The sequence below is a fragment of the Cyprinodon tularosa genome, unplaced genomic scaffold, assembly GCF_016077235.1.
Source record: "Cyprinodon tularosa strain WSP-4 unplaced genomic scaffold, ASM1607723v1 ctg253, whole genome shotgun sequence".
NCBI lineage: Eukaryota > Metazoa > Chordata > Actinopteri > Cyprinodontiformes > Cyprinodontidae > Cyprinodon > Cyprinodon tularosa.
The window spans coordinates 4874-293231 of NW_024038941.1; the positions used below are offsets into that span (position 1 = coordinate 4874).

Sequence of the window (288358 nt, forward strand, 5' to 3'; positions counted from 1 at the left end):
CCACAATTAAAGAGACTATACCAAACATACGGGAGGAGAGTGAAGAAAGACAAAAGCAGAGCTGGTAACCAGGCATGAGGGCAGTTAAAACAGACTGAACAAAAGGAAGCTGCGACAGCAGATTGATATCACTCAGTAGTTTGGGTTGATAGCCTGATAAGACAGAGCTGTGTTGAGAGGAAAAGAAAGCTATCTGTCGTACACATCTCAGGGCCACATGGGTGCCCAGGTAATACAACAGAGCAGGTTAAGGATGCATGTCTCGCTGCAGAGATGCGGCAGATACTGAAGGTCTGGAGATTACATAAGTAAAAGGCAACAGTCTCCCTGCGCTGGCGACATGGGCACAAAGGCACAACAATGGGAGATCTGATGGGCAGAGGGATTAGGAGCTGGATCTGAAAGGCGCCAGGCCAGTATATCAGCACCAAGACTCCTACTAGTCTCTGACGACACACACAGACACAGTCACACACACAAACCCAAACACAAAGGGAAATGCATCTAAAAACCTCAGAGGGACACAAAAAACACTAAATCTTAATCATGCACATGTACTATAAGCATTGTCTCGGAAATGCCTTGGAGCTGACTGGCATGCAGGATGGCGTCGTGAGGGCATTTTCAGGGATAAGAAAGAGGAGAGGAAATCTTTTGTTCTGTGAACAAATTTAGTTTAAACAAGGGTTTGGTCACAGATGCAGATTTACAGTCCTAAATATCAATATCAAGCTCATTAGTGACTGGGGCCAAAGGCGTAAAACCAGAGTGGTTCATTTAAGCAGAGGTGGTATTGGTCTGAGGGTGCATATGGAAAACTGATGCCAGGTTAAGCTAAGTTTGGTCACTAGGAACTTCTCTGATGAGATGGCTGCAAATTGACCATCACATTATTATTATTATTTTTTTTTTTTTTGGGGGGGGGGGTAAATTCCTGGAAACCTTCGAGTAGAATGGCTGGAATTGTATTCTTAAATTTCCATCACAAACAAGAGGTTGTGTCACATACTTATCAGATCTTGTTCAAACTTCCTCAGATCCCTGCTGAGGTCATCAAACTTGACCTGAGCTGCAATGAGGACGTCCTGAGGCTCAGGCAGAGGAAACACACTATTTTCTGTTTCAGCATTCTGCAGAAATACAAACAAACATTGGAAAAGATCACAGCAACCTGTTCAGTTAGTATTAGATAGCAGCATTAAAGCTAGTCGACTAGACGTAAAATCTTTATTCCCTTTAGTTTAAATCTACACAGTAGCTGTTAAATGTTTGGTAACTGGGATTTTTAAAAGTCTCAAATTACTCTTAAATCATTATCATCTCAAGGCTTATTCTCTTTTATATATTTTTACGAGCTCCCCCAGAAAAAAAATATATATATTTTTTCTTTTTACAGCAAATATACAAATAAATAAAGAAACAGTTTTTTTTTTAATACCTTATCCACATTGTGCAGGTAGTACGACACCACATAGTCGACAAGGCTGATACGGTTGTCCTGAGAAGAAATGTTGGAGTCAGGATATAAATGACTGTAAATTTAAACTAAAGTTTATGTTAATGCCAGGTACAAGCTCTAATTACATATTTTATTTTCCCTTTAATTGTTTAACATAAAAGATATATAAAAACGTATGTAAAAAAAACTATTCTGCTAAATGTGAAGTCCACTCGGACTGCCTTAATTTTTTTTTCTCAAGTAGAGGGTTAAATACAGTTTTACTTTGATTATAATTAACTAATATTCTGTCTTTAAGTACTCTCATCATGAATGTTTATAATTATGAACGAAAAATCATTTTTGTGCTTACTGTCAAATAGATTCTAAAGTAGATATTGTTTGTTTAAATGTACACTGTTAAGTGCATATGTAATATGCATAAGAGCTAAATTGGAAAGATTGTGTCAAACTGCTTTAAAGGTTTTAGATATAAATCAATTGGCATTAGATTAGAAAAGGAATCGGTGGTTAGCTTTTGCCAATTATTAACAAATCTTTCAGAATATCACTGGATTGTCAAGATTCCCTAGTAGAATCAAAAAGACTGGGAAGCTAGGAAAACAATCTGTATTTCCTTTTCCAAACACACACCCCGTCCCACCAGCCTTTTTTGTTGTACTTTAAAATTAAAAAAAAAACATAGACAAAAACTGTCTGATTGAAAAAAGTCAAAGTTAACTAAAATTATTTTGTCCAACAGGATTTCATGTAGAACACATTTATGCTTTAGAAAAGTCAACAGGATGTCAACCTTTTTGGCTTAGATGTCTTGTAAAAGACAAGGTCATCACTTCTTAAGCTGTACAGGTTTTTATTGATTAACATTTAAGGAAAGTGTAATGAAAATGGCGAATCTTTGTTTTTATTTTCTTTTTCTTTCTACCAATTGTCAGAAAATAAACATACTGTTAAAGCATAAGAAAAAAAATTATATAAAAAAATTCCATGGAAACACTGGATTAGGAAATGACTGGCTGGGAATGTTTTGAAGGTACATACCTTTAGAGTAGATACATTTTTAATTTCACGCTTTTGATTCTTTAAAAATATCATATGTTTTTTTTATTTCATGACAATTGACTAATTATGTAACACACTTTTAATGAACATGAATTGATATTTATCTAAAATAAACATTTGTGTAGTACAGTTGGTGTGAAACAGTAGCTTTAAAAGCAATTGTAGCTCTTCTGACTGCCCTGTTATGAATTATTATTTTATGTACCGGTATTTATTTTATTGTTATTATTATTATTGTTATACATCATTAGACTTAGCTTAGCAGTGAAAATGAACATTTCCATTTATAAAGTGCAGCAGTGATCAAAATGTAAATGGTGTAGAGAGAGCTGTACTAAGCTGCTGCCTGCAGGTGCTGGCAAGTTGACATAAGGATAAGGAAAAAAGTAAGTGGATGAATTATAAAATAAAAGCCATATATTTATTCTTTCCCTCAGTGTTAGCAGTTAAAGACATTTACAAACAATAATATTACTCCTTAAATAAATTCTACACACCAGTTTGTGTGTACAATGTGCTGTAAAATGTATTAACTGAGTTACAGCAAAGAGAAAAAAGTTATTGTTCATCTGGAGACAACAGCACTCACCCTGCTTTTTACATCTTTGAGCTTTGGAAGGATTTCGAGACCAAAACCGTCTGCCTGGCCTCTGATCCTGCTGCCTCCGTTCATGTGGTTCCCCAAAGCCAGCACCAGTCCCATAACCTCCCTGACGCCGCTGCTCTCCAGCAGAACCTTTAACCAAAACCATTAATGCGACAAGAGCCTTTTAGTTGAATTAATTTATTGTATTAAGAAATTTTCCTACCTTACAGACACAAGAGACAGAGCTTAGCTTGCGTTTTATTGATGCAATCCCATCAATGAAGGTCGACTGGAAGATCATACAGCAAGCTCGGCCAGTAAACTCTGGAATCTGAGACAGTTCATACAGGAACCTGGAAAATTTTACAGAATATATGATCTTCTAACTAATTTAATCTCAGGAAAGCTATTGTAACCCAAAACAAGGGACAAAAAAAATACAAACTGCTCAGGTTTGTCCAACAGTTTAACATCCTCCTCTTCAGACAGCTCATAATGTTTCCTGATCTTCTCCAGCTCATCTGCCTGAGCTCTCTGACACAACAAAATCATATAAAGAAAAAAACTTTTAACATTAGTTAACCTGTTTAAAACTCAGGGAGGTTTTTGTGTAAACATACATTTTCATAAAGTGCTTCAATGGCCTCCAGGTCCACCACAGAATGATCCACGGTCAGTACAGCTGAGGGTACAAGCACAGAAGAGAAAATAAAAACCCCTTCACTATGATAGCAAAGAGTTAAAAATCAAAATATAAATTAGTCAGACACATGATACACAATTAGCTTAAATTCCAAATTTGCCTAAAAAATAACTTTCTTTTATCAGCTTGTTGACTTAGGCTGGTTGAAAACTTGCTTAGCATTTAGTCCAACTGCCAATCTTCCTTTTAAACATTTTGGATCAATGGTGCCTTTGATTTTGCATTCCGCATATGTGCTACCTTTCACATTAAAAGTAAAAGTAAAGTAATCTAATTAAAGCTGGAAATAATTTATACCTCAAGATTATTTTTGTATAAAGTAATCTTTACAATTACCATTATTTTTCTTCTGTAAGTAGATTAGTAGCATAAGGGGTGGTTGAACTAAAGTCCTGACTTTAATCTGAAAGATATATCATTTAGTATGAAGGAATCTTTTCTGTGTGTCCTCTTTTGTCAATTAAGCTCTGGGAAGAGATGCGCCCGAGCTAATGCCATCAGGTTCCATTTGGTGCTTGAAACTTCATAAAAAATTATTTAGGCAGAAAAATCCTATACAACGGAGACTGAAAAAAAAGGGGTGATAAAGAAAGAGGGGATAAGAACTAACGGAGAGGGAAGGAGATAGAGACAGGAAAGTGCGCATGAAAAGAGGGACATTAAAACATAGCAGAAAAAAAAGCAAACACAGAAGATATAGTGTAACTACAGCAAATCGAGAACATAGCAGCAAAAAGAAGACAACAGACAACCAAATTAATAAAAATAAAAACTTGAAGAGCAGCAGGTATCCCTTAGTTATGTATAAAGGATTTCCAAATCTTCTTCAGAAGGAAAGTATGCCTAATAGCAGGTGTGGGTGGCCCCAGACTTGCCCTACATGTCCCAGGACCAATATAGAGGTGGTGCAAGCCCCAGAAATATTGTGAATTGATCTAAAATTCATGGTGATGGTACAGAGGCTGCAATGCAGATTATGTTTTTTTTTTTCCATTAATTGTTGAGAAAGAAATTAATAACTTTAGCATGCAACATGCTCCTTTAGAAAAGAAGGTATATAGAAGCTGACCATTTATTGGCTGAATTAAAATCTGTATTTTACAGTGTGTTAGATATTATTTGGTTAATCTATGTATAATTATTCAGCCTTTAATTAAACCTAATTTCTGTGTTTTAACTCATATGCTTTCATGTTTCCTGTTACACATCTAAATGTATAGAATTCACTCACCTTGCTGAATATCTTTCATTTCTAGGTGGAGGCTTGATATGAGGATTCCCACAGCCTGAGAGCGCTTGCTGTCAAGCAGCTTAATGATCTAAAGCAAACAGAGTTACCATGGCTACCTGACCATCAGAAACCATTAGTAAGGCATTAGGGAGGAGTGTACAGTGTGTACTGAGTGTTAAACAGAACAGAACAAACACACAGATCATATTTCACTTTTCTTTCTACTCTTGTTAATATACTTTTTTTTGCTATTTACCATATGAATTTAGCTTTTATTGCATTTTGAGTGAAAATAGTACTCTTTCAAACTTAAGAATTTTAAAGAGGACATGGGGGAGATCAAACAATCAGGAAACAACTGCACTTAAAGCTTAGATCATAAAAATTTTAAAAACCCTTTGAGGCAAAAGCATAACAAAATTACAATTATCATAGCATAGGATCACTAATTTGATTTTAATTGACTTAAGAAATGTGATTACAAAATTAGGTTAATCCAGAAACTGGTTCCAAGAAGTAGTGTCACTGTCTCCCTCTAGTGGACAAAAGACTCTCCGGAAACCAAACTATGTTGTGTAGATTAATAATGCTGCATACCTTTTTAGTTTTGGCTTTCTTCTCAAAAGTCTGAGACAGGGGCTTCTTTTTTTCCATAACAGTTGTTTTAGCGAAGAGTTCCTCAAACTCATTGGCATTTATTATGTGTGGTTCCTCTAAGTTGTTCCAAAGTAAGTAGTTGCTAATGGAGGAAAAAGTATATTAGTTGTTCATAATAACTCAATAAACATGCGTTCTAAATGCATTCTCTTTAAGTCTCTATCTGAATCAATATAGAAACATTTTTATTATGATTTTTATTAAACAATCCTGTTAAAGCAACTGTTTCTTAATATTCCTAGGTTTTTGCAGCTTTTCTTATTATCAAAGGACTAAAGTATAAAAAAACACTAAGATAATTTTATTAATTTAATCATAAAACTTGAAACATTCGGTTAGTGACTAAAATTGTGCTTGAACGAATTTGGAAACTATACTATATACATTACTTATAGTGTAATTGTCCATACATGCCTATCCTGTAAATTATTAAAAACTCTCTGTGTCAGTGTCCGAGAGCAGAAAATGTTTTGTACAAATTGCAAACAAAAATGGCTTTAATTAAAGTCATACCAGACTTTAGCAATCCACAGTTGTGTAAACCTACTTGTCATTTTCAATCTGGATTCTGGTCCAATAAAGAGGCTTCATGGCTCTGGAAGGTTCCACTACTGGCTTCCTAGGAGGTTTATCAACAAGACCCCCTACTGGTGGAGGAGGTGGTGGGTGAGAAACACCTAGTCCTGACTGAGGAGGTGGGGGCGGAGGTGGAGGTGGTGGAGGTAGTGACAAAGATGGCAAGGGTGGTGGCAAAGGAGGAGGAGGGGTTTGTGCAGCTGGTGGTGAATTCAGAGAACCAGTGCCTGGTATTGGTAAAGACTCTCCAGAAGGTAGAGTCTGAAGTAATGTTGAAGATGAAGAAGGGGAAGAAAATTCATCTCCTGTCTGACCAGACAGGTTGAGACTGATGGGAGACATGTCCAGCTTTTTAGGGATTCCCATTTGCTCCTGAAGATTTGAAGAAGCTGTCCTGGTAACCTCTCCATCTTCTGGAGTTTTGATGAAGCTCTCTCTGTCAGTCTGGATGCTGACAGTGCGGAATGACTTGTTTAAAAAGACATCTGTAGTAGAAATAGCCACATCTTTATGGCTCCCTGGATGGTGACTCGTAACCTGGGAAACTTTGACCTGTAGCTCAGCAACAACCAACTCCAAACGTTCCACGTTGTATCTGTGTTGCTCCCTCAGTTTGTAGAGTTGAATCTCATAATCCTCCTGAAAATTACGTAAATAAAAAAACTGCATCACACATTGCTGACAGTGACAGTATAATGATGACAATTTAAGAATAATCATCACCAAAATATTTTTTTCTGACTTCTTAAAGACTATAATTGCTTATTTCAGAAACTAACCCATTAATATTTTAGACTTAGAGTTGTAAATTAGATTTTTGTAGGATAACAAAAACTGAGAGAATTGAAGGTAAACTGAATATTCCCAAACCAATATCTAATTTACAGTATTTTTCTATGATTTTCTATTTACCTTTCTGAAAAACAAAATCTGATAACATCAATTGAGATCATTGCAGAGGTTAAAAAAAACTGTAAAAACTGACAATCATGTTGCATAAAGCTATTATTATTACTCCTAATGTTTGTAGTTTATGTTTACTTTATCATGCTATATTGTGGATGTTGTATTCTTAATACCAAGTCAGGGAACCTATCATAACCCGTTTTAGAATACTATAGTAAAAAAGAAACATATTTAAAACCACAAATCTCTATATATTTTGCTTATCTTAAGATTACACTATATTTTAAAATCAATTGACAAATCCATCATCCATTTTCTCCCACTTAGTCCTTGTCAGGGTCACAGTGGGGCCAGTGCCTATCTCTGGCAGTCTATTGGCTAGAGGTGGGGTTCACCCACCAATTGTCAGCAATTGACAAATGTTAAAACTAATTCCATATTAAACGCAACTTAAGCCATTAAAGTAATGGCTTTAAATAAGAATAGAATAGAATAGGATAAAAAAATCCCTTTTTTCCCACAATGGGGAAATTCTGGTGTTAAGCAGCAAATAGATTATAGAAAAATAGACACACAAATGTGGAACTTAGATAAATGTATAAAAATACCATAATAGTGAAGAGTTAAAAGACATAAATAAATAAAATACTATACCGTAAAGTGCTTTAACAATATAAATACTGTGCATCTAGAGAATAAATAAATAATATACAGCTTTGGACATTTGAACAGTGATGGATATTTGAAAATAGCAGCAACATCAGAGATGTGCAAAATGACAGCAGCATGTTATTTACCTGACTAATATAGAAACTGTGCAAAAATAATCATGAATGTAACAACTTACTGAGGTTATTGGGAATAGTGGTCGTTATAGAGTCTTACAGATGCTGGGAGGAAGGATCTGTGATAACGTGCCCTGATGCATTTAAGATGCAGCATTCTGTCACTGAAGGAGCTCTCCAGTTCAGCATAGGCTTCATGCATTGGGTATCTGCAACTATCTTAAGGGGTGGCCTGAATATAAACATTAATCCCAATAGCTGGCTTTACACAAAATATTCACAGAGCTACTATTAATGTTATCATACCCATGATCCCGTGGTACCTTTTGTCAAAGTGTGAACACATTACAATATTTCTTTGCTAAGATGTCTTGTTGTTGGCACTTAGAATCATCTGACACTACGGCTTAAAGGGGTCATAGAATGATTATATGCTGGTCCCTAAGGTCCCTGAATAGGGCGTTTAACATTGGTTGGGCTGAAGATTGCATATTTGCTGTTCTATGAGCCCTAATGCAAGCCTGGTTAAAAGCCCTAGAATGAAACGAAAGGATTTCTTCCCTTTATGGTATGCTAATGAATATTAAGATGAGCTGTGCGCTGATTGGTTGGTTTACAACGAGCAACGCCGCTGAGCTCAAGCGCATCATAGCAACAAGCACTCACTCACTGAAACACCAAATTGTTGATAGTAGGGTGACCAGACGTCCTCTTTTCCCGGACATGTCCTACTTTTTATACCTAAAGAAATGTCCAGGGGGAATTTCAAAATTGTCCTGGATTTTGATCGACTACAGTGCAGCTGAAACCGAGCCGTGAGCTCTAGGGCTGGTCCTGGAACTCCAGTGGACGGGGGAGGAAGCAAGCGGGGGACGGAGCGACTGAACCCGACCCAATGGCAGTAGCCGCGGCCCTTTGTTTCGCCTGCCTTACCGGGCAGGCAGGGGGAAGTACAGTTAGGCAGGCGGGTGGAAGCATACCGTCATCGGGTCGGGTTCGGTTGCTCTGTACCCAACTGATTTGGACCCAGCTGATTGCTTGATTCGAATGCCCAGTCCGGTCCAGTCAGCGGCACAGCAGCGAAAAAATAGTCCTTACAGCTTGCATTATGGCATGATGGTCGGAACAGTCCCTCGTTTTGGTAAAATAAATTTAGCAAATCCTACGTTTTCCCTAAAATGTCTTCGTTAAAATGCTTAGAGCAAATAAAGAGCTGAGCATCAAACTTTGCAGGGACAAAAATAATCCATGCCTGTCAAGTCTTCGGATCCTTGGGAAGACTGTCGAAATTTTCCCCTTGCTCCGTGCAGCCCTGAACACTGCATTTACGCCCCTCTTTCTGGCTCATTTTCAATAGAGAAACTGCCTATTTTGTAATTCTTGTAGAAGTAAACCCAACTGTAGGCTAAACAGCTGACCTAGTATCTTACATCTACCTCTATTTATGTTCCTGGGCCAGTGAACCAGTGGGCTGGTCTGTATGTCAATTTCGGGGCGTGAAAAAGTACAGGCCAGAACCAAATAAGGCATCATCCCCAAACTGACGTCATTTCGGTGCTTCGTTTGGATTCGCCCGTTTTATGGCTATTTTTCAAGAGCACCGTTTTCAAGACAGAGGACCCCAAAGTGCTTTTCACTACAATCAGTCATTTACCCACTCATGCTCATTCATACACTGATATTGGTTAGCTAAATCGTAGCCAAAGCTGCCTCTGTGGGTACTAAATATTAAGTTATTGCATAGAAATTTGCAACTGCATTTTAAATGTCTCTTCGTCTTGTAAAGTGCCTTGTGATAAAATTGGATATAGTTATGTGCGAGATATTTACATGTAAAATACCGTAATAGATTGATTCACTCGTCATACTGACCTGTAACTTCTCTAGCTCCTGTTTGCATTCTCTTTTCAGCTGCAGGAGAGCAGCCTGGTGCTCTAACAGAGCAAAAAAACAACAACATCAAAACAAAGGCAGTTTTAGATTCCTAGAGATAAAATAAAACTAATACTACTTTGAATTTTTAAAATTTAGTAAAGCTAGAACTGAGAGGATGTTTAAGATAACACTACCACACAAAAATAACCATATCATTTTTACAGATTCCCACACAGTCTAGAAAAATAACAATTCTCAGAGCAGAACAGCTCACAAAAGTAAACAGTTTAAGCAAACACTCAAATGTCAATGGATGACTGAGTTTCTGAAAAGTAAATTAGAAAGCGTATTTGCTGCCACCTTTCTGATGGTGTGTACAGGGATGGGTGTGTACAGTGAAGCTCAGCTATCATGGAATAATATTTCCCTGTCAGCACATATGAAAGAATTGTCTTTTATTTGCATTTTTGCATTTCTAGCTTGCATTTTGCATTTGCATATGAAATATTGAAGCAAATCCAATTTAGTTCAACAATGGTAAAAGTATTTTTTTTTTGTATATCAGAGATCTTTTTCTATTAGACAACAACTACAAGAAAAGCAGAACATCAGCTTTTAAAATCCTCATTAAGTGACAATTCAAAGCCTTTTGCGAGACCACAAGTTTTTTTTTTTTTGGTATGCTAAAATGTGACTTAGTTTGTCTATGATTCAGGCTGGCTCTGGAAATCATAGGTAAAAATGTCAGTACCTGCTTCAGTATACTTAAGGCCAACCTTTTCCTCCTTGAGAGGAGGCCACACGGCTTGCAGGCGACCAGGAGTTTTTTCGTCTCCTTCTCCTGTTGTCTGTGCTTCTGACTGGGGAGAGATCAATAAAAAATTTATTTTAAATGTGAAAATGCAGTTTCTTATTCCTCTAACAATCATCTAAAGACAATAAAATAATCTATTATAGCATCTCTCTAAGCTTCTGTTCTGCTTTCATCAGGAGTTTCTGTGATTTCACAGTAAAATATGCATAAAAAGCATAAACGTTGCATTTGATGCTTCCTTACTTTTTCATCACATGTGTCTTTCTTTTCTAGTGGCTTTTTGGAGGTTCTCTCAAAAAGCAATCTGAGCACATCTTTATCATTTCGTAACTTCTTCCTCACTGCTTCCAGGTCAGTCCTCTCTGATGAGTCTTTCTTCAGAGGTTTTGGGGTGAAAAGGGCTTTAAAGGCATCAAAAGCTGCTTCTGCGCTTGACACAGGCTTGGTTGGCTCGACTTGCACTGAATCCTTTAAATCATCTTCTACTTGAAGTTCTTTGCTCTTACTTTCTGGACATCCCTCATTTCCATCCATGCATGTTCCGATTTCACCCTTATGTGGTTTACTCTTGGTCAAATCGTTACCTTTCTCATCACCTGCACTCTTTTCTCGATTCAGAAACTGGGAAATCTGGTCCAGAAAGCCTCCCTGGGCCTTTGCATCACCCTGCTTTTCTTCGAGGAGTTGATTTCCAGAAGCCCCCTTCTTGAGAACTCTAAGGCCACCAAACAGAACCAGAAGTTGGGTTTCTTTGTCTGTTGGGGAGGCTGGAAAGAAGGTTGCTCTGGTAAGACTCGACCCTAGTGGACAATTAGCCGTTAGCTTATTAGTATCATGTGAATCATCACTTACACTGGTAAGGAAGTTTGAACAGACATTCTTTCCCTTTTCTCCTTCATTTCCAATAAATTTCCCTTCCTCACCATCCTCCAGTTCTGGTCCCTGCTCTTGAAAAGCATCAAGTGTATGTTTCAAAACTATTGCAGAATCTTTCCTTTTTGGTTGTAGGTCCACAATCTTCTCAGAATCCACACCAGAGTGAGAAATTGGGACACAATCTTCCTCAAAGCACAATTTTTGAGTGGCCTCTTTAACGCCATCATGCTTATTATTTACGTTTGAGAAACCACACTCTGCCTCCGTGCTGTTTGCAGAAACATCTTGACATTTTGGGGAAATAGATCCATTTCTTGCAAACATATCCACTGATAGATCTTCATTCTCGCATGTGTTAACTTTGTGTTGAGCTGTCGTGTTAATCTGGTCAGGATTTTTATTATCTAAGCCATTATCGATGTATTCATCCCGTGTTTTCTGTTCTTCCAACTGCATGATCATCTTCTCTGTTGTCTCTGTGTCAGTTTCTTCTATAAAAGACCCATTAACATCTTCAGAAGGCGTTGCAAAATAGGACAATGAACCAATACAAAGGTTAAATGCATCCACTGGGTTAATTTCCCTGTTAAGATTTAGATCATCAGCTTGCTCCTTTCTCAGTATGTCTTCACTTTGTTCCTTCATTAGGATGCTTAAAGATCTTAGCTCTTCCATTTGCATCAGACTTTTCAGTATTTGAAAATGCACTTTCAGAGGGTTTTATCGGTCATTGGAGGCATGCATTAAATTTACTCAAAGTTTCCAGCATGCAACTTTAAATTCCTATGATCTATGTAAAGAAATGCCTCCCGTAGTCTTATCCAACCGGTGGGTCGTCCAGTTTGGTGAAAACAAAGCAATAGGTCCGTACAGAGTTCGACAAGTTCTTTCTTTTCCTCATGCACCAAGCCTAAAAGAAGAAGCAGCTCTCAGTGGTTCAGACGAGCCAGCAGTGGGAAAGAAACCCACAGAAGAAATGGAACTTTTCCCAACTTCTTTTCCATTGCGCTGCTGGCTGGAGTGACTCAGCTTAGCCACATGCAGTTAAAATCCAAACCAAGTCCCCGCTCCAGCCTCTGATTCCTGGTTTGACCTTTTCGTGTGGCTTTTCTCTACCTGTTGTGATAGTTTAACTACTTTGACATCATCCTGCAGACTGGAGCACAGAAACATGAGACAGATGGTGTCTCCGGCTAAGGACGTCTCTTTTAACACCATAACTTCCTTAAAGAAGTCACGCAGAGCAGATGGAGGAGCACCACACCCACAGCAGAAGGAGAGTAAACAAGACTGGCATGGATCACTTGCTAAACATTTGGTCTGTAATTCCACTGCCAACAGTGTCTTTACTGCAGCTGGCATGAATCCACCTCCACAGGACAATTGGTTGACTTCCTGGGTGTTTAATGATCCACCTTATAAGTTTGCAACAAAGCAAACTATTTTTGATGCAGATATTTCATTTAAAATTAATTTCAGTAGATCAGTTTTTGTTTATCACATTTTAAAATAACTCTAAAAAACTATACTAATTAGATAACTTGTGTAAGATAAGAAAAGAGCACAGATTATTTTAATTGGAGCTGCAAATAATTAACTCAAAGCTAACTCTAAAAAACTTGAGTACATAGACCAAACAAAACAAGCTACAGTGTAAATACATTATATAAACATAATCATTTACTGAAAAAAAATATTTTATTACACTCTTACAGTACTGCAGCCAGTGTGATTCAAGATAACACAAAAGTAAAATAATATGTTAGAAACGGTATTTATAAAAAATCAAAACCATTAAATAAAAAATGTAATACATATTAATTTTAAAATATGCATGAAAAAAATGATTTATATAATCATGAATATACTCGAGATTTAAAAAAAATCCACAAACTTTGCAAGAAAAACAGGGGGAATAATCATACAGGAAAACATTTGTAATCTTACTAAAAATAAAATGACATTTTTTCCCTTATGGTATCAAAGCTCTGTATGGGCAGTGAAAGGATGCACAACTTCCTCAGAGTACAGATATCTAGCATTCAAATAATGTCTTTCCAGCTGAAACAAATGGTAGCAAACTGTTTTAATATTGTAAATTCAGGATATCATTGTCAGAATATAAACATCAATTTTGTTATCTAACTTTTGTTTGAGTTTTTTTTTCCACATTCAGGTTCCGCCCTTGTTTGCCTTTGTGTTATTACAGCCAGCAGGTTAGTGCCAGACTGCATAAATGATAACAGTTAGTAGATTTCATTACAACATTTACATTACTCTGCATGTACATATTGCTGTGAGGCTTTACTGAGCTGCACTTTAGATTAGCACTTAGGGGGGATTTATATTCTTTTAGGGATCTAAACTTTGAGCTTTACTGTATGACAATTTATACATTCATTTATTTATTTTTTCAATACTGTCTTTTTTTCAGGAAAGGAAAAACAGTATCAATACTGCATCCAGATTACCTTGTATAATATTCTGCATAAGAAAAAAACATCAATTTAGTGTTTAATTAGAATTTCTGCAATACTTATGATGAAAAGATGCGGGTTTATATTAGATGTATATCTTAGAATACAGTCCTTCCATGCAAATCATCAGATTAAGTTAACCGAACAGGTGAAAAAAAAAAAAGTCAATGGAAAAAAACTTTAGATGACTGAAAACAGAGTGCTGTGTAGACTAATTTCCACCGAGGTGTTGTTTTAAAGTAATTGTGCATAAAATGAAGCATTTTTAACAGAGATTCTGTAATTTTCTACATGATCTGCTTTCTAATTTGGTGCAGAAACCTATAGATGTTAATTATGACCCCTTGGTTAGAGCATTTTGATCTTGCACCTGGAGTGCTCTGGTAACTGAAACTATACATCATAAAATATTTGTATGGGAGGAGAAACAATGCACAATTTCCTTTTTGTTACGTACGTTCTTGTGCAATGATAACTTTCTGAGGCAGAGACTTGTTTTCAAAATAAAAAATGTAGCTATGGATGCCCTGGTGGCGTGAGGGTAAAATACAAAGCCCATTCTCAGAGGTTTTACTCCTTGGCTCCACTGTCCTGCATTTAAATCCTTTTACTATATGCAGGTCACAGTTTTTGTTGGTGTCTAAACCCCAAACTACAAACATTGAAGACATGCATCTCTACCAAGCATCTGTTAGGATGCAGTTTTTCCACATTAATGTTATTTTTCTTGAAGCCAGAAAGTTGTGTGTGTGATTTCATCTCACCCTTTCCTACATGTGCCAAACTGTGAAATGGTGTATGTGAACATTGCTAGGTGAGGTAATCGTTTTAGATGTCATTGGGACTAGAAAGGTACTTTATATATTTCATCAATTTACCAGTGTATTCTCAAAGATCTGGACTATTTGTGTGGAATAACTGCTGCCTGCTGCAAAGCTAGTGGTGATTTTGATGAATGACATGAAGTAGGGAAAACAGTAATGCTGCTGGTTTCCCAAAAAAATGTAAACAAAAACTAATGACCTGACTGCATTCATAATGTAACATGTTTTGATTCCAAAATAATCATTCTGAATTTAACAAGTATTACTTTACAGGCGTATGGTAGTAGAAAAATCCCTGAAATAATTTCCCTCTAAAGAACGTCCATTCCTATTGTGCAACAGGGCTGTGGCACACTGAGGAATCTCTGCTCAGTTATTGGGGACAGAGTGAAAGCAGGGAGGAGCAGGGAAGTTACGATTTAGCACACAGTCAGCAACCCATGATAGCAACTAAAGACACACAGTATACATATTTTGCATGTTCTGCTTGGTAAATGTTAAGCAAAAATTCAAGCATACCAGAAAAGCTGAGATATCTTTATTCAAAAATAGGTGTAGGATGAACAATTTTAAATAAAATCTATTTTGTTGAGTTTAATTAAGAAATTATACCAAGATAAATACAGTAAAGTATTTTACATTCAGCCATCTGCAATACACTGTTTTTAGAATATGTTCCCAAATCAGATTAGTTGCACCAATGTTGTTTTCTAACCAAAGTGGATAGTCTTATTTCTGTTATGTGCTTGATTTTGCACACATTTTCTTTAGGTCAATAGATTTCCCTTCATTCTTTTCATTGAATACATGTACTTCAGGTTTTATAATTTCCACATGTAGAAATGTTTTATTCCTCAAAAACATTACAAATGTCCCCATCCCTGCCTCAATTGTGAGAATATTATTTTTTTTAAGAAGAGCTCTGCTTTCCATAGGTAAAAAACATGCAGGGTTTTATTTGACTTACCGTTAGCTGGTGGAGAGGTTCGGCTAAGGGAAATTCAGTGACCTCATCATCAGGAGCAGTGATATGCAGGAAATCAACGTGTTTCGGTCTTGATGGATGAAAAAGAGACCTACAACGAGACAAAGACTCCTCCACCTCCTGCTGCCAGATCTCCTCCTGCCTCTGCAGAGCTTCATCTGGAGAGAACAAGATGCAAACCAGCAATAAGATAGACACCTTGGTGAATAAACATGTATTATTCCCAAGCTTAAAGACTTTTCATGCAGTTTTTCAGGAAAAATTATATATAGCAGAAAACCATTTTATTTTGGTAGTAGTTCCTTGATCGTCAGACACCAAGACAGACGTCTGCAGTGCAAGCTTTTATGTGCTGAGTTTAGGTACATGTCTTTACCAAAGGTCAAAAACAACAAACTTCAGCAAATATAAAACACCTTGCATTATTTTAAGCTGTGATACTGTATGAGCAAAAGAGGAACTATAGTTTGAAATTAAACTTGATTTAAAACTAGGTAATTTCAATTGGAGTGGCAAAATATAAGATAAAACTATATAATGAGAGCAAGAAAAACAGCTCCCCAGAAGTTCATTGATGATTTTCACCATGGATGTCCCATCTAATGTAAACATGCCTGATATCCATCAAAGTGTCTGAACCAATCATTCCTCCGAAACCAAAATGTCCTCTCTTTACAAATGTCTAACTGCCCCTTTCATAAAACATTTTTAAAACGTATACCCAACATTTTTAAGTTTGTCTATTCCAGGATACAGTAGATTCAGTCTACATGACGGAACACAAAACAGCAAGGGGTAATTACTGTCAGACTGCCAAACATCCTCCAACCTTTCAATTACCGCGAGGAGACTGCAGCACCAGACCGGAGCAGATAACCAGGCTGCCATCGGAGCATTACAAACACTGTTTTTAATCAATGTGTAAATCTGACAGTCAGGACTCAGCAGGGTGCCCCACTTCCCTCTGATGTTCACTGGGGTGAGCAACCATTAAAAGTCAGTCACGTTGTTTCACCCACACTTTTGATCCTGTAACCCTGGGAAAACTTTTCAAAGGAGTTCTCCCAAATTGCCTCTTTAGTGTACTATGTTCAGAATGACTAAAGAGCATGGGATTTTTCTAGCTGAAAGTGGAAAGACAGTACAATATGACCTTAAAAAAATAGATATTTTATCCTGTTTGATGTAGGACATCATTAATTAGCTACTTAATGCATTTATATCCTTGTTTCCTTTAAAATATTGGGATTTCTTCCCTCAACTTAAAGCCACAACCAAATAAAATTTGAGCATCAAGTACATGCTTTTCAGTATTTATATAATTATTCATCAAAAACAAACAAAACTGCACTTGTATCTTTCATGCAGTTATAAGCTTTAGTTTTATTGAGTTTAAACCTGCCAACAACTAAAATGATATATATTGAACCTAACTTGAATAAAGTTTTCCAGGCATTTACTTGTTTGCATCCCTAAACAAATGGGCTCCACAGTGCAGCAGTGGCTAGAGCAGCGGCCCGCTTTCTGCATGGAGTTTCTATGTTCTCCCTGCGCATGCGTGGGTTCACTCCGGGTACTCCGGCTTCCTTCTACAGTTCAAAAACTTTACTGTTCATTGGTTTCTCTAAATTTTCCATAGGAGTAAGGGTGTACGCGAATGGTTGTTTATCCTGTTTGTCAATAAGACATATTGGACAGAAAATGGATGGACGGCATCCTTAAACATAGTTTGCAGAGAGTTCAGAAAGGATCATTAAATATCTAATTTAACTCTGGTATCAATTAGGTCAAAAAGCCAGACAAAAACAGTTCTGTTTTTGTTCAGTCTTGAGACAGATTGGCAGCAACACAGAGGGAGCTGTCAGACTAAAGCGTTTGTGGCATGATTAATGATGGTGACGTATCTGTGAGTCTTACTCATAGTTAACATTTAATTTAAACAAAGCCAACACTGATTACCTGCAAAAGCAGATAACAGAAAAACACAGTAATGGCAGTGTCATGCTCTGGAGTGTTGTTCTTTGTAAAGATGGAGGAAATCAGGAAGGGATTCAAATAGAAATCTTGTAATCTGCAGGGTCACCTGATGAAATCTGTGGTCAAGTAACATCTGTTCTCATTGTGAGACAAATATATATAAACTTTCTCAGGTAGAGTGAAGTAAAGGGAAGGTCTTAATATATGGTTTTCTGATACAGTAAAAGGGGTTACACAAAGACAAAAATGTGACATTTTAACTTGGATTGTCTGACCTTGTGTTCATAGAGAATTACACCTTAAACAAATCTCTCCTAAGTAAATTTCCTTAAACTTGTTTAATTAAATGCTTCTCTCTTAAACAGATAAAGTATGGGAAGTACAGAAGTTTTTTTTTTTTTTTTTACCAGAAGACAGCAGATAATCTTCCTTCAGCTGTAGAGTTGACCGCATTAACTTCTCCTCTTCGGGCCCCAAATCCTTTTCAGCCCCCCAAGGGTTTGTGGTGACCTTTTTACAGCCTTGAGCCTCCAAGATGTCCCAAAGCTCTTTTTCTGAATCGGTCATTTCCTTTTTCCTCTTGGATACGTCTGCATTTTGCCAGTCTGTCATATTGGTCAAGCTTGACGTGAGAGGAGAAGACAGGATGGGGGACAAACTTTCCAAGCTGCTAGATGTCGAAAAGGTGGGGGACGGCGCAAGGGACCTATCCTCTCTACCCGACACACTGTAGGAATGGATATGCGATGTAAGGGGACAGTTGAAGTCATGGAAATTAGATGTTTTCCTCTTGGTCTGTCCTTTATCCTCTGATTTTCTTGCCTGTGTCCAGGTCATGTTCAGACTCTGAGCAGCATCATGAGCACAAAGCTTCCCGGCTTCTTCTGCTGATGCCCTATTTTGATCTTCTAACCAGCATGTAACTTGCTGTAAAACTTCTGAAGAAGCAAACATGAAGCTGTCATCCTCCTCATGACCATCTCTGATCCAGTTTGAGCTGGTAAGGCTGACCTGGCGTAAGATCTCCTCCACCTCCTTGATCTTTCCTATCACTCTCTGTGCTGCAGCCTCTTGACATGGCTTGGTGTGAGCCTCTTTAGTTTTCTCTTTCTCATGTTTCCAGCCTGCAATCTTACTGTTCTGTGTTTCGGTGTTCAGATTTAACACGGAGTACATCCCATTGTCGTACTCAGAAAGGTCAGTGTCAGAGTCAGTCAGACAGCTTTTTGCATTGGAAGATAAAATCTTCCTTGAGGAGGAGAAATGGCTTTTCATGCTGAGAGTTCTTTGTAAACTTTCAGAAGAATCTCCGGGTAGCTTCGCTTTCCAAACTGGCTTTAACAGCTCAGATGAAGCCCTTGCTTCCTCCCTTTCTCTACCTGTTCCTCTTTGACTTATCTTATCAGTTGCTTGAAGGTTCACTATTTGGCACTTTCTCCGTCGCCCTGAGCCTGGTGTCCCCCCTAGATTATTGGACGCCTCCTCCACTTTCCGCCTCCTCTTTCGAGAAATTTGAACTCCTGGTGATATTTGTAAGGCATCCCAGCCCTCCATATAATATTGTGGTTTCAGTTTTGTTGCCTGTTGGTTTCCCATCTCTATAAAGGTCTGACACTCTGAGGAAGACTTTAACCAGCAGTTCTCAGAGGACTCATCCAAAGCTTGAAGGGTATCTCTAAGGTCTGTGAGGCTGAATTTGTCTGCTTGCTCACGCTTCGTTGCTTCAGCTGGACCCTCCTCTTCATGCTGAGAGGATGGAGTTTGTTGGGTGTATGAATAAGCATCAGAGGGGGTAGATGGGCCCCAGGAGACAGATGAACTTTGACAGATTTTCTCTTTAAGAAGTTTATAAAGGCTTAAAGAAGAATATGTACTCTCCATGGTGTTTTATGCAGGTGATGATGGTTAGACCTGTAAAAAAAAAAAAAACTTAATGCACTTTATGTCATTAGTCAGTCTATGAATTACATTTCCTTGGGTTGGTAGAATTAGTTAATCTCCATGTAGCCTACCGACCAGCTTTTTATAATTAATAAAGGTTTTAATTGAACAGAGGTCAGAGCTATTAGAACATTCTCATAACCATAATGTAGGTCTACCTTTTCTAGTCAAAAACCGGTTTTGATGCATGCTTGGGATCACTGTCCTGTTAGAACACCCAACTGTGCAAACTTCATCTTAAAGTGTCAAAATGTATGTTTGGGAGAAAGTTGGAGGATATAGATGTTGTTTGCCATTGTCATTAACTCACATACTTTGCACAATGCACCTTTACCTCTTACAATAAAGTAGCCTCAAAGCATGATGGTTCCATCACCTTTTTTAGTCGGTAAGTCTCCTCTGTATTCTTTATCACAACAGTCAAATTGCTAGGTCTTCGTGGATGGTGTTTAGTGAGAGAAGTACTTGTTTTGCAAATTGAAAGTTGTTATGATTCATTGCGGAGCAGTTTCTGGCGTTTATCTTATCTTATCTTATCTTAAGAAGGTCCCAAGTTGGACTCCCAGCCTAGGGTCTTTTTACATAGACTTTGCGTGTCCTCCCTGTGCATGCATGGGTTCTCTGTAGAAACTCAGACACTGAGGTCGATTGGTGACTCTAAATTTTGCTTGTGTTTGCATGTTTGTGGGTCTTTGTGCAACCCTGCCAGGACGAGCTGCTGTCCAGAGTGTACCCCACCTTTGGAAAGCAGATTGTCACCCTGACAGAGAAGTGTTAGAAGATGAATGGATAGATAGGGTCCTGTAATGTGTGGATGAGCAACTGCTCAAGGCATGCAGCCCTAAGCCTACTACTCCGTACTGTATAGATATGTGGGTTAGTGATGTTCTGATCTGATATTAATATCAGATATCTGTCTAATATTTGCCAAAAACTAACATTGGATTTTATCGGCCGGCATCTAGAAACACTCTACTTTTGTTAAAAGTTTTTGTAACTCAAAGTTTTACAAGGGATAATTGTTTTTATACGTTTTGTTGTTGACTTTTGTTCCTTGTTTTAGTAATATTAATTGATCAAGCCTTTTCTAACATTCTACTGTATAAAATAAGATAAATAAGTAACAAAACAACTTTTTTCTTAAAGCTGCAATATCGGCATCCTTTCGGAAATGAAAAGTTGTAAGGACACCATTACAGTGATGTGTGTTTTTATGAGTGTGACTCAGTGTTGGGAAAGTTCTCTTTCTACGTGAACTAGTTCAAAGTTCAGTTCACACATTTTAAAATGAACTAGTTCAGTTCATAGTTCACAATTCCAAAAAACGAACTAGTTCATAGTTCTTTTTTTTTTTTTTTTTTTCATATATTGCTCAATTACACCATAGCCTACTGTAGAACCACAGACGGCAATTATTTTATCAGTTGTAACACTGAAACTGTGCGTCAGATTTCATCTTCATATCCAGTTTTGAATCCTTATCCAACCAGGGTTTCCATTAGCATTGAGGGGACAGCATTTCCCCATTGTTGCTTTAATGCTTTGTTGCTGTCCATTCACTTCACACTAGTAGCAGCTGCAGCTTTCACCCCTACAGTATATTCTCAAAAACATCAGGAAAAATGTGCTGCTTGAATGGTCTTTTTTATGAGTAATTATTAAAAGAAAAATAGGAAAGTAGTCTTTAAGGTGCAAATGTTTTTTTTATTTTAATAATTTTTTCCATTTGAAATTCCATTTCAATACATACTATAAAGGAATCCTGGCAAATTATACCAGGCAGGTTTAACAAACAAGTTACATGGATAGTAAAACCCTCAAGAACAGGGGTCTTCTATGTTTTCCAGACCAAGGACCCCCAAACTGATGGCGAGATGGAGCGGGGACCCCCTAACTATATATATTGTATGAAATTGTGTCCTATAGTCACTCTATTACAGATGGAGTAATGTAAAGAAATTAATTTCTCCCTGGGATTATTAAAGTTTTTCTGATTCTGATTCCTGGTTGATGGGACAGGTGTTGTGAAGGAAACGGTGCCCAGCTTGAAAGAGCTCCTGTGTGTCGCTGAATGTGAGCATTGATGACTGAAAGACATCTTCTGCCTCCATTTATCTGTTTACTACAGTGTGTTGATTTCATGTTAATGAGTATTTAAAGACATTTCAATTAGTGGGGGGGAAAAAATGCAGGGGGGGAATATAAAAATATCAACTAACCATGCAGACCCTCATGCAGTACCTCCGTAGACCCTCTAGGGGTCGCGGATCCCCTGTTGAAGACCTCCGCTCAAGAAGATTTTACTAACACAAACTGAGGGACCAGGCTGAGGTAGGAATTTAAGGTTACTGAAGTGCGGATTTTTTTACTGAAAGCCGGCGGGCAAACTTGTTGCCATCATCCTCACCGACCACCTGGTCATAAACCTGTTTTAAGTCGCCTCCATGCTGCTGTTGCTTCCACGCTGCATTTTGTTTTGATGACGCACGCGGCTGTAGGCTACGACGCTGGTAGCTGCTGTTGCCAGATTGGGTGTTTTTCCAGCTACATATTAAGGCCTGTTTACGGTGGGATTTAGCCGGGGTTTCGCCTGGAGGGCTTTATAGAAATCTGGCAACCTATTGAACGGAGTTGAACTGAGAGAGCGTGCCGTTCACAGACACCAGAATGAACGAGTTCACAATAACGTTCATCAGGCAATAATGCAGTACGTTCAGTTCACGTTCGCCCAAAATATGAACGAGTTCAAGAACTTTCGTTCAATGAACGCGTTCAGGCACAACACTGGTGTGACTGGTTCAGGGTGGCTGTAGTGTGAAGAAGTGTAAGTATCACTAGAAAAGTCTCTATGAAATCTTTCTATTTGTGTTTCCAGACCTTAAACTTTTTTCAGAGGTTATTTGTCTATTTGAGCAATTGCAAAGTCCAATAGAGCTCAAGGGTGTCTGTTTTTTAAGGATGCTTGTTTGTTAAAAAACTTTCTGATTTAAAGGAGAAGTAACTTTTCCTTTTCTTAGCACACTGACACTGATGTGCACCAGCCATTTCCCCTTTCATGGCAGATCTTGATACTGATGCCATCTGGTTATTTTTTCAAATAACCACAACTATTTATTTTAATCAGAGAGAATCCGTCAAATAGGTCAAACTTAACAGAACTATGATTAAAACTGGTTTTGGGATGAATAAAACAAGCTAACAAAAAAATTATGTATTGGAAATGTATTGATGTAGGGCCAGAATCAGCCTGTGTTTGGGAGTAAAATTAGCAAATAGACATTTAACCAAATATTATGTGGTTGTCTATAAAATCATCATGGTGCAAGCAGTCCTTGTTTTTTAACCATGTGAGTTGTTTGCTATTTTATAATTCAATCCAGAAATTATAATGGGTCAACTAATATATAGGAAGCAAACGATGCATAAGACCTTCAACTTATGGGAAAAAACATTAGCACCACATTACAAGAGCAAGTTATTAGGCAGATATTCTGAATAATCAGTTTATCAAAAAAGGTTCTTTTTGACGGTAATGTACAAGAAAAAAACATATGTTTAACATATAGATTCACTTACCTTTAGGAAATCAGTATCCTAACTCGCAGAGGCAGCTCATTGTTTTTCTGTAGACCAGCTGTGATGCTCAAGTGAGCAGAGGGATGTGTCTACCTCCTGCAGGGATACTTCCAGCTTCTAGCCAATCATCAACTCAGGATGTAAATGTATACATCTCCCATTGGTTTATCCTCCAAAGTTAGCAGGTACTAATCCCCCAGAGTGGAGAAACGAAACAGACGGAGGGGATTTGCTTCAATTAGTGAAGCAGTGTTATCTTCTGGACTTCAATCAGTGCTTTAATTATAAGTCGGTCAGTGTGTCGTTTGCTCATTTTTCAGAAATTTTATTTTCTCATAGTAAAATTAAAATAAACGATACCAGTGTGGCTGAAGTCACATCTGCTTGGCTGAAGTTTACTGATCATTGGCTCTTATGAGGTCAGATGAGCCCCATGCTGCTCAGCAAAGAAAGCTAATCTGACCGCAGACCACCTGCCGCCGTGGGATCATTGTCATTTAAGCCAGGCAAACAACAACTCATGTGTTTGATACAAGGAAAACTTCAAATACCTTTAAAATGGGAACTTTTAAAAGAGTATCTATTCCTCTAGAACAGTTATAAGTATCAAAGCAGCAGCTTTCACAATTCCTCTATGACTTAGTTAGGTTTGACCTTACGTTGCTTTAGATAAAAAGTTGTTTCTTCTTAATGGAGCATAAATGAAAAATTCAGCTTACAGAATATAAATTAATTCTGTTTTCACTTAAAAAAATAAAAGTGTCATAGAATACAAGATTAATCTTCATTTGAAGTACACCACACAACCACTAGATAGCACTCATGTAAAGACAGAAAGAATAATTTGAGCCTGATTTTGTCCTCCCCAGTTATGTATTTTCATATAAAAAGGAATGCAGTATCGCATTGTAACACATTTCTGGAGTAATAAACAAACAATAATGTGTACATTTTGCAAGGATATAATTTAATCTTATATACACTCCATAATACATTTCTGGCAGCAATGGCAGCCATTATTATACTATATATTTCCAATAAAATACATACTAAGTAAAATGTTTGTGCTTGCCAATAATAGAGTTACTTTTTTTGAACATTATTTTTCCATTTTTTTCCCTCTCTAAACAGAAATATTTTATCTTTAAATAGTTTAGATACTTAAAAAACAGCTCCTATAATAAAGATTAAGCAATAAATTTATCTGCAGGTATAAACTCAGAAATGTATTTATTTGTTTTGTATAATACTTAATGTGCATTCGTTTGTAAAATGTTATTAGGAAAAGCAGAATTTTTGTTTTCAAATTAAGACTTTAAGGTTGCTTAAAGGTTAGGTGATTTGTTCTAATGATACATTTTTTTTACATTGAAACACAGCTTATGATTATAATTTTTAGAATGAAAACTTGACTATTTCTTAATTGAAAGAAATTAGTTCTTAACTGAAAAAGGAAAAAAAGTATAATATTACTTTTAATTTCAAAATGTGGCCAAACAGACAAGAAAATCAGTATGAACAGGTCTGTAGAGCTTAATCCCTGATGTCTAAAATAGAATGAATCTGCAATGCAAACACAAATGGATTGTTCTAATGTAGTAACAGTAACAGATTTATATGATTGCTTTTGGATGTGACAGAAAATTGGCCTCAAACAAATAGATCCTGATGGCTGCCCTGGAAACCAGCACAGCAGCTTGATGTCTGACATTTTGTTAGCCTTAAAAAGACAATTTGTTCTTCTTAGATTCAGACCAGCGAGATAAAAAGATTGGAGCTCTTACCATGTATATTATTGAAGTATTTAACTCAGTGTGATGTGATCCATTTAGTGTAGTGTTCCCAGTAGCCTGCCTTCCTGCATCATGATGTCTCATCCAGCTTAGCAGCCACTGATATCACTTGAAATGTTTGCTATTGCAACACTCCTTTTGCATGCATTACTACATCAGTGCAGGGTGGCATGATGACATGCAACATGTGGCTGTGCTATCATGCTGAGAAAGAACAGATGCGAAGGCAAATTTTGACTCAGTTGTATAAAACTCCTTAACTGAAATTGAAATATATCCCTATTTTTATTTATGCAGATTTTATCTAAATTATCTTATTAAATGAATCACTCAAATAACCAAGCTTTTCAATGATACACTAAATAATTGGGTTGCACCAATATAATAAGACTTGCCTGCAAATACCTCTGGGTCTGTCTTAACAATCATTCACAATTGTATCCAATGTGGCGTCATTGTTTAATAAAAGGCATTGGAAACGCACAGCAAATTTCATCAGCACCAGAGGCATCACCCTCCCCTGTGCCCAGCTTCACCGGCTGCAGCGAGGAAGAGGAGGGTGTGTGGGTTTTGTGGATGAGTGTGGGGTTTGTAAAAGGAGAGGAGGGCTGCCCTATATGGCTCTGGATGAGCTCTATGCTAATATCAGCTTGTAAGGCTCAGTTTGCGTTTGTGCTGGCAGTCAGCGGTGGCTTCCAGAGTCTGAGGAGGCTCCTTCACAGCCATGGCTGAGGGCGGAGAAGGGGAGGATGAGATCCAGTTCTTGAGAACTGTAAGTAAAAAGAAATGCTTCATATTCAATCCTTTCCAACATGATGAGTCGTTTCCGCGCAGTCTCGTTTGCAGGGTCCCACAAACACTATAAAATCAAATAAAGTGTCTTTCTGCGGAAGTTATCGGATCGTAGGTGCCGCTTGTGCGTCTGCACAATTGATGAGAGTGGAAGTCGCCGCAGGTTGCACGCTGCGCCCCGCGGCAACGGCGCACCTGATGCAAGCTGCAGGGACGAAATAATTAACCTTATCGTGGGAGAATCCACGCACCTTCCCCTTAATTCAATCTCTCCGCAACCCCTGACTTATTTCATGAGTAGCGCTGAGGGATTTATTTGAGCCACATCAGGTGATCCCTGCTGTTTTGACTTTTTATGGGCGCATTCACCTCCTGGGGGAGAAGAGTTTCAAACCTAAGTTGCCCTTAACACGCAAACCGCCCTCCGCTGTGACTATTTTAGTTGTTTGACGCAGATTGATTACAGTGTCCCTCTCTGTGCGGTATTGTAAATGATATGACAGCTTGTGTGTTGGTGTGGTGGGAACAGATATAGTGGTGCCCTGACAGAGCACATCATGTTGTTCTCTTTTGCTTATGAAGCTTTATTCCCTATGTGTTGCTGGAAGAGTGATATTGTCTAGGATTTGTCTACAATCTGCAGATTTATGCTGAAATCCATATACACTATATTGCCAAAAGTATTTGCTCACCTGCCTTGACTCACATATGAGCTTAAGTGACATCCCGTTCCTAATCCATAGGGTTCAATATGACGTCGGTCCACCCTTTGCAGCTAGAACAGCTTCAACTCTTCTGGGAAGGCTGTCCACAAGGTTTAGGAGTGTGTTTATGGGAATTTTTGACCATTCTTCCAGAAGCGCATTTGTGAGGTCGCACACTGATGTTGGACGAGAAGGCCTGGCTCTCAGTCTCCGCTCTAATTCATCCCAAAGGTGTTCTATCGGGTTGAGGTCAGGACTCTGTGCAGGCCAGTCAAGTTCATCCACACCAGACTCTGTCATCCATGTCTTTATGGACCTTGCTTTGTGCACTGGTGCACAGTCATGTTGGAAGAGGAAGGGGCCAGCTCCAAACTGTTCCCACAAAGTTGGGAGCATGGAATTGTCCAAAATGTCTTGGTATGCTGAAGCATTCAGAGTTCCTTTCACTGGAACTAAGGGGCCAAGCCCAGCTCCTGAAAAACAACCCCACACCATAATCCCCCCTCCACCAAACTTTACACTTGGCACAATGCAGTCAGACAAGTACCGTTCTCCTGGCAACCGCCAAACCCAGACCCGTCCATCAGATTGCCAGATGGAGAAGCGCGATTCGTCACTCCAGAGAACGCGTCTCCACTGCTCTAGAGTCCAGTGGCGGCGTGCTTTACACCACCGCATCCGACGCTTTGCATTGCACTTGGTGATGTATGGCTTGGATGCAGCTGCTCGCCCATGGAAACCCATTCCATGAAGCTCTCTGCGCACTGTTCTTGAGCTACATGAAGTTTGGAGGTCTGTAGTGATTGACTCTGCAGAAAGTTGGCGACCTCTTCGCACTATGCGCGTCAGCATCCGCTGACCCCGCTCCGTCAGTTTACGTGGCCTACCACTTCGTGGCTGAGTTGCTGTCGTTCCCAAACACTTCCATTTTCTTATAATACAGCTGACAGTTGACTGTGGAATATTTAGGAGCGAGGAAATTTCACGACTGGATTTGTTGCACAGGTGGCATCCTATCACAGTTCCACGCTGGAATTCACTGAGCTCCTGAGAGCGACCCATTCTTTCACAAATGTTTGTAAAAACAGTCTGCATGCCTAGGTGCTTGAATTTATACACCTGTGGCCATGGAAGTGATTGGAACACCTGATTCCAATAATTTGGATGGGTGAGCAAATACTTTTGGCAATATAGTGTATATGTGCTTTTAGTCATGTCTTGATATCCCACTTTGGAAAAGATCTACATGTTATCTAATTGGATAGTTAAAATTATTTTGTAACATTTCAATAGTTTAATAGGTCATGTTATGCACATGGAAACTTTTCACTAATTTTGCACCTTTATATTTAACCTATCTAATACTGATTTTTAAAAAATGTATTAAAGTACAAGCATCTTACACAATAAATTTCTTCTATTTTTTTTTATTTAAACATTTTTTTTTGTTAATCGCTTTAAAAAAGGTTTTAATTAAATTAGTCTTTTATAGCTATAATTTTTTGTAATATTAAGAATGTTTTGACACACATTCTTCTTTTGACAGACTTGAATTATGGAGAGCTACATTTTGGAGTAATTAAGCTGTTTTATATGTATATATAGTGTTGTTTTTCCATTTGATTGAAAATAAAACTTAAAATGGAAAAATGGATGATGCAACCAAGATGTTTCCATGAAGTAAAAATAGATTTTTTTTCCACCTAACCACAGTACTTCAGATATATGGAAGGAGGCAGAATGGATGCAGCACTTTTTTGTGGAACATTCCCAATCCCCAATGTTAAATAGACATATGATAAGAGTAGAAACTGAAAATCCAATATAAATCATAAAAAAAAGGATTACTCTCAGATAAAGATTGTTCTGGTCTATCGAATTAAATGTAACAGCTTGTTACCCTTTGATGAAAGCATTCTTCTTTAATTGCATCAGCCAATATCACCTGGATTACACATCCTGCCACTAAACCAAAATGGTGGAAGAGTAACAGTTAGACAAGAAGAAAAGGCAGGTTTAAGGATTTCTAATTATTTAACTTCCAACAGGGATCACACGTAAAATGTGGCATTTTTGATCAAAGGAGACTCTGCTTTATTCTTATGGGACATAAAAAAAAAACTCCAGACCCATCTCAGCTTGGATGATGTTGCATAGTTAACAATTCCAGAAGTTTAACTTACATGCTCAACTCATATGTATAGTGCTCCTCTGTAATTTTGCCATCTTTGTGGTATTTTTATGAAATCTTTCTTCAAGCTGTTGTTTTAGAAAATTCTAGCTAATCATTACTGTTGTACCAGATGTGAGCCCTGTTACATAAAGCAGGTTTAACAAAATCAGACTTAAGTGATCAACTCTGAATTGATCTAGCCTAGGGTTGGAAACTGCATTTTTTGGTTTCACAAACTCTGTTGCAAGTGAGTTAGTTTAATCATTTCTGAGTAGGTCCACTCAGAGTTGCACATGTGCATAACAAGTATGAAAAGCCATTATAGTGGAGCACCAATTCGAGAAGTCAGCATAACAACTGGCAACAGGGAGTGTCTATTTCACACTACTGTAAATAAAGATTTCGATGCAGAACCCTGGATATCTGATTGGCCATTGGGAGTACACGTTGTCTATGAAGTCACCAGCCACCATACTGGTACTTCCTAGTTAGACTGATCAGAATGTAAACAATCCGTGCACTACAGCATTGAACAACAAAGATTTTTTAATTTTGAGGGGGGCTTAAGAAATTCATCACTTTGACACACACTTGCTGTTTCATAGCATCAGTAGATTACTGTAATTTATGGTAAAAAATAGTTACATCACATTGCATATTCAGTATGAAGTCTATAAATCATGGAATATAACGTATCATACAAATCCATTATAACAAAATTAACGTGTTAAAGGCAGGAAAGAGGATTCTGTGATGGAAGATATGTCCAACGGCTGTTTGTGTATTTTAGAATCGTGCGCATGTGTCAGTGCCCCCTCCTTTGCAAAAGTTCTATACACTGGAAACGCCTTTGCCGGTAATTTAGTATTTCAACTAGAGAGGCAGCAAACTGCGAGGATGTACCTAGTCAGCAGGAAATATCCATAAGAAGAAGAGTTCTCTGCTGGCATTATCACTACAAGTTACATTTACAATTATGTCTACCGATTTAGACAAATTAATGCAGAAGTTGGGACCAGTTAATTGGCTCTTCTCAAACTAGCCACATGTAGATACAGCTAGGCTGCCCACACGGAAGGCAGGCTGCATATCCTTTGCTGTCAGCTGTCCCTTTATGTATATTTTCTACTGTACATGTTTCATAATAATAAAAACAAAAATACAGTACTTACTACAGAATTAAACGTAATTTACCTGTCTAGTAGAAGATTTGCGACCAAGGCATCTGTTTTCAGACCCTTTCGCTCCTTCAGGGCCGGCCATGTCTGAAAATAATCTCCTACACACACAGTTGGCTCTGTACTACATCGACAAGGCTTTCTTTTCCAGTTACGTTTGTCAGGATTCTTTTTAGCCATAAATGCTTGATTTTACACAAAAGAATTAACAAACAGCTACAAAAATAAAAGCTGCAGCAGCAAACATGCGTAGGAGCACTTCTTCATGCTTTGGCGTAATGGCGGACCGCTTGGCAAACAGCAGCATGAGTTACACTTGGAGCCTAGGTAAATAACGTACGTAAAATGCTTGATTGACAAACAAGTAGCTAATCCACTTTTGACAGTAGGCAAAATAGATAAGCTAATGTTTTGTAGGCCCCACCATGGCCAGAGTTTATGGATTTTAATTCTTTTTTGGAGGGGGCGTGGACCGTAAGTGCAAGAATGCCAGCCATCAATTAAGTCATTTTAGATTAATCTTGACATTTAATTTCTGAGAAAAAAATCCTATTTCATATCTTTAATGGAGCATTATAATATTGTTCTAAGATATTAAGTAATTTTGTTTGAAATGTTGATTTTGAAATGGAAAATATAACGTAATAATTTATGATAGCAGAAATGCATATTCAGTCAAGCTAATACAGACTTTATTGTCCTTGCCATTGTCCTTTACAAGGACATTATGGGATAAATTAGTTTACTACTGGAATGTTGTGGGATCAAGGTATTATATTTAGCTGAAATCACCCAGCAGCAGATGAAAATTAAATCTAAAAATGTTGTTCAAACTGGCAGGACCTGTACCCCATCTCATGGGGTTCCTCCTCACTTTGATTCTGTGTTCGATCAAACAGTAATTACTTGTTGCCTGTCTGAGCCATTTCGGATGTTATCATCACATTAAACGGCTGTTATTAGTGGTTATCAGTCCCATGGTTTCAGTTTGTGCTGCAAACCTACCAGTAGGCTCAGAATGTTATTATATAATGAATCCTAATCCTAACCGTAAAGTAATTTGCTTTTCTTCTGCCAATTTAATTAATCTATTTATCGGTAATCTAAATATAATTTTAGTAGTTCTTTATGTATTGTAAAAAAAGATATTCTCATGTCACTCATATTAAAAAAAACAAAAACAAAATAATCTCATATCCTTTCACAGAGTCCTGCTGTCATGATTTTATCAAGAGCTCGGACCCACATGCAGAGAAAACAATTCAGAGAGACCAGGGGAAAGGTTTAACAGGTTTATTGAAGAGATAATGCTGAATCAAATGTTGCTCTGAAAACTGCTCAACCGGAACTGAAAAGTGAGGGGAAGTCACAGTGGTTAGTTCAGGCTCAGTAGGAAATTTGGTTCTTGAACTTGAAGAGGAGAATTTGGTTGCTGACTCACGTTTTCAGACAAGTTGTTGACTCTTTGACTCCAGTGTGTGTGCGGTAGTTCCAGTGTTTGTCTGATTTGGTGGAGGGCGGACAGGGTCTACCCAGAATTCGGTTGTTTGTAGGTGAACGGAGAAGCTGACTGCCACTCAGATTTACTGCGGTGCTTGAACGGGTCGTAGTGAAGATGAATCCCTTGCTCAGTGTGAAGCTCACACGATCTCTTGAGGGGAAGTGGATTCAAACCTCCAGTTTAAATCCTCAGCTCAGTTTGAAGCTCAGATGATCCTTACAGGGAGAGAAGGTCCGAAAACATCCAGTTTGCAGGATGACTTCCTGCCGAGAGGCAAAGACAAAAAAACAAGATTAAGACTCAGGTTGACAAAAACTCAGTTTGACTCAGCAAAACTCAGGCCTCTATTTCAGGGACTAGTTCAACAACATGCTCATGGGTCTCTTGTTGACACAAAGTGTGCACAGGGGTCGCTGGACGGAACAGAGTGGGCACAGGGGTCTCTGGACGGCACAGAGCATGGTCATGGGTCACTTGATGGCACAGAGCATGCTCAGGGGTCTCTGGACGGCACATAGCATGCTCAGGGGTCTTTGGAGAGTGAACAAGGGGGTCTTACCCTGGAGAGGGACAACTAAGGATATCTGAGCCTGGATAAAGGGAACACAAAAGAGATCTGACCATGGAGAGGGAACATTAAAGGGATCTGACCCTGGAGAGGGAACACTTAAAATGGTCGGACTGAAAAGCAAGAACACTAATGGGATCTGATTGAGAAGCTAGGGCACTAAGGGGTTCTGACTAAGAAGCAAGAACAATAATGGGGTCTGTGTGTGGAGAGGTAGGAGACCAAGAGGATCTGAGTGAGGAGCTAGGAGACCAAGAGGGTCTGGCTGAGGAGCTATGAAATCAAGAGGGTCTGACTGAGGAGAAATGCTAAGAGGATCTGACTGAAGATAAATACTAAGATAATATGACTGTGGAGAAAGGACAATAGGAGGAAATGACAGTGGAGAAAGGAACACTATGAGAATCTGACTGTGGAGAAATTTCACTAGGAGGGTCTGACTCTGGAGAAAGAGCACTAGGATTAACTGACTCTGGAGAAAGAGCTCTATCAGGGACTGAGTGAGAAACTACAGCAGGAGACAGGAAAAGGTCTTCCCTTCCCATAAACGAGAGTACTCAAGATGAGGAGCTCTGTCTGCTGTTGGTATGGATGTGTTGACAGATTTAAATTTTCTTGTGCTGTTGGTCCTGAAGATGACAGCTTTTACCACAGGGAAATACTGACTTGGCTTGGTGGAGGAGTATGGTTTGCAGCAGGATGACCCACTGGAGAGGCAGTGGCAGCATCAGACTGACTCGTTGGGAAAGAAGTGGCTGTCAGACTGACCAACTGGAGAGGAAAGGGCGTCAAACTGGTTCCAGAAAGGGCCATGTGAACTCACTAAAAACTCACCAAATAGAATGAATCATGATTACATTACTTTCTTAGAGTAGATTTAAAAATGGTCATTTATGGCCTGATAAACCAGACTAAATGTGAGATTAAATGTGTACTTTAGTCTGGCCCACAATCAATGAGACATCGGAAGATTGTTGATGAAAACAACCCGTTGTTGGCCAACACTCTGACCAATGAGCGTCCTTCTTAAAAATCAATGAGCGTAGAGCCTCTTCCTGCTCAAGTTTCAACGAAAACCCCAAGTCTAATCCTTCCAAAACTGATTCCAAAGCTGAGCCAAACGAGAACTGTTCAATAGTTGTTGCCATCTTCCTTGTTGTGCTTTCTCCAGCGTCGTGCAGCTTTGTCGTCACGCCCTCAAAAACCCCGCCCGCTTTGCATCCAGAAATCCAAAACACATCTCTGCGTTGTGATTGGACCGCCAGTTCTAGGGCCTGGGGCATTGATCGAGGCTAGACCATTCGCAGGCAAAAATGATTTTGGCCGCTGGCGGGTGGGGCTGGTTTACTAGGCCAAGTCATTTACAAAAATGAAAAAATTAATAAATACATAAAGATCATATGCATTGCTATTGTTTCATAGATATTTAAGATTCTTTTTTAGGTCACCCAGAGGTCAAGTCTCCCCCAAATAAGTTCCGAATTGAATCAAAATGATAGCATACTTATTCGGTGCTACTTCATTTGTGCAGGTAAAACTATTTTTGTGCTGATTTGTTTTTTAAGAATTATTTGTAATTACGGCCAATGAGGTCACCATCCCAGCAGACGTTAGTGCTGCGCTCGTTTCTGGAATGAAGTTATTGAATAACATCATATGTCAATCCTGTGCTGGTAATGAATATAACAGTCGGCATGTTTAGCTTATTTTGCTGGAATAATTGTTTAATATTTAGTAAATCACCTTCCTCTCAGACCATTTGCTTTGGACCAGGCGTTAACCCATGTCATTTCCTGTCAGTCTCTCTGTTTCACAATAAAATGATTTTTCCATATATGCTTCTATTGATCCCAAATATAAACTACCTTGGCATAATCTTTTAAAGCCATGACATTTAAGCCTTCACTAACTGTAATCTCATTCCATGTAAGCGGATATTTCTGATGAAGTTTCTCAGTATTAAAGCACAAATATTTACTGTAGGTAATTCTCAAGTTACTTGAAACCAGAAAAAGTTCAGTTTAATTTACTATGACGTACCTACAAAAATATAGTAAAATTATCATATTTTCACTTTAGTAAATAAAGTTTTATAAGTATTTATTTCAACTGTTTGTTATGGAGGTGCATCCTAAATGAAAATGCAGTATCAATCCACATGACAGGACCTAATGGCTGTACAATGTTAACAATTTTAGTTTTTTAATCAATTTAACATTTCCCTTATTTTAATTAATGTCAGTTTACCTGATAATTTTCTAGATGTTGACACACATCTTTTTATAAGGCATCTGTAGGCCTGGCCTGTTGTCAAAAGCAGAGGGGGACCTTGTTCTTAACAGCTTTTACTATTTGTACTGTCAGTGATATGCTGACCCATGCCTCTCAGATTCTACTGTCACACTGGCATCCTGGTCATCTGATGACAACAGCGATTTCAGAGTGGTGGAGTTGGTGGGTGGCGGGGCTTCCCCTGAGTTTCTTAGAGCTGAGAGATTTTTTTTTTTTCTTTTTACAAGAAACCCTAAAAGAAGAATGTTTATTGAACTATTTTAAAGGAGACCAATTCATTTGTTTTTTATAGTTGTGGTGGCCATTTCATGCAGTTTTTGTCTTGAAAAGAGGTAGTTACTGGAAAAAGTATGGTGTATTTGCAGCCTTTGACATTTCTAGACGGCTCTTAATAATAAATTTTGGATGCAGATACAGACTGAAAGCCAAACTCCTGAGTGGGGTCGAGCCACAGCTCATCTTGCATGTCAATCCATAGCCTTTGGGATAATCCTACCAACCACAAGAGGATCAAACAAACATACAAGCGGCATGGCTTTCACTACCATTAAAACCGTAAACAATATGAATACCAACTTGTCAAGCAGCTTATGTTGCTATTAATGAATATTCTGAGAATTAATATAGTCTAATTATTTGAGCTTTTAGTGTATTTTGTATCTAAAATAGGTTCAAATCTGAACAAGTTTAAATTGTTGGAAATAAAGTTTTCCTTTGTTTTGTATTCCCCATCATCTTTTTGTTTGCCCATGCCGTATGCCGGAGTATCTTAAGGTTTAAATTTTGTTTTAGAAAAAAATATTACTGTAGCTCAGCAGTGAATTGTTTTGCCTGTAGTTGAGCGGGTAAAGTGCAACTTTTTTTTCAAATCCAGGTGACAGATGTGTGTTTGCTAGCAGCAGCTCCTCTGAGCTTATTTGGAGTTTATGTTGTTCTGGAAGCCCCGTGCATACCAAGCCAAAGACTCTGGGGGTTTAAATTTAGCCTTTTTAAAGATGATGCTTCCTAAGCACATATAGCTCTGCTGGCCTGGCAATAAACCACACCAAGGGGAACTGCTTTAGCCATGACAGCACAAGATTTGAGACACTTAAACACCATTTTTATGAGGATAAAGTATCATTTTAAAAATAAATTATTTAAACCACTAAGTATTATACAACATTTTTAGAGTTTAGTGTGGCTGGTAACTGACAGGCTACACCTTGAAGGCAGCATAAATTACCCACTGTATGCCTTTAAACGTTTTACAATTCAGAAATTGGAAATCTGTAATAAAGAAAAAAGGAAAATAAACTTCCCTTCTAAGGATTGTGCAATGGCTTTAAGGGATTATTTTCAAGGTTGTTGCTTTTACTCTGCAGGAATTAGGTAATGAGCGATAAACAAATGGTAAAAATCCATGTATTAAAAATACATGGATTTTGATATTATATGTAAACCAAAATTATTATAAAGTGCAGCTTTTTTTTCTTAAAATAATGTTCCTACATTTCCATCAAGCCGCCAAAAATAAATTCATATATAATTTCTGCAGTGGGATTTCACATTTAAATCTGTTTAGAGAATCCAACTTATAAATTAGGGCTGCATCTACCAATTATTTAGCAAATTGATTAATCTGTTGATAATTTTTATGATTAATTGATTAATAATCAGATAGCAAAATGTTCCTTAAAGAAGACTTTTTGCAAAATTAAACAAAGTGAAAATAAAGCTTTTCCACTTGAGAAGTGCTGGATATAGCATGTTTTTGATCATTATCCAAGGAAAATATACTATAATAAGCCTTTCTTACCACTAAGAAACTTTAAAATGATAGGTGGTCCAATAGGTTTTACAGCAGCAAACCCACAGAATTATAGATCCTCCACTATGCTTATCAGTAAGAATTGGGTGTTTTTTACTGTGTAACCTTTGCTTCTTGCCACAACCACTTTGTTTGTCGTTTTTTCCTAGAAAGCCTGATTCAAAGTTAAGATTTCAGTAGTAGATAGTTGCATGTCAACTGGTTCAGATTGTTTGCACAATTTCAGAGTGAAAGTTGGCATATTTCCCTGACTGTAGATACAGATTAATTTAAGTAAGTATTGCTGTAGCCTTCATTGTTGTAGAGATATAAAGGTCAGGGAAAATGTGCCATACTTGAGGAGTTAGAAAAGAAAAAAGGAATCTGTGTCATATTATATTCATATTCTGTACCATGGAAAATGAAAGTTATAAATTATTTTAGATCCCTGTAAAAAAAAAAAGTAAAGTCGACTTCTTCTTTAATGGTAGAAGCATTTATTCCATAGAATATTGATGGATTATTTTATGTGGAAGTGGGAAGAGACATGCATAAATATAAGAAGAACTATAACAAAGTCAGTGGACTGGAGAGTTTTAGAAAGTGATAAAAAAAAAAAAGAAATGCATCCTATCTGAGCTTTGCCTCATTATTCAAATAGGTCACATATCCTTCATGGCACAAGCTGATGTACTTGCAAAGTTTGCCTTAGCTGTGGATGTGTCCTAAATCATCAGGTAGACCTCCATCAGCTCCCAAATTAAATGTGAAGGATTTCCCCCCATATTGATTTAGCAGGGCAGGATGGCAGCAGACCGGTCCGTTCTCTGGCTGCTCTGGATCTCTGCAGTCGTCTGTAATGAAGGACAAAGAGGCTGATGCTGTCGTCATCATTCAAAGAACCGTGATTTAACACTACCTGGGCTCAACACTGCTTTTTTTCCCCCACTATTTAAACTTGTAAATTAGATATCAGAGGCTTGGTGGGGGTGATCTTTCTAGATGAATAATAGACTAATTTAAATGATGCAGGATGTGATGGAGCTGCCTAACATTGCTCCACTATAAAAGGGTTCTCTGAGATACATGATTCTGGACCTAGATTTCAGCTTTTGTTTAACTTGTTACATAAATGCCTGCATATGAAACACGAGGGTTGTATGACAAAGTTTTCTTTTTTAAGATAAAAAAGGCATTTTATGTAAGCACTTCTTTAAAGGTCCATTAACATGTACTTAAGGAATTACAGTAGTCTACAAATGAGCTTGTCTGACATATTTAATTCTTCTAAAAGGATATTCCTTATATTAACGACTAGACTAGGGTTGAAACAATGAATTAATTAGATTAATCGTGATTGGTCAGTTATTGAAATAATGATTAACTAATTTAGGAATAATTAATTAATTGTTAACTGGATTATAGAGACTCTATAATCGACTTACAGCAGTACTTGCATGAAAGTTGTAAAAAAAATATATAGAAAAATGTTTTAGTTAAGATTAAAAAAATAATTTCCGTCTGTCAATATGCTCTATCCAGAATTCCTCAAGTTGAAAAGTTTTAGTTTCACTTGGTTTCATTTTGTAAAAAGTCTTCTTAAAGGAATCTTTGGCTATCTGATTATTAATCGAAAAAAATAGTCGACAGATTAATTGATTTGCAAAATAATGTTAGTTGCTTTATGTTATTGCAATTAGCACAGGGACAGGTAAGAAGAAAGAGTGAAAATAGGTGCAACCTTTGTATTCATTTGTATTTTATTAAATTACTTTTTTGGGGGGGAGTGAATAAAAACAAAAAATAGATAAAAAACATTTTTTTTTTAAATAGACTAAAAGAAAGAATAAATGCCAGCTTTGAAAAGGCTACTATACCTTTACCTTTTGGTTGCTTTGATTTATTTTCTTAGAATATTTTGTTTTATTGGTTTGAAGTGGGGTTGTGAGGGGTGGTTATAATCAGTCAGCATGTTACCTGCAATAAAAAGTGTTACAGATGTAATCCTGACTACTCAGAACAAATCCAATCAAGGCAGTTTAATGCATAATAATCTTCACTGTGTTTCCTCTAATAATGAAAAAACTACAGATAGGAATCCCCTGGTACATCTGCAGCTGTTTGATACTAAAAGATTTTGCTCTGCATTGGTAGAATACTACTTTTGAACATCTTTAGGGCGCACATTTTCCTTTTAAAGAGATTACTTTTAGTTCTGAATGTAATACAATAACAGTAGTACTATGTTGTGCCTTAATATTTGATAGATTTATTTCAGTATATGTTGGTTTAACAATATCCTAATCTGGCTTTTGCCTCCAATAATGATTTGATCAAGCAAACAATCATCTTTATTTGTTACCAAATCCATGGAACAATTCATTAACATTTCATAATGATCCAGATCATGTGCACATTTTAAAGGTTTAGTTATATGTGTAAGTCACAATATGGGTAAAAATTTGATGCTGGGCCCTCCAAGTGCTGTTTTAGTTGATGTTTTGACTTGTGTTTCACTGAAGTTCTGTATCAACAGAGTTCTTAAAAGAAAGCTGTTCTGCTTTTTCACAACTTGTGTTTCAGCTTTGCGCATCTATACTAGGATACTGCCTATTTATGATCTAAGTAAAGCAAGCAGAGCAGGTTACATGTCACAGGAAGTCAGGAAGCTATGGTTGTCTCACTGACTTACAGTTACAGCAATGTAAATTGTGAAAAAAGCACTTACTGTGAGGGAAAATCTAGATTTGCAAGATTGTGAAATGTAACAACTTGGCTCAGTGAAGTTTTGCAAGAAAGTTAATTTGTTTGCTTGCAGCTTTGCAAATTGATCTGAAATAGAATAGACCTTATGAAAGATTAATAACCATATCTCAGTTTTTCATATGCTCAGAATTCACTTTTGAAAAAACTTTCTGAAAACGCACTGCTGCCTTACAGAAAGAAGGTTCCCGGTTCGATTCCCAGCCTGTGGTCTTTCTACATGGATTTGCATGTTTTCCCTGAGCATACATGGGTTCTCTCCTGCGTGACAGAAAGTAGATGGATGGATGAAGCTGAAATAATTTTTGAAACTATCGTGGTATTTACAGAACTACAAATTTTCCCATTATGAAAAATTTGAGTGCTTATTTTAATAATTCAGTTTGGGCTTTTCAATAGGTGCAATGCCACTGGACATAGTACAGTACCTTGTGATAGATGTTTGTACATAGCCATGGGCAGCATAGTCTAGATGGGACATTTTGTACTGTAGCTTTTCCACTGAAGGCTTAATTGCTGATGGGTTAAATGTATTACACTTTTTCCAGTATCTCTTTTCTATTTACTAACTTTAAAGCAAAATACTTCTTGAGGAAATTGTGTTCGTCTAATTATGTAGCTGTCATCTACCACATTGCATTTGATTGACCAGCAGTTGTTGGCTCTTTCAGGAAATGAGATCTTGGAGGTAGAAAAGAAAATTTAAGTCAGAACTGGGCTTAGTTGATGTCTTAACTTCTCCTCATCTCTACACTTTTACATCTCTCAGACATAAATAACCTCTTTACTCAGCATCTCTGCCTGCCTGTGGAGTCTCTCTCATGTGGTGATACATCATAAAAATGTTTCCCCTCTAAAGTAGATATACCCTGAATTGTTTCTTTCTGGTCATGTAGATGACTTCTGCCTTCACGAATCCTAGCTTCCATTATTTAGAGCTGCTCTGAAGGCAATATGCATGCAAACTAAGCCAAGAAAATCTAATTAGTTTGGTAAACACCAGATCACTCTGTAATGTATTGCAGGAAGAGTGTGAGGCAGCCTGGGAAGCAAATATGTTTTGTGTTTGGTGTAGGACTACACCGGAATTATTCTGCATTTTTATTTTTTTATTATTAAACTGGAGTTATATACTGAGGGAGGAGTAGAGAATCACATTGAATGTTAATCAGGTGTGAAAGAGAGCAAACAGGCAGAATGAGGGATGGTGAATGATCATTACAAAGGAAACAGAACTAGACACAAACCCTGTAACTCAAGGTTTACCATCTTTGTTGTTTACAGCTCATACTTTTTGCATTTTTATAAATTTCATTGCTGCTTTAATGTTTATTTCTATATTCAGATTTAGGAAATATGTAAGAAAAAAGTTCTAAAGAATGAAATCCATCAAAAAGCTGAGCATGCAGACAAAAGTTACTGAAGAATAATGTGAACACCAAGAACAGGCACCTATACATTAAAGAAAATATTTAGCCAAGAAGATAGAGGTAGTATCAAAGTGACATTTTAAGAGCAACACCTAAAAAATCACCTCCATACTAGAGACTGACACGGGAGTGGATTTTCACTCCTGTCCTGTCCCACCACCACAGAAAAAAATTGTGTCCCGTCCTGATCACGGGCCAGAGTAGAAATCTAAATCCTGTCCCTTCCCACTCCTGGTGAAATTACTCCCACTCCCATCCCACTCCCATTCAGAATGACTCCCGCTCCTGCACCACTCCCATTCTTGTTGTTTTTGAGCGCGGGTGAAAAACTCAGAGCGGAAGCACTGTTGGTTTTTGGGTCGTGTAGTTTTTTTGACTCGCATTATAGCGTAGGCTTCAAGGAACAAAACTACAAAATGGCGGCGCCAGTACTGGATTTTTTTTCTTTCTACTTTATTTTATTTTTTGGCACCGATCCTAGTTTTTTTTTAGTTACTATTGGTTTGCTCCCGCTCCCGTTTATGTTTAATCCTGTACCGTCCCAATCACGTGATCGTTACTAATACTGACTCCCATCCCACGGGAATCCCACGAGAATCCCGTAACCCGTGGGATTCCCAAAAAAATTTCAGTCTCTACTCCATACCCAGAAAGTTCAAATCACTCGGTGGTAAGGGTAAACTGCCTCTGACAAATATTGTAATTCAGAAAACTAACATTCTGGTGTAATACAGATGGATATAGTTAATATTTTCTCTAATTCTGCGTTGTTTATGCCAAATTACTACAAAGAGGTAAAGGTCACAATATCTCTGTTAAGGGGTCTTTTATAACTTTCAGTCTTTAAATCTGTCTACAGATGATTTTAACCCTATTAACGCATTTTCAAATAAAACTATGTATGGTTGTTTCCATGAGAAAGTAATGATGTTCTAGCTGTTAATTGCCCTTCATTGGCCACCCTTACCAGGTGAGTTGTTGTTCCCATTGGAACATACTTTAGCACCTCGGGAAAAAGCAGTTTCCCTCTAAAACAAAGGGTTTCAGCAGTGATATTCTCAGGGGGAATGTCCCAACTAACCCAATGTTTTACTTGTTAGAATAATAACCATAAACTGTCAACAGAATTTCAGTCATTTGTTTATTATTCGAATCAATATACCAATGTTTAATTAGACAAAACAGAATTTATGCACTTTTCAGAACTAGGTTTTGTGTACTATGGGGGGAGAAGAGAAAGAGTCTGCAGTCATCAAGGAGTCTTCTTTGAAATTAGTCATAATAAACACCTGCTCAATCCAATCAATATGGATGTTATGCAGAACCATAAACAAATTAGATCACCCCCCACCAAGCCTCTGATTAGAAATAAATATGTTTGTAGATTTATTAGCAAAAGTTAAATTAAAATCTAGTCTACCCTTACTGATTTTTTTGGAGAATATGGATATTTTGTTTTTTTCAAGTCGGGACAGTGTGATTATTTTAAACTGACCATAAACTGCTTTTGGCACCTATTGTTTTTCAACCACCCCTCAGTGCTCATTGGAGTGCTTAGAACACAACAGGAGGTATTTGGTGAAAAAGGAGTCCTCCATCTCTTTGATCTATTTACTTTCATGAATGTTGCATATGTTTCTTGAGTTGTTGAATCTCTGGGGAAAGTAGTAATGTTCACTATTTTTTGTTGTGTCTAGGAAAATACTTTTTGTTGGCAAAATTTTCTGTGTTAAACCAATAACTGTTTTGCTGCATCATCATCCACATATGTGAGTTGAGATTAAAACCTAGATAAACTTGACTCCATTAAGGCAGTTTTTTGTGTCACAAGGTATAATTTAAAGTGACTTATCTGCTTTGTAAAACACTTGTGGGAATTTATTTGTTTCATGATGTTTTAGTTATTTTATTTATTTTTTGTTATTCTCTGTCTTACAGTAAATCAATACAGTGAAAGTTATGACCCAAGTATTAGCTTAACTTAAGATTAAAATTAAGGTCAATATGGAGCACTTAAAATTTGTAATTGCTCCTTGAAGGCTGCTCTACTAAAACACTCACCTATGTAACAGGAAAGAGTCAGATCCGTCACTGAATGAGTCATGTTACCATGAGCGCCACTTGGTGCTCCCCTTAAACAAAGACGCTTACCGAGCTAAAAGTTGTTGTTAGCCACTAAAAAAAACAAGAAAAACAGATAAAATTTGATCAGACATATTTTGGTCCTCGGATATTTAAATTATATACATTGTCTTACAATTACCTCTGACTTGTCTGCTATCTAAAACAAGGGCATCTGTTCATTTTTGTGAAAGTGCAATGCTTTTAGTACCTTTCAGGGGCCTAAACCTGGGAGTTAAAGGTCTAGCACCTTTATTGGCTAGAAGTTAGAGTGTTGCTTTGTGTAATGAATTTTGGTTAGTTAATTTCCTTACCTCCAAATAAGCTGTAATTGTGTTACTACTGTAATTTTTCAATAGCGGTAATGACAGCTACTGAAGATATGCAGGAGTGATATTCATGTCCCTGAACTTTTTCCCACCAGTAGGCACAATAGAGGATAGAAGAATTGTTGTCTTTTCTGTTACATGTTACACATTAAGTTAAAAAAATCACAAGGGGATTGTCTGTTTCTTTTCAGCTGGTTTAGAATTATATGATTTTTTTTTTTTTTTCAGATACCATAGGTTTGAATTTTAATCCTAACTCGGTTTAGGTGCTTATGTTTTTAGTCTTGTGAATCTATAATGTTTAAATGTCTGGCCATTTTTTCTCACCATCAGTTGTAGATTTGCAGTAAAAAACGTCCAGCTTTTATGTGTCCTGATTTTCTTAAAGTAATTTAATGTATGTCATTTACTAGTGCAGTGCACTGATGCATGCGACTGCTTAAAAGCTCTGCCTGTTCCAATCACAGAGCTCCAAAGTGATGCATAAGAGGTTGACATTCTTTCTGCCCAATTTTAGCACATTTGCTTAGATATAAATGATATGAAAACATAAATGATAGCGAATATATGCATGCTTGCCGAAAACATTCAGCAATTTAATAATTTCTTAAAGGGCAATACAGCGTTATTGGAACAAACAAAGGTGATTTTTCAAACATTTAAACATTGAAACATCAGGAGGGAAAAATTATTAATTGGTTCATTATTATCTGGGGTGATTCAGCAACTGTCCTTTGTACACTTTTTCAAATTGTGACCTCCAAATAGCCACATACTGCAACAATAAAGCTGATCTCCTCTCCTACTAGCATTTCATATATCCTAGACCCTGCCAAAGGTTAAAGAACAACGGCTGATTTAATTCATCCTTTTCCTGGTGTTTTCACATGGTTTTTGGTGATTTTGATATGGGCAATTAAAATGGTTTAAATATGTCAAAAGTATCCACGCACTTGCACTTAAAATCACTAAATGTAATGTTTTTAACTGGGATTTCATGTGATCAGCAAACACACAGAGTGCCACGTAATTGTGGGGTAGACATGAAAATTATTTCAAAGCAAAAATCAGAGAAATATTGCCTGAATTTGTACACAGAACCTCCTTTATTCCGACAACTACAGAAAGATCCCACTGTAGCCAGTTCCCTCAGGACGTACATTAAGAGATTCCAGTAGTATGTATTTTAACTTCAGTATCAAACAACTCTTTTAGGAAGACCTTAGAGAACTTTGTTTAGAGCACAGGATTGCAAATATTACCAACACAATAGCTATGGCAATCTTTTAAGCTGTAGGCAGCTTCGTTCCATCATCCAAAAAGGAAAACAATGTAACACAAGGACAAATCTATCAAGATATTGCTCTCTACCTAAAGGGAGAAGTTTTGTAAGGAGAGCGTTGATCAGAGAAACAGTAACTCTGGAGAAAGAGCATCAACAGCACAGATAGGAGACAGTTGTTAGCTGTGACCTCCACAACTTAGCTAAATGTAAGAGGGGAAAGAAGGAGGTCAGTCTTGTAAGAAAGCCATAAAAAGGCTTTTATATGGCTTATGCGGCTTTCTTACACACCAGAAATGTGGGAGAATGCAGATTCAACTTAAACCAAAACAACACTTTTTGCCATATTTGCACAAACCTCTTGCATCACCCTGACCATAAAACATTCATCTGAAACATACAAAAAATGTTCTAAACAGACAATGAATCTGATCAGAGATACAATAAATATGACCAATAAATACTGGGCAACCTGTAAGAGGTTGCAAAAGGGTGGAGCTACAAAGGAAAGATTAGACTAAAGTATATTTATGTTGGAGTAGTCTGGTCAAAGTCTAAACCTAAATACAACTGACAATCATTGGTAAGGATTTGATGGTCAAACATGCTCTCTGTCAAGACTTGTCTTAATCTCTAGATTTATAAATCTTGCAGAGATGTTCCTGTTTAATGAATTATTGATTAAGAGGTGTTGAATTTGTATCAAAGCTGCACTTTTTTTCTGAATTTTCTTCGTAAGAAATTACTTTTTCTCCTTCCAATTTAGTTTATTATTGTAATGTGGCAAAATGTTGATGATGATTATAATGATGAATTCAATCTGCATTAATTTTTTCGCAAGAATGAATGAAAGGCTACTCTATTCCCAGAATACCTTGTTTTATTTTTGATTCTCTGTTTTATTCTTGTGAATACTTTTTGAAGGATATTTCCAACAGAAGTTGACTTTTCTGTAGCTGAATTTTTTTTTGCAGCATTCTAGTTCTCATCCGGTTCACCAGGTTGTTGTTTTCACACATCTACACAGTATCTGCTTTACTCTAAATGCTGTTAGCAAAGCTTTGCTAAAAACACCAAGCTCAGGCTGTACTTAGCACCCCGCCTGACATTTATGAGAAACTTGACTCCTGTAAAGTCAGACCAGTTTAAACAGACTACACCAGGAGATGGTGTGAACAAGGAGACACGTTTTCTGTAATACTCCGAATTCATTTTATTTTCTAATCCACTTTTAATATCCCCTTCCCAAAATCAAGAAGTGTTGCTCTCTGTTGAATATATAGAGAAGCAAGTGTGTTAAAATAGAAGCACTGAGGGGCTGAACAGATTCAACTTTTCTCAAGTTCACATTGGTGGCAGCGGAGGGTGAATTGTAGGAGTTTATTTGGCACTCAGGAGCATCTGGAGAGATCTCAGGTTTCGGTCGGTGGATGCATCAGGTCTCGCACACACACACAATCATGCACACACCTGTTGCTGTCATACACACCCTGGTTGTTTTGCTCAAAGAAAAATTGGAGGATACACAGGGTGAGAAATACTAAGGGTCTTTTCAGGAGGGTCATGACACTCAAAAGTACCAGGAAAAAGGAGACAGTAACCAAAGAAACCAACACATTTTTCTGTTCTCGCTGTCCTGTGACACTAATATCAATGTGCAGACATTGTGGAGCTGTGTGATCCAGAAGACGGGTGGGAGAGGGTAGGGTCAAGTTCCCCCTCTGCACTTGGAAGCAGGCTAGAACACCGACCCAACCCTCACTCACCTCCTCCTACCACAGTCCCGGGGCCCTATACATAGGAATGAAGCTGCTTCTTATCTGTATAGCTGTCTAGCAGATGGTCACTCTGCTGTCGCAAAGATCCACTTGCCTCAGAGTCCCCAGATTCTCTGGCTTGGAGTCAAGTCAGGAGTGCAGAGACAGAAACTGTCTTAAAATGTCAGGCACATATGGCCCCTTCATCTGTGCTCTGGATCTTTTTTTATTGGTGATTAGATCCATATAAAACCTGTCAAATATGGCACCTCTTGAGTTTGTATTTATTAGGTATCGTGTCAGCCATTTCTACTTGCTCTTCCTACTTCCCTCGTCTTTCAAGATGGTGACTTGACTAGTCAACATTGGGATTATATTTCTTAAGTTGATTTCAATGTTTGATGAAGCTTATTATCAGTATTTTTTTCTTTAGTTTTACTTTTTATGTTAAAGATGGACATTATAGCTTCTGAGGTTAGCAACCTAAACTGGGATTTAAAGATAGAAAGCAATTAAAATAAAAAACTTGGAAGCTTAGACAGGAAGACTCAAGTCCCAAAAAAAGCCAGAAGCCTAGTTTGGGTCTATGTAAATGGTTGTGTTGCATTGGTTTCTCCATTGAAGCTGGTTCTCTGTGGCTTTGGTGCAATTCAAGTTTGAAAAGCAGAATTTAATTGACATTGTGCGAGTTCTCATTTGGCATGCAAGCAGGCAAGAATTTATTTTTTAAAGCAATTTATTCTTTGAAAAAGAAAAAAAGAACAACCTGACAAAGAGAGGATGCAAAGAAATTGGTTTACAGTATGCACAACATCAATTGTGTTCATAAAAAGTTAATTCCAGCAAATTTTACTGCTTTTGATGTGTTGTTGCTTTATGACATACTTATCTTAAATCCACAAGTATTTTCTATAAACCCTTGGTGCTGTTCCAGGTTTTAGAGACTAATGTAAACATCTGTTTTTGACTAAACTAGATACTTTAGCTATTCAATAATGAATCAGTTTTGGATACTGTATGCCCAAATGTTCAGCTTTCTGCGCAGTCTTTCAAAATCATTTTGCAATTTTGCTGGTTTAAAAAGGCTAACTCTCTTGCTAGGATTGCTCAATCGCTGTAGTAAAAGCGAAAGATAGCCTACAACCAGTTCTAGGGATTGGTCCGTTCTTTCAGTAAGAGATTAATAAGTAATTAGAACTATCAGCTCCAAATACTTTGTACCATAGAACAATAAAGTTATAGCATTACATGCTTTGTAAATTTAGACACTGAAATATTTGCCCATTTAATTTGTGAAACAGCACATGGCCATTAGGAGTTTAAGTAGTGTGTCTCTGAACATCAATCTTTAAGCCTTAAAATAGTCTGGATTTAGGTCTGGACTTTGATTAGAGCTCTAAGTCCAGACCTAAATCCAGACTAGTGATAGGGGAATTTTAAGGCGTAGATTTACTTTGACCTAAAACATGTTATTCTTCATTTCTCAATGGTAGGAGTCCTGCACCTTCTAGATGTATCAGTAGGGTTGTCAAAAGTATCGATACTCAAAGAAGTATCGATACTGAAATATTGTATCCGGATACAATACTCGTTTTTAAAAGTATCGATTCAGTGCCACCACCAGTGGCACCTAAGCAGTCATTCATCTAAAGTGCAGAAAAGAGGACAATGCACAGAACACTGTGTGATTGAATAATTCTGTGCACTTTTCAGTTTCATACTTTTTTTTGTAACAGGTGCAGCTGCTGAGAATTATTTTTTTTTCTTAACCGGTTTGGCTAGTGTCATTGTTATGTGTGTAAAGCATAGCCAAGGAAGGAACACTTAATTTTAATTTGAGAAGTTTTTTATCAAGCTAGCTTAATATTGTGCACATCAAACTACCTCAAAATATAGTTCTTATTGTTTATTGTGTTTATTTATTGTATTTGTTTATTTATGAAAATATTTCTGTTGAATTTTAGAGTCTTTGTTTTTATCCTTATGGTATTGAAAATGGTATCGAGTATCGAATATTTTCCTTAGTATCGGTATCGAGTTGAAAAGTTTAGTATCGTGACAACCATACAGGTGCTGGTCATAAAATTAGAATATCATGAAAAAGTAGATTGATTTCAGTAATTCCATTTAAAAAGTGAAACTTGTATATTATATTCATACATTACATACAAACTCATATATTTCAGATGTTTATTTTGTTTAATTTTGATGATTACAAATGACAACAAATGAAAATCTCAAATTCATCATATCAGAAAATTAGAATATTACTGAAGACCAATAAAAACAAAGGATTTATAGAAAAGTTGGCCAACTGAAAAGTATGAACATGAAAAGTATGAGCATGTACAGCACTCAGTATTTAGTTGGGCCTCCTTTGGCCTGTATTACTGCAGCAATGCGGCGTGGCATGGAGTCGATCAGTCTGTGGCACTGCTCAGGTGTTATGATAGCCCAGGTTGCTCTAATAGTGGCTTTTAGCTCTTCTGAATTGTTGGGTCTGGTGTATTGCATCTTCTTCTTCACAATACCCCATAGATTTTCTATGGGGTTAAGGTCAGGAGAGTTTGCTGGCCAATTAAGAACAGGGATACCATGGTCCTTCAACCAGGTACTGGTAGCTTTGGCACTGTGTGCAGGTGCCAAGTCCTGTTGGAAAATGAAATCTGCATCTCCAAAAAGTTGGTCAGCTGCAGGAAGCATGAAGTGCTCTAAAACTTCCTGGTATGTGGCTGCGTTGACCCTGGACCTCAGAAAACACAATGGACCAACACCAGCAGATGACATGGCACCCCAAACCATCACTGACTGTGGAAACTTTACACTGGACTTCAAGCAACGTGGATGAAGTGCCTCTCTTCTTTTCCTCCAGACTCTGGGACCTTGATTTCCAAAGGAAATGCAAAATTTACTTTCATCAGAGAACATGACTTTGGACCACTCACCAGCAGTCCAGTCCTGTTTCTCTTTAGCCCAGGCAAGACGCTTCTGACGCTGTCTGTGGTTCAAGAGTGGCTTGACACAAGGAATGCGACAGCAGAAACCCATGTCTTTCATACGTCTGTGTGTGGTGGTTCTTGAAGCACTCACTCCAGCTGCAGTCCACTCTTTGTGAATCTCCCCCACATTTTTGAATGGGTTTTGTTTCACAATCCTCTCCAGGGTGCGGTTATCTCTCTTGCTTGTACACTTTTTTCGACCACATCTTTTCCTTCCCTTCGCCTCTCTATTAATGTGCTTGGACACTGAGCTCTGTGAACAGCCAGCCTCTTTAGCGATGACCTTTTGTGTCTTGCCCTCCTTGTGCAAGGTGTCGATGGTCGTCTTTTGGACAACTGTCAACTCAGCAGTCTTCCCCATGATTGTGTAGCCTATAGAACTAGACTGAAAGACCATTTAAAGGCTTTTGCAGGTGGTTTGAGTTAATTAGCTGATTAGAGTGTGGCACCAGGGGCCAACAATTTTGAACCTTTTCACAATATTCTAATTTTCTGATATGATGAATTTGAGATTTTCATTTGTTGTCATTTGTAATCATCAAAATTAAACAAAATAAACATCTGAAATATATGAGTTAGTATGTAATGTATGAATATAATATACAAGTTTCACTTTTTAAATGGAATTACTGAAATCAATCTACTTTTTCATGATATTCTAATTTTATGACCAGCACCTGTATGTATCAGTGGTCCAACACAATCAAATCAAATCGCTAAAAAGCTTCCTCAGCATGCAAGCCCCCCCATATCTACTGAGGAAAAGCATTCCCACATCATAATGCAGCCAACACTAAGTAAAGTGTGGTAATTATAAACTATGGCACAGTTTTCCATATTTTCAGTTGAAAAAAAAAATTAAAAACCAAAAATAATTTACGTTCCACCTTAACAGTTCTGCACTGATGTGTGTTAGCCTATCCCTAAATGTTTTGGGAGGTTGTAATATGACATAATGGGAAAAGGTTTGGTACTTAATTTGGTACTAAATGGTTTCTTGCCAAATCAAAGTAAATGTATATTTGATTCAAAAACTCGTGTTAATCAATCTCTCTTAAATATTTAGCATCTGCTTGTCTTGCCAGATATATACCAAATAAAATATGTTGATGCTGAGCAAGTGAGATTTTTTTTGTCCTAATTTCACTCTTGCGAATCACATTTTTCTAAAATTGTTCACGCTAAATTGAAATTTGTAGTAAACCTGAATAATCAGTTTAAAGCATAATCAACAAAAGGGGATTATTCAAATGTAAAAACTTAAATAAGAGAGAAAACTGTAATTTAGTAGTCAGACTTTATTGAAATAACCAGATGGAGACTAAAGTAAGTCAAAGTCCTTGTTAATTCAGATCAGAAAATAGTCATTACATTCTTAGCTCTAAAGTTCTGCTTTGCTGTAGACTTTGCTATAAAGATTTAAATTAAAACACTTATGGTTTTACTGATGATTAAATAAAGTGAATGATGAGATATTAAGATATTCAGTCATGTACCCTCTGATTCTAAAGCTGCACAGAATAATAAAGGCTCTTCATTGAAACTGATACTCACTCTGTCGTATGTTTGTCTTTATATGTCAAAACACTGCGTGGTTCACATGTAGGTATAAAGATAGTTTAGGAATGATGCCAGACCGTGCTGGGTCACAAGGCCAATAGAATCCTAAACAGCCAAATAGAAAGAGATTTATTTACTCGGTTTTAATGAAGTGTCAAGCCTTTGGTCATCCTGCTGGTTGTATTAAGTTTCTGTTTTTATCTGTATCCTGAAACATTGAACTGGTGCTCCCATTTTTAACCTCACTCTGCCTCCCTTGATAGATTCATAATCTTTAAGTTTTCTGATGCAGAAATGTTCAAAATTGCATTCACTTGAAATATTCCACCTTTAGAACGGGTGAGGTGCTTTTTTTAAAAATCCTCAGGTCTGATTATTGCAGCTTCTGGAGCCTTGTAGGGTTTTCTGCTCAGCCTATGTCTAAATCTGATGAATTAATACCACAATAGAGAAGGTGGGAGCCAGAACCATGGCAACCCTTAACTAAGCCTAGTGTAGGATGAAAACTATCAGGAGACTTGGACGCCTCACACACACACAAGCAAAATCAATATCTGTGTGTGTAGCTTAGTAGAGCCTGACCTGCTGCAGCCTGACAGATGAATCCAGACCCCTTTCCTCCACTGTCTGTCAGGTTTTAGAAATCATATTTTTTTTCATTGATTAACATAGTTAAGCTTATTTAACCCTGATGCATTTGTTGTTCCACTAAATGTATGCTGCTTTAACTTTAATTCGATTTATGGTTACTGAACTGTGATTCAAAAGCTAAAGGGATTTTTATTCCAATCATTCTGTTTCTCATAAATCATCACTGCGGATCTCTAAATGCAACATGAACTAGCTGTCATCATTTTTTGAATTTCCAGCCAGGGAGGCACGTTGTTGATTTTAGATAGGTCACTGTCAGAGCATTTCTGGCATTAACACTCTTCTCTCTCCCCTCCCACCCTTGCAGGATGATGAGGTGGTGCTCCAGAGTGTGGCCACCATCCAGAAGGAGCATCGCAAGTTCTGCCTGGCCACAGAGGGACTTGGAAACCGTCTCTGTTACTTGGAACCCACCTCTGAAGCTAAGGTGAGGATGTGTTGTTTACACCTGAATGTTTGACTGGATCGGAGCTGACTGAGAATTCAGTGGAACCTACGATCTCGACTTTGCTCATGCAATCATGCTAAAAAAGATTTCAGTAACATATTATCACTTTAAATCATTTAGCAAAGAAATCTGAATCTGGGGACATCATTTTTATTTTCTTATGCAATTTCACAGGGTGGGACCATTAAATGAGAGCAATCTTTCTGATATTCTCAACCATTCAGCCCATTCCTCAGGTTTTCTAAAAGATCATAGAACTTCAACCATAATAAACGTTAGGCGCCTCCTACATATTCTACATATTATAAAGCCAACTGGGAGTTTTTGCTGTCAATGCAGTTGATTTTCTTTTAAACCAAGTATCAAACTCAACAGGTTGGCATTTGTGATGGTCAAAAAGAGAAGGCAAACCAACTGTTGTTAAGGCAGCGCAGTCACCTCTACAATACCACTTTGAAATAGTGCCTCTGTTTTAGACTTTTTCAATAAAAAAATTTGCCCCAGATATTTTCAACATAATTTTCCTGTAGCCTTTTTTCCAAAGTAATAGAGAGCGACACAGTTCTCTCTTATAAAAGTGCCATGTTTCCCTCTTTCCTATTTGTAAAAGTGGCGAAAAAGGAAATCAACATCAAGTCTAAAAAGACAGCTTTATGAACTGAAAACACAGAAGTATGAATTAAGAAATTACTTTGTAGTTTAATTCTACTTTACATGTTCTCTACTGAGAGATAATCTGATAAGAAGTTAAGCCTGAATAAGTTTTTTTAATAATTTATTTAAATCTGAAATTTTAATTTCGATCCAAGGAAGGACACCTATTAAAGGGCAATGGAGGATTATTCGGTTCAGCAGGTAGGGGTCTGTATCTGGACCTAATAGGTTTTGTAGAACCATTAAGGTATAAGACATCCAAACAGCTTGTCTTCTGCCTTCTGTGAGTTTATTGCATTCTGTTTTGTTTAGAGGCAAGCTACAAATTTGAAAGATGTCTTTATAATCAGGCAATATTTTTTGGAGGTCGCGCTCATTAATAACAACATCAAAAGTATCTGCAGGTTTCTTCAATCTTTCTCTGAATTCCTTTTTCTGCCACTTTTTAATGTTATTTCAACTTCTGAATAAAAGAACACTGCAGGAAAAAACTGACAGTAAACTACAAAGTTTGCTGATTGTTTAAAGCTGCTATGTTTGCTTAATGATTTTACTACCAGTCATGCTGTATCAAAACAGCAAAGATGCTACCATGAAGGAGCACATTCCACGGTTCCTCTATGTGACTAAAAGCTCAGGAGAATATACCTGTTTATGGTCAGGTAGGAAAATCTGTCTAGACATCCACGTTACATTTTAGTGATGAGGTGTTTACTGTCGAGAAGGAAATCACTGCACACAGTATTTAGATGTCAGGGTGATAATCTCGTGATCGTTAAACTTTCCTCTGCCAACTTTAGATGGTCTTTATGAGATGTCTGAACTCTGTCACGTTAGTCTGCAATAAAAGAAAGTATGAAGCAAAAGGATTTGTACTGAATTTGACTATTTATGCTCACTGTCATTTAAATGTTTTTAAACAATAGAACGAAGGTGTTTCAGGTGGATCTTAAATTGGATTGTGCACCTGGAAAAAAATTATAAATGTACCAAAGTGACAGTAACACTTTTAGGAGATACTTTTGATTTAATTTAAACATTTTCCAGACAAACATGATGTTGATGCTTAAAAAAACATAATGAACAATAATAAAGCTGCTGCTGTTGTGGACTGTTGTTTTTAATTAAAACACCTCTTCTATAAGAATGATTATTTCATTTGGCAATTAATATTACAAACTAATAACCCTCACATTTCCCTTGCAGTCTATATAAGCAAACTGTTAGCCAATCAATTGTATGCCCCTGTAAAACCGGATTCTGAATTCATGATACATCTTTAGTCTTTGGTCGTTCACTTTATGCTCAACCTGCATCCTTTAGGTATGGATGTACAGAAATCCAGAAAAAGTAGTATGTATATTACGGAAGAGGATTAGGGCCAGTGAAAAACATTTTTTTTTACTGATTTTAAATTTTTATTTCAGTTTAGTATGGGAAAAAGTCAGAGTTCTGACTTTTTTCTCAGAATTCTGGCTTTAATCTCAGAATTCTGACTGAATTCTGACAATAAAAAAGTCAGTATTCTGAGAAAAAAGTCAGAATTCTACACTGAATTCTGACAATAAGAAAAGTCAGAATTCTGAGATTACAGTCAGAATTCTGACTTTTTTCCCATGTTAAACTGAAATAAAATTTAAAAATCAGTTAATTTTTTTTTCTTTTTTTCTTTTTTGGGGGAAAAAAGGCATTTCAGTTTATAGTGATTAGAGTCATTATTGAAACACAAATAAGCAAAGATAGAAAACATAATTAATAAAAAAACGTTTAGTCTCAATTTTATTGCTTTAACTCCTTGTAAGTAATGATTTACTCAAAGGACTAGTTTTGTTTTTGTTAAATTTGACTGTTTTATTTTGAAGTTAATCTTTCTGTAAGTCACTTCCTGGTTAGTAGAGCTTGATTGTTCCCACCTGTGTCTCATTAGTCTGTAGTTTCTCTCATAATTTTTTTCCAGTTTTCAGCCTTCTTACCTGTTCTGTTTTTGATCCCTACTTCTAGTGAGTTTTTCTTAATTTGTCTTCTTTCCTTTATCAGAAATAATTTTTTTAATCATGCCTCTCACACTTATCTGTTTATACAGTAGGTTGCTACGTTTGCAGCTGAGGAATGTTTTAACCGGGAGGGGGGAGAATAGTTTTGAGTGTTGCTTTTTCACGAACTAGAGGGTGGACTCTTCCTGCTTCTGAATACTAAAAATTTTGGCTCCTACGTACAGTAATTGTATGTGCCTGATAAACACATGAATGATGCTTGTCATAATGGGCTTTTAGGAAAAGTACAAAAAAAAAAAGACTTGGTGTAGCTCTCCATTGTAAAACCCAGCATATACAAAGATCTGTAAATTTCTGTGTGTCACACAGAGTAAATATGAATAAATTATCAATTTTTGTTGAATTCTGTGAGATGGGCTATACCTATACATCCTGTCATGCAAAGGATTGTGGGTAACCGTGTAGCTCCCAGCAGTGAATAGAAATGTCAAAAGATCCTTATGCTGCTTTTCTACCTCCTTCCATGCTGCCGGCACCATTCTGATTACACTTTTTTTATGATGATCGCTGACACTATTCTGCCTTGGTTTAAGTATCCTTACCGATTTGATAAGCCGCTCTCTTGAGTGAGTTCTCTTTGCAGGTGTTTTTTTTAAATTCAATCTTTTCCATTAGGTATATAACCACTACATGCCAATTAAGTGTCTTTTTTTAAATCAATTTAAAATCAAGGGCAACACCAGAATTTGTATAGAAGGGTAATAATTAACTTGGTTGAAACTAAAAAAAAAATCCCACATGACAAGAGCATTGTGATTGTGTTTTTTGTAAGCACAGTTCATGCTTTAAAAATACCTTTTTATATAAAGGAAATTGGCTCTAGGTAGCCGTTTGGCCTAGGACAACCTAAAACTGCTAAAAGTTATTTAATAATGCTTTAACATTTTGAATCATTAAAAAGTGCACCTAAAAGCATGATTTTGATGGAAGAAAAGTTTGATTTATATTAAGAAAAAAAAAAAAAATGCTGTATTGAAAATTAATTGCCTTCAATTGCAGGTAATTCAGATTCTATTAAATCACAGGCTTCAAATTTGTTTTTTCCAGAACCAATCTGATTGCAGTGAAAATGTTCTCTTGCGTCCTACTTGTATATCATCCAAAACATATTCATCTATAGGTACTGCAGGGAAAATGTTTTGAATTGTTAATTAGAATATTTTTTTCATAACTGTCCAGGAATAAATTAAAAAAAAATGTACATGGAAGAATACTGACAAACACAAATGTTCATAAATTTTGTAGCTTTTAACAGGTTTTTTGTTTTAGTGGCGACAGAAAATGTCTTCTATCTGGGTCACTCTTGCATATCAGATACCACGGGCATAGATTTTGCATTTTAAACCATAAAGGTGTTTCTAAAATAGTTTCCTAGCAAAGTATTGAGTCTCAGGTTGGCCTCATGTTAAAAAAGTCTTTTCCATATCAGATAGAGCAAAAAGGTGAGGGGAGGGGGGGTGGCTGCTGTTTTCCTAATGAGGCTACGCAGGTAACGCAAGAAGAAACCCAAGAAGTGTAAAAGCCTATTACATTGATTTCTTCTTAACCCTGGAAGCCATAATGCTTTTTCTCCATTGCTTCTCAATGAATACTTCATTCCCTTGTCCTTATTTTGCCTTTCTGTCCCTCTTTCCTGCAGCATGTTCCTCCAGACATGTGTATTTGTAACTTTGTGCTGGAGCAGTCCCTGTCGGTTCGAGCCCTGCAGGAGATGCTGGCTAACACTGGGCAGAGCAGTGAGGGGGTGAGTACGCACAACCCTTTGATCTCTTTCACATACCTATGCTTTTATGTACTTACACATTTTTCACTTAAATCACTTGCAAAAGGTTTTATTGATGTTGAAACACGTTTCAACCTGCTCAGATACTGTGAAGTTATTTATTTTGTTTTTTTGGATTAAAAAAAATCTGTTAAGTGTGGTGTGCATTTTCCTTCACTCCACTTAGTCTCTTACTCTTAAGTTGGATTTAGTACAGCAAAAATGACCTAATTGGTAAGTATCGTAAGGTCCTTGTTCTAAATAGAGGACAACTGACCGCAAATCATTTCAGAAAAAACATTCCCATGATGGTGGCAGCAGCGTGATATGGAAATGTTTTTTATGTTGCAGGGATGGGAAATAGTTGGCAGAGAGATGGATAAAGTTAGGCTACGTTCACACTGCAGCCTGAAGCTATCCAAATCTGATTTTTTTGCTCATATGTGACCTGGATCTGATCTTTTCATGGCAGTCTGAACTACACTGTAATTCCCTCTAAAGTCGAAAATCAGGAAACCAACTCGTTCTTTAGTTATTGGCTTTAATCACAGAAGAAGCATGATAGTGTGCCATGAGAACTGTTAAAACATACAGAAAGAAAAGCAAACAAAACTAATTATTTCCCCGAAAAGACATCAAAGGAAAAAAGCGACCATACAATATATGACTCAACAGAAAATCTTCGCGTTACATCTTAACGGTCAAACAAAATAAACAGTAAATTAAACTAAAATGTACCTCATTGGCCGCTTTCCCTTGAAAGAAAATTAGAATCTTCAGTCCTTTATCCAGTGTCCTTATTAGACATTGGTGGCTTAGGCAGACGAATCAGCGAGGTGTCTGCCTGATAGTTTGTTCCAGAACCATGTTACAGATCCACAGGTACCGACCCTTAAAGGTAACATTCCGTCGACCGACGGCTGCAACCTTTTGGTTCCCCCCTTAATTAAGACTCGTTCCCCCGCATCGAACAAACAATATACAAGAAACACATGAAATTATGCTTTTAATATTTAACCTTTATTACTAGAAATGTATGTATTTATGAGCTCTATATTTTTTACTTAAATATTTATTAATCTATTATTTATTTATTTATTCTGACTTTGATGGCAGCTACAAACACAGATCCGATTTTTTCCCAATCCGATCCAGGCCTCTTGGCTATGTGGTCCTTAATCCGATACGAATCTGATCTTTTCAAATGCGACCTGTGTGTGAACGGCCAGGTCGGATTCATCCGACCTGAACACCATTAATACCCGACAAAGGTCTTGCTAAGCAGAAGCGGCAAGAAAAACGACCATGGTGGACGATGATGCAGAGAGCTGTATTTATGTTTAAACATATTGAAAAGATTGTGTTTTTATGGTTCGAAAAGACCGCTAGATGCGCGCCGGCACTACCATCCATGTTTACTTCCATAAACACAGAGCATGCTGGCCTGTGACGTCATTGTGTCCTCTACTGCATATGCAGAACACTTGCGTTGTATGACTACAGTTCACACAGGAGATCACATATAAGTCGCATACAGGTGCTGGTCATAAAATTAGAATATCATGAAAAAGTAGATTGATTTCAGTAATTCCATTTAAAAAGTGAAACTTGTATATTATATTCATACATTACATACAAACTCATATATTTCAGATGTTTATTTTGTTTAATTTTGATGATTACAAATGACAACAAATGAAAATCTCAAATTCATCATATCAGAAAATTAGAATATTACTGAAGACCAATAAAAACAAAGGATTTATAGAAATGTTGGCCAACTGAAAAGTATGAACATGAAAAGTATGAGCATGTACAGCACTCAGTATTTAGTTGGGCCTCCTTTGGCCTGTATTACTGCAGCAATGCGGCGTGGCATGGAGTCGATCAGTCTGTGGCACTGCTCAGGTGTTATGATAGCCCAGGTTGCTCTAATAGTGGCTTTTAGCTCTTCTGAATTGTTGGGTCTGGTGTATTGCATCTTCTTCTTCACAATACCCCATAGATTTTCTATGGGGTTAAGGTCAGGAGAGTTTGCTGGCCAATTAAGAACAGGGATACCATGGTCCTTCAACCAGGTACTGGTAGCTTTGGCACTGTGTGCAGGTGCCAAGTCCTGTTGGAAAATGAAATCTGCATCTCCAAAAAGTTGGTCAGCTGCAGGAAGCATGAAGTGCTCTAAAACTTCCTGGTATGTGGCTGCGTTGACCCTGGACCTCAGAAAACACAATGGACCAACACCAGCAGATGACATGGCACCCCAAACCATCACTGACTGTGGAAACTTTACACTGGACTTCAAGCAACGTGGATGAAGTGCCTCTCTTCTTTTCCTCCAGACTCTGGGACCTTGATTTCCAAAGGAAATGCAAAATTTACTTTCATCAGAGAACATGACTTTGGACCACTCACCAGCAGTCCAGTCCTGTTTCTCTTTAGCCCAGGCAAGACGCTTCTGACGCTGTCTGTGGTTCAAGAGTGGCTTGACACAAGGAATGCGACAGCAGAAACCCATGTCTTTCATACGTCTGTGTGTGGTGGTTCTTGAAGCACTCACTCCAGCTGCAGTCCACTCTTTGTGAATCTCCCCCACATTTTTGAATGGGTTTTGTTTCACAATCCTCTCCAGGGTGCGGTTATCTCTCTTGCTTGTACACTTTTTTCGACCACATCTTTTCCTTCCCTTCGCCTCTCTATTAATGTGCTTGGACACTGAGCTCTGTGAACAGCCAGCCTCTTTAGCGATGACCTTTTGTGTCTTGCCCTCCTTGTGCAAGGTGTCGATGGTCGTCTTTTGGACAACTGTCAAGTCAGCAGTCTTCCCCATGATTGTGTAGCCTATAGAACTAGACTGAAAGACCATTTAAAGGCTTTTGCAGGTGGTTTGAGTTAATTAGCTGATTAGAGTGTGGCACCAGGGGCCATCAATTTTGAACCTTTTCACAATATTCTAATTTTCTGATATGATGAATTTGAGATTTTCATTTGTTGTCATTTGTAATCATCAAAATTAAACAAAATAAACATCTGAAATATATGAGTTTGTATGTAATGTATGAATATAATATACAAGTTTCACTTTTTAAATGGAATTACTGAAATCAATCTACTTTTTCATGATATTCTAATTTTATGACCAGCACCTGTATATTTGGAAAATGTGAACGGCAACGAAAAAAAAATCAGATTTCACTATAAAAATTGGAATTAATAGATACAGGGAAATCTTGAACAAAAAGCAGGCTTCTGAGGTTGTTCTAGTGTTTTAATTCAGACCTTAGACCAAACAGTAAATTGTCTGCCTATCCAAACACAACAAGCTTTTTTCTAGAGATATAAAATTTAGATTATAGATGTAGAAAATATAATCCCAAAATATTTGCTTCTGTTAATTGCAGCAGAAGTTGATTCTGCACAGTGTTGGCTTATGGTGGGATCAAGCACCACACGGTGCAGCTGTGGTGCAGGCATGCTGCAGAAGATCACTCACACTGAATTCTGCGACCCGGCTGTCCCTGCTGAGTTCCTAGTTCCTGAGTTCCAGTTGAATAAATACAGTAGCATTTGGAAGATAAAAAGTCTATGTAGGTTCATGCTCTTTCAGGGAGTTGTTGAGCAAAACTCATTATCAGGGTACAAAAAAATCCTGTTTCATCGTCCAATAGCTGCTTTAGTTTTTGTTTTCACTTTCTGTTTGGAAGGTTAGTGGGTTGATTTTATTCTGAAATTATCTGAATTGTTTTCTGTCTGAAACCCTGCTTTTCCTGTTTGGGTTGTGACATTCACCAGTTTAATGCTGCAACCGCTGTGACATCAGTCAAACCTCCTTCCTGTGGAAAGACTTTGTTGATCCACACAAACTTGGTACATGGCTGATGTGAGTGTGCACACTGATTTTAATAAATCAGGATCCTTGCAGCTCCGATGTCACAGCTGCGCGGAAGCTACACCTCATTCACAGTGAGCCCGACACTATGATGTAACAATATTAAGATAAGTATAATGTTATTTTTATGCTCACTTTACTTTTCAGAAATAGAAAGAGATGTGGAAAAAAAGGTTAAAAAATGCTCCCACAAACATACCAAGGTGCATTTGTCTACATCCCTAAAAATAAATAAAAATTAGTAGTTGTAAAACATTTCCAAGGGGTGTGAATTCTTTTGCCAGCCAATGCAATAAATAAGTCAGTAAATAAAGTCATCAGTTAAAGTAAAGTTTTTTTTGTCATCTTCAAAGTATAAAGTGACACAAGATAAGTGGACATGCTAATGATCAGGGAACATTATTTACTAAATGCACCCAAATATAAACATTCAGAGAGTGCTGAAGGTTCTGGAAGTACAGCTACTGATTCTAAAAAAGAGACTTCTAAGTTTAAATGCTGGAGGTATGCCGAACAGGACAGAGATATTTTGAGCATTTTAATTCAGGGACTAGTCCTGCCTTGATTCCTATCCGTAAGCAATCTTAAAAATGCTGCTACATATCAAATAACAGGGGTTTATGTGTCTACATAGCAGATTAAATAAAGATTAAACCCAGTTTTTAAAAGTGACTTTATACCAAAAATGTGACTGACAAAGAAAATGATCAAGGTTTGGATTATATGAAGTCTTATTAATTATATTGCTAACTGATTAATCTGTAGACACTTTTTTGAATTTATCTTTAATCAAAAGCAAACTATCCTTCAAATGTGACTTTTATTTTTTTGCAGAATTTAAACCAAGTGGACTATCCCACTTGAGGAGTTCCCCGTCTTTAGTCCAGAAAGTATTTAATTTTGTACAATTTTGCCTTAAATGCTGCCCTTAGATGATTGTTCTGGCATGCTTTAGAGTCACTATATATTTCAGTTAATATTTATTCAATAACTGCATTAGTTGACAATTTTTATTTACTAATTAATCATGATAAATCAAAATAGTTGTTTCAGCCCTAGTTTGTGTATTTAGTGCTCAGTATTTAGTATCAAAATGTTTATCTAACATGTTCATTGGAGTGCAAGTTTATTCATGTAGCAAATTTCAGTAGAAAGACAAAAAGTCCTGTAAATGGAAAAAAACGCATATTAGGAAAACACAGAAACGAATACATTGCAGTGGCATAAAGATAATTATTAATAAACATGAATATTTAAAGTGAATACCAAACATTGTAGAAGCTAATGAATTACCTCACAATATGACTCTGAAAATAGATATGTAGTGTTTTGACATAAACTGATTTAAGGTACAAGACAGGACTGGAAATCAGGCCTTTTTCAATAGTTATTGTTATTGGGCACAGTGCAAAGGTTTTATATTACTCTTTTTTTTTTTTGGTTTCACTATAATCTCCCTTAATGCTAGGGTTACAGATCTATACTTTTCCATGTTTTTTTGAAGGTCCTGCTTTAACTTCGGTCACAATCTACTACTTTTTTGACAGAGTCTTTGTGTCTGGACATGACATTATGTTAAAATACACACAATACAATCAATTCAGATACAGTTTGCATATTTAATGCCTTTTAATAAAGTGATAAATATCTAAAGAAGCCCAGGCAGTTGCACTGGGTTTTGACTTGCAGCAATCCTTCAATTTTAAAAAAGCACGAGAAACAGTGGGAAAGAACCAGTCTGTTTTAACAGGGAAATAATGAGGAGCCAATCTAAACAGAAAACATTTTAGATCAATTCAAAAAGGCTGGAGACAAACTTAACAGAAATATTAAACTCATTGGATTGAAGCCTTTTGCTTTAATCCTCATTTATGAGATAAGGTGTGCATTACATTTAAAACATTGGGAATAATAGCTAAAGAAAAATCAGCATTTTCTTTCCTTTTTAGACGGCCTGCTTTTCTACAGTAATTTTACTTTAATATCTTTCCACACATTCCTGCTCAACAAATGATCAGGAGACTCAGATTGATTAAAGTTCAACAAGAGTGAGCAAACAAGAGACTTTGTATTCGGGTGCCCTGCTGTACCTACTTCACTTATACTCCAAACCCTTTGCATCCCTGATTTACACTGAAAAGTTCAAACCCCTTTCTCTTTAAAGAGTTACAATGAGTTAACTACTGTTAAATATGCAATGTGAAAGTCATTATGTAGAAACGTTTAGTAAGGCTCAGTAAAGGTTAGTTCCAATTGAGCAGAATATTAACATTTTTGTTTTTACCGTAACTTGGCAACTGTATAACAAATGGATATTGCCTGATTCATTAGTTGGGCTAGCTCTACAGCTAGCATGCCTGCAGTCTGGTGCTTTTGTTTAATTTTGAGAAGACGGTTGACACTCATAGCTTCAGAGAAACATTTATATAAAGTCTTTTGTGTTGATGAGTGAAAGGTGTGCACTACTTTCAAGGAATGCACATAAATAGGTGGGGGAGGGGCAGGCCTGTTTCTTCACACTGGAAAAGGATCTAAAAATAATTAGAAATGTCTTAAATTAAGTGTATTTACGCTTAATTTGAGTAGGTAAATGAGATAGTTTGCCAATGGAATGAATATTTTGCTCTTAAAATAAGAAATTTAGATAAAATGCACTTGAAATAAGACAGTGCAATTGTATTTTCTTATTGTAAGTGTAAATTGTCTTGTTCCATTGGCAAAATCTCTCTTTTACCTACTAAATCCAAGAACAAATACACTTTAAGAAAAAACAACTTATCTAGATTTCGATTTTTTTCCAGTGCATGCCACATTTAGTGGACGAAAACTGTTACACTAAGACTTAATCTTGAATCTTTTTACAGTGACTTTAAACAGAAAAGGTGTGATTCAAACTGTTTCTGGGTTTGATGTTTTAAACTTTATTAAAAACAATCCTATGCCTTTTTTCCCCACACGTTTTACTGTAAGTACGCACCTCGAAAATTCAGCTACACTTTTATGTGATGAAATAATGAGAAGAGAAGTTACTTTTTGGTGTCTTTACTTCAAATTTGTCCTGGGAAAACAAAGAGAAAACAATGCTTACCTCTTATACAAGCTGATAAGTTGCTTTTAATGCTTGTTTTTGTTTTGTTTTTAATGTTTTTTGGAGATGACACAAAACGCAATTCCTACTGGATACATGTGGTCCCATTAAATGATTAAAGGATTCCCATCAACTGAACCAAATTGTTATTGGATGCTTTAAAGAGACCACTGGTATTCTAGGAATAAATAAGCTGTGGTTGTTGTATAGTGACAGATGTGGAAAACACAGGAGCTTTAGAACTAATTTGGGTAAAAATAAACTTGAAATATTTTTTAATAAAAAGTTGTATGCTGTTCTGGGTTACTGTAACCACATTTGTCGCTTCATACACAACATTGCCCTTTGGCACCGACATTTCTTTAAGTATCTTATTGTGTACACTGTCTTGTCATCTCCACCGTGAAATCTGGCCTGCATTGTTATCAGCCTGGGTAGCAGATTTGTTTGTGCTCCGCAACATTATTGGCTGGCCTTGTTTGGCAAGACAACATGATGTTGGCTAGAATACAAACTCTCTGATAGCAAGGCTAATAAATCACCCCCCTTTTTCCCACTGTAAGGGTCCATTTCTCCCCTTTTGTTGCTCAGATGTATAATCGACCACCGTACGTCCCAGTAACTCATTCTTTTCACTTGTATTTGTTTGTTACTAGAAAGCTGACCATGAAAAATGGGTAGGTCCATCAGTTTGTTCATCCATCATGTTATCAGTGTGCATGACAGACGGCTAATTCAGGCACTTTCACTCAATGTAATGCCTATTTCTTGATTGTCATAGCTTCATTTATTAAATGTAAATCATTAAATCATTAGTTATACTGGTATCCTTTCACAATGTGATAAATCAACTACAGCAAGACATAGATAAATATTGTAAATAACTGACCTATAATTTTTTTCTTAGTTTTTTCTGGAAACTTTTAGTTAATTTATAATAAAGGCCAGTAAAATTCAACATATGGCAATCTTGAAATAAACGCATTTTTACCGTCTCCTTGTTTACATGAGTGAATGTTAAGCCTGACCCCATTAGCTCAATGTGCAAATATAACAGCTTTTAGAATTAAAGGTTTGCTTCTTTTTTTGTTTAAAAGAAGTGGATGTGCGTTATAAGACTTCTTATTCTCAGTCGCTTTATGTAGATTTAATCGAAAAACATTTACTAAAGTCATTAATGAAATTGAAAGGCTTGAAAACTGTTAGAGGTTGGTTTGCTTTTGGGAGTGTTGCTCTGTTTTCTCTGGGTTTGATCTCTAACCAAAAGTCTGAAGTATTGAAAAGAGGAAATGTTCTGAAATCAGTTTTGATTTCAGGTAGTTCACATAGGCAACAGGGTTTGTTGTTTTTATCCGACTACTAAAAATACTGTAATTTATAAACTTAATTTAAACTGTGATTCATTAATTATGCTCAAAACAATATAGCATTAAACATTTATTTTGCACAAATTTTCACTGTATTGCAATTCGCTGTTGATTAGTTTCTTGAACTTACTCTAGTTGATAAAAGTAAATGATAAGTAAAGATTTAAGTAATTGTGAGATATGAGTGAACTAAACTAAAAGCAGGAGAAAGGGAAGTACGTGAGAACTGTATGAATTGAGTAAGGAATTAAATAAAGATGAAAATAATGAATGAGGTATTATTAAACAAATTAGGATTGTTGCAAAAAATTGAAGGTCTAAATTTGCTTTGCATTGAAGGAGTTTGAGTTTAAGAAGGGGAATTGGTAAAGAGTTAAGGCAGGAAAAAGGTATTAATAAAAGGATAAGAATGAACAAGAAACTGGAAAAGAAGAAATTAAAAGGAATTGACAGAAGTAAAAAAAGGCGAAAGACATGAGTTAAAGATCATTGGATGAAGAAGTTCTTCGTATTCATGCTCTGCGTGTTCTGCAATGAGAAGTCCAACCCATCAAAGGTCACAGCAGTTTCTGGCAACCATTTTCCAACATGGCAGCAGGCCTGGATTACAGAATCGCCTGCTCCCTCCTCCTTTCCCTCTGAGCTGTTACATGATACCCTTCCTATCTTCTTTTGATCAAACCCTCCGTTTCCTTTTTTATCTGTCCCAAACAAGACAGGAGGAATGAAGAGACCAGAAAGGACTGACCATAAAACACTCTGGGGTTCCTTTTTCTTTTCTTTAAAAACAAACTTAGCTTCAAACAAATTGGGTGTAATAACTAAAAAAAAGAATAGATACCATTTTACAGTTTTTTTCCATAGAAAGAAACTAAATACTGTTTTCACCTAAAAAAAAAAAAATTATCATGTGACTGAGTTAAGATAGATATATACACTCACCGGCCACTTTATTAGGTACACCTGTCCAACTGCTCGTTAACACTTAATTTCTAAGCAGCCAATCACATGGCGGCAACTCAGTGCATTTAGGCATGTAGACATGGTCAAGACAATCTCCTGCAGTTCAAACCGAGCATCAGTATGGGGAAGAAAGGTGATTTGAGTGACTTTGAACGTGGCATGATTGTTTGTGCCAGAAGGGCTGGTCTGAGTATTTCAGAAACTGCTGATCTACTGGGATTTTCACGCACAACCATCTCTAGGGTTTACAGAGAATGGTCCGAAAAAGAAAAAACATCCAGTGAGCGGCAGTTCTGTGGGCGGAAATGCCTTGTTGATGCCAGAGGTCAGAGGAGAATGGCCAGACTGGTTCGAGCTGATAGAAGGGCAACAGTGACTCAAATAACCACCCGTTATAACCAAGGTGGGCAGAAGAGCATCTCTGAACGCACAGTACGTCGAACTTTGAGGCAGATGGGCTACAGCAGCAGAAGACCACACCGGGTGCCACTCCTTTCAGCTAAGAACAGGAAACTGAGGCTACAATTTGCACAAGCTCATCGAAATTGGACAATAGAAGATTGGAAAAACGTTGCCTGGTCTGATGAGTCTCGATTTCTGCTGCGACATTCGGATGGTAGGGTCAGAATTTGGCGTCTACAACATGAAAGCATGGATTCATCCTGCCTTGTATCAACGGTTCAGGCTGGTGGTGGTGGTGTCATGGTGGGGGGAATATTTTCTTGGCACTCTTTGGGCCCCTTGGTACCAATTGAGCATCGTTGCAACGCCACAGCCCACCTGAGTATTGTTGCTGACCATGTCCATCCCTTTATGACCACAATGTACCCAACTTCTGATGGCTACTTTCAGCAGGATAATGCGCCATGTCATAAAGCTGGAATCATCTCAGACTGGTTTCTTGAACATGACAATGAGTTCACTGTACTCAAATGGCCTCCACAGTCACCAGATCTCAATCCAATAGAGCATCTTTGGGATGTGGTGGAACGGGAGATTCGCATCATGGATGTGCAGCCGACAAATCTGCGGCAACTGTGTGATGCCATCATGTCAATATGGACCAAACTCCCTGAGGAATGCTTCCAGCACCTTGTTGAATCTATGCCACGAAGAATTGAGGCAGTTCTGAAGGCAAAAGGGGGTCCAACCCGTTACTAGCATGGGGTACCTAATAAAGTGGCCGGTGAGTGTATATGTATATATATATATATATATATATATATACAGGTGCTGGTCATAAAATTAGAATATCATGAAAAAGTAGATTGATTTCAGTAATTCCATTTAAAAAGTGAAACTTGTATATTATATTCATACATTACATACAAACTCATATATTTCAGATGTTTATTTTGTTTAATTTTGATGATTACAAATGACAACAAATGAAAATCTCAAATTCATCATATCAGAAAATTAGAATATTGTGAAAAGGTTCAAAATTGATGGCCCCTGGTGCCACACTCTAATCAGCTAATTAACTCAAACCACCTGCAAAAGCCTTTAAATGGTCTTTCAGTCTAGTTCTATAGGCTACACAATCATGGGGAAGACTGCTGAGTTGACAGTTGTCCAAAAGACGACCATCGACACCTTGCACAAGGAGGGCAAGACACAAAAGGTCATCGCTAAAGAGGCTGGCTGTTCACAGAGCTCAGTGTCCAAGCACATTAATAGAGAGGCGAAGGGAAGGAAAAGATGTGGTCGAAAAAAGTGTACAAGCAAGAGAGATAACCGCACCCTGGAGAGGATTGTGAAACAAAACCCATTCAAAAATGTGGGGGAGATTCACAAAGAGTGGACTGCAGCTGGAGTGAGTGCTTCAAGAACCACCACACACAGACGTATGAAAGACATGGGTTTCTGCTGTCGCATTCCTTGTGTCAAGCCACTCTTGAACCACAGACAGCGTCAGAAGCGTCTTGCCTGGGCTAAAGAGAAACAGGACTGGACTGCTGGTGAGTGGTCCAAAGTCATGTTCTCTGATGAAAGTAAATTTTGCATTTCCTTTGGAAATCAAGGTCCCAGAGTCTGGAGGAAAAGAAGAGAGGCACTTCATCCACGTTGCTTGAAGTCCAGTGTAAAGTTTCCACAGTCAGTGATGGTTTGGGGTGCCATGTCATCTGCTGGTGTTGGTCCATTGTGTTTTCTGAGGTCCAGGGTCAACGCAGCCACATACCAGGAAGTTTTAGAGCACTTCATGCTTCCTGCAGCTGACCAACTTTTTGGAGATGCAGATTTCATTTTCCAACAGGACTTGGCACCTGCACACAGTGCCAAAGCTACCAGTACCTGGTTGAAGGACCATGGTATCCCTGTTCTTAATTGGCCAGCAAACTCTCCTGACCTTAACCCCATAGAAAATCTATGGGGTATTGTGAAGAAGAAGATGCAATACACCAGACCCAACAATTCAGAAGAGCTAAAAGCCACTATTAGAGCAACCTGGGCTATCATAACACCTGAGCAGTGCCACAGACTGATCAACTCCATGCCACGCCGCATTGCTGCAGTAATACAGGCCAAAGGAGGCCCAACTAAATACTGAGTGCTGTACATGCTCATACTTTTCATGTTCATACTTTTCAGTTGGCCAACATTTCTATAAATCCTTTGTTTTTATTGGTCTTCAGTAATATTCTAATTTTCTGATATGATGAATTTGAGATTTTCATTTGTTGTCATTTGTAATCATCAAAATTAAACAAAATAAACATCTGAAATATATGAGTTTGTATGTAATGTATGAATATAATATACAAGTTTCACTTTTTAAATGGAATTACTGAAATCAATCTACTTTTTCATGATATTCTAATTTTATGACCAGCACCTGTATGTATATATATATATATATATATATATATATATATATATATATATATATATATATATATATTTAAATGTTATAAACTTCCCATTAACTTCACATATAGAGTTTATCCATTTCATTATGTGCCTTTTTTTAACCCTGCCGCTAGAGATTAATTAAAAAGGTAGGTGCTCATTTTGTTTGATGACAAAAATCCAACTTCATTTTTTTTTTTCATACCCTTCTTTTTTTTTCTATGTTCCCCCCACATTTCCTCCGGTGTTTGACTTGTGTATGTTGTATTTTTTCCTGTTTGTGATGAGAATGGACTTTGTAAAGGCCTACACACACTTGGCATGAGCAGAGAAATGTTCTCCCTACCAGCGTGCAAGACGTAAATTATATCAATTATTTTTTGTGCAACTTAATGTTAGAAATTACTTTAGTATTGAAGCAGATTCTATACAGAATGTTTGTATTTCTAGCGTCAGATAAATATGAAAACAAATGTTCCAAAGGGAGAGACCCATAGATTATTGCTTGGATTTCTACACTTGAGATCTCTTAACATATGACACGTCCAGGCCAGGTTCATGTAGCTTTTGGTAAAATAACACATTTCTCTGTACTTGAAAAGTATGTATTGGCATTAAGTGTGATATTTGTATTTGTTTGTTTTTATCGTTATTGTGAGTATAGTTTGTATGTATTCTTGTTCGTTTTGCTTTAACTTTGAATGAAACACCAAAAACACTTTACTCGGAAGACTTTGTCAACTTAGGATTAATTTCTCATACAAAGGTGAAGTGGAGGATATCAAGTTACATTGCACAGTGGGGAGAATAGGTATTTGATCCTGCTGATCTTGTAAGTTTGCTCACTTGCCAATAACATACATTTCTAATTCTTATGTTAACCCAATTTAATGTAAAAGCAGAATATCCACCATTTTGGCTTTACAGTTGAACAATTAGCATGTGGAAATATGCATTTGATTTCTTTAAAACCTGATGTAGAACTTGAAACTTTCTTTAGTTGCAGAGTTAAAGCTTTTTTATTTGGCGGTCAGCAGGATACACCTGAAGGAATTGGTTCACTTCTTTTTTTTTTTTTAAGAAATATATTTGGGTTTTTTAGATGTGGCTCCTCAATTTATTATCTCTATAGTTTGTGTAGGATTGAGGTAAGTCTACACCACTTTTTAAACTTAATGTGACATTGTCATAGTTTCTTGACAGTTTATCTTTGGGGTAGTTCCTTTATTGGAAGACCCAACCACAAACCTATAGTCTGAATAGGGAACATTAAAAAAGTTGTATTAAAGGTTGACTGTCAGGATGTTTTTGTGGCGACAGTTATATGAATCTTTCCTCTTGCTCCTGATGAATGCTTAGGAGCTTAAATTTGATGCTAATTGACCTCAGCAGTTTGTCCCAGACCTTTTATTATTGATTTAATGTAATAAGAAAGGCCTGTACCTGAGCTCTCTATAGCAGAATGCTTATAAATTTAATCCACAACAGCAGTCTTCTTCAATTTCAGTCTCAAGATCCGTTGTCCTGCACTTTCTTAGGTGGGAGTGGGCTTCAGTACACCTAATTCAAATGATCAGATCATTTGGAAGGACTCTGGAGAACTTGACTGCATGCAAATTTTGCAATTTTATTCAGGTGTGGACAGCAATCTAAAATGTGCAGGAAACCAGATCTCTGGGAGTGGAATGGAGAAAGCCAGCACTACAGGATGGCTTTCGTTTCTCTCCTTTCGATTTGTCTTACTCAACCAATTTGGAAATATTTTCGATGACACTGCAGACAGCGGTTACTTTATATTTCTAAAGTGTTCTAGGGGATCCATAATTCTGAATTAAGGTTCGTGGGTCAAATATTTATTTAACTCAGTGACATTTATTCTGCATTTTAAAGATGGGTTTAAGTCTTTGATTGCCTGGTTACGTCAGGAGCTGCATCAGGTATAAAAACCTGGCCAAATCTGTAAGCTACTCACAATATGTTGTTATGATAACCCCTGAATATTGGAGCAGTCAAAAGGACACAAACATTGAAAAAAAAAAAATTTACTTTCTTTTTTAATTCTGTCTCTCCACTTTAAAATGATATGACACAGAAATTTGAGACTGTTCTCCTTTTTTCGGTGAGCAAACTTATAAAATCAGAAGGGAATCAAGAAGGGCTGTGCAGTGAATTAATAGACTTTAATTTTATTACAATAGTAATGTAAAATATGTAGAACTGCAGGTGTACAATAAATACCAGCTACTTTACAGAGTCTACAATGCGTAAAGACTGTCTATTTAGAGACACATTTCCTAAAAGCTTTAAAGGGTCAAAGAACTGGGGAGGTAGCAATGTCGTTATGAACTAAAATACAGCTGAATTTGGCCAAAAGCAGCCTCATTTTAATAGGTCCTAATCTTTCAATTGGATTTTATTTTTTCCTGTTGGAAAATAGTCTATTTACTACAACAATATTAACCAAATCTTAAAGACATGAAGCAGTTTTAAAGTATATTCTTGTTTATATTGTTCTTTCAACCTTTATATTTCTTCTTTTTTTTTTTTTGAAGTGCTCAGCCCTAGAATCAAGTACCAATTTCCTCTCTAATCAGGATCTAGATTTTGGAATTTCAACTGTATGATATGTACCTGTTTGTTTTTTGCCCAGCCGGCTCAGGGAGGTGGACACCGGACCCTGCTCTATGGTCACGCCATCCTCCTACGTCACTCCTTCAGCGGCATGGTGAGCACCAATATTATACTCATTACAAAAAGGATCAATTGCATTTTATTTCTTCAGGCATCACTTTCTTTATAATTGGTTTCCAAGGAGACAGACTTTGTTATAACCTGTTAAAGTGGTCTCAAGTAAGTTTACTCTGCCAACCTTTCTTTCAATTTAGTCATGCATATTTATTTTTCAGCTAATTCTCTGATGTTTAGAAAGAATGACTTCTAGGCCTCTTGGCTTCTAACCATGAATAGTTTAATATCAAACAATGTTTCCTTTAATCTGATATACACAGAAAAACTTTAGGAGTATACCTTTCTCAGATCATCTGTCAGGTCTGCTTTCTTCATGAGATCTAATTTGGATCCTGCTCAATGCAATGGAAATTGTTGTTGTTTCCTATACTTCCATACTTACTTTTATAATTACTCATTGCACACATCAATAATTTGGTCTTATATGATAAATAAAGTAAATGGAGGAATTCAAAAACAACATCTTGAATGTCTGTTAAACTATTGATCTGGACCAGTGACGTGCGGTGAGGTTCATAGCTGGTGAGGCACTGACGTCATCAGAATCAGATTTGCAAATAGATGCATAGATTGACAGCAGTTTACAGGTTATGTTTCACTTCTGCATCCTTACACATACAAACTGTAGCTCACAAAACACACATTTCCTTAAAAAACAAAACAAAATAAATGTTATTACTGTCTTACCTTTACTTATAAATGAATAGAAGTCCTCCTTATCTTCCTTCAGTTTTAAAAGTCTCTCTGTCTCAATGGAGATCACTGCCAGGGAAGAAAGCCTTCCTTGATCCGTCCTGTTCCTGCCTTATGTTTTCAGTCTCTTGAGCACCCCCTGCCATGAGGCAAGAGAACTGCCTGCCTCACCTCGAACTTGTTCTCTGCCGTTTATAATCGCTCATTACACGAAACACGTTACACAAACACAGTTGGTGACAAAAAGCTCTGTACATTATATACATAAGCCAAATTATTAGAAATAAGTTCACATATTACATTTGTTTAAACCATTTTATTGACGCCGTACAGCAACATGCTCTCTCCGCTTTGCAGCCAGCGCAGAGCCAGGGGTTGCGCAATCCAAGGTGAGGCAGAGCTCGCTGCTGCCTCACCGGCATCGCTTCCAAGCATTTGAATGGGAAAATAAGAAAATTCAGCGATTTTGAACAAATAAAAATCGAAATTGGTGAAGCTACATGAAAAATGAATATTTTTTAGTACAAACCACCGGATGAATATAACAATTTAAATTACTTTATGATTATATATTTTCTTTCTTTCCATGATGGCTGGTGAGGCACTGCCTCACCTGCCTCCCCTGACCGCACGTCACTGATCTGGACCTCTTTAACAGTTTAAAAAGAAGTTTACACGTGAAACATACAGTATGCAATAGAAAGGAAAATCTGAGCTGTTTTAGTGCTATCAATGATAAGTTGACCAGTAGATGGATTGATATGACTAATTAATTAATACACTGATTATTCAGCACTAAAACTTTACATCCCACCTTCTAAACCAAAAATATTTTTGAATTTGCATCACACTTCATATTTTCATGAACTGAAAATCCCTCAGAGCTCCATTTCCTTTGAAACTACACTAATTCATTTTTCACTCACCAGTACTTGACCTGTTTGAAGACATCAAGGTCTCTGACAGACAAGCTGTCATTTGATGTCGGACTGCAAGAAGATTCAATAGGTACAGTATGACTAATGCACCGGATGGGTATGAATCAGCTTGAACTAACCTTGAGATGGAATAAATACCTAATATTGTTAAAATATAACAACTCCATTTGTGTTGTTTAGTTTTTCCATTTGAGCTAATTTATCAGACACAGAAAGTTCTGCATAATTACTTTCTCAAACAATAATTTAAATCATAGCAGAGCTGTTAAAAAATACCTTCACCTGACTGCATTATCAGAGCCTCTCAAACTTTCAGGTTGCACCTAATTAACAGCTTGAGTTTTCTTTTTATGCATTTGTGTCTTCAGGAGAATCCTGCTGGTGGACAATTCACCCTGCATCCAAGCAGAGATCCGAGGGAGAGAAAGTCCGCATCGGAGACGATCTGATTCTCGTCAGCGTGTCCACTGAGAGATATCTGGCAAGTCAGATTAAAAAAATCCTCTAAATGTTTTTAGGACATGTCAATTTTAGACGTACAGTTAATTTTAATTAGGGCTGCAACTAACGATTATTTTAAAAATCGATGAATCGGCCGATTATTTTTTCGATTAATCCATGAATCGGACAAAAAATATTTTTTATATTAACCTCTTTATTCCAAAATAAACATTTTAGACAGAACAAACAAGCACACAAGTACAGGTTGCTCATTAACTGTACTGGTGCAATATGAAAAATAAATGTTTGTGTTAAAACTACGCAAACTTACATGAGAAATGTAGCTGTACATCAACAAAATATAGGGTACTTTGTTTCATAAAGCGCAAAAAGAGACAGGCATTTTTGTTTTTAAAAGCCCCTAAGGGGCTCAAACAATGGGTCCCCCCATTTCAACAAATGAGTTTTTTTTAGACTAGAAGAGTTCTGCCTTTTAAGACAGGAAAGTATAGCAGTTAAAGTTGCTGCTTGAGAAAATACTTAACCATAGAGATAAAAATAGCCCTGTGATTCAAATTATAAATTGTATTTGGAAAATACAAAAAAAAATTAGAGAACTAGGGGTGCTAAAAAACACATCCTCCAAAGACAGATATTTACATGGGAATACGGCATATAATTAATTGACATATTACTGATCTTGCTGGATTTTATTCTGCTTTACTTCCATAAAATTGCAGGATCTTCTTTACTTTATCTTTGCCAGAACATTTAAACTTTAAAAGCCTTGCCCTCATAATTTGCAAGTTAATTTATTTATAAAGTAAATATAAACGCTGCTTAAGCTAATTCAAATGAAATTAAAAGTAAAATAAGTAGCCAACCTTATCACTGTCTGTAACCTACTAACAAGGTAAGGAAAGCATCAGATGAGCTACCTGAGAAAATAACATAACGTTTCCCCACTTTAAAACCAAACAAACATGGTTACTCATCCTGCTGATCAGCTCTCTTCACTGCCATTGAAGGCTCCAACGTGTTTTCTTTTCAGGTGCTGCGTCATAACAGTGGTGCTTCCGTGCTATGTTCATTTGTTTTTACAAAAGTTGCATGTTACGACTTTTTTCACTTTACAAAGCGCAGGCTATTTTAATTATTGTGATCAATTTGCGCCGTCAATCCCGGCGCATGCGCGCTTCATTTGCAGTCTGGACGCTGAGGGTAGACTCCTCACTAAAATCCTGCGACTCTGACTGCAGCGCTGAGAGGGATTCCTGTGGGAGAGGGAGAAAGGGGTTGGGATGGGGGAGGCGCCCCACGGCAGCGTAAAAAGTCGCCAGATTTGTCGCTAGTCGCTTTTTTGAAAAATAGTCGCTGGAGGGGTCTGAAAAGTCGCTGAGTTGGCAACACTGCAACTGCGGCGCTGACTCGCAACGCCATATTTTTTTTTCTTCCCCCGGATGACGGCGGCGCCGGATGACGCATTAATCGCGCGACACAACTAATCGATGATTAAATTCGTTGCCAACGCTTTTAAAAGTCGATTTTTATCGATTTTATCGATTCGTTGTTGCAGCCCTAATTTTAATATATTACTTTTAAAGTGTAACTTTGTTAGACAGCAAATATTCAAAATGGTTTTGTTTTCATTGAATAAACTTCGAAATATACATTACTTTTTACACAACAATAACTTTGTGAGCTGAGGTTACCATTTCTACTCAAACAGAAGTCTAATTTTAAGAAAAAAGTTTCACTCCTTTGCAATAATTTCCTACAAGTGTTTCGTCTTATTTTATTTATCTATTAGATTTTAAATGAACAGAACACAGTTTGTATGAAAGCCATGCTTTTCCATAATATCTTAAAAACTGAACGCTTACCGTTTCACACATTTCCGTGGCAATGTGCTGCAAACGAAAATAGATACTCAATAGATACTCAATAGAAATAGATCTCAACAAGCTCATATGAGAGATCTATTAATGTTGTGAAGGCCTGTCACCGACAACACTTAGTGTAATAGTTATGTAAGAATAAGTGGTGTCAGTAAAAGTCTATAAATATGATAGATTTGCCTTTTTTTTCTCAATATTTACTTATTTCATGCATTCTGCTTTATTTTCCTCTATAGTCATGATTTTTAGATAGCTTTCTTCTTTTTTTTCTTTCTATCTTTTTTCTCTGCCTTTTGTGCAAAAGCTTAGCAATACGATGAATGTGTAGGTCTTTTATTTAAAGATGACCCATGTATAAAGGGTAACCTGGTTTAGCTCACCATTTGTCTCCACAGCTGCTGTTGCTCTGATCACGATCACCTCCATCAGAGTGACAGGGCAATTTAAGATGAAAGTCGATTCCACTGCTACCTGTGATGAAAACCAGATCACCTGTAAAATATCTCTGTATAAATTGAAACATTTTGAATTGTACAGTACTCGCCCATCTGAATAAAAAGTTTAAAGTTGACGTGTCTCCCAAAGCTCGGCTCCACCTCCCAACCTCAATTAACTTGTCCTGCGTCAGGGGAGAGGGGAATTTCAAGAGGGCGAGTGAGAGGCAGAGACTGAAATGGCCTTAAGGGAGCCTCTCTGACGTGCCAAGCATATGAAACTTTGTGGTAATATTTTCTGCTGGGTTCTCCAACCCCCCTCCAGAAAGGGAGGTAATGAATTAAAGCTGAGCTGGCCAAAAGCCAGACATATATCTCCTCTGACAGGACATCATCAGTTAATTCAGGAACTTTAAAACAGAGTTTTATGTTTAAGAAAATATAATCATTTGAAGAGGTTCTCAGGGATCCACATAGTTTTACTCTGGTTATTTTTAACTGACTTGTAGCACAATAATCAATTATTCCACCAGTCTTTCACATTGTCTTTTTTTTTTTTTTTTTTTTTTAATCATCTCCATCAGTAACCAATCCACATGCATCAGTCCTCTGGTTCTGGATCCTCTAGTTAGGGAAAGGCTTATTTAAATTTGCTTGTTAAAAAAATCTGCACCTTTATAACTCCAGTTGTAATAGGGTTTGACTTCTTTGCTGCTGTTTTTTTTGTTTTTTGTTTTTTAAATATGTATCTAAATGATGACGAACCTTGGTTCACTAATTGGAAAAGTTTTTTCTTGTTTGTTTTAATAGCCACACCCAGGCCTTATTACTACTTGATGACTCTGACTAATTTTTTTCAATATCTTATTTTTTAAACACTACTGGATGTAATAGTTCTGTTTGCACATATGCTGCAGCTGTAATCGTCCTCTATTTGAAGTCCTGTGTAATCCGCTTCTCCCTTTCAGCATCTCTCAAACTCCAACGACAACATTCAGGTGGACGCCTCCTTCATGCAGACCCTGTGGAACGTCCAGCCGACCTGCTCATCAAGCAGCATGGCTGTAGGTGGGTCCTTCGTCCTCCATCAATGGCATTTTATTTCAGAATAATATTTACTTTCAAACAATATTTGAAATATTAAGATCCATATTAAACTAGCTCTAGCTCAATGGAAAGACTGGTGACTTTGCAATTTTAAAGATGTGGGTTTGATTCCAGCTTCCTGCTGCCCCATGTCCATTAGCTCCTATCTATCAGCTGGAATAGGAATGTGTGCATATTTGTCAGTGCAGTTTAGTGAATGGGTGCAAAGCTTTTTGAGTTGTCTCTACAACTAGAAAAGGGCGATATACATTGGGTACGCAAAGTATTCGGACCCCTTTCAATTTTTCACTCTGCGTTTCATTGCAGCCATTTCAGTTTTCCTTTTTTAATAAATCTGAAAAAAAAAAAAAATCTACATTGTTTTTTTTTATGTCAAGATGGGGTGCTGAGTGTGCATTCATGAGAAATTAAATGAACATTGATTTTAGCAAATGGGTGCAATGAAACAAAGAGTGATTTAAAGGGGTCTGAATACTTTCCGTACCTACTGTAAATTCAGTCAGTTTTTTCTTTAACTGCATGCTGTTCTGTCTTTGAAGGGTATTTGCTTGGTGGTCATGTGATGCGTCTCTGTCACGGTCATGATGAGAGTTTGACGATCCCTGGGGCAGATAAGAGTGAAGAGGAGCAGAGGTTTGTAATAAACTGCCAAAGAGATTTCAATCCAACAGGCAGGAGGACAAATATTTTACAGGTTTCATACGTTTGAGAAAGTGGTTAATAAAATATAACTTACAAAGTTGTAATGCTATGGAATGTTTTGCAGCTGGAGGGACTGAAGCACTTTACAATTTATCAACAGGAAGATAAAATAAGTCTTTATAATCATCAGTGACCCTAAGGATAAAGATAAAGTGGCTTAAGAGAAACATGATTATGTTTGGAGTAGCCATCACAAAGCTCTGATCCCAGTCGCATGGAAAAGAGGTCAAAAGGTGTTGGACAACTGGGCCACTTACAATCCTGACTGTTACACCAGCTCTATCAGGAGGAATGGGCCAAAATACAGCAAGTTATTCACAGAAACACCAGGGAGAATTTACGATTAGCCAATCTGCCAAATACTATGGAAATAGATGAGCTTTGATTTTTTACAAGTATAGAAAATCTATCATCCTGGTATTTTAGCAAGTATTAACGATTGTGTTAATCTCATCTGCCTCAAACAGCAGAGGTTTAATTTAATTCAATATGAGACACCGAGAAGAGAGACAGTCATTTCACTCATTGCTTGTGTAAAATTGAATTAACAGAAGCAGGAAGTTTAAGATTGGGAGCGCTCATTCATTCACAAATGAGCTGTTTGTAGAGAGAACATGAAGATCGCATCATAACACATACAGATATATAAGCAAACTATTTATGGTTCCATTTGTTTTCTTTTTATTTTACTTTTTGATCAAGTCAAACAAAAATCTTTTTTTATGATTGAATCTCTTTTAGCTTTTTATTTTGTGTGAATGCAGTAATTATATTGTTTTACTTATTTCATCCAACAAAAAGGATAGTAAACTATGAAGCCGGGAAGGGTGCATCAAGAGCCCGCTCCCTCTGGAGATTGGAGCCTCTCAGGATCAGGTAAGATGTTATAAAATGACAAAATCATCTAAACCCATCTCATAAAACGCTAAAGTACACACACTATTTCAAGCTTCATAAATTATAATGGTCGCCTTTCTTAAATGTCTTGAGCCCTGTAAACTATTTAATGCCCCCTTGCCACTCTCAGCTGTCATAGCCAATTAGCCGGCTACATCCTACCGACTGAAACCCTGTTTAACATTTCTCTGCGTTCCTTCTGTTGAAAAAATTGTTAGAATTAGACAGGGATACTTGATAAAAAAAAAAAAAAAACTTTGTTGGAATGGTTTGTAAAAATCTGATATTTTCACACCTAAATCTATGTTGTTTCTCACATAAATACCTTCAGTTTAACTCGGCACTACCTTCATAGTAAAGTTGCAGTAAAGCAGCTGACATTTAGCACTGACCGTGTGGGTGTTTATCTGCAGGAGTTGAACCAAATGAGAAACTGACACTGACCCCTTTGCTTTTCTGACATCACCTCTGTCATTCTGTGTGGTTAAACAGACAGGAGCTCAAATAACAAGGCAACAGAAAATTGCCTGAATAAATATGAAATGCGAAAGAAATGAAAGAATGCGTTTGTTCTTTAACAGAAACAAAAGTAAATATTGGGTCTTGTTCTTGATGCTTCTGCCAGTTAAAACTTTCTTACGGTTTCTGAATCCACAACAATTCAGTTTAATAAAACCAAGCCTAAACTGAGCTTTCGTTGAATATTTCCGACTGAAACAGTTAATATACAAGGGAAAATCATCACACCTTATATTGAAGTAAAATACTAACTCACTGGGTCATAAGTAATGTGATCATATGACCTAAAATAGAGTTTATAACTGAAATCTTACTGCACTTTATAATGTTTACATTTCATATCTTTTGACATCCGTTCTGTCTGTTTAGCTGGAGCGGCAGCCATATTCGATGGGGCCAGCCGTTCCGCCTTCGCCACCTCTCCACTGGACACTATCTGGCCTTGACTGAAGACCGTGGACTGGTCCTGGAGGACAGAGAGAATTCAAACACCAAAGCCACTGCTTTCTGCTTTAAGTCGTCTAAGGTTATTTTTCCCCATACTCCATAGAAATAGTTCTTAACTTAGACTTTAACTCTGGTCTGTTTTCACTCCTAATTTTGGCTTTTGAGCTACACCTATAATACTGCTGTGATAAAAGCACTTTTAGATTGAAATAAGCTTTTGACTTTTTGAGTTAGCTTCTAAAAGACTACTGTGGCACCATGATAAGCTGACCTTTTCCCCGCTGCTGAGCTCACTAGACTGTAAACATGTTAGAGCAAACATCCATCTCCATTGTAATTCAAGCCTCCTTTGCAGAAAATGTGATGGGAAATCTATAAACACTGCAGCAACATTATAATGCATCTTACTCTAGACCTATGTAGAATAAATGCCAATAATTTAGAAAAATGCCAATTAGTATAAGCATCAGAAAGTATAGGGCCTCTTTGTAAAGTAGTATAATTAGTAAAATGATACTAATATTAACTTAATAACATGTTTTGCTGAAGAGGGCTTCCCAGGAGATTAATATACAGTTTTTTTGTTCTTCCTGTTTAGCTGTACGTTTAATTCTGCCAGCAATGCAAGCTTTTAATCCTTGTAAATATTCCCAGAAATGAGCTACATGAGTCACCTTCAGAACCTTTTATCTTAAGCCTTATAAAAGAATAAAACTCCTGACAACAGAGAGTAATGACCCTTCCTTCAATAACCACTCCCCCAGAGGCCTTGAGTTATTACCGAGGACTCATACTTACATGGGAAAGTATAGTCTTTGTTTACTCTATTTTTAGCCAATCTCTTTATCTTCTAACCACATCAGTCTGTGCCCATCAGCTCCTTTATCGAGGAAGGTCAACTCCTCATCGAGCTGAACATTGAATTAATATGTTCCTCCTGCTTGCGTCTGACATTAATCAATTGAATCGCTCCATCTCTGTCTGAAAAGTAGCCAAGCTAATGATCCCTAGGCCGGCCCCCAATGAGATTCTTGTCCCCATCCTGTGATTACCATCTAATGTCTATTTGTCATCAAATTATGTCATACATTTTGTCATTCTTCCAACCCAGTTTCAATGAATGATAGTTATGTGCTTTTATTTGCTATTCCTTACATCATCCTTTTCATTCTGAATGAACCAGGAAAAGGGTGATCCTGGTATCAAGAGAGACATTGAGGGGATGGGAGTTCCAGAGATCAAATATGGCGACTCAGTCTGTTTTGTCATGCACGTGGCAACTGGATTGTGGCTCTCCTACTTGGCGCCTGATGCCAAATCATCTCGTCTCGGTCCCCTGAAAAGAAGGGTAAATATGCTAACCGACAGAAGTAAACATTTCAGTCATCTTACTCTTGGGAAAAGCTGTTAAATGAAGTACAGCATATTCCAGAGGTCTGCAATCCATGGCCCTGGGGCAAACTTGTGATATGCTGTGGCTACCTGCTAATTTAACCTTTATTGTTATTTAATCCATTAAAATAAAATTACTGTTATGATCTGTTGCTTAGCACTTCGTTTTCGCTTAAGGAAAACAACAATGATGTTGTGCTACGTTTACTTGAGTGCAGTTTTTGGGTATCACCCCCTGCGACATCTGATACAAATTTTAAAGTATTTCCTCATATTTTTATCAAGTTCTCATAAATCTTTTACGTGGTGCATTTAAAAGCCTTCATGCATGGAAACACACAAAATATCGAGGATGCTTGCCCTGATAAACTGGAGTTGCCCCCCGCCAGAGAGTAAATGTAACTTGGTGGGATTAATAGGGCAGTCCAAATCTATGCTATCAAATTACAGCTTCAATATCCATTAAAAAAAGCCTTACTTGGGCAATTATTAATTTTTGTTTATGACTTTAAAACTTTTTTTATGTAGCTGGTTTTTATTGATCATTCTTGAGGCAGCAATTTCATTTAAATCTGATAATTGCTCTTTATTGGGTGACTGGCTCTTTTATGTGAGATGAAAAATTAGTTTGGTCCCTTATAAGCTGCTCAATGTGGGGCCCTCCTGCAGATACAGTATGCTACCTTGTGATGATGCAAGGGGGTGACTGCAGCCTTGGCAGGAAGCCTAAACACCTGCCAAGGTGAAGTTGATTGTCAGTTTAATACCAAATCTCTCTTCCTGTTGTGACCCAAGCTGCATGATTCTCCATCTATATATATTTTTATATATATCTTTTCTCAAACATGAGTTGTTTTTTTTTGAGTGAATCTAAAGCAATGCTGAGATAAGTCAGCTGTCTTCAGATTACTTTTAAAGTGAAATCTTTTCACATATTTTACATTTTTACAATCAGAGAAATGTTTTTTTTTTTTTACATCATACACTTGTCTGTTTCTTCCTTACCAGGCCTGCCTGCACTCTGAAGGCCACATGGATGATGGTCTCATCCTTCAGCGCTGCCAGCATGAAGAATCTCGGGCTGCTCGCATCATCCGAAACACCACATTCCTCTTCAAAAACTTCATCAAGTAGGAGGCCCTGTTTACAAAAAGCTCCTCTGCAGATCTTAAAATAAAATAAAAAAGCAAAGTTTTAATGCAAAATAAAAATTGCAAATTTGACTCTTGACCTTCAGGGCACTGGACAGCGCTGCCGCAGGAGAGATGCATGCAGTGGCTGGATTTGTTGAAGAGGTTCTGCAGACACTGAACGATCTGATTGAATACTTCAAGCAGCCCGATGAAGAGCTGGAGCACGAGGAAAAACAGAACCTGCTTCGCTCACTCATCAAACGGCAAGATCTCTTCAGGGAGGAGGTGATTGGGCTGAATCTTCCCAATGGGGCATAATTCTATGTTTTCATTTGTAAATAGGTTTATATTTGGGGTATAAAAAAAGTTCTCAACATCTTACCTGTAATAGAAGCAATCAAATCAATTTTAGCTTGGAAAAATATCTTACCGTGGTTTAGCTTTAGCTGATTACTTTTAAAATAGGAAACAGAAAATGAATACATTTTATGATGTAAACCACTAGCTACGATTAGTGTTTTGTTTTTAAGTATAGTTGACTTTTTCCTGTTTTTTGTAGCTGATAAAATGTCCTTCAACTTTGTGAAAAACATTACATAAAAGTTGGGTTTTGGTTAATATCTGTTGGTCTAAATGTCTCTTTAATGAACTGTGTAACAGAAAACTGACCCCAAGGTAAAAGACACCTGTTGTAGCTTTAGTCATGGATATAACTTTAGTCACGAGGATAAAAGAATCAAATCATAAATGGCTGATTTATTTACATCAGAACATGTTAATTAAAAAATATTTAATAATCCTCAATTTTTTAGTGCCAGGCTGATCAATTTTCTTTTAACCTCACTCATTGTGGGTCAGAAATTGGCCATCACTTTTGTGGATTGGTTTGATGAACCTCATACCATTTGCATTTGTTTTTTCTTTTTTTTTAAGCAGTCATTTTCTTTGATTCTTATCAGAGGTTAATCAGTGGGGTACAGTTTATAGGTCTGACCTGACTCTAGGATGCCAATGACAGCATTTTCATGGACCTATTGAAGTCATTATATTAGGCAATCGGTTAGTTTTAATATATAGAATACATTGATGAAATAAAAACTTTTTTTATGCAGTGATATTTTTTTGTTAACTTTTTTAACTGTTTTAGAATTAAAATTAGATATCACAACATGGCATGCTTTAAAAACTTTAACAAAAAGGAAAATATTCCACTATAGCTATATCATTATGGTATTCAACTATAAAAAAATTTTCACAAATCTAATGCACAATTATGTTTCAATCAGGTATTTGATTCCAATACAATAATATATGGGATAGTGTTGTTTTCTGTATAATAAACATAAAACAATTCCATGTCCTTTTTTCCCATTTTTTGTTGTTTTTATTACAATTATGATTATCAATTGCAAGAATAATTATAAATGATGTATATATTTTCTCAGGGTATGCTGGCCCTCCTGTCCAAGTGCATCGATCGGATGAACATGTACGACAGTGCAGCCCACTTCGCAGAGATGGCTGGGGAGGAAGCAGGCGCAGCGTGGAAGGACATCCTCAACCTCCTCTATGAACTCCTGGGTGAGTGAGTGATGGATCATATCAAATGTCTTCTGTCAGCACCTGTTCACTCAGAGAGGACATACAGTATTTATCATCCCTCCTGAATCTCTATTTTCCCCTTTTGGATGCAATCACTCTCTTCCGTTCTTCATTTCATTCTTCACTTACATTTTGTTGAATACGCTTTAAAGATCATTGCTTTTTATAGGTCATTTATTGCAAAATAAGAGAAATACGCACAGTAAAAGAAAAAGGCTTGTCATCACATCTAGTAACCTCATCCCAATCTTTCAGGGCCCAGACCGTGTCATAAATTTTCCATCCTTCAGTCTGAGTTTTATTTTCAATGTTTAATGGGTGTTTTTTTTCTTCACTGGCATTCTTTCTAAACCTTCCCTCCTGAGTCAGCTCACCTTGACTACCCTTTATATTCATCATTGCCTCTCCTGCATACGGTATATGTGCACAATAACGGCCCAAAAACAACAAGCAAGCTCCAGCCGCCCCACCAAGGGCAGTCTAAGGGAGCATATTTGCAGATGGATTGTTTTTTACTAGCTTTGATTTTTATTTAATAGATAAATAAATGTATTACTCCAAAGTTTAGTAGTGTAGTTAATTCTTTAAACATTAAAACTACATTTTGTGGTCAGTAAGTCATGCATCCATAAAAGGCTTAGTTGAAGTTTTGTCTCTTAAGTTTGACATTCTTTTAAAGTTTCCATTTTTCTATATATGCATTTGTTCCATGTGTAATCTTTGTGTTTATGTGTCACCAGTTACTTTGTAATCTGCTGACATAATATTATACAGTATGAGTAGCATTTCGTTAAAAAACATTTTTTTTTCGATCAACCAAGAGAGTCTACCTGCCGACCTGCACTGTCAGGACTGGAAGTTTATTCAAGCCTTACAGAGTAAAAGCCAAGTAAAATTGGATAAGGTTAAGAAAAGCAAGAAAATATAAAGATAACAAAATGAACACAGAGAGAAAGAATAAAATGGATCCTGACAATTTCTATACCTAGAGCTGTTGGCTTCATCTCCTAACAGTTAATTGTCAGATGCTAAATGAATCATAACTTCTTCAATATCATATCAGATGTCGATAGATTTTGTTTCAAAGCATGTCTTATTTTTTATGCAAAGTCTTCAATCAACTTTAATCAACTTTGCTTTTTATTCAGCTTCACTGATCCGTGGGAACCGGACCAACTGTACTCAGTTCTCCAGGAATTTGGACTGGTTAGTCAGCAAACTGGAGAGAATGGAGTCATCGTCAGGTATAATAGATCTCTTTGTTTTGCTGCTAATTGACTAATTGAGTTTGGAAAGACGGATGTTCATGATTTTTTTTTTTCTTGAATCTTGTTTTGCAGGAATCCTTGAAGTCCTCCACTGTGTTTTAGTAGAAAGCCCGGAGGCCCTGAACATCATTCAGAAAGGACACATTAAATCCATCATCTCTCTGCTCTACAAGCATGGACGCAACCACAAGGTGGGCTGTGATCAACGTTTTTTGGTGCGATCAGGGTTCATGTTTATATAAGTTTACAGTTATTACTGTAACTATAAGCACAAATCTTACCTTTGTTATTCTTTGTGCTTGTCTACTTACTGGGCTTATTAATAGAGTTACTTCCAGTTAAATACATACCGTATTTACACGACTATAAGGCGCACTTAAACGTCTTTTTTTTCCCTCAAAATGTGCAGTGCGCCCTTTGGTGCGGTGCGCCCTATGTGTGTTGTAACTGCGACTTTTGAGACCACCTCATTGAGGAGATGATGAAAGAGTGGCTGAATGTAAGGAGACCAGGTTTTTTTTTTTTCCACTCATCACCATCGCTGTTAATATGTAACTCCATGCGTGCCCATCTCACAGCTGATGTGAAAAACATGGGGAAACAAATTAACGATGTGCTCGCTGTTCAACCGCTCGACATCGGTGTGAACCGGACCCAGCAGGTGCAGCAGAACCAGCGAGTTTACATGCAAAGTCAATGGTTGACGCGCGTAGAGGTGCAGCAAAAGGTCCTGCAGCGCGTTTTGAGCAGCAGGAGCGTTTAAGCATCTGCCAACGCGCTGCTGCTGCTCGAGATGGAAAAATTGAAGTTTTGCTGCTGGACGCGCCGCATCAACCAATTAGAGAAGCTGATCTGGGAGCTGACAGCGAGACAGACACAGCGCTCTGATGACATATGATATTAACGCAAATGGATAAGCCTGGATGGATGAGGAGATGATGAAAGCGTAGCTGAGGGAGGTGTAGCCTATGTGAGGAGACCAGGTGGTTTTTTCCACGCATCACCATCGCTGCGTGCCCATCTCACAGCCGATGTGAAAAAAAAGGTGAATCAAATGGATACTGTGCTCGCCGTTATCCCGGGGGGTCTGACAAAGGAGCTTCAACCGCTCGACATCAGTGTGAAGCGGCCGTTCAAAGTAAGGCTGCGAGCGGCGTGGGAGCGATGGATGGCCGACAGAGACCACAGTTTCAGGATAAGTGGAAGGCAGCGCCGGGCAAGTTACGCCACAGTTTGCGGATGGATTGTAGATGGACTAACGTGTCTGCTGGCTCTGTTGTTCAAGCTTTTGCAAAAGCCGGCATTATTTCTGAGGAGCTGCGCTGCACGGAAAGTGACTGACAGTGAAGAATGGGAAACTGGCATGTCTGATTTAGCGCAGCTGTTTATTTCAGAAACAGAGGATGATGACTTTGATGGGTTCGATTAATACTTTGTAATAAATACATTAATAAAGCACAAACATACTCAGTTTTGCTCCCGCTCTATTTTTCTACCTGAAAACTTAATTCAACAGCAGCCTCTGGGCGGGTCTCCTCCTCTTCACCGCGGTGGCTGGCAGGTGTTTTTTCATCTAAATAATCTAAATCTTGCAGCTATATTTGCTGTGATCAGTGGGAATAAAGTAGTTTTAATATGTTTTTAAGTGAGAAAGTCCACCTGAAAACTTAATAATTGCAGTCAGTTCATCCAGATTATCTATTTCTGTCGGAGCCGCTCAGACCCCCACATACCAGCGGTGCGCCGACAGGAGAAATCCTTTCATCAGCAGCCTCTAGGCTGGGCAGCCTCCAGGTTCACGCGGTGGATGGCAGGTGTTTTTCATCTAAATAATTTAAACTGCAAGCACCCATAAAAGCGAACATATTCCGTCGGCAGGTTTCAGGATTTTAAGTTAATTTAGGAGTGATCACAGCGCTGTGTCATCTGTGATGTGTCTGTCTCACGGCCAGCTGCCAGGTTTGATTAATACTTTGTAATAAATACATGAATAAAGCACAGTCATACTCAGTTTTGCCCCCGCTGTATTTTTAAATACGCAGTAGAGGTATTTAAAGGTAGTAGAGGACATGTAGGCTACCTGTATATAAAAAACGCGCCCTATAGTCCGGTGCGCCTTATGTGTGTGTTAAATACAGAAATGGGACACATAACTGAGACTGCGCCTTTTAGTACGGTGCGCCTTATGGTCGTGAAAATACGGTAGGTGGAAAGTGGAAATGTCTTCATAGTTACAGAGTAAAAAGCTCTCACAGGCAAAGGTTGCAGTGGAACTGTTAGAATTTTATTTTTATTATTTAATTTAACTTAATTTGAATATTAGGTTAGATTTATTAAAAAGCTGCACTTTCTAACTTTTAACTCAATTAGCTTATTTTCAGAAATATGAAATTATTCTTCAGGTCAAGATAAGGCATTGATGTTCTCTGTAGCTGCCCCCATAAACCTGGCTACATAACCTGAAAGGGTTTATTTCATCACTGAATGAGTCATGTGAACCAGACGCTGCTTCATGGCGGACAAAGCTTTCCTTAAATTAGAGAGCTAAGAAAAAACGTATTTGGCAACAAAATAGATATAAGACTAACCTGTCTGAAAATATCAGTTAACAGTCAAGCTCAGCTAAAACCTACTGGCTCCCTAAGCCTCCAGGGTTCACCAGTAGGCAATGGACCATTAACTAGTTCAAACGGATTGAATCGGCTTGGCTATAAATTATGTTTCAGCAGTATGCAGCCTGTATACAAAAACTGTCTTTAACAAATGTGCTCGGTTCTTTTCCTCCAGATTCTGGATGTCCTGTGCTCTCTCTGTGTGTGCAATGGGGTGGCAGTGAGAGCCAATCAGAATCTGATCTGTGACAACCTGCTGCCAAGAAGAGACCTGCTGCTCCAAACCCGACTGGTCAATGATGTCCAAAGGTAAAAAAGCTGAATGTTGAAATGTTTATTTAAATTTTTGTATTCAAGCTTTTAAGTTAAAAGACAAGTAATAGCATTTATTTTCAAAAATATTTATTAATACTATAATTCTGTTTACAGCCAAAAATATTGATTATTCCTTTAAAGATATGCTCGATATTTGAAACCATTGCTATTTCAATAATATTGGTGAACAATTCAATGATTAATGCATATTTCTACTCTCTTTCTAATCTGTAGTCCCATCAGTCAGGAAAATGTTACTTTGGCATAAAAAAATGCTTTTTCATAATTAGCCAACATTATTAATTTTTTATTTAATTATTTATGTATTTGTTTCTTCATAAAAGAGAAAAACATTTGTCCATTTATGCTCTCTACATTTTAAAATCAACACCTCCATGATACGAAAAGATTAATTATTGCAGTTCCCTGCCCCCTGTGTCAACAAATAAGAGATAGTCCAACATCACATACAGTTAAGTATTAGTGGCCTACACCAGTGCCCCCAACCTTTTTTGCACCACAGACCAGTTTATTTTAAGACAAAATTTTCACGTACCACTCTGTAACTGTAATACTCAACTTTTTAATATATGATATATGTGATTTCCACGGCAGATTTTCATCGAATATAACCCCCAAATATTAGAGCTGTACCGGTGCCGCCATGTGGTATTTTAACTATGGTAAATACCAAAAACTGACTTGAAAATTGCACATGAACACCCAATCATGTTGTAATTTACACTGGAAAGCTTGGAAATGATATCTGAGTTTCCGAGATGAGGTAAACTTTGACCTTTCAACATGGTGGACCGCAGTAAAACTATTCTGTATGGTGAATACTGCATTGTTAAGCATTCTCTCCTATTGTGTTTGTAGCCTACACAATGCTGTGACATCTGTATTTAAAAAAAAAAAATCACCATATAAATTGTGTCGTTTTTTGAATTACCGTTATTGTTTGATTTTATTAGATGCTCCTTAGCAGTCAGGTAGCAGTTGAATGAGAAAGTCTATTATTGTCTTGCCCAAGTAGCAGGTCAGGGTAATATTTAAATCACAGCGTTCGTCTTCTCTACCACAAAAAAAGCAAATGGACACAATGCAATGGTAATTTCCACTTGTTGTAAGGATCATCTTGACCAAACCACATGAAGGCAGCATGAATGACGCTTATTGATTAATATGAAGAAAAAAAAAAAGCTAAATTAAAAAAATAATAATGAGATTAAAAAATGTGAAGTTTTGCTGTGTTATATTGTGTTATATGTGTTATATTTTGGTTTTTGTACCAGGTGAAGCTAAAGTCTAGCTGTTTTTGGGGGTATTTCTAGTTTGGGCATATGCACAAACATGGAAGCTTTTTTAAATCTTAAATCTAAAATGTATTGATTTTTTTTTTTTTTTTTTTTACAGTTTTAGCTTTAACAATTTTATTTATTTTTTTCTGTAAATGCTATAGTTTTTATAGTTAGGTTGATGGTTATTTCATTACTAAATCAGATAACAATTATTTAAATTTAATGCGCCTAATAATTTCTTAAGCCCCAGCGCAGAATCATGGCACCCCAGAAATTTCTGGTATATAATTATTACACACACCATTATTGTGATGATGAAAGTTAATCTGGATATTCTGCTTTCTTATCTTTTTTTCTGACTGCAGTATGAGGCCCAACATTTTCCTGGGCATCGCAGAAGGTTCAGCTCAGTATAAGAAGTGGTACTATGAGTTGGTCATCGACCAGGTGGACCATTTTGTAACTGGAGAGCCGACCCACCTGAGAGTAGGCTGGGCCAACACTAAAGGCTACGCTCCGTATCCTGGTGGAGGAGAGGGCTGGGGTGGAAACGGTGTCGGTGATGATCTGTACTCCTACAGCTTTGATGGACTTCATCTGTGGTCAGGTGGGAACCCAGTTTAACTCTTTGGACTTTTTCAAGTCTGTAAGAAATCTCATATAGCCTCCCATCTCCTCTTCATTTTATATAACTCCTTGTAAAGTATTCATCACCCGTCTCGCCGCCCAGTCTCTTCTCCTCACTTATCATTCCCTTGTACATGTACAGTGACTTTGCTGCTATAACTGAGATCCACTCTGTCTCCCAGGTCGAATCCCCAGGGCCGTGGCCTCCATTAACCAGCACCTGTTGAACTCGGATGACGTGGTCAGCTGCTGCCTCGATTTGGGTGCTCCTAGTATGTCTTTCAGGATCAACGGGCAGCCTGTGCAGGGCATGTTTGAGGACTTCAACACAGATGGATTCTTCTTCCCCGTTGTCAGCTTCTCTGCAGGAGTCAAGTAAGGATTTTAAAACTGGAAAGCAAACATTAAAACCATTGCCTGCATAAAATACCTCCACTGGTGTCTTTTCTTAAAGGGTTAAACTTTTTGTAAAGAATATAATGCTGATTTCAAGCAAATGTAATACTGAGTGTGAGCACCTGCATTATTGTTTTGGGTTTGCTGAAGAATCATTACATATGACCTCATGAGAAAAGAGGTCTTCCTTCTGGCAAAACAATAAAAATGTTCTCCACTGCGGGAGCCAAAATTGACCAAAGCTGAAAGTTCTATAGGTACTGCTTTCATTTACATTTTTTATATTATATGAAGCATTTTTTATTTTGCCCAATAAGAGTGGAGGGGGCAGGTTTTATGGTATGTTGCGTAAGATGTAGTTTAGAGAAGCCAGAGTTTACATTCTAGCAGACATGCTACCAAAAACAGAGCAAAGATATCTGATACAATGGTTAATGCAGAATTGCTGACTGTAACGGATTTTAAGAAGCAGGACCAGTTGACCAGTACCTACACTTTGGGCTTGCTGGACCAATAAAAGTTTCCAATTCAGTTCTTTGGGTTCCCATCATTGGTTTCTATTAGAATCACCTTCTTACGTACATTGCTAAGTGCAATTTTAAAGAGGTTTCTATGTCAATCTTTCCAGATCCATCTCCAACTCTGGAGGATTTCTCCAACACATCCGGGCATCAAATCCTGCAATGGGTTAACTTGTGGTTGAACATTGGGTTTGAAAAGCATTATGGTGTAAATTGCTAAAGCTAAGGAGAAACTGTTTGAAAAACAATTTTATGTAATACAAATAATTTTTTCCCCTACTAAATGTGCTTAAATTCATATTCTGCATCGGTTTCTTATTTAAACATCACTTTAGTTTCCTAATATTCCCAGGGAGCGGGTTTGATATAATCATACATTTAACAAAATTACAATTCTTAGGAGCTTAAACAGGATAATAATTTATATTTTCCTACTAAGCAAAGGCACTGACATTAGGTTAAGTCAAATGATTTGGAACAAATAACGTATTCATAAGATATAATGGGTTAGTTGTATTTCAATTTCCAGTTTTATGCGGCATAAATGGACACCCCATGGCCCTATGTAGAAAAATGCCTTTATTTAGGTAAAAATATTTTAAAAAATTAACTTTTTGCTGTTAATTATAGTTTTTCCTAAATATAATGATTCTCTGTTCTCTTTCTATAAGGTCTTTGTATGTATAACATATAACATATTTTTATACCATTTATTTCGGAAAATAGAAATTACCTAACTAGAAAATAACAAGCATTTTTTATAAATTTGATTTATAAAATAAGAATTTGTTTAAAGGAAATTGATAATATAGAAATTAGGAACAATTACTGTAGGTGTAATATGCAGGCTGTTTTGTAGTGTGATCCAGTGTTGCGTAACCTTTCTCCTCAGAGTTCGTTTCCTACTCGGAGGACGCCACGGCGATTTTAAGTTCCTACCCCCCGCCGGTTACTCTCCGTGCTACGAAGCACTCCTGCCTAAGGAGAAGATGCGAGTGGAGCCTGTGAAGGAGTTTAAGAGGGACCATGATGGGGTTCGAGATCTGCTGGGAACAACCCAGTTCTTGTCTCAGGCCTCCTTTATTCCCACTCCTGTTGACACCAGCCAGGTGAGCTTATTTATGAATGTTTGCATAATTATGCTATTTAATGCATTAGTGGTTCCATATGTTTTTCTCCCTTTCTGCAGATTGTTCTTCCCCCTCATCTGGAGAACATCCGTGACAAGCTGGCAGAAAACATCCATGAACTTTGGGGAATGAACAAAATTGAACTGGGCTGGACCTACGGCAAGGTAAAAATGTTAATGAAAATTGAGATAAAAATGTTGCACCTTGTTGAAACCAGTATCTTGATGATGCAGAACTTCAGACATTAACCTATAAATATTTTACTACGGTATATCAATTCTCTGTAGAATGATTGATTCCATAAAGATGCAGAAAATGATTATGTTAAGAGATTAAATTTAAAGTAGAAGTTATCCATTTAGCTTAAGAGGAAAAAAAGACACTTGATTATGAGAAATGTAACAAATCAAACAAAAGCCTTTGTAAAATAAACATAGTTTGATTTTTTTTTTCCTGAGGTGCATGTAAAAAAAGTAGTGAACTTTGCTCTCTAAAGGAAATTTACATTTTATGCTTAAAGAAAATCCAAACTTCTGTACTATATTGTTATCTCAACTTATGTTAAAACTCATATCAAACATGTTTTGGCAAATAACTTTATATCTTTGCCTTTGAGATAGATTAATGGCCTCATCCTGCTAAAGTTAGAAAAGTATTAACTGGTCTGCTTCATTTGCTCTCTCCTTCGTTTGATTTAGAAATATCCTGTGGGATTCTCTGTCATCAACTCAGCATTAAAAAAAATCAGAACAAAGCTAGCTCTACTTTGAGATTTCCTGGTTCAAAGCTAGTAAGATATTTTCAGGCATATTATTTTTACTATGAAATAAAGCCTTTGAAAGGTGTTGGTTGTATTCCTAGATTACAATTGCCCTTTTGTATTAAAAGAAAAAAAAAAAAAAGAAAAAAACACTTTCCAAAATTTTCCTAACTCTCTAGACCTGCAGTTACTAATCGTCTCCAAAACACAGACTTATAGGAAAGATAAACCTGCAAAGCACAGCAAGTTAACAACGAGAAGATGTTATGTGTGGAGGCAGGGAAATCATGCAGGAAAGGGGGTCTTAAGAACCAAGATTGAAAACCACTCCTAAAGGTGAAAAGACCCTTCATTTTGTTTGTCATGATTGTTTTTAAACTCAAAGGGAGGATAGACAACAGTTTGGTTTGGTCATAAAAGCCTTCAAAAGCTTTAAAAAAAAAAAACAGAGAAAGCTTCAGGCGACATTCTTTATCATTTAAAAATAGCTTAAAAACACACTAACATGAATCAATTTGATCCTGTGATAAAATAATGCATTTTGATACTCTTGCCTCAGCCATTATCTTCCATCGTTTACCATCACTAGCAGTCCGTGTCTCTATCTATTTATCTCTCTCTCTTCCTTTCACCACTGCAGAAACACCCATCAGAAGTCTGATCACACAGTTGGACTCTTTTTATGCTGTTGTAGTTATCACAGGGTAATGCTGTTCTGAGGCTGCTACCGCAGAGGCCATTCAACCAATGTTAATGAGTCCCTGTTCCTCCAAGAATGTGACGTTCACATTTATGAAGACCGGCAGAAAGATCTAAGAAATTATTAAGGGCAACATTGAGGCTCAAGCTGCTGCATGTTATAAAATCGTGCTTTAATAAGCAAAATGAGGTCAAATTAAAATTACAAAATTTTCAAGTCAGATGCCTCTTAGCAGATATGTGGCAACCACAATGATCAAAAACACTGATTTAGCCAAAACTAATTTTAAATTGGATTTATATCCTTGATCTCAGAGAGATGCTGTTACCTTTAGAATTTCAGTGCATTTGTGGTATATTCAGTGGCAGTGTGCATTATTAGTGAGAGCCATTTACTGACTTTTAGTGAATGTCATAATGACACTAAATATACTGTACCTTAATCAGCTCTCCAAGGTAAAACAGTTAATTGAAAGGACATGCACTGCAAAACACCCGTTTTGCAGTGCATGTCTTGCAGATTGCGACTTACATTTCAGAACCTTGAATTAGACTAATGGCAAATAAATTATAAACAAATACACCTTGGAACAATTACCCTCAGATAAACTGGACTTCATTCTGGCTATGCAGATCCACTTTACATGATTTTAAAATGTGCTTGCAGCTGAAAGCAAGGCTTTTAGACAAGAGCAAAGAGTTGTTAGATGAAACATTTAACAGAGATTTCTGTTTTCTTCTTATTAAGGTCCGTGACGACAACAAGAGGCAGCATCCTTGCCTTGTGGATTTCAGCAAGCTGCCTGAAACTGAGAAGAACTACAATGTGCAGATGTCAAGCGAAACACTTAAGTATGGATTTGGTTCTTTGTTTGTTTTTTTATTATTATTTGGAATTTATTTACAAAAAAGCTAACCCAAGGGTTTCAAAATTATACATCTTGCCCAATATAAACAGGTCAAAAACCAAACTTAAGCTTAGGTAGTATTGAGCAGACTAACAATCACTAAATAAAAAAGTAAAAGCTATTTCACTTAAACTGCCCGTAATGAATAAACTAAAAAAAAACTTCAGACTTCCCATCCTTATGTACAATCAGTGAGTGGTATGACCTAATTGTTCAACAGTGCTAATGCATGTCGTACTCTTTTCTATGGAATAGCTCAGCAACCTCTAAATAACTAGTAACTCGAGTAAAAAAAGGAGAAAAAAAAAGACATTTTAAACTGTTGCAAATTAAAGACAAGGAAAACAGGCTAACAAAGTTAACTAAATGTGTTCAGTCCAAATACTTAACTAATTAGTCAGAATAACGAACTGTAAATACAAATCAAAACTTACTTTTACTGAAACATGAAGTTTCAGTTAAAGTAAGTTTCAGCAACTCTGATAAGTGGCAGCAGGGATGGCTTTCACTTATTGGGAAAAATAACCAAAACTATATTCAGTGCTGGAAGTTTACACTAGAAGTTAAAAAAAATCACCGGAAGTCGATTCCAACTGATGGGAAGTCAGTCCAGACTGGAAGTTATTGAAGCAATATTAAATCCACTGAGTTTAGGCTTAAGTTTGACATGCACCCATATTAATAATTGATCTTTATTGATCTCACACTTGAGAAATTGCCCTCTGCATTTAACCCATCCCCTTGGGGGGCAGTGGGCTGCCACTGTGCGAAATCAGTGTGGGGTTAAGGGTCTTGCTCAGTGACACAGACTGGCAGTTTGTGGGAGTTGAACTCAGAATTCCGGGACCCACACACAATGCTCTAACCACTAGGCCACCGCCCCCATTTTAGGGTGGGGATAAGCCCTCAGGGGATAAGATAAATGGGTATTGAATAATGTTTTGTTATTAAATCCAGTTAGCTTTGATTTAGGTTTACCTTTCTTTGTAAAAGAGTAATGGACCAACCTGTAAGACTGCTTGCATTACAATCGGTGTAAGGGGACTGCAGAATTGTTGCTTCACAAAATAGAAAAAGCAAAAAAATTATGCAGTTGGACAAGGCAAGCAACAGCAAACACAACACTGCCAGTTATACTAGGAGAGAGGAAAAAAACGCTGCCATCACCAGCTTAAACGGCTTGACATCACAAGCCGCAGAAAACTACACGGCCAGTACTACTGGGAGAAGGGGAAAAAAAGCTGCCATAACCAGGTAGAGAAAAACAGCTGCTCCATCCAGTAGGCAACAGGGAACTAACGAAAGCATGGTCCAAAATCTCAAACGGCAAGTAAGGAACAGAGCCCAGGATGATGCCAGCGTATATGGCTTCTGAGGGGTCATCCAGGGTGTCACAGGTGTGACTCTGTGGATATACACTCACTGGCCACAAATACTCAGACCAGCCCTTCTGGCACCAACAATCATGCCACGTTCAAAGTCACTCAAATCACCTTTCTTCCCCATACTGATGCTCGGTTTGAAATGCAGGAGATTGTCTTGACCATGTCTACATGCCTAAATGCACTGAGTTGCCGCCATGTGAAATTAAGAAATTAAGTGTTAACGAGCAGTTGGACAGGTGTACCTAATAAAGTGGCCGGTGAGTGTAATTACTTGAACTGTACATCTGCGAAAAGAGAACATTCAGTGCTTTCAGCACCACCCTCTGGCAGTCAGTAGGGGTGAAATAGAACTGTGACATCCTATCATCCTTCTGCCATTGCCTATACCTGCTTATTTTCAAAGGGTTTCAGGGTGACTGATGCTTATCTAAAGGGGCAACTGTGGAAAAGGCGAGGTACACCTTGAACAGGTTGTAGGTCTACAACGGCAAAACTGTGATAAAGTACAAAAAGCAAATAATAGTTGCTGTTGCAGTTATTTATTTATCTAAAGTCTGGACAGAGTCATTATTGTTTTACTTATTTTTGGGGGGGCAATAAACTGATTTCGTCCTTTGGTTGTAATGACAGAAGGGATTTTAAAATGAAAAAAGTAGAAACCATGATTAAACAGCACATTTTCCTATCCCATAAATTTCATGCATCCATTCAGTCAGTGTTTCCATTCATTGGCTGGGCTGCTAACTCACCACTCATGCTTTCTGTCTTGGCTCTGTAATGACCTTCTGGCATGTGCCTTATCCCTTAGAAGGGAGTTCATAAAGCAAGATTTTGCGCAAGGCTTCAGTGTGTTGTAGGAACATGTTTGAAACATAGATTGTTTCAGTTTGTGAAGAGAAGTGTGTCCTCATCATATTACCAAACATTGTCGATTTTATTCGATGAGATGGATTTATAAGGAAAGTACGAGTGCTCAATCCATTACCTACTACAGGGGTGTCAAACTCCAGTCCCGGAGTGTCGGTGTCCTGAAACTTTTGGATATGTCTATGATTGAAGGTACATCAAATGGATAGTTTCCTCTTCTGGATTCAGGCAAGCTCTTTAGAGTCCGGCTAATTGCTTCATTTCTTATTTATCTGTGTTGAATCAGAGACACGTCTAAAAGATTGAGAAAAGCAGCCCCTGAAAACTGGAGTTTAGTGCATGTGCTATATTGCAACAATGAATTCACATCCATTTGGTATGGTCCTATAGAACAGAATAGTGAGCTGTTGGAACCAAACAATACAGTTTGTGTAATTTACAATAAATTTGTTTGGGCATCCAAGATTATAGGGTATAAAAGGGTTGTAGGTCATTAAATATTCCAATTACTCCTTTCTACGACCAGTGCAGGAGTCTCCTCTGTATTGCTGAGCAGTATAAATTTAAGAATAAGATTTAAGCAGTGTTTGTCATGACATTAGTCCCCTGGTAGAGTTCCAGTATTGATTTATTGGGACATATTGCCTCCAAAGGCTTTTTAAGCTGACTACTGAATCCGACTACTGTAAAAAAACACTTAGTCCAGCTCATTAAAGGAACTTAACTTCCTCTTACAGTGAACTTCTATGTGCCATTTATTCAGACAGCCGAGGCTGTGAGGAGTCCAGTGTTGTCTTCATTAGGACCCAACAGTGTCTGAAACATACAGATTTCTTCTAATTGTTTTCTTTTTAGTTCAAAAAGTGGATTTTTTTTTATCTGAAAAAGTGTTTAACATCTTATCCTTCCATTTTTCTCATTTGCCACAGGACCTTGTTGGCATTAGGATGCCATGTTTCCCAGGTTAATGTTCATGCTGAAGAGGATCTGAAGAAAATCAAATTACCCAAAGAGTATGGTCACTATAGCTGTTTCTTTTCTGTTCTTTAGCTTTTTGATTTCTTTTTTCTTACAAAGTTCTACATTTTGTTATTTGATAAATTTTCTAGCTACATGATGTCTAACGGATACAAGCCTGCGCCACTGGAACTCTCTGATGTGAAACTTACGGCAGGTCAAGAGGTTCTAGTTGATAAACTGGCCGAAAACGCACATAATGTTTGGGCCAAAGACAGAATCAAACAAGGATGGACCTATGGCATCCAGCAGGTAAACTGTGACCTTTTACAAGTGCTTTGCAGAAAGTCTAAAATATTGATGAAAAATTCCTAAATCTGATTTTCCATTTCTTTCTGAAAGGATTTGAAGAGCAGACGTAATCCTCGCCTAGTGCCATATGCTTTACTGGATGAACGCACAAAGAAATCTAACAGAGACAGTCTGAGAGAAGCCATTAGGACTATGGTTGGATATGGATATGACATTGACCCTCCAGATCAGGAGGGTGAGATTCTGAGTTTATTAAATTAAATAGTTCAAAAAAGTAATCAAAAATGAATAAACTGCATTTAAACAAACATATTTGTATAAAAGCATGACCGAAGATGTTAGAGTTGTTGGTCAGTACCTCTAAAGGTGGTACTTGATTCAAACACCTTTATTGTGTAGACCTGTCAGGTGACTGGGTGGCATAAAGAGCCCACACAAATCACAGAACCAAACTTTGCAGTTATGCCTAATTCAAAGAAAGGATACAGTGACTGTGGGGAGGAAACACTGTTTTGACATATTATAGTTTCAGCTGAACGGCAGCACTAGGCCAGCAATACCCTTCATGCAAAAACAAAGAATCAACACAAAAGGCATAGTAAATCAATAGCCATATTTATACTTCCTGCAATATGGAGATGAGCAAAAGAAAATAGTGAAGCAATGGAAATTGAGCTAAAAGGAGTTTTAACCCAACAGCTGGATAACTAAGGATAACTTAAGATGACTTTAACTGTCAATGCAGTGCAGAAGTAGTTAGAAAGCAGTACTTACTAAGCATAAAATATAATTTTAACCATCTGTAGTTCATTTTAGGCTTAGCATATTTTTTTAAAGTATCTTTGTACATCTATTTTTGCATTTATAAATATCTTTGCTCTTCAACTGTATTTTTTTCTTTTTGTGTCTGGACCAAAGTTGTGCATACACTAGATAATCAGAGCGTAGAGACGATCCGCTTTTTCCGTGTGGAACAAACGTATGCTGTGAAGACGGGAAAGTGGTACTTTGAGTTCGAGGTCCTGAGTGGAGGTGATATGAGGGTCGGCTGGGCCAGGCCAGGATGTAGGCCTGATGTGGAGCTGGGAACAGATGACCAGGCCTATGTCTTTGATGGATATAGGGTAAACAGCATGAGGCTTTTCAGTAAACTCTGCACATGGTTTACGATTAAATTCAAAAGTTCTTACTTTTTAAGATTTCTTTTTCTCTCCCACGCTTTCATTTCTTAAGGGTCGACGAATGCATATTGGTAGCCGCTACTTTGGGCATCCTTGGAAGAAGGGAGATGTGGTTGGTTGCATGATAAACATGGAGGACAAATCAATGATTTTCACTCTGAATGGAGAACTGCTGATCACCAGTAAGGGTTCTGAGCTCTGCTTTGCCGACTTTGAAACAGAAGATGGTGAGGATTTCTCTGATTCATTTAAATAAATGTTTGTCACAGCATATTCACTAGTGTAAGAATAAAAAAAAATCAGAGTTTTATAACATGTTATTTATGAAATGAAACTAAATCTAGTTGGCCACTAATTCCTTATTTGTTTAGGTTTTATTCCGGTGTGCAGCCTCGGCATGTCTCAGATCGGCCGGATGAACCTCGGCAAGGATGCCAGCACTTTTAAGTACTACACCATGTGTGGTCTCCAGGAGGGTTTCGAGCCCTTTGCTGTCAACATGAAGAGGGAGATAACCATGTGGTTCAGCAAGCGTTTGCCCACCTTTTTCAATGTACCCCAGGACCACATGCATATTGAGGTAGAGAACACTTCCCTTGTTAATTTAAATCATTATTTAGGAAAATACCCACTTATGTGCACTTCATAATTTGACCTAATAGAATGCCGTTGGTCCCAATTCTTCTTTTTTCTGAACCGTTTTTTCTCAGGTTACGAGAATTGACGGAACAGTGGACAGCCCCCCGTGTCTTAAGGTTGCACATAAGACATTTGGTACCCAGAACAGCAACAATGACATGGTTTACTGCAGACTAAGCATGCCGGTGGAGTTCTACTCAGCAGATATGCTGCTGGACGAGTCCCTTAAACTCAGGTAAGGCACTTACTCATCCAAGATCCATTTTCATTTTGAATTTTTTTTAACCCTTATTTGTGCCTGTTGTATTATGTTTTAACGGATCATTAAGCAAGAAGTCCAAGTTCTAAGATCACTATAGTTCAGTTTTTCACCGATGGAAGTACCGAATGCTGCAACATGAGATTTTTTTTTTTTTTCCCCATCTTTCAACTGGGTTAAGTCCATTCACTCAAACCTTTTATTTAGCCTGCTTATTTATCTATTTCTATCTGTCTCTTTTGAGTTCTTTGTTTGCTTTCTATTTACCAATTTCTTCATATACCCATCATTCGTTCATCCATCTATCCATTTACCCCCTGATTGCTTAAACACCCCCATTTATTCACTAATACTGTATATGTTGGCAAGTTTATTCTTCCTTCCTTCCTTCCTTCCTTCCTTCCTTCCTTCCTTCCTTCCTTCCTTCCTTCCTTCCTTCCTTCCTTCCTTCCTTCCTTCCTTCCTTCCTTCCTTCCTTCCTTCCTTCCTTCCTTCCTTCCTTCCTTCCTTCCTTCCTTCCTTCTAATCAAATGTCTTATTTTGTTATATCTTTTTCAGCCATCCTCCAAGGGAAGATGGAAGCATCGATTATGGAAGCATTACAACAGTAAATTACCGTTAATTCTCAACTTAAAGACAAATTGACATTCAGTTCCCTGCTAGGGATACTAACCTCACCCTTTCATATATTTCATTTTCTTATCTGCAGTACTACTACTCGGTTAGAGTGTTTGCCGGACAGGACCCTGCATCTGTGTGGGTGGGCTGGGTCACACCAGACTATCACTACTACAGCAAGAACTTCAGCCTCAGCAAGACCCAAACCATCACTGTGACACTGGGAGATGAGAGGGGTCGGGTCCACGAGAGGCAAGTTGCTTCTGATGTTTAAATAGCTGCAGCTTGTGGTCACTGGATTCTTTTTTTTCTGAGAATATTCTTTCCAGTTATTTATCTTATTTGCTGTAGTCTGCTGATCAGGCTTTGAAATTGTCTTTTTGAAATTAAAGGAAGTCTGTTAGACGATGATAATGTACCATAGCATGTCTGAACTTTGAGAAAAAACTGCGATTTTATTTAAATTGCTCTTCTTAAAAGCTTAAATTATTATATTAAATTTCAACTAACTGTTTAATGTAAAAAAAAGAAATAAGTATATTTAAATAGATACGAAAACTTAAGCTTTATAATTTCTTTCGCTGCATTTTATTCAGCAGTATCACTTATAATCAAAAAGGAAAATACCTTTTAACTCTGTTTTTAATGGTATAACATTTTGCATAGCAAGTTCTTCTTTAACAGAGCCTTGAAAAGACAAAGCCTTAGTTTCAAAGTTACAGTTAAACATGAGCATCATTTAGCTTTAGAGTTAAAAAGATCAGTCAGTATAGCTCATTGTGTTATTATAAATACAGCTCAAAGTCCCTCTAAAAGTTGCTGCCTTATAGTCCTGTGATCTTAAGCACAACCAACAATGTAATTGTTTATCTGTGTAGAGAAGCATGAGAACCTACCTTTCATTGGCTGTTCTTTCTGAATTCTTTGTGCTTGCTTTTGCTGCAGTGTTCAGAGGAGCAACTGCTACATGGTGTGTGCAGCAGACGCTCTTGGCCAGTCCTCCAGCCGCTCCAACACAGACTTTGAAATCGGCTGCCTGGTTGATTTGGCCACTGGCCTTGTCTCCTTCACTGCCGGTGGAAAAGAACTGCCTACAGTGTATCAGGTTAATAAAACTCTATAGTCCTAAATGAAGGGGGAAGCCATAAGGCATAAGCTGTAATCTGTTTTTATGCTATTTAAGGAAATCCATAATAATTGTTTGTCATTATTTGTTTCACTAGATGTCTTATAAGGTCTTGTATTTTGGCTACAGGAAATTCAAAATACTTTCAAAGGTTGTTTTAAATAATGTTTTAAAAACCCAACATCATTAAGGAAAACTCACAGAAAGGTAGTTTCTTTAAAAGCATTGCTCATCTGTTCTTTTTCGAATCATTGGGCACCTTCTTGATTATTGTGTTCTTCCTCTGCTGATGTGTTTTATTGCTTCTGATTGATGATGGAACAATCGATAAGAAAGAGATTAAAAATCTGCTCAAAATATGTGACCAGCAGGTAAAATCAGTTCTAAAAAGGCAGCATTTTTCTCTCTGTTCTCTCTCACACAGAAGGAAAACCATGTGTGAGGCAAATTGGAAGAAAAACACCTCTAATGAGTTTTGCTTGAAACAGGACCATTCTTGGTTGATTTAAAATTTTGTGGGTTTTTAAACGAAAAAGAAAAAAGCGACACTGTGAAGATGGAGTATTATGCTTTATCTTTTTTTAAATAAGTCCTGGTGTCTTACAAAATCTCTTGGTGTGTTTCAATTTTTGCTTTCTCTGTAACATTTCCCAATAATCGCTTTATTTTGGCCTCCAGTTTATTGTCAGATGGTAGCTGTCCAAAGCCAGTTGAGATTCTACACATCCAAAAAATGTTTTTTAACAATGAATATTGGTAAAATATGGTGATAAATATATTCTAGCTGTTTAGTAATGTATTTAGATAATTCTGGTTTGTTTGTTTTTTAAGGTGGAGCCAAACACCAAGCTTTTCCCCGCCGTGTTTTGTCGCCCCACCAGTTCAAACCTCTTCCAATTTGAATTTGTAAAGATCAAGGTTTGTTTCAATTTGTTCAACTGGGACATTAACACGAATCCTCCCCAATGAGGTCATTTGGATGTTATAACTTCAGTAAAGGAGACTTTATTGTTTCTGCTTCCCTGCTCTATGATATCCATCCTCCCGGCCTTTCCCAGGATGCTATGCCGCTATCATCAGCCATGTTTAGAAGCGAGCATCGGAACCCTGTTCCGCAGTGTCCACCGCGTCTAGATGTGCAGACCATCGTAGCTGTGCTGTGGAGTCGGATGCCGAATACCTTCCTGAATGTTGAGACGGCTCGGGTCAGCGAGAGACACGGCTGGGTGGTGCAGTGTCTGGAGCCTCTGCAGATGTTGGCTGTGCACATCCCAGAGGAAAACAGGTAACATAAATAAAATATGCGTTTCTGATCTACAGGTGCTGGTCATAAAATTAGAATATCATGAAAAAGTAGATTGATTTCAGTAATTCCATTTAAAAAGTGAAACTTGTATATTATATTCATACATTACATACAAACTCATATATTTCAGATGTTTATTTTGTTTAATTTTGATGATTACAAATGACAACAAATGAAAATCTCAAATTCATCATATCAGAAAATTAGAATATTACTGAAGACCAATAAAAACAAAGGATTTATAGAAATGTTGGCCAACTGAAAAGTATGAACATGAAAAGTATGAGCATGTACAGCACTCAGTATTTAGTTGGGCCTCCTTTGGCCTGTATTACTGCAGCAATGCGGCGTGGCATGGAGTCGATCAGTCTGTGGCACTGCTCAGGTGTTATGATAGCCCAGGTTGCTCTAATAGTGGCTTTTAGCTCTTCTGAATTGTTGGGTCTGGTGTATTGCATCTTCTTCTTCACAATACCCCATAGATTTTCTATGGGGTTAAGGTCAGGAGAGTTTGCTGGCCAATTAAGAACAGGGATACCATGGTCCTTCAACCAGGTACTGGTAGCTTTGGCACTGTGTGCAGGTGCCAAGTCCTGTTGGAAAATGAAATCTGCATCTCCAAAAAGTTGGTCAGCTGCAGGAAGCATGAAGTGCTCTAAAACTTCCTGGTATGTGGCTGCGTTGACCCTGGACCTCAGAAAACACAATGGACCAACACCAGCAGATGACATGGCACCCCAAACCATCACTGACTGTGGAAACTTTACACTGGACTTCAAGCAACGTGGATGAAGTGCCTCTCTTCTTTTCCTCCAGACTCTGGGACCTTGATTTCCAAAGGAAATGCAAAATTTACTTTCATCAGAGAACATGACTTTGGACCACTCACCAGCAGTCCAGTCCTGTTTCTCTTTAGCCCAGGCAAGACGCTTCTGACGCTGTCTGTGGTTCAAGAGTGGCTTGACACAAGGAATGCGACAGCAGAAACCCATGTCTTTCATACGTCTGTGTGTGGTGGTTCTTGAAGCACTCACTCCAGCTGCAGTCCACTCTTTGTGAATCTCCCCCACATTTTTGAATGGGTTTTGTTTCACAATCCTCTCCAGGGTGCGGTTATCTCTCTTGCTTGTACACTTTTTTCGACCACATCTTTTCCTTCCCTTCGCCTCTCTATTAATGTGCTTGGACACTGAGCTCTGTGAACAGCCAGCCTCTTTAGCGATGACCTTTTGTGTCTTGCCCTCCTTGTGCAAGGTGTCGATGGTCGTCTTTTGGACAACTGTCAAGTCAGCAGTCTTCCCCATGATTGTGTAGCCTATAGAACTAGACTGAAAGACCATTTAAAGGCTTTTGCAGGTGGTTTGAGTTAATTAGCTGATTAGAGTGTGGCACCAGGGGCCATCAATTTTGAACCTTTTCACAATATTCTAATTTTCTGATATGATGAATTTGAGATTTTCATTTGTTGTCATTTGTAATCATCAAAATTAAACCAAATAAACATCTGAAATATATGAGTTTGTATGTAATGTATGAATATAATATACAAGTTTCACTTTTTAAATGGAATTACTGAAATCAATCTACTTTTTCATGATATTCTAATTTTATGACCAGCACCTGTATCTTAATAGACTTCCCAAGGTTTGGTCACTCAAACCTGGCCATTAAAACATGCTAACTCTACATTTTAGATTTATTGACACAGGCTAGGCTTTTAAGAATGATTCCTACTCTATTTCAATTTCATACAAAAGTCCTTCTAAACAAGTTAACGTATGATATTGAGATCGGTTTCCTGTGTAACACTAACCTGTGTTGAATATAGCCGTCTGAATCAAACTGTTCCTGTCAGATAACATAGAATAGGTAAATATGTTGATAAATGACCCAGGAACTATAGAGTCTTGAGCCTAACATGATGGAGCCGATATATCTCATTATATATGGATTGGAATTATATTGACAAAGACAGAAAGATATATTCCATAACCAGTGCCTCCAAGTCTAATTAAATGACTTTGGACAAATTGAAATCTGTTTCGGGAAACGTTTCCTGACTGAGAGGGTCCAAAAGTTATGATATGCAAGAAGCTTCCATACAATTAAGACTTTAAAATAAACGTATTAGGCCAATGTCACCATCAGAACTATCCGAGGGTTTGCACTGTTCAAATCAAACATAAGAATTTTATACTTATTTCTATTCAAGGTAATAGGCAAGGCAAGGCAAATGTATTTGTATAGCACAATTCAGTACAAAGACAATGCAAAGTGCTTTACATGATTAAAATACAGGAAAATAAAACAGAATCAAAGCAAGTAGGAAAAAATGAAAAAATAAAATGAAATAAAAAAATGCAGAAACAAAAAAGAATATTAAAAACAGCTGGACTAAAGAAAATAAAAAAGTTGAACTAATGTTTTAGTTGAACTGTTTAACTAGAACAGTCGAAGGCGATCCTAAACAAATGTGTTATTAGTCTTGATTTAAAGGAACTCAGGCTTTCTGCACTTTTACAGTTTTCTGGAAGTTTGATATATTAGTTGGATATATACCTGTAGAACACCAAAACAGTTCTTTCCAAAGATGGCCATAACTGGTGCACATACTGTAAATACTAAAGTGAAAGAAACAGCAGATTATTTTATTATTAGTAATGCTAAACAATTAAGGAATATGGAACCCCACAGGTCAAAGCAGATACAGATGGGTAGAACCTTTTTTAAATCAGAGGACAGTAAGCAGAATGATTGGACCAAACATCTGATCATGTCTTTTATAACTTTTTTTTAGGTGTTTGGACATCCTTGAGTTGTCAGAGCATGAGGACCTGAGGAAGTTCCACTTCCACACTCTGAAGTTATATTGTGCACTTTGTGCTCTGGGAAACACGCGTGTTGCTCACGCTCTCTGCAGCCATTTAGACCAGTCACAGCTTCTCACCACCATCGACAACCAGTACCTGTCAGGCATGCTGAGACAAGGCTTCTATGATGTCCTCATCAGGTTGGTTAACAGACTTTATGGATGAATGGAAAGATTTTTTTTTTCATTTTATATTTTGATGCCATTCAATAGATCTATTTATATCTTCCTTATATGCAAATATTTATTAAAATTATGTTGAAATATTGAATGAAGAGGAAAAACAAAAGCAGAGACTTACAACCAGTTTTGTAATTACAGCTCAGATGCAATTAAAAAAAATTCTGATTTAGGTTTATTCAATGTAAACTTTAGTGCATGATGTAGTGGTGAACATAATCAACAAGCACCAGTAAATCCTATTAATGGAACTATGTGTTGCCAGCTCATAACCTACTGCAATCAAGTTTCCTCAAAGATTATAAACATGAAAAAACCTATTAAATTTACATTACACTGCAATAACCTTGAGTCATTCCTAATTTCTGTTTTTGTTCCTAATGAGCTAAGCTAACCTGAAGCCTTTGAAGTGATCCTATGTCTCCTGTTTTTTCAGTCTATTTAAGAAGTTTTCATTTTGATGAAGGTATTTTTTTCACTAATTTTCTCTGCAGTATCAATCCTTTTTCAAATAAATGTTAGATGTTTAAACCACCAAAAGTTACGTATAACTATAATTTTTTTTTCATTCATTAAGATCTTAAACCAGTCTTGTGTTGGTATTTAATGAGAAACCTGTTTAATGGGTGCAATCTGAGTTTTATTTTACTTTTTTTTTTCCAATACAAATAAAAAACCTGCATTGCTCTTAAAGATGATAAATGCTGCTTTCAGTTAGTTTGAGTCTGATTTAATCACACACAGTTGCTACATTTACATGGACACATATAATCGGATTGAAGGCCGGATCAGATCAAAAATAATTTACGTAGGTGTCAGACTGAAAATTCTAATCTGATCCAATTCACATCGCAAAGAAATTTCGTTCTGTTAGAGATAGGTGGTTTTTGTCGTCCCCATTCCGATTGCCATGTATGTACACGTCCATTTGGATCTTGTGAGTAAAATCATCTCCACTGTATGTGTGCAAAGCCAGTGTGAACATTTTCTGCCATTTTTTTCCCTTTCCCTGAAAATTAGACATTTCTGCACATGCTTAAATGATTCCATCTGATCGAACGCTTGGTACATGTATGTACCATTTAGATCGGATCATTTAATTTAGTGTCAATGTAACAGAGTTTGAATTTCTGATCAACCAAGGTTTAGAATGGATCGGGGAAATTTTGCGCATGTAAACGTAGCTACTGATTAAAAATTGTGTGTGTATTTACACAGAAAAAACATTATCTGGTTTTAGCTGCATTTTAGTTTAAAGCTGCTTGTTTTATCTTGCAGGTTTATGCCACATTAGTGTTAAAAAAGTAACTATCCTGGCACTTTCATTAGATACTGTGGTGATTTTAAAGAACAGTCCATTTAATCCAGATATGTAAGACTGAAATAGATTATTTTTTTTCCAGCATTCATCTTGAGACGGCTAAAGAATCTCGCCTAATGATGAACAATGAATTCATCATCCCTGTGACAGATGAGACCCGTTCAATCAAGCTGTTCCCAGATGAATCCAAGAGGCACTCCCTTCCCGGAGTGGGCCTTAGCACCTCCCTCAAACCTCGAGTCAACTTTTCCCCAGTTGGCATCATCAACACTAAACGGCACCAGTTCCTCTACAGCCCCCAGATTCCCCTGGGCATCCTGAAGGAGAAAGCTATCAGTATGCTCACAGAGGCCGTGCAGGGAGGAGGCTCTCACATCAGAGATCCGGTAGGCGGGAGTTTAGAGTACCAGTTTGTCCCCATCCTGAAACTCATCGGAACGCTGCTGATTATGGGAGTCCTGACCAGTGAGGAGGTGAGGCTGATTCTCCTCCTGATTGAACCCAACGTGTTCGGAGAGGCCAAGGAGGGAGAAGAGGGGAGTGGGGGTGAGGTGGTTGTTGCAGGGGAGAAAGAGGAGGTGAGCAAGAATGAGGAGAAGGCTGTGGAGGCGGGAGAGGAGGAGATTAAGGAGAGTAAACCAACTGCTAAAGGTCTGCTGGAGAAGTCCCTGCCAGAGTCTGTCAAACGCCAGGTGATAAAAGTCATTGCAGATACAATTTTTATTTCAGTGGATAAAAAATATAACTGAAAACGATTCTATGTTGGTTTAGTTCAAAAAATGTTCTTTGACTTATTGCATAGACTCTAATCTAATTGTAATTTTATTATTTTTCTGAGATATTATTAAAGGAAACATGGACTGAATGTTGATGCACCCGTCAGCACCACAAATAAGCTTTGATACTTTTCACAGGTCAAATCCAACTGCAACTAACTGTTATTTTCCAGTTGTTGAGTTCTGGATAGAGCATATTGACAGACATTTAATCTTAAATGCATTTTTTTTTTACAATTTAGGTATAATTGCTGCTCTAATTGGGCTGCTCAATTAGCTGAAGGCATGTTTTAGAGTCTCTAGGTTTCAGTTAACGATTAATCCATTCGTAAATTAGTTGACGATTTTTTCAATAATCAGTTAACCACAATTAATCAGATATTGCATAACACTGAGATACTTTAAAACAAAAAATAAAAAGCAAGCCAAATAAGACTTTTATCTGATGAGCTGATTTCTATTGATTCCAGATGTGTGAGCTGCTGCACTACTTCTGCGACTGCGAGCTACAGCACCGCATTGAATCCATCGTCTCTTTCTCTGACCGCTTCGTTTCCAAACTGCAATACAACCAGAAGTTCCGCTATAACGAGCTCATGCAGGCTTTCAACATGTCTGCCGCCGTAACCGCCAAGAAAACCAAGGAGTTCCGCTCACCGCCACATGAGCAGGTACAGCCCTTCAGCAGCACTAGTCTATAAACAATGGTTTAGATTCAAATGAAATCAGAAATGAATTGATGAAAGTTTTATTTAGCTGATAAGGATTTTTTTTTTTAAGTGTTAAAAGCATAATGCTCACTTTATACTTGTTACATTTTTCTCTATTCTCCAACAAAAAAATGTTCCTTAGTTCAAAAACAACTAAACAACATGACTCCAAGTTTTTTTCAAATAGTTATTATATAAAATGTTTATTTCCATTTTAAACGCAAAAGATTCAGATTTTTTTAAAATCGGGTAGAAGATCTCCTTAAAATGCTGAAATTATGTCTTAAAAAAAAAAAAGTTAATCCCCATTCTTTAAAGTTAATGATACAACCTGCCTTTCCCCCCATCTTAAATATATTTTGATCATTAAATATATTTTGAAAACGTTTTACATATACTAGTATGAACAGCTCCTTGCGCTTATTTTAACCCTCTACAGATTTTTTTACATATGATTTTTTTTGGGCCTGATGCTGATTTACGATGGAAGAATTGGAAACATAGGTCAAATAATTTTTGTGAACACAGACCTGGTGTATATAGAGAGGTATGTGTGGTAGTGGACCTGCTTGCGAAGAGGAGGAGTCTTCTATGCAGTTTTCACTAAGCATCACTCACCCGTAGCTCTGTCAGGGTTTTTAAATGAGTTTCTACCAGTATGTATTTTATTATCAGAACTGGGGATTTTCATCATTATGAAACTGTGGTACACTGGGTGAATCTGTTATCATGATGCATGCAGTTGACCTGAAGTGTCAGCAACATAAGATCTATAGAGGAACAGATATGAGAAAAGTTGCAGGTTTAGTTAACTTTTTTCAGCTTCCTGATAAAGATGTCATGCTCAAAGAAATGGCCATGTTTTAATGCTGGGTCCCCAAAAGATGAAACTTAATAAATCTTGAGATGAAGCTGTTCTAAATGAAGCGGTTCTAAAACATCTTCAGAATTATATGAATGGCACTAAAAGAAGTCCAACATGTTGTCTTCTTTGCATTAATTGATGAAAAATAAGACTAAACATGTAAGTAGGTATAAAAAAACAGAAGAATTAATGAATGAATAAACAAGACTAAAAATCTAAATAGTTATTACACTCCCAAACCAAAATTCCTGCAAATGATCATACCATTTAACAGTAGATCAATATAAATCAGTGATAGGGTGAACATTATACCTAATTTCATTAGTTACATTTAATGAAATGCTTATCAATTATTCTCAAACAAAGCAAATTTTGTCAATTTGTTTAAACTGTTTCGTTTAATTACCTTTATTCAATATAAATACCTGCATTAACTTTGTAAAACATCTATCTCCCTAATTGTGTTTTGAAAAGGCTGAGCTTAGCCTTTGAAGCTGCATACTATTCTGTTTATAGTTCAACTTTATCTATTTGCTCTATTTTTCTCAAGTCAAAATAGCTTAATTGTCATTTCACAAATTGACAACAGAAAAAAACAAACAAATGGCCATAATATAAGTGATCAGAACTTCCTAATTAGTGCATGCAAATATTTGGCCCTTCTCTCTCACCGTGGATTTAGGTAGATCCTTGGACCCCTACACCTGCCAATCTTTACCGGACCTCCTGGGTTAATGGAAAAATGGCCGCTTGTCCATAAACAGCAATACTATTCTGCAGTAACCAAACCTCTGATAAAAGGGAGATCTCTCTTAAGACTAAGTCACATTTGACCTAAGAATTAGAAAGTTAAACACTGAATCGCCCCCTTCCACCTGATGCCTGTGGGGGGGTATTCTCAGGTGAAAAATCCTAATTACCTTTTATGTAACTGTCCCAACAGAAAGCAGCATAAGCTATTTATAAGAGGGTTAAGTTGACTTTGACTTTAATTCAGCAGCTATTTTAGTCCTAATGTTGTTGTTTTTTTAAATAATTCTTAATTTAAATCTGTTCAGTAGTTTTAGGTTTCACTGTCTTTTAAACAGACTTTTTTTTAATAAAATGATTTAAGGCTCTCTGGAAAAGAGGCCTCTAATTTTAAATCCTAAAGTTTGAATATTAATTTTGCAAAGTTACCAGTTGCCTGTCGCCTGTGTAACAACAGGACAGGTTTCTCCGTGTTATTTAGTGCTGTCAGTCTGTCAGCAAGCGTTTTCTTTATTGCGAGCTGCAGAAATTATTCCAAATAATACAGTTAAAGTCTATAGAAAAGAAAATATGAAATCTCTTTTCGATTTACTTAACCCTTACCCCAGGTGGGTCAACCTTGGACGCCACCCACTCCTAAGTCCATACGTGTTGGTCTCAAATAGTTTCCCACATCAGTTCTCAAGAAAATGTCATAAAAACAACAACAAAACTGACCGAATAAAAAAATAAAATAAAAAGAATTAAGTACTAGAATGAAGGAAAGCCTTATTATTGGGTTCACCTCCTTCCTTGTCAAAGTCCCATTGGAATGATTCACTATTTTATTCAGGTTATAGTTAAAATAAGGGAATAGCTAAAACTCAAAGGACAAGTATGTATGCTTTCTCAAAAATATACACTACACCGCAGCATTTGGTATTTTATGTTGGCAAAGAGCAGCAGTCTGTAAACATAGAAGCTAACAAGAGAAGTGGACTGAAAATAGCCTAAACAATACAACACTTAGGATCCTTCAAAAGTATCTGCACAAAAACATACATTGACTGAATTGTCTCCTCAGCCTCAGAAAGCCTCTCCTTGATTCTTCTAAACATATAAAATAAAGGAAACACCGAAGATTTCTCCACCACTTTCCCAGGCTCGCTGTCTTTTATCTACCATGGCTAAAAAGCACCAAGTGTATAAAAGTAACAGTGGGTACTTGTTTCCAATAGATTCCTGTTTATCCTGTTTCCTTATAGGATAAAATTAAGCTAGAAATTCAAACTTTTGCATCCAGGTTTTTATTTTTTGTAAAGTAAAGACTTTAACATAAGTTTGTGGAGTATAAACATGTAATTATTTAGTTTACTCTGACTCTAATGTAATCTCTACTCTTATACTTGGGTTAGGTGGGTGCCATTGTTTTTGATTTAGCCTCTAACCCAACCCTACATTAAAATGTATTTATTTTTATAACTTCCTCTCTCAAAACCACCTTGTTTCCCTCCTCTCATAGTTCATTTAACCTTTTGTGTCTTTGTTTCCTGCAGATCAATATTCTCCTTAACTTCAGTGCAGGCGAGGACTGCCCTTGTCCTGAGGAGATCCAGGATGAACTCAAGTCTTTCCATGAGGAATTGCAGCTGCATTGTGGTAGATTTCAGCTCCTGGCTCAGTAGAAGATTGCAGGCATTCATTTGGGCAATAACTGATTAAAAAGCATTGTTGTAAATTAAACTTTCCTGCCTGAGAAGTTCAGCAACCACATTTAAACTCAAAGAAAGGTATTTGCCCTGGCAGGAATTCCGGTAGAGGAGGAAGAAAAAGAGCAGGATACATCAATTAAAGGCCGGCTGCTGGCTTTGCTCTACAAGATCAAGGGGCCCCCACAGAAGACAGAAGATGAGCCTGCAGAGACAGAACAGGCTGCTCCAAGTAAGGGACTATTAACACGGCTGAGAAAAATGGTCTAATAAACACACATGACATTTCTGTGAGCTCTGCAAGTTATAGGATGACCCCCACCCCCAACATCCTCTGTCTTTCTTCACCCTTGAGAAAGAAAAGACATTATTTTTATTTATTTATTTTTTTAAGCATATACACTGCTGGCCAGAAAATTTAGAAAGCTTCAAGTTTTCCAGCTTTTTACAGAAAATTATTCTGTGAAGCAAAGTTAGGGTCATTGGGTTTTTCAATTCAGTTTATTTATATAGCGCCAATTCACAATACGTCATCTCAAGGCATTTTAAAATTTGCCTAGATCAGCGGTCCCCAACCTTTTTTGCACCACGGACCGCTATATGTCAGACAATATTTTCACGGACCGGCCGGGGGTGGGGGGATACGATCAACTAAAATTATACGACTGGCATAAAATCAAATACAAACAGCATAAAAATAAAACAAGCCGGTCCCATCTAGGGTTAATCAGAGAAAATGACAGACGAAGTGTGCTCCTGATGTCCAGTCTGTGGGATTTTCTGTAACCGCAGAAAATCCCGCTTCACAAAGATAGGATGTTATAGATAAGATGAGTCTTGAACTGAATTAACCTGTGTCAAGAGGCACAGATGCACCGACTGATGTAATTGGGAGAGAATACAGCAATTTTTTATATTTTTCAAAAAAAAACATCACCCAGACTCTGATCGTTGATAAATTATTTATATATATATATATATATATATATATATATATATATATATATATATATATATATATATATATATATATATATATATATATATATATATTATTAGCTTCATTTTTTGTTTCAAAATACTTTTTCATTTTAGTTTCAATTTATTTATTTTTTAGCTTTCGAAAATATTATGGACCCAATTTGCCTCCATATTTTTCAGTTTAATGTCTCATTGCACTCGAATTTCGAGATTAAAAAAGAAACCTTTGGCAGACATTACAACAAAATGCACTTCAGGCATTCTTTCTACAATATAAGTCAATAATTCCTTTTTTTCCCTGAATCAGTTGTAGAAATTCCCATAAACGTTCAGCACTTTAAGGTTGCTTTGCTCTAACCCTTCTATCCATTTCATCTCAAGCCAGCTCAATGGGTTTAAGCCTGCAGACTGCTGGCCACTCCATGTGTCGGCTGCAGACAAAACTTAGTCTAGTTTTATGTTTTGGTCATTATCTTTGGCCTTAAGAGGAAATACTAATCAAGGTTCATTTTTTGCCAACTTTTTCAAAGCATTCAGTCTATTAGCAGTAAATAATTTCCTTTACAGATTTAATATATATAATATCACTAAACATCTCTCTAACTTTGGCAAAGAAGAGACTTCTTTATCATGGATATTTTGCGCCTCCCAGTTTCTATCCAAGTAATCTTCAGTAGAGGCTAGGACCAGTGGTTTTTATCCCTCTTTCTGCTGCCTAGTGCAGAATTTGTGGCTTTGTTCAGGTTCAAATAATAGAAAGACTAAAGTGCAGAGTCTGTAAGACTCCAGGCTATGAATTTTAATGCTGAACTCATTCCTTGCCCAGCTAGCCTGCATTATTCAAAGCTTACATGAAGCTGACAAATGATTGCCGAGACGATTCTGAAAGAGACAATTTAAATGTCTGAGCTGCAGTTTTTGAAAACATTAAGGCTTTAAATGGCTTAGTAATATAGGTATGGTCTAAAAGTCAGACCTTTTAAAACCAAGTTTAAATAATGTTTTGACAATGGGTTTGTTGAACCTTACAACGTTATAAACAACAAATTAGGTTTAACATTGCATTATAGAACTGTGAGTTTTAAAAACTTGTGCAAAACAGTAAATGGATAAAGGATTTGCTATTGTTTGTTTAAACTATTTGTTAAAAGTTCTGTAGCCTGAGATGACAGAGAGCAGCTGTGAGGCTGTCAGAGTTTAACCTTCAGGGTAGCCCACTCCCTGGCGCCTTTCTCATTAGGATTCAGCTGGAATACTACCCTTTGTTTGCTACAGATGTCGTGTAATGCCACTGAAACACTCAAAGTTCAGCGAGGGCTTTAGTTTACCAACCTTATTGCAGAGACTTCTAATACGTTTACGCAAAGCTTGGCTACTTAGATTTTGACTCTGATTTTAGGGCAGGCTTTTAAAAACAAGCTGGACTTTCATCTTAAAAATTTCCCTATTTTTTTATTGTCAATTTAAGTATTAAGATGTTTTATAGAATACATATTGATTAGATTTTATTTATAAGTTTTATTGAGAACATATTTAAAATTAATTCAGTACCTTTGCAGTTTAATCTCAGTGGTCAAACAAATACTTCAGTTTCTATTGCAGTGTTATTGGAAATTACACTAGATTCTTTATAGATATCCTCTATGTATTTGTGTGATATTATATGTATGTGATCTGAAAATGGACAAAGCAGTTTTTAATTAATTATACCATTTATTAAAGAGAATTTAAGGCTATGCAAACCAGTCTAGATATAAATATTACTGCCTCTCTTGTTAAATCATGAATTAATTTTGATTAACATTTCTAGGGTTACCTTGCCTAGATTTGGTATCATTTGAACATTTCCGGCAACATGAAGGAAATTAATAGATTTAAAAACAGCACATGATATAAATTTATGGAAATTTAAGAACTGGTGGAAGACAAAGTCAATGACATGTATCTAACTGGACAAAGGGCGACCAAATTACTCCCAGAGATCATCAATGGCTTTTTCAGGAGATTGGAAAATGATCCAGATTACATCTAAAGCTCAGAAGGCTTCACTTTGGGGGGGGGGAAATAAATTAAGAATGGTGGTGTCGAGTCATGAGCTTAAACGGGTCATTCGTATTTGTGGGGATATTCGCCGTCCCTGCGCAGCAGTACTTGCGTTTTACTTATGGTAGACAGTGAAAAACTTTATCGACTAGCCTAGCATAAGAGAAACAACCGGACATATTCTCTGTTGGCTCGCACTCTTTAACGCTGCGGAGTCCGCCGTTTATTCAAACACATAAAAACATGGAGGTGGTGCGCATGGGCACCTGCATGGGCACTAACGTCATTACGTCACACAGTGGATGCTGATGCTTTGCATGGCTTTGCCCAAATAACAGTATTTGAAACTGTTTAGATTGGCTGATTTAGAAAGATTATGCAAGGTGATAGGCCAAAGTGTTATAAAAAGTCATTTTTATAAATGCTTAGCTGGATATTTTAGGAAGTAGCTTTTTCACACAGGGACAGGTTTATTTATGTTGTGTTTTTTCCATTAAGACTGAATTTTTTTATTGAGCTCATTTTTGTCATGTTGAAACTTTCTATAATTGGAAAGAAGTAAATGATATAAAACAGCAAACCCTACAAAATCTTAATCTAAATCATAATTTACAGTTAATTTACTGTTAACTATTAATTAGGTTAACAACTTTCATTACTAATGAAAATTCCCCCTGGAATTCACACAGTAGATCTCATGAGAGAGGATTTTTATCTTTGATTTATTTATTTTTATAACTTTCTTCCTTCATTAGCCAACCTGAAGGAGCTGATCTCTCAGACTATAACCAGCTGGGCTCAGGAGTCCCATATCCAGGACCCGGAGCTGGTCCGAGTCATGTTCAGCCTGCTGAGGAGGCAGTATGATGGCATCGGTGAACTGCTCCGAGCCATGAAGAAATCATATACCATCAGCGCCGCCTCTGTGCAGGATGCTATTAACCTGCTGGTCTCTCTGGGTCAAATAAGGTCTCTGCTTTCAGTGCGAATGGGAAAGGAAGAGGAGAAACTGATGACTGATGGGCTCGGGTAAGAGAACAGGTCATGAAATGCAGAAGTAGCAGCATGTTTATGTTTGGAGCTATAGATAGCAGTCTAAAGTGGGTTCATTTATTTTCTTGATGTAAAACAATTTTTATGTTTTTGCGTTAACAGGGACATAATGAACAATAAAGTTTTCTACCAGCATCCCAACCTGATGAGGGTTCTGGGAATGCATGAGACTGTGATGGAGGTCATGGTCAATGTCCTGGGAGGAGACAAGTCACAGGTAAAAACTGAAACTATCCATCAACACTCCTCTTGGGATATTTTCTTCCCCTGATCTTTGGGTGTTGTGCCAGTATGGAAGCGCTCTTGCTCATTCTGGTGTTGCCAGGAGGCCAGTAGGAATATATTTTCCAACCTTCCAGTTGGACACGCCAAAAAAACGTCCAAACTGACCAGAACCTAGACAAATAATGGTTATTGCTGTATCCACACGTTTTGCTTCACAGGATAAAACATTCACAAAAAAAGTATGCTTATACTATAACTGGACTTCACTACTGCTTCAACCTTGTGATCTAATTTTTTTCCATTTTAAAACCCATGTTGGAAACGGCTTGCTTTACATATCAGTAAGGAGCCCCTGTCAGTAGAGGTAGTGTCACAGGAGCAACCAGGACCAAAAAAACATCACATCATTTTTAGCTAGACTGTGTGTAAACCTTGTGCTAATGTGCCCTCTACAGTGCAAAAACAATCTAGAAATAAGTAAAGATTACTTAAATTAAGTGTATTTACCCTTAATTTGTGTAGGTAAGTTAGAGGATTTGCCAATGGAATGGGTATTATTACTCTTGAAATAAGATAATTAGATAAAATGCACTTGAAATAAGACAATGCAACAGTTTTCTCTTATGTAAAATGGAAATTGTCTTGTTCCATTGGCAAAGTGTCTCACTTACCTCCTCAATCCAAAAAAAAATGCACGTATTTTAAGAAAAAAAGACTTATAAAGATTCACATTTTTTGCAGTGAGGATGTGCTTTATGTGCCCTTTTTCTTTCCTTTCTGCCCCTGCCCTTAAAAAAGTCTGTGCACACCACTAGTCCACTGGTTGCTATTAAGAAATTAAATGTTAAACGCCAAGATGCCACTTTAACAAACATCCTGTAGTTATTTATTTAACTGTATGGTTTAGGATGTTCTTTTTTCGGGTGGATCATCAAAATAAGTGGCTCTTCTGTCAATCATTCTGGTGATATGTTGATGTAAGGCCATCCTACATGCTCATCCCCATTTTCACTTACCGGTGGTAAATTCAAATTGTCAGGAATAGCGTTGAGGTTTTACACAGTAGCTCAACAAAGCAATGTTTTTGTTTTGAAAACATTCAAGGGCTTTGCAGGCTAACAAAAGAAGCCAAAAGACCCCCATTCTAAAGGGGCGTACCCCTTCGTCCGCACTAGTTTGGATGTTTTTAAAACAAAAACAAGGCTTTGATGAGCTACTATTTAAAACCTCGAACTCAACGCAGTTTCTTACAATTTGAATTGAAAAAGCTTTCTTGATGGAAAGCAAAACGTCTTCAAACTTGGAAACAAAGTCCAGTGGATTGTTTTCAATTATCTTTTTTTGGAATCCATATGACATGGATGACTGAGAAGAACTTTCACCAGCTTTTTTTGGAAAGTAAGCTTGTATCAGCAACGCAAACAGCAACTTTTAAACACTTTTAAAAGTGGAGATAGTGGGTCGTCAAAAATTCACGAAAATGCTACACTATACCTTAAATAGTATTTGTGATTCTAATGTTGTGGGGGGGGGGGGATCTGGCCGGTAAAGCCTTTTCTGAAGAATAATAGTCAGCCAGTTTAAAGTTAATCCTGTTTAGGGCTTAATGTAACCGTCTGGTTGTCGTATCTTAAGTAGAATCAGGTGTGGTAGCTTCTGAAATATGAGCATAGGCTATATTTAAATACATATTAGGTTATACCTAAGACAAATGTTATTTTAAGATCAACAGCCTAATACCCTGAAAAACCACATGGCTAATGGAGATGCTATAAAAGTGGAAGGGGTTTGATGAGGACTCTGAAGGTTCGCTGACAAGAAGCTGGAGGAGCCAGCTGGGATTAAATGTCAGAATCAAACACAAATTCCTCTCAGCCTGGCAGTCAGACCTCAGGGCAGCTTTAAGACCCCGATGACTGATGCTGACAGTCTGATCAGTCATGTGCTTGTCTCCTACCATGGCCACATAAAGCTCCGTGGGTCGTAGTATGTCCTTTATGGCCATCTGTGTTGCATCATTTATTTGTCTGCTACAGATTTTAATTAACTTTTTGTGAATTGATAAAAGAAAAAAACATCATGAGTGAAAAAAAGGTTTGATGATGGATGAAAGTTTTACAAAAAACTGTTTACATGGAAATCCTTCTCCAGGAGTTGCTCATTCAGAAAAAAAAAAAACTGCTTCAGGCAGCAAGATCTGCTCTCAAAGCAGGAAGGATTTGTTGTGATTGATTGTTAAGCTCTTGCTTGATGAGATTTTCTGGAAGGGGCCGCTTTGCAAATCGAGTTTGCTAAAATAGGGAAAAAATGTTCTTTTCCACTAATGTTTGTTGATCTTTCCAGTAATTTTCTTTCATTTCTGGGGGAAACTTCAATCTGCTGATTAATGTTTAAACGGAATACTGGGTGGAGTCCATAAAGAAAGCAGATGTAACTTTATCAGGAAAGGTTTTTCTCTGCATCTTTAAGATGAAATGAAGTAAGGCTAAAACATTGTTTTGTCTGTTTTGTTGTTTTGTTGTTTGTTTTTTTTACAGGAAATTGCCTTTCCTAAGATGGTGGCCAGCTGCTGTCGCTTTTTGTGTTATTTCTGCCGTATTAGCCGTCAAAACCAGAAAGCCATGTTTGATCACCTTAGCTACCTGTTGGAGAACAGCAGCGTTGGACTAGGTAAGTCGTGCTTTAACCTGAGGGTCGATTCTCATAGCATCTACTGAAATATTCATGAAATATTCAAACTTCAACTTTAAATGGAAAGAATACTTCAGGCTTTCTCAAGCTTTATCGAAACTAAGAATTTTGTTTTTAACCTTTTAGTGTACAAAAATTTTGTTGGGTATGAAAAATGTCCTATAATGATATCCCTCTTTCTTTTTTTAGTTTACTAACAATTGAAAAATGACTAATAGAAAAAAATATTTTAAACATTAAAAGCAACAATTTCACTATTTTTATGGACTCTTGAAAATCTTAATATAAGCTTGATTTGTCTCTGGATAAAATTGGAAATGGATAATGGCTCAATCAGTAGGTGGTTCTGCTGGCACCAGACCACAAAGTTCTGGATCCACTGTCTGTACTCTGAGTTGTCCCAACCTGTGATGAGACCATGTAATAATAACATGCAATAATTGTTGTGAGAGATTAAGTCTTTTTAACCACTTTTTAAACCACTTGGTCAGAGGTCACGGATTAGAGGACTGCGGTCCGGATCGAGACCCACCTGCTGGCTAATCCAGACCCAACCTGATTTAACTTTTAGCCGCTTTTAGACACTGCAGGTATTCCTTTGGGAAGCATGGCGATGGAAAAGAAGGAAAAGAGAAAAAACAATGAGAAAAAGAAAGCAGAGAAAGTGTGGACTGCTGGAAGAACTGTGGTGAACTGGTGAAAGAAAAGTGAAATGGTGCTCAAAGATGACCCTGCACATTTTGAGCATGTTTGGCTCAACTTACTGCTGTGAAGCAGGATTCTCCACCATGAACAGAATCAAAAATAAATATGGATCCAGGCTCAAAATGAGCACCTTGATATGTGCTAGAGAATGGCTTTGTTGCCAATCAAACCTAGGTTAAAAAAGCCATGCAGGGCACCATGAAGCCCACTTCTCTCATTAAGCCATAAAAAAGAAAGAAAAAAAAATAACAAATGGTCAGCTCAGGTGTTTTATAAAAGATGTGAATCAGGAAATTGTCTATATAGCAAACTGAAAGATTGAAAACACACTTTAGATTTTAAAATGGAAAAATGTTCTCATTTCTTTTTAAATATTTTTTAATTAAAAAAATTCGATGTATAACATATATGCATAAAAACCTAATTTTATTTCAGTGTTCAATTCTTTTTCAAGTAACGGATTATAAATAAAAATGTCTCCGGACCTTTACTGGTTGTTGATCTTCTTTATTCGGACCCTGATGATTTTTAAATGGTTACACCTACACTAGGTATTACAGTAGCAGCCATTCAAAATTTCACCACTTTCCTTGAATGGGCCCTTGGCTGGTCCCCTAAAATTCCTTTTTAAACATCAGACATTGTACTAAAAATATCTTTTCGGCCATGATTTGTGGACATAAAGATCTAAAGAAAAGCGCCTTCCTCTGGTCAGACCCTGTAATTCAGTGAAAGGGTAGAGTCGGAGCGAAAAAAATATGCAAGAGGGGGTCACCCCAGTGGCTGGAAGTTGGAGGAGATTTGATGGAGTTGTAGGGAAGTGGGCTGCCATTCGGCTGGCGTTTGAATGGAAAGGGCCATTTTGAATGGCTGATACTGTAGAACAAGTTGACAACTGGCCAAACTGGAAAACTCATTTAATTTCCTGTATAACAGATTATTTCCTTTGCTCTCATGCAAACCCATTGGAAAAAGTCAGTATAACAGTTAGAAAACACTGTTATACTGTGTTTATGTTAGTGGTCTAAGTCCCATCTCAGTGTTATGTTACTGCTTAAACGGTTCTAAATGGTCATATAATGAGAAATTATGGCAGTCACAATGTTTCTGTTAATGAAAAAAACATGACAGACTTATTTATTGGCTATATACTGTACAGGTGACATGTACAACTTAGAACTGGATGATTTATTCTCTGGAATGGCTCATAACTCTAACGCCAGTGTTGCTAAGTGGGTGTGTGTGTTATCTTAGAGTATAAATATTTAATGCTCTCCTTGTTGCTGCCGTGGGTAATATCCTGTCCTGATCTGACAGCTGTATTAATATTAAAGTCAAGTCGTCTCAGTGTAGTAAAGTGATCAGCTTTGAAGTGGATTAGTTCCAATGCATTTTATTTAGAGATAAAACTGAAAAAGGGGAATCATTGGAATGTTTTCTAGAGCTTTGTAAATCATTTGGAAATCATTCCACTCACAATGTGGCCTAATTTTGTGTTGGTCTATCATATAGGATTGCAGGGAAATAATTGGAAGTTTGTAAAAGAAAAACAATGCAAGGCTCTGTACTTGAGCTACAATAAGAAAAAAGAAGATTTTATCCAATGTAATGATTCCTGCTACCATGTATTGCTTTATATAAGATTAATGTTGTGGTTTTTGTCTGTGTTTAGCCTCTGAAGCAATGCGAGGCTCCACTCCTCTGGATGTTGCAGCATCTTCAGTGATGGACAACAATGGTCTGGCTTTGGCTCTAGAGGAACCTGACCTGGAGAAGGTTTGATAGCTTTACTGGAAAAACACTGTTGAAACATCCATCCATCCATCATCCGTCACGCTTAATCCCAATTGGGGTTGCGAGGGGTGCTGGTGTCTATCGCCAGCTGACCATGGGCGAGAGGCAGGATACACCCTGGACAGGTCGCCAGTCCATCGCAGGGCAACACAGAGACAAACAGGACAAAGAGCCATGCACACACAAACACGCACCTAAGGACAATTTTAGAGAAGCCAGTTAACCTAACAGTCAAGTTTTTAGACTGTGGGATGAAGCTGGAGTACCCAGAGAGAACACACCCATGCTCAGGGAGAAAATGCGAACTCCATGCAGAAAGACCCCAGACTGGGAATCGAACCCAGAACCAGGGTTGCTGCAAGGCAGCAGTGCTACCCACTGCTCCATTGAGCAGTCCACTGTTGAAACAACAGACTTTAAATAACGCAAAACGTGACTGGGTGGCGCAACGTATGCATCTAAACTTTACCATAGGGTACCAGGCCATCCTTAACATAATTTACAAACAAATTAACTAAGAAGTGATGAACTCTAGTAAAACTGAACTCTTTCAGGTGCAACTCAATAAAATAATAGGAAAAAAAAGTAAGGAATGAAGTAGAATTAAATTGATGTTGCTAATCATAATAGATGTCCTTCTAAAGATAAGAAATCCTTACATAGATAAGAAACACTGAAGTTGAATATTTGTTAGCATATAAAATTATTGCATTGAATCAATAGTTATGTTATATTAACTTGTAATTATACAGTGTAAAAATGGGAATTGTTTTGACATAATTTCGTCCTTTACATTTTAGGTAATAAATTAACAAAACATGTTGGGATTTTTTTTAAAGGGATTCTGGCAGTGAAGCTTGAACATCCCTTCTTACTACCGTCTGTGCCGCTTTACAACATCCAGTAGTTATTTTTGGTAAAGCAAACAATGCAGCTAGTTACTCTTCTTCATGTTTGAATCCAAAAGCACCTCTAACTTTCAGTGAACGTTTAGTTTTCATTGCAACTTCCAAACAACTCTGATCTTTAACACTATGATTCAGTTTGCTCCAGCTGTAATTTTCCTTAACATACATAAATGTGGGTTAAAGCCCCTTTAAAATGCAGATTAAAATACTCCATGTTAATATATGTAAAATGAAAACACAGAGATCTATTCGTTTCATAAGACGAAGTATTAAGGCCAGGCTAGAGATTTTTTTTCTTCTATTTCGAGAATAAAATCATAAAATTATGAGAATAAAGTCGTAAAATTACGAGAATAAAGTCGTAAAATTACGAGAATAAAGTCGTAAAATTGCGAGAATAAAGTCGTAAAATTGCGAGAATAAAGTTGTAACATTCTGAGAATAAAATTGTAAAATTATAAGAATAAAGTAATATTACGAAAAAAAACTCACAGCGAGAATAGTCATAAAATTGCGAGAATAAAGTCGTAATATTAAGAGAATAAAGTCCTAAAAGTACGAGAAACAAGTTGTATTTTATGACAACTTTTACAAGAAGCCCTTTCTTCCCTAAAATGAGGAATGTCGAGCATTATGTGAAGGTATACTTTAGCATCGGTTTGACAAATACGGAAAATATTTTATCACACCAGTGTCAAATTGGGCAGAATATCAAAGTGGACTCAGGTTGCTGTTTGATGGAGCTGGTCGGCCATCATCTGCTGGTCGAAGCTTGAAGCTTTCTTTCTGAAACTGGTTGTGGTATGATGACTTTATTCTCGTAATACTACAACTTTAATATCGTAATGTTACGACTTTATTCTCGAAATAGAAGAAAAAAAAACATCTCTAGCCTGGCCCTAATACTCCGTCCAAGTTTTAAGACATTTGTTACCATTTCAGGAATATTTCTACCTTTGCATCTTATTCCAGGGTTTGGAAGACTCAAACTCATATTTTCACATGCCTGGGATAACAAAAACCAACCCTGAAGTCTTACATATATATCTGTGTTTAGGTGGTGATGTATCTGGCAGGGTGTGGTCTTCAGAGTTGTGCCATGCTGGTTGCAAAGGGTTACCCAGATCTGGGCTGGAACCCAATAGAGGGAGAGCGCTACCTCTCCTTCCTGAGATTTGTCGTCTTCTGTAATGGTATGTCTGACATCTTTTACACAGTTTCTTGCTGTAAACATTCACTCAGAGGTCAAAGTAATATTTCATTTCATCAGATAAATCACATGGTAGATGATTATCTTGAAATGGAAAGCTTTAAATTGGTTTACAAAATGTATAAGCACAGGTTCTTTAAATGATCATATAGGCTGAATTATCTAGGTAAATGTGAAGTTTGCATACAGATTCATTGTTAAATTGAGAAGGATATGCTTTAACTAAGCAAATCTACAAGGAAAGGCCTAAGAAGTAAGAATCCTAGTCAGCTTTTTTAACACTTCACTCTAGCTGACTCTGTCCATTCCTTTTGTGTGTAATAGAAATTGTTAATGTGTTAGTAAGATTAATGTGAAGGCCTTTCTGGCTGTAGGTGAGAGTGTGGAGGAAAATGCCAATGTGGTGGTGAAGCTGCTGATCAGGCGTCCCGAGTGTTTCGGCCCCGCCCTGAGGGGAGAGGGAGGACAGGGTCTGCTGGCTGCCATGAAGGAGGCCATTAAGATCTCTGAGGATCCCGCTCTGGACCTGCCGAAGACCCCGGCTGGAGCCACAGCAGGGTAGGAATGTGTCCAAAATTAATTTCTACACCAATTCTGGTCAACAATAAAACAAAAAAATCTAAATCATTCATTAGTGATTAAGCTATAAAAACCTCTGTAAAACTAAAAGTCTTGTGTTGAGTATTGTTGGTATTTTCATTGTTAAGAAATAGAGATGTGCTGTCATTTCATCCTGTTTAGATTGGTTTAAAAAGATCAGTGGAAATTAGCAACTCAGATGTGATTGAATGAGGGAATTAATGTCAATATAGAGCAAAATATAGAGCAGAAACTGGAATCAGGACCACCTGTCTTCTAAGATGTAATCAGGTTAATGACAGGACCCTCCATCCAGAGGTCTTAGTCTTGTCCAGAGGTCTTTAATGCCTCTTTTTTTAATCAAAATTGAAAAATAGTTATAAAAATGAGGCTGAACTGCTGTTATGTGACTAGATCACAGAAATATCCATCAGTGCAAACCGTTTTACATTCAACATTAAAGACAAAAAACACAAAACAGTTAATCAGTGGAAAATACTATAGAAATTATACATGGTTTACAAAAGTTGTTACAAAAAATGAAAACTGCAGCATGCATCTTTTACTGTTACCCCGAATTTGATGTAATCAATTGCGTTGAAATGTTGTTTAGTCTCAGAATAAATAGCCGTTCTGTGAAGGCCTCATAAGTTTTGTAGAAAATGTTTGTCATGGAGACGTGTCAGAGAGAAATCTAAAACAAGGTTAGATTATGAAACATTATTTTGACTTTCAGAAATCCCATGCAACACAGAATCTGAAAACATTTAAGGAGTATGACTAGAATATTTTTGATTGGTTTCATACCAACATTTTGCAAAAGTAATGACACTGTTGGATGACATTTATCCTGCTCTTATTATTATGCAAAAGCTTGAACACAGCAGCATTTAATGCTGAGCATAATTATTGCCTGAGGTGAAGAGGAGCATTTGGATGCTGGTCAGAATCGATGCATTTAATGTGGAGAGCAGAAAAGAGGTCAAAACACAGTTTTTCATCTAGAAATGTTCACAACCTCTGCCTCCTGCTGCTGACTTTGTTCTTATGTAGGAGGGATGTAAAGGTATGAGACAGGCACTTTTTGTGTGTCGCAGGTCTGGTGAAGAGGAAAAAGAAGTCATCCACATGGGCAATGCCATCATGTCCTTCTACTCGGCCCTGATCGACCTGCTGGGACGCTGCGCTCCTGAGATGCATGTGAGAGTCGGAGTGCAAAGTTTGGTGCAACGATGAAGGCCTGTTGCCTGCATGACATTTACACTTCAGTTTCTTTGTCTGTTAGAATTATGAGCCTGTAAATGGCTTTATGAATCAAATGGCGGGGTTATTATGGGATTCTTCATCGTCAATAACCAATAATGTATTACTGTTTCATATTTTCTGAACTGAACTGTACGGTAATATAAATTTATTTATTTATTTTTTTACTCAACAGTTTTTAAGTTTTGTGCGTTCAAACACCTTACATAGAAAGACTTAATGTGTTCTACTTAACAGCACTGCTAAATGTCCAGTGTATACAGGTGCTGGTCATAAAATTAGAATATCATGAAAAAGTAGATTGATTTCAGTAATTCCATTTAAAAAGTGAAACTTGCATATTATATTCATACATTACATACAAACTCATATATTTCAGATGTTTATTTTGTTTAATTTTGATGATTACAAATGACAACAAATGAAAATCTCAAATTCATCATATCAGAAAATTAGAATATTGTGAAAAGGTTCAAAATTGATGGCCCCTGGTGCCACACTCTAATCAGCTAATTAACTCAAACCACCTGCAAAAGCCTTTAAATGGTCTTTCAGTCTAGTTCTATAGGCTACACAATCATGGGGAAGACTGCTGACTTGACAGTTGTCCAAAAGACGACCATTGACACCTTGCACAAGGAGGGCAAGACACAAAAGGTCATCGCTAAAGAGGCTGGCTGTTCACAGAGCTCAGTGTCCAAGCACATTAATAGAGAGGCGAAGGGAAGGAAAAGATGTGGTCGAAAAAAGTGTACAAGCAAGAGAGATAACCGCACCCTGGAGAGGATTGTGAAACAAAACCCATTCAAAAATGTGGGGGAGATTCACAAAGAGTGGACTGCAGCTGGAGTGAGTGCTTCAAGAACCACCACAAACAGACGTATGAAAGACATGGGTTTCTGCTGTCGCATTCCTTGTGTCAAGCCACTCTTGAACCACAGACAGCGTCAGAAGCGTCTTGCCTGGGCTAAAGAGAAACAGGACTGGACTGCTGGTGAGTGGTCCAAAGTCATGTTCTCTGATGAAAGTAAATTTTGCATTTCCTTTGGAAATCAAGGTCCCAGAGTCTGGAGGAAAAGAAGAGAGGCACTTCATCCACGTTGCTTGAAGTCCAGTGTAAAGTTTCCACAGTCAGTGATGGTTTGGGGTGCCATGTCATCTGCTGGTGTTGGTCCATTGTGTTTTCTGAGGTCCAGGGTCAACGCAGCCACATACCAGGAAGTTTTAGAGCACTTCATGCTTCCTGCAGCTGACCAACTTTTTGGAGATGCAGATTTCATTTTCCAACAGGACTTGGCACCTGCACACAGTGCCAAAGCTACCAGTACCTGGTTGAAGGACCATGGTATCCCTGTTCTTAATTGGCCAGCAAACTCTCCTGACCTTAACCCCATAGAAAATCTATGGGGTATTGTGAAGAAGAAGATGCAATACACCAGACCCAACAATTCAGAAGAGCTAAAAGCCACTATTAGAGCAACCTGGGCTATCATAACACCTGAGCAGTGCCACAGACTGATCGACTCCATGCCACGCCGCATTGCTGCAGTAATACAGGCCAAAGGAGGCCCAACTAAATACTGAGTGCTGTACATGCTCATACTTTTCATGTTCATACTTTTCAGTTGGCCAACATTTCTATAAATCCTTTGTTTTTATTGGTCTTCAGTAATATTCTAATTTTCTGATATGATGAATTTGAGATTTTCATTTGTTGTCATTTGTAATCATCAAAATTAAACAAAATAAACATCTGAAATATATGAGTTTGTATGTAATGTATGAATATAATATACAAGTTTCACTTTTTAAATGGAATTACTGAAATCAATCTACTTTTTCATGATATTCTAATTTTATGACCAGCACCTGTATATATCATTTTCTTGCAGCTCATCAATGCAGGGAAAGGGGAAGCATTGCGCATCAGAGCCATCCTGCGCTCTCTGGTTCCCACTTCAGACCTGGTTGGCATCATTAGCATCCCCCTCAAGATGCCAGTGGTCAATAAAGGTATCCGTATTTTGACGGCTACTTGTTGCATGGACTAGAGGAGCTGCCACTGGTTAAAAAGCAATAGATAAAAACACTGATGGGAGTTATTTGGAAATGTGAATGCTCTCAGAAAATATTAATTTAATGCATAAGCATGAATATTAATTTCTTATTATTATTGGATTTCACAATCCCTTCTGCTGCTTTGTGATAGACTAAGATATTGGATCACTTACTCAGAAATGCAGTGTTAAAGATGAGACATTGTTTTTAATCTCCAACTTAAAGGCTACTGAAACAATTCATTACCTCCCAGAGTCTTAGACTTTTTTAAATAATGCTATCAAAACTGTGCTAATCTTTTTTGCCTTGTTTGTCTTTGCCTTTAAAGAAGCTCAATTTTCCTTCTTCTGCCCTTTATACTCCAAATATCTTATTTTACTCAAATATATGAAAATTTGGTTGCAGTATTGTATTCTGGAATACTTCTAGTATTTTTACTGTAGTTTTATTTTCCACTTTTTATAGTGAAATGTGAATCATTTGTGAAGTTTTAGTTTAATCTTTTGTACAGTTTGTATTCAGCTACTGTTACTGTCTAAAACATGTTGAAAATGCAGAAATATGAAATGCAGTGATTGCTCTGTGTTATTTAAACTGACCTGCAGATGGTACCGTGACAGAACCTGACATGTCAGCTTCCTTTTGTCCGGACCACAAGGCTCCCATGGTGCTCTTTCTGGACAGAGTTTACGGCATTGAGGACCAGAGCTTCCTGCTTCAGATGCTGGAAGTCGGCTTCCTTCCTGACCTCAAAGCCTCAGCATCTCTGGACACTGTGAGTCCAACAGAACTTTCTTCTTAGACATCAAACTAAAAATGGTCTATCTTAAAACTCGTCAGGAAAGCCCAGATTAATATATTAGCTCAATCCTATTCCTAAAGTACCACCATCCTGTTAGCTTTAGTTGATTCCTTGGTGCAACAGACTTGACCTACATGAAAGTTTTATTAGCAGGCTTCTGCAGCACTTGACGCCTGCTGAGGAGCCTATGCAATGATTTGAAGCAGGTGTTCAGCAAAAGAGATGTATCTAAAACATGCAGAGTAGTAGCACTTGAGGACCAGGCATCGTTTCACGAAGCAAGTTTAACAAACTCAGATTTAAATCCGTAACTCTAAATTGATCTAGCCTAGCGTTGGGAACTTGGGAGCTGCTATGAATTTGTTAAATCAGTTCAAAGTAGGTCAACTCAGAGGGTGTGCATGACAGGTTTAAAAAGCCATCCTCAGTGGAGCCCCGAATCGACGAGTCACCATGACAACGGGCAACAGGAAGTGCCTATTTCACCCCACTGGAATTGGAGATTTTAACGAACAAATAAAAGAAATGGACAATGTGTTTAAAAGACAAAGAAAAAACGCTACAGCTATAAGGGAAGAAGATTGTTCTGGAGTCAGTGCGTAAGTTTATATGAAGTGGGTTATGGCAGGCTGTTTTACATTTATTAAAAGAACTCTCCTCTCTGTTGTTCCATTTGTAGATCGCTAAAATAACATTTCTGATAAAAATCACATCCCTAGACTGAACTGTAATAATATATTCTCTAAATTACATTTTTGCCTCAAAAAACTGAATTTCTTCTTTTTTTATTATTATTATTTATTTATTTATTTTTTATTAAAAATATATTTTTTTTCATCAAAAAAAAAAAAACAGAATTTCTGAAAAAAAAATAAAAAATAAAAATTTATACTCGTAAGTTTTATATATATGGAAATGTTTACACATTGTAAGTGGCCGTTCTGACATTTATCAGCTTGGCTGAATATGTATTTATGATATCGGAAATATATTTCTTCATAGTCAAAATAGTACAAATGGTGATTACAAGCAATAGAAATATGGAGATCTGAAATTATTTCTAGACATGCAGAATGTTTATTCTAGATGGAAGAGTGTCATTTTGTTTGAAATGGTAATTTTGCCAAGGAATTTGTTTTTTTCAGATATCAGGAATACATGATCAGTAAAACTAATACATTTTGAAATGGCTTGCCATAGTCTGCGGTGACCACGATAACATTAAGGGGTTAATTCCTGAATAGTAGTGGTTCAATGTATCAATTTATGTGAAATCTTTTGGCAGTCGGTGAGGATGAAGAATAAAAACGTTGTTCTAATAGATATAACCTGTTCATCATGTCATGAGTTCTAAGTCTGATTCTGTCTACTTTTACACAGTAAATACTATCTGTTTGCAGCCGCTTTGGATGTTATCCCAATAATTGGTCATTATTAGCGGTTATCAGTTCCTTAGAGAATGGCTTCAGATCGTGTACGTTTTTAAAACCTAATGTGCCTAACGGCCCGAGTGAATGATTTTTTTTTATTGCAAAAAAACTGAAAAAATTAGACTAAATCAGGAAATAAAACAACATAATCGGCTGTAAGGAGAGCAGAGACAGAGGATATCCTAACATTACTGAAGAAAACCTGCTACTAACCAGGTTAGCTCTGGGGAGACCGTTTCTACAGTGACTGAAACAGAGGTTGAGGAAACTCTTTGTGAAACGGAATATTCAGTTTATCCTATTTCAGGTTTAGAAAACTTGGAGTTTTCAGTAAATCTGCTTAATGAAATGGACCCCAGGATTAAGAACTACTATATTAGTGGTTTTGAAAGCTTCTGGTATGAGATGAATGTAGAAAAACCTGTTGGTGTATTTTAGGATGCCACCTCAAACGGATGATTTCATGGTTTGGAATCATGGCGGGGGGGAAAATAAACTGCTCAGGCAAGATATCAGGAAGGAAAATCTTTCCCTGCACAATTTTATAGTTCAGGATGTCTAAAAATAACACATTAGGGTTCTTACAAATAATGAATAATTATATGAATTTGGCCAAAGTTGAAACTAGTGAATGACAGGTCCACTTAGAGTTAAGGGTGTGCATGACAGGTTTAAAAAGCTGTAATCAGTGGAGCCCTGAAATGACGAGTCACCATGACAACGGGCAACAGGGAGTGCCCATTTCACCCCACTGGAACTGGAGATTTTAACAAACAAATAAAAAAATGACAGTGTTTAAAAGACAAAGAAACAGCGCTACAGCTACAAGGGGAGAATCAGAAGGCAAGATATCAGGAAGGAAAATCTTTCCCTGCACAATTTTATAAATCAAGATGTCTAAAAATAACACATTTGTGTTCTTACAAATAATGAGTAACTATATGAATTTGGCCAAAGTTGAAACTAGTGAATGACAGATGTGAATAAGAAATATTAACAAATGTAAAATATTAACATTTTGATTGTTCTAAGTTATTGTCCATCATTAATCATCTTTCATGGGCAGATTCTAGATTTATTGGAATGTCACTTTCCTTTTTTTCCAAACATCATTAGACAAAATCTGCAGAAAATATCTTAACATAGTTAATAATACAGCTGCATCATCTATCCATAAAGAAGTGAATATTTTCTGGAAGGTAAAAGCACCTGTAAATACCAAACTGCTACTTTGATCAACTAAGGAGATTTTGGCTTTTGACCTTCTGTTTGCTATTTTAAGAAACTTCAGCAGGGAGTATGTTAAAGAAGAACCATTTTTGTTCTTCTTTGTGTACAAATTTCACCAAGTTTTGCTTCTCCGTGCCACAGGAGGTGCTGAGCACCACGGAAACCGCGTTGGCCATGAACCGCTACATCGGTTCAGCCCTGCTTCCTCTGCTGACCCGCTGTGCCACTCTGTTTGCCAACACGGAGCACTACGCACAACTGGTTGACTCCACCCTGGAAACCATCTACCGGCTGTCCAAAGGTCGCTCGCTCACCAAAGCCCAGCGGGACGCCATCGAGGAGTGTCTGCTGGCTATCTGCAAGTATGTATTTGTTTGGCCTCAGATAAAAACAGACTGACAGGGCTTTTACTGCAAGACTTTCAAGTAATTATCCAAAAGTACAGCTTCCTACAGCATGTAGAAACCAACATTTGCTGTAAAAGTATTAATCTTCTCTTTCACTGGCTGTAAAGAAGTCCCACTGAAGCTGTTGATGTTGTTGGAGCGTACCCAGACCTTTGTTTTTATGCGACACTAATTATCTGTGCTCCCTCTGCAGGCATCTACGTCCTTCCATGATGCAGCAGCTGCTCAGACGGCTTGTGTTTGATGTTCCTATGCTCACCGAATACTGCAAAATGCCTCTCCGGGTTAGGAAGCAGATCTATTTTCTTGTAGCATATATCTAACATTTCACGCCTAATTTACTTTACGCTCTTCCACAATATATCTAACACAAGCTTCTCTACATTTTTATTTTTATGCTACTGTCCTCTAATCTGTATCTATTTGTCTCTTCCTCCTCTGATGTGCAGCTGCTGACCAACCACTATGAGCAGAACTGGAAGTACTACTGCCTCCCATCTGGAATGGCTGGCTTCGGCATGGCCTCTGAGGAGGAACTTCTTCTCACAAAGAAACTCTTCTGGGGAATTTTTGACTCTCTATCACAGAAGGTTGTTACCACAGAATCTTAGCCTCATCTTTGCTATTCTAAAATATAAATTTATAATTCTTCAACTCTCTTTTGCTGCTGCTTCTTTAAAAATGTTGGCACAAGTCAATAATTCATAAGGTGTATATCTGAAAGATAAGACGCTTCCACCAATTAGCCTTTCCCTCGCTTTCTGAGTTTTCTTTTAATTCTGTTTTGTGCTAATTTTCCTTTTCACCACTCAAGCCTTGCTCTCCTGTGACAGACAATGTTGTACTGAATGCATAATGAAGGGATGTGAGCTGTGAGGCAAGCAAAGCCCAGATTGATCATTTATCAGACTGACAAGGGCTGTTTCAGCTCAGACCTTAACAGATTTCCCTTAATTCTGTCTGGGTTTGGCTCAATTTAAACTATCCACAAATCCTTTAAAAACTATTCCTAAACATCCATGTTATAAGATTTAATGAACATTTCCAATGCTGATTATTATACATCTAGAAAACCTGTGATTAAAAATGAAGTGATACATAAAGATCAATGGCTTGTAACTTATTTTTTAAACTTTGGCCTTGTATTCTAATTCTTTAAAGGGTTAAGTTATACATAGGGCTCTATGATTAAAACATCTTAATTAAACAGACATATTTGCCTTTTTTTCTTGAAAGGTGAATCTTTGTCCTGGTCTGAATTCCTCTGCAGTCTCTAAAGAGGTTTTCTTCCAGGACTGCCCAGTATTAACAGCCATCTATCCCCCCATTACCTCTGACTAGTTTCCTTGTGTTTTCTTAAAATGGAGGGAGCTGTAATGCATGCATGTTATGTGACCTCACAGGACAGCTGATGAATGCACTAATAATTAGTGCTTCTGCGAATCAGCCAATACAATGACTTTATAAAAAGCAACAATATTGGCCCAAAATATCATCCAGCTGATGGATCAGTCTATCTCTAGTTCAGTCATTGTTGTCTTCTAAATAGTATTTTGTTTAGTGGCCAAAAAGAATGCTCTCGTCTAAACAGATTAATTAATTGTATATAAAAATTAACAAATAAATAAAACGGTACAAATAATAAAAAAAAAAAAAAACGGCTAACGTGTAAAAATAACATTCACACAATTAAATCAAATTGGGTAAAAGATAAAAGGAATACAAGATAAACAGTTAAATAAAGCCTACTATCTTGCCAGTTGTTCAAAGACAAAGAGTAAAGGTGGGGTTTTAAAAGAGGTTTAAAAACACTTCTGAGAAGAGGCCTGTCTGATGTGCTGAGGCAGGTCATTTCAGAGCTTTGAGGCTGCAGCAGCCAAAGCATGGTCCCCTCTGAGCTTCAGGCTCTCTAAGGAAGCAGCTGACCACCTCACCCGAGAGAGCAAGTAGGTCTACAAGCATGTAGAAGCTCAGAGAGCTACAGATGGGCAAGACCATCCAGGGATTTAAAAGCAAATAAAATAATTCTAAAATGAATTCTAAAATGTATTGTCAGCCAGTGGAACGAGGCTAAAATGGGGGAGGCGTCCTCATACTTGTATGTGCCAATCAAAAGGTGTGGAGGAGGCACTATAAGCCCCACATAGGAGGCAAAACCGATACTGGTAGACGTCTGGAAATTAGAATATATGTATGGATTAGTTAAAATATGTTTTCAAAATAACTTTTAAAGAGGGTATTGAAGAACTAATGTTTTCTTTAAAAACCGCTGAGGTTTAAGCAGAACAGCTGTTATACTGAGCATTATAAAATTTACCCCCAACAGTGTTTGGCTGCATTGGTTTTCATTTGGTTTTCAGAGAGAAGGCAGACGAGTGCATTTGGTCACCGAGCTTTAAAAAACAATGCGTCGTTTTTTTTTTTTGAATTGACAGTTAAAGGATTCTGGTGAGGTTGTGACATTTTTGGTTGTAGATTAACATTGACATCATGCAGAGGGCAGGAAGACTTTTACAAGATTCCACATGCATTCTTCAGGAGGTCCAAAAAAAATGCTTAATCTACTTTCTCCTCTGTTTTCTCCCTGTGTAGAAATATGACTCTGAGCTTTTTAAAATGGCCAACTCGTGCCTGTGTGCCATCGCTGGAGCCATTCCTCCAGACTTTGTGGATACCAGCTTAGGGGCGACGCTGGAGAAACAAGAGTCTGTGGACGCACAGGGAAACTTTGAACCCAAACCCGTCAGCACTGCCAAGTATGTGATTTTTTGTTTGTGCATCGCTGACAAGATATTGTGTATTAGTTAATAAAATAAACATGTAAAATTTGGCGTAAGCTACAACGTGTCTTTTATAACTGTGACTTTGCTTTAATGCTAAACCTTTATATTTATTGACCTTTCTCAGTATCTCCCTTCCTGAAAAACTTGATTACGTTGCCAACAAGTATGCAGAGCATTCCCATGACAAGTGGGCTTCAGAAAAGGTAAACCCCGTTGTTTCATTACTTTTCTTTACATATTTCATCCATAGTTGGAGTTAATTTTTATCTTGCAGCATGTTGTGTTCAGTGGTTCTATACTAATTATTAAGACCTGCCTCTTTAGATGTCGGCTGGTTGGAAACATGGCGACAGTTTGGATGAGCAAGCCAAAACCCATCCACTGCTGAAGCCCTACAAAGCTTTAAGTGAGAAGGTATGAAACTGGGTTATACTGTAGGAGGGAAGCAAATTCTCCAAAACAGTGAATCACTATTCTCCCTTTTTTTATACTCCTTTTCCATTTGTGAGTAAAATAATTCATTTAAATAATTAAATGTACTTTAGTAACTGCCAACAAGGCAACATTTATTATATTTTCGTTCTGATGAGATTCCTCTTATTGCCCTTCTGGTTCTACTTCTAACTTACTTATGTTTTGTTTTTGTATTTTTTTTTTTTTTTTATTACATTGATATCTACCTAAAAACTACATTCAAAATCACAGCAAAAAGGTAATTCTGTGTAATGTTCTGAAAGAGGGAAATAAGCAATAGCAAAATAGCGAGTCAGTATCAGTATTTAAAAAATTTTAAAATGACATGCATATTTAGTAAATTTTTTGTTTTGTTTCCTTATATTGGGGTTTACAGGTCCTTCCCAAAATATTAGCATATTGTGATAAAGCTCATTATTTTCCATAATGTAATAATAAAACTTGAACATTCATATATTTTAGATTCATTACACACTAACTGAAATATTTCAGGTCTTTTATCGTCTTAATACGGATGGTTTTGGCATGCATTATTGGCAGTAGTATAATTATAAAACAATCCTCAGTGTCTGCAACATTTCACACACTTAAATTGCAATTTAAATTCATTGTGATGTTGATCAAAAGGTACATCTTTTTATAGATTTTAAGCAATGTTAAAGTCAAATGGTCAAGTGTCCATTTGTTTGGATTTGTAGGAGAGAGAAACCTACCGCTGGCCTGTGAAAGAGTCCTTAAAGAGCATGCTGGCTATGGGCTGGAACATTGAACGGACCAAGGAGGGAGAAGCCATGTTCCAACAGCGCGAGACTGAAAAACAGAGAAAGCTCTCAGAATCTCAGGTAACTCCTTTATTTACCGACTAAGTTTATTAAAATAACTTTTTGTGACCAATTCTATGACCTCATCGTGTTTGTCTTTTTCAATTTAAGAATATTTAATTGATTTCAGTGGGGTTTTTATGATGCTCTAATTCACAAACTCATTTTTCACAATTCTGTATCCAGTAATTCATTTACCGTACTGTATTTTGTGGGTAATCAATATTTTTTGTTTAATACTAGATATCCCAGAGATACGAGAATTTTCATATACTTGTCCAACAAAAATATTTTTTTCAACGGTTTGTGTCTAAAACAATATAAAATTTTCTATGTAGCTAATTTAATAAAGAGAATTCAGATAGATGCAGTCAAACTTGGTTTTTGCCCTGAAAATCACACAGTTTCTGACTGAAAACAGGTAACCTGATAACTCTACCTGAAAAACGATGCTTTTTATTCTACCACCTTATTTGTATTTCCTCTGTCTAATTTGTGCAGTCAAATGGATTCAGTCCAGCTCCAATGGACCTGCACAATGTGACTTTGTCCCGAGAGTTACAGGTATGCTTCAATGTTAGTTTACTGAAAAGAAATAAGCCCCACAATCCAGGTTTTGATCTTTTCTTTTTTTTTTCTTTTTTTTTCTTTTTTTTAACAGAGCATGGTGGAAGTGGTTGCAGAAAATTACCACAACATCTGGGCCAAGAAGAAGAAGACAGAGCTTCTTAGCAAAGGTGTCCAAACTTAAAAGCTCTTCTAAAAATAAGCATTATTCTTTTATTTTCTGGTGCAATAAAGTAGAAATAACTGTTTGTTTGAGCAGAAGGAGGGTTCGCTCACCCACTGTTGGTTCCCTATGATACCTTGACTGCTAAAGAGAAGTACAGAGACAAAGAAAAGGCTCAAGAGCTCTTCAGGTTCCTGCAGATAAGTGGCTATGCTATCACAAGGTGAGCCACTTTCAAATCCTTAATTTATTAGAAATAGCATCTCTTTGTTTTGTTATACTACTAAATTCAACCTGTCATTTCTGAATGTGTGAACTCTAAACTTATTTTGTGATTGAATTGAATTGTTTATTTCTTTTACTTTTACAAAATTGTGATTGAAAAGGACAGGGGTAATAGTACAAAAAATATTAAATTCATTCATAAAATAAAACACATACAGGTGCTAGTCATAAAATTAGAATATCATGAAAAAGTAGATTGATTTCAGTAATTCCATTTAAAAAGTGAAACTTGTATATTATATTCATACATTACATACAAACTCATATATTTCAGATGTTTATTTTGTTTAATTTTGATGATTACAAATGACAACAAATGAAAATCTCAAATTCATCATATCAGAAAATTAGAATATTACTGAAGACCAATAAAAACAAAGGATTTATAGAAATGTTGGCCAACTGAAAAGTATGAACATGAAAAGTATGAGCATGTACAGCACTCAGTATTTAGTTGGGCCTCCTTTGGCCTGTATTACTGCAGCAATGCGGCGTGGCATGGAGTCGATCAGTCTGTGGCACTGCTCAGGTGTTATGATAGCCCAGGTTGCTCTAATAGTGGCTTTTAGCTCTTCTGAATTGTTGGGTCTGGTGTATTGCATCTTCTTCTTCACAATACCCCATAGATTTTCTATGGGGTTAAGGTCAGGAGAGTTTGCTGGCCAATTAAGAACAGGGATACCATGGTCCTTCAACCAGGTACTGGTAGCTTTGGCACTGTGTGCAGGTGCCAAGTCCTGTTGGAAAATGAAATCTGCATCTCCAAAAAGTTGGTCAGCTGCAGGAAGCATGAAGTGCTCTAAAACTTCCTGGTATGTGGCTGCGTTGACCCTGGACCTCAGAAAACACAATGGACCAACACCAGCAGATGACATGGCACCCCAAACCATCACTGACTGTGGAAACTTTACACTGGACTTCAAGCAACGTGGATGAAGTGCCTCTCTTCTTTTCCTCCAGACTCTGGGACCTTGATTTCCAAAGGAAATGCAAAATTTACTTTCATCAGAGAACATGACTTTGGACCACTCACCAGCAGTCCAGTCCTGTTTCTCTTTAGACGCTTCTGACGCTGTCTGTGGTTCAAGAGTGGCTTGACACAAGGAATGCGACAGCAGAAACCCATGTCTTTCATACGTCTGTGTGTGGTGGTTCTTGAAGCACTCACTCCAGCTGCAGTCCACTCTTTGTGAATCTCCCCCACATTTTTGAAGGGGTTTTGTTTCACAATCCTCTCCAGGGTGCGGTTATCTCTCTTGCTTGTACACTTTTTTCGACCACATCTTTTCCTTCCCTTCGCCTCTCTATTAATGTGCTTGGACACTGAGCTCTGTGAACAGCCAGCCTCTTTAGCGATGACCTTTTGTGTCTTGCCCTCCTTGTGCAAGGTGTCGATGGTCGTCTTTTGGACAACTGTCAAGTCAGCAGTCTTCCCCATGATTGTGTAGCCTATAGAACTAGACTGAAAGACCATTTAAAGGCTTTTGCAGGTGGTTTGAGTTAATTAGCTGATTAGAGTGTGGCACCAGGGGCCATCAATTTTGAACCTTTTCACAATATTCTAATTTTCTGATATGATGAATTTGAGATTTTCATTTGTTGTCATATGTAATCATCAAAATTAAACAAAATAAACATCTGAAATATAAGAGTTTGTATGTAATGTATGAATATAATATACAAGTTTCACTTTTTAAATGGAATTACTGAAATCAATCTACTTTTTCATGATATTCTAATTTTATGACCAGCACCTGTAGTTGCATTCACAAAATGATTTACTACTATTAACAATAGACATTAAGCAATAAATACTAAACCTTCCTTTGCGATTACAGTCAGAAGCCTTTGTGACGTTATATGAAATATGTATATAAAGCTTAAAAAAATTATGAGATGAGCTGAGCCTTCGAGTAGTGGATTGGCTTGCTTCATTTAGGGGAGGGGCCAAAGTTGATGACCACCCACAAACTTCCACAGGCATTTAAACAGCTTCAGTATTCAGTCAAGATGTGAGTTTTTAGGAGAGTTGTGTTCAGTCGAATAGAGTTTTGATATATTCTAAGAATAGATTGGTTGGAAAAACAACCAGTCTAGTTGGTCAAAACCATTTTGGTCAGAATTACCCAATATCCCAATATAATGATCAGAATCTGAGCAAGCCACTGGTTTCAGTTTTGTTTTCTGTATTTAGTAGTATTGCTTTCTGAGGGCCAGTTACTATTGCCTGTGGTGTCAGCTGTAAGACTGTGCTTTTCATTCCAATGGCTGTTGGTTCAAGACCTGGTTTAGGCTTTTGAAAGTTGCGTTAATACTTAACCAGTAGTTAAGTATTGATTTGCGCTTTTACCAATATAGATTGGGTAAAAATATTGCCAAATTATATTCGTTGGTTTAAAACATAACTTTTAACCACATTAAAACCAAAATCCATGTCAAAACAGCTTTTTGTTTTTTTTTAAATAATGACTAACACCTTTCATTTTGCACAAACACTTTCGTCTGCTTGAACCCATTTCCCTAAAATGGCGGAAAAACAGTGTACCATAAAATATTCTTTTACAGAGAAAAAAAAAAAGATTTATTTTTCACCAATCATTTGGCAATGATCCATTGGACATTGATGCAAGACATATAGGATAGTCAGACAGTGGTGAGTAATGAGAGAGGAGTGGTATTTAGAGCCAATCAGGTATTGGATACTGTTGGGGAGCTCATACTGAGGTCTGTGGTGGATGATGACTATGTTTGCAGATGACACTGTGATCTGTACTGATATTGTAACAATGAAAAGCAGAAGTGCTTAAGTACCTGTAATCCTTGATTAATAAGTGATGAGCTGTGCCAAAAAGGACTGGAATGCTGGAGTGCGGGGAGGAAAATATCTGACAGAAAACAAGCTGATGGTGTTAAAGGGAAGGTTTGAAGGATTTTAGAGTGACATGCTTTAGATTTACATTTAAGAGGGATCAGAAAATATTGTATAAGAAATTAATTTATCCTCGTTAATTATCTGAAGAGGTATGTGAATTTCATGATGGACTGAAGTTGCATCAGGTCTCTCTCGTCTTTCAGAGGTCTGAAGGACATGGAGCAGGACTCGTCATCCATGGAAAAGCGATTTTCCTACAAGTTCCTGAAGAGGGTGTTAAAGAACGTCGACTCTGCCCAGGAGTTTATTGCCCACCTTGGTAAATCTTCAGCATCGATGCTAATATCATCCATTACTAAAATGTTAAAATGTGTAACTAAACTTTAACCATGTACAGAGGCCATGGCTACCAGTGGAAAAACTGACAAATCTCCTCATGATCAGGAAATCAAGTTCTTTGCAAAGGTCGGGATGAGTATTTGGCGCTATACGTCTTATATGTTTTATGTTTAGAGTTTTTTTCCTGAGGTGTTGTTTTTCTTCCTTTCAGATTTTGCTCCCACTGATTGATCAGACCTTTAAGAATCACTGCCTCTACTTTCTGTCTACGCCTAGCAAGAACCTGAGCAGCTGTGGCTGTGCCTCCAACAAAGAGAAGGAAATGGTCACCAGGTATCACCCAAAAATAAAACGGGGTTTATTTTTTATCATTTCTTTCTTATTAGCAAATTCTTTCCTTCATTTTTCTCCCTTTACTGTCAGCTTTTCTTCAGTTCTGTCTTTTAACACCTTTCACTGTTTCAGTCTGTTCTGTAAGATGGCAGCTCTTGTCAGACACAGGATTTCTCTCTTTGGTAAGGCTGGAACTGTTTCTGCTTGTCACCTGTCTGGGATTTTAATATGTTCCAGCAGATGCAATAAAAAAATCTGTTTCTCTTTCAGGAAGTGATTCTGCAATAATGGTGAGCTGTCTCCACATTCTGTCCCACTCACTCGACACAAGGTACGCAACCTTTATTTACCTGGCATCAACACAGCTCTGGAAATGGTCTTCACACGACTAACAAGTATCAAAACGTCGATCTTTCAGAACAGTGATGAAATCTGGGGCAGAGCTGGTCAAAGTCGGGTTCAAGGGCTTCTTTGAGAACGCGGCAGAGGATTTGGAGAAGTTGGTGGAGATGCTGAAGCTGGGGAAGTTCATGCAGTCACGTGCCCAGATGAAGAGCGTCACTCAAAGCCTCAACTATGTGACCGTAGCCCTGCTGCCAATCCTCACCGCCCTTTTTGAACATATTAGGACCCATGAATTTGATGTGGACCTGCTTCGTAAGTTCACCTACATACTGACGTTTATTTTCTTTAACATTATAGAATACCTTTTCCTTTGATTTTAAATAAAAAAAATGAGGTTCATGATAGTAAGCTGGAATAATTTGGGCCAGCAAAGAAAAAGTCCACTGACTCCATGATAATTAAAACGTCTTTCTGCTCAAAATATACCTACCAGAAGCACTTCTATTTAGTTTGAGGCAAAGACTATTTATATAATGAAGTAAAAGTCCCTTCTTACCCTGATTTTGAATACACTATTCAGTAGATTTTTGAAAATATGAGCCAGTGTCAGGGAAAACGACCTCCAGTAACCTGTGTTTAAATTAATCACAACTAAATACTCGATTTCTAAAAAGGTTAGAGTTTAGTTTGCACGAAAATGGAGTCAAACGAAACCCCAAAAACTGCTGCCCCTACCATCACCCGGCAGAGATCCTATTTTTATTCAACCATTGTTTAATCATTTCTGTTTTCTTTGAAAGTGGATGATGTGCAGCTATCCTGCTACCGAATCCTGATGTGTTTCTACAGCCTGGGGACCGGAAAGAATGTGTTTGTGGAAAGGTAAGAGGTCAGAGTGTTTAACTACCTGTTTATTGGTGGCAATGCAATGACTTTCCTCACCTTCCTAGTAGGATTATGCTCATTTTTGATTATACTGTGATGCAATGCAATGTTAAACCCTTCTTTTCCAAGTAGTTTGATCATTTAGCAGAAAATAGAGGTTTATAGAAGCCAGAGTTTCATATCGAACAAAAAATGTGGGATTTCTAGATTTTACTCAATTCATACTGATTTTTACTCAGTATGAAACAAAATTGTATCCGAGCACATTTTGTGTTTTGCTGGTCTTACATTTCCACTGGTATTTTAAGATTTGAATGCATTCAGAAAAACTCTTGGTGCTGAATATCCTTATCCTTAGTGTGATATCAAATCCCTCTTTGTGTCAGTATTTGCTGATGAAAGATTAATATTTGCATCTGACACAGTGGAATATTTACATCAATCTTTGTGAAATGCTTTGGGACATCAGTTTAGCATTTTCATGCATGTAACATAAACTGCATGTATTTTGGTTTGTTTTTACTCAGACATCTGCCAGCGATTGGGGAGAGTCTGGCGACCCTGGTGGGAGCTATGCCTGTAGCTTTCCTGGAGCCTGATCTAAACGCCCACAACCCGCTTTCAGTCTTTAACACCAAGACCCCCAGAGAGAGAGCCAGTGGGTTTCCAGCTGATTCTCGTCTCATCTTTGACATTTATCGACCCTGGTTTGATTGCAGCATTAGCTCAGTGACTGATGTTTTTCCGTTACAGTCCTGAGCATGCCCGACACGGTTGAGGAGATGTGTCCAGAAATGCCTCGCCTTGACAAACTGCTTAGGGACGTCAACGACGTCTCGGAGTCTGGCGCGCGCTACAGTGACATGCCGCAGGTCTGAAGGAGTTTTAAGATAAACACGTGGAATTTTTTTTTTTTTTTTTTTTATACATCAGTAGGATTTAAATTAAATATCCTTTGACCTCATTGGAAAAAAAAATTGCACAAATTGTTACCAAAACATTAGCTTTTCTTATGAATGAGTTTGCTAAATTAATTATACTTTGATGTCAAATTGATCAGATCTTTGTTTTAAAATGTAACTTTCAGCAACCTTTTCCCTGCAGGTTATTGAGGTTGTCCTCCCCATGCTGTGCAACTATTTGTCTTACTGGTGGGAGAAAGGCCCGGAGAACTCGCCCCCAGATACCGAGTGCTGCACAACGGTGACCTCTGAACACCTCAGCATTATTCTGGGAAACATCCTGAAAATCCTTAACAACAACCTTGGCATTGATGATGCTCCTTGGATGAAAAGGATTGCAGGTAAATCCATTAAATTTCAGTTTTAAGCTCCTAGAAAAACACCTTGCTGGACCTAAAATGCCACTAGATACCAGTCAAGCTGCATTTTTCATACAATTCCATCAACCTAATGGAAAATATATGTTAAATTGGAACAAATAGTGTTTTCTTTTGGATAATAGAGTGTCTTAAGATCCAATACAGGGCTGATTCTTTCTTTGCCAAGTTGCCTGTCAGTTTAATCACAACATTAGTCCTTTGGGTTTTAAAGCCTGGAAGAACTGCTACTCCTAAATGAAAGCTGAACTGACACACAACACCCTATTTATCTTCAAAAACAATGAGTCACCCTCGTATCTCCATTAATTCATCTAAACCAGCTCATTTTAATAAAGCTGTGTTTTTAGTTTGGGAGCGAAATGGAAAAATCTGCAGATTCTTTTTGCTTCCAGTTGCATTTCTTTAACCACCAGCGTCTCTCTGCTCCAATATGTAATATTCCCAATTTTGATCTCCAGTTTACTCTCAGCCAATCATCTGCAAAGCCGGAGCAGATTTGTTGAGATCCCACTTCCTGCCAACGATGGAAAAACTGAAGAAAAAGACAGTAAAGGTAACAGATACCCTGAAAGTTGTATTTTAATTGCAAGGTGAGCCTGTCACCTCCTTTAAAAATGTGTTTTTCACTCATTTCAGTGACAGCTTTTGCACAGCTGTGTAAATTGACAAAGCGGTTGCAAATAACACCCGTATAAATGTACTCCATTGTAATTAGAGAAGGCTGCAAAATGAATCACCTGCATTAAAAAATGTTCATAAATAAACATATTTTTATTGAGTTGCACTTTGATGGCAGGTTGTATCTGAGGAGGAGCTGCTGAAGGCTGACAGTAAAGGTGACAACCAGGAAGCAGAGCTGCTCATTCTAGATGAGTTTGGAGTGCTCTGCAGGGACCTCTATGCTTTCTACCCCATGCTTATTCGCTATGTGGACAACAACAGGTACAATATATGTATAGACTTCCCCTCTTAGCCTTGTTATCATTTTATGATGCAGTTCATGTAAATATGGTAGATTGGAAGATGTACTTTTTTATCTCTGCTGAAAGTGTCTCCTCCTCCCCTTCCAGGTCCAGGTGGCTGAAGGAGCCAGTTGCAGATTCCACTGAGCTCTTTAGGATGGTGGCTGAAATCTTCATCCTCTGGTGCAAATCCAATGTACGTCCTTCAACTTAGTCTGCCATGTTATTTCCTGTTATATCAGCTCAACAGTGATCAGTAGATTTCTGTTTTTCCTCTGCTGGTGTAGAACTTCAAGCGTGAAGAGCAGAACTTTGTGATTCAGAACGAGATCAACAACCTGGGTTTCCTGACCGGGGAGGGCAAGTCCAAGATGTCCAAGGTAAAGACTTGGACTTAAAATATAGAACTTTTTAGGCATAACATTCAAACTATTTAGCACTCATTTCTGTTCAGTTCATCATGCAATTCTAATGTATTTGTTGGATTTTCTCCATTTTGCATTAAGCTGAACTTTTTTATTTTTTAAATGCTATTTTGTGTTTTGTGCTATTTTCATACATACTGTAATATTCTATTTAATACCATTCTATTGTTTTCTATTTAGATTTTAAGTCTGTTCTATTCTCTACCACTCTATTATGTTTAATTATTTTTTTCCCCAGCTTTCATTGTCATTACACTATCACAAGTACAGAGCAATTAAATGAACTCTCTGCATTTAATCCAAAAAAATAAAAGCTTTCAAATGTGGACGTCCTGTATATACTGTATTTATCCCATGCACCTTCTTCTTCTCCATTGACTATCTGAGCTGATGTAATGAGTAAAAGTATCCACTGTGAGATCAATAAAGTCTATCAATGAATCGATCAATCCCCTTGGGAGGCAGTGAGCTGCCATTGTGCGGCACCTGTGAGCAGTGAGGGGTTAAGTATCTTTTTGCTCAGGGACCCAGAGTGGCGTCTGTGCTAATGGGGCTCAGGATTCAAAGATCTATGCCCTAACCACTACACCACTCCCCTAATATGTTTAATTGTATTATACTCTTCTAATAGTTGATGATTTATTTAATCCTGTTCTTCCCTTGACCAGTGTTTATCCATTTTTTTATTGTCTTTTTCTGTAATCAACACACCTCTCCTCTGTTTGTTGGTTGTTTTTTATCTGCTCCATTCTAATTCATTGATGCAGTTAAGGATTTTGTCTTGTTATTTCATCACTGAATCCAGTTAAAAACCAGAAGCCACAAAACACCATAATAATCAGGTGTATAAACATTTATTATTAGGAAATTCATTTGATTCACTTTAATGAACAATCTTATTCCCTAAAGAACCAGGATTTTATTTTCTTAATGTATTGCAAAATCAGAAATAATTTCAAATACATAAAAATGGTTGGATTTATTAATTTACCCCTCAGTTGTTTGGTTGCTTTAAGAAAGGATACAGCCTTAGTCTCTTCATAAAAAACAGTGCGCAGTTATTTAATCATGCTGGTATGCAAAATATGCATAAAACTAGACTAAGACATTAAGTATCATTGTTAAAGCACTGAAGACTTGTTAAAATAAGATTACCCTAAAATTTGCTATTTGCTTCAACCTTTTTGCTCTGGTTTCCCTCTGTAGTCTGGTGGCGATCAAGAGAGGAAGCACAAACGTCGTCGGGGCGAATACTACTCCATTCAAACATCTCTGATCATAGCTGCACTCAAGAAGCTGCTGCCCATTGGCTTGAACATGTGCACCCCAGGAGACCAGGAGCTTATCTCTTTGGCCAAAATACGCTACAGTCTGGTAAGCCCAAAACTGGACCAGTTGCAAAGATTTTGAACCATTTCCCTGCAAGTCCACATATCTATACATTTTAAGCAGTAATTAGTCACTTTATCTAGTAATTAATCAAATCTATATTTACACTGCCTGATTGAAAGCTATTAAGAGCTCTTTAATTTGAATGATGATAGTAATTAAGGTAGTGAGTTGAGCCTCAGAGAAAGTTAAATGTTAGAAATCTCCAGAGTTCAGCAGCCCTGAATCAAAGATGCATATCGTACTGTAGTTACCCTGCAGTAGATTAAAGAGCAAAGAGTTCTTCTGTTGCAGCATTTTTTGTTTTAGATTCACAGATTGCTAAAGCAAAAATCTAATGAGAGGAAGGGGAAAAAATCTCACTCATTGTTAAATAATCTCCCAATTATTTAACAATGTTTTTCTAAAAATAATTATTTACAATGATAAAGTTGTGAAATGTCTGCCTTCTATTAGAAAGACACAGATGATGAAGTGAAGGAGCACTTGCGACAAAACCTTCATCTTCAGGAAAAGGTAAAACACTGTACAGCATTTCAAGCAGTAAGTGTGGATCAGAGCACAACTTCATTGACCATAATTTCGCTTGATTGATCACTTTTGTAATTCTAGTCCGATGACCCAGCAGTTTACTGGCAGCTGAACCTTTATAAAGACGTTGTAGTGAAGTCTGAAGAACCATCAAATTCAGAGCACACAGTGGAGAGAATCCAGAGCATCTCTGCTACGGTCTTCCACTTGGAGCAGGTAAAAAAAAATGTTTTATGTTTTCTAAAGAAGAAATAAACATAAATAGGAGGCAATAAAAAACATAAAAAATACACCTTTGCCCTTCAAACCAATATTAACATGCTGGGCATTCACTCTCCCACAAAAAGTGGCATTTACTTATTTTCTGTGCACCTTAGGTCGATGCTTTGACAATTTAGTTTTGTGTATCCATCGGCTTCACACATTTAAAAAAATTAAGCTGAATCTAAACATTTGCCCAAATTCAATAGAATAATATTGTGCATGAATATGCTTTGGTCCAAACCATTTCCTCTCTGATCTGGCTTTCTCTTTAGGGCCGTTGTCCTACTGGAAGGTGAACTTCCAAACCTTTTTTTCTTTTTGCAGCCTTCCAACATCTTTTTGTCCAATATATATTGTTTTGCTCCATTTTATCTGTTCTAACCAGATTCGCTCTTACAGTTCAGGAGAGACAGCATAATGCTGCCACTACCCTGAATTTGTAAACGGTTAAAATCACCAACAGGTGGACCCTCTTATAAGACTCCATTAAGGGTTTTCAAAATAAAGGACCTGAATATAAGAGTATGTCACACAATTAGTTTAACCTCTTTTGTTCACATTTCTTAAAAAATGTATCATTAACAATCATCAAAATACCAAAAAGGGCAAAATATTATTTTAATAGCTTAAACATTTCTGCCTGCCACTGTATTTTCATTTGAGTTCACTGCAGTCAAAAGCACAGAAGAGTTACTTTTAGCCTTTTGCAACTGCAGTTTTTTTCCCTTTCGTTTTTTTGAATGCTTAAGAATTTAAATTGTTTTTTTTAAGGTTTTAAATATTTTAAAGGTTCACTTTTTAGAATATTTGTGGTGATTAAGAATTAAAAGCATTTCCATGGTGTAATTTATGAGCATGTTTTCCTTCCCAGGTGGAACAACCTCTAAGGAATAAAAAGTGTGTGCTGCAGAAGCTTCTGTCCAAACAGAGAAAGCGTGCAGTGGTGGCTTGTTTCCGCATGGCCCCACTTTACAATTTACCCAGGTGAGTTAATGTGAAGTTTTTACTCTTAACTTTAAAATTTGCTCTTTTACAGACTTTTGTCAAATGTAGCATCTTGAATATGCAAACATTTAGATGTAGGTTCTCTACATATTTAAAACCTTCACCCCCTCTCTGCTGACCTTCTTTCCTCTGTGCTGTTTTTTTTTTTTTTTTTTCCCTCATAACACTACCTCAAACTCCCTCCTCTCAGATACAAAAATAATAATTACTTCCTGAATGGCTATCGGGAGGTTTGGCTGGAAAGGGCATTCAAAGCCTCGAGCTTTGACCGCCTGTTCTCCCTGCTGACGGTAAAGTGGAAAAACAAAAGGGAATGCTTCATACCTTCAAACTCCTACTCTCATCTGCCAGGCTGTGGACCAGTGTCTGCCTAGCAACCGACTGTTGATTCTGATTGGTCAGCTAGAAAGAGCCTGGAATTTTTTTTAAATAAGCTTATGAAAAAAAATGTATTTTTATTTAGAACATCATGTCATTATTCTTCCAGTATTGATTATATAAAAGCTTGTGCAATATCTTTACATGTGTTCAGTGAGATTAAAATGCCAAAAACTAATTTCCAAGCTCACAGGTGAATCTGCATTATAGAGACCGAACTTGACCAGTCAGAAGAGCCAGTGGATCCTACATTATTAAATCACAACCCTGCCTGAAATGCACTTCTCTAACCACTTCCTCTCCCCCGACATCTCTTTCCTGTCTCCTCAAAAAGAAAAGGAGAAAAGCCTCACCTGAAACCATCCTAATGCCACTGTACCTCCCTCCCACCTCCTCTTCATTCTCCCCCCCATCTCCCCTAACCCCCTCCCTTCCCAGGCATCGTGCTATCAACTTCTTCATCCCGGCCTATGAGAGACTTTGGATAGAGGCAGAGGAGTACTCCTTTGAGGAAAAGCTAGTTCAGGACCTGGCAGTAAGTACTGGGCTCATCCTGCCCATGTGCAACGTGCCTTGTGTTGGCACCCCTCTGCCGGTCCTGTTTGCAGAATGCTTCTTTAGCTCCGCGCCTGTTGAGCCTTGGGAGCGAGTCCGGGCAGGTATCTCGCCCAAAGCACCCAGAGACCCCCGCTCCAGGCATGCTAAGTCCTTCAGACAGAGATCCGTCAAGAGTCAGAGGCTGCATGACCAACTCAGGAGACACAGGGCCAGAAAAGCAAGCTATGGCACTCTGACAGCAGTGGTAAGGAGGGCCTCAAGCTACAGTAGGAGACTGTTGTAGCTGTTTGGTTGTCAGATGCGGATCCAGCCATCAGTTGTCTTTTCGCTGTACTCTGTAAGTGTGTGACGGTGACGTTGCAGTACGTTCTGTGGCCATACTGTCAGTGGCATGTTCACCCAGGCTTAAAAAGGATCACGTTTCATATTTTATCCTTGTGAAACTGTACGACTCTTGTTTTCTAACCTTTACAAGTTTACGTTCGTACCTAATCTGTTTAAAATCTGCCAGTTTACCTATTTGAAGATTAGTGTTATTGCTTAGGATCATTCTTCATATTAGCTGACTGCTTGCATTGTTTTGTTGCACCATGCATGTTTTTGGAAACTTGCTCCAACAATGTTTAAATTTCTCATTCTCTCAAAGAATCATCAATAAAGAAATGCATGCCAGTAAAAGATAACTGTGACTCATTTAGGAGTTTTTTGTTTTTTGTGTAAAAATATGCGTGAGTTTGAGGGGATAAATATTAGGATAACCTCTAGTAGGATGAGAGGTTATTGAAGGCACAGTTTGGGCAGAGATAACTTCTTCCATTGTTACAATTTGTAGAAAACCCCCATGAAGATTGTGGAGGAAGAGGAAGAAGAGGTGGCTGAGATCAAACCGGATCCTCTCCACCAGCTCATCCTCCACTTTAGTCACAACGCCCTGACAGAGAGAAGGTGAGACGGATAAATAGAATGGCAACAGGATGGGTTAAAAAAAAAAAAAAAATCGAACAAAATTACAGATTTTCACCTCTTTTGTTTCTTTGCATTTAGCTTTATGAAACATTACTTTAGTTAGCCAACAATAAAAGCTTGAACGCTTTAGAGTTTTCTACCTAAACATACATACCTAGAGAAGGTGAAAATTTTTGCCAGTTTTTCTACAAAATATTTCACTTCATATGTGACAGAAAGGGTCTGTAAAAATGATTTTTTTTTAAGTCTTTCCACATAATTTTCATTGAACTTGAATCCAATCTTTAACTAAGTAATTTTAATACAGTAATAGCCTCTGATCTAAACCATGCTAAACCCTTAGATTGGCTTTAGTTACTTATTATCTGTCTGCCGAATGCAGTCACATGTAAACAGTTTTATTTGGGGTTATTAAAGTTAAAGGCGTTGTATGCAAAAAGCCTGAAAACGATTTTTTGTTCTATTAAGGAAATAATTCAATTATAAATGATCCACTTTGATTGATCAGACAGAAGTCCCTATACATTCCACTGGCTTTTGTAATAAACCTAAGAGTTTACATAATGTGATCAAATTTTGATTGAATGTGTACTTTTTTCCCAACTTTTTTTGGGTAACTTTTGCAGGATTTTCCAACATTTAACAACAATAATGTGATATTTATATTTCAGCCACCTGGAAGAAGATCCTTTATATATTGCATATGCAGACATGATGGCAAAGGTAACATCTTCTAAATCATTTCTACATACTCTTCTTTCTGTGATGAATGAAACTGGGTTTAAGCTGTGACCTTTTATCTGGTCAGAGCTGTGCAGAGGACGAGGAGGAAGAGGAAGAAGAAGGGCGGGAAAAGACATTTGAGGTGCTTGGATCAAGGCTGCTTGGGGCAGCGATTTTCAAAGTGCTTTTATACCCTTTGTGAATCATGAATGTGTTTCACCTTTAGGAAAAGGAGATGGAAAAGCAGAAGATTCTTTATCAGCAAGCGAGGCTGCACGCTCGTGGGGCTGCTGAAATGGTGCTGCAGATGATCAGTGCCAGTAAAGGTAAAATGGTCCATATGTGCTCCGCTGGATATTTTTAGAGTAGGAAACAGTTAATTATTGGGTTTAGGAAGATTTTGGCTTCCTGTAATTATTTCAATCTTAATTGACGTTGATATTTTCTTACAAGGGCCATATGATTGAAATCTAAATAAAATTGTTCACCATTTCTCCCAAATAAGGCTGGTACACATTTATATGAAATAATTTTACTTTTCAAGACTCCAAATTTGACAACAAATGTATTTATTTTAAGACATTTATTTTACGAGCCTATATTCTTGAGTGTTATTACGTGATGAAATATGAAGACAAATAAAAACACAATTTACATAACTGATAATGCCTGATAAGGTGTCCATTTTTAGGATTAAGAGACGACACGGAGACATGAATGGTCTGAAGTGATGCAGAGGACATTTTCTTCCACTAAGTCCTTTAATTCTAATAATGGACACATCAAAGGCATTACCCTCCTTATAAGATGGTCAATTATGTAAGAAAGAGGTAATTAGTAATACCTTAATGTTTTGTTCATCTTTAAAATAGCAGAGCCAGGTATCGGTATCAGGGCCAAAAAATGGCATCAGTACAACACCACTGACGGCTCTAGCCTAGATACTGCGATAGCTGGGTATAGAATGCTGCCGTGCAGTTCATCATTGCTGTTGGGCAGAAAACTTTATAGAATTAAAATAACCTTTTTCCTGAATTAATGCCCTACTTTATAAAAAAGAGTCTGACCAAAGTTTTAAAAATAGCAGATCTAGTTCATCATCTTGGTTAATATAGCAGACAGACGAGCTAATAAAACGTACAATAAAAAAATGGTTTTAGACATACAAGGTTTCCATCCCAAAGAAAACACTTCCTGATCTACTATGAATTATGCCCCTTGGTTACTGCTGCTCAGGGGTCAAAGTAGACTGAAATTCACTGGGTTTGATATAGAAAAAAAATATATATATATATACATGGAGAACCTACATAATTGCTATGTAGTGCCATGGCAACCCAGACCTATATTTCAGAATTATATTGGGTGTGCTTTGGTGGAGCAGTGGTTAGAGTACATGACCCATGTATGGAGGCCTTAGTCCTCGATACGGCCGACCTGGGTTCGACTCTGACCTGTGGTCCTTTGCTGCATGTCTCTCCCCCCTGTCTCATACCCCCTTTCCTTTCAGCCTTTTGTCCAAAAAACAGCTACTAGTGCTGTGAAAAGCCCCCTAAAATTATATATTTATATATAGACTAAAATGTTGACATTTTAAAATTGTTAGCAACAAAAACTATGAGAAATATTCAAAGATCTACCTTTTTATCAGGGTCTTTATCCAATAATAAACAGTATTTAATTAAATATTTGCTTTGAATATAATTTAGGGATTCCTTTTGGTAAAAAAATTGAATGTTTTGCATAAACTCTTGTGAGCTGGAAGAAATAAAATCCTGATAGTTAGATAAAATGTTTTTTTTATATATATATTGGTAGAGGATGATCAGCCCCATATAGTTTATCACATAGCGAGGGCAAGAAGAGCCATACTGCTGAGAGCGAATGCTTAGTGTGGAGGATAAAGCGCAGCCTTTGAGCTACACGCACGCCAAAACGCATTCCTGCACAAGTACAGCTGGAAGATCAGAGTTGAGAAAGGAAACAAAGGAAATGATAAACAGCAGGAAGGGCCAGAAGGAAGGACACACAAAAGGGAAAGGAGAGAGATGTGAATGGAAGGACAGAGGAAAGAAGAAATAAAATAAGAGATTGAAGAATGAATGGCTCAAGGAATGAAAGAGAAAAAAGGAATTTTATGTAATGTAAACAAGAATAAACTCTGGAAATAAGAGATTTTTCCTTCTTTAAATTAGTTTTCCCCCATTTACCTAGTCCTGAAAAATACTATATTCAGATGTCAAACATGTCAATACTATACAGGACACCCCCCATAGAATCAGATTAATGATAGATTGTATGGAGGTCTTATAGGATACAATTTTAATGTGATTTTTTTTTTTGGAAAGGGCTAAAAAGCAGCTGACAAATACTTTTCTATCTCTACCATAGGTCGTCTGGGCCCCATGGTTACATGCACCCTCAAACTGGGCATCTCCATCCTAAATGGAGGCAACGTGCAAGTTCAACAGGTGAGCTTGTACAGCACTGTTTAGTCTCTGCTCATGTGTAACACGCTGCCATGTGCTGCAATACATTGCATTTTTATGGTCTTATCATCTTTTCTTATCACAGAAAATGCTCGATTACTTGAAGGAGAAAAGAGATGCAGGCTTTTTCAAGAGTCTGTCAGGACTGATGCAGTCTTGCAGGTATGGATCAAGTTTTACCGTTGTAGTGAAACACGAGGAGAAACACCCTAATCTTGATTCCCCCCACCAACTTTATTGCTTGACGATGTACGGTTGCGATCTGCACTGTGTTCCAGAATGCTATAAATATTACCAACACCTACTGCACAGCAAAAAAACAACTTCACCATTTAGGGATTAGATTGTTTCCTACATAGACAAAGTACAAAATATGATTGTGATTTGATTATTTTCCAGGTTTCAATAACTAACAGTGGCAGCCATCCATTTAGCCAGCTCCTTTCCTTGCATTATTGTTTTGTTTTTTAATCTAAATGTATTAAATATAATGTAATAAAATAGTACAATTCTTGCCACTGCATTATTTATTTAGTTCTATTAATTTTATATTAGTTACATGTATAATATTTAAGTTAAGTTAATAGTTATGTTTAGTTTTTATACGTCTGAACAGGGAACAATAATTGAAAATATGAGTTTGGAACGGTAACGAGAAATATGAGGCAACCATGTTTGAGGAAATTATCAAAACGACAGTAACCTTTCTTTTTTTGCAATTAGAAATATTGCTGTGAAAAACAGGAAAGGTTTGGGATGCTTGAAAGAGCAGCCAGTGACCATCTAGTAGATCTAGATTAAGAACCAGACCACTGGTGCAGAGCTTACTGAGACATGGCAGCAGTCAAGTGTGAGTTTTTCTGCATGCACAATGTGGTGGAGATTTTTATATACAAGGTTGGTGTCAAAAGAAGAACATCAAAGAAAGACTGACGTTTTGCTGGAACTACTGGAATTGGAGCACAAACTACAAAGGTAAAGCAACTTTTTTTAGATAAATCAGAAAATGGGACATTCAGCGAACGTAGAGGCGAATGCTACACTGTTACAATAATGCAACATGTTTTGTTTTCTTCTTCCATGAGAAAAGGAGGTAATTAAAATATATTTGCGGTGAAACTTTGTTGAATTATGAGGAAATTTTCCTTTTTTTTCACCAGCACAATAAAGCATTACAATCTGAGTAAAAGTAGATCTTAATTTCATGGAGAAGCTATTGCAATTCCTCGGAAAGTCCGATTAAAAATCCCAAAACCTCCAGCAATGATAAAGCCTGAATCAGATGTGATCAGTCAGGATTTGGCCCAAAAGTCTACAGGTGCTGGTCATAAAATTAGAATATCATGAAAAAGTAGATTGATTTCAGTAATTCCATTTAAAAAGAGAAACTTGTATATTATATTCATACATTACATACAAACTCATATATTTCAGATGTTTATTTTGTTTAATTTTGATGATTACAAATGACAACAAATGAAAATCTCAAATTCATCATATCAGAAAATTAGAATATTGTGAAAAGGTTCAAAATTGATGGCCCCTGGTGCCACACTCTAATCAGCTAATTAACTCAAACCACCTGCAAAAGCCTTTAAATGGTCTTTCAGTCTAGTTCTATAGGCTACACAATCATGGGGAAGACTGCTGACTTGACAGTTGTCCAAAAGACGACCATCGACACCTTGCACAAGGAGGGCAAGACACAAAAGGTCATCGCTAAAGAGGCTGGCTGTTCACAGAGCTCAGTGTCCAGGCACATTAATAGAGAGGCGAAGGGAAGGAAAAGATGTGGTCGAAAAAAGTGTACAAGCAAGAGAGATAACCGCACCCTGGAGAGGATTGTGAAACAAAACCCATTCAAAAATGTGGGGGAGATTCACAAAGAGTGGACTGCAGCTGGAGTGAGTGCTTCAAGAACCACCACACACAGACGTATGAAAGACATGGGTTTCTGCTGTCGCATTCCTTGTGTCAAGCCACTCTTGAACCACAGACAGCGTCAGAAGCGTCTTGCCTGGGCTAAAGAGAAACAGGACTGGACTGCTGGTGAGTGGTCCAAAGTCATGTTCTCTGATGAAAGTAAATTTTGCATTTCCTTTGGAAATCAAGGTCCCAGAGTCTGGAGGAAAAGAAGAGAGGCACTTCATCCACGTTGCTTGAAGTCCAGTGTAAAGTTTCCACAGTCAGTGATGGTTTGGGGTGCCATGTCATCTGCTGGTGTTGGTCCATTGTGTTTTCTGAGGTCCAGGGTCAACGCAGCCACATACCAGGAAGTTTTAGAGCACTTCATGCTTCCTGCAGCTGACCGACTTTTTGGAGATGCAGATTTCATTTTCCATCAGGACTTGGCACCTGCACACAGTGCCAAAGCTACCAGTACCTGGTTGAAGGACCATGGTATCCCTGTTCTTAATTGGCCAGCAAACTCTCCTGACCTTAACCCCATAGAAAATCTATGGGGTATTGTGAAGAAGAAGATGCAATACACCAGACCCAACAATTCAGAAGAGCTAAAAGCCACTATTAGAGCAACCTGGGCTATCATAACACCTGAGCAGTGCCACAGACTGATCGACTCCATGCCACGCCGCATTGCTGCAGTAATACAGGCCAAAGGAGGCCCAACTAAATACTGAGTGCTGTACATGCTCATACTTTTCATGTTCATACTTTTCAGTTGGCCAACATTTCTATAAATCCTTTGTTTTTATTGGTCTTCAGTAATATTCTAATTTTCTGATATGATGAATTTGAGATTTTCATTTGTTGTCATTTGTAATCATCAAAATTAAACAAAATAAACATCTGAAATATATGAGTTTGTATGTAATGTATGAATATAATATACAAGTTTCACTTTTTAAATGGAATTACTGAAATCAATCTACTTTTTCATGATATTCTAATTTTATGACCAGCACCTGTATATAAAACATTCCAAGATAAACTTTGAAGAGTCTAAAGAAATGACGCTTTAAAATCTGGCACAAACCTAATATTTCTCATCGAAAGCCATAAATGTGAAATGTTTAATTATGAACTTCGATGTGTTGTGGAAACATCACATCGCAGCGCTTGATTTAAAAGAAAAAAAAGACATTTAGTTACAAAACTTCAGTTTTCCGAGTTCCAGGAGGTAGACCTATAGATATACTATCTTCCTTTTTTCTCTCAGCGTCCTGGACTTGAATGCATTTGAGAGGCAGAACAAAGCAGAAGGACTCGGCATGATGACAGAAGAGGGTTCAAGTAAGTCAGAAGAGACATAATTTTTCCCTTTTACATTTTTAAGACAGTTTTTCATTAAACTTGAAAAGAGATTAATCTTTACAGCTGATAAATATTATTGTTTCAAATGTGTGTTTTGGGTGGGATGTATTTACTTTCTTATAAATGTAATGGCAGTAATGGACAATATTAATTAATCCTTTTGTAATCTTACAGGTTTTTTTTGTTGAGTAAAATCCTAGTTTAGCCTAATATTTTGATGCGGTTGACTTAGTGCTGAAAAGCTCTTGCCTTTCTAACCATAGAGCTCCCTTCTCATCAAACTGCTTGTCTCATCAGTCAGTCCTTCCATCATCACCATTAAGATTTAACAATTCACTGTAACTACTGTTGTCTCTGTTATGAACCTTTCACCATGACTGAGTTCTTGTTTAACTAGATGTAACCCAGGCCTCTAGTTCTCCCCTTTTGTCCTAAACAGCATGTCTTTGTTTTTCCACTCGTAGCTGAAGTATTCATATCTCTGTATTGTAACACGCTGTCCTCTCTTTTTGCTTATGTCTTTGTGTGCCGTTTGTCTCCTTCCTCTCATTTTAAAAACCCATCGATGGCAGTCCACACTCAGCGGGGTAAATAGCAAATTGAGATCACCATGATATGGCTATGCTTCAAACCCTGAATGTCTCCTCCATATGTATTGTTCATACTCCATGCTTTATTTTTCCTCTGTCATCTTTTGATGTCTGTGGGGAGCATGCTGATGGAGTGTTGTCTAAGTGGGACATAAAAATCCACTGCCTGCTTTCATTTGTTCTGCTTTTTGTTAAAATTCCCCACCTAAGTAAACGTTGACTAATGCCAGTCCCCATTAGTGCTGCTCAGATATGTTGTAAGGCTTTCTAGTCCACTTCAAACAGGTTTGGTGTAAGGTCTGTGGACTCTTCCACAGCTCAAGCAAAGCTTTGGCTTGCTTTGAATTTGGGGCCTTTTCCACAAAGCTGGTCATGTTTTCTAATTTTCAACTTTCACATGGTGTTACGAGTTGCATTCAGATTTAGAATCCCTCCAATTGTCTGGACTCTAACCGGATTAGCCGGTTAAAGCGCCTTGTTCAACCGCGTGTGCGCTGCTTTCATCGGGCCTCTTTATGGCCTGCATGTGAAAGTTATCCAGCTTCAGGAAATGTCCTTGCCTTTCATTGTTGTTTTGATATAAAAGCATTTTACTTTATTTATAAAACTGCACTTTGGATTCAGTTTTCAACTTGTAATCTAAAGGCTCAAAATGTTCCAAAATAAGACATGCCCGGCCTGCCTTACAATAAATGAGTTCTATATTATAGGGTGGCTTGCAAAGTATTTGTACCTCTCATATTTTTTAACATTTTGTCTCACTACTACAAACTTCATCGTATTTTGTGGAAATGGTGAAAGACCAACACTAAGCACTGAAGGTTTTAGAAACAAATGGAAAAAAATTTGTCATGGTTTTAACACTCTTTACTTTAATGCAGCTCCCCACCACTGTATACAAAAGGACATAAAAGTTGTCTAAGTCATTAGAAATATGTAAAAATTATAAATATGTTTAAAAGTTCCCGTTATGTTCATATTTCAATACCATTTCTCGACATAGGGTTTGGTGAAAATGGGGAGGAGAATGTAGGATAGCCTTACGTAAACATATCGCCAGATTGATAGACATTTATGAGGACCACTTATTTTGATGATCCACGTGGAAAAAGAATAAACTATACCGTTAAATTGGGTTTTAGACTAAGCCATTTTAACATGTAAAAATGCTTCAGTTTAAACCATTCCACTGTCTGGTTTTTGTCTCAAGACTTCTGCACCCACCACCGTGCCTCACTATCAGTGTTGGGGAGTAACAGATTACGTAATTTAATTACAAAAAAAGAGTAACTGTAATTCGTTACAGTTACAATGAGAAAATATGTAATTCAGTTACTTGCGAAAATATTAAGAATTACAAATTTAGTTAAATTTTTTTTTAAATATAAAGACCTTTGCGAAATATGTAATGTGGCTAAGCAGAAGTGTTAAAAAAAAAAAAAAAACATGAGTGATTTTCAAGGTTCTTGGCCATAGAGAGCTCATGTGGCCAACATTAGCCATTTGTTTTACATAGCCAAACACTAATTAAAACAGTCAACTACAGTATATTTTTTGAAATAAAAATGTGAAAAATATATCAGCTTTAACTTTATTGGCACCTTTAATTTCCAGATAGTTCAATCTGATGTGTGCCACTAAGATGCTTTAATTAGAGAGCAGTAGTGAAACTTCGATATTGTAGATAGGGCTGTACAGGTGCGAATTGAAGAGGAACACCGTACAAATGTTGGGATGGTACAGTAAGGTATGGATAGAGGGGAAGGAAAGATTGGTCTTTGGGAAGAGTTCAATAAGTTGGCCGCTGTAGGAAAGAAGTGGTTTCTGAACCTGCTTGTGTTAGTCTGCAAACTGCGTAAATGGTAGAGCCTGGGGGAGGAACAGAAAAGAGTATGGCCCGATGAGAGGAGTCTGAGAAAATCTTACATGCCTGGTGCTGGCATCTCTTCTTGTGGACATCCTGTGATTGTCTGTCAGCAGTTCCATCTCAGCTTAGTGCTTTTTTAAGGTTCACATTCAGTTCTCAAATATTAAATGTTGAACATGGGTCAATACTCATTAAAACCTTAAAGTAATCAAAAGTAATTAGTTACATTACTTTTTAAAAGTTACACTACAATTACATTTTAAACAAGGAAACTTGTAACTGTAATGGATTACATTTTTAAAGTAACTTACCCAACACTGCTCACCATGGACATTGGGTGTCCACAGACATGTGAAGTTTTATTTTCTTGCTATAGATTTTGCCCAGAAAGTTCAGTTTTTGTATCATAGTCGATCCTCACAAACACATGTGTTGGTCCAGTATATGAAATCCAGTTAAAATACATTCAGGTTTGTGGTTGAATTGGGACAGATGTAGGTATGAAAACTTATGCAAGGCACTATAATTTCCTTTCTAAACAGACAGATCTTGAGATACATTCATATAAATATATCTTTTAAGGCTCCAAGGTACTTCAGAATGATGAGTTCACCAAAGATCTGTTCCGCTTTTTGCAACTTCTCTGTGAGGGACACAATGGAGGTGAGGAAGCAATTTAAACTTCAAACTGATTTTATTACATATGTGTGTGGAGTAATTGTTAAAATAAGATTTTTTGTACCTTTGTTACCAGATTTCCAAAACTTCCTAAGAACACAAACTGGAAATACAACCACAGTCAACATCATTATCAGCACTGTGGATTATCTGCTCCGTCTGCAGGTGGGTAACACTCATGACAGCCTACCTCTAATATCATCCTCATTTATATCTTTGCTGTATTTAATGCTGATTCTATCACTTTAGGAATCAATCAGCGACTTTTATTGGTATTATTCTGGGAAAGATGTCATTGATGAAACAGGGAAGCACAACTTCTCCAAAGCTTTATCTGTTGCCAAGCAGATATTTAACTCACTCACTGAGTACATTCAGGTCAGAATCTTTGAAATGAAGTAATTTAATCAGGATTATCATCAAATGTTTCATGGTTGTTTTTCTGTACTTTTTTTCTATCATCAGGGACCTTGCATTGGAAACCAACAGAGTTTAGCTCATAGCAGACTGTGGGATGCAGTTGTTGGCTTCCTGCATGTGTTTGCAAACATGCAAATGAAGCTATCGCAGGTACACTAAAAAATTGTCTAAGGATTTTTGCTTTTCTTAATACATGATCCTGACTGTTGTAAACACAAGTAGTGTTTTGATGATAAACAAATGTACTAGAAAGAAATATAAATAATATATATTTGAATGTCTGTGTTTATCGTCGTATACAGAAGAGAGGCTGCAGAATGTAGAGATGCATCTAACAGGGTTCCTGCGGGTCCTTAAAAAGTCTTAAAAGGCATTGAATTCTTTAAAATAAAATTAAGGCCTTAATTGGTATTAAAATGTCTTAAATCAGTCTTTCGTAGGTCTTAATTTTGAAAACATAAATAGGATTATTTTTATTACGATTTATTTTTGTACCGGTAATCTAAATAAAATTTAAAATTGACTTTTTTTTATTTTTTTTTTATTATTATTTTAAAAAAGTAACGGTGGCATTATTGGTTCCGTCCCGATAGCGGAACCAATAAAAGCGTTATTGTGGCCGGGACATTTGGGAGATGCGCCATTAACTTTTTGTCTGGAAAATATGAGCAAGTGTAAATGTAACCAAAATTGTCTCCAGCCAAGAGTTTTCTCCATGGCTAAAACCAGTACCAGGGAACATACATGAGGCACAGTGTATTTTGTGCAACAAGTCATTCAAGCTCGGAACGATGGGAATTAAGGCAGTGGAGTCGCACATGCGAAGCACGAAACACAAAGCGTCAAAATCGAGTTACCGAGAAACAGCCGGTATTTCTCAGTTTTGTTCCACCCTTGTCTCTGCAACGCCTCCACTTATAACCAAATCAAACATACTAAGAAAACCATACAAAGAAAAATTGCTGCAAAAAAGACTTAGCACTGGTTATGTTGTATCTTTAAAACTGATTTGTTTTGTTCCCTGCTAAAACAAAGTTTGTGAATTCAGTTAAATCATTTTTAAAATATATCCATCATTTGCGTGTTTTTAGCTTTCTTCCTGTTTGGGAAGGTTTTCAAAATTTGAAACATTAGTGCAGTGGTTTATGTTAAAATAAACCTTGGGGTTAAGTTGTCGCAAGCGGGTTTTTCTTGTGTTTCTTGTTAATTTGGTCTTAAATTTTTATTTCAAGTGGCATTAAAAAGTCTTAAAAAATCTTGAATTTAACTTGCCTTATGCTGTAGGAACCCTGATCTAAGCTGTGCAGTTTCTTACAAATAGTACACTGTCACATTTGAACCGCACTCATTTAATTTAGAATAATAGTAGAATAATTTAACATTCATGCTCAAAATACCAGGCAATATGCAATTTGTCAATATAAAGACTCTAAACTTAAGGAAAAATAATCCTCAGTTATAGAGTGCTCGGAAACATCTTCACTGAAACCTACAAACTACAATTATTCGCATAAATAGTTTTGATTATGGAACGATCATTAATGATTTTTAACAGTTCATCAGTTTGTTAGGGGATGGCTTAAATGCAGAGGGTTAATTTCGTTGCTCTGTAACTGTGTCAATGTAATTACAATAAAATGCTGCGGAAAAATATTAAAGTATTAAAGCCCATGCACAATTCTGTGCATGGGCTTTAATACTGTCAGCATGCTTTTTGCACGCTTGTTAGTGTCTCCGTTTAGTGTTTCTAGGCAAATGTTTGCTTTGTTTTCTACCCTGAGTTAGAGACAGAAAGAAATCCTAAGTTTAGTTTAAAATTTCTTACAGGATGCCAGTCAGATTGAGCTGTTGAAGGAGCTGATGGATTTACAGCAGGACATGATTGTCATGCTGCTGTCTCTACTTGAAGGTAAGACTGTAAAACACAGTAAAGTATTTTTTATTTAGTATGATAAAGCCATAGAATATAAAGTGAGTGGAATGTTTTGGATCCCCTCAGGTAACGTGGTGAACGGAACAATCGGTAAACAGATGGTTGACACCTTGGTGGAGTCTTCCAGTAATGTGGAGATGATCCTCAAATTCTTCGACATGTTCCTCAAGTTGAAGGATCTCACAACATCGGACAACTTTAAGGAGTACGACCCAGAGTTTAAAGGAATGATTTCTAAAAAGGAGTTCCAGAAGTCCATGGAGAGCCAGAAGCAGTACAACCAGTCAGAAATCGAATTCCTGCTCTCCTGTGCAGAGGCTGATGAGAACGACATGTTTAATTACAAGGAGTTTGTGGAGCGATTCCACGAGCCGGCCAAAGACATTGGCTTCAATGTGGCTGTGCTGCTGATGAACCTGTCTGAACACATGCCCCACGACTCCAGGCTAGCAACCTTTTTGGATCTAGCGGAGAGTGTTCTCAGCTACTTCGAGCCTTACCTTGGCCGTATTGAAATCCTGGGCAGTGCAAAGCGAATCGAGAGGGTTTACTTTGAAATCAGCGAGTCGAGCCGTGAGCAGTGGGAGAAACCTCAGGTGAAGGAGTCCAAGCGCCAGTTCATCTTTGACGTGGTTAATGAGGGTGGAGAGAGCGAGAAGATGGAGATGTTTGTGAATTTCTGTGAGGACACCATATTTGAGATGCAGCTGGCCTCTCAGATCTCTGAACCGGACACTGTTGAGCAGCCTGAAGAGGAGGAGGAGGAAGAGGTACACAGCATCCTTGAGGAGCTTTCTGGAGCAGAAGATGGCGCCCAGGAGTCCGTCTCGGCTTTCACCACTGCCTGCCGTTCAGTTAAGAAGAAGTTTGCAGATATCAGGCAAATTTTTACTATAAAAACTGCACGCAAGCAATTCAAGAAAATCAAGAAGCTGAGCATCAAGGAAATGATTACAGGCTTTTTCTCATTCTTCTGGATGATCTTCATTGGCTTCTTTAAAGGGATTTTCAGCCTCATCTTTGGTTTCTTCCATGTTGTCTGGTCCTCCATTTTCGGGGGCGGATTCGTTGAGGGAGCCAAGAACATGAAGGTGACGGACATTCTGGGTAACATGCCTGACCCGACTCAGTTTGGCATCCATGGAGATGTGGGAGAAGGAGACAAAGTGGAGGCTATGGAGTCATCTGGAAGCTTGGATAAAGCCATGGCTCCTGCAGGGGACATCACAGAGGCGGACGTAATGCTGGAGATGTTAACACCTAAAAAGGAAGGAGGAAAACATGTGGAGCCGGGTCTTGGGGATGTGTCTGAGCTGAGTGGAGAGTCCTCTGCTGCAGATAGTAAAAAGGTGCCTCAGCATTTTATTTAATGCATCTATCCTTGATTGTTCTGTCCAGAATAAGTCATTACTGTTATCTAATGGAAATGTGTTGCAGAAAGCTGCTGCCAAGGCTGCTGAAACCTCTGAAAGTGAGCCAGAAAAAGCAGAGTGAGTCGTAGAATATACTGAAACTTAAACTAATTGCTGTATAGAGTAATATCACCAGTTGTCTAAACACATGTGAATGTCACAGCACAGAGAAACGGGAGAAGGAGGACAAACCAAAAGAGGAGGAGGCTAAGGAGCCAGTGGTGGAGGAAAAACCCAAACCCAGATCCAGTCAACCCAAAGAGGCGTCTCCTGCCTTCATGTCCACAGTCTTCGCTGTTTTTGATGTCTACCTAAACAAGATGCTGGTGAGCCCTTTGTCCTGTATGTTCAATCCTCTACATCATCCTAATCTCTTCAGGATTTACAACCATGGATTCAGAACTTTTTGTCATATTTTACAAGTCTTGAACATAAGTCCTGATTTTTAACTGATGAACAGAATTAGTTGAGAATCTCCTATTGTACCAAATACCAATAACAGAGCAACTTCTAGCATGAGGCATGTAGGAAGCCTTATAATCAGAATGCTAAACCACCTATAAGGAGGAACAGCAGCTCTCTAATGATGGTGGAGCTGCTTTAATAATGAACCAAGCTAACACACCAGGGACTCATTGCAACTCTGTGTACACAGGATATCATCTTAGAATATGGTCCATTGCATTGTGAAAACGCATAAGAGCTCGATTCTTTTGGTTCTGCTCCGTCTCCACCAGATCTAACTGTAGACCAGATCCCAGTTAGTCTAAATATGTGATATGAGTCCCCTCTCCTCCCTTCTCCACTTTAAACTTTTCTTATTGTTTTTTTCTCGGTTAGTCTCCATAGCATCTACAATGCTTCTTCCTTCTTGGCCATGTTTGTTTACTATAAAACGGATCTGTGAGCTTACCCTAATGTCATCTGTGTTTTCCTGAATGGAATCTGTTCATGTTTGTTGTGTGAGCCATGTGGTTGTACACCTCACATTGTGGGACTTTTTTTTTCTAGTGGCTTTTATTTTGTTTTTAAAAAATGGATAGACAGCAAATGGGTCTAAAGAGAAGGAGAAGACATGCAGCTAAGTTCAACAGGCTAGGACTCAAACCTATGACGGCCAGGGGGAGGACAGAAGCCTCTGTAGGGGGTCGTAACCCCTGCAAATCCACTGCACTCCAAACTTTTTTTTAACCATCATGTGTTGGGTCTCTTAGGTTGTTTTTGCTTTTAATATGTTAAAACTCTTACAAAAAAGACAACTACTCACAAAGAAAAACATTAGAAAATGTGACTGGTTATTCTCTTCCTTAATGTTTTAGAAGGGAACAAAAAAAATCAGTCAGTTTCATTTCATTGCAGAACTATCTGGCTCGGAATTTCTACAACCTTCGTTTCCTGGCTTTGTTTGTCTGCTTCGCCATCAACTTCATCCTGCTCTTTTACAAGGTATTCCTGTTTTTTTTTTTGTTGTTGTTGTTTTTACGAAATTGCATGCAATAAAAAAGGAAATATTAAATAAAATACTTTAAAATTGTTATTGTTTCTTGATGTGTCTACATTTTAAAAGCTAAAAATTTTACCACTAAAAATAATTCTTAATCTCCACTCTGAGATGAAGAATAAAGTTGGAGCCAACTCAGAATATTCTACAAATTGCGTAAAATATTTACCGTCTTTGACCTATTCTTTCCTTTTAGGTCACTGGTGAGACTGAGGAAGAGGATGATGAAGATGAAAACAGCTGGGGTGAAGAGGAAGATGATGAGAACACTCTGTTCGACATGGATGAGTTTGTGCTTCAGGAGAGCACGGGCTACATGCTGCCGACGCTGCGCTTCCTAGCCGTGTTCCACACCGTCATCTCGCTCCTCTGTCTGTTCGGCTACTACTGTCTGAAGGTGAATAAGGATTCTAATGAAACCACCATCATCGCAGCAGTCTGGCTTCATTAAGTTATTACACTTTTATATTGTACTGTTAGGTTCCTCTGGTGGTCTTCAAGAGGGAGAAGGAGATCGCCAGGAAGCTGGAATTTGACGGTCTGTACATAACCGAGCAGCCATCTGATGATGACATCAAAGGCCAGTGGGATCGGCTCGTCATCAACACGCCGTAAGTCCCCCTCTGTTATTCTGTGCCTTTAACTGATGTTTGTGACCACATGGGTTAAAGTCTGTTGCTTGGATTTCAGATCTTTCCCAAACAACTACTGGGACAAGTTTATCAAACGTAAGGTAAGTATTAAAGTTAAGAACTTACATTGGGAAGTAAAATGAATTGTTCTTTTTTTTCTTATCAAAGTAATGAGGACTGAATCTGCTCTGCTCCATCTGTACATGTAGGTGATCAATAAGTATGGCGACATGTACGGGGCTGAACGCATCGCTGAGCTTTTGGGACTGGATAAAAGCGCTCTGGACTTTGACCCCACCGTGGAAACTGTTGAGAAGGAAGCATCCCTACTTTCCTGGTGAGACGCTTTAGACTGTCAGGAGAAAGGAAAACTGTTTAATCAATAAGAAACCAAAAGCATGATTGTTTTCTGTTGTTTTTATCCACTGTTAAACAGTTATTCATTTTAATTACCCGACCTCTTTTTTTTTTTCTGAGCAGACATGTTCAAACAGTTAATTTCTATTCTAGTTTTGGGCAGTAGTCATATTGAAAGACTTTTTTTTTTCAATACTTTATTGTCCCTCAGTGTGGACAATTGTGTGTACCAGCTGCAAATATAGACTCAAACAAAGGTAAAGATATAAAAACTAAAATAACAGGAGACTCGAGGAAAATTTACAAATGACACTGCCGTTATTAAATATGGCCAAAAAAACGCCTTCAGCTGTCATATGTGGACCCACTGTATATACTGTATATATCCCATGCACCTTTTTCTTCCTTTGGCACCTTCTTCTTCTTTTTGACTATTTGAGCTGATGTAACGAGTAGATTTCTCCAATGTTAGATAAATAAAGTCAATCAATTCTCTCAAAACTAAATGCAAACTGTCCATTTTAATGAAATTAAAACACTAAACTCACGGTTAGACAAGTTGTGATTTGAGATTATGGCAAACCTTTTATATTTTTTTAAAGTAGATCTTCAAAACAAAAATATTCATTAAGAAACTGATTTTTGTATTTTTGAAGTTTGTATCTCTTAACTGTTGTTATTTTGCTTAAATAAAGACACAAAAGTCCATAGCAACAGAGAAAAAGATGCTGATGTGACATACAGCTGTGCAGATTTTACAGCATAGTATAAATGGGTAAATAGCTCTATGAGTTGATAAGTCTGGATAACACAGGTTGTTGCTTTAGGTATATAATAAACATTTTTTTTTCCTTTTCTCTTACAGGTTAAGCTCAATTGATACAAAATATCACATCTGGAAAATGGGAGTGGTTTTGACTGATAATGTGAGTCTAAAGCAACTGTAGATTTTTAGAAACAGACTGACAGCGTTGGTGTTTTGGGGGTATTTATTTTACTAAAAGGTTCCACCTACATCTCTTCCCTCCAGTATTTCCTGTACCTGATCTGGTATACCATCATGTCTATTTTTGGACACTTCAACAACTTCTTCTTTGCTGCACATCTGTTGGACATCGCCATGGGCTTCAAGACGCTTCGCACCATCCTGTCATCCGTCACTCACAATGGCAAGCAAGTGAGTGTTTCTACCACTAGAGGGAGCCAAAATACTATTATTTTTTTGTTTGGTCCCAAGACATTTTACCCAGCAGTTGAACAGCATTTTAAAAGAATAATTCTGTCAGCAAAAAATAAGTGCGGAAATATCCCCCATTTAGTTTTTCCTTAGTGATTAATATAAACAAATGGATTTGCTGATTAGTTAGCATTGAGGAGCCGTTAAAATCAATGTCACTGAATATTTATATCTGAATGACATGAGTGATGTTTTATTAAATCAGTTTTAAAACATGTTTTGAATGCACTAGAACATCTCACTTTTTTATGCAAGATGGATCCAAGAAGCAAAGCTGCATGCGGCTTCCTATTCCTAGCGAGTAAAAAAAAAAAAGGCTTTCTAACACAACCAGGAAAAAATAAAAATCTGGATGGATTTCTGACACAGCATAGGGCCTTTTAATAGTAAAAAGTAATAGAATCTAGAGAATGTATTGATAAAGAATTAGAGTAACAAATACTGTGGATCCTATAGAGATAAACGATTACAAGATGGGTTTCAGGTATAGCTCTTTAAAAACAGTTAAAATGATTTAATGACCATAAGTCTGCATTTCCAATTCAAAACTATGAGTCCAGCCCACTGTATCCCATCTAAGGAGGTGTTAAAAGCTTAAAGTGTCTAAATATTGAAATTCATGACTGTGCTGACCCTGAAAGCACTGCACTTGGCTGAGTAGAGAATGACTCAGACCCTGAACGATTGATCCAAAAAAAAATCCCTTTTTAGAAACCAGTGAAGGTTGCTGTTCTATTAGCTGTCAACCAGCATCGTTGTCTTTTTTTAACGAGCATCCTGTCCTTGCAGCTCGTTCTGACAGTGGGTCTGCTGGCCGTAGTCGTCTACCTCTATACTGTGGTGGCCTTCAACTTCTTTAGAAAATTCTACAATAAGAGCGAGGATGAAGACGAGCCCGACATGAAGTGTGACGACATGATGACGGTACGTCAAACAAAAATAAAAGGCAGGAAATTAAATTACTTTTTTTTTTAATGAAGCAAATGTTTGGAGCTGAAAAAATTCCTTTGCCTTTTGTTCTGAATAGAATGACGATCAAATCTTACCGACCTTGATCATGGCATGATGACACAAGATTGAGTAGAGATGCTTTTTCTGCAATGATTGGAATGTTTTTTAAACCACTCTACCTATTGATAGGTCCTTTTAAGAAAACTTTATGACCTTGATAGGTTCTAAAGCTACTTCTCTAAGCTGTTATTGAAAATATTACATATATCTAAACTTCATAACATCAAAAGTTAAGCAGAGGTATTTAACTAAATATATAGCTGGTATTTACCCTAGAAGTATGCAGGAATTAAGTTACTATTTCCATTCATTTGCACATGACAAAACTTTCTGAAGTTCAGGCAGATAATTTCATCATAATTTTATTTTGCTTCTGCGTAGTGCTACCTGTTCCACATGTATGTCGGTGTGAGAGCCGGAGGAGGCATCGGAGACGAGTTGGAGGACCCGGCTGGAGATCCCTATGAACTCTACCGCATCCTGTTTGACATCACCTTCTTCTTCTTTGTCATCGTCATCCTGCTGGCCATTATCCAGGGTAAATATTGACTCTTGTCTTAACAGATCTTAAAGTGCTTCAGGCCTAGTCAGAACTTTCCAACTTCCTATAGGTTTGATCATTGATGCCTTTGGTGAGCTGAGAGACCAGCAGGAGCAGGTGAAGGAGGACATGGAGGTAAGACATCAACTGTTAGAAAAATATACATTTTGGATTAGAACCCATTACTGCTGTGGTTTCAGTTCTAACTCTACATACAAGATTTTAGACTACTTCTATCAATGCTTTTCAACACTCAAATTTAGCTATTTTTAATATTTTGGAATAATTTTCCCCTGATTAACCAATTATGTCCAATTGTTAAATGTTTAGCTCTTGATCAAGGTGAAGAGTTTAAGAGGTGAATGAAACTCATACCAGTTCTAACTCTTCTGAACATTGCACCACAACCTAAATTAGCCCCACATCATGATCCTACCATCACTATGTTTGACAATTTAAAAGGTGAAAATCTAGTTTTTTTGAGCAAACTCAGTGGGCATTTAAAAAGTAAAAATTAATGCATTAAATAAACATCTTAAATATTTGTTTTTCATATTTCTTTGTAAGGATAAATAATGAAAAAAATATATAAAAAGTTATGGTATTTTTCTATAATACTTCTAGAGCTGGTTAGTAACTAGTTACTTTACTGAATGAAAAACAAATTTTAAGCTAAAATGCTGAAGTAATTTTTTGTTCTATCTGCTAAGGCTTGGATAACATTAGGAGGTAATATAGAATAAAAAGTATACATCACTGTAGGATGTTTACCCTGTTCTAACATACTTGGAAGTGCTTTTATTGCCCAATTTCTTTTTTCCAATTTTCCAATACCAGAATTTGCACATAATTTTATATTTTAGTCTGATTACATAATTTAAATTGGTGAATAAGATCACCAGTACTTCATGAGTCTTTCCTCCAAATACTTTACTCTAGTGTTACTAATGTCAGTACAATTGTAGGGCTTTATAAAACCACCTCTTGTTTTCATCAGACAAAATGCTTCATCTGTGGTATTGGAAATGACTACTTTGATCGAACGCCTCATGGGTTTGAAACTCACACCCTACAAGAGCACAACCTGGCCAACTACCTGTAAGTGCAGCTATAGATATTAGAAGTTTAAAGTGTGGACATTCTGATTAACCTCTGACTTCCTATGAGCAGGTTCTTCCTGATGTACCTGATCAACAAGGATGAGACTGAACACACGGGTCAGGTATGTGAAAACAATTGTCTGTGGCCATCAGTGCAGCCTCTTTATGCGCCGTCTCTGCACAATAAGAAAACAAAGAATAGACATGAAGCTCTCCAATTTCAGTAGGTTTTACTTATGCAACGTTTCAAGTGGGTTGAAATGTTGCAGGAGAACGAAGCAATGCGTGGGTTTGTTTGGACAATTTTGGTGCACCAGAGGTTTAAGTTTTTATTTTATGTAAAATACAAATTCAGGCATGCAAACAATCATTTTAATAGGACTGTTTAACCAGACACATTGGTGTAACATTGTATGTCATACAAATGTAAGGACTCATTCCACTTCATTATTGATTAATATGAATACTTGGTAAGATGCCTCATATTTTAAAACTCAAAAATTGTGTCCCTTTCTGTTCCAGGAGTCGTATGTGTGGAAGATGTACCAGGAGAGATGCTGGGACTTCTTCCCTACAGGAGACTGCTTCCGTAAGCAATATGAGGACCAGCTGGGTTAGGGAGGGGGGACACCACAGCTGGCACCTACCCCCCCATCCTACTTGACGTCACCCTTTTTAACTGAACCTGAACACATCTTGAATTTTACTGCTGATTTGACTCTTACTTCCTGCCACAGCGCCCCATTTATGCAATCTCTTCTTTTGATTCTGAATCATATTGCCTTTTTACTTGCTTAAACCCAACCGTGTACAGTGTGTTGTGTGTAGACATCTGAAACATGTTAAGGCATGACGACTGAATGTCTGTATATGCACAAGTGGTCAGTGCAAACCTGAGTGGGTGTTTGCCCTCCTAGAATTGATCGATGCTGATCGAGTTAATGTCAAATGATCTGCCTTTCAAAGTGTGTAATGAAATGAACATGTTTCCTTCAGGACCGACCGGACATGACTCTTTAGGTGTTTATTAAGTGCCTTTGGAAAAAACTATGCAAATCTAATCTTTGTTCTTAACACAAGCAGTGCTCTAGTTCCCGTCTTAATCACAAGCTGATTTAAAACTTTTTTTTTGGCTTTCAAACAAGCAGAAAAAAAATACATTTGTTGTATAAAATCTAGACCTTTCTTGTGTAAATGTTGCTTAGTTTGGTGGAGCCCTACCCACCCTGCATCTCTTTCCACAGTAAGCGAACCCCACCACAGAGAATTATAAATGATTTATTGGCTAGTTGAACAGTGAACTGCTGTATGGCCATTTGTACGTATCTAGTAGCTTTGGAAGGTTTCTTTTGAATGAAGGGAGGAAAATAAACTAATGCAATACAACTATGCATCATTTGTTGCCTGTTTAGCCATCAATCTTTGGCAGCTGACAGGAACAGAGTCTTCTCTACTAAATGTACAGCGCTGAGCACACATTTTATCAAAGGTTTGGACGTACTGTAAGTCTTCATCCAAGCAGACCAGTGATGGAAAAACACTAGTTTAACACATTTTTGTAAACTTTACAAGATCCTTTTAAGTAGAGTGTCCAGTCTTTAATCATGCACCTTCTTCTTGGTCAGGAGATCATGCTGTCCAGCCAGTCCTCCAGATCCTCCTCAGTCATCGCTTCTTTCACAGTCGTAGACTTTGGAGGGCTAATAATACTGCTGTCTGTAGTTTTTTCTTCAGTCACTTCTGTAACCTCCTCGTTCACATCTTCACACCCTTTAAACAAACATGAGTATTTTACATCTACATATAAAATAAGTCTTGGGATACCTGCTTCCAGCACCACCAGTGAGGTTAATGACATTTCTAAAGGCGGGGTCTGCAACTGGCGGCTCTTTGGAGCCTCTACCATGGCAAAGAGCCAACTAATGTGCTTGAATAAAGTATAACAACATGAAATATGTTCTAAGATTTTTTTTTATACATCTCTAGTTGTATAAATAGTATTTCCTATATCAGATGTTTAAAAAGAAAAAAAAATGTTTTTAATACAAAGGTCGTTTAATATTAGTGTCTCAAATAGGCTCTCTAGATTTTAAAGGACAGTTTCAACATGCTGCAACAAACAGGACTAGGTTTTGTTTAGTCAATTAGAATCACAATTTAGTTGCTTCTAAAGCAATAAGCTAGCAATAGTATGTTTTCCACTTTAGCTTCATTAGATTAGCAAAATGGCAAGAAAAGACCCCATGGCTCCTTACAGCAGGATTTGAGTTTTGTCATACTCCTATATTGATTTTTCTAAATGAACTCGGGACATTTCTTACAAAAACATTAAAATCAAGAGCTTAAAGGTGACAATCCTAGGGGGGGTTAGGACCATTTAGTCTAGTTAGCATAAGTATGAGCATCACTCTCTACATCTCAATTCATTTAAACTAGAGGTTTTATAAACATACAGCACTTATAATTCTACTCACCTTTCTCTGGAGAATCTCTCTTCTCCTCTGTAGCACTGACCATCTGCTGCCCCTCATCACCTGAAACCGGTTTCTGTAAACAAAGTAGTTGGTCTAGCTCTTCATCACCATCATCCTCCTCCTTAGGCTTAACTGGTACGGAGGAGAGCTGGGAGTCCAAGCCCATCGCTGGAGCCACAGAGGGTTTCTGATTTGTGCCAAGGCCTTTAAAAGCACCAGATGGAGGAGGAAATTTCTCCATCTTGGATCCTTCCTGTTTAGGTGCGAGGCTCACGGCTGGTAGATCTACTGGTGTCGAGACCTAAAACATGAAGACAAAACTTTTAACAGTATTTACTATATAGAAGTTCTGAAACTATTTTCTAATCAGTACAAGTCCTGTTTTTCCCGACTGAATACAACTTCAAATACACATACTGTTTTTTATCTCTGCAGGAACACAACATTCACCTGCACTGCTTTAAATGTGAAAAGCAACCATTGGATTAGAAACTAATTACAAAAGCAAACAATTGTTAAGAAAAGGAATATCAGTAATTGTCTTAGGAGTAGTAAAGGCAGCTCAAATGTAATTTTCAAATGAGCGATTGATTGTTTTACCATCTGAAAATGAGTCCAAACATTTATCATTCATTTAAGTGTCGACTCAGGTCGGAAAAAAAACTCACTTTAGGGATTAAGATTAAAAAGGCAACAGTAGTCCTAAGGGTCATCAAGAAGGGCATCCTACTTTTGAAACAAATAGGGATCACATCTTGAACATGATGCAAAGTTTGGAGGAAACCAAATACTAGCAGAAACCACTGTTAAGCATGGAAGTCAAGGTATGTTTGTCATGTTTTTTTTTTTTTTTAAGCCACAGTATCTAGTTACCTGGCAGTTTAAGATCCTAAAATTATATTAAAATACAACAGCCGAACAAAAAAATTGTAAAAATGGTCTCTGACGACAACACTTCTTGGATAGCTGTTTATCCGCAACCACATTGTCAAGTCTCAATTCAAAACAAAAAAGGAAAGAGGGGGAAAAAAATGCAAATTTTAATCATCTCCTTTAAGATTCGTGAAAAATGGAAAAGCACTTTTGTATAGACTAATTTGTTCCTTTGCAAGAACTAACCACTCTATGCTTTATTTAACCATCTTCAATTTCAACTGAGATCACAACAGGCCCAAGCAAAGCTCATACTTGAACCAGTTCAGCTTCTAGATTCAGTCTTTGATGGAGAGGTACTTGTTGGAGACTCTGGGCGAGTGCTGGGAGGTCCAAAAACACGGCTGACATCTGAAGATGGAGAAAACAGAAGACAAAGCTGGTTGTAGGCAGGAAATTGGAGCAAAGTTTACTTAAAAGAAAAGGCATCAGGAGCATCACAAAGATTCAAAGCAGCCAGAAATCCTGTTGGTTGAAAACTTTGAAACTATAGCATAATCCAACGGCTGCAGAAATGCTTAACCCTGTAATGCCAAATGTATCGTATTTGATACATACGGTTTCTGAAATGTTTTGCATCTGACACCTTTTGCATAATTTAATGGTAAAAACTTTGCTCAAAATCTTATTGTACACAATCAGATATACCTGATAACAGCCAGTAGAAGACTACACAAAAAATAATCTTGACTTATCGCACAGTAATAAATTATTAGTATCAAAAATGTATTTCTATTTTATTTTTTAGTTAAAAGGGCAAATAAGGAATTCAAACCAAAAAAAAAAGTAATTTTCTGTTTTGTTTTATTCTTGGATCGGGCTTTAAAGGGTTAAAAATGCAAAACCTATACTTGAAGGTTCCACTTCACAACAGGAAAGGCCTGTTTGCGACTCTATAGCTCATAAAACCATTAAATGCATTATCAATTCATTAAAAACATGTTAATACAGAAACATATTGTAACATCTGTTATTTAGTTCAACAACAAAACTATTTTATAAGTCACTTAATAAAAACCATAGAACCGATTAACTGAACTTATTTTTAAAGCTTTGACTCTAAATTGGACAAAAACTGGTTCTTCCCAAATCCAGAGCACTCAAACTAAAGCTGCGCGGCTTTATTTTTGTGGTCCAGAGCCGAGGGAACTGCTCGGAGAAACCAAACAAATGCACAGGAGAGCCAGCAGCTCTGGGCAAAATTCAGCTATATACTTTCTCCTCAAGAATAACACAATTTTGACCTCCAATCTGTCCAGATCTGCTACAGAGACGGGAGCCATCTTTGCTAAAACAGAAAAGCCATCACTAGCCGCGTTTCCTTTAAACTAAAATGCAAATTCTAAACAAACTGTTCAAAGTTCCAAAAAAGAAATGCAAATTTTTAGTTTTAGAGGAGCTTCCTGAATTTGTATTTTCTAAACAGAACAGAAGTGTCAATGAATTGCTATACGCCTTCAACAACGCTGACAAGAAAGGAAATAAGCATAAGCTTACATTTTCATATCAGAAATCCCATTTTAAAATCTGTCTTATGTAACATTTTAACTTTTTGTAAGGAGAACATTAGCATAATTATCAGAAATAAAGGCTTAAACATTATGTGAGTACTTAATTTCTATAATGTGTCCAATAATATTCTCATTTATTGATTAAGACTATTTTTGGTGTTTTTTTTGTGGAAAGTTAATTCTTCAGCAAACAAGTAAGACATCATTTGACTCGTCTGTGTCAGCAGTGACTTTCAAAAGTATAAACACACCTTTGAAATATGTTTTTGTAGTGTATAAATATGCATCATGACTAATTCAAGGTTTTATCTTCAGGTATACATTCAAATTTATTGTCCTGGTGAATATTTGCCCCAAGTCTTATCAAATATTTAACCCAGATTAAGCTGAATTTAAGTTCACCCGTCTATCAATTAAATCAACCGGCTGAAGTCTTGGTTTTTTAGTAGGTTACATAGGATCATGATGATGTCGTCCAGATGAATCAGTCAGGGTGAGAAAGTAAAACATCCTACAGTTTTATGTAAATATTGTGGAAGACCAGAGACCATTATCAAGAACTGGAGAAAATGTAGGACCGTACATGGAAAGAGCTGCAGGCAATGAACAGGCAATTCATCATGTAGTGGAGTTTTGTATTCCCAATTAAGAATTACTTCTTGAACAATGTACCTGGTAAAATAAAGGACAATAGAATATACTAAACAAAATTTAAGGCAAAATATAACATTGTCTGGATACAAATATTCTGTTTATTAAGTTTTTCTTTTTACTGTTTATTTAACACTTGAGGAACTCCAGCAGTTCTGACTTGTGTTTAACTTTCACTCAATGGTAACAGTCAGCGGGAGATTAAAAATGAACTGCTGGGAATCAGTATTCCCTCTCCAGATGACTGGAGAGGGAATACTGATCTGGTAAGCCCAAAACAGAAATTAAATGCTATACTGAAAAACCTGATGTTTCAGTTTTACAAAGCTACGTTTTTGCCTTTGCACTTCTTGAACGTCCTCTGGGGTCACAGAAAGTTTTGTTTAAGTTTTTTTTTTTTTTTTTTTTTTTTTTTACAATTTTTGCTTATCTCAGCTTTGAACTTCATCATCCGCCGACCCCAGCTGACCAATCTGCTTCAACCCACAATGAATTATGGGAAAAGAAGAATACCCTTGACCTATTTTTTAATTCCTGGTGAAAAGAACACCAACTCTTAAGTATTTTTTTCTCCCCATTTAAAGCAACTGTTACCGTTATATAATGATGTATTTGTCCCGTCATGCATCCATCAACTTAGCAGCTTCTGAGGTTTAAATTCCTGCTTCATTAAACTCTGATAATCATATTGTATTCTGAGATCTACTTCTGTCCATTTTTTTTTTGTTGCCATTTCACATTTGGTCTTGGACTTTCCCTTTTTTCTTTCCATACCTCTGCTGGGAGTTGACTGACTGCATTACTTCCTTGTTTACCCATTGGTCTCCCCAGTCACATTACTTTGTTAAATCAAATACTCAAAAAGCGTAAATTTACCAAGATATAGATAAAAACAAAGTGTTAAATGTACCATTGTGGCATCCTAATAAAGAAAGCCCTGGTGCTCTTGAAGGTTGCTGCCAAAAGGCTGTACACTGATTTTTTTTTCAGCATCACCTAAAGTGTAAATATACCCGAAACATCTAAGGACTGGCTGATAAAAACACAAGATCTGGAATTACAAAGCCAGAGGTCAGAAATAAACTCAACAGACAATCTGTGGATGATTTAAGCTGTGGCTTTAAGATGTCTAACAAATTAATTGCCATAGAAAATATTTCTAAGGTTCAATAGATAAAATTAAACAAAAGACAAAGTGGTGAAATTTAATTAAAAATGCTTGAATAAAAGAATAAACTGGTGTTTACTGTTGTTTTCCCTAATTAAAACAATATATGAAAAAAACAAATACATTAAGAAATGAGATCATGGTGAAGAAGTCCACGTAGCTTGCGCTCATCTTGATTAATTTTTGCATTCAGCCATAATAGACTAACACATTTCACACTTTAGTGCTAAATTAAATCTCAAGTGGTGAGACCTATGATTGGATAAGGGTCATGAAAATACTGCAGAGTTTCACCTGACTGGCTGTGAATGGATCCATCTCCCAATCCTTCTCTTCTGCAAACCGGAACTGTGTGAACGAGTCCCCTAGAAGACAAACAACATCATCTCATAAGCATCTGTTTCAATGTATTTGACACTTTAAAGGACAAAGAAAAAACTACTTTGGCGTGAAAAGATCTGAGAAGGAGTTGGAGAGAAGCCTGCAGCTTTGAGAACTATAGCTACACCAACATGTAACACCACCTTTACCAGCATTAACAGCAATAGCACTAGAGTACAGCAAAGTAAAGACACTGAGAAAGTGTTAATAAACAGAATCAGGCTGTGAAAACTCAGCCGGCACTCATGGGCAGATAAAAATGAGAAAACTTCTGCATAACGCAGCGGAAGCCTGAAGTTAAATCACAACATCCAGCACAACAAGGACACAGTGTCAGGTGTGAAGCACCACTCTGCCCGCTTCGTGATCTCCCCAGTGCTGCAGGAGGATGTCACTTTGGATGGAATAAAAGGATGCCTGTGGGTATTTTTACACAACACCATAAAAGGCTTTATGTGCAAAATGGAAGCCAAAAATTCTTAAAAGCAACAAAACACAAAGACGACAGTAACTCAATCCTTTCTTTGAGGTATAAAGAGACTTTTTTATTAAACAAAACTGAGAACAAAACCAGGACACTTCACTAAAATACCATGAGTGGTGACAAATCAGAGAGTACACAACGATGCTAGGAAAAATAAACATTTCATCAAGGTGTATTACATCTGAAGTGTCTAAAAAGCCATTTCTTTTACAGCACAGAGGGACAAAAGTGCACTAATTAAAAATAACAAGTCTATGTTATAATTCAGATAAAACTGGAAATAAATATATTTAAGACAGAACTGATTATGTACATAAATAAATAAAAACTAAATATAGTTTATTTGTTAAAAAACAGGTTTATTAAATGTTCTTACTCCTGCCCTCTGTTGCACAGTTCTCAAAGGTCTTGTCTCAATTGTTTTTTCTTTTTCTGAAAAAGAAATAAAAAACCAAAGGCTTTATCTGAAGACCCTTTCTGCATTTAGCAAGGTTTAGTAAACATGGGTGCCCCAGTCAGTGCCTGAATGAAAAGCTTCTGGATGTTTGTGGCCCTACTTCGTATGACATTAAAATAAATATGGATAAGACAAGAATAACACTTTGTGCTGCAACTTGCATTTATTCTTATCAATTTTAGGATATACGTTTGTCACAAAAATAAGGTCTTAAAAAGTTTAAAGAAGTATCCTTTTGCATCAGCGCTATTTGCTAAAAACGCTCAATTTAAACTTGTTTTTAATCTTGTTCTGCAGCTCGGGGCTATGCACAATTATTCCAAGCTCCATAAACCCTTTAGAGTCCCTTCCTAAGATTAAAGGATGTCTAAGCATTTGTTGTGATGCTGCTGTTTTCATAAAAAACAATGCGCCATTTCCTTTTCTCAGCAAGTGAAATGCCCTTCTATAGTTCTTGGTGGAAAAATGGGACATACAAGATGATGCCATAGGCTGCGGGGAGCTCAGGTTTCATTTTTATTAGATAGTGGCTATTTTTATTTGCAAACGAAAGCAGCCTGATGCTGAACATGATTCAAGTGGTGGTGAGCCTGCCATACACAGATGGCCAGTCAGCGGGAGATTTGACAGAGGAAGCTGCAGTCAGTTACTGCTGCTCAATTTGCCTCCCTGCTCTCTGCGATAGAGACACTCGGCCTTCATCTGCAAGCATCAGCACCATCTGCAGCTGTCCTTGATTTCTTGGCTGTATGAAAAGTGAGGGAGGTCAACAAGAAGCAGCTACAGGAGGGCTTTGTGTCAGTTAGACGGAGTCCGGCTGTCAGACAGACAATTTATGAATAGGAGCATTAAGGAGAATACAATGACAGAGATGCAGATGGATAAAAGGAGTAAACGTTTATGTCAGCTTGAAGTGAAAGCTCAGCGACAGATGCCTTTATGTTTGGCCATGAGCATGATTGATATCAGCAATAACAGCTGATTCTATTTTCTGATCTCAACACATAAATCCCTCCTGGGGTGGGCATCAAATCGATTTCAGTCCCTGCTGGTATCTTAAGCTGATCAAATGTCAACAGAAAGTAATATTCAGCGAAAAGAGGGTTCTGTGATAATATTAAAAACAGGCCTAATTATTTGCAAAGGATTTCAGAAAAACTAATAAGCAAATAAAATCTAAAGAAGCTTGTTGCTTGATTATGAGAGTTTAAAAGTCTGTATACTTTAGGTTTAAAAAATGGCTGGAGTCCCTATTTTCAAAGGACAGTGTCTTAAGATAAGTGATAAATTCCTCTTATAGGATGTAACACTTGTTTCAGGTCTAACAAAAATCTTTGAAAAAACAGGAGAAAAGCAGTTTTCAGATTTCTTAATTTACTAAAAAGTAAACGGATGGTTAAAAACCAACATGGCGCCACACGAAACAGGAATTACTCCAAAACCATGGAGGCCACAACTACCAGGTATTTATAATAATTGGAAAAGTCCTTTACATTACCCATGTTTAATGTAAGGCTGCAACTAATGATTATTTTGCAAATCGATTAATCTTTTGGTTATTTTTTTGATTAATTGATTAATAATTGGATTGCAAAAGGATCCTTAAGGAAGACTTTTTGCAATATTAAACCTGATGAAACTATCTAGCCTCCTCAAGTAGAAAAGTTTTAGAGCAAATTTACAGATTAACAAGGTTTTTTTTATATCTTAAATGCAAAATTTGTATATATATTTTTTTGAAATAAATGTAGAATTCCTGCTCTAAGTGGGCTGCTCTGTCATCTAAAGGCATGTTTAGAGTCTCTACTCTAAGTTTAACAATTAATTGTTTCAGCCCTAGTTTAATGTAGTTCAAGGGTGTGTAAATTAATCTAAAATATATTAAGACTTTGATTGAGCTCTTTTGAAACCTCTTGACATTTAGTTAAATCTATGTATCATATAATGTATAATGTATGTATCGTATAATGTATCAAAGTAAATTAATGTAAGTTAAAATAAACTAAGAAAATGATAAAGTAATCCTTCTTATTCATAGCTTACCAAAACTACAGCACTTGAACTTTTCTTGAATCTTGCATAGAAGTTCTCCTTGATTTTTACCAACATCTTTATTTCCTTTCTTTTTATTTTGATCCGTTTTAAAGGAAACGGAAATCTTATTCTAAATTACTTCAGCTCATAATTTCTTCTTTTTTTTTGTTAATAATTCAGTGTAAAACAACTAACACTGTGGGAAGCACTCAGAATGCGATACTCACTTAAAATAAAAAATAAAAAATCACATGCATAACCTACAGTGTAAAAAGAATAAGTGAATTTCAATTTCCAGTCAGTCTTGGACTGCTGCTCATCTTCTTGATACGTTTAATAAATGACTTGTGGCTTTATTGTGGCGGTATTCAAATCCACTTTAGGTTTCCAATTACTTCATACATTGGAAATAAATCCAACCTTCAGCCCACACAGTTTTCATTAGCAAAAGAACACCAGTCGGTTTATGTTTCAGCAAGGTGTCATTTCATATTCAAATATAGGATCAGACATAATTTTGAGAGGGTCTGACTCATCTGAGAGCAGCATTTCACCAAACTTAGATTTATTATCTAATAGTTGAAATAAGAGTTAGAATAATAATAAAAAAAACTAACATGAAAAAATAAGACCAGAGAAACCAGTATGATCTTTAAAAGAAAAGGCTTCTTTAAACATATGTAATTCTTAATCTCAGGACACCGTGCCCACTTTAAAATCTTTTCCGTTACAGATTAACTTTCCTTTCAAAGATCAGCTGTAAGGATTGGCATTCAACTTTTTTTTTTGTAGAAAAGAAATTAGATCAAGTGACAAGAATCTATACATGAAACAGATTTTAAAACACTAATGATAAAGAAACACACACAGCTTTAAACAGTGCGTGCATTTAAGAGATTTTAAAACTGGAAGCAAAGATTCCAGCTCTGTGTTTCTGCTTGGAGTTTGTGAAAGCTAAAAGCAGCTGGTGGACTGATCAAAAGCCTCATTCACACTGACTGTGTCATCCATTTTTTTCTGTCCCAAATAAAACCCATTCTAGTGAGTGCGGTAATGCTGCATCATGCATAACCCTCTATCGTTACAACAAATCGAGTCAATTTATGACAAAGGAAACGGATAAAAACCAGATGAGTGACACAGATAGTCAGGAGAATGCAACATACATTTTGGTAACATGAGTAGATGGAAAAAGATGAAGCCAAGCTGCTTAATTCTCTGTCTGTACTTAATAAATCTGACTATTTTTATGAATGAATGAGGAAAAGTTTAGAGTAGAATTAGGACTGCAAAACATGGCCAACAACATTGATCAACATTGTTCCTTCCAGTTTCAATGTTTACACTAACAACTTCACAACATCTTTTTCTACCAGCATTATTGTGAGAAAATTTGTTTTTCAATATTACTTTTATTAAAATGTGTTATTGAAGAAAAAATATCTCACATGTAGTGAAGACAATAGAATAACTGTTTTCCAGAAGTATAGATAGAATTAACACAAGTATTATCACCATGTCCATTAGAGAGTTTTTTATTATTATTTTATATATAAACATATTTTTAAATCAATAATCACTTTAAACATCTCTCTGCATTAATTAGAATAAAAACAGTTAAAGTTTAGCTCAGTTTTAGAATAGTCGATGTCGGATAATACTGTGGATCGGTTCTGGAGTAAAAGTGCCAGGAAGAAACGCAGGGGCGTCTAATCGCACACAAGAAGTCAGTTAGTTAGATAGAAAAAAAAGGGAAATGTAAGTTTTAATGTAAACCGGAATGGTCAGCTTGAAGGTTGGTTGTGCATCATACTTCTAACCGTTTGTGTTCCTTTATTAATTCTATGGCTGGGCAATAAACATTATATTATATTGCAATATTATACCATATATATTACAATACAAACTTGATCAATATGAATAGAGATACATCAGATATGATGCGCTCTTTATTCCTCATAGAAAATTATAAACTCACAATTGTAGGGCCCTGGCAGTGCTCCTCCTGCTCCTCCTTGCAAAAAGGAGCAGATACCGGTCCTGCTGATATGTTCTAGACCTTCTACAGCCCTGTCCAGCTCTCCTGGAGAAACTGCCTGTCTCCTGGAATCTCCTCCATGCTCTTGAGATTGTGCTGGGAGACACAGCAAACCCTCTGGCAATGGCACGTATTGATGTGCCATCCTGGAGGAGTTGGACTGCCTGTGCAACCTCTGTAGGGTCCAGGTAGCGCCTCATGCTAACAGTAGTGGCAGTGACCCTAGCCAAATGCAAAACTGGTGAAAAAGAGTCAGAAAAGATGAGGAGGGGAAAAATGTCAGTTGCTTCCACCTGTAAAACCATTCCTGCTTTGATGGTCATCTCATTGTTGCCCCTCTAGTGCACCTGTTGTTAATTTCATTAACACCAAAGCAGCTGAAACTGATCAACAACCCCCTCTGCTACTAACCTGACCAAATCAATATCCCAGAAGAAAAATTAACTTGATGTTATATACTCTCATTACAAAGTGTTCCTTTATTTATTTTTTTTGAGGAGTGTATATACACACACACACACACACACACACACACACACACACACACACACACACACACACACACACACACACACACACACACACACACACACACACACACACATATATACATTCATATATTTAATAAATCAATGGTTTACATGTATAATTTTTATTTATTACTTTTGTCAGTTTAAATTTATTTTAATGGTACCTGATTTGTTTCTGTCATCAATGGAAGGTTATGTAAACTTTCAAGCACAACTGTACATTTTTCTATAATTTCAAAGAACTCCAATTCAAAACCACAAGGCATTCTGGGTAATGAAGGCAGAAGAAAGGATTTAGTCTCTCAACTTCTCATGGCTAAATTAAGCAAAGTTAGTGGTAGGATTAACCATTTTGTAAAAGGTAGAGGTTCATTTAAATAACCTCTAACCTCAAATTTTATTTTGGACTTGTTTTTCCTGGTCCTTATTTCAATCAATAATTACTGACAATAACCAATACAAGGATTTTGCTTTGTATTTTACTTTGTGGTGTGCAATAAATGCCAAGATATGGAAGTTTTAGTTTTTTCTGGGTGCAAACAAAAAAAAAAAACAACTTTCTATTAACGAATAGAAAAAAAAGGCAAAACTAACCAAGAGAGCTGAAATCTTTGCATGTTGAAAAAAAAAATCTGAGGGATCAGAGGAATTCAAACTCTGTTTCACACTGTTTTTTTGCCTTGGACATGGACAAATCTTGTCTAAAACTTTGCCAATTAGTCAGCGAAGGCACAGCAGATGCGTGGGTGACGGCTGAACGTAGTCCAGAGCACATTTGTGTTCAGACCAGTAAAAGAAAAGTCACCATATGTGATGAAGACCACATTTGAAAGAGGTCAGAGCGATCTGTCGGCTCCTCTTTCATCCATCACAATTGGATTAATTAATGCAAATGCTGCAGTTTGTTTTTCTCATTCATTTCCTTTTTTTTTTTTCTATCCATGACAGCCGTCTTAGTGAAGGCACACTGACAGAAAGAGACACATTTAACAGTGACATCTGCACCCAAACATGAGTTATAATAAATTACTTAAATATTTTTTTCCACCATAACATCGATTCAGTTTGTTTATTGAAACTAAGATTTGGGTTTAAGAAAATTAAAAAATATGCATTAAAAACGTCTCACTTCTTTTCATCTTGTTCTCCTGTGATCTGAATGACAACTTTCTTTTTCAACATGTAAATTTACATCAAAATCAAATTGCCTCTCACTTTAAATAAAAAAAAAAAAAAAAAAAAAAAAAAAAAAAAAAACACTTCAGCCTCTCACTCTCACATTCCATCTGTTTCCGGCTCCTGCACCTCTCTGGTTAACATCATCCTAATCCTTCTCTTCCTCCCTTACAGTCTTTGTTCAGGCTAACACAGAGACCCACTAATGGTGGTGAACTGTCTCCCACCTACACCTTGGACCCCTGTGTCTTCCTGATCCGTGTCCATGGAAATAGCATCACATGTCGATTTAAAGGGGCTGTCACAACCATAGCAACAGATGCCAATAAAAAAAAAAAAAAAAAACATGTCTCTCAAATCTCCCCTTAAAAAATAAAGAATAAAAATGGGGAGAGCAGCAAGAAGAGGATGTGTCAGGAAAAAAAAAAGGGATCCAGCCAAATAGGTTGTCCTCACCCATGCAATACCAATATGTAATGGTTAATGCTCCCAGGCAGTAATCATTGAATTTAAGCGCTAGAATGAAAATAAAATACAGTGTCTTTATTCTTTAAGGACCAAAAGAGAGCCAACAGTCCTAAATTTGTGTATTCATTTTCAAACATGTTTAACTTTAGTGGTTTGGTGATATTCACTACTTCTAAGAAGCAATAAACTGTTCAGCATTCAACACATTTTAAAATTACTTTTCTTTAGATTTAGATTTCTAGATATTTTTTTCCAGTTTACAACATTTCATAGATTTTAGGTAACAACTCTAAAGATAGATTCTTGCATTTCTAATTACATGTTTTTTGAAGCATTGAGATCTGTCAATGTAAAGGAGCTTTATTATTATTTTAAAAGAACACAGCAAAATGATTACAGTTTGTATTTTGACCATCTTCATCTTTTCATTGGCAGGGTTAGCATAACTAACATTGAAATAACTAAAGTGTGTCTTGCATACCGAAGATAATACAAAGAAAATCAGATTTCCAGAATATTCAAATTTCCAAATCAGACAGCGATATAACAGACAGAAGTAAAGTAGCCAAAATTAACCAAATAAAACCACCATCTTAAAGGAATAGTACACCCAAAACATGATTAGCCTTCATTTTCTACTCACCCCCATGCTGAACAACACTCTGGAGTACTTTTTTTGATATCTCAAATGCATCTGGAGATCTGGGAGGCTTCTTGCTGTCTGCTGACATTCAAATAATGGAGGTCCATGGTGCCCGAGGCAGAAAGGTCCATAAAAGTCCACAAAAAACGTGTCAATATTCCTCCATACTGCTCGTCCAATATATTCCAAGCGTCCTGAGTGGGTAGCATCCAGAATTTACTCGAAACGAAGTCATTTAGAATGTTTTTAGAGCATAAACAGTAGTGTACATGTTTTGGGTGTACTATTCCTTTAAATCCATCCTCTTATACCTCGGCTGCCCCTCTTTTCACCCGAATGTCCAAGACACGCGAAAGGCAGAAGATTCAGAAGTTCAAAAGTCAATCATCGACCTCTGGCCTAGGGTGTCCTGGTGCCAAATGCACCGATGGCCATCCTTATACTTGTGTTCATTTTGGACAATCTGACCTGCACTGAAGTCCAATAATGAAACACTGTTCAGTTCAGAGCTGGGGGCCCCGTTCTTCCCTACACCTCCAGGGGTCACCGTTTCCCACAGGGGCAGTGTGGTGAAGAGAGAGCTGAGCGAAAAGGCAAAGCAATTGATTTACAGGTCAGTCTATGTTCCTTCCCTCACCTCTGGTCATAAAATTATGATCATGACTGAAAGAACAATATCCCGGACACAAGCGGCTGAAATTAGCTCTCTTTGCAGGGTGGTTGGGCTCTCCCTTGAACATAGGGTGAGGGGGTCCCTTCATTTGGAGAGACTCGGAGTAGAGCCACTTTTCCTCCACATCCAGAGGAGTATGCTAAAGGGGCAAGGACATCTTTTTCAGATGCCGCCTGGGGAACCTCCCGACGAAGGTGTTCCAGGCATGTCCCACCAGGAGGAGGCCCAGGTCAGGATCCAGGACAAGTCTCTCAGCAGGCCTTGGAGCACCTTCAGATGCCCCCAGCAGAGCCAGAACTGTCTGGGCAGAGGGAAGTCTAGGAGTCTGTGCTGAGACTGATGGCCTCACAGACCAGTCCCGGATGAAGCGAGAGATAAGGAGTATGAGTAATATTATTTTAGCAATGGAGATATAAATCCTCTTAACAGCCACGTCATTTTGGGGAATTCTAGGCTATTTGCATACCCAAATGGAAAAGCAAATAACTTAAGAACTGTAAGCCCAAATTACATGCACAATACATTATTTGAAAGCTAACACCTTCTTGTGTCTGAATATATAAAATGAAAATTAGGGGAATAGAACACAGCCCTAGCTGCATCAGTCCAAACATGACTCAAAGTTGTTTTTTTTTATTCTTGAAAATAAACAGCAGTAATAAAGACATGCTTGAAAATAGGCATGTCTCATTGTATTACATCTATATTACATCATGTCGACCACATATGCAGAAAACTTCAGATCTCTAGTTTCAACAGTTCCAGAGCTCTGGGGCTTTGAACTTTTGGGGACACCTCTGTCCCCAAATCTCTCTAAATGTGCCAAATGCTTTTACTATGCTTTGCTTTACTATTTTACCCATAGAATAACACTGAAGCATTTTAATGGCCACATTTATGAAGCAAGTATTTTCCACATTTTTTTTCAGAATCAGTGTATTTAACTGTGGGTGACCGGGGTGGTCACCGCCCTCGCCAGGACAGCGTTGCGGTTGGAGTCAAGGAAACAAGGATAAAAAGGGATAAGGAATGCAAAAATAGATTTCAAAAATTGCCAGTTTATTTATTCACCAGTGCCAAAAGTTAGTTCTCCATCATAATAAAAAATAAGCAAAATCCTCCAAAATGACAAAATATAACAAAAGTCCAAAAATAATCCAAAAACAGCAAAAAGGCAAGAATTAGGCACTTAATCAAAAAAATAAGGTTTCAGATTTCACTAGGCCGCAATTAAACATGAACACTTACTTTTAGAGCTCTCCCCGGTAACCAGCTCTACACCCCAAGCAACCAAACTCACAAATGAGCAGGGTTTTTATCCTCCTCTTACTAAGCTTGAAACAAACGCGATTGGCTAACAAGATTATGGATAATTGGGCCATACCATTATCCCACATGCATACAAATATCCTGGTTTAAGTTATCAAACACACCACCCAAACAACAACAAGAATTATAAACATCCCACTCATCTTAACCATGCTACCTGTAAAGCACATAGCACATTCCCTTGACATACGGTAAAACAAAGCATCCTTCCATACCCCCCCCCCCCCCACCATTACACTCACATTCCCCAAACCCAAAGTCACGATGGCATTGTAAACAATCCAAACGGCGCATGCTTCCGTTTGGAAGTGGAGACTCAAGGTGAAGGACACGAGGTAAGTATGGCGTTTTGTTTGTAATGAATGAATCAGTGCTAGGAACGGTGATGGTGTGTGTAGTGCTACATTACGAGTGGGTACCTCACCCGCATGCAGGAGATGTTTCAGGGGAAACTGTGGGGACTGGTTTGCTACAGTTAGCGCAGCCAGCGCCAACTTCAGTGCTGGTGTTTCAATCAGTAAACTGCGACAGGTAAACAATTGTCTCTGTTCGTAAGAGGGCAGCGCGTGTCCCGCTGCACACTCAGGGCAAACTGTACAGAGCGATTGAGCAGGTGTGTGTGTGCGCATGGGAGGAGCCCAATGTTTCTCGGTGGCACTCAAGAGTGCGTTGCAGTAAGAGCCCCGCAATTGTCCATGACATTCACAATAGTTCGTCAGGCAACTCACATTCATAAATGTCCACAATCATCCACAAGCAATTAGTCTTTTAATGTCCACAATCATCCACAAGCAATTAGTCTTTTAAAAACAGTGAGGAGGGGAGAAATCGCCTACTCACATTAACAAAATCTAACATTTTTACACCTACAATAACATAAAATTCTATTGAAAAAATTGTGAAACTGCTGCTTTACAAGCTAAAATTAGCATTAGGCATTGTTATAAAACAAAATCAGCGTCTAAACCTAAAAAAAATAGGACCATTATTATTACTCAGCTTGGAGCTATGCGCATTGATCCACTTGTTCTTAACCAATAACAGCAGGACACTGGATCGGAAGTGAGATTTCAGTGACTGTATCTGGCTCAAATCGCATTATACAAAGATGTGGACACTTTTGTCTTGTAGGTAAGAAGACTTTGTAAAGAACCACACCAAACATTGTGGGCTAATTACTGAGGAAATAAGTAGAGACTTTAGGCTTTCCAACGATGTCTGACATGTCCATATTGGTAAACATTTTACCGGTGTAATTTTCATGCATTCTGGGTTATTAGTTGTAAACACTTTAAACGCCGGTGGATAAGTTAAGCATATTTCATATATTTTAAATATACATTAAAGTTTATAATTACAGCATTTGTCACAGACTGATGTTCCAGATTTTATCTAGTTTTATATTAGGGATAGTAGCTTTGAGTATTGCCCTATACCATTACCTAACAGATACGATACCAGCACAAACCATACATACTTTTATGACTTACTTTGTAGTGTGGAATGTTAGAAAAGGCTTGGTTAAGTAATACTTCTCAAAAATAGAAACAGTCAACAACAAAAGCATGAAACAACTGGTCCAAGTGTTATCCACCGAATGGGTTACACTGATTTTAAGCAGAAGCGGAGCATTTCCATTAGCCTCATAATATCTGAGATTTCAGGGGTAGGACAATGTATATCTGATTAAGGTTGGGCGATATGTTAACATTTTCCGACCAAAATTCCTTGGTCTAACAAATAGCAATAGATGTTATATTCATGCTGGTGACTTTATGGGCAAAGACAAGCACAGCTTCAGGGAGCTTCTTCTGCACCACTGGTAATATCGTTTACTACAATGCAAATGCAAAGCTTCAACGGAGACCTGTAAACACTTAAATAAAATAACTGTCTCGCTCTGGTTGTGGTTTACTTTTTTTTTTTTTTTTTTAAGCAGTAATTATAGAATGTTATATTAGAGGAGTTTTTATACATTGCAAAAGTCATTGTCATACATTTGTACAGGATTTTGCCCCGTGACAGTTTTTTTAAAGCTTTTATTGTATCTATATTAATATTATAGTTCTTTTTTTTTATACATTGACTGAAATTAATTATGTATTTTGATACAAGTTTTAGCTTAACATCTAACCTTAGATGGAGCAGGATCAAATTTTAAGATGGAAAGACCAACAGCTGATTTATCTAATTTATGAAGCTACAGATGTTATACACAAATGTGTTTCTGTGTGTACGTATACACACACACACACACATGTTGTGTCACAATATACTGTGGGGACCTTCCATTGACTTCCATTCATTTCCTACCAATTTATATGGCCTAACCATGACCCTTGTCCTAACCCTAACCATTACCGACACATACCTACCCCTAAACCTAACCTAAACTCAATTCACACCTTAGTCCTAAACCTAACCCCCACCCCAAGAAGAGAAACTTTCATTGTGGGGACCAGTTGTTGGTCCCCACAAGTACCTATGAGTCCCCAAAATGTAGCATATTCCTAGGAAATTGTCCCCACCAGGTATTAAAGACATGGCCACACACATACACACCCACACACACACACACACACACCCACACACCAATTTAAACTAAGAAAGGGATCAAATCAAATACCATGCTTTATGGCTGCGAAAACCTGTGACAAACTTGAATATTACAAACCGTCTTATCCTTTTTAGTCTGCTGTGGTCCGAACTGCTCACATTGAGAGTTGGCTGTTTGTGTACAACTGATAAAACAATCAGGTTATGGTTCAAGTAATGTCTGAAGCACAGAAACATTCGTAAGAGCTTTTAAACAACCAATATATTCCACTCTGTATACGTGAACCATCTCAGGGTATGGGCATTGTATAAATTTAGTGTAATGCGTCTCTGTCTCTTGACATCTAACCGCTAACAAACCTTTTTTTTTTCTTTACTGCATTGGACTCACATTATATACATTTCAGATGCATATTTCACTCTCCCTGGCTTCTGCTGTGATTAAATAGTATTGAGACAGTTGAGTAATAACAATACAACTTTATGAAAAGGAGAAATAGATCTGGCTTGGTGTTAAAGCTTACAAATTCAATATGAGTTTCTTTTTTTTGTTTGTTCTTTTATAATTTGCACTTTGCACACATACACTGCTTCACTCGAGCACCAAATCTCTTCAGTCAAGTGCTCTGGAAATCCAAATACAGAGAGAAAACAGGATGCTGTTAGGACAGAGAATTTTGGACTGCATTCTTTATAACACAGTTTGAGGCTTTATTCTATTTATGAAAATAAAAGGAGCATACTGAATGCTTTTTACACAAAAGGCATGTTTTGTTAAGTAAGCATTGTGTTGAATCTCACACCCATTATTGGCCAAAAGTCTTAAAACCAACAAGGTGCGGAAAACATTTTCGTCTATTAAATCATAGAAGGTGGGAGTGCAATAAACTTGGACCTTTTAAAAGCGTGTTTATTTTTGGCTCACTTGCAGTGGGAAGAAATGTGTATCATTTGTTTATGATGATGGGAAATGATCACAATTTTTGGTGCATCTATAAATGAGACTCCTGAATAGTGTGAAATTAAATGTTTACACATTTAAATAGAACATATAACCATGTTTAAAAAGCAAAATTAACTATTTTAGAGTGTTAAGTAAAAGTTTACATACTAAAATAAACAGTATTTACCTTACAGAGACTCCATCTAATTAAAATTCTGTTTTATCAAGATGCATTAGCAGAAAGTATATATATTTTTCTATAAGAGTTTTCTTTGAACAATCCATAAAAAATTGTGCCATCTCTAATGTTTAAAATGGAAATGAATACCATCAAGGTCTATGTTGTGACCCTGTATCCAATGATTTTACGTCAGCAGCACCAAATTCAGTAGTTGTAAAAATCTATGAAATGTTCAAACTAATGTGAAGATGGCTAAGATTTGGAGCTAAACTAAAAACACAAAGAGACGGCACTTCAACCTGTAATGGTATTGGTTTATCTCAGGCTTGTAGCAAAAGAGCTACAGCTGCCGTAAACTTCCCTAAGCCCTTTAACATTACGATCTGAAAGAGTAATGCTTACGTTTACACTTGATCCAAACATGGAACATTTTCCTCGTGCTTTACCTACCATTGGCACCTTAACGTTTTCTTGTCTTGCAAACAATTTCCCCAGACAATGCAGCTAGGGCTGAAACATTTTTTTGATTAATTGTGATTAATAAATTACAGTAATCTTCAACTAATTTAGTAATCGAATAATCATTAACTGGAATGCAGAGACTTTAAACATGCTTTAGCTGAGAGAGCAACCCACTTAGAGCAGCAATAATAATATTAAAAAGTTTTTTTGTCTGTCAAAATTCTCTATCCAGAACTCCTCAAATGGAAAAGTTTGAGTTTCACCTGGTTTAATTTCGTAAAAAGTCTTTTTTAAGAAACCTTTCACTATACGATTATTAATCGGAAAAAAACAACAGATTAAACGATTTGCAAAACAATTTTCAGTTGCAGCCCTAAATTCAGCAAAAATCCACCGAGGTGGATTTTAACATGTCATCGAATAGGAGAGTCCATCTTTGTTTGTTCAACTCAATCTGGTTGACCTCAACTTTACCGACCAAGTCACAGTGCTGCAGGTGAGCTTTACTGGGTCCACAAGATCCACTCCCAACCAGTAAAGGGCTGGTTATACTCCCTGCAGCAGTGTGTCGCGCGAGCTTGACGCATACATTTTTGATTTATGCTCAAGAGAATCAGGAACTAGCTGTGGGTCTAGATACCGCCGAGGCGGTGAGGAAGTGGGGGCAAGTTTGTCCGACAATGGAGGGACAAGAGGGCGAAAAGGCGCGGGGATCCAGGTGGAAAAGGGGTTCCAGCATTCCCGCGCACCTCGCTCTTCTGGCCGGTCAAACTTCATGAGTCGTTTTCCGCAATTGCGGTCATACAAACAAAACAAGCTGGCCTCCTGTCTGCGGCACCGTCTGCGGTCACCTACAATTTGGGAGAGGTGCAAAAAAGTGTCTGAGGAGGGGGCGGGGACATCTTTTGATCACTACAACACCTACGTAGACGACCTAGTTTCAAAGTATAAATGAGCCTCGACTCCACCTGCTCCAGGAGCTGCAGTTGGATGTTAGTTGCATTAAGCAATACTTCTTGTTTGGCCAGGCCCCAGTATGAGGCGAGTATCTAAATAAAAGGTCTTGTCTCTGCTGTGCTTCTTTACCATAAATCACAATCACATCCAGTCCCTGATCGTTTACAGGCACATGAGTTGACAGGAAAGTTCAAATTGTTAAACCTTGCCAAAATTTCCCTATTGTCTACTTGTGCATGTACCACACTTTTTCATAGTTCTGCTTCACTCTATTCATGGCTCCATCCAGTCCATTGCGATTATACAGGTGCTGGTCATAAAATTAGAATATCATGAAAAAGTAGATTGATTTCAGTAATTCCATTTAAAAAGTGAAACTTGTATATTATATTCATACATTACATACAAACTCATATATTTCAGATGTTTATTTTGTTTAATTTTGATGATTACAAATGACAACAAATGAAAATCTCAAATTCATCATATCAGAAAATTAGAATATTGTGAAAAGGTTCAAAATTGATGGCCCCTGGTGCCACACTCTAATCAGCTAATTAACTCAAACCACCTGCAAAAGCCTTTAAATGGTCTTTCAGTCTAGTTCTATAGGCTACACAATCATGGGGAAGACTGCTGACTTGACAGTTGTCCAAAAGACGACCATCGACACCTTGCACAAGGAGGGCAAGACACAAAAGGTCATCGCTAAAGAGGCTGGCTGTTCACAGAGCTCAGTGTCCAAGCACATTAATAGAGAGGCGAAGGGAAGGAAAAGATGTGGTCGAAAAAAGTGTACAAGCAAGAGAGATAACCGCACCCTGGAGAGGATTGTGAAACAAAACCCATTCAAAAATGTGGGGGAGATTCACAAAGAGTGGACTGCAGCTGGAGTGAGTGCTTCAAGAACCACCACACACAGACGTATGAAAGACATGGGTTTCTGCTGTCGCATTCCTTGTGTCAAGCCACTCTTGAACCACAGACAGCGTCAGAAGCGTCTTGCCTGGGCTAAAGAGAAACAGGACTGGACTGCTGGTGAGTGGTCCAAAGTCATGTTCTCTGATGAAAGTAAATTTTGCATTTCCTTTGGAAATCAAGGTCCCAGAGTCTGGAGCAAAAGAAGAGAGGCACTTCATCCACGTTGCTTGAAGTCCAGTGTAAAGTTTCCACAGTCAGTGATGGTTTGGGGTGCCATGTCATCTGCTGGTGTTGGTCCATTGTGTTTTCTGAGGTCCAGGGTCAACGCAGCCACATACCAGGAAGTTTTAGAGCACTTCATGCTTCCTGCAGCTGACCAACTTTTTGGAGATGCAGATTTCATTTTCCAACAGGACTTGGCACCTGCACACAGTGCCAAAGCTACCAGTACCTGGTTGAAGGACCATGGTATCCCTGTTCTTAATTGGCCAGCAAACTCTCCTGACCTTAACCCCATAGAAAATCTATGGGGTATTGTGAAGAAGAAGATGCAATACACCAGACCCAACAATTCAGAAGAGCTAAAAGCCACTATTAGAGCAACCTGGGCTATCATAACACCTGAGCAGTGCCACAGACTGATCGACTCCATGCCACGCCGCATTGCTGCAGTAATACAGGCCAAAGGAGGCCCAACTAAATACTGAGTGCTGTACATGCTCATACTTTTCATGTTCATACTTTTCAGTTGGCCAACATTTCTATAAATCCTTTGTTTTTATTGGTCTTCAGTAATATTCTAATTTTCTGATATGATGAATTTGAGATTTTCATTTGTTGTCATTTGTAATCATCAAAATTAAACAAAATAAACATCTGAAATATATGAGTTTGTATGTAATGTATGAATATAATATACAAGTTTCACTTTTTAAATGGAATTACTGAAATCAATCTACTTTTTCATGATATTCTAATTTTATGACCAGCACCTGTAATTTCCTCTTTTAACCTAATTTGGGGCATGTGCATCACTTGTACCCATCCATAGGTATGACAAGTAAATAACTTGCTACATTCGCCTTTTTGGTGTGAATGCAGAGCAACAAATCGCCATGTTGAGAACAAAGGTTTTATTATCAACTTTTCAACCTGCAAGAGTCATAGTATGTTCTTCCTTCTCAACCCTGGATAGCAGAGCAAAGAAAAAATTAGCCATCACATGCAAGGTTTGCCATCTGAATTTACCGCTTCTGGCTCTACAAAAGGCACAGGGAATTTACAGGTTTGTCTAATGCGAGTGCTTCGCCTTAGGTCACATAGTATGGATTCCTTATTGAACACATCAGTGTGACATGCTTGGGAGATTGAGCAGATTTCTCCTAACTGAGCAAGCAACCACTGCAGGCAAAGAGATTATAACTGGTCTTTTCCTTGCCGTTTTACTAGACCATTCAAAAATAATAATAAAAAAAAAAAAGCAATAGAAGATGGGTGTAGTGTCGGGATTGTGGATCAGTGTTTCTTTAATAGAAATTGTGACCCAGATCTATCTCAGAGATTCAAAAAACATCTATATAGTCATAGTGCCATTCTACGGGACTCTTAGATATACAATCTTTCAAATACTTAATCCGAACTCAATCACTGGTTCAGCGTTGCAAACACAAGAGTTATTCACCTTAATGGTTGGGCTACACCTTAAACACATAACCTTCTCACTTGAACCCGGAGCAGTGAATAACCAAGCAGAACATGAAGGGGGGAAAACTACCACTGCTCAGTCTCCAATAACACTTGGAGTGAAATGTTGACATTTTGTGTGACTGGAGGTGGAAAACACTTTCTCTCTTCCTCCATTTGTTGGTAGATTAATAGACTGAGATTGATTCATTCTCTCGTCAAACATGATGTAAACAAATCTTCACGATACCATAGGAGACGAAGCTGAACAACTTTCAAGCAAATTTGGGAGGAATTGATTTTTATTACTAGCATAACGAATCATTTTTGTTGAGCTGAAGAAGTGAAGAGAGGGTAGAAGGGTGAGTTAGTAAGAAGAAAGGGACAGAGAAACATGAAGGGAATGCTGTAAACTCGGAAAACATGGATGAGACGAAGTCCCTGTATAGCTGAGCTTCACACCGAGAGCAGCAGCAGCACCTCCAGCACGCTCCCTGTCACGCCTCTTTAACCAAACCAATTAGTCCACCATGACATGGCACTGAAACCTACTATGCATTGATAAATCACTGTCGGAGCTAATTGCAATTAAAATCGGGAGCAAACCAGGCGAGACAATGAAGTGGACCGAAGGTCTTTGCTCTTAACTTTTAATGGTGATTGTATGCGGCTGTGTTTGTGTCAAAGTCATATCAGAGAAGCTCACATCTACTTAAGGCTTTGCTCTCATTAAGCATGTCATTTTTTTGGTTTCCAGCTTGTTTAGAGGTGAGCGACTGAGGCTCAAACCCTTCCTACTTCAAAATTCATTAATCATAATAAATCTCAAAAAAAGAGAGCTACACTCATTTAGCTGCCATCTTCTCTGCTGGATGCTCTCAGTTAAGAGTAGGTTTGGCACTTGTAAATGTACATAAAATTATTTTTGGAGTCAGAAAAGAGAAAATAATACTACTCTAAGAGATGTTGTAGAACTAATTCTGAAAAGTTTGCTATGCAAAAATCAGCTCCTTAAATGCACATCCTCATAGCATTTCACATTAATTCAGGAGAAAATCTGCTCATTTTCAATAGTCTCTGCCTTCCAAGTAAAAGTGATTCTTTATTCTTATTTAATGAATGTATCAAACCTAAAATATTAGCAGCAAAAAATTTAAGCATGAGGCTTTTCATTATTATCCATTTCTTTTAAAAACTATCTTCTTTTCATATGCTCACAAAATGAAAGATGTTATGTAGAGCATTAGAAACAGGAAGGAAAATTTGTTTCTTTTTATTATTATTTTTGTAAATTTTTGCTAAAACCAAAAGTGCAGACAACCAGAATATTGAACCTTGCATTACTTCGCTGTTATTTTAGCTGATAGTACAATTAATAATAAATAATTGAAAACATGGAAAAAGTAAACAGGTTAAATACACTCACCGGCCACTTTATTAGGTACCCCATGCTAGTAACGGGTTGGGCCCCCTTTTGCCTTCAGAACTGCCTCAATTCTTCGTGGCATAGATTCAACAAGGTGCTGGAAGCATTCCTCAGGGAGTTTGGTCCATATTGACATGATGGCATCACACAGTTGCTGCAGATTTGTCGGCTGCACATCCATGATGCGAATCTCCCGTTCCACCACATCCCAAAGATGCTCTATTGGATTGAGATCTGGTGACTGTGGAGGCCATTTGAGTACAGTGAACTCATTGCCATGTTCAAGAAACCAGTCTGAGATGATTCCAGCTTTATGACATGGCGCATTATCCTGCTGAAAGTAGCCATCAGAAGTTGGGTACATTGTGGTCATAAAGGGATGGACATGGTCAGCAACAATACTCAGGTAGGCTGTGGCGTTGCAACGATGCTCAATTGGTACCAAGGGGCCCAAAGAGTGCCAAGAAAATATTCCCCACACCATGACACCACCACCACCACCAGCCTGAACCGTTGATAAAGGCAGGATGGATCCATGGTTTCATGTTGTAGATGCCAAATTCTGACCCTACCATCCGAATGTCGCAGCAGAAATCGAGACTCATCAGACCAGGCAATGTTTTTCCAATCTTCTATTGTCCAATTTCGATGAGCTTGTGCAAATTGTAGCCTCAGTTTCCTGTTCTTAGCTGAAAGGAGTGGCACCCGGTGTGGTCTTCTGCTGCTGTAGCCCATCTGCCTCAAAGTTCGACGTACTGTACGTTCAGAGATGCTCTTCTGCCCACCTTGGTTGTAACTAGGGCTGCAACTAACGATTATTTTAAAAATCGATGAATCGGCCGATTATTTTTTCGATTAATCGATGAATCGGACAAAAAATATTTTTTATACTAACCTCTTTATTCCAAAATAAACATTTTAGACAGAACAAACAAGCACACAAGTACAGATTGCTCATTAACTGTACTGGTGCAATATGAAAAATAAATGTTTGTGTTAAAACTATGCAAACTTACATGAGAAATGTAGCTGTACATCCACAAAATATAGGGTACTTTGTTTCATAAAGCGCAAAAAAGACAGACATTTTTGTTTTTAAAAGCCCCTAATGGGTTCAAACAATAGGCCCCCCCCCATTACAACAAATGAGTTTTTTTAGACTAGAAGAGTTCTGCCTTTTAAGAAAGGAAAGTATAGCAGTTAAAGTTGCTGCTTGAGAAAATACTTAACCATATAGATAAAAATAGCCCTGTGGTTCAAATTATAAATTGTATTTGGAATAAAAATGAGAGAACTAGGGGTGCTAAAAAACACATCCTCCAAAGACAGATATTTACATGGGAATGTGGCATATAATTAATTGCCATATTACTGATCTTGCTGGATTTTACGCTTTACTTCCATAAATTGCAGGATCTTCTTTACTTTAAAAGCCTTGCCCTCATAATTTGCAAGTTAATTTATTTATAAAGGCTATTTTAATTATTGTGATCAATTTGCGTCGTCAATCCCGGCGCATGCGCGCTTCATTTGCAGTCTGGACGCTGAAACATCCTGCGGCTCTGACTGCAGCGCTGAGAGGGATTCCTGCGGGAGAACGGGGTTGGGATGGGGTTTGGCGCCTCACGGCAGCAGCTGCTGCTGCAGGACAAGAGTAGGAACGATACATGCTTTCACGTAAGAGTCTCCAAAAGCCGCCAGTGACACCGTAAAAAGTCGCCAGATTTGTCGCTAGTCGCTTTTTTTTTAAATAGTCGCTGGAGGGGTCTGAAAACTGGCTAAATATAGCGACAAAGTCGCTGAGTTGGCAACACTGCGCACCTGCAGCGCTGGCTCGCTCAGCCGTAATTTTTTTTCTCCCCCCGTTTCAGTCAAGTGGCAGTGATGACGGTGGCGGCGGATGACGCATTAATCGTGCGACACAACTAATCAATGATAAAATTCGTTGCCAACGCTTTTAAAAGTCGATTTTTATCGATTTTATCGATTCGTTGTTGCAGCCCTAGTTGTAAAGGGTGGTTATTTGAGTCACTGTTGCCCTTCTATCAGCTCGAACCAGTCTGGCCATTCTCCTCTGACCTCTGGCATCAACAAGGCATTTCCGCCCACAGAACTGCCGCTCACTGGATGTTTTTTCTTTTTCGGACCATTCTCTGTAAACCCTAGAGATGGTTGTGCGTGAAAATCCCAGTAGATCAGCAGTTTCTGAAATACTCAGACCAGCCCTTCTGGCACCAACAATCATGCCACGTTCAAAGTCACTCAAATCACCCTTCTTCCCCATACTGATGCTCGGTTTGAACTGCAGGAGATTGTCTTGACCATGCCTACATGCCTAAATGCACTGAGTTGCCGCCATGTGATTGGCTGCTTAGAAATTAAGTGTTAACGAGCAGTTGGACAGGTGTACCTAATAAAGTGGCCGGTGAGTGTATATTTCTGTTCAATCCAATATTCAATCAATTCATATTAAAAAATATATATGTGCATCATTATTTGTCAGATTAAAGTTCTATGTTAAAAAAGAAAAACAAGTATGGGCTGAGCATACTTTGAAGTTATCTATGGGCTCTATGCACAGCTCCACTACTTCCTGAATTTAAGGCAGCTCCTTTGTTTCCTGTCTTTCATTACTGGACGAACTGATTAATCCAGGTGTGTCTGGCCAGTTACTTAGGTCATACACACCTGGATTAATCAGTGCATCCAATCATGAAAGACAGGAAACAAAGGAGCTGCCTTAAATTCAGGAAGTAGTGGAGCTGTGCATAGAGCCTATTTGAAGATAACTGTGACCTTAAATGTCTTATTCTTATTAGATGACATTAGAAAATGAAAATACTGAACCGAAATGTTACTGAATTCTAAACTTAAAAATTCTCAATCTGAAAAAATTTGTCTACAGGCCTTTAAAGGGATCGTAGAATGATTATATAGGCAGTACAGCTGACGAAACAATCTGTTGCAACTGGATGACTGTATTTGGCTCAGTCAAAAGAAGAATCCTTGTGAAAAGAGAACTACACCAATTGAAGATGTTAATTTTCTCACTTTAATACATGGTGAAATTCATGCTGGACTCTATGGGCACTTTCACACTACACACTGTACAGTCCAGGGACGGTTAGAGGGCGCCTAAAAAAAATGTGAGACCATCTGCTCAAGAAAAATAAAAAAAAATGTCAAAGCTAAGGTAGAACTGGACCCTGCATTGCAACAGCGATCAAAAAATGCATGTAAATAAACACAGACTGATAATTAGAAAAAAGAAAGTCCTTGGCTGTGAGAAGGCTCTTGATATCAATTTAATTAAAGTTATTTCAGCTAAAGAGGGTCAGATGTCAAAACTTTCAGTTGCAGAACATTTTTGCTATAGTTTAGTAAAATCAACTAGATTTTGAACAAAATTCCAAAAATCAATACTGCCATTTTTTTCAGCCAATATTGTGATTTGATTTGTATTTTCCTTTGCATTAATCACATGTAAATGTTTCAATCCAGGGTTTTACCACATGCTAGCTGCAACTCTCCCTTCACTTCTGTGTGGCAGCAAACTCTCTTTCAGCATATTACCACCAACTAAAGGTGTGGAGTGAAAAGCTGGTGTCCTACTGTTGTTTAATGTAATATGACCAAAATGAAGTGCCTACATTTCATTTAGAGGTTCAAACCATTTAATCTGGTCAGTGCTTGGGATACCCAGCTCATTTATAACAGGTAAAATTTTATGATTCTTAAATTGAATGGGAATCGAGGTTCAATAGGATCTGGAATTGTTCAATTCAAATGATGCAAAACCAAAAAAACTTTCTAGATGTTACATCTGAGTCCACTTTCTCTAACCAAACTAAGACCTTATTATTGCCACATCAGTTTTCAATCATAAAATCATATTAACAGGACCTTCCTTAAAGAGAAAACACTGCAACAAATTAAAGAAATAAAGAAATGAATCAGTCATATTTAGGTAGTGAAGACTTTTGGTTCTACGGCATGACAATGATCCATAAAACACAAGAAAGTCCAATGGTTAAAGAAAAACAAAATGAGATTTGGATTGGCCTAATTAAAGACCCGACTCCTTGTAAGATGCTTTGGCCATAATATAAAAAAAAATTGGTTAATGCTCGAAAACCCTTCAAAAACTTTGTAACACCTCTGTGAACCTTAGACAGGACAAAAGAATAATCTGGGTTTCTTCTACCTTCACAAAGAAAAAGAAAGACTCAAAGGATCAGAGGAAGATAATACACACACCGGCAGCTAAATAAAGATCTGTGCTTTGCGGATGTAGCGTGACAACCACTAAGTTCTGTAAATTTAAACAACATATCCAGAGCAGTCACATAGGTTGCAGTGTTCGCTTAGCGAAACTGCATTTCCTTTTATTCATGTACTAAGCCATCAGAAGACGCCAAGACTTCTCCCGAGGGAACCTGAATCCTAACGCTGCTAAAGCTGCTGAGACAAACCACACATCACAGAAGCAGTCTGTAAAGGCACACCCACAAGACATATACACAACAGGACCATTCGCTGTGCAAACACAAATACTTTATCCAAATCAGCCAGAAAAGCTGCTCTTCTGTTCTAGAAAGATTTGTACACATTTTCAGACATTAAAATGAACAGATTGTTTGGAATCTGTTCAGATTGTGGTTGGAACGATATTTATAGTGAACCTCGGATAGGTAGCCTATCCGAAAATGCAGAATTTGAATATAAAATTTCATAAAACATGAGAAAGTTGTCTTTGTCTGCTGATTGACACCGATCCAAAGGTAAGTGATTGTGCATTCAATTGGTGTTGCCAAAGTCTCGAAAAACACCAGAAAAAGTCACTAGATTGATCGCTTGTTTGAGAAAAAGCACCAGATGTCTGAAAATTAGCTACATAATTGGAAGTCCTGTTGTAGGAGAGTAAACGATGCAAGCATGTGAGAGCATAAAGTTTGCACTAGAGATGCATCGGTCAGAATTTTTGGAGCCAAGCAGCAATCACAAAAATCTGTATCTGCCAGTTGGCGATCACATATCAACAATCACTGCCTTAAATCCATAAATTCTTAAACACAGAGTGTATACAAAACAAAATTTTGTTTAGTACAGCTTCCCAGACAGTAAACGAACATTTCGATTCCACCATCACCTCTTCTAATCTATAATTGGTAGCCGGCACACTGTAATATTGTTTAAACATCCTTACATTTACTATTCATAACCCATTTCATATACATGTACTAATTTTTTTCCCCCTTTATTTAACCAGGTAAACCCCATTAAGATCTGGATCTCTTTTTCAAATGGGACCTTGGCAGAGATCTGCAATACACTGCAACCTGGTTACAAAAATAAAACCAATTAATACATATGCACAAATGTAAAACAATAAAAACTATTTAAAAGCAGCGACATTGTGCCATAGAAGCTTGTTGTCCATCTTTAAGAACCGCTCAAAATAAGGAACATGTAGAAGAATAAAGACATTTGAGTGTAAAAAATGTGAACTACTAGATCTATGCAAAGAGAGCTTAAGTAGGTTGGTGTTAGTTCAAGTAGAGCTTTATATACGAGGATCATCGAATGATCTACTACCAGTTCTAAACCTTAAAGCGCAATGATAAACAGTATTCAATGATTTCAGACATTTGTTCGAAGCATTCATATATAAAACCTCTCCATAATCCAGAAGTAGCAGGAATGTTGCTGCTACCATTTTACTTCTAGCTTTGAGTGAGAAACACGGTCCATTTCGATAATAAAACCCAATCTTCATTTTCAATGTTCGTAATAGATTTGCTGTGTGATTTTTAAAAGAAAGTTCATTATCTAGAATAAAACCAAGATATTTATAATTACTCACAAACTCGATTTGTGCACCTAGTGCAGTGGTAAGGAATAGAGGGATTTCTGGTAGTTTAGCAGAGTCAAGTTGGTTTTCACTGTGGATAAGATTAAGGCAATGGTTTTCTCACAAGGTTCGTAAACGTGTTCGAACTACATTAAAAGCATCCAACTATGAAAATCAGTACAAATCTCTCAATAATATTTAGTAAGAATGTGTGACAATATATTTGTATTTTCTGTGTAAAAGTAGGAAAGTAAAAATGATTCCCATAAATGCTTAAACTCAGACCAAAGTCAGCTGTCTTGCTACGCAGCAGCTGACACTCGACAGAAAAGAGAGTGCAAATCCATTTTGAATGGGAGAGGATGCAAGTGTATATATTTTAATAAAGTATGATAAATACCAATGTTTCCATGCAATTTAAAATCCTTATTACTTACCCACATGGTTTAAACTGTCCAACACGGGTCAAAAGGCCTGGGTCAATGAATTAGAGGCAGAGTCAAAGGCAATTATCTCCAACAAGCCGTTCATATTCCCATCTTTCTGCCATAAATGACTTCAGCTAACCAATAATTCACTATATCCGTCTTTTTTTTTTAAATGATAAGCAGAGACATTAAAAAGAACAGAGACATTAAATAAGAATAACATTTTTTTTCTTGAGCTTGTTTCGTCCCAGACAGTCATTCATCAACTTGGCCACAGTTTCCGACAGAGGTTCTTTTAATCATAAAAGACAGATACTTGGAATAATGTGAATCACTGGAAGGCAGTAAAAATGAGTTAATAATGTGTTCTTCAGATCAGGCAGATCAACATAAAGGTATTTAAAACTAGTACAGCTTCTTTAAGTATGGGTTGTTTCTGGTTGCAGAAAACAGGCTGCAATGTGGAGGATTGGAAAGTGACTACTTACACTTTCATTAATAAAATTAAGTACAATCTTTTTTTAGTAGTTCACAAAGTTGAACTTTTAAGAGAGCAGGTTTGGAGTTGAGCATTTTATTATTATATTGAAGTTACACCCATTACAGAGTAAGAATAAAACCTAAATGAAACCAGGAAGCAGACCAGTGCCAAACATTAATGGGCCCTTATTAAAAAAATCCAGAATTTCAGATTGGTAAACTGGATCACCAGTGTTGGGCACGTTACTTTGAAAAAGTTATTAGTTATAGTTACTAGTTACTTCTCCCAAAAGGTAACTGAGTTAGTAACTGAGTTACTCCACAATAAAAGTAACTATTTAGTAGTAAAAGTAACTATTGCGTTACTTTTGCAAGTGTATTAAATTAATAACTGGGGATGTCTAATTCTGAAATCCTGTGTTTGGGTTGTTATAGATACTGCAACATGTAGCTATATCTATCTATCTATTCCATCCATCTTTCTCCCTTTCTCCATATAGGCTAATGATCGTTCACGCTCTCCGTAGTTCCCTTGTGACGCGAGCACAGGGCGGCTGTTACGCGCCTTTAGCGAGCATGTGCGTTTCCTGTCGCTTACGCAGTGAATCGTGCCGCCGCGCTGTACGGAGATGCAGGGGAAACCGTATCTGATGAGGAAACGCAGCTCAACGCAACACCAGTATTTCCATCTGGAAAGCCCCGTTTTGCCACTGGAGTCCTCCTCACTCTCCATCCTCCCCTCTCTCATGACGCGCGCACGAGTCCTATCATGAAAAAAGGTTACTTGTGCGACCTGAATAACGTGCAGTAACGGGGTGTCGGCAATTGTAACTGCGTTATAGTTACAGTAAGAGTAATAATTTTGATTACTCGTTACTAAAAAAGGTAGCGGCGTTAGTAACGCCGTTACTTTCATCACTGTGGATCACCACAAAAATGTAATGGGTTCCAAATTAGTCCAAGACACACCTCTAGTAAAACACAGGGGGATATATGCATTAGTTTTCAGTAATATTGCTAACCAACAAAGAAAACAACCAACAAATGCAGCAATGTTTACAAATACATTGGTTCATAAGAGGAAGAAATAGAAACAAGAAAAAACAAACAAACACCAGAAGCAATGGGTAGTGATCAGTCATCAGACCATAACATGAAGACACATCAATCAGACTCTATTGGCACTAGCAAAAACTTTTATTGTACTCCAGTTAAATTTGGTCACTTAAGTAGATATGTACAGTAAACTTTGTTTGCATAAAGATATTTTCCTTCTGTCTTTAGCATGCTTGTTTTTAAAGATTTGACTCAAGGAGAGCTCCCGAAGTAAAACCAATACTTCCAGCCTGTTTGCCCAACACACAAAGAGCGACATAACTTGATGCCTCATGAAACTCCTACAGCTATTGAATATAAGACAACGTGAACTGCTTGTCTATGTAGCCAAACGAAATTAGCTTTCTAACCAGTGTAAGCATGGCTAGTTTGAATAAACTAGAGCCAAGATAGACTGCAAAATAAAATAAGATCATTCAAATAAAAAGGAGTGGAAGGGAAGAGGATGGAGACAGAAGATCAAGCACAAGGAGGTAAGAGAAGAATAGAAGCAGTCGATAAGAGGCAGAAAAGGGAGGCAAAACACAAACGCACAAAAAACTGCCATCCATGTTTGCAGGACTGCGCTTGCAATAGCTCTTTGCATAGAATATTTCAATAGAATATTAGATTCTTGAGAGCCGAAGATGGTACTTTAAGCCTATGTTTTCTGACATATGCAAGCAGCCTAGAAAATTATTATTTTAGGACAGGGGTTGGAAACCCAAACTGTTCAAAGAGCCATACTGACCAAAAAACAAAAAATAAATCAGTCTGGAGTTGTAAAAAGTTAAAGTCTGATATAAGCCTCGTATGGCAACACGGGCTCTAAGTGTATTATCCTACTATAGTAAAGGACTATGTGGGCTTAAACATATAATAAGCATTCATGGTTAAATGTTTATCCTGGAGCAAATGTAACATAGTAGCATGAGTTGAGGGAGGAGCAGTGAATTCACTGCGTGGAATTCACCGCGCCCCGCTTCACCGACCGGTTTAGGTTTTGTTGCATTGATGAAATTATAGAAACACGATAAAGGAATCTTTCTATGGTGGACGTGTTTCTGTTGGGAGGAGTTGATTGAGTCATGAGGAACCAAGCAGGAACTGACACCCATCAGAGCAGAGCTCTCTAACCCTGAAATCCCACATCCTCCGTCACCTGCGTTCCTTGGTGTGATTTATAGTTTTAGGATTTTTGGGAAAAAATAGAAGAAAGTTCCCATCCCAGCATCAGAGCACTACCTGTTTGATCTTTGGACGGTTTTCCACCCTTGCAACCAAACTAGCAGCAGCAGTGGAGTTTGGAGATGCAATCCACTTCTTAAATCCATCTTTGCGCTCCTCTAATATATCAAGAAGTTCGTCAATCGCACTTTTCCTCTCCCTCCCAGCTTGATGGTCGGCTGCACATTTAGCCTTCCCTGGAAATGCCTTTCCAAATGTTTTGCTTTATTTTTTGACAGCCTCTCATTACAAAGCAAAAATGCAGGCAATCCTTCAGCATTGATAATGAAAGCAAATGATTCGGTCCATTCATTGAATCCTCTTTTCTCATCAGCCATCTTCCTTTTTTCCCTTTGGGATCCATGGCCTGAGACACACCTACAGCTTTGTTTACCTGGCACCGCTCCACGCTGGTTCCAAGTTATGACCACTGATCTCTATGGCTATGACGTAAATTATTGCTTAAATTGCTTTTTCTATACAAATCTTTACAGCTTTGGATAACATAATTTTTGTTTGACCTCCTGCACACCTAATTAAAACAAACCAAAAAAAATCGATTTTTAATAAAGAAAGCTCCAGGGAACCGCAAGGGGAAGACCCCCGTTTTAGGACTAGCTTAAATTACAAGGAATACCTTTGCTGGTTAATTAATTTCCTTCCTGCACAAACTTTTTTTTTTTAAGGGGATTTTGTATATTAAATATAATAGCACTCATTTTGAAGCTGCAGTTCTTGCTCCAGTCCTTTCCAAACCAAGCTCTCAGGCTGAAAATATCCCTGGTGGAGAGTATCTGGTTTATGTTTAAGACAATGACCATGTAAACACGATAAATATTTTATGATAAATCTAAATACTATTACTTTTATCTAGAACTTGTGAATATAATTCATATTTGTTTAGAGTCAGTTATTTAAAACAGATAAGAGGGATGGTGTATATATTAAGCAAAGGATGGTATGAAGCTCAGCACTGGCAAGCCCTTTAAAAGTCAACACTGTCCTGCCTCCCTCAGCTACTGTACCTCTAAAATACTGTTCACTGAAAAGAGAGAGAGAAGATGAACTCTACAGATTTTTTTTTTTTAAACCACTGCTGCTCAAATTGCAGAAACCTTTGTTAAATTTCAACCTCAGCCCATCCCTGGTTAACATCTGGTAAAATGTTTAAAGACCATGGCTATGCAAACATGCTAAACATTTTAGCAATAAATGATAAATGTGAATCATATTAGTTTTATGTGGTACTTTTTATTTTAGAGCAAGTTATTTTATTAGATACAAGACATAGCAGATAGAGCTACTTTGTTCTGAGGAGGATGAAACCACAGAGAAGCTTCATGGATGCAGGGAATAAAGCAGTGAGTTTGGTGTGATGGAAAACGATGCCAAGATGGAAAAGATGATCAGTTGTAGAGACCCCTAAATAAAGCAGCTGACATAGGAACAATGGAAATTACCAGAGGTCCCTTTAAAACACAGATACCAACAAAAGATTTAAAATGGCATAAGTAAAGAGCTTAGAGATAACGTAGTGAAATGGAGCTATAGAAAACTGATTGTTGTAATTTGACAAGTTTTATTGTGGAGCTGCAATATCTTTTATAAAGCTGCTTGCATTTTAAGAGCAATATCTCTTCCTTCCATTTGTAAAAAAAAAAAAAAAAAAAAAAAAAGTAATTAGGTAGTAGCTTTTTAATAAAAATAAAAGCCACTTTAATTTTATACAGTTTTACACTGATAACTCTAGCAGTAAAATGTTATCAAAGTAAAAGTATTTTAACTGGATACATTATTTTTTTTCACTCTTTCCATCTCTGGAAAAGTGATGTTTTTCTGAAAGAGAATCTGAGTGATGAAAGATTTTACGTTTGGTTGGCCACAGCTAATGAGAAGCCTGAGCAGAAAATGTTCATACAGAAGGATGAAACCAGGCTGCTGCTGGAAAGGTTTATGTGGCGCAATTATCATTGCTGCTATTGTTACTTACCAGAAGACAAGCAGTGTGGGAGGTGTGAAGTACACAAAGCAATTATCATTAATTGAGGCAGGAAAACGCACCATTAAATGACTAATTTGTTGGGGTTTTTTATTCTTTCTGAAATATCTGGCTTAGCTTCTGAATATTAAATGGTAATACACAGTATTTGCTATGATATAAGTTTATATAATCTACTTACAAAAAAAAAAAAAAAAAGAAACGACTATACCTAAATATCCAGATATCATTTGTTGCCATAGGATGTGTTTTGCTTTGATGGCTTTCTAAAGACATGTTCTAACAATGTTTTGTTTTGTTTACAAGACTGTCACAAAGAAAGTTATTTAGCTTCCCCTAAACAATAGGATTTGATCCAACAGCATTCCCATATCACAACCATTCGTTTATCGCGGGGGTTACGTTCCAAAAAGTTTGTTATTATACAACTAAATACACCATAAAACATTGAAATCAAGGAAAAAAAACTTTTTACAGGCCCAAGCATTTGTTTAACAAATTAAAGTACTGTATAAACGTTTGTTGTTGTTGTTTTTTTTTTTTTTTTTACAACTAACTACTGTACTGTACTGTAAAATAATATAGTTATAAATAAATAAGTAATAATTTCAATCATTAATACGAACTGAAGGGTTATTATTGCGGGGATCAGCACCGCCCCGCCGTGACGGATTGAAACGGGAGAAAATGAAAAATGATTATGAAAAAAAATACAAAGTACAGTAGGACAAATAGTGACTCACTGCTGTTCTGACGGAGCCGCTGCATCCTGACGCTGCTCTGTGGCGTTTTTTTCTTCTAAAGCCTGCGGTGCAGGTGTGTTTTTTGGAGAGAAGAACAGTTATCGGTAGTTGTTGTCGCTCTTTTTTCTTCTGGGCCAAAAGATCCTTATAAACCGACATGCCACCATCGATTATGATTGACAATAAAGTTTAACAATGCATGATGCAAATCCGTGAAGCAGCAAGACCGTGAAAATTGGACCGCGTTATAGCGAGGGTTCACTGTATAGGAAAAAAGAAATTTAACTGAATAAATTATATTTTTTTTATGTCCATTCATCCTTCTATTGTTGCAGGTTTCCCTGAAATTCAGTTGAACATGTAGCCAATCTATAGCTGCTTCCCCCCTGAAACACGTGGCTTTAAGCTGGTTTTTGAAACACGGGTTGACCCATTAACCATGAGAATATGTCTCCATATCCATTGACAAAAAAAGTTGGGTCTGACTCTGCTGCAAGCTGCGTGGCCTCTGTCCCCACAACGCTGCCAGTCTTGTGACGCCCTCACACTAACTTAGCATTGATGATGTAATTGGTGCAAAAGATTCAGAAAAACTAAACAACAGAGAGCAGGAAAGGAAACAGAGGCTTAGTAAATACACTTTATTTTGCTCTTTTGTCTGTCCGAATCCCTATTGCAAGTGCTGTGCCATGTTTATTGAACGCCAGCAGAGTTGTTTTGACTTATTATAATCAGATGGGACTGGCACAATGTTCTGACATCCATACGTTGCGCTCAAGGGTATAAAGTAAATTAGCGGGTTGACGCAGGTTTGTTGTTCCCTCTTTATGTCGAGAGAATCTGAGTTTTCAGTCTTGCAACAAATCCATCTTGAAAGACTCCCACAAATACGTCCGTCTCCGAACCACTGGCGAGTCGGACAAATGACATGCCAGCAGTGTTTGGGGCGGGACATGTAAGAATGATGGCAGTTAGAAGTGCCTTAGTGGGGCATTACAAACATGGCTATGCTGGAGGACTCACCTGTAGATATCGCAGTTGACTCGGTTTTAGCCATAATAGCAACAATCTCTAATTTCAAAAAAGATCAAAGAGATGCACTTGGTGCCTTTGTAACTGGGACAGATGTCTGTGCTTTTCTTCCGACAGGATTTGGAAAAAGTTAAAATTTATTACTTTAAGAAACGTCATGATTCTCTGCTACGATTGGCTGAGAGCGTATTATGGAAGGCCGGTACTAGCTGGCACGTCACCCAATCAGCTTAAAGTATTGTACTAAACGTCCCTCCTTTTCATAGACAGACTGAATGGCAGCCGTCCCAGATTTATAATGAACTCAACTCAGTTCTACACAATTTGGCTATTTCCAGATTACCGACCGAGGTCCCTGAGGGCTTTCTATACACTAGATAGTGTTGTTTTTTTTTGGTATAAACACCTGCTTCTGTATTACAACAAAACACATCAGTATTTTTTAACTGCTAGAATATAAAACCCTGAAAACAGCATGAATGAGTGTTTTGATTTAATATCACTAGAACCACATTGCTCCATTTAAGCTGCAGAAAAGAAAAAAAAATCCTTGGTCTTATTTTAGTAACATCATCCTCTAATAAATTTTCAGGCTCCTATTCAAATGGCATTTTAAACAGAATGTGGAAAAGGGAAACTGCTCTTTAAAGAATAAAATGAATAAATACAACAAACCCCTGAAACAAAGAAATGTTTCAGGGAGCGGCGCTAGTCTGGCCTCCTTGACTTGGATTGATCTTTATTGATTTATTACACCATGTAATAATTATTTTGCTTCTTAAAATCAACATATTTATCAGAGACTCGTAAAGTTAATTATACATTCATTCAATTGTGTATTTATTTTTAGTTGATAGATTAATGGCCCGATCTTTTCCATTTTCCAGTGATCAGAGCTTGGCTACATTAGCTGACGAGTTGAGCCAATTTTACTGCCATAAAGTGCCTGCTAGTTAAGGTTGACAGTAGCTCTGCAAGACGAACATCAGTGGCGGTGCAAATCAAGCATGTCAGAAGTATGGAAATATTTTAGTCTGGAGTGAAGACTGTCATAAAGCTACTTGCAATGTCTGCAAAATGGCAATTTCTAGAAGAGGTAGCAGCAGAGCTAAATTTAACTCCACGAACTTGATCATCCGTCATCTGAGACCAAAACATGTTTTTGAAGCGTTTTGTAATGCTGATTAGAAGGTTGCAAAAGCAAAGCAACTTTATGAGGAGCTGGACTTTATGAGGAGACAAAAATACTCCAATGAAAACAAGGGGGCAAAGAGGATTCCAGAAAGGTTGGTTGCATATATTGCTCTTAATAACTGCTCATCTCAGTAGTTGAGAATGTCGGACTTAGACACCTGCTGGAAGTTTTGGACCCGCGCTACGCTCTGCCCCCGAGACACTACTTTGCCGACGCAACCATACCACAGCTGTACAGCAAAGTTAAAGAAACAATGCAAAGTCAATTGAATCGGGAATGTTGTTAGTTTCACTACTGATATTTGGAGCACAGACGTTTGCCTTGTCGGGTTAATTTTCTTAAGAAGACTGAAATACACAAATTATCGATACTATTCCTACAGAAAGGACAGACAGTTGAACCCCAGACTCAAACATACTTTCTCCCACTGGACCTCCTTTGCAGAGCGTTTATTAACAGAACATGATATGGAAGTAAATATGTGCCATCAGAATTTGAATAAAAAATACCTCTGAAATTTGAATGTTGTATATTAGTGCTTACTTTTTCAGTATTAAAATAAATTCAGAATATATTTTTAACCTAAAAAAAATTCAATGTCATTATTTGTACATAAAAAAAAAATTCAGTGTAATTTTTTTTACATGGTTGCAATTTTCAGTTATTAAAAAAATTCACATTCCTATTTCAAAGTGATAAAATTTTCAATATACATATTTTTCACAGTTTAAATTTTCAGTGTTAAAAAATTCAGCATATAAAAAATTCAACTTTTCAAAATTCAAATGCAATATTTTCGTTGTCCTCCAATTCAACTTGCTCAAATTCACTGTCTCAAATTCAGCGTCTAAAAATTCGCTGTAAAAATGGCCAAGGTTACTTCAGGTCACAGACATTAGCAATGGATGTCCGATTCCAACATCCATCTAATCACGTGACACAACCGTCATATTGAAGAAGTACCAGTATCACCCAGGCTGGCGACCATGGAGGCGAACTCAAACCCAACGGTGGGTTTAATGCTGTCATATTTCTGTAGTATATTTTATTTTGCGCATGAAGTTTGATACATTATCTTAAAGCCTGATTTAAAACACTGGTTTGGGCCGTTGTTAATCTTACACCGTGTAGTGCCGGCATATTACTTCTCGCTACCTCCGAGCACATATTTGAGTTTCATAAATTTCATTACGAAAAGCAAAATGTTGGATCAAGACTTTAAATCGGATCATATTTGAGGTCAAAAGATCAGATCAGTGGCCTGAAATGCTGAGCGGGACAGCCCTAATTATTTTATAAAGGTATTTATTTTTTTAATCATGGCACTCCTTACCCTCCATAAAGGAGCAGCAGGGTTTAGTAAATAAATAACTTTGTGTCTATTAACTGGTTTGTAAATCAAGGAACCACACAATTAAAATGTGATTTGTAAGACTGCTGCAGATTTTAGACTGAATTTCCTACAAACGCCTACAGTTGAATAAATACTTTTGCATGCATATAAACTGGAAGACTTATTTAGGATGTATGTTGGAAGAATTTATAGTTCAAACACACCGTTACTCCAGTGCAAATAATTCCCTGATTTCTCTTTTCAAACAATTTGATCATTTTAAATAATTGTTTACATAAATAATAGAATTATTAAAAATATTTATATTAAATATAGTTACAGTTATCTCTTAAAAATAGTGCATATTTTTTTCGTCTTATCAGAACAAGGTCTGCTGCTGTCGCTGCATCGACAGAGATTCAGATTTTTTCTGAAGCACGACAGACACCCACATCAGTTCCTCCTCCAGCTCCTCCCCCCCTCTGTTTTATCCTACTCCTCCACCTTCTCCATCTCCTCCACATCCTCTTTTGCGTGTTACTCGTGGCCCTGAAGCAGCATGAGAGTCAATCTACAAGGGAATTTCATGTAAAAGCGGCTCATGGATGAATTGGCTTCCAAGCAGTTCTTTCAGCGGGAGCAGTGAGGAGATGGTTGCTAACAGAGTGATAAGAAGTGATTCATCCTATGCAGCCTTGAGGATCAACACTTTCTTTCCAACTGGAGTTGCTGAAACTTTACAGAAACTAAAACCGCTTCCTTTTTGTTTTGCAGATTTCTCTAAAGCTTAGAGCTTGAGAGGTCATTGTCGGTGAACTGTGATTATTCCTCCAACGAACAAGAAGCTCTTCTTTTGCAAAAAAGTCTGAGCAGAATCTTCGAAGTACCTCAGCTGGTTTGTCATACAGACGTTAAACAGCTGTTGTTTCTGCCACCTCGTCTTGAGGGGGAAAAAAAGCTACAGGATGCAGCACTCATACCTCCCTGACAAACTTGTTTGCATAAAAGATCCTCGTTCTTAGCAACTGTTGAGGATGAGAGATGGCGTGGCGACCTACCTGTATTTGACAAGTGTGTTTTTCACCTCGTTGGAGAGAGGCGCACAGAGGGAAAAAAAAAAAGTCTACGAGAGGCAACAGGGGAGGGGAAAAACCAGCCAAGAAAAGGTGCGAAGCAAACGCTTTGAAAGGGAAAATGACTCGCAGAGCGGGCAGACGGGACTGAGTAAATCGCTGCCGGACAAAAGGAGGAGCGGGGGGTAAAAATAACGATTTACTAAAACGCCCTTTTAGTTTTGGAGCATTGTGTTTGGTCTGAGCCATCAAGGGGTAAGTATATATTCCATTTGAAGTGGTGTAATGGCAGGAAAGGAAATTGTTAATATAGAAGCAGCTTCTAAACAGACGTACTTACGAATCTTTGATTATCCATGATTGGGTTTAGAATTATTCTCAGTTTATTGCTGAATAGTAAATGCAGTTAAGAGTTGCCTAGAGCAACAACTGCACATCTTCAGACAATCTTCAATGGAGCTTTGGTTAAAAACTGCTTAGTTTAAGGGATTTTTAATCAAGCTTAAACCAATCAAATATATTACAATTAATTTGAGTATAAAGAGAATTAAAACTACTAATCCAAAGTGCGCTGAAAGAAAAACATCTTTAAAAAATAAAAACATACTTTGACCAGAGAACAGTACAATAAGAAAAGCCTGCTTATGGTAAAATGTTAAGACTAATGTTTTCTGAAGCCGATGGAAAAACAGAGCTACGAAAATAAATATAAGGGTTGGGTAATTTATACCAAATTTAACATCTTGATATTGTTAAGCTGGATGCTGGTATATGATATTTATCTCAATATTTTTTTATTTTCACAAAGTTCTGATACAACAAAATCCCTCTGAATCAAAGCTTTGTCGCAAACGTCACACAGGCACATTTTTGAGAAAACAGCTGTGAGATAAACATGACAAACCCAACATAGTCTACATCATGCATAGAGGGATAAACATAACTCGACATAGACTTGATTTTAACAATAGTCTCGCTTCACATATCTCTTACATATTTTGATAAATCTCAGTTTTAAACCTTCATATGTTTCATGTATTTATCTTATTTATTCGTTTGTGGATTTGGACAGTGCATTTTATTGAACATATATGATAAACTAAGGAATGTAAACATGCTGGATTCTAACAATTAATTTCCTTCTTTAGTCCCGTAATAAGATGTTTGGGGGAAAAAACAACAGATTACTAAAAAAATATGTATCCCATACTTCTATTATCCACACAAAAGAGGGAGGAAAATGTAACAATGAGAATCTCAGAATACTTCCTGAAAGGATAGTCATAAAGAAACCTAAGTACTGAGCTGTCCTTAAACTGATTATTTGAATTAAATTTACAGCACACATTACTCTAAATTACGTCATTAAAGAGATTACCTTTATGACTCAATATAAGATGTGGAAACATTCCCTTCAGCTCATGGAAACTATTTCATTTCCACATAGTATTTAAGGTGTGCAAACATCTGTTCCTTGAATCTCAAATGCACCATTCACACTTTTTTTTGCCTGCTGATACTCGTGTCTGCTTTCTTCTTTTAGGTCTCAAATAACAAATTTTCTATTGGTTGTAAACGTAATATATTTATGGAACAAAATCAGTTCTTTAAAAGAGGTTTTACTCTTTAAGACAACAGAAGATTAAGCAATTATAAGATCATCCACATGGCCGTATCAAAGCAGGCATCTTTCACATAATCTGCTTTTATTTATTTAACTCAGGTCAAATCTGTTTGTTATTCACCACCATCATCTCAAGACACTTTACAAAAAACTGATTCAACTTGAACACAGAAATATAGTTCACAAATCCTACAGGTAGATCTACCTTCAAGAATATACGTATCAATTTATTCCTTATAATCTAGCTCTAGTTCAATTAGCAGAAATTCCTCCTCCATAGCAAGCAAGTAGAAGCAGTCAAATATCCAAAATAGTAAAGTGTATTACTTAACTCCTCAGCAACAGCAGAATATCAAGCATTCGCTCACTTCTGCCTTCTAAAATGTAACAACATATCTTTTCTGCTCCATTACTAGAAGGAAAAAGCAAGAATTATGATTGGATTTTCTAGTTTATAAACTTAAACAAAAAATGATCAACAATTTTCTAAACAACTGGACGGATTGCTCAGGGGGGGGTGTTCTATAGGTCACCAACCAACCTATGGTTTTGTTTAGCCAACCATCATCTTTAGCAGGATTCAGCTTAATCAGCACTTGAAGAGAAACAGACCAAACAGCTGTGATGCATTACTTTCCATTTCTGCCAACCTGAAAGTGCAAGACTACAATCATTCCTCTGATTTGCGTCCAACTTCTGCAGTTTGCACAGATAATCAAGTATCCTTAACCACACTGCAAATTCCTAATTAACAACATGATTGGGAATATTCATCTCAGTTAGGATATCCCTCCCGTTTGTCAATCCTGTTGGCTAAATCTCTGAAGCCATAATCTGATTTCCTTTTGTTTCATCATGATTGAGCCTTGATAGGTGCCCATTAGCAGCCTGGGTAAACTACGGCTGCGGGGGAGGAGGATTGATCCTTGTGTTAATGTGTACAGATGGATCTCCGTGTTGGGATGAAAATAACTGGAAAGGCAATTTCCCCCTACTCTTAGAAACTCATAATACCAGGATTGCAGCATGTGTGCCTCGTCTTCAGTAACAACACAATCAATCCCCCAGCATTGCAGGAACCCTGATGAAAAATAAACCAAACAGATTTCTAAAAAAAAAAAAAAAAAAAAAAAAAACTAACGCAAACCCCAAATTAATTTCCTCATATTTACCAGGTGATAAAAATCTTTCCAACCTCACATGGTTTGAAAATGTGCTGAAATATTTCACCGTGCATTTATCCTTGAAAAGTTAGCTATGAAGGAGAATTACCGGCTTGAAAAGAATCACTTTTAATCTCAGCAATGAGAAAAACACAGCAGACTCATTCAATCAAGCCAGGGATGCTTTAACACAGGGATTCATAAAAACATCCCACAAGGCCATAAAAAAAGAACTGTACATGCCCTTTAAGTTAAAACATTTTGTTTAGATCATTTCCACATTAGGTTTATTATCCATAGTATAAGACAATAAAATGCAGCTTTATAGGAGGGATTTTAGAGAATAAAAATAAATAAAAAAGATCCTGAATATTAACTGCATAAAACAAATGTTTCACTAAATCAATCACATATTTTTAGACATCAAAAATTGCTGATTATTAATCCGCTTCTGAGACGTTTCTACTCAAAACAGATGCAATAATCTGCAAGTGCAGAAAGACAATCGCACTTGGTAAGACTTCTTGTTTTGAGAAGTCTTACGAAGGGCAATTGTCTTTCTGCATTGGAGGATTATTGTGTTTAATAATCAAACAGACTCTGCTCTAGTATATCAATCTTAGAACAAGGTTAAAAAGACCTTTTGGCTGAGGCTGCAAAACTCACGTTAGATGGACACTTTTTGCAGTGTAAAAAGTGCCATTAAAGAGTTAAACTTTTGTTAGTATTAATTCAAAGGGTAAAAATAACATTGAAATGTTATATTTAAAGACATGAAAGAGACTGAATGAAACGAGTTCCACTTATGAACAAAAGGCAAGATTTAAATAAAATGTGATAAATTTAGATGTGCCAACTGATAGTTATTAAATTAGAGTTTTATCCAAAGTGCACAGTTTTACAAATTCATTATAAAAAGGGTAATACATTCCCATGTATTTCATTAACCAAACTTTTGAGAGATCGAAATGAACATTACTAAATATATCCAGCTTATTCCAGTTCTTAATCAAGTGTTAGATTAGGCAAGAGTAACTAATCAATTTTGACTGGTTTGGATAAATTTGGGTTAAAACCAGGAATTTCATAGCACAAAAATAACCTAAAAGAAAGAAAAAGAAATCTTTAAAACTGGCTCTTAAAGAGTGTGACATACAGTCTAAACTTCCACTGTTTACAATACCTGACAAAGAATAAAGCAAACCTGTCAAAACACAGCAGTGTTTTGGGGGAATTGAAGGCACAATGAGTTAATTAAAAATTAAAATAAAATCAAATGTATTAGTTTTTACAAGTGAAGACAAAAATGTATCAAAACACAAATTGCCCCAAATGATGTTGTATTTGTCCCTAAACCTAATAACCTGTCATTTCCCCTTGGTTGTAACAGCTGCCATCATGCATTTACGATACTCAATAATGAAGACTGACATCCATGTCAGAGTTTCACATCATTTTATAGTCTTTAATTTCCCCACCGCCAGGCTAAATGTAATTTGTTCAATCATTTTAAATACTTTTTTTAACCAGTAAAAAATGGATACCAAAGATTATATACGAGTACGTTTGGTGAGAAGGTTAAAAGGAGAATTGTCAGGTATTGTTTTCATCACTTGAACCCCCAAAACTACTGCCTGTCTTTATCTGTTTACATGCTAACAACTTTTTCAGATAACACAACATTTCTGGCAAAAGGTTAAAAGACCCAAGGCATTATTTTTTTTCCCCCAAAGTCAGAGGAAAAATGGAGGAGAAGTTATGCCCACACATTCACCAACGAGACTAGCTGCCCACTGAGCCGACTTTGTTAACGTTAGCAGAGTAGCGATTAGATGAGGGCAGACAGACCAGCTTGCATGGATGTTAGCAAGTCATAGGAGCAGCCTTCAGCTGGCCACAGTGATAAACGTCAAACTAGAGAATTTAAACCCAAAGTTGCAAGTTACTCCAAGTTCAGGGTCTGTTTGACAAACCTTATGTTGTTTATTATGTTGTCTGACAGGTTCTATTAAAGTCATTTTGAAGTTCTACAAGTCAGACAGTATCCAGGCCTATGTGTGACCAGTAAAAGTGAAACAACAGTTAGACAGGTTTTTATGAATTAAAGGTATAGAGAATTATCTTATATTTCCAGGTGGATCATCTAAATAAGTGGTCCTCCTAATTGTCAAGCATTCTGGTGATATGTTTACGTAAGGCCGTCCTGCGTGCTCGTCTCGTTAGCCGTCCTTTTCTCCGCAAGCGCATTTTTAGGCGTATATCTGTGGTAAGTCATTGAAGCTCATCTTTCTTACTGCAGTTCTTTGAAAATGGCCCTAGGTTGTAAGAGAAAAAGCGTCTACGAAGTATGAGAACAAAAGAAATTCCTCAGAAGAGGCAGATATATCCTAGAATGCTTTGCGCAGGGAGCTCTCCTTACAAAGCATTATGGGATTTTCTGTCACAGCAATCCACTATCAACTAACAAAAATGGCGCAGGCACCGCGCAGTGGAGGAGTTACATGACCAACAGAGCAAAAAGCAGTCATCATCTGTCTGGTCAGTTATGAGAGTTTGCTATTAAGTCCACTATATAATCCTCGCTCTATATAGTGATTGAGGGATTAAGGCGTTGGGCAGACATTCGGGCACAGTAAGCTTATATGATCTATGAGAACAGCAACTTTTAAACAGAGCGTTCATTAAGAGAAACGCTCTGCACGCTCTCGAATGCATTTTTTTTTTTTTAAGCAGAGAGTTCGGGTCTTAAAAAATTTGCGAAATTCCCCCACAATACCTTAAACAAGGACAGTTTTATTTTACCCGTCGATTCGACACAAATGGAATTTTGATTCAGGTGACTTTGAGCCAGATAGGCTTGACGGAGTATTTTAGAAACTTCTGATCTAGTGGGATTTTCATGCATAACCATCTCTAGGGTTCACAGAGAAAAGTCCAAAAAACGTAGCTGAAGAGTGTTGATTTATGCTGCGATATTCAGACGGTAGGGTCAGAGTTTGGCATCTACAACATGAAAGCATGGATCCATCCTGTCTTGTATCAGGGGTCGGGGGTGGTGGTGTAATGGCTTGGGGGATATTTCTTGTCATACTTTGGGCCACTTCGTACCAACACCCATGTCAACGCCACAGTCTAAGCCTAAATACTGTTGCTGAACATGTCCATCCCTTTATGATCATAGTGTACCTGTCTTACTATAGCCACTTCCGGCAGGATGCTTCAATCATTTCAAATTGGTTTGTTAAACATGACCTCGAATTCACTGTACTCAAATGGCTTCCACGGTCACCAGATCTCTAAAGAATGCTTCCAGTATCTCCTTAAATCTATGCCATGAAGGATTAAGGCAGTTCAGAAGGCAAAAGGGGGTCTAACTGGCTCTAGACAGGTCTAACTAATAAAGCGAGAATATTTGTTCAAAAAATAAATAAATAAATGATTTCAGTTCTCAGAGACTTGTGACTAAATCTGGCATAAGCAAGATTGATACCATGTTGAATTTAAACTGAACTACACGTATCAATCTTGGGAAGCATCCTGAAGAAAGTTTTTGTAAAAGGGAGAGACATTCTGTACAAATCTTCAAGCTGGTTGGGTACCTGAGTGCCAGGTTGAGTTTTCAGTCATCATAGCCACAATAGCAGCTGGGACGAATCATATTCTTGATTTGTTTTTACACAGTTGACCGATGAAAAAAAAACTCTTACCAAAATAAATAAATCGGAAGGAACACGCAACAATCTTCCCATCCACAACGGCCAAAATCGCATCCTTTTTCTCTTTCTGCAAAAAAAAAAAAAAAAAAGGGTATTCCAGTTGAAATCAGCGCAGCCAAGTTTGTTTTGCTTCAGCCTTCCACCTTTGGTTGAAGTGTTTACATCATACACGCCACTGCATTTCATTGGTCCAAACATTTCTGTATCAAGGCCAAATGCATCTGTTGGCTTCTGGCAAGATGTATTTTCATGAGTTTGTGAAGTTACAAATCTCATGACAATTCATCTTGCTTGTAAGGTAATGTGTGACTTAAATCTGGATCAGGGCAAAGGCTTGATTCTGACCTGTCTTGGACTTGTGCCCCAAGCGCTATTAACTTGACCTGAACTTCCTATTCAAAGACTAAAAACGTGACTGAAAAAAAAAAAAAGCCTGGTGAAGATCTCTGTAGTTCGGCCAATATAAAAGAGTGTTTATTTCAAGATATGACCAAAAGGCTGCAGAAAAAATGCTTCCAAAAACTGCAACTGATACGTTAAAAGAAATACAACACACTGAAGCTGTTCCGTAAAAGTTTGAAGTAAACAAAGTTGCTATTTTTGCATATCTAGGATAAACATTACTACATTTTGTCCAACTCAAATAGTTTGCAATAAAAATTCCTTTGATACCAAGCAGGAGGCGCTGACCTAGATATATTATGAAATATTTAAATATTCATCGTCTAAGAACCTCTATTAAGGAAAACGAAAGTGCATACGGGTTGCAATAGAGCAATATAAATGCATCAACACAAGAATAAATTAAAACAGAAGTATGGCGAAGCTCAGCTTATTTAGTAAACAAATAAATTGAACCTTTGGAATAATTGCTCAAGATTCCTCTAACAATATCATTAACAAGAAGAAATGAAACCGATTTTAGAAATGTTATAACAATCCTAATTTCAACAAGCTCCCATTTCAAGATTCTGGTCTTCTTTTGTGCAACAAAGGATAAGATATCATATCTTCTTGATTAAAATATTGTAAAACCTTCCTATAATAAAACTCACTTCTAACGCCTCCGCCAACGCCGTAAGTAAAGCTCTGCTTTCAACCTTCCTGCCCTTAGATTTTTAAAATTCGTAAGTCTTATGAGATACATTACAAAACGATGAGAAACACTGCCGCAGGCCATTCCACTCCTGAAATACATAAAATCTCTAAACACTTCTGTTACATTTTGCAATCTCAACACATATTGGTCTTTAGTAATCTTTAGTAGCTTCAGCCAAGAGGTAAAAGTGTTTATTGTTTTGTTTTTCTATCTTACAGATTCCATTTTTTTTTCTTTGCGACAAATAATAAAGCTTAAAAAACTTGTGAAAGCATTACCACCCACATACAATTATGTCTCCTCTAGAGAGCAGTTGCCTCTTGCTGTATATGGCATGACTAATCTGACAATGCAGGCAAAACAGAAAAGCAAGGATGAGTCTAAAAACTTAAAAGAGCAACTTTACATTTACACTACAAGAAAACGAAAAAGGATACCAAATGCTGTAACATTAACTCCTTATTATGCAAACAGAAAGTAGAGCTTGATTTACTTTCATGTTTTTTATAGTATGTAAACTGATCTTTAGCAGATTCGAGAGTTATTTAAAATCAACCAACAAGACAGATTTAGAGAATGAGGAGAAAACTAAACTGGTTAAGCCGTGCATTCGAGCATTAATTAGCCCATTGCTACTTTGGAAAAGATTTTTCTGAAGTGCAAAAATATTGACCAACATTTTTAATAACATCAAACAGTGCGATGCAAAAATGTGAAAATAAAATCAGAGGCTTCATCGCTACTTGTACAGATCGGTTTAATTAGCTAAAAATTAGCAAGGATTTTAGATTGTGCAAAGGGCTGGCTATCGATTTAAATATTAATAATCAATTTAATCGGGTTTTAGAATTCCTTTATTTATCTGATCAGATAGAGTTGGGTCACAAATTGGATTGCTGGTATGGAAAACATATTCTTAGCAGTTAGTATTACCGGACTGTGTAGTTCTACAACATATTAATGATAGTGTTATATTAAAGGTATAGTGGAGGATCTTTGCAAATCAAAATTAAAAGACCCGCCCTCTCCACTTTAAATGAACATACACAACCCTGGAGCGCTACCGCAGGTCATTCATCCCTACTTTACAATGCAGCGCTATAACTGTACCCTGTGCAGTAACCTGTGCAAAAATCCTGTTAAATAAGAAACTTCAGCTGTTATATATAGATATGTGGACATACTGTTTATACCCCATGCACCTTTTCCTCCCTTTGGCACCTTCTTTTGACTATTGAGCCGATGTTACAAGTAATTTCTCCAATGTGAGATCAATAAAGTCAATCTTATCCTACCTTATCTGTACCCACTCCCAGGAGGGAATGCTTGTTAAACTAGTGCGAGAGCATGCACAATCCCATTTCTCCTCGTGCACACTCTGATTAAAAGTTGCAGTTTGCATCAGTCATACAAGCTTACTTTTCAAAGGAAGATGGTGTTTATCTACAGAAACCAGCAGATCACAGCAATCCCTCTCCGTTATCAAGGACGTCGATTGATATATTCTGCACTGAAACTTATGTGTGTTGTAATGTATATTCTGAACCTGTTGCCACATCCAAGGCAGCATGCTTGCTGCAGAGTCTGTTAGCTCAGTATCTCCGCTTTGGGAGATTATTTAATGTTGACAGAGAAAAGCAAGAAAACAACCCATCAGGATGTTTGCAGCACAAATAGAGACGTGGAAGACGTTTTGAAAATAACAGAATTTTGAAGAGAAACAGATAAAACAACAACAACAACATAAAAATATTATTTTCAGAATTTCAATCTGTCGTGGATACTATTGTTAAAAATAAAAAACCTGTTGAAAGAGAAAAAAACAAAACAAATCTATGCCAGGTGTTGTTTAGGCTGTTGTGAGACATTTAGATTTTGTTTAGGAATTTTACTATCTGCAAAAATAAGAGTATTTTTTCCTTGTTAATTGCCAAAAAGAACCAAGAAGCAAATTTAGCATTAACTTCTCATTCATATTTTATCTACATACATACGTCACTGAAAGCTTTGACTGGAAAAAAAAGCTGCAAAATAAGTCAGCCAGCATTACTAAAAAAAAAAAAAAATTATAAACTTCAAACATTTCTCAAAACTGCCGTATGACATGGAGAAAACAGAAGCAACCCAAGCAAACCAACCATGGCTCCCCAAGGCCCCGCTGGTTTGGATTTCTTAGAAAGTTCAATCAATTGTTAGTTCTGTCAAAGATGACAGAAATGGTTAAGATCCAGACTGACAGCGAGATAACTGTTTCAGGCTTCAAACTGCAAAATGTCAGAAAATGTGATAAAACGAGCATCTATAAAATTGAGTAGCACAAATTGCAGAGGAAGTATGAGTGCACGCTGAGTTTTAAGATCGTGACCACAGAGTGCGGTCCAGGAATAGCCAGGATGCCAAAAAAGAAGCAGATCTGCAGTTTAAAGAGGAGGCAGCAATCGGTCCTCACTCAGTAATTCTGCATTTTTATTTAAGATACTATTTATTTTCACTTCTCAAGTCATATATAAAAGGAGTTTGGGTTCAGTCGCTTTAAGTAATTTTGTATGTTCCCTTTACTAAAGGAAGATGTAGAGTCTAGAGCTGTAACTAAATATTATTTTGCAAATTGATTAATCTGCCGATTATTTTTTCTCTTAATAATCAGACAGCCAAAAATTCCTTAAAGAAGATTTTTTTTGCCAAATTAAATCAGGTGAAACTAAAAATATTTCACTTGTGGAGCTCTGGATATAGCATATATCAGAGACAGATGAAAAAGGTCATTGTCTCTTAAATGCAAAACTTTTTTTTTTTTTTTTTTACACAAAATCAATATAATTTACTGCTCTGTCAGCTAAAGGCATGTTTTAGAGTCTCTATAGTTCATTTAATGATTAACCGATTTCCTAATTAGTTGATGATTATTTCAATTATCAATTAATTACAATTAATCCGATTAAATGTTTTAGCCCTAGTAGAATCTACATTTTTGGTAATAGTTTCAATTTATTATACGCAGACAAGTAGTGGAGGGACACAAAAAAAATGTCTTATTGATTACAGGTGTTATAATTATCCAATATCTATTAATAAAGTATGAAATCGCAATAATACACAAAGACATGCTTAGTTGATTATATTAATAAATGGACAAATGAGTTGCATTGATGTTAATTATTTAGACGGATTGAAAAAAGATAGTCGAACCTCGGCTTCAGGAGGAACAATACAGTTTTCGTGACAATCGAGGCACACTGGACCAACTCTATACCCTTCATCAGGTGCTCAGAGGCCCAACCAGGCCACATGTGTTTTGTGGACCTGGAGAAGGCTTTCGACCTTGTCCCTTGTGGTGCCCTGTGGGGGGTGCTCCGGGAGAATGGGGTCTGCGGCCCTCTGTTAAGGGCTGTCCACTCTCTGTACTCTCTGTACACATGAGGAGCGTGGTTTGCATTGTCGGCAGTAAGTCAGACCCGTTTCAGGTGCATGTTGGTCTCCACCAGGACTGCCCTTTGTCACTGGTTATGTTCATTACATTTATGGACAGAATTTCTCGGCGCAGCCAGGGACTGAAGGCTGTATGCAGATGATGTCCTGTTGGCCTCATCAAACCAGGACCTCCAACGTGAACTAGGGAGGTTTGCAGCCAAGGTTTAAGTGTAGGGCGGCCGGTATGAGGATCAGCACCTTCAAATCCGAGGCCATGGTTCTCCACCGGAGAAAGGTGGAGAGTCCTCGTCTCAAGTGGAGGAGTTCAAGTATATCAGGGTCATATTCACGAGTGAGGGACGGATGGAGAGTGAGATTGACAGATGGATCGATGCCATTAGTCGGCGGTGATGCGGTTGCTGTATGGGACTGTCATGGTGAAGATCGAGCTGAATCTGGGGGGCAAAGCTCTCGATTTACAGATTGATCTACGTTTCCCCCCTCACGAGATCTGGGTAATGACCGAAATGACATGATCACGAATACGAAGACCGAAATGAGTTTCCTTCAGTATAATTACCTCTTTAAGACAGTTGCTCTGTTTGGAGTTTTAAGCTCAGACGTCATATGGATTATCATTCCAAAACGTATTTTAATGTAAGGCTGCAGCAACCAATTATTTTAGAAATCGATTAATTTACAAAAGGACCTTTCAATGTGTGGGACATGCCTACCCTAGGGGGCACTAGAGCTCTTCAGGAGAGAAATTAATTGAGGAAAATAACTAATAAAACAAACAATTAGGAGTGTCCCAATTGAGGGACTACATTTATCAAAAGGCACATTGGTGGAACAATTACATTATAGCAATTCGCCAACCGTCTCCCAATCCATGAATCCTCCTACGATTCCTTTAAATGCAGCCAAGAAATGTGCCTTTATAGTAATTAATAATTCAACTTTATTGATCTCACATTGGAGAAATTTAGCTCTGCATTTAACCCTTCCCCTTGTGCAGCCATTGTAGGGCGCCCGACGGAGCAGTGTGGGGGTCTTGCTTTGAGACCCAGAGTGGCAGTCCGTGGGAGTGGGGCTCGAACTCAGAACCTCAGGATTCCTAGCTCTATGCCCTAACAACTAGGCCGACACTCCCCTTTGTGGCCCATCATTTTCCATGATCCATTGTGGCTCTAAGCAGACTGGTCAAGCTCTTGCAGCAATTGTGGACATTGGTGGCAGAAATTGAGAAGAAATTTTCTAAATAAAAGTCTGTAACCAAAATAATAAAACTTTTTAAAAGGTAGGTTTGTAGCTCATGTATCACCCTGCTTTATTAAGATTCCAAAAAAGCCATCTACCCTCCCACATCTGGAGAACATTTCTGTTCCCCTGCTCACTGCATTGAAGCCACAACCTGCTTTAACTGCTGGGTGGATGTTAATCACAGGAACTAGTCAGACAATATCATATAATACATAATATTAATGTTTGGCTTATTTAAGTCTTATTTGTTACCCAGTAGCTTCAAAACTAGATCATTTAATTTTATTCTACTGGAGTGTATATTAGTAGATGAATAATTTGCTCAGCTTAGACACTCGATATAAATGATCAAGTTCCTCAAGGATTAAATAAAGTAAAAGTCGAAGCAAATGGTCAGGATCTAGAAAATAATATTAGACGTTCTCTCAATTTTGACATGATCATATACCTGACTGTGCTTGGAAAATACCTCCTAGACAAATGTTAATTTTCCAACATTGCCCCTGGGGTTATACGTGTTCCTAAGCAACATGATTTTAATCACAATACAGAACATAGAGGGCACGTCCTGTCAGGACGTTTTGACATGTGTCCAGTTAATAATAAAAACTGCAAACCATTGTATTTTAAATATATTTTTTTTGGTCTTAACTTTTGTCATGTGGCATAGTTTGTACTAGCTTTTTATTCTCTTAATCTTCTAACCTTTGTTGTTTTGAGGTCTTCAAAGAACCCAGAGTCCTAGAAGGATGCAGCCTGAACTGGGACGCACACTTAACTAGATACTTTATAACAGTATGCGTGTTTTTTTCCACTTTAATGACGATAGTACCCAGATCACAGACAGGCGTTTGTTTTTATAATAAAAAGCGAATGATGACTAAGATTTAAATGCAGTTATAGGAACATGTATCACAGAGTAAACAGCCTAATGATGAAATAACAGATCAAAATGTGACTGAGTTTCTTTTAGCCATATTTGTAATATCAACATGTTTCTTATTTGAATACATCATGATTAAATGTAGTTTGGCAATATAATTCAAGAAATGACGTTGTTAACCTGAGTCGAAGGTTTTGTAAAACTTTATGTCTCATGAATAATTTTCCTTGCTCTCATGTTTAAAATAGTTTTCTTCTTTTCTTAGACCCATGTATGGGTATATGTAGAACACAAAGTGAGATTATTTCCATCTGATTTTGGACACAAAGGCAGAATTTGGTGATCTGTATAGATTTTGTGGGGTTGTTATAAAGTGCATTACATTACAGCATTTAACAGTTGGGGCGTCATTCACTATAATACAACAAATAAAGAAATTAAGCAGTATCAGAAATATATGGAGTAAATTAAATGCTCCATAAGTATCTGTTCTTTTAAGGAAAGAAATGTATGCTTTTTCTTTGGACTCATCTTTTGAATGATGCACAAATCGGCAAGCTTTTTATCTTCAAGCATCTATAAAAGATCATTAAGTTTCCATTTTAATTTTTATGAAATTAAAATGTCATCCTGAGTGTTTCTGTATGTGTAACCCTATGAACCAGCAATCATAGTCATGATTAAATATTCAGCGAGTACAGAATGATAGTATAACATTTTAACTAATACAAATACTATACAGATTAGTTTTAATCCAAATTAAGAACCATTTATGTTTATTTCCAGCTCAGGGCTTATATTTTACACTGTTAATAGTTATTTTTTGCATTTTCTGTTTTTTAAATCCATCAAAATAATAATAGCTTTTCCTATTTTTTTTTTGTTGTGTCAGATCTGGAACATAGTTTGTTCTTAATTTCTAATAACAATCAGAATAATAATTTGGAGTGTGATTTTTTTTTATCAAAAACATTTAAAAACAAGTACTTTTTGGGGGGAAAAAAAACAAATGAAGTACTGTCATCTAATTTGTCAAAAAATTAATATGTAGATTAACTGAAAAAAATAAATTAACACTGGAGGCTCTATCGCACATTGAGAAACAGTAAAAAGAACCCGCTAACAAAAGCTAGAACCTTCTGTTATAAGACAGAAGAATGAGGATGGGATTTTTTTTGGCTCACCTTGCAAGACAGAAACATCAATTACAAAAACAAAGTGGTTTAAAAGAATCTCAAAAAGGAATCATTCAGTCCTCCAGGAAATCTGAGGAGGGAGCTGAAGCTTTAACATTCCAGTGGAAACCAGGTAACCTGGGGCAAATCATTTTTCACATTTGTATTTCTACAAAAAAGCCATGACCAAACAACTTCAGTGAGAAAAGCCCCATATATTTTGTCATCATTTGAAGAAAAAAATAAAATCGACAAATTCAGAGGCTTTACACAAAATACAACCACCTCTTAAGCAGCAAATCTGGCATCGGTATCCAGAACAGCTACACTCCTTCCCCACAGCATAACTTAATAGGTCAGAAAGACCAAACAAGATTTCACTAAATCCAAAAGAATCAGCAACAGAAAACAATCAGAGCCCTTTGAGCAAAACAGCAGAAATTAAACAAATCAGGATGAGATCTTACCTGCTGACTCCAGCAGCACGTGGTAGTCTGTTCCTCTCTGAGACGGCATGTTGTCATCTTCCTCCGCCCTCTCTGCCTCCTCGTAACGGTCCCAGTTGGACTCCAGCTTTCTTCTGGAGAACACTGCTGTCCTGTCATCTTCCTCTTTTAGGTTCTCTTCGTCTTCTTGTTGCTGAAGAAAGAAAAAAAAAGAAGAGGTGAGAAAATTTGGGGGAAAAAAATATAAAAAAGAGACCAATTGACAAACGTAAAGCATCAGTTTCATATTGTGCCTTCCAAACGACTGAAATATTCCCCCTTGAGTGTATTTTTGAACAGTAATTCTGTTCATTTTTGATAGCTTAACACAATAATTAAGGTAATGAACAATGTTTAGTTGCCTAAAGCATCCTTATTGTACTTCAAGCCAAGCTTTAAAATTAGCTTTTTTGATTTACCTAAACTAGAAATTCTCTTAATATGAAAACACTTAATGCAAACTTTCCGAGTTCCATTCCCAACCAGAAGCGTGGATTACCTTTTGAAATTCCCACCAAAATAAGCTAATTGAAATAAAATACAACTTTTTCCTCTGAATGTTTTGATGGTCTTTGTTTTTTCCTAAACTATTGCAAAAATAATTGTGTTGTTTTATTACAAAAAGAGTTTTTTTCCCCCCTCCAATAAGCCATTTTAACATTATGAACATGTTACATCATTTAAAGCTACAGTGTGTAATTTTCAGCGACATCTAGCGGTCAGACTACAGACCGCAGCAACATGAACATCTCCCCCCCACCGCTTCTCCCCCCCAACAGTACGGCGAGCGTTACGGGACAAAATTTCTTCTACGACGTCCACATCACCTACCCTCTCAAGTGATGAGGTTTGTTTACATAGATAATTTTACAGATAGTATTTCATTAGTCTGTGTAGGGTATAGATTTCATGTAGACTTAAGATAATAAATATACCCGTTATTTTTTCTACATCGTTGTGACGTCTTGGTGAGCTGCTTTGCATGGTGATATAAACAGATGAAGTAATTGTAGTCATTAGTTTAACAGCGAGATTGTGTTCGCTGGAAGAATATATATCCCCCGTTTACAGAGTCCAAGTCATTTTGGTGGCACGGGGGTTACAACGCGAGGGAGAGGGAGAGGACGAGGGCGAAGGCAGGGAGGCCGTGCAGCTAGGGCCAGGCGAGAGAGGGGAGCCAGCGGGGTGAGAGCAGAGGAGGAAAGGCTTGAAGATCTCCAAAGGAGCCGGAGAGAAGTAACCGAGGTATATATCCAGAAAATTATTTTACAGAAAATTACTGAATCATTACCTGTGAAACGTCAGGGACGTTGCTGAATAAGTATACTGGAGAGTAACAGCATCATCACGCAGCATGTTATTGTTTTAGACAGGTCTGAGCATCCTGTACTCCAAAAACTGCAGTGATATTAGACAATTGTGTGTGTAGGATTAATTACCTGTCCAAGAGAAAACTGGCAACTTGAGCGTCACTTTGAAAACCTTTTTCCTCCATCAGTGACTTCCATCGTGTAAATGCCGTGCCAATGTTGATCCGTGTTTTTTGTCGTTTCTTGTCACTCTTGCGTTTATTCTCGTCGTGTTTCCGCTTCTTAGATGACGGGGGTTCGGTGTCCGCAGCTGTTCGTTGTGATACAGAGTAGGCATGATCCTCCATTCGTCTGATGTTTGGCCACACAGTGCCAAACAGTTTGCAAAGTCACTCACGCCTGCCGCCTTGTTCACCTTTCTTGTTACTGAGGCGCAGTATACCTGCTTCTTCTTCTTCTTTGGTTTCAGGCAGACTAAACGCTTCTCAGGCATAATACTGCCATCTACTGTTCAGTACCGTCTCAGTTAATCTCTCTCAACTTGCCGTAGTTATTTTTGAGCGTCATGGGAGATCTCGCAATCGCTAGTTTGTTGCCTCTGCGCTGCCGTAGCGCAAAGATGTCAGCCTCCATGGCTGCGAGACCCGCTCCTATGTAATTATAAATAACGAATTCTAAGGCAACGCAAATATTATGGTTAAAAGGCTGAGCTCATAGGTGATGATAAATAACATAGTTATGTATAATATATTAAATTTCTGACTTTATATGCCTGTAATTATTACACACTGTAGCTTTAATAAACTGTGCAGCAAGATCAATTTATCTCTTAACTTAGACCAGTTTCCATGTCCCAGCTGAAGAAAATTACCCCACAGCCTGATGCTGCCACCACTATGCTTTACTGTGGGAATGAGTTTTCTAGGGATCTGCACCGCTTTTTTCTGACACACGTGTTGTTTTTAAAATACAGAACAAGAAGTTAAAGATTAATCTATATTGAACAAAGCCTCTTCTTCTACATGTTTGCTGTGCACAACGTTAGCATTGAGGACTTTTAAGACCTTTTTTCTAGCACTTGTCCATGTTTCATAAGGGCTTGATTTGTGGAATGTACAACTAATAGCAGCCTTGTCATCAGATTGTTTTCCCCATCTCATCTCTCATTTCTCATTTCTGCATCGTCCTCTTGACTATTTTTCCAATTTATTTTCTTCTCGTCTTATGAAGGCAGACAGCCATGTCTTGGAAATCTTTGCAGGTGTGGAAAGCTCTACAAGACTCACTTTTCAAACAACTCCACAACTGTACCCCTGACCTGTCTGCTGCATTGCTTGGTCTTGATGCAGCTGTTTGTTTACTTATTATAACTCTTAGGGCTTTACAGAGCTGCCGTACTTTAGATGATACTAAATCAGAAAAAGGTGACTTCTAAAGACAACTGAATGAAGTCTATTAGGTGGAATTTGAGTCACACTTTTTAATACATGCAATATATAAATTTTTAGATATCATGTCAGTTTATTTTACTTCTGTTATTTTGTCTTGGTTCATTTTTACTAACCTGTTAAAATATATTGAGAAAAATCATCATGAGAAAGAGCAAGTAATAAGAATACATTTCCACGGTATCGTATATTCCTATATTCTAAAGTCCTGATTTAAGAGGGACAGATTCAGCGCAAGTAAAGATGCATTTCTGTAAATAATCTAATAACACATAGATTCATAGCTGTAAGAAATCCCTTCCATAATAATATCAATTTAATGTCCTACTGCTGTCTCTACAGCTACGGCTCTTCCTGCTTGTCTGCAGAATATTCCAAGAGCACTCTGTGTTTCTCTCAAGTCAAACAATAGGAAGCACCCCCAGCCATGTCATCAAATACCACATGGCAGGCATGATTTTATAATTGCAATCAAGGAGCCCCTATGTAACAAAGCTTATTTCTATGATTGCAATCAAGGAGCCCCTATTGTTTGCCGTCCGATTCTGCCAGGAGTATCATATGACTGAACATCCTGGGGGAAATTAAGTGTTATGCCAAAGGCTTAGATTCTGTATGTTTATTAGAGCTGTAAGCAAACACGCTTTAAGAGCTGCACCATCAGTGGCTCAGTCCTCAGGAGCCGGAGGGGTCCTACAGGTTTTGGAGCGTCGCTATTCGGACATATAACTTCAAATTGTCATTAATTTTCAGATACATCGTCATAAAAAATAAAAATTGATGAAGCTGTGCTGAACTGGCTCCTGAGGAGTAGAGTTTGCCAAAACTCATTTAGCTGTGTTTTTGACAATGCCGAATTAAAAACACTGTGCTTCAAGTTAGTTTTTAAACATTTATATATTGTTCAAAGTCGTGCTTCGTTTATCACAGACAAAAAAAGGGGAGACTGCGATAAAGTTTGGTAGAGCGGGTCTCACCCGCTGAGGGAACTCTGCTGCAGCATGGTAGCCTCCATCGCGACCGCGTCCCCGGTGGTGGTCTCGCTTGCTCCTGCCGCGGTGGTGACCTCCTCTCCCCCGGCCTCTGTGGTCACCATTATGGCTGTCGCTGTCGTGTCCACCTCTGCCGCCTCTCCTCCAGCCGCCTCCTCTGCCTCGACTAACTCTACCTTCCATTACTGTTGTTTTATATCCGAGGGCGGACACTTTAGCAGGTGGTACCGCTTGGAGCGCTCTGAGGTCCTACCTTAAATAGTGTCCGATAAATATTTGAATAGTTCCATTTTCAACCGTTCAGCAAATCCAATTTATTTCAAATAATATTATCTCGTTTAAATACTGATATTATTATTTTATGCTAAATCAAACATATGTTAAAAACAGAGTTTAATACAAACTCTATAGAGTAGTATAAGTACGTATTTTAAAAGGCCTAGATGTGTTTGTTTTTGTATTTTTTGTAATGTTGCCAAATATATTTTTGTTTAGCAACTGTGAAAACACTTGACAATAGTCCTTTGGAACCCAAAATGGAAATTTAAGCACATTCAGATTCTTACAAGAAAAACTTTAGATAAAAATAACATGAACATACCTCTGGGACATCACACAAGGTTTAAGACAACTAATCAGATGTTTATTTATTTTATTTTTTTTGTACATTCTTATATAAGCTTTATTGCAATTGCAGCTAAACATTGATGGATATGTATGAACATTGCTTTTATTTTAAAGACAGATAGGCATATAATATAACTTTGAAAAGTATTACAATGATGAAAATTAACTGAAACCGACCAGGTAAAAAATAACTTTACCAGTTAAATTCCTGAAGACGATCATAACCACTGTCATTAATTGCTTCAGCTTGACCACCTTTTGCAGTTCCTTCATGGCTTGAGGGTAATGAGACACAGGCTGTGCTTTAAACACCTAAGAATGAACTGTTTACATCTTAAAAGCAACTCAAAAGCTTCAGAACAAGCTTGTTTCCCATAATGGTTTCTAATACAAACTGTTTAGCTTGATTGCCCTGCTCCTTGTGATGTCATCAACTCAAAAACGATACCCTCTGAGATCCTGCAGTAAGTGTGTCATTACCGAATTGGATTTTATTGCCAATGTTCATTTGGATGCGACAATAAACACATAGCTTGATAGCGTCTCTGAAAATGTAAGTTAAACGAGAACCCGTGTTGAGCTGAATTGAGTATAGCAGCCCTTTTATCTCTGAGATCAAATTGAAAAAGAAAATATGGTTTCTTCTTTTTTGTAACTGAACTATTACCTTCAATATAACTGAAACAGTTGATGATTCATTGAATATATTTGTTGTTTCCAAATATATTTTCTATATTTATATCTCAACATTATTGTTTTGTTTTATTTTAGGTAGCCACCTCGTCTTCATGGGGACAAAAAGAGGAAACTAACATCTATAAGAAAACGAATAGAAAAAGACGATGGATCTCCAAAACAACACTTCCAGCAATACGACACATGCTCACAGCCTTTGGGAGGTCATAACCATCGCTTCAGTGTCGGCCATCGTCAGTCTGATAACTATAGTAGGAAATGTACTGGTGATGCTGTCATTCAAAGTAAACAGCCAGCTGAAGACTGTAAACAACTACTACCTGCTTAGTTTGGCTTTTGCTGATCTCATTATAGGAGTACTATCTATGAACCTTTACACCACCTATATTCTGATGGGCTACTGGTCCTTAGGGAACATTGCATGTGATCTCTGGCTGGCAGTGGATTATGTGGCCAGCAATGCTTCAGTCATGAATTTACTTGTGATTAGCTTTGACAGATACTTCTCCATCACAAGGCCACTGACTTACAGGGCAAAAAGGACTCCAAAGAGAGCTGCCATAATGATTGGTCTGGCTTGGCTGGTGTCTTTTGTCCTTTGGGCACCACCTATTCTATGCTGGCAGTACTTTGTGGGAGAGAGAAAAGTTCCTTTGGACCAGTGCCAAATCCAGTTTTTAACAGAGCCAGTCATTACATTTGGAACAGCTATTGCTGCTTTCTACATCCCGGTCTCGGTTATGACCATCCTTTACTGCAGGATCTACAAGGAGACGCAAAAACGGACAAAGGACCTCGCCGAGCTTCAAGGACTCACAACGGGAAATGTCCCAGAAGGGTCTAAACCGCAGAAGACAATGATTCGTTCTTGTTTTCATTTCCCCAGAGAGAGAAGAGACCAGAGTCAGGCCTCCTGGTCTTCGTCTAATCAAAGTAATGTTACTAAAGTGACCACCAGGTCGGATGAAGCATGGGCGAAAGCTGATCAGATTACCTCTTTTAACAGCTACACATCATCAGAAGAGGATCATGTTTCAATAGAAACCCCACAAGGATCGTTCAAAGAGCAGCAGACCAGACAAAGTAATAAGAATGGGGAGGTTCCAGATTATATAGAGGAGGAGTATTGTTCCACCCCTCAGAAGAAGAACCATAAAAGCTTAATCTCTTACAAATTTAAACGGACCCCAAAGGGTAAAAATGACAGTCCAGCAAGTCCAAAACCATGCCCTCCAGAGCCAGAGCGGTCATCCAAAAAGGCCTCCACCTCTTCGTCCTCCACCACTTCCAAGCCCTTAGACTCTGCCCTGAAGAACCAGATCACCAAGAGGAAGAGGATGGTGCTTGTGAAGGAGAAGAAGGCAGCCCAGACCCTTAGCGCCATCCTCCTGGCTTTTATCCTCACATGGACACCATACAACATCATGGTGCTCATCTCCACCTTCTGCGCTGAGTGCATCCCTCTGTCTCTCTGGCATTTGGGCTACTGGTTGTGCTACGTAAACAGCACCATCAACCCAATGTGCTACGCTCTGTGCAACAAAACCTTCCAGAAGACCTTCCGCATGCTTCTGCTCTGTCAGTGGAGGAGGAAACGGCGAGGCAAGGACAAGCTGTGCTGGAGCGCCCAGAATCCAAATGTCAACAACAAAATGAACTGATGAGTTGGTTAACAGTTTATTACCAACACGTATGTGTTTGTTGATACTTACTAGTGTTTGTCTGCAGAGTAATGTGCTGCAGGTGATTTTTGAATTTAATATGTTGGTAGAGAATATGTTGGAAAATGAACGGAAGTCAAAATGACTGGAAACAACTTTCTACAGCACATAAAAGTAGATTCAGCACCCCTCACACTAGATAGACAGCTAAAAGAAAAACATCTTTAATGGCAATATTCAATTCAATTCAATTCAGTTTATTTATATAGCGCCAAATTCACAACACATGTCATCTCAAGGCACTTTACAGTTCAACCAGATCATACAGTCAAATTGATACAAAGTTTTCTATCTAAGGAAAACCAGTTGATTGCATTGACTCATTGACTCAAATACAATCCCTCACACTAAGCATGCTTGTAGCGACAGTGGAGAGGAAAAACTCCCTTTTAACAGGAAGAAACCTCCAGCAGAACATGGCTCAGCGTGAGCGGCCATCTGCAATAGAGTAATTTCACTCAGATTTTAGAAAAAAATCCTTTAATAAAGTTATTTTTTTTTTTGTCTGTAGTTTAAAAAAAAATGTCAATGCAAGCAAAAACATTAAGAGAAATGCTTCACTATTGGAAGATGTACTGGCTGCTCTGACATCACTTAATCTTCTATAAGATTTAACAAGGTTAGAGTGGACCAGAAGAAGGATCTAATGTAGTCACTCTGGTCTTTCTTTTAGGTCCAGGGACTGATATGGCAAGGGAACAAGTTTGAATTAGTGTCTGGTTTACAATTTCTCTGCAAATTATCGTTTTGGACTATAATTGTCTCAGTAGATAATTTGCAGTTTTCTGATACAGGGCATTATATTTTACTTAGATTTTTCCAGTATTTAAAATAATTAATTGCACCAAGCCTTCTAACAAAGGTCTCACCTTGCCTGTGAGACAGAGATAGGCCCGCAGCATCACACCCCCTCCACTTTGTTAAAGTGATAGGGGACAAGTTTAGAGCAAAGAATTTAGATCTACAAAAACATCTCTTTCTCTTTCTCTCTCTCTCTCTCTCTATAAACACTTCTTCTACTGTTTTTTCTTTAGCCCCAATTGATGTTTTCAATTCAGCTTCAATTGAGTAAAAAAAAAAAAAAATCCTTCTTAGGTGTTAAAACTTTAAACTGATGGTTTTACACTCTCCTCACAAAACACCTTAAAACATCAGAGATTAGTATCTGTAGTAGTATTCTGTGTGGTTGGTGATGATGCCTCTTTTTTACAAGAAAAAAGCAATTTAATAAAAACAATTAGGTGTATCTTTTTAAGCTGTTGTCTTAATCTTTGTTGACTTACTGGATTACAAAAAGTATGAAGTGATCTTCTAGTTACAGCAGCTGTGGATTCCTGACATTACAAATGAGTCTTGTTGCTGTACTTTTTATATAAATCCATATAAAACATGTATTGCTCTCTTTCCTTGCTGTTTCAGATATAAATAATGCTTGGTCAGTTTGCCTTTTCTTATTGCAATATTTTCAATGTCTGTTAGCGATTTCTTCTTTATTGTTAATTCCACTTTCACTTTTTGTATTTTTTTGCTTGCCAGCCTGTAAGGTGTTATATCTGGAAAATGATTTTGTTAGACCGACGACTTTGCTTTTTAAACAAGGGCTGTATGAACAGGTGCCCATAATGCATGTGTCAATGCCATTTTACACAAAAAAGAAAGAATAAAAGGGGAGCTCAGTGTACTTGTCAAATGAATAATTCTAGATATTCAAACAGTAGCTCCAGAAAAGTTTTGTGATATAAAATACTGATCCAGAATTGGTCATTATAATGCATTTCTCACTTCAAAGCATATCCTGTATGAATTAACCCCAAAAACAATCAAAAGGGTTGTTTTGGGGGGGATTTCTTTTTAATATAGAGGATAATTTTTAACTGAGATATTTGTCTATAACTTGAAAAATACACGTCATTGGGTGAGAGGGTGGGAACATCCCACCTGCAGGGTTCACAGACACACAGAGCAAACAACCATACATGCACATACACGAGGGCAATTGGAGAAGACCAGTTCAACCTAACAGTCATAATCCTGGCCTGTAGGTGGAGGCTTGAGTGGTTTGAGATTCTTTTTTATGATTTATTCATTTTTATGGTTTATTAATTCCTTGAAAAGTGGTGTTTAAACAGTAATTTTACTTTTGAAAGCCTCTGCAATGATTTCATGACTGTGAAAAGTCACAATATGAACCAATACCTGTGAAAAAGCTGTCAAAATAAGATTATTCCCACAATATAAAATGTAACATATATTTGTATTGATGTGTGATATACTGACACCAGAACTGGTAATATTAAGAATTATATGCTTTTGTAAACGTCAGGCAGCATGCAGTGTTCTACTCTAACATACCATAAGGTTGCTACGTACAGAGAGGAGGATTTAACCCTTCCATTTTGTCGTGGATCGTCCCTTACAATCTGACATCCTCAGGTTTCCCTCAAGGTTTTCTTTAAAATTTAGGTCTGAGTGCAAGACCTAAATCCTGAAGCTGGGTCTCAAGTTGAGAAGGTTTCAAGAGGTTTTGATGCTTCCTGCACCATGGCTCTTCCAACATGCCTAGCAGTTGCCATGAGGTACTTTTCCAGATGTATATATATATATACATAATTTGTTTTATGCTAAATCCACCCGCAATGTTTGATACTAAAAAAAAACAAACGGTGATCTCACCTGAACAAAAAGCACAAAGGGAAAGTTCTCAGTAGCTTATAGCAAACTCCAAATATTTAAGTTTCCCAAATGCCCATGTGGCATTTAGATAGTGCCTGATGGTTGCTATGGAAACTTGCTGACCCCTCAATGTCAATCTTTACTGCAGGTCCTAACCAGCAAACTTTTGAGGAATCATTTTCTAGTTTGTTTTACAATCTTTTCTATCCTATATTTTCATTTGAAATGTTTTGGGGTTCCAAAATGAATCAATCAAATTTTAATGAGGAACACATTTAAAAGCGTTAAGATTAACACAACGCTGAATAAATGAAAGACTTTTCTGTTTCTTTAATTCTTTTCAAGATGTCTGGAACATCTCCAGCAGAAGTTCTGATAAGTGTGGAGGGTGCTGGATACTTCTCATGTAATTCTATGTGTCACAACCTCATTATGATAATATGGTGAGCTTATTTTTTCTCTACATTTTACACATATGAGTTGAGCATACAATAAATAGTAAGAATATTATATCAATAAAATATTAAGAATATAAATATTAAGGAAAGGTTTTTTTTAAACGGAATTTGAAATCTACATGGGCTGCTGTTAATACATGTACAGAATATATATAGTAGTCAGGTGTATCTGTTTGGTCTGCAGCTATTTCAGTCAAATGTAGATAAGCAAGCTCCTTTATTAAATTTCAAAAATAAAGCAGTTTATAATATATTCATTTTTTTTATGAATCGCCCAAACTTCCAACCACTAGTTTATTCTTGATGCAGCCTTATTTAAGTTATGCAGTGTTATAACCTCGGGGGGATTTCTTTAAAAGATAAGCATTTTTCATCAGATAGAAAAAAAGTGTTTTCAAAATCAGCACATTCTGAACAAAATAAAGAGTTATTAAGTTAGTCGTTAACCTCAATTAATTAACGCTGCAGTTATGTTTGTCTTGGCATGTTGGTGCTCTGGCAACTCTGCAAAACATCATTAATTATTCTTTTGAGGGAGTTCTTACGTACACATGTAACCAGGGGCAGCTCATGCATGAATGGTGCCCTGGAGAAAGTATTTAATTTTGCCTCCAGTGTTACAGACTAGCCTGATCATATCCTATTTAATTCTTTATTGCAGACACATGAAAGGTCCATATTTGTTTAAAAAAAAAAAACAGGAAAGAAAAATATTAAAAAGAAAAAGGCTATACCGATGGAAAAAATGCTTTAAAATATTTTTTATGTTTTGTATAATTAGAATTAATACTTAAAAAAACTGAAATGTAATAAATAAAATAATCCATGCTGTGCAAAATGGCTTAATGCTCAGGAAAATTGTTGAAATTTGAAAAAAAGTCATAAAATATGATCAAAGACATACTACAGATTCGGAGACAAGCTTCTTTCAAAATGGTTTTCTTTTAAATTTGAATGAAATAAAACAAACACACACAAAAAAACATCCTTTAATAAAACAAGTCTATGTAGAAGTTTCCATAAAGCACCTCCAGCCCCACCCCGGGCTGTTTTCCCTGGAGTAATTGGCATCCTGGGTGGTAAGGCATGCCATAATTAAAAAAAAAACGCATATATTTTAGGACTTCATTAATTAACGTCCATTAAATCCTTTCCAGTGATGCTGTTATCTATGAGCTACTTAAACTGTACATATAGAAAATGACATGGGGTTTGAGCATTGTTAAAATCACTTATGTATGAAGAGCATATAGAACTGATTATGTTCATTTACACACAGATGAACTCTAAATGTACATTTGGTATGCTAATTAAGTTTAGTGGTTTTTCTCTAGTCTGTGACTAAATTTTGATGACTGATCTTGTGTAAAAGGGCTAATTCGTATATATTTTGTGAATTTTAATTAATTGAACAGTCCAATATATATATCTAAGATAATTTAAGGTTAAATTCTCTACCCATGCCCACATTTCTATGTAAAAAGCCTCTTTACATGTTTGAATGATGCTCTTGTGTACTATTTCAGTTGTAAATATTTTGCTCTCTTCTGTCAGATCTTTTTATAAAATCTGTGCCTTTTGCGTTGGTTCTATTTTTGTGACTGAATCTGTGGGCTCTAATATTTTACCTCTACATCCCCAGTTAAGGTGCCAGAGTGTATTAACAGTTCTCATGGGCAGGAATAGCATGTTAAAATAATTAAGCGTCCTTTTTCTTGGGAAGAAAAGTTACATTTGAGGTGAAAAATATTAATACACCTTGTAGATTTTAATTAAAAATAATTTGTATCCAACCATAGACGATAGTAAATAAGACTGAAAATAAGGTAACACATAAAAAAAGTGTTTTTCGTCAAAAGTGGGATCTGTAATGTGCATTTTCTTTTATGACATATAAAACATGAAAACTCTCCTAAATAATCAATAGAAAATATTGGTATGAAGGTCTTTAAATCATTAATTTAATTCCTGTTCAGATTTGCTTTTCCATGTTTCCACCAATGGTTTGATGAAGTTTTTTTTATTTAAGGAAGACCTTCCTCTTACCCAAATACTTTTCTTTGAAGTTTTTTTTTTTTCGTTGAAGTGAAGGTGTTTCAATTAATTGAAAATATTTTTGAAGCAAACATTTTTCAATTGAATAATAAAGACACAAATCCACATTCATATGATCTTTGGCTCCCTGTACAAATTCTCTGAACGATTGAAGTCCAAAGTCTGGATGGGTCACAGAACAAAATATTAATTGGACTTTCAGTCAGAAGAAACTTGGATTAAACTGAAAGCTAAGCAAATATTAATATAAGTAGATATGTGGATAGAGATGTGAGCCTGTATTTGAACTCACCACAGAGGTAAGTCCAAGATAGACATATCCTGACAATCCAATTCAATCCGTGGCAATGTTTAAAATAAATAAATATATATATATATATATATATATATATTTGGATCCGTTTTATAGAGGAAAAAAACCTACTATTTACTATGTTGTCATAAGATTTAAAAAAATGCCTTTATCTGTTGATTAAAATGACCTAATGCATCATATTTCAAGCAGAATTCTGTTCTGAAAATAAAATACATTTAACATCAAAGATTAGATAAATTACTTTAAGACACAAACTCAGCAGGGAATGAATCCTAATATCCAGCTATCCTAATATGTGTTCTCTTTCAGTTTCTGATTTTTGTTTTCCTATACAAAAAAATAATTTCAACATTTCTGGTGCTGCTTCTAATTTAAGGCCATCTAGTAAAATGTTGAGGATTGATACATTCTCTGCTCATCAGTAATTCATTACCAGTAATCGTCTAGCTCCAATTTTTAGCAGAGGCAATCAGCTGGTTTACATCTTAACTTCAGTCTAGAGTATATGTGTCAAAAGACAAATCCAACCAGCGGCAGCAATGCTCTCCTGAGGAGTAAAGGGGCGTATGACTTACCTCTGCACTGATCAGTCCAGCTGACGGCTCAATGCAAATGTTTTCCAATTTAATACATTATTCCTGAAGTAAAATTAAATATTGTTGAAACTTGTATTAGGTGTTACTTCAACAAGTGGTTGTAGGCAGGAACTCTCTTGTAGTTGCCCTGTTTTAAATCGAATCCGGAGAAGCCTTCGGCTGAAGACAGATTAAGAGAATACTCAGGGTAGTCCTTGTTCTTCATTTTATGACTGATTCGTCTTTTTAAAAGAATCTCCAGAAGTTCTAGAGATTTTATAACAGAGCCTGCCTTCTTTATTAGCTTGCTGGGTTTCAAGTCAGTTGCTAATGCTGCTAACCCAACAGAAGATGGCAGAAGAGATTACAGGTGCTGGTCATAAAATTAGAATATCATGAAAAAGTAGATTGATTTCAGTAATTCCATTTAAAAAGTGAAACTTGTATATTATATTCATACATTACATACAAACTCATATATTTCAGATGTTTAATTTTGATGATTACAAATGACAACAAATGAAAATCTCAAATTCATCATATCAGAAAATTAGAATATTACTGAAGACCAATAAAAACAAAGGATTTATAGAAATGTTGGCCAACTGAAAAGTATGAACATGAAAAGCAAGATAAACTTATGCAAGACAAGAGAAATTCCTCAAGAAGTACAAACGGCCCTTTTTCTTCCTGTATTCAGCTTCACCGCTGTGCTTGCAGTGAGGCTGGTTGTCCAGGTGAACAGAGGTATTTTTCCTCCTCTTCACATCCCCTAAATCAATCGAGCATACGAAGCTTTGTCGAGCCGCATTTGTGACATCCAGCATTAGCTCATTCATAATCTTTCAATAAAACATTTTGTGCTTTTCTATAGATTTTATTTAAACGAATACTATAGAATTTAAATCAGCATGGATTGGTGTTAAAGCCTCAACTTAAATCTAATATCTAAAAACAAACAGTAATACCCTTTCAGATTATACATAAACTACGTAACAAACCCAGATGGCATGAAAGGCCTCTCTTATAGTAACCAGAAGTTTTAGACATTTTTTGTATATTTTGGGTTAGGTGTTTTAACTAGCCTGGATAAAAAAAAAAAAAAAATCACTGATGCAGGCATTGGAAAAAAAAAATAAATTAGGACAATCCATTAAAAGCTTTTCGTGACTACCAGAAAATACAAGCATAAAAGCTGTTTGGGGGCTAACATTAAGGCAGATTCCATCTTGTAAGAGATAATTATAGACTTTGGCTTCAATTCTAAGGTATAAACCATTTAGTTGTTACTGAAAAAAAAAAAAAAAAAATCATCAATAACTAGATTAATTAAATTAGTTAATTTAAAATGATCTTTTATAGTCTAACAGTCAAGTTAACAATGGAACAGTTCTTAAAAAAAAGAAAAAAAAAGAAACAAAAACTACTCATAGGTGAAGAAAAGCATTGTAACACCAAGTGACTCAAACATTAAGACAAGCATAATAGCAAAGGGTGTGTTCAGACAGACAGGCTAATCTCTTCTATTGCAATATGACTGTGTCTGATTAGATGGGTAAAGTACAGCATTTAGATTCAAATACAACTGGATAACCAGACTTTTAAACCTGTTTTGTGGATACAAAAATATAGTCATGACAATCAGCATGTGCAAAAACCTAATTAGCTAAGGAAATAATGACATCTTACGCGTACAAGTGTGTTAAGGAATTTAATATTGACTTTGCTCCCCACCTTATTAAAAATGAAAACCAGCGGCACCCCACAGAGCTCATTTCATCGTTAAACTGTCAACCACTTTCACAAATTTTTTACATCTCAGGCACATAAAGTACAGTTCGAGAGTTGAAAGCATACAGTACACCTTTACTATTCATATAATGAGGTCATGTGTTTACTCCCAAATAAATCTGATTTTTCTCAAATAAAAAAAAACATTTATATAGCATTTTAATTTATCTAGATTTTTAAATAAGATTCAACCATTTTAAAATGTCAATCTATCTTCATTCACAGTCGGATTACCAAAACTGTTAGAGAACTGAAAAACTCTAAATATGTATATAGCCTCTTTTTTTTTTTTAGATAGAGGAATTTAGCAGCAGTGGGAAAAATACACAGGAAGAACTGACAGATAGCTGTTGCACAAAGGAAGTATATGAAGAGTAGAGTAGGAATAAAAGCTTTTGCAGAAATATTCTTCAGTGCACCTTGAAACAAAAAGTTAGAGCTCTGTTTCAGACAGTATGTCGGAAACCACGGTGATCTCAGACCATTGATTCATAGATATATCTGTACAGTGGACACGGATACAGTGGGGGGAAAAAATTCAAATGACACTTGAAAAATCTTGTTTTAATGTGGTAAGTCAGTTCCAGCAGTCATGTACAGTACTACCTCCTTTTGGCTACTGGCCTGCTGCCCTTGCTGCTGCTGCCTGCCTTGCTGGATCCCTTGGAACCAGAGAAGAGTTTGGTCATGAGCTCAGAGACATCTGGAAGCTCAGGGTTAGGGTTCAGCATGTTCATGGACTGCTCCATTTCCTGCAAAGACAGCAACAATTTGAGAAGCTAACTAAAGTAGTGCTTGGTTGTTATGCTCCACTAATTTTTTTTTTCTTCACTAAATCATGTTATCTTTTTAAAACATCATATGTCACTTTAATTATCTTTAACAATTTGTGTTGCCTCTATAATCACAATTTCCTTTTCTTTTTTCTCATGTACAGCACCATGTGTCGTCTTACCACTGACATGTGCTATATAAATAAACTTCCTTGAGTAGGTCAAAGGTTTACAAAGCCAATCACACATTTTCCATAAACTTTTATTAGTGCATTTAGAGATTTTGTGTGATTTATTTTTATAAGCATTTAAACATCACTCCATTTGACATTGCTGCTCATGATAACATGCAACAAGAGACCTAAAGAACATCTCGCCTATTAAGCCAGGCCAACAATTCCCCATAACCACCCAGCCTTTCAGAGAAGTAGACAGGTAACAGGTATTGCAGGCTAACAAAGAACCCAAACGACTGCCCATTCCTAAGGGACGGACAAGTTCGTCGGGTTCAATTTGCATGTTTTCTAAGCCAAAACAAGGCTTTGTTTTTGGCCTACTATATAAAGCCTTGAACTCAATGTAATTTGAAAAAGCTTTCTGGATGGGAAGCAAAACGTCTTCAAACTTGGAGAAAAAAAAAGTCCAGACTTTTGTCCACAAAGTCCAGTGAAAAGAGACCAAAAGGTATTTACTTACCTTTCTCATTTCTGGGTCATTTGTGTTCACAACTTTAGGCAGCAGAACAATTATGAGCAGGGGTAATACCATCATCATAACCTGTAGCAATAACAAAGACACGTTTAAAAGAAAAAATAATTTGCAACTTAATTTATGGTCAACAAAGTTCCTATGTAAATTGATGACAAATGCTAATATAAAAATATGCATCAACAATTCATCTCAATTACCATTGGGTTCATGAGGAAATCTGTCCAGCCCCAGGTTTCTCTCTTCATAAAGTAGCTATGAGGACCAGAAGCTCTGATCTGAAGTGGGTAAGGTTGACGAATCACCTCTGAAGTCTTTATGTAGTTTACGAGACGCGCTCTGTGGAAGAATTACAGCCTCATTATGGGTTCAATAGAAATAGAACAACAATAATAGCCAATCCAAAACAAATAAGGGTTAGAATCATATTAAAAACTTACCTCATTTTCCCCTTTGAAGTTATATCAACACGAACTGGTTCAAATCTATATGTAGGAGTAACAACTTCCAAAACATAAGATCCTGAAGGGATGTCATTCACAGCAAAACTCCCATCAGTTCTAAAAAGAGAAATTTTCTTTAAATACTTTTGGAAAATTAAAAATGATACAGAAATTGTTAAGATAGGACCTGTCTTGTGCACAGTTAAACACAATTCATAAAGAGATACAATGTCAAACTATCTAGATGACACACTTCACCTTTTTTTCCAATAGAGAAAAAACATGATAGCCTAAAAAATGGTTTCGTGCTTAAGAAGCTTCAGAAGCTAATTAGCAATGCTAATGGTTAGCATCCGGGCTAACCAGTGGACTGTCTGTAGGAAGGAATTTCTTACCTCAGAAAACCGACGTATTCCTCGCCTTCGACCAAGACTCTTGCCGTAGATACCCAGTCTTGCGTTTTCACACCTGGAACTATCGCTCGCCCCTCAATTTTAAATTTGTCCCCATTCGGCTGAGTTGATAGGCCTGCGCCAGGCCCCGTTTCCATGTCGGTGAAGCAGCTAACCAGAACGAGCGCAGTGTGCATCGAAAGCCACAACAGCTGCAATTTTCCCCTCTGCAACATATTGTCCGTCTTTGTTAAACTAAAGCGACCTCGAATAAACTGTTCAATGACATCTATTCGATGGCTAGTTAAGGAGAAACGCTTATATCAACATCAGCTGTCTATGGCAGGAAATTGCGTCATTTCCGGAAGCTCATTATACAAAACATAAGGTGCTAAAATAAAAATAAAATGATTTAACAAATGATTTTCGTGTTTTATTTTAGTAAGGAAGCAGTTCTAGTTGTTATTTTTATTAATTATACTCCAACATATTAACATTTCTAATACCTACTAATTAAGTGTACTTCTTAAGGCGTTTAGAGCTGAACTTCACTTTTCAAGTTTTGTCGTCTTTGTACATGTTAATGTGGGCCTATTTAAAAAAATAATAAATATGTAAAAAAAAGTTGTACATATAAAATATTTTTACTTCAAAAAATACAAACATCTTTACTAACGATTTTATCCAAGTCGCTCAAGATGCACCTCTATAAATCAGCACAATTATAGCCCATAGCGTTTGTTTTAAGAAACATAAATTTATTTCAAAATTTTTGTGCTTATATAGATTAATGCATTATGAGTATAGTTCAAGAATTATTTATTGCCAAATAAATCTTTTTTTTCCCCATTAGCAGAACTGACAGAATCAGTGTTAAGCTTAACATTTACCTTAGCACATGGATTTTATTGTCATATTATAGATGTTTTAGGCAAAAATAGTTTTTTGGAAAAGGAAGTACATTTTGCACCTACAACCCAAACAAGGATATGTTTGTTGGTTAGATGTTACAGAATTAAAAGCAAAGGTTTTAGAGGAACTTGTGTCCATCATTTAACAGTGAAATCTGCAGACAACTGCCCTAAAAAAATACCTCATTACCATGCAAATGCAGGCTAGACTATTGTCAGGCTATTGTCTCAAAAAAAAACTTTATTCTTTACACCACATATTCAAAGGTCCAGAAATATTTGGGCCCAATTAAAAATGAAAGCATAATGGAACTGAATCGTTACCCCTAATCTAAAAGGAGCTCTAATGGAATTGGATCTGTTGACCCTGGAAGCCAATGGGGTAATCCGCTCAGCATATCCAAGAAAACAATACTAGATTATTTTAATCCTTAGAAGATAATAGATTATGGCAATTAAAGTAAACAATTAAAGTAAAGTAAACTGATCATAAAAGTTTGTACAGGTTCAAAAACACTATGGCGTTACCCGGTGCATTGCTAGTCACAGGCAGACAAGTCTTACCGAGTTACACTGATACTTACAACCAGCTTTAACCTTTAATTAGGCAGAGAGAATAAATAGTAACTACAGATCAAAATATCACTGCCTTACAGTACCAATAGAGACCTTAGGAAGAATAGCCATATAGTTTTTTTTCATGGAAATTTATTTAAAAGAAAATTAAAAGAATCACTTGTTTTGACAGTTTACAGTCAAACATCAAAAGAGGCCAAAAAACAAACACTAATAACTTAGACTCTTACAGATTCAAGTTCCTGATTCCAGAAAAACCAGGCACACAGAAGGAAAAAAACAAAAAAACAGGGAATTCATAAACATAAGTGGTGTACTGAGAGAAAGACATTGGCACTTAATAGAGCAACATAACGCCCTGTCTCTTGAGGTCCTCTAAACATGCCTCTTCACAAGACGGTCCACTTCAATGTGAAGCAGTCATTTGCGGTGCAGGCTTGCTGCGCTCCTCCAGAGGAGTCTCCAGCTCTCGCTGAGAAGAATTATCTGAATTGTCAGATTCAGTCCCAGTTAAGAGATTCGAGTGTCCATGGAATAAACCAGTCCATTTCTGGCAAACATTATTAGTTCAAAATGCAGCCATGGTCAGCAGTAGTGGTCACATGCTCAGAGTGCTACTTGTATTTAACTATCAGGGCAGTTGAGATAGATGAGCTTCAATTGCCTGGAATACAAATGAGAGAGAGCACATTAGCTTCAATTGCCTGGAATACAAATGAGAGAGAGCACATTATCAGTACAGTTAGTGACACGGCATGTATGAATTTAAATATTCTCTATTTGGACACAAAAGAACATTTAAGATGGATAACGAATTGAAAGAAATCTTAGACTGAACTCACTTTTGCTAGCTCTCCAACAGAACCTGGAACCAAACATAATCGGGATTCTTCCTTCCACAAGTCCTTCAATTGCTGACTCATGATATCAATATTCCTGTGGACACAAAAATGTTTTTAAGGGTTTCTCTAGTGTTTGTCAAAGGCTTAGTATTAACAGGTGATTATCTGGGACCAAGAGAACAGGCAGGACATACAGCAAACTTAAGAGAAACAAAGTGCTTTTTTGATAAGATACCATTGTAAGCTCTCCAGTCTTTATGCCTTTGTCCTAAAGTAGATTCTACCACATTAGCCACTTAAACCACAGTTACCACAACCTTTTAACCCGCAATCAATTTGATAAACTGACCTGTCTTCTGAGCAACTGTCCTGCAGTCTCTTCTCGGCTTTGGAAAGTTCAGGCCACCATTTCCTGATCACAGACTGAACCCAGTGTAAACCCACAGTTACATGTCTGTCCAAAAAAAGATAGAAATTATAGTAGTTAGGTCCGACAGGTTTTCTACCCACTTCCATTTATTGCTAGTCCTAAAAAAAGAGGTGGGCATTTTCTAATATTTATTACAATGTATTTATTAAAATTCACATTTAAATTTTCTGCAGAAGCAATGACAGCTTGCAGGACGTCTGTCCTGGCTCAGCTTTTCTGATCAGTTGACGCTCCGGCATCGAGCAGCAAAAGTTCAATGTACTGAACCGTCAACGCCATACCCACAGACTTTGCATGTAAACCAGACACTTTGAAGCCCAGAATGTGCACGTTGTGAATACAGCATTACATTGTTTAAGTTTCAATACCTTAATCCAATCTTCCAACCTAAGAGGATGTTTTTAATTTAAAGAAGCAACCTACAAAGTTATGAGATAGAGCTTAACGTGTCGACAGCTGTTCAGGATTGTGAACTAGTCTCTAATTTCAGACTAATATGGGCAAAAGTCTCACAGGATACTATTACGAGGTATGCAAGCAAAATGATACATTTAATACTTTGAGTCACAAATGCAAGGTGAAATAAAAAATCTGTTTTTATTTGTAAGTTTATGTCTGAACCCCATTTCTGAGGAAATGGGATTCCCACCTCTAGCTTTTCTCTTCTCCCTTTGTTTAGCAAGTTAAAATACTTCAGAGAAATAGTCTAACCCTTCAGGAACCAAAATCAATGTGCATACAGATTTGCCTTAAAGGTATAGGAGACCATCTTTTATTTCAGAGTGGATCATTTATATAAGTGGTCATCCTGATTCTCAATCGCTCTGGTGATTAGGCCGTCCTACGTGCTCGTCCCCAGTTGGTTATCTTTTTCTGCACATGCACAGTTTGAGGCGTATATTTGTAGTGAGCTACGGTTTCAGTCATTGAAGCTCATCTTTCTCACCACGGTTCTTTGAAAATGGCCGTGGGTTGAAAGAGGAAAATGTGCCTACAAAGTGTATGAGAAGAAAAGAAAGGTCTCAGAAAAGGCAGATGCATCGCAGACTGCTTTACACAGAGAGCTCTCCTTGCAAAGCATTATGGGATTTGCTGTCACAGCGGCCTGCTGTCGCTACCCGACAGCGGCTACTAACAACAAGCATTTTAAAAGTCTCAGTTTTTAAGGGCTATTTCCATTCAGCAAAAACTACGGCTGTAATCTACCTGTTATAAATGTATAATTAATGTTAGAAGGGAGAGGCAAAGGAAGGAATAAAATCATTAGGCAGAGGCCATCATCTAAAACTTCTTGGAGGGTTATGGAGACAGTTAACAGGAAAATATAAATTGATCAAACCTTCAAACTTTGAGCTTCTCAAATGAAGATGTGATTCTGATGATCAGAGTACCTACTTCTCATATTTACTGGAAAGAAGGACTTTGACTTCAGGCATGAGATCAACACAGCAACCAGGTGACAAACATGGTGCTTCAGTTTGAAGGCTGGTAAAAATCAGAGAAAAAAGAAACACAAACAATTGAACGATAATTAATAATTGATGACGAATCGATCATACACCTAAAGGCCTCCGTGGAAAGTCAGAAATGGCGGATGGAATTTTTAATGATTACATTTAAGCAACGGTCTTTGGTGATGGCTAATATTTATCATTAAATTCAGCCATAAAAACGCATATTTCCATGATTTGAGGCCAAAGACATTTAGTAAGAACATAGATAAACATGTTAATCTGAATTGCTTATAATTATATTTATTAATGTATAAATTTCCTATTCCTAATAATAGGGTTATTAGCGGTATCCCAATAGAACTTTTTTAAATTTCAGATTCAATAGAGATATAGATCCGATACGATATTAGCATGAATCATACTCGCTTTTATTAGTATTTTGGACTGAATAATGTTAAAAAGGCTTGATCAAGTCCTAATACTAAAACGGTGAACAATAGACAACAACAGTTATAAGAACTGACCCATCATCTGAAATTTTAGATATAATCCAATATTACTTTTTAGATAATATTGGACCAATATCCGATATTATTACCGGACCAGGATACCCCTAATGGTTAAACTACAAAGTGACTAGTTCCAGTTAAAATTGGTTTTGTGAAGTCAACAGTTTGGGATGTAAAAGCTAAATGCAACTTACTTGTTTGTTAAGACGGGTAAGCAGTCAAGCAGCACCCCCGTGTCTTGTATTCTACAAAGCAAACACGACTAAAGGTGAGTTTTATGTGAAAAAACCCAAAACACCAGAAGATGCTAACCAAGTTTACCTTTTTAGGTAGGACACCAACTCGCTGGCATTTCTTCGCCATAGAGTCAGGGCCACCTTAAGTCGGAGATCTCTTCCAAAGAGAATGTGAGTCATAGCTTCATGGTCTTTTGATAGCTTATGGGGGAAAATAAACAAAGAAGAATATTTTTGTGTATTGTTTTTAACCACACGCCATAATAAAAAAGGAGGTAAAGGTTTTTACTTCAGGTCTATTTCTCACCTCGGTAAAGTCGGCGTACTTGGATCTGGCCCCTGCCATCTTAGAGGCCTCAGCAGAGTTCATCGGCTGCCCGGAGTGAATGCCCCGCACGTAATCGGAGCATGTCACCTCATTCTCTTTGTTGGCCATACCGGGGCCGCGAAGACGGCCTACATTTGATGACCTTCGGTGCAGCTTTGCGCCGACCTGGACTGATGAACAGCCCCTCCTCCAGCAAGGCGACGGCCGCTTTGTTTTGCCTGGATTCTGCACTTTGCGATGTACCTGGAATCTGATGAGGCGACAGAGCTGTGATTGTTCAGGTGTCAGGAAAAACGCAAAGCCAAAAAATAAACGGTGTTGATGGGCATGAAAATGTGACTTACAGGCGCATCTCAATGAATTAAAACATCATTGAAAACTTTATTCAAATGATCAATTCTAGATTAGTTACATACAGATCAATATATATATTGCTTTTACAATTTTAATTAACAGCTAACTGAATAATGACATTAAGCTAAAAAAAAAGTAAAAAAAAAATATGAATATCACCCAAAATCAGGAGTCTGCCACAAGTGGCTCTTTGGCCCTAACACAATGGACTTCCTGTACCCAAAACCATAACAAAATTTTTGTATTTTTATACAGAAATGGTGAAACCTTTGCCAGGTGGATTGATTGACTTTACTGACCTCGCAGTAGAGAAATTTAATTGTAAAGCTGTGAGATTTTGGAGATGGAACTTTTTTTTTGTAAAATAAGGACAAATCATTTCAACACTCATACTGCCTGTGCACTAAACACTACATTGAGTCTCTTATTGCAAAAATTTGATGTGCACATGATCTGCCATGCTTGTAGCCCACATCGTTCATAGATCAGAGAAAGGCTGAATCATCAATATGGCTAAGAACAAATACGACTGCAATGAAAACAGGTAAAGCTGGTTAATACCATGCATCATCGATTTTTGTCACAGAAAATATTACAGGATAGTTTTATATTGAAAAGGCCATCAATAGAAGAAAATAGGTGGTTCTTCCAGTATCAGCTTTGTCAATCATTTTCCAGTAACTGGATGGACTACTAGGGTTACTATGTAGCCCGCGGGTGTGCAACCTGCAGCTCCAGACGCATGTGGTTCTTTGGACCCTCTTCAATGACTCCTAATTGTGGCTAAAAATGACAAAGAACTAACTAATGTAGTGTAATCACAAATACCAGTCTTAGTAGCTTTAGTGTTTTTTTATAAAGAATATTTTACAACAGAATCACATTAAAATAACCAGAAATATTGTTATTTTATCAAGCTTGGAAATGATGTTTTACTATTATCATTTTGACTTTTTTATGTCAAATAATATCCTATAGAAGAAAATCCATGCTTCATTGGATTAATTGGCATTACCTTTTTCCTTTCTTTAAGATGGCAACTGATTTCCTAAGGCAGATATTTAACTAAATTAAAAGGCTGTGTTTATGTAATGTCATGTAATATCTTACGTTACTAAACAACTTTTACATCACTGGACTCAGCGCAAAATGGCTCTCTGGATATGAAAGTTTACAGACCCCTGATCAAGCCCATAGTCTGTGCAAAATGGCTTCTGAAGCACTGTCAGCTGTAATCCATGTTTTGTAAATCTCCCCATTTAATAGGCTTTACTTCACAATCTTCTCAATTCTGCAATCATCCCTGCTGCTTCCAAATCTTCCTTTGTTATTTTAAACCACCATTTTCTACAACTGAATTTGAAGGAACACATTGGATAGGGCACTCTGAACACCCATCTTTACCAGTTACCCTTGTAGAAGATGTCAAAGAAAGAAAGCTCAACAAATGGTGGTTGCAAAGGTTTGCAGTTTTCTACCATCAACTGTAGGCCATTTCTGTATAACAATCTCAATAAAGCTTGAATTTGCATTGGTGTTAATCATTCAAATAACAGAAATGATATAGAAATATCTAATGAGATTATGCAGCATTTGAATGCAAATTCTGGAATTCAATTAGATCAAAAGTTTCCAATGATATTCACATTTATTGAGGTCTACCTGTAAATACTGCAGTGGCTCAGAAGGACTGGTCTGTGGGACAGTGAGGGAATGGTTACACATGGATGAACCCCACAGATGTAAAATCAAAGACTCACCTGCCCTCATTTAATTCTTCCTTATTATTAAATTCCACCTAAAACAAGAGCATAGGGGATGAGGGCACTACCACTACTAGAAACCACTGCACTATACTTCACTGTCACCAGGATTAAAACACACATATTAACAGTATTCCATACAAAACAACAGTTATCTTTGTATTCATACCTGCTTCATGTTCTTTTCAGTGGAAACATGCAGGCAGGGCCGCAGAAAGCCATCGGATTTATTGCAGCTGACTTTAAAGAGCTTGCCTGCTGCCATAATAAGTGACACTGTTGGACAAACATTACAACAATCATTGATGGTATAACTCAATTATGCGGAGCTGGCAGCTAAAAAAAAGGCGGACGCCTCAACTGCTATTCCTTAGACTGCTTAAAAGAGTGTATATAAACATAATAAATGTTTACAACAATAATACAATAGGCGGTGCCCGGTTTAAAACGGTAAATATGCAGCGAAAGTCAGAACTAAAGTAAAGCTAATTGACTTATTGCCTTGCTAATCATGAAAGCATCCACCGCCCAACGGATATAACTACATTATTTTACCTAAAGCTGATTAATGATGCTCTAACGTCACTTTTAAATTGAACTTTTAGCAATTAGCTTAACTACGAGGAAAACAAGGAGACGTTCAAAGTAAAAAAAAAAAAGCTGGGCCGCGACTACGAGCTAGCTAGCTAACAGGTTAGCTTTGCCACCTCAGGGAACATCAAAGAATAAAAAGAAGGCAGTTTCGACAAGGTGGCATTTTCCTCATTTACGTCGTGTCCAAAGTACTAACCGATTCATTTTGTGGAGTGTTGTAAAGGCCCCTCTGGTGTGCAAGTGGCAAACATGCAAAACTGGTTCAACTCAAAGCAGATCCTCCACCTCGCTGTTAACGCCTCACACAGTTTGAGCATTCAAATGAATACACTACCGGAGTGAGAGGGGATTGTGGGATTGCTATTTGGGCAAAGAAAGGATGAAGTTCCTGCAGTTTTAGCGACGACTGCTGGACGTTAATATGAACAAGAAATGGGAAAGAGCAAGTTTTTTTATTTTTATTTTTTTATTTAACTTAAAGGGGAACACATTTTTTTTTTTACATTTGGCCCTTGATTTTACGTTATTACATCATGTTCTACTAACCCATATTAGTTTTGTGTCATTTGGAGCTGTTCTGAAGATATTTCGTTAGGTTATATCCAATAACGTCTTCCTATGGGAAGATATATATATATATATATATATATATATATATATATATATATATATATATATATATATATATATATATATATATATATATATATATATATATATATATATATATTGGAGCTGTTCTGAAGATATTTCGTTAGGTTATATCCAATAACGTCTTCCTATTTTTAATTTTTTTTTTTTTATTATAAACCATCACATATAAACCTGAAAAATTTTTGAGGAGCCGACCCAAATTGCTTCCACATTTACAGAGCAAATAAAAAAGAAAAAAAAACAACACAAAACACAAGCAAACATACATTAGGGGTGTCTCATCAGCTCCTGATTGTTTATCAGATTATACAGTTCTGCATCTTGTTCTTTGTTCATGAATTTTAGGGATAAGAAGAGGTGGCAGAGTTCCTTGTTGTGAAAAGAGGGGAAAGATGGTTTGAATTTAAGAAAACGACATTTGTGAATGAAAAACTTCCCCATGATGATTATTATATTTAGTAGTCTTTCAAACTTCCTTTCTTTTCTCAAAGTTCCAAAAATAACATCTTTCTTAGAGAATTCAGGTAAGTTTGGAATTTTGGGGAAAAGCCAGTATTGCACATCATCTCACAATATTTTTTATATTTATATTTTTTAAAAACAAAGCGGAGTGTTTATGACGTCATCCGCGAGCGCCGGCTGTCATTCATTCATCCTGTCCGCTGAACTGCTGCTAGTTTTACTCACATGCCTGGAAGATGTCTAGTGCTACTACCACAGATGATCTCGCTCTCCAAATGGAATTGAATAATTCAGATTAGCTCGCCGAATGGATATAAGGAGTAGAGCGTAGCCGCCTGTGGCCCGGGCTGCCTGTCACAACTCCAGTTCGGCGCGCGGATGACGTCATACACACTCCGCTTAAAAAAAAAAAAATATAAATATAAAAATAGAAATGCGGATGTCTGGGGGACAGTGATTCGTCTACATGAATGCTGGAGTACCATAACGAATAAATTATGAACAGTTTATTTTGTCCTTCAACTCGTTGCCCATAGGAAGACGTTACTTGGATATAACCTAACGGAATATCTTCAGAACTGCTCCAAATGACACAAAACTTATATGGGTGAGTAGAACATGATGTAATAACGTAAAATCAAGGGCCAAAAGTAAAAAAAAATGGTGTTCCCCTTTAAAGTCAACAATAAAATATTAAACATCCAAATAAACAAATATGCCAGGGGGTATGTTTCAAATAATAAATACAATCAGGAGAAAAGACAAACAGATTGTCAAACATATATGCTGGGGAGTGTCATGTGTGCATATGTATCTATACATATATACATTCTACAAATAAACATTTCTTCTACAACATTAAGTTGTCCAGAATTTTTAGTTGGGAACAGATTGCTATTTGTGATTTTTTTGTGCCTTCTGGTGAGAAGAGAGTTGAATAGTATGAAAATATTGTTTGGCTTCAATTAAATAAACATTAAAGTCTGCCTTTTTTTAATTTGAATTTATGCAAGTGAAATTTGGCCAGGATAATTAAAAGATTAATAAAGAAAGGTTTGGGAAACATTCTACTTTGCAGTTGAAAACCAAATAAAACGTCTTTCCAATGAAGCTGAAAATTATTAAAAATATTTGGATGCACATAGTTACAAAAGTGTTGCCAGAAAGTCTTAGAAAATGGACACCACCAGAACAAATGTGTAACAGATTCTGGGAGAAGATCACAAAAAGTGCAGTTCATCAAAATATCAGATTTGAACTTCTTTAGGTAGTCTTTGGCGGGATAGATCCTGTGAATGAGTTTATATGAGACTTACTTGTTGGTGAGAAGAAAGTGATTGGGTAACAGAACCAAAAACCTTTGCATATTCTCCAGAGGAAGCATGAAGGTTAAATTTAAAGAGAGGAACCCTTCATAATTCAATAAGGTCCCATTATCATCGAACAGTTGATCAACCAGAGTAATACCAAGACTGAACCAAGAATCCAAAAACAATAATCTTTTTTTTTTTTGTACATGATCAATTTATCTCTGCCTTTTCCGCCTTTTCTCCTTTTTGGACGCTACTCTCTTCCAATCTTCTTCGTTTTCACTATTTACTTCCTCCATCCCACAAGAATCGCTTTCTGTTTCCTCACTATTCACGGCCCAGGACATTTCTCCACAAACGGCTTAGAAACACGTGCCATCCGATTTAACCAACCCAGAGGTCCCAAGATGGCGGAGTGAGAGGTTGTGTTTTTGCAGGCTCTAGCATACAGTCTTTTTCTAGCCAAGATTTAACCCTATTTTTGTGCTTAAGCCCCTGCTATAAAGCTCCTTAGTGTTTTTTGTCCCTAGTTTAACAACTTTATGAAACCATTTTAGCTTTCCATTGTTTTATTTTTTTTCACCGTCTGTGAATTTGTATATGGAGGCACGTATGTCTGACCACGACTACAACCTAGCGGCTCTTCAAGAGGCCTGCGACGAAGATATTATTGAGGGAAAAGGAGTCGGTCGGGGCCGCGACGGATCCTTCTTGTAAAGATCAGAAGGTAAACTGGGATCATACATCCATTAAGAATAAAAATAAGAAGAAGCTACAAGAGACTGAATGTAAGGAGGACTCAGCGAACACTATTCTTCGTCTGAATGAGGCATAAACAATCGCCTGGATCAAAGCCTACCTCACTAACAGACCATGTTGGACTGAAGGTACAGCTGGCTAATGAAAGCCCTTTGGGAAACTCCTCCAACTCCCATTGTCATTGTGACACAGCGCACACCATGAAATTGCATTTATGCCTCACCCGTGCAAGGGGGCAGCCCTCAATGGCGCCCCAAGGGAGCAGTGTGGCAGGACGGTACCATACTCAGGGTACCTCAGTCATGGAGGAGGATGGGGACAGCGCTGGTTAATTACTCCCCCCACCAACCTGGCGGGTTGGGAGTCGAACCGGTAACCTTTGGGATCCAAGTCTGACACCCTAACCGCTCACCCACGACTGCCTCAACTAATCAACTAGTAAGCATCACAGGAGCACCACAGGGGGCTGTACTCCCACCATTCCTTTTTACTCTGTTCACCTCAGACTTCAAGTACAAGACATGACAGAGTCCTGTAATCTGCAGAAATACTGGGATGTCTCTGCAGTCACTGGGTGCTTCAGGAATGGACAAGATGCTGGGTTCAGAGAGCTGTTGAACTGCATTGTGGCATGATGTAGAATCAGTTGTCTGATCCTGGACGTCAAGGAAACAGGAAATGATTGTAGATTTCAGAAGAAACGGGAACAATTTGAATCCTATTAACATCATGGGAGAATAAGTGGAGGTGGTGGAGGAGTATAAATACATTGGTGTTCACTTGAACAACAAACTAGATAGAAAATGCAACTGTGAAGCCGTCTACAAGAAATGACAGAGCTGTAATTCTTAAGAAATCTAAAGGAAACTTAGGTTCTTCAGTGTTTGCATCGAAATGCTTAAGTTTGTTTTGGAAAGTACAATCTCATCTGTTGGGGTAACAGCATCAGAGCAAATTACTTATATTATTTATAATGAAGGCCAGCTCTGTTCTCTGTTAGGAACACCCCTAGAACCTCTAGAGATAATTTCACAAAGAAGAATTATTCATAAAGTGAAGAACATTAATTTTATCAGTGAGCATCCTCTTCAGAAGAGAATTAAACAAAAACAGAGTGTCTTCAATAAGAGACTTTTAGTTCATTGGAGCAGAAATATCAGCCTGTTTTTGGTTAGAATCTTATTTACTTTTCTCTTTCTCTTTTTGCATTTAAAATTTTCTATTTTTCTCTTTTTTTAATTTAATATATGGACCCAAACAGCACTTTTATTTTGTAATTGGCTGATTGGTTGACTTACTAATCAATTAATCGATCCTTTGAAATGCTTCCAGAAGAGATACAAATGACATTTTCTTTAAGATATTGAGGAGGAAAGTGCCTCGCGCCACTTTAATCAAATGGAAAAGGAACAAGAACAAAACAGTAAACCCAGTTTTCTTTGGAAAGTTTAACAGTTTATCCATTACGGCAATACAAGTAAAGTACCGCCAACAAATACTAGAAGAACTGAAAATGGACCAAAACATACTGGTTGGGCTTTGTTTTGGAGAAATATACACTTTTAAATTATTTATGTTTCTGTCTACAGACGACCACAAAATGAAAATTTCAGGTAATCTTTGGCTGATCATGGTCACCATGCAGCTGCACATACTGAAACAAACCCTACCAAATCATCAATTATTTTATTCTTTCAATACAAACTAAAACATGGGAAACATTGGGGTGTGTTCTCCTGCATAGAAACAATAATCCAGAGCAAACCTTTGTGTGACTATTTCCCCCCCAATTATTTACCCTATTCTCCTGTGGCTATCAGGAATCCACAGTTTGACTTAGCCCAAGTCTACTTTCTGAGCATTTTGCAACATTTTTGTCTGCAAGTGCATTAGAAGTAGAGTTGTTTGGTTTTACAGTGGACATTCTGTACCAAATACCAGCAGAAAAGCCTCATTGGCACAAATTACAATCGCAGCAAAATGGGAAACTGTGGCGTTCAGCAGAGGATAGTGAGGCGATCAGAACAGGTTACTTGAGTGTCTCCCTGTGTGAGTGTGTTAAAAGGCGAAAAATAATGAATAGGAAAAACTTTAAAAAAGGTAGTTTTCAACATCCAGGAGTGTGTGTTTGATGATCAGATAAGAATTATTTGCAAGTCTTTTACAATGATCCTGAAACCTTGTTTATTCCAGGCCCCCTTGGCCTTTTTCGAAAAAAAGGAAAAAAGAGTTTTACATCAGATTTTCTCTGATACAAACAACCACCCACAAAGAAACTAAGAACATTATAAGATTTACATCAGCAGGAGGATTTGCATTACAAGGTTTCACTCAGATAAAAGCAGAGTGCTTGTTGGATTCAGTGGGTGTTTGAAATTTAAGCTGGAAGTTGGCTGAGGTGCAGAAAATCCCCCTCAACTTTTGTGAAAGGCTATTTAGTCTTAGCAGGATGTGCTTACTGCTAAGCAGTAGGGTTTTAAGCGCAGAAAAATCTCTTCCGACTTAACAAGAATGAAACAGTTTGATTCAAATAAAGGTTATAAAAATTAATTAGACACTGTAACGCTGCGAAAGGCATAGATCTGCAAAAACATGATCAAACCTATTTTGTAATACTATCACAGTAATAATGTTTTGGAAATATTATTGCTGTCCAAACAGCAAATATTTGTCAATTAGCTAAAATCTACACTTTTTTTGGGGCCAAAATTTAAGGAAATCATCACTGATAATGACCAGTTTTGGTTTTGCCTTTTGCTATCATGACAATAGTACAATAAAGAGAAAGGGAAAGAAAATACAACATTTTGGCCACATAATTAATTTGAGGTTACCGGTATGTGAAGGATTCTGTGACCCTGTTTATTTAATTGCATATTTCATCAAAAGATCAAGAAGAAACCAAATTTGCAGACTGCTTCATATTCCATCATCTGCTGCCTATATCCTAAAAGCCTTTACTGATTCCATGTGTAAACACCGCAGACCTTTACATAATTTATGGCCTGAACATTTCAGATCTTTGCAAAATGCCTTGTTTCCCTTATTATACCCCCTGCTTGCTTGGCTGTACATTGTGAAACAATAGAAAGTTGCCTGCACGACATTTTAAACACTCTTTCATCAGGGAGTAGAGATGTTTTGGCTTGCTGTTCTTGTAGCCAGAGCTTTATATACAGTAAATAATTGCTTTGACATCATTCAGGAATATTTTGAAATGTGAGGCACAGACAGCATCTCTGTTGTCTGGACAGCTCAGTGCAAAAACAAAAGGCTTCTTGTCTGCAGAGAGCAAAACCACATGAAATCAAATGATGACAGAGACATGAAGAGAGCAGAGGAGGAAATTTCAACATTCCTGGATAAATATCTCAGTGTTTGGACTCATCTGTGGCAGACTGAAATTCCCAGAGGAGTTCATGTTTAAATGCTTCAAAAAAATCAAAACTTATGCGGAAGTATACATTACCATCATTCTCCACAGATCCCATGATGGACACTGTTCCGCTTCTCGTCTGGCAGGACAACAGCATCCTCAGAAAGCCAGGATGAGACACATTGATGTAATTTTCCTGAAATAAAACCCATCAACTGGACGCCTCAGTATGGAAACATCTCCACTGGCTCAAAAGTTTTATCCTTTTCTTTTGTTTCTCTCCTTTTGTCTTTCAAATAGTATTAGAATCTCCTAACATTTTGTTTTTTATCAGAACAAAAGTAAGTGATATTTTTCACCTGCAGCAAATTAAAAACAAACCCGGGAGATTTTGACAGTCTCCTCCAAATTTTATGTAACAACCTGATTATTCATTGTGTTTCCATGTAGTTTTATAAGATAGAGCAACATAAAGGAGTCTGTAATTGTAATATTATTGAATTATGTGAGACAGTTTTCAGATTTCTCTATGAATAAACAAATCTAATTTTTGCATGTAGATGTAGCCACAGCTCTGGATTGTTGAAACTCCTTCACTTTAATTTCAATCTGTATTTTGAGCTTTTGACTATGTTTTAATGTTTTTCCTTCATCAAAATCAAGCACAATGTAGTATTTCACTTCATTCATGCATCTCTGAGTAAGTTTCATGAGCTCTGCTGTCTGAGCAATTGCCCATCCTAAAGTTATGAAAATAAGCAGTTGGAGAACATCTACCTAAAAAAAAAGTCCCCTCCAGGAAGCATTTACCTTAACCACACTAGGCCTGCACTGTAAACCATGGCCCACCTTATCCAATCAGGGAGTGACGTGAGGCTCCCTTCTCTAATTCTGTCTCACACTTGAGACGAAGTGGCTCTTTTGCTGCATATGGCAACAACTTAAATTTTTTTGTTAATATCCAAGCCATGAAACTCAGCATTTTGGCTTGAAGAGGTCCCAGACTTATTTCAGCCTTCATAAGTGGTACGAGGACATGAAATAAGCATCGACCAGTTGGGACTAGGTAGCTTCGCTTTCAAGGCAAGTGTTTTTCTTGAGGATGGAAGAAAAAAAGTGTATTTTATAACAAAGTAATATCACATAGTTCTTAATGCTCTATTCCATTATATATTTAGCTACAGGTGAGTTGAAAAAACTAAAAAAAAAAGGATTAAATAGGACCTTTAAGAACAAACTCTATGGAGCAACTTCTAATGGTTGTCCAATTACAAATTCTCCCCGTGGCTGCTTCTGTTGTTAATACTGTTTTATTAGCTGTCTTGTGAATTTTGGTCAAAGTTCAGAGAAGGTAGTTATGTAGTTAATTTTCATGTACTGGCTGCTGGTTATTATTTGGTTGCACTAAATTTAGGGGCATTATCATGAAGGGGCTGAGAGAAATACCAAGAAAATCAAAACATTTCTTAACCATCCATCCATTTTCTTCAGCTTTATCTGGGGCCGGGTTGCGGAGGCAGCAGTCTAAGCAGAGATGCCAGACTTCCCGATCCACACACACCTCCTCCAGCTGATCTGGGGGGGGACTGGGGTTTCTTAACCATGTATAATTAAATTTGACTTCATAGTGGTGAGCTTCTGTGAGCTTGTCTGCCATGTTATATCTATATTAAATAATGTTTGAGGCTGTGAATGGACAAAGAGTAAAAGGACAATTCCAACACATCATTTCAAGGTAGATTATTAACTTATTTGCTTGCTGAGAATATTTACAGCTTTTATATGAAGTTCCGATTTAGTTTTTTTTTTTCATATTTGCTTTAGTCTCAATGTGCAGCTCTTTTTTTCAGCAATGGCAGAAGGTTCTCAAAATAGGTGGCCCATCAAATCAAACAGATGCTGATGCAGAAACTTTGAGAGCTTGTTAGTAGCACATTCCACCACTAGATGGCAGTGTTTGTCCACAATGATTATTAGTAGATCCAGCTGTTCAGAGCTCTTTTAATGGTTTCACTCTGATTTTGAGCCTGCCAAATTCTTCCCGGAGTCCTGTAGCAGTTTTAAAATCCTATGCCAATCTAAAACAATTATTGCGTCAAAAGGATTGGCATGGAAAACACAGCTGCGTATTTCATCTAACAGGATCATAACATGCTTTATTAGATTTAGATTTTAACTTGTTTTCTCAGTGGCTTTAAAAGTTAACTGAATAAGCTGCCAACGTAGAATGGACTTATTTCTAATGTGTATGTAAGCAGAAAAGTGTGTGTTTATGCATTTTGACAACATAAACAAAAGACTGGAAAGAAGAGTGCATTTATGCTGATTGACAGCTAAATTTAATCTGTTTAAACTTAAAAGGCAACACAACCCTAGGGTTGTATATACAGGTGCTGGTCATAAAATTAGAATATCATGAAAAAGTAGATTGATTTCAGTAATTCCATTTAAAAAGTGAAACTTGTATATTATATTCATACATTACATACAAACTCATATATTTCAGATGTTTATTTTGTTTAATTTTGATGATTACAAATGACAACAAATGAAAATCTCAAATTCATCATATCAGAAAATTAGAATATTACTGAAGACCAATAAAAACAAAGGATTTATAGAAATGTTGGCCAACTGAAAAGTATGAACATGAAAAGTATGAGCATGTACAGCACTCAGTATTTAGTTGGGCCTCCTTTGGCCTGTATTACTGCAGCAATGCGGCGTGGCATGGAGTCGATCAGTCTGTGGCACTGCTCAGGTGTTATGATAGCCCAGGTTGCTCTAATAGTGGCTTTTAGCTCTTCTGAATTGTTGGGTCTGGTGTATTGCATCTTCTTCTTCACAATACCCCATAGATTTTCTATGGGGTTAAGGTCAGGAGAGTTTGCTGGCCAATTAAGAACAGGGATACCATGGTCCTTCAAGCTTTGGCACTGTGTGCAGGTGCCAAGTCCTGTTGGAAAATGAAATCTGCATCTCCAAAAAGTTGGTCAGCTGCAGGAAGCATGAAGTGCTCTAAAACTTCCTGGTATGTGGCTGCGTTGACCCTGGACCTCAGAAAACACAATGGACCAACACCAGCAGATGACATGGCACCCCAAACCATCACTGACTGTGGAAACTTTACACTGGACTTCAAGCAACCTGGATGAAGTGCCTCTCTTCTTTTCCTCCAGACTCTGGGACCTTGATTTCCAAAGGAAATGCAAAATTTACTTTCATCAGAGAACATGACTTTGGACCACTCACCAGCAGTCCAGTCCTGTTTCTCTTTAGCCCAGGCAAGACGCTTCTGACGCTGTCTGTGGTTCAAGAGTGGCTTGACACAAGGAATGCGACAGCAGAAACCCATGTCTTTCATACGTCTGTGTGTGGTGGTTCTTGAAGCACTCACTCCAGCTGCAGTCCACTCTTTGTGAATCTCCCCCACATTTTTGAATGGGTTTTGTTTCACAATCCTCTCCAGGGTGCGGTTATCTCTCTTGCTTGTACACTTTTTTCGACCACATCTTTTCCTTCCCTTCGCCTCTCTATTAATGTGCTTGGACACTGAGCTCTGTGAACAGCCAGCCTCTTTAGCGATGACCTTTTGTGTCTTGCCCTCCTTGTGCAAGGTGTCGATGGTCGTCTTTTGGACAACTGTCAAGTCAGCAGTCTTCCCCATGATTGTGTAGCCTATAGAACTAGACTGAAAGACCATTTAAAGGCTTTTGCAGGTGGTTTGAGTTAATTAGCTGATTAGAGTGTGGCACCAGGGGCCATCAATTTTGAACCTTTTCACAATATTCTAATTTTCTGATATGATGAATTTGAGATTTTCATTTGTTGTCATTTGTAATCATCAAAATTAAACAAAATAAACATCTGAAATATATGAGTTTGTATGTAATGTATGAATATAATATACAAGTTTCACTTTTTAAATGGAATTACTGAAATCAATCTACTTTTTCATGATATTCTAATTTTATGACCAGCACCTGTACAGGAGCTATTCGAGGAATCTAATGACTGTGTACTAATAAGAAAACTATGTGTCATCTGGTATGTATCACATTTTTTCACAGAGATCAGAGGGTTCAAACCAAGTCACTGAATTACTGGTAAAAAAAAAAAAAAAAAAAAGAAAGTACTTTCAAGCAGCAGTTAATGTTGATTAATGTTCCCTATGTCAAAACATAATTTCAGATTGAACTAACTGCCTGCATGAAATGTCTGATTTTCTTTTTTTTTTAAAGTACTTTTTAATTTAGTATTTTTTTTTTCTTTTCCAAAGTCAAACAATATGAACATGTATCCGTTATCTTTGGAAATATGTTTGCTAGCCCAAGAAAGAGAGAACGCATAAAAGCATAATCACAATAAAACAAAGTGTAATCAGAGATTTAATAAAGTTTTATATAGATTTGCTTTTCTTCTTATTAAATTACCTTTGTTTTGGAGTTCCTGTTTTCGAGTAAAGCTCCCGTCCTGCAGCTCAGTGCATCTTAGATTGTCAAACAGAAAAAAGAATCATATACACAGCAGAACGATCTAGAAATAAGAACAAAATTCTTAAATTAAGTGTATTTACCCTTCATTTGAGTAGGTAAATAAAATTATTTGCCAAAGGAATGAGTATTTCTACTCTTAAATAAGATAATTAGATAATTTGCACTTGAAATAAGATAATGTAGTTGTTTTTTCTTACTTTAAATGTAAATTGTCTTGTTCCATCGGCAAAGTGTCTCAGTTCCCCAGGCGTCGCACAATGGCAGCCCACTGCTCCTTAAGGGGATGGGTTAAATGCAGAGAGTTAATTTCGTTGCTCTGTACTTGTGACACTGTAATGACAATAAAGTTGAGTTCTGTTCTATTCTACTTACCCCTTTAATTCAAGAAAAAAATCGCTTATTTTAAGAAAAATGACTTATTTAGATAAAAAAATTTGCAGTGTATTTAAACAAAGAAAACCAAAAGGAACCAAACAGCAGGCCCTGAATGGAAGCAATGGTGGGATCTTACCAGTGATCTTCAGCTCAGTCTGATTTAAAGCAAATAAGTTTAAGAACAGAAAAAGCTGGACCAAAGCACAGTTACCAAAGTCGTGTTTTCTCTAGTGGAATACTTTGTGGAACATGGGATGTTTACTGATTATGTTCTTCTATTTAAACTATATGATAACAGTGATTGGTGTTATTTTAAAACCAGTTATGCAATGTCTAACATTTGTGAAATCATTAATTTAATAAAGTATATGAAGAAATGTGGTTCACAGTTAAGTAATTTTGCTGGTGATTCAAATCAGAAAAAATTGTCAAAGGAAAGGTATTCAAGGAAGGCAAGTTTTCTTTCTTGTACAGCCACTTTTAGGTTATAGATCATTTAAGGCGGCTTACTTATACAAAATAAAAGGCAAAGCAAGTTTATTCATATAGCCCAATTCAATATAAAGACAATTAAAAGTGAAGAATAATAAAAGCAAACTAAGTAAAAAATATGATAAAAGCAGGTAGTAAAACAAAACAGTTTGACCATAACATTGAATTGAGAAAGCTTCCTGGAGGGGAAGCGAAACATCTTCAAACCTTGGAAACCAAGTCCAGTCGATTGTTTTTTAAACTTTTACGAAATGACTATGACCTGGATGACTGAGAATCTTCATCAGCATAATTGACCATAACCTTAAACTAATGATACATTGGTTAACAGTTTAACAGTCAAAGCAGTTCTAAAAAAATGGGTTTTTAACTTAGACTTAAAAGAACTCAGGCTTTCAGCACTTTTACAGTCGACTGGAAGTTTGTTCCAGATAAGTGGAGCAAAGGATCTGAAAGCTGCTTGTTTGGTTCCGGTCGTACAGAGTAAGAACGGAGTGGTCTGGGAGGTTGTTATACGCTGTGGAAAACAACAAAAACAAACATAGAAAAGTGCACTGCAGCTGCATGATAAAGGCTACAAAAAACTCAAACTAAGAAAAGCCAGGCAGTTAGCTATTTTATATATTGAACAGAGTGATATTGAAACTACAATAATTTAGCAATATTTTTTGCAGCTCTATCCCCTACCATGTGAGTATTGCGGCCTTTGGCAGGGTTGATTGTTTGGCTTTAGAGCTGCCATAAAAATGAGCAAGGATGCATCCAGTAATGAAGAACTGAGATTCATCACTAAATGTACAACAATCTTTAGTCTGCAGCCTTTGCTGGGAACAATGACCAGCAGTTGAGGATTGCTAAAGGGTGTTTAAAGGCACCAATTCCAACTTTTAGCTTGCTGGTGCAGGGTCATGTGGTTCTGTAATGTTTGGCAACTAAAATAAACGTTTTCACTTTTTTTCCCCCACGTGGGATTTCCCCACTTATGTTCTCTGCTTCCTGTTCTCTACATGCCAGCCTCTTGCACATCTGATGGTCTACTAGTTTAAAGTTATGTCCAGATGGGGCAATTCCTTTAAGTTGCTCAAAAAAGATTGCAAGTATTCTTACATGTTGAGATGTTTCACGTTCATTAATTCACAAATAAGATAAGATGCCAAACTGAGACAGGGAAAATTGCATTGCCTCCCTCCAATGATAAGTTTACAAGGTAACTACAGAGTTTTTAAGATCTGGAGTAATTTTTTTACATGGGATGAGTCACATTAAATGTTCTTATTGGTTGACTTATTTTTTTTATTACTGCCTTTTAACAATCAATCAAGCATTGGACAAAAATGTATAAATCTTTCAGTCACAGCAGCTTGGATCTTATTATAAGAGCAAATGTCATAAGAATAATTTCAATTACCCCTTTGGAGAATTTAGAAATAAAATTAAAATCTTAGGCCAAATAAGTCTTAAACAAATGTTTTTATATATTTTATTTTTCTTTTTCCACAAAGAGTATATCATTACAGAAGAAAACCTAAGGAAACTCAAAAAATATGTTTGTCAGCAGATGCAATGAGAGAGTTTTGAAGTAGTAAAGAACTATGAAATAGAATAGGTAAAGAGTTGTAACCTTGGGAAATTGAACAAGGCTCTCCTACTGTAAAGACCAATGAGCTAGGTAGCTAGAACCTCAGGGAACAAGAGCTTTACACATTCAGACGACCTAAAATGCTAGAATAATTCACAGAAGCAGCACTTTCCAGGTTAGATGCAGCCCACCTTGTTAAAACCTTTAACCACACTTCCCTGCTCACAAGAGTTGTTCAAATAAGCAACTTCCTCTCATCAAATAAGAACCAGCCACCTAAGGCTGCTTGATGATAGACAAGAACATTTTTTTCCACCTTAAGAATTTTTATCCCCTTCATTTCTGTTGTTTTTGGTAAGCCCGGGAACTACTGTTAAGATCCTTGCCTGAAAGAAGCCAAAAGAAGACAAGCAAGACTGACCGAGCACAGGAGGTTAACTGTGCCATTCCCAGCATACAGGAATAAAGACATTATACAGTTAAGTTTTAGTACAGATTAAAAAACATTGCCATCATCCAAGGATTTGCATCACAGACTGCAATAAAAAATCTTTAGTTTTTAATGTTAGTTTTTAATGAGCGTGATTACATAAACATATTTTGAATGTAAATAAACTGTGCTGCGATAGTTAACTACAAACTATAAATGCAATGAAAAAATATTTGCATCCTTACTTATTTGCTCTGATTCATATTTTTTGTCTCACTGAAAGGTTTCAGATCAACAAACAAAAAGAAAAAAAAATTGTAAATGCAAAATATTGTCTTCGAATTATAATTTTGCTCTACTGAGGGAAAAAATATTCAATATAGTCCTGTGAGAATGTAAATCCTCCATCATTTACTGAAGAATTAACTATCATCTTCTAGCCACTAACCACATTCATTCCTAATATTTATTTGCCCCAAAGTTTAAATATATAAAAGCACATTTTCAGAAAAGTTTTCTGTAAGTGAAGTAAGCAGCTTTGATACTGCTAACATTTAAATGTTAAATTAAAATTAGTAATGGCAGCAGGTGGTTGAGATGGGGCTGATAAGAGCCTTCCAGATTAAATTTTGCTTAAACTTAATTTTAGAGATGCAAACAAGAAGTATAAATTGATTTTATTAGAACTGACCCAATTGTGTTTTTGTTACAGGTCTTAACCAGGGCTGCGATTCACTGTGGTGGGAGAATAAGATTCATCTATGTCCAGTAAACACGTCCCACTGGTCTCTACTACTGTACCGTCCTACTGCTGCTTTATCTCTCACCCTTTGATTCCCACATGAGTAGCAATGAGGCACATTTGGCATATATCGGGGTCCACTAGATTAAAAAATATCCAAATACACTTTATGCAGATATTAAGGGAGCTGAAGAGGCACATTTTTCTCAACAACACACACACAATACAACCAACCAAATCCGGTGATGTGTTGAACAGTGAGTGTTTGATTATACAACCCAAGCAATGTGGGCTAACGCTGTGTTTAATTAGCAGAAAAGACCACCAGCTCCATCCTCTGGCATTGCTACTGCCCTCACATTGTACAGAATACACCCCCTCCTATGAAACATATGCAACATGGTGTACGGATGTGATAAACACATATTCACCCATTGGAGCTGCTGGAATACAGGTCAACATATTGCTTTATGAAGAGAAAAAAAAGAGATCACATCTCATCTGATGGGTTGGAACTGTGTTTGATGAGCAACTGGGGTGGTGAATGCACCAGATTGTTCCTTAAACTCTGCTGCTGAATGCAAAGTTTATGCAGCACTCTAGGTCAAATGAACTGATAGTAACTCCTCTGAGTACACCTACATATTATATTTACAAAGAAAACACTGTTAACTGAGTAAATATTTCCAGGCTTGCAACATGAAAGAAAAGAGCTCAGACATGATGCACAGTCTAAATTAGGATTTGTGGTAAATCCTGGAAACCGAAGCTTGGGTCATCACATTTCATTTAATGAAGCATGAGTCTGAAAGCATTGATGACTGTAAGAGAAATCTTGGTTTTGGCTGAATTTCAATAAAAAGTAAAAGTCAAAACAAAATTGTTAATGCAAATAGATGTCATTGAAGTCCAAAAAGATTTAGCTATATCTTTTAAATACTTTAAGGTGAAAATATTTATTTTGAGTTCAATTGTTCTTTTACGTTTTAGATAATTTAATGCATTTTGAGAATCAGACAAAGTACACCCAAATAAAACACAACAACCAGTTTTAACCTCTGATGTAATGTACATATATATATATATATATATATATATATATATATATATATATATATATATATATATATATATATATATATATATATATATATATATATATATATATATATATATAAATGGAAGCCTTTAAAGGAAAAGTCTGGTTAGCAAGGAATAATCAATGCATAATTATCTATACCTAAAACTAATATGTTTGCGGTTATTTATTGAATTTAGCATTAATCAGTTAAAAAAACTAAAAACAATAATTTTCTTCTATGTCCCACAATGGCCACTTTAGTCCGAATATAGTAACACCTCACTCCTGACATCTTCCGGCAGTGAAAACTACAAGAAAACTCAATGGGAACTACTAGACACGCCTGCACTCAACAACAAATATTTAAGATTTCCAGAGGACTTCACCATTTAAATTGGGAGAACTATAGTTAAACTGACAACGCGGACGTGCAGGCGGTTGGATGTTGTAATACATCTGGTAAAAGTAAAAAAAAAAAATTGTTATTTCACCTTTCCTTTTCACGATCCACCACGGGTTCATTGTTGGATTGCCAATTTAAATAGGGAGGATTTGCCATCAAACTCCTAGCAATAGAAAAGACACGTCATATGTGGCCAACGTTTCGAAGAAGAATGTTTTTAAGATGACATGGATAATAGCGCGTTGTGACAAACACCAGACACAGCACTGGGACTTGATCAACAGCTGATACCGCACCGTTACGTCACAAACGGGTAGGTGGCAGTAGTGTTCTTTGACAAACATGGATGTCTCCAGGAAAGCACATTCAAATGAAAATGACTTTTAATCAAAGCACTAATCATTTCTTGAACAGCATGTAATGATTTCATGTTTAAAGTACTTTCAGAATTTTGAATTTTGAATATGACTGAACTTTTCCTTTGAAAATTATACTTATGGTGCGATCTTCAACTTTAGCATTGATACCTACGCAGGGTGCTCTTTCTTGAAATGGACAGCATTTAACTTTTTTGCACTCTGGGGGAATATTTCTTTTTTTTCCCCCATCTTTTAAAAACATACCCAGATGTGTTTACACTTTTACAGAAAAATGCACTTAAATGCATTCAGTCCAATGAATCATAGTCATAGTTTTCTGTACTTTAGAAATTGTTCCATACTTGTATTTGTTCATCAACTATGTAACTTTATAATGTTCCTTTTATTGACATAAGAAGAGAAACAGCCTCAGTTACAGAGATTAGAGGAGAAAAGTTAAAAGTTTAAGCTGCCATTTGTCTATTAAAACATGATGAAATAAATGAACTTTTACAAAAGGCTGCAGGTATCATGAGGTTGGATATAAAAAATGTTTGCAAAAGTATCTGTCTTTGCAAAACCCCCAAAACAAAGAGGTTTGGTGCTGCTATAAAAACAGCACAATGGGCACTCAGAATTTTTTTTCACTTTTTCAGACAGTTTTTCAGCTGCGTGTTTGAACTTGCCTTCTTGGTTCAAAACTACAAACAGACTGCAGTAATATTAGTGGAAAATCGATTATAATGCTAATTTTCCACAGGAAATGTATGTGTTGGCTGAGAGGAATGTTAAAGGACTAAAATTCACAAACATAAACCTAATTGCCCAGTGAAAAAAACTCTCATTATGTACATACAGCTGAAGTCTCCATCACGTTCCAGGACATGCTGGCACGCAACTCAAGACCAGAAATGGAATAATAAACATCCAACTCTTTAAACAACACTCACTCAAGACACAACAAGGAAATCAGACCACTAATGTGTATATTTTATTTTGTCTCAGTGTGATGATGGTTCTCTTAATTGTTTTGTCATGAAATGGAGACACTTGGTGCCAAATATGCATGTACAGTACTTTCTATTTTAAATACCCTGAACCAAATTAACCAGATATATCAGAACCAATAACCAATATCTTCTTGCTTTGAAACAAGCATGTATTTAGTGCCCAAATCTACTAGAGTAGATATTGTTTTAAAAAAAAATCCTGGGGCTACAATTCTAACCCATAACTATTTCTGCATTATACACAAATATATTTAAGATTTTTTTCTGAGTTTTTTTTATTTTTTTATTTTATTTTTGTTTGTTAAACAGGTACTCCCAGTCGTATGGAATAAAACAAAAAATAACTAAGCAGACAAGACAGAGAATCAATGATGCTGCGAATCGCACATTTTTTATTCAGCAGATTATATGGAAACATTTCTGGTTTGTTGAAATCATCTTCAAATCATCTTCAAAGTATGGAAGTAGGTTGGTCTCAATCCTCATAAAAACCCATATGTGATTCATAAATGCACAGGACAAGATCCACACATGCACTGAGCGATTCACAGAAGCACAAAAAAAAATCTACACATACAAATACAAGATCCACAGACACACAGAAGGATTCATGCAAGCACACAAGATCCACATATGCATAGAACAAGATCCCCCGAAGTATTATAAATTAAATTACAAGGTACCAGTGGTCTTTAAACTTCACTGCATGTGTGTGTGTATTTTTGAGACTCCCCTGACATGACTCTATGCACAAATGCATTTTTTAAGAAGGGAATGGATTGCCACCAATCATAAAGCTCCCTTGTATAAGCCAATCACAACATCGTACTCCGCATGGGACGACTTACCTCCAGATCCCACATCCTCTGTCACTCCTCCGCTCCGCCTAGATCACGTACGTCATGCGGAGCACTTGCACACTCATGTTAATCAATGAGAACTGTTCCATACAGTTTGAATGGAAATGCAGATTTTGGGGTGAATTACACTTTAGGAACACAATGATAAAAATGCATTTAGGTTCTCACTTTTATGTTTTCCAGTTCCCCATAGATTACAACGAATGGTTTCAAAACTTTTCATTTTAATATTGTTGGAGCAGGGGCGGATCTAGAAACATATTTATGGGGTGGCAAGAGGGGGGCAGGAATTTTTTAGGGGTGGCAACATATGGCATTTGTTTACACTGAATTTAATCACAGTTATCACAGTTTGGTGAGAATAGTATGTACAGTACTAGTGTTTCATGTGAAACAGTTCATATTAATAATACATCCTACAATGTGATCTCACTTAATAGGAGATAGAAGAATGATAACACTACTTCTAGAGGGGCATTATCACAGGAAAGGTATTAAGGTAAGACACAGGTGCTGAGTAGTAGATGTGTGAGATTGACTGTCAGAGAGGCAGCTTTGCAGCATTTGCACAAGAAGAAACGATAGAAAGAAAAAGTTACCGATCAGAGATCTATGGACTGAGCTGGACTAAAGTGAGCAGAACTACTCAGTAGAAATAAATGGGTCAAGGCACCCGAACAAGGTACTGGACATCTATGTAATGTTTACTCTGAACACAGATTTACCCCATTTGTTCCTCAGTAACTTGACATACAGCAGTTAAGGCAACATGAAAGGGACATTTCATGCATGTAAATATGCTGTAGATAGAGCTGTATATGGAGTACCAACTCTGCCATATTTAAAAATAAATACAGAAATAAATAAATGCTCAATAAATAAAAAAGCATACAATTAATTGCCACCAAAAATACAATCAACAAATAAATGTAATTAGAAATTAATTATATTATAATGGCAGGCAGAAATGTTAAAAGGGCACGCAGAAAGAAATAGCGGCGAAGAAATAACTAGGGTAAAAAAATACAAAGGAAGAATAAAACAGACAAAAATATGATAACATGCACATAAATAAATACTTAAAAATATAAGTAATTAGAAAATGAAGAAGATAATAAATCACAAAAAAATAAATAAATATCACAAAAAAAATAAATAAGGTAAATATTAAAAAGGCAAATAAATAAAGAAGCCAATTAAAAGAGTTATATACCTTTATGACTAGCTGTATAATTTAATTTATACTAAATTCTACTAAATTTCTACATTTATTTGTTGATTGTATTTTTGGTGGCAATTAATTGTATGCTTATTTATTTATTAAGCATTTATTTATTTCTGTATTTATTTTTAAATATGGCAGAGTTGGTCCTCCATACTGCTGTATCAACAAATCAACAAAAAGGCGGGTTCTGTGTGTTACATCAAAATCTCCACAAATCTGAAAAGAAGCAACATAAAAATACATCTTGCTTGTGAGTAGGTTCATACGGGTAATTTCTGGATAGTTTCATACTATATATACAAAAAAAGAAACAACAACACTGCTTCATATTAAGCAGGATTCACACCAGTATCACATTTTTAACTTTTAACGCTTTTGGTTTTATTAAAGGAAATATCAGATTTTCTCAGGTGCCAAAAAAAAGGTAGCAGCTCTGTAAAGGCTCACCAGAGAGCAGTACATAAAGTTAACATGACTATAACAGCTGAATGCAGTGATTTCCATGTTGCTCAGCAAAGAGCTTCACAACTTTATTTAGATCCAAAGCCTTTGTGTGTTTTGATTTGAGTTTAACCAAACTTGATAGTCTCTTTTCTGTCATAGTTGACCGCAAATATGTCTTTATGAGCCTGAGACGTCAGGCCTAACTAACATCATAGTTAGAGAAATAACGTTCTGCAACTTGATTTTTATCATCTCAAAATCAGCATTGCAGCTATGCAACATTGTGCTTTCATTATGATTTCATTTCTCTATAGATGGTTACTCAGTTTTTACCTGTTTCATCCCGTTTCTCCTCTCCCCATGACCCCTGGCTCCCTCGCTTTGCCCCATTCGGTTTTCAAAACAATCAGTCTCAGTCGCTCTCGCGTCATCTCGTGCTGCATTCACTGCAGTCCGACATTGGAAATTAGCGGTCGTGATTCTCAAATGATTCATAATTTATAAGCCTCGCCACCCCTACCGCCAACTGGGGTGGCAGCTGGGGTGGCAAGGCTGTCATTTAGGGTGGCATTTGCCACCCTATGCCACCCCAGTAGATCCGCCTATGTGTTGGAGTATCCAAGGTCAGAGAACTTTAACACTAGAAAATGCAGATCCCCTTTACCTCTGACCTGTGCCAGGCATTTTACTGTTAACACTGTGAGTCACTAAGAAATTCCATGATAAGAAGCATGATAAGAATGGATGTCAAGACTAGGGCTTGTTTAAACACCGTAGTTAATGTTTACTGGTTTACAGGGTGTTATTAAATGGAGCCTAGGCGGAAATTCAACTGTAGAAACTCATTGTTTTTTCATATATCCACCTGCGACACAGCCAATCAGCTTTGAACCACACCACCACAAAAGCCAATCGGCATCCAAAGTTGATCTTAAAAGGCCGACGCCTACGCACCTGTCTGCTCCTGTGCGCAGATGGTGGATGCGCTGTGACTTCATTCAGATGACACCGTTTCAACCCACCTCCAGCCCCTCCTCTACCAGTGTCATTCGTCCCAGACTCTTACTGCGTTCCCTGTCTCATCTTAACCAGTCCGGCAGAAGACCGCCATGTTGAGCCTGGTTCTGCCAGAGGTTTCTTCCAAACAGGGAGTTTTTCCTCTCCACTGTCGCTCCATGCTTGCTCATCATAGACAGGTTCTTTCAACCTGTGTTATCCAAGTGGACTTCCATCTTCCAGGTCCCTGAGTGAAGCTCTAATTTCAGCTCACGCAATCCACTGGATCTCCCCATAAAGCTCTGCATACCGTCTCGCTAACCAGCAGTCTACAGACTGACCAACTTCATCTATCTACACTCCACCACCATTTTCAGGCCTGGGGGGAACAGCCCTATTCTTTGCTCCTCGTCTGAGCACCAAAGACAAAGCAATTGTATCAATACCTTTCTCCTAATTGTCTTCTCTCGTGTTAGTTTTTCAGATTGAAATGTTATACAGCTAACAACTCTATAGAGATGGGTGGGTGATATTTTGTGCTTTCATTACTAAGGAATACATATTGCAGGAAAATCCAAATGTAATGATAAACATTCTCTGCTTTTGTGGTGTCATGATAATTTAGCAAGAATATTTTACGTGTACAAAACACTATTTGTGCTTCATGTTAAAGGGGTTTTAATTTAGTAACAAATTAAATGCAAACCTAAGATGAAAACAAAATGTTTTTTTTCCTTTAGAGAAAGCTGCACTACATATTACAGCTACAATGGTTTAGGTTACAGTCCCCAAATTCCACCATTCAATCACGTTTACATTAGAAAAGGCATCAGATGACATTCCCTTGGGTAGAAAAACCACAGTTTCACTGTATTTACACAAAACTCAGAAACTCATTTTATCACAGCATCAAATTTCCTTTTCTTGAAACAAAAAAACCCCATTGCAGCAAAAAAATGTAGGCTAGAATCATCCTGCTTAAAGCTTAGCCAACTATAGCTTTAAAATAGTAGGGCTGCAACTAACGATTATTTTAAAAATCGATGAATCGGACGATTATTTTTTCGATTAATCGATGAATCGGACAAAAAATATTTTTTATATTAACCTCTTTATTCCAAAATAAACATTTTAGAAAGAACAAACAAGCACACAAGTACAGGTTGCTCATTAACTGTACTGGTGCAATATGAAAAATAAATGTTTGTGTTAAAACTACGCAAACTTACATGAGAAATGTAGCTGTACATCCACAAAATATAGGGTACTTTGTTTCATAAAGCGCAAAAAAGAAAGGCATTTTTGTTTTTAAAAGCCTCTAAGGGGTTCAAACAATAGGTCCCCCCATTTCAACAAATGAGTTTTTTTTAGACTAGAAGAGTTCTGCCTTTTAAGACAGGAAAGTATAGCAGTTAAAGTTGCTACTTGAGAAAATACTGAACCATAGAGATAAAACAGCCCTGTGATTCAAATTATATATATATGTATTTGGAATAAAAATGAGAGAACTAGGGGTGGTAAAAAACATATCCTCCAAAGACAGATATTTACATGGAAATGTGGCATATAATTAATTGACATATTACTGATCTTGCTGGATTTTATTCTGCTTTACTTCCATAAATTGCAGGATCTCGTTTACTTAATCTTTGCCAGAAGATTTAAACTTTAACAGCCTTGCCCTCATAATTTGCAAGTTAATTTATTTATAAAGAAAATATAAACGCTGCTTAAGCTAATTCAAATGAAATTAAAAGTAAAATAAGTAGCCAACCTAATCACTGTCTGTAACCTACTAACACGATAAGGAAAGCATCAGATGAGCTACCTGAGAAACTAACGTAACGTTTCCCCACTTTAAAACCAAACAAACATGGTGGTTCCGTGCCATGTTAATTTCTTTTGACAAAAGTTGCATGTTATCACTTTTTTCACTTTACAAAGCGCAGGCTATTTTAATTATTGTGATCAATTTGCGCCGTCAATCCCGAAGTCTGGACGCTGAGGGTAAACATCCTGCGGCTCTGACTGCAGCGCTGAGAGGGACTTCTTCGGGAAAACGCGGTTGGGGTGGGGGAGGCGCCCCACGGCAGAGTAGGAACGAGCGGGCAGGCAATAATTCATGCACCATGTGCGGATTAGAACTTCTTTGATTGCGCAGACAACAAGAGAGAGCGGGGTGTGAGGAGGAGGTTGCTGGTGAAACCTGTGCAGCGTATCTGTCCAAGGTGATGCTCTGTTCAACCAAATTTCCAGGCGACTGGTTGTCAGAGAGCTGATTGGATCAATCCGATAAGTTTCGGGTTACTCTCTGGCAATCATCTAGTTACCACTCAACGCTGTGCATCCTGTCAAACAGCAGAGGTTCAATCCTCGAGTAAAAAATGCAAATATAGGACTAATTTTACAGCATAATATACTAAAGTATATCTACGTCTAGTGAAGGTGAGGAAAAGTGGTGGATCTAGACTCAACGAACCAGGGTGCCAGGAGGGGGCCAGCGTGTTTTCATGGGGGCCCAGAAAAGCATGAAATAAAAAACAGGGCAAGGGATTCAAATATATTATGATAGCTGCATGAAGTGAAATTTCTTTTCAGTTAGGTTCAATAAAAATTCTATTACTTATTAGGTCAATATACATTTATAATTTAGGAATTTTACATAGTCTTTAACTTAATTTAAGTTAAAACTACAATTTGAATTAGAACTCTAGCAAAGCTGTTAAATTCATCTGTAAAAATTAGAGCGTTTTTGTTAATTTGTTGTGAAAAAAAACAAAACATTTAACAGATGAAAACTGGGATCCTATCTCAATACCACTGAAGCTATCACCTTATTGTTTTTGAATAATTACCAAAACAGACTTTGTAAAGAAGAAGAATGAAATAGATCCAAAGGACCTATCAGTAACCATGTCTGTTCCAGCGCATATAATTATTAGAATTTCTTTTAAGTAATATGTCTTCAGTACAGGGGCCGTAACAGGGGCCAGGACATGATCTATAGGGGCACTGGCCCCCGTTGGCCCCTGTCTAGAACCAGCCATGGTGAAGAATGACGACACCGTGGTGAGGTGCATTGTATGCTGAAGTACGGTGGCCTTGAAGTGCAAACTGCAACTACAAATCTAAAAGCGCAACTACATTAAGGAAAACAAAACTACATAAAGCAAAGTGCAACTACATTAAGAAAAACAAAGCAAAGCGCAACTACATTAAGGAAAACACAATTACATTAACCTACCGGAAAAGGTAGGTACCAGTGGGAAACATGAGACATTGCTGATTGGACGACGGCGCCGTTTGACCCTTGAACCAGAAGTTGCGTCGTCTGAACAGTCCAGCTTCTTTTAAGTGTGTCTTCAGTGTACGCAAACTAACTGAAATTTCGTGATTAGTCTTGAGCATATCCAGTATCACCTCGTACGTCTGTCCTGATTCAAAATATTCCTGGATAACGGCAGCTATGTTTGGGGCGCCGACAATATCCATGTTTTCAAAAGCCGCAGCAGGCAGAATGAGTTGCGCTTTTAGATTTGTAGTTGCAGTTTGCACTTCAGGGCCACCGTACTGAAGTCCCATAAACAACAGAAAGCACAACCGATGTTCAAGGCTACAAGATTGAAAGTATTAAAAATTAAAAATAAAAGACCAATACTGTTCTGTTTTGTGTTTGGGAAATTACTGGTAGTTAATAAACAGTTGTTGAAAAGCTGCTGACCTTAAGTGTGTATGTATGGCACGTTGTAAGTGTCCGTTGTCCCGTGTGTGTGTGTGTGTGTGTTGGGGGGTGGGTGGGGGATGTCTGGTATATAGTACCAAAAAAGCATAAGAAAAGAAAAAAGTTGTAATGTCCTGGAATATTTTTCCCTTAGATATAAAAATATCTGCACAGTAGAGAGCAAATGGAAGATTGCAAACTAGTGGACTTGGTTTATTGCACTTGCAATGCAATAACATACTAAATATATATATATATATATATATATATATATATATATAATTGAAATTAAACAGACTACACTCGCCAGAGGGTGGTGGTAGTGTGACAGTACCAGGTGTTTTACAGGTGCATGTTTAACTATCCCATAAACACAATCTGTACCAGATAAAAAAAAAAAAAAAAAAACAGGAAATGGATCGCTACATGCGCTTTTTGAAGATAACGAAACTAACCACTCCTATCCGTATTCAGTCTATAAAGCGTTTCATATGCTTTCGACAAGCAGGAAAGTGAGGAGTTTGCTCTATTAATATTTCTGCGTTTAATATTAGCTAATAAAGTCAGATACTATTTAAACACCGCCAAGCAGACAGGTAGATTTTTCTGTCTCTATATTTCTGAAATAAACAGTTAGATAGCGCGTTGATTCGGAGGCCCACCACAGGCGACTCATAGAGAAACAATGCCTTATAATGGACATGTTATCCCAGACACCCCGCTGGCTGTAGACTTTTGGTATGTGAAGAGATGTCCCCATATCCGACTTTTCTTCCTGACCCACATGCACAGTGACCACACCATGGGTCTGACATCCACCTGGAGCCACCGCCCCATCTACTGCTCCCGGATCACTGCAGACTTGCTCAAGCTCAAACTGGAGGTAAGAAGAAGAGTTTCTGGAAAACAATATTCACTTAAAATTATTATTTCACTCAGGATCTTCCATCTATTTAAGGGTAATTCTTTAACTATGGGCGCATTTTTTGTCCTTTGATCATATTTCATGAAATAAAAAAAGGCACATTTCACACCTTTATAGTTATCTTTACAATGAAGCTGTTTTAGGACATTTGTTTTAGTAGTCTGTGATGACTTTTTCACCTTTTTTCATCCTCATTTATATGTAAATATTGACGTTTTGTGCTTGTCCCACACCCAGACTTCTGATCTTCAATGATAAAAATGAATAGTAAAAAAAACATTTTTTCTAATGTTTTAAAATATAATTGAATAAAATATCAGTAAAGTAATCAAACTATAATTGGAGTATTTAATGTCATACAACTTTTTATGTGATTTTCTAAACCAATTGTAGTTTTCCCGCACTATTGTCGTAATTTCCACCACAACACTGTAATGTCCCTTTAAAAAGTTTATAAGAATCATTGTTTGGGTAGTTACTATGGAGATGAACAGTGAAATCACAGCAAAAGCCTTATATGGTGGGAATCACAGTACATATTTGTAAATCTGAATACAGGTTTGTGGATTTTTTTTTACACATTTTCAAAAAGGATTACACACAGTAGTTTTACACATTTGCAGATTGTTTTACAGGGACACAAATCTCCTCACACATTTACAGTTTCAAATCCCACTGCACACACACAAATCGAAATACAGATACACAACTTGCAAATAATAAAGCAATAATTTTGGCCCCATAGAAAAACAACCAGTGGTCAGTACAAAACCAGACTTCCCACATCACCCGGTCACTAATCTGACCAGAGCAGACAGGGGATCTTACTACTGACACCACGCGATCAAAACTGCGCCTACTTACCACACTCCAGCCCATAATTATGACATCATTACACAGTAATAAATACCCATCAGACACTGATATAAGATATACACTACATCAAAACACTCAGTAAGACAACAGAAGGTTACGATTACAATATTAAAATGACGATTACTGGACTAAACAATGCGCATAGATGTTTATGAACGTTCACTGATTAAACCAAGATGCACAGATAAGTAAACAGAATCACTGACAAAAGTAATGGATTTCTGATTGTTGTGTTGTTTGCTGAACAAAAAGGAGAACCAGAATTAACTAAGCCTGGCTGTTAGTCTGGTCTAGAGCAGGATAGAATAATTTCACTGGTTTCCATTTTTATAAAACTGAGCTGTGGCTTAATTAAGGCAGAATATCTGACACATCCCAGCTTAATCCTTTATCTTGGTTTTGTGAAATAGGCTTCTGACATTCATCTATATTCTGGTCCAGAAACACAGTTCTGGACAGACTACCATCCGTCTTCTGTTTGTTTTTAGCAGAAACAAACAAGACTATTTCCTTTGCAAGAGTCTAGTATAAACAGAGTATTTGGATGTGCTTTTTTCTATATATATATATTCTTTTTCTAGATATAATAAATCCACTGCTTGGATATATTTCTGTTTTGAAAACAGCATTTATATAACTTCTGTAAACTAAGAGCACAACTCATATAGAAGGAAACAGTTTTAAAACTACAGTTTGAAGAAGCCATATATGACTAAAACACTCACTTATATCTGAAGCTGCACATTAAACTAGATTGAATCCTCACAAGTAAAGTATTTATTTCTTTTCATGTAAAGATGTAAAACATACTCTAACTTAAAGTTTCACAAAAGTTTAAGACACAGTTTTGGTCTTAACCTTTTATAGGGCACTTAGTGAAATGCTATGGAAATCAACATTTCAAGCCAATAGTGTTATTATTACCTTTGTAACATTAAAAAAATATGGATATTTTGATGGCAAATATTAATGTTAATGTAATAACAAGAAAGGCCAACTTGCCCGAATATATTAAGAAAAATAACAAAAGTGCTTCTATAAGAAATGTATTTAAAAGACAATCTGAGAGTAAAAGAAACATTGTTTGGTCCAACATAACCTTAGAGGCATTAATGCTGATACTGGCACTTACATGTTTTAGTTTATAAACCTAAATATAATTGTTAACTAGGCTTATTACATTTTTAATTTTAACTTTTCATTTAGCTTTTCACCATTTTTTTTGACTTTCCGTAAAAATTCAAAAAATATCCACTGGACTTGGTTTTCAAGATTTGTGGATATTTTTTGAATTTTTACGGAATGACTTTGACCTGGATGACTGAGAACCTTCATCAGCATATTTTTTGACTTAACTTTTTTTTTTCAACTTAATTTACAGTAGGTAATATATCATCTAATTCAGGCATCCCCAAACTCGGTCCTCGAGGGCCGCTGTCCTGCAGGTTTTAGAGGTTAGCTGCTGATTATAATTAGCCTGGGTGCCATTCCGAACTTAGTCCCGCCCACAAAGTTTGAGGTTGGGAAGTTCGGTCTGGCACTGCTCCATAGTAGTCGCCCACTGTCAGGCGATCCAATCAAATTGTCAGGGCGGGCTTTATACGATGATAGACAGATGACCAACAGTAACGTTATCAACCACGTGACCAATGCGCACTTGGGTGACAACAATAATGGCTGCCGCTGGAGAGTTTAGGTGAGTAGATTCTGCTATTAGGTCTGTTCTAGAAGATATCGACAGTAAATTAATTTTAAAAGAGGAACAGAGAAACACGATCAAGTCTCATCTTCTTATTATAGGCGTGCAACTGCACGCTTTGATTTTTGTGGACAACAACTATGCCTTGCTTAACATACGTCACGCACTCCGTTGCTCTTATTGGTTGTAGGTGTATCCAATTGAGTGCAGAGACATTTTTTTTCCTGGTTCGTTCGAAACACGCCCCATAATCACAGCTCTATGGAGCAGTATCAGACTCATATTCTGACTAGAATTGAGTCGGACTACGTCAGGCTAGATTATAATGGTTGCATTAGAGCAAAAGCCTGTTAATCAGCTTTCAATTAAAATCAGCTGTGCTGGAGCAAGGAAACCCCTAAAACCTGCAGGACAGCGGCCCTCGAGGACCGAGTTTGGGGATGCCTGCTCTAATTGGTCAATTCATTTTTATTTTATTTTCATTCAAACGACCATTTCATTTTCAAGGGTCAAAGAGCTTTTACATAAACCATCTTAGCGATATTTCCAAACCATTTAAATACAACCTTCATCTAATTATTTTGTGTGTTTTAATGTATTTTCACAAAAAACAGTAGAACTGTGAGTTAAGTAGAATATAGCACATTGTACACATATTCTAACCATTTTTTTTACTACATATTGTTAATATCTTTTTAATTAAATTTCAAATATCAATATTCCCCCATCATTTATAACCTCCTTTCCTGTTCAGGTTGAAGATCAATGGATCCATCCTCTAGAGCATGGTGAGCCCTACCTGCTCCCAATGGATGAAACTGGTGAGCAGAAGCTCACGGTCACACTGATAGATGCCAACCATTGTCCAGGAGCAGTCATGTTTCTCTTTGAGGGCTACTTCGGCTCAATTCTGTACACTGGTCAGTCTTTTCTAGTACGCACAACTTGATTTCATTCTTTAATAATGCCTTTTTTTCTTCCTGTCTAAGACTCAACTTATGCTAGGTTTACATTTAACATTTTAATCTGCTTATTGCACCAATTATATTAATGCTCTGAACTTCCATATCAGTGTGTTTTTTTTTTGCACCGTTTTTCTCCCATACTCTTTACATTTGATCACTGCTGCACTTTATGTAATGGAAATGTTCATTTACTGTCTGAAAAGCTATACTAAACAAAATTTTGTTTAATGACAATAAAAGTAGTCTAAGTCCAAAGTCTAAGTTAATCTGCTTTCTTAAGGTGATTTCAGGTATTCTCCTTCAATGCTGCGGGAGCCATGTTTAATGACCAACGCAAAAATTGATATTCTGTATTTGGATAACACCCACTGTGACCTACGGCGTACTCTGCCATCCAGACAAGAAGCCACACAACAAATCAAAGAGATCATCCATAGCCACCCTGACCACAATATTGTGATAGGTAAGCTTGCATAGATTATAAAACAACATTAAGGCCTGGAAAACTGTTAAGCCAGAAAAAAAAAAAAAAAAAAAAACTTAACTTTGGTTACACAATTTCCAAAAGCCTTGAAATCCTTGTAAAGTTTTTACAATGTTTCATGATACACCAAAAACATGAGTATATGATCTTTAAAATATTTAAAATTTGACCTTTAAAGTGTTAAGTTAACCCACATCTCTCATTCAGTGCCTTAATTCACCTTTACCTTTGGTTGAATTGTACACTTCAGGGTTTCTGCGAGTCATTAAAAATCATTAAATTATCATTTTTGAAACTAAGGCCTTAATTGGCATTAAAATTAATTAAATTTTATTATTGTGGCATTCAAAATGCTTTATTAAAAAAAAATAATAAAAAACTATTTTTTCAGGTATAATTATATTGCGATATATTTGCACAGGACTGTCTCTGGTTGATCGTAAAGCCGCATGTTCTGAAAAAAAGCTTGAGGCGGAGAAAAACCTAGAGAATTGGACAATGCAAATTTCAACAAAAGTGACTGGAAAACAAGGAATTCGGAACATGGCTGCAGCCGGTCCATCGTAAAGATGACAAAAGATGTTTATATGAGAGTCATGGGTACTTGTTGATGGCATTAAAATTATTTCTAAGAGCATTAGAAGAGCGTTAAAAAGCATTAAATTAGAGTTACTCATTCCTGTATAAACCCTGCATTTGTTTTTTCTATGCCTCTTTTATGATTGTATTAACATTTTACTTAATCCATTATATCAGTTTCAAAGAACTATGAAGTACTTGTAGCCTCGATTTTACAATAGAGATATCTTACATCTAGTCTTCAACTTGGTGAACAAACAAAGGAAATCATAGATCTTAGTAGTAAGCTTCATCTGCAGATAACATTTTATTTCAGTTGTTTATGTTTTTAAAATTAGAAATAAAGTTAGTATTCTTCATTGATTATCTGCTACTTACTGTGCAAAAAAAACAAAATAGAGAAAAAAAATCATTGTGCTGTTTTTTTAATCCTAACTATTTTAATTTAAACTTTCTGATGCTGACAGAAACCCTGATAAATAAAATAATTAGCTTTTTTTAAATGGAGACTTAGTAAAGCCACATTACATTAATCAAAATCACAGACTTGTATATTTTTTTGTCTTTCAGGCTTGTATTCGTTGGGTAAGGAGTGTCTGCTGGAGGACCTGGCTGTGGAATTTAAAACCTGGGTTGAAGTGAGTAATGCGAGAATGAAGACTCTCAACGTTCTTAAGGTTCTCGACGTCTTCACCACTGAGCGAGGGGCAGGCCGTATCCGAGCTTTGGACCGGCCCACTATTTCTTCTAGGGAGTTGTTTGAGTGGAACGAAGAACAACCCACATTGGCCATCTTACCCACTGGTAGATCCATTCATTCCAACAATCCTAACATCTACATTGTGCCCTATTCAGACCACTCCTCCTACGAGGAACTAGAGGAATTTGTCTCTTCACTCAAACCTTCCTCTCTTAAACTGATCGTGGAAGGATGTTTACCTGAATTTTGGTCGGCCTTACTGCCACACAGGGAATGCCGTAAAATCCATATGCCAGACTCAGTGCGACGGTACATGTTAAGAGAGCCTGGAAAGGAGCTCACGTCCTCAACATATCAGCACCAACAACCCAGCCTTTTTTGGAGAAAGCTCAGAAGACTTTCTGCTCCCAAAGGAGTGATATTTGAAACTCTTGTGCAAGAATCGACAAATGACGAAGCCTGCAAGGCAGAGAGTGTGGAGCAAGATAACTCTGATGATGATTCTGACTGTATTATTGTTGAATAGGGGATAAAACTCCCCCCCAACAAAGAGAGGGAAAGGAATGCTGATCAACTCTATTGAAGAAGTGTAAATGGAAATGTGATAAGCAAATAGTAACCAAATTCAGAATATTTAACCATTCTGACCTGTCTTATAAAATATGTACTAGTTGGATAAGTGTTTTTAAACTTATACTTAAAAATATTTCCCATAATTTCGGGTAAAAACAGCTACCCTCCTGGGTAGATTTATGCACTCGAGAAGTCAAAATTAACCAAAAGAGGGGTAAATATTCCTGATTCAAGCAAAAGTTATTTATTGAGATTTTTTCTGTAACTTGAGGCAGTAAACTGTTTCCCAAAATAAGAGATAGTCTGATACTTACATCAGTTTAAATCTATAGCTCTCTTGCAATATATGGATGTTGCCTGTTACAGGTCATCTTGCCTGCATTTTGGCATCTGATTGTTTTTACATAACTTACATAAATGGATGTGCTTAAGACTTAAGTAACTTTGATTAAAATCAGTAATATTCAGTTATTTTTGAGAAGTGGTTTATTATTTTGATAGAACATTAAGTATAATGCCACCCAAATAATCTTGTGGCCTGCTAGCTCTGCCACTGGTCAGGGGTCTGCAAAAGGAGGGGGTTCCCTCAGGGGTCCCTTCCCTTATTGAACAACACACGCCAAGATACTTTTTTCAAACTTGACTTTAAACTGTTTTTTGCAATTTGTTGTAAAAATACATTGGAAAATGTCTATAGGCCATTAGCACCTTTGTCAGTGTTGCTGATAAATCTTAGATTGAAATGTATTCTCACTCAAAAACAAAAAGTAATCAGGTTTTACAGTTTGCATAAACACGAGTAAACTAATTAAAATAGTTGATCTTAAACTAAACACTAACAATGTGTTGTGTAAACTTGCAATTTGGAATATCCTGACAAAGTTTCTTGTCACTCAAAGCTGAAACATGCCACGTGGACGGGGGCTGCACAAACACACTCAGGTCAGCTTGCCTTGTTCAGAATAACTTGATCCTGACAAGTTTACATACATGCCAATCTGATTACAAATCTGCATAAACCACCACCTTCACTCTAATCATGTCTAATCTTTTTTGGAATATTTGGACTGGCATATTTACATGACATATTTTTAGTCAAATCAGCTATTTATTATAATTATCTCCATGTAAATGTAGCAACGGAGAGCTTGAAGAGTTCCTTTTTTTCGCAAAAACTTCCATGTCTTGGAAAATGTCGAGTGGTTTAGGACTTTATTAGGCTTCCTAAGGAGGAGTCTAATCGGCAGAAATAATCTGATGCAGCAAGGTCATGACAATGGTGGCCTCCACACAGGGTGAGGTCTTCTCGGTTGGAAGAACAATACTTTATAAGAACTGCATACTTCATAGAGCCAAATGAAATATACCATCCAAAAGCTGATCTTTAAAGGCTTAAAAAAAGCATTATGTATAGTAGGACCTGCAAGAGGTTAATGGACTTAAAATTAGTTTATTCATAGAGAAAACTTTAGAATTAGTTTTACCCTAAAAATGTCAATGTTTTTGTCAAATATCATGTAAACCTTTTGATGTAAACCTTATTTTTTGTTTTAATTTGAGCATTTTTTAGCTCAGAGTGAAAGATTAACTATTTATGGCTTTGGATCTTTTTTAATGTATTTGGTAGTAAAAAGGTGTGTTTTTTTTATTTTTAAGGAGAGGTTTCTGCACATTTAATGTTGAAAAAATTGGAACAATTACTTCCTCTACCTAAGTCTGACTTTCCTCTGTACTGCGTACTTTGATACAATTAGCATATTAATCTAACCTGGTATTGGTAACAAAATTGGTTAAAAAAAAAAAATCCATCTTCTACTGGTTGTGTTGCTTTTACTTGGTTTCAATTTTTTACCTCATTTTTGGTTGACTTGTTACCTTCTTTGAACTTTGATAATTTAAATTAGGTTACAACAATTTACTGTAGACTGCTGTGGGAAAATTTACCTTCAGAACCAAATCACACAACCAAAACTTTAAAGAAGTGGATCAATATGACTCTGAATGTAGTGGAGGGGATGAGCCAGAACTTCTTGGGTGATTTGAAAATAATTTCTCAGGCACTCTCATCCAAGCTGATGTCTTAAGCATTTGTCTTAAGAGGAAATGAAGAGAAAAGCTAAATTGAAATTGAATCGGTAAATGCCATATGTATCAACCTCTGTTAGTGTTACCATTGTGACTACATTTTTTTTTAATGTTCTACTATAATAAATAGAGGCTTTTTTATCTTATGAGAGCAATTCAAAAATGTTTACTAGAGAGAAAGCAAACTTCACAAGTTTTACAAGAGTAATGATCTGCAGCAGAGAGGCGGCTTTTTAATAGTTTTTATTAGATATTGTACAATATTACCGCCCTTTTCAGACAACATTTTGTCATGTTATGCATTTTCCAGTTGCTTTGATAGAACAGTGTGCTGGTCCTGTCAGGTGTGGGTCACCAGGCTTGGTTAATTTTTGTCATCTTAACTTTCTTAAGTTAAAGTTAGACCTCTCCCGTGACATCTGTCATCGCCTACCTGGCATCTGAGATTGTTTATTTACAGCTATTAACGTGGTAAAAATCTATTTTTCTCTAACGTTTTGGTGGCTGCTTTGTCTTCATCCTTTCTTTTTCCCCAAACCTTTGTCTCTGCTTAATCTCTTACCAGAATAGCCATTGCATTTATTATATATTTCCTAAATTCAAACTGCTCAAATAAATATTCTTTGCTGATTTTGTATCAAAAATGATCTCAATTATGTATATTGCTGTAATTCATTAGCTTTTTCAGCTGTTAAATGGATGTTTTGTTTTAAATCCACTAGTAAAATTTTATTTTGTTTAATTTACAAAGATCCCATGAGGGAGTCATGGGCCCCTGTTTCACCTAAAGAGTCTTTAAATAGACCTGCCTAATCCTCATCTGTCTGTACATTTATTTTTCAGTGTCTGCTCTTGAATCGCCTCAAAGCTTTGCCTATGTTCCATTATAGACTATTTACCTTAAAGAGATTCAGCCTACTATAGCAAAGTTTTACCCAGGCGGCTCATCAAGGAATCACCCTACAACTTTGCAAGGGTTAAACAGACATGACAGTTCTTAAAATGTTTTTTTCTTGGATAAACATTTGTGTTCAGTGGTTTGCTTGACTGTACTGACTGTCTCCATTTATAAAGTCATAGAGGGATGTACTGATTGCCATGTTGGTTGAAACTTGCTGGAAAGACACAAACAAACTCACTAGCAATCATTTCTTCAAATGCATGTTTTAAATATGTATTTTTTTATTTATTCGTTTATTTGATAGGGACAAGTATGTTTCATGCATCATGTCACACACTACAACATTTTAGCTAAGGCTAATTCTCAATGTCTGTCCCCAGTTAGGCTTTTACACAAACACAGTGACTGTACACAAGAACAACAGAGCAAATTACACATTAAAACATCACAGAAATAAAATCAGGTCAGTTAGGTTATTAATGTTCACATGACTGACCTCTCAATAAAAAGTCTTTAAGTACACACAGTAAAAATAGGCATTTAACCTTTTGTTTATAGATCAACCAGGATCAGCAAAATTATTTCATTACCTTAGTGCAGTAAATATGTTAGCAGTTTTAGAAAATGTTTCAGAATATTCTTTAACGCCTAAGGTGTACTCCATAACAACATCACTGTCGTTTTAAATAATTTGGGAGAGACCAGATAATGCTAATTGCATGGTTTTGAGATTCTGAGAAGAAATACCATAAATGGGCATATATAGTGATTGTACAAAGAAGCCAATGGATAGGTGCTTGATACTGCACAAACACGAACAACAGAACCAACAAAACACACATTAAAAAATGCAAAAAAAACACAAGAAATTGATGTAGAAGTGTAGACATTTTATTTTTTTTAAATGTCTATCGTAGTGTATTTTGTAAAGAATGTGTGATTTATTTTACATAAATTATATTTTGCAATTTTTTGTTTATTTTTAAATAAAAAATGATTACATTTATGCAGATGCACGTGAATAAATCTATTAGGAGGGTACAAGAGGGGCTTAAAGTCAACTTCATCATTCAAACCATTGGGTGCAAAGGTATTAAGAAAATAAATTATATGTCTCCTCTTGGAGGAGTCTGGTCTCTATAGTCTCTTTCCCACTGAAATGAACAGGTTGTCCGCAAACAGTTGGCATTTGCCTCCCTTCCCTTTGCTGAAAACTTGGGACTGACCACTGCTGGCAAGCTGCGTGTCCACTGTCCCCCCGCTGCTACATATCTGGTGATGCCATCACAGTTATCGTTGATGATGTCGCCAGTGTGACAGGAATCAGGAAAGTAAACAATGGAGAGCTCTTTTGTCCCTCCGAATCTCTCTCATCAGTGCTGCAACATGTTTATCGAATGTAAACAGAGTTGTATTGGCTTATCAGAACAGACGTTACTGGAGCGGTGTATTGATATCTGGACTTTGTGCTCTATGGTATCACATAAATTAGCAGGTTGACTCTGGTCTGATTTTCTCACGGTATGCCAAAATATGAGTTTAAACCGGTGTTTGGCCAGTGTGAAAAAGGTATATGTCACCCCCTCTGTGCTGATACTCCACTAGCTCCACTTCCAGATACCGCAGAGCCATTTTTTGTAATGGATTGCAACAGGACAGCGTTTCATAGCTCATAAGAGGTTTTCCCTATGTATGTCAAGATACAGAGGAAGCAGTGCTGCAGGTGATGACTCTGCAGATAGAGATATTATGACCCGTGTGATGGTGGGTAAGGTTTTATATTTCCGGGTGTAAATGAATTGGGAGCAGCCACCACTCTTCTAGATGCCATCTGGTAGATTGAAGAGATATTGTCAGGTAGTGGAAGATGATGTAAATTGTTTATTATGAAAGAAAAACAAATGTAAGGCTTATAACAATTTGACCAGAGCTAAAAGGGATGCACACACAAATCTGCGGGCACCTGTACCCACCCTGGACTGGAAAGTGTTTATTTTATTGGGCTTTTTTTTTTTTTTTTTACTACAGAGTGGCCAACTTTAATCTGTCATTTACACAATTCAAGGAATCCAAACAAAAAACAAAGGCAACATGCTAGCCAACTGCACATACAGGGGGCGAGTTTGTTTTAGGTGGCTGTGATCATCGTAGCCAGTGTGACATGATTATGCGGACTGTTATCAAAAGTGGTGGTGGTACAAACAAGTAGGAAGAAAGTAACACAATTAATTTCTGTTGGAAATTAGGAGCTAAAGTCAACTGCTTCATGATAATGTAATCTATTGGGTTTCCTTAGATAAACACTTTCACCAATCTGTCCGAATGATGTTATTATAAAGAATTCAAAAGTGTTTATAATAATTATATATATATATACCGGTATGTATATATATATATGTATGTATATATATATATATATATATATATATATATATATATATATATATATATATATATATATATATATATATTAGTGCTGTCAAAATTATCGCGTTATTATCGCGTTAACGCGAGGCCATTTTAACGGCGATAATTTTTTTAACGTGAGATTAACGCTATGTGGTTTTATGGTACAATTTTCCAAGTACATCCCGCTGCAGCCTGCGGGAAGGCGGGGCTACTTTCCCCCAGTGTATGCATTTCTCATAGGCTTCAAGAGCGGAGCTCCTCAAGGAAAAAAGACGCTCATACACTGGGTGACGCTAGTGCCTTTTCTTTAAGCCCCACCACCAACAAACAAGTTGAGTGTCTGGTAACTAGTAGCAACCTGAAATACGCTGAGAAAACAGACTACTGAGGTGAAATGGAATCTGCTACGGCACGCTTGCTGTCACAGGTCGGTATCGTGTGTGTGTGTGGGTGGGTGTGTCTGTGTGTGGGTGGGTGGGTGTGTGTGTGTTCTCATTTTTGTTAAGAGTCTGAAAAGTAACTTTCATAGACTACCTCCATCTAGTGATGTCCGTCTATTGATTTTGATGTATTGATTGAAAATTGTTCATTATTATCTTGGTTAATTAACATCTAATGTTAACTGTACTACATTTTATAGCAGTAGGGTAAAATGCTTGTCTTTGTTCAAAAGACTGTATTAACTGTAAAGACTGTCTTTTACATCAGCCTGTTTTCAGGGCCTTTTTTTTGGCTACATATTTGTTATTTTTTGCTACATGCCATCTTCTTGCCATATGTTTCTATGGCATAAATCAGTATCTGTGACCTGTTCTCATTTAAAAAAAAGAACATTGGCACAAACCTAGCCTGTATGTATTTTTTGTAT

The 288358-nt window shown here is 37.2% G+C and overlaps 7 protein-coding genes across 13 annotated transcripts; 3 read left to right on the top strand and 4 right to left on the bottom strand.

The window, feature by feature from the left end:
• Nucleotides 1-1001: 1001 nt before the first annotated feature.
• Nucleotides 1002-23460, bottom strand: fmn1 (formin 1). Of its 2 annotated transcripts, XM_038288363.1 has the most exons (14): nucleotides 23311-23460; nucleotides 18201-19704; nucleotides 15799-15974; nucleotides 10592-10700; nucleotides 9838-9899; nucleotides 6246-6913; nucleotides 5639-5780; nucleotides 5042-5129; nucleotides 3728-3789; nucleotides 3553-3641; nucleotides 3331-3460; nucleotides 3111-3257; nucleotides 1439-1498; nucleotides 1002-1130 (listed from the first exon to the last, which is right to left on the bottom strand). In XM_038288363.1, the coding sequence occupies exons 2-14, from the start codon at nucleotides 19672-19674 to the stop codon at nucleotides 1002-1004; spliced, it is 3336 nt and encodes a 1111-aa protein (XP_038144291.1). In that variant the 5' UTR covers nucleotides 19675-19704; nucleotides 23311-23460. The 2 variants fall into 2 exon arrangements, with proteins under 2 accessions (XP_038144291.1, XP_038144292.1); XM_038288364.1 differs by lacking the exons at nucleotides 15799-15974; nucleotides 18201-19704; nucleotides 23311-23460 and adding an exon at nucleotides 10898-12753.
• A 2271-nt stretch (nucleotides 23461-25731) lies between these two features.
• On the top strand, nucleotides 25732-169577 carry ryr3 (ryanodine receptor 3). Of its 4 annotated transcripts, XM_038288380.1 has the most exons (107): nucleotides 25732-25875; nucleotides 51300-51419; nucleotides 55788-55892; nucleotides 63541-63561; nucleotides 70715-70789; nucleotides 72435-72513; nucleotides 72812-72924; nucleotides 76185-76284; nucleotides 76863-76956; nucleotides 77827-77901; nucleotides 78811-78967; nucleotides 80072-80236; nucleotides 81289-81410; nucleotides 81518-81698; nucleotides 82859-82994; nucleotides 84164-84259; nucleotides 84356-84474; nucleotides 87071-87204; nucleotides 88877-89118; nucleotides 89321-89513; nucleotides 90948-91164; nucleotides 91245-91349; nucleotides 93393-93496; nucleotides 96734-96817; nucleotides 96914-97073; nucleotides 97164-97308; nucleotides 97992-98197; nucleotides 98307-98481; nucleotides 98626-98834; nucleotides 98965-99128; nucleotides 99711-99759; nucleotides 99862-100022; nucleotides 100716-100875; nucleotides 101728-101814; nucleotides 101955-102181; nucleotides 105000-105212; nucleotides 106655-107264; nucleotides 107819-108019; nucleotides 111209-111311; nucleotides 111459-111593; nucleotides 115141-115414; nucleotides 115541-115655; nucleotides 118201-118333; nucleotides 120732-120835; nucleotides 122819-122954; nucleotides 123346-123529; nucleotides 124648-124750; nucleotides 126706-126826; nucleotides 127477-127646; nucleotides 130475-130695; nucleotides 130934-131024; nucleotides 131190-131330; nucleotides 133333-133496; nucleotides 133648-133726; nucleotides 133848-133937; nucleotides 134696-134839; nucleotides 135320-135382; nucleotides 135480-135555; nucleotides 135645-135771; nucleotides 138909-139024; nucleotides 139103-139170; nucleotides 139256-139377; nucleotides 139510-139559; nucleotides 139648-139708; nucleotides 139796-140034; nucleotides 140523-140604; nucleotides 141135-141265; nucleotides 141361-141479; nucleotides 141712-141910; nucleotides 142408-142502; nucleotides 142746-142891; nucleotides 143020-143107; nucleotides 143199-143291; nucleotides 144543-144710; nucleotides 145182-145241; nucleotides 145338-145472; nucleotides 146392-146504; nucleotides 147342-147438; nucleotides 148294-148406; nucleotides 149099-149150; nucleotides 149236-149292; nucleotides 149377-149476; nucleotides 151542-151621; nucleotides 151725-151801; nucleotides 154818-154891; nucleotides 155485-155499; nucleotides 157952-158032; nucleotides 158124-158212; nucleotides 158297-158425; nucleotides 158513-158617; nucleotides 160295-160376; nucleotides 160467-161749; nucleotides 161838-161890; nucleotides 161976-162138; nucleotides 163172-163258; nucleotides 163510-163710; nucleotides 163794-163924; nucleotides 164004-164046; nucleotides 164155-164282; nucleotides 165168-165228; nucleotides 165333-165479; nucleotides 166329-166463; nucleotides 166932-167088; nucleotides 167162-167226; nucleotides 168089-168189; nucleotides 168262-168313; nucleotides 168714-169577. In XM_038288380.1, the coding sequence occupies exons 1-107, from the start codon at nucleotides 25828-25830 to the stop codon at nucleotides 168807-168809; spliced, it is 14565 nt and encodes a 4854-aa protein (XP_038144308.1). In that variant the 5' UTR covers nucleotides 25732-25827; the 3' UTR covers nucleotides 168810-169577. The 4 variants fall into 4 exon arrangements, with proteins under 4 accessions (XP_038144308.1, XP_038144309.1, XP_038144310.1 ...); XM_038288381.1 differs by lacking the exon at nucleotides 155485-155499; XM_038288382.1 differs by lacking the exon at nucleotides 63541-63561.
• A 113-nt stretch (nucleotides 169578-169690) lies between these two features.
• Nucleotides 169691-229543, bottom strand: aven (apoptosis, caspase activation inhibitor). The gene is made up of 6 exons (XM_038288387.1): nucleotides 229281-229543; nucleotides 225528-225699; nucleotides 175223-175293; nucleotides 171854-171949; nucleotides 170666-170966; nucleotides 169691-169961 (listed from the first exon to the last, which is right to left on the bottom strand). Exons 1-6 carry the CDS (start codon nucleotides 229476-229478, stop codon nucleotides 169813-169815), a joined length of 987 nt encoding a protein of 328 aa, XP_038144315.1. The 5' UTR covers nucleotides 229479-229543; the 3' UTR covers nucleotides 169691-169812.
• On the top strand, nucleotides 210155-232473 carry chrm5b (cholinergic receptor, muscarinic 5b). Of its 2 annotated transcripts, none has more exons than XM_038288385.1 (2): nucleotides 210155-210985; nucleotides 230698-232473. In XM_038288385.1, the coding sequence occupies exon 2, from the start codon at nucleotides 230765-230767 to the stop codon at nucleotides 232277-232279; it is 1515 nt and encodes a 504-aa protein (XP_038144313.1). In that variant the 5' UTR covers nucleotides 210155-210985; nucleotides 230698-230764; the 3' UTR covers nucleotides 232280-232473. The 2 variants fall into 2 exon arrangements, with proteins under 2 accessions (XP_038144313.1, XP_038144314.1); XM_038288386.1 differs by having other exon boundaries at nucleotides 210155-210981; nucleotides 230694-232473.
• A 7638-nt stretch (nucleotides 232474-240111) lies between these two features.
• On the bottom strand, nucleotides 240112-242888 carry emc7 (ER membrane protein complex subunit 7). Its single transcript, XM_038288379.1, has 5 exons — nucleotides 242527-242888; nucleotides 242129-242248; nucleotides 241889-242027; nucleotides 241677-241757; nucleotides 240112-240959 (listed from the first exon to the last, which is right to left on the bottom strand). Exons 1-5 carry the CDS (start codon nucleotides 242757-242759, stop codon nucleotides 240810-240812), a joined length of 723 nt encoding a protein of 240 aa, XP_038144307.1. The 5' UTR covers nucleotides 242760-242888; the 3' UTR covers nucleotides 240112-240809.
• Nucleotides 242889-244134: 1246 nt separating this feature from the next.
• On the bottom strand, nucleotides 244135-250875 carry katnbl1 (katanin p80 subunit B-like 1). 2 transcript variants are annotated; one of them, XM_038288389.1, is made up of 10 exons: nucleotides 250717-250875; nucleotides 250096-250202; nucleotides 249924-249961; nucleotides 247789-248059; nucleotides 247567-247682; nucleotides 247440-247490; nucleotides 246678-246767; nucleotides 245202-245306; nucleotides 244853-244946; nucleotides 244135-244674 (listed from the first exon to the last, which is right to left on the bottom strand). In XM_038288389.1, the coding sequence occupies exons 2-10, from the start codon at nucleotides 250189-250191 to the stop codon at nucleotides 244642-244644; spliced, it is 894 nt and encodes a 297-aa protein (XP_038144317.1). In that variant the 5' UTR covers nucleotides 250192-250202; nucleotides 250717-250875; the 3' UTR covers nucleotides 244135-244641. The 2 variants fall into 2 exon arrangements, with proteins under 2 accessions (XP_038144317.1, XP_038144318.1); XM_038288390.1 differs by lacking the exons at nucleotides 249924-249961; nucleotides 250096-250202 and having other exon boundaries at nucleotides 250717-250849.
• A 24931-nt stretch (nucleotides 250876-275806) lies between these two features.
• On the top strand, nucleotides 275807-282438 carry LOC119785646 (5' exonuclease Apollo-like). Its single transcript, XM_038288391.1, has 4 exons — nucleotides 275807-276177; nucleotides 279549-279714; nucleotides 280040-280222; nucleotides 281393-282438. The coding sequence occupies exons 1-4, from the start codon at nucleotides 275980-275982 to the stop codon at nucleotides 282046-282048; spliced, it is 1203 nt and encodes a 400-aa protein (XP_038144319.1). The 5' UTR covers nucleotides 275807-275979; the 3' UTR covers nucleotides 282049-282438.
• The last annotated feature ends 5920 nt before the right edge of the window (nucleotides 282439-288358 follow it).

Bases quoted from the DNA above. Each gene is read 5' to 3' on its own strand.
- chrm5b (XM_038288385.1), top strand. From the start codon at position 230,765: ATGGATCTCCAAAACAACACTTCCAGCAATACGACACATGCTCACAGC.
- ryr3 (XM_038288380.1), top strand. From the start codon at position 25,828: ATGGCTGAGGGCGGAGAAGGGGAGGATGAGATCCAGTTCTTGAGAACT. The intron at 135,383-135,479 runs GTATGCTTCAAT...TTTTTTTAACAG, and splicing joins CTTTGTCCCGAGAGTTACAG to AGCATGGTGGAAGTGGTTGC. The intron at 151,802-154,817 runs GTATGGATCAAG...TTTTTCTCTCAG, and splicing joins GGACTGATGCAGTCTTGCAG to CGTCCTGGACTTGAATGCAT.
- LOC119785646 (XM_038288391.1), top strand. From the start codon at position 275,980: ATGCCTTATAATGGACATGTTATCCCAGACACCCCGCTGGCTGTAGAC. The intron at 276,178-279,548 runs GTAAGAAGAAGA...TTTCCTGTTCAG, and splicing joins TGCTCAAGCTCAAACTGGAG to GTTGAAGATCAATGGATCCA. The intron at 279,715-280,039 runs GTCAGTCTTTTC...TGCTTTCTTAAG, and splicing joins CGGCTCAATTCTGTACACTG to GTGATTTCAGGTATTCTCCT.
- emc7 (XM_038288379.1), bottom strand. From the start codon at position 242,759: ATGTTGCAGAGGGGAAAATTGCAGCTGTTGTGGCTTTCGATGCACACT. The intron at 242,249-242,526 runs GTAAGAAATTCC...TTCTCTTTTTAG, and splicing joins GAATACGTCGGTTTTCTGAG to AACTGATGGGAGTTTTGCTG. The intron at 240,960-241,676 runs GTAAGTAAATAC...CTGTCTTTGCAG, and splicing joins ATGACCCAGAAATGAGAAAG to GAAATGGAGCAGTCCATGAA.
- aven (XM_038288387.1), bottom strand. From the start codon at position 229,478: ATGGAAGGTAGAGTTAGTCGAGGCAGAGGAGGCGGCTGGAGGAGAGGC. The intron at 175,294-225,527 runs GTAAGATCTCAT...TTTGTCTTCTAG, and splicing joins CGTGCTGCTGGAGTCAGCAG to GGGACTCGTTCACACAGTTC. The intron at 170,967-171,853 runs GTATGAGCTTTG...TTCATGTTTTAG, and splicing joins TAGAAGCTGAACTGGTTCAA to GTCTCGACACCAGTAGATCT.
- katnbl1 (XM_038288389.1), bottom strand. From the start codon at position 250,191: ATGGCAGCAGGCAAGCTCTTTAAAGTCAGCTGCAATAAATCCGATGGC. The intron at 247,683-247,788 runs GTGAGAAATAGA...TTCCCCCATAAG, and splicing joins AGTACGCCGACTTTACCGAG to CTATCAAAAGACCATGAAGC. The intron at 246,768-247,439 runs GTAAGTTGCATT...GATTTTTACCAG, and splicing joins TTACCCGTCTTAACAAACAA to CCTTCAAACTGAAGCACCAT.
- fmn1 (XM_038288363.1), bottom strand. From the start codon at position 19,674: ATGGAGAGTACATATTCTTCTTTAAGCCTTTATAAACTTCTTAAAGAG. The intron at 5,781-6,245 runs GTAGGTTTACAC...TTCCTCCATTAG, and splicing joins ATCCAGATTGAAAATGACAA to CAACTACTTACTTTGGAACA. The intron at 3,642-3,727 runs GTATGTTTACAC...TTGTTGTGTCAG, and splicing joins TTGAAGCACTTTATGAAAAT to AGAGCTCAGGCAGATGAGCT.